We start from the raw sequence: 264,448 nt of genomic DNA on the forward strand, positions 1-264,448 counted from the left end.
TTTTTGCTTCCCTTCCCTTGTGTGCATCTGTTCTGTGTCTTAAAGTCTTCATATGAGTGAAGTCATATGATATTTGTCTTTCTCTGACTGATTTCACTTAGCATAATACCCTCTAGTTCCATTCACATAGTTGCAAATGGCAAGATTTCATTCTTTTTGATTGCTGAGTAATACTCCATCGTATATATATACACCACATTTTCTTTATCCATTCATCCATTGATGGACATTTGGGCTCTTTCCATACCTTGGCTATTGCTGATAGTGCTGCTATAAACAGTGGGGTGCATGTGCCCCTTCGGAACAGCACACCTGTATCCCTTGGATAAATGCATAGTAGTGTAACTGCTGGGTCGTAGGGTAGTTCTATTTTTAATTTTTTGAGGAACCTCCATACTGTTTTCCAGAGTGATGGTCAGTTTTTGTTGACTCTAATGGGAGTCCTCTGTGCTTCTTGGATTTTGATGTCTGTGTCTTTCCCCAGGTTAGGAAAGTTTTCCGCTATGATTTGCTCACATAACCCTTCTACCCCTTTTTCTCTCTCTTCATGTTCTGGAACTCCTATGATTCTGATGTTGTTCCTTTTTAATGAGTTGCTGATTTCTCTAATTCTTAAATCGTGCTCTTTTGCCTTAATCTCCCTCTTTTTTCCTGCCTCATTATTCTCCATAAGTTTGTCTTCTGTATTGCTGATTTGCTGCTCTGCCTTATCCATCCTTGCCGTGGCATCCATTTGAGATTGGAGCTCAGTTACAGCATTTTTTATTTCATCCTGACTAGCTTTTACTTCTTTTATCTCTGCAGAAAGGGATTCTAATGTATTTTCAACCCCAGCTAGTATTCTTAATATCGTGATTGTAAATTCTGGTTCAGACATCTTGCTGGCTTGCTTAAGTCCCTGGCTGTTGTTTCTTCCTGCTCTTTCTTTTGGTGGGAATTCCTTCATTTCATCATTTTGAAGGAAGAAAAGGAATAAGGTAAAAAAAAAACAAACCACTAAAATTAAAAAGTTAAAAACACGCAAAAAAATCAAATAAATGATGCTAGATCTTAGGTGAATTTTAGTCTGGTTGTTGAAAGGAGCTCGATAGATTAGAGAAAAAAGGAAAAGATAAGAAAAAAAAGTTTGAAAATTTGAAAAAATGAATACAATGAAATAGAAGAAAATGGAAAGATGGAAGTAAAATAGTTTTGAAAATTTACAAAAAAGTAAAAAATATAGTAAAAAACTTAAAAAAATATTTTTAATAACAATTGAAAATAAATATTTTCTTTGTATTCAAGAAAAAGAAAAAAAAAATTGAATAGATGGACCAGCAAACAGACTGAAGTGTAATTGAAATTACATCGTTTTCCCCTAGAGGTCCAACTATGAAGCACGTTATAGTCTGTAAACTAAGCAGGCAGAGAGACTTGCCGTGTTCCTGAAGAGCGAGGGTGGCCCAGTTGGGCGGGGCTTAGTGTAATGGCTCCATTCTCCACTAGGTGGCGCTGCTTGGCTTACTGAGGTGGATTGTTGCGGCGCTTGTCGGTCCCTATGCGCGCGAGGAGGGAAAATGGCGTGACCCAACTACCCAGTCTCTAGTATGGGAACTCTGTTCTCTGGGCTCAGCCGTCTGCACCCGTCTTTGGCTCCGGCTTCCATCCACTCCCCGCCTTTACACTGTCTGTGGCCCAGCCGTCAGGCTGCCAGGCGGCACCTCCCTCCTGAGCTTTATCTCCGATGCGGCTGTTTCGCGACCCCTCACTTCCGAGGGACTGTGGCTTTGACCTGCTCAGACCTTCTGGGGGAGGGTCTCACCAAGCAACGGCCGGGTGCCGGCCGTACCCAGGAACATTCGCAGGACGTGTGGCACGGCCTCTACCAGATGTCCTCCCAGCAGGTGAACCGCCTCTGTCCGTGGCCTGAGAACCCTTGAACTTCACTCTGCTCCTGGGGATTCGCTCTTCCCACCAGAGCTCCACCAGGTAAAGAGCTGCAGAGTTTCAGCCTCTGCGCTCCCCCTGTTTATAGAGTCTTAGTAGAGTTTAAACCCTCTCCTTTCTCCGTTTTTTTTTCAGTCCCTGCGGCTGTTTCCACTTTTCCACTTTCTCTCCAGCTGCCTTTGTGTGTGTGTGTGTGGGGGGGGGGGGGGGTTGCTTTTCACGTACTCTCCCCCCGCCCCTCCGTCCTCTCTCCACAAGCAAAAACAGTTCCCTGACCTCCGTGGCTTCACTCTCCCCCAGTTCACCTCTCCGCGCCATGTACCTGCTGAGTTCTGTGGTTCCCGTTGTGCAGGTTGTTGTGTTAATCCTCGAATCAGCTTTCTAGGTGTGCAGGATGGTTTAGTGTTGATCTGGCTGTATTTCAGGGACTGGAGCTGCAAAAAAGACTTCTATGCTGTTCCGCCATTTGGGCCCCTCCCCTCTGAATTTGCATTTCTAAAAACTAGTTTATAGGCGATGCTGATGAGGTTTGTCTGGAGGACCACATTTGAGAATCATTTTGCGGAACTTAGGAGTTTCTCAAAACCCCTGGCACCCCAATATTACCCTCTCTCTTGTATTCCTTCCCTGTTGTAAATCTCCAGTTCTTCTTAAAAATATCATCTCAAGGAATTTGGAGCATGAGGAGAGGGCTAGTCCACTGCTTTAACCTAGACTTTTAACAATTTCTTCATGCGTTGTGTTCCTCAGTTTTAGAGTTAGCATCTTTATGTAAAAATTCTTCTTTTTGTGGCTTTTTAAAAAGCATTTTATTTTGGAAAATGTCAAACATGTAAAAGTATAGAGAGTAATGTAATGACACCCCTCTTTCCAGCTGTCGTGCAGCTTCAATACTTTATCAGTCTGTGGCCAATCTTATTTTCATCCGTACCTCACTCATTCCTCCCCACCCTGCCAGGAATTATTTTGAAGCAAATGCCCAGGCATCTTATTTTTATTCATATGTATTTCAGTATGTATCTCTAGAAGGTAAAGACTTAACTCCCCCCCCATATCTTTATTTTTTTTTAAGTTTGTTTGTTTGTTTGTTTATAGAGTATGAGTGGGGGAGGGGCAGAAAGAGAGGGAGAATCTCAAGCAATTTCTGTGCATGCAGAGCCCTATGTGGAGCTCGAACTCACAAAACTGAGATCATGACCTGAGCCGAAACCGAGTTGGACACTCAACCGACTGGGCCACTCAGGTGCCCTCTCCCCCATGTCTTTAAGATCAATAATTCCTTAATAATAATCGACTGCCCAGTCAGATGAATTTTCTATAACTTGTTAAGGTAACATAGTTGAGGGGCCCCTGGGGGGCTCAGTTAGTTAAGCCTCTGACTCTTGATTTTGGCTCATGTCATGATCTCATGAGTCGTGAGTTAGAGCCCCACGTCTGACAGTGTGGAGCCTGCTTGGGATTCTCGCTCTCCCCCTCTCTTTCTCTTTCTCTCTCAAAATAAATAAACTGAAAAATAAATTAAAAAAAGATAACATAGTTGAGATTGTTCTGTATATTTCATTTTGTATCTTATTGCAAGTGCGGTAGAGCTCTGCGTTACTATTGTTCCCAGGGGAGAGGAAGATAGGAAAATCCTGCTGAAGGTACAGACCAGGGCAGGGGCGTTTTGCCACATATTTAATAAGCATTTGAAAGTTGCCCTGTGGACGGACTTTGTCCAGTAACTATTTCCCTGATACACAAGGCTGCAATGGACTGAATGGTCATTCTGGGAGAGGAGAAGCCACTTCAACTGTGATGGAAGCGGGAGCTTCAGAGGGCGAACTTGTTCCAGAACCTTCTCAGAGGGCAGACTTGTTCCAGAACCTTCTCCTGTTAGCATAGCTGGAGGCTTCTTGGGAGTGGCGTAGGAAACAATGATTATTTCAAAATTGAGAGAGGAGAAAATCAGTACATGTGAGTAAATGGAGGAGGAAAGAAGACAGATATTAAGAGCATATAGAAAAAAAAACAACAACCTAAAAAAAAAGACCCTAAATTGAAATTTCTGTTCTTTACAGCTGTTGCCCTAGACTATGCCCTGCAATGCAGTGCATCCTATGAAACACCAGCTGTGGCTGGTGTTTGGAACACTTTCTCAGTCTTCTATTGATCTTCTGTACCAGCTGACTTAAATGTCTCTTTGTACACCCCAAGGACAACCTACGGTGTCCACCTGAGAACTTTTCTTAGGGGGTGTGGTTTCCAATTAGTGGTTTCTGGCAGTCTTTGTCTCTGGCTATTGGAGGACAATGCCACCATCTCCTGGGTCAAATATTTGCAGTTTAATGTCTCTCTATATATATATTTTAATGTTTTTATTTAATTTGTACAACTAAACTAGAGGCTTTATTTGGATTTCGCCAGTTTTCCATCATGTCCTTTTTGATGATTCAGTTTGGGATACCACACTGCATTTAGTCACTATGTCTCTTGGTTACCTTGTTTTTCATTTTTTTTTTTTTTAATGACAAAAGTGATATGCCCATTGTAAAAATTCAAATAATCTAGTAGTATATAAAATTTTAAAAATGAGGTTTGTTTTGCCCTATACTATTCTCTTACTACCCAGAGATACCACTGTTACCCGTATGGTGTATATTTCCAGACTTTTAAGTTACACATATTTACAAATATCTAAATATGCTCATATAAATTGTTTTTAAATAGGAAAAGCATCATAGATCTTGCTTTGCAAATGTTTTCACTTGACAGTGTGTTATGAATGTTTGTGTATACATATGTAAATGTATGCATGTATGCATATATATGCTTTCACTTTTTAAATCATTCCTCTGTGAGGCAACTTGTTTCCAATTTGTCTCTAATGTTAATGAGACTACAGTGAACACTGCTGAATTTATCGGGATTCACACTGTGTGTGTGTGTGTGTGTGTGTGTGTGTGTATCTACGGATATTTCTGTAGGAGTCTTGAGCTCAAAGGTCAAATTGCCTTTAAAAGGCTGTTTATCAGATTACATTCTTATTAAAAATATGTTTAGAAAACATATCAAAACTTGAAAGAAGGAAAATAGATTACTGCATCCTTTTTCAGCGTCACACAAAAGCAGTGGTTCTCAAAGTGTGGCATCAGGCCTCTGGGAGTGTCTAAGACCCTTTTGAGGGTGTGTGAAATGGAAACTATTTTCATAATTCTAGGACATTAGTTGCCTTTACCATTCTCATTCTTTTATAAATGTGTAGAGTTTTCCAAAGCTGTATGATATGTGATGCTGTCACTACTGTGACAGCTACTGGGAGGTGTCCTTGGCAATTCTTGTGTTGTCTAGAATTTTCTGAAGTGGTAGTTTGAGAATAAACATACATGAGTTTTTAGAGCTTAACTCAGGTTGTTCTCAGTACTCTTACTAAGCTATCTTTGGTTATGCCTGTTAATAGTCTTTGTAACCTTGTAATTATTGAATTAATGTCATCGATAAATTGTTATTTTGAAATGCTAATGATTTGGAAAACTTTAAAAATGATGCCACTCAGCTCACTCATAGTTGTTTTGCAGTAGAAAATAGAGATTAAAAAATGTTATTTATGTTAATATGTAGTTTATTGTTTTTAATGGAATTAATGTTTAAATTTTAATTTCTAATGCTATGTTTATTAATAAATATAACCCATTTATATATGTTTAAATTTTAATTTCTAATGCATATAGCATTATATTAATAAATATAAACCCATATTGGAGATCTTAATTATTTTTAAAAGTGTGAAGGAGTCCTTAGACCAAATGTTTGGGAAGTCACTGAACTAGAGCAGTACCTAAAAATCCACCTAATGGTTAACTGACCCTTTCTGTTTTACTGATTGATTAGGGCCCAGACTCTGTAAGGCCTGATGTTAACTTGTACGATATTGATAAGCTGCAAATGATTTATATTTGGTAGAGTGACCTGTTTGTTTTCTCTGGTAGAAAGGAGGGTATAGTTGTTTAGCCTCGTAGGATGTTAATTGTCTGACTTGTTTGTAATCTTACTCTCCCACATTCTTTTCTAGTTATCTTCTTTTGTCATCCTTTGGGGTCCTCTGGTAATAAGTTAAAGAAATCTTTTGATCTGTGCTTACTATGTAATGTTTCAACTTCTTGAAAATTATTCTTTGACAACTACATGAGAATTTCTTTTTACTCATGTTCTCACCAATGTATTATACATCTTTTTACTGGTTTTCCTGGTGCATGAGATGTGCCAGGGAGTTTGTAAGACTTAAAGTTAAAAAAAAAGTTGTAAACATTTCCGCAGAGTTCAATGGGTCTTCCGTTCAGGTGCTTGAAGAGGGTTCTAGATTTTAAGAAGGACTAGGTGATTCCCGGGCTTCCCCTTCCATATCCCAGGTAGCACCTTGTGGAGGAGGTGTGTGTTTCCTTTGAATGCTCCTACCCATGAGTTGGGCCTGTCAGCAGCTGCCTGTCCAGAGCAGGAGTAGGTCCCTGGTGTCGGACCTTTCAAATGTAACACAGGTTATATGCAGACAACCTTATGTAGGGACAAAAACATCTCAAAATAGCACTCTGTCAGGTGAGAGAATGCTATCTTGTTTTGCATTTTCCCGATGCTAGTGAGGCTAACCATTTTTCCTATGTTTTTTTTTGGCCATTGCACTCTGTGACTTGTGTGTTCCAATTCTTTATTTTCCTGTTGGGTGCTTGGTTTTTTCTTTTTGGTTTGTACAAATGCTTTGTTATGGATCTCAATCTTTTGTTCAATATTGCAGTCTCTTGCAAGCGTTTTAATTTGGGGGAAGTTCATTCTGTTACTTTTCCTTCGATGGCTTTGTGGCTTTGTGTCATCCTCATACATATATATATTCTAAAACTTTTGTGATACTATATTTTGATTTAATCTATTTTGCATATAGTATGAGATATAGGGATCTGTTACTTTTATGTCCTTATTCGATTAAACTATAGAAGAGGAGCTTCGACCTTTTTTTGCTGTTGTTCTAATCCTATTATTTTTACAGGTAAAGTGTAAATCTTGATGCTGCCTTCTAGGCTCTGTGCTCTATAGAAGGATTTCTGTTTTGTTTTGTTTTCCTCTTTGAAGATGATACCATATAATAGGAAACAATCCATGTTTATTATGTAATTCCACAGTGATTTTTTTGTAATGTCATAAGAGGCAGAGATATTTAATCAAGGCTGCATTTTCTTCCCATGCCCTTTTCTATGTTTTTTAAAAATTTTTTTTAATGTTTATTTATTTTTGAGACAGAGAGAGACAGAGCATGAACAGGGGAGGGGCAGAGAGAGAGGGAGACACAGAATCTGAAACAGGCTCCAGGCTCTGAGCTGTCAGCACAGAGCCCGACGCGGGGCTCGAACTCACGGACCGCGAGATCATGACCTGAGCCAAAGTCAGACGCTTAACTGACTGAGCCACCCAGGCACCCCTCTTTTCTATGTTTTAAAAACTACTGTAATTGCTTCCTTGTGTTATTGGAATGGTAGCAGCAACCACTTCACGAGTTTTGATTTTACACAATCAAAGACTGCTGGCCCCAGACACCAGACTATCTGAAGATAACCAATAACTGGGGCCTTTTTTAATGTCACAATGACCACTGATTTTTTTTTTTTTTTTTTTTTTTGGTCTTTCTCACTAGACTGTGGCCTTTTTATATCTTGAAGGAAGTCATATATTATTATTTTGTCTAAAAACACACAAAATTAGCTACCGTAGACCAGTCAATATGATTTGCAGATGAGCTGCATAAATCCCAAAATATGGAAGGATTCCAAAATGGGAAAATTCTTGAAAATGTTACTGCTTGAAAATGAATCTATGGTATCTGTTCTTTCAGCTTGGAAAGTATTTTTGGATTTTGCTTTTAGACATAATATTGGCTCGGTTCCTCCCATATTTGTTTGTATATATATTTAAAACAATGCTGAATCACTGTATTAGAACATCTACTTCCTTACAGAAGCAGGAAAAAGAAAAAGTTCTGAATTAGATACATATTTGTATTACAAGGCTGGGTGCTTTCTTTTGGATATTTTGAAATTTGGGGACATTTTCAAGGACAGATTTTTAGACTACAATTAAAATAACAAGGTTTGAATTTGGTAGGCACTTATTAGATCTCATACTATTTTTGGTGGATATGATGATATAAAACTGAGATAGGAGACGTTCATCAAAAAACATCAAAATAAGAAAAAAGGTATCAAGTCAAAATAAGGTATCAGTCAAATTACGTACCGAGTCAGACTCGTAGAGCCTGTGGTATTTATTACCGTTAATTTCGTAGAAAGGGAAAATGGCATTTGAAAATTAATTGTTCACCATGTGAGACACTATTATTTGATATCAACCAGTGGCTCCCAAACCAGGCTGATGATCTGAATACAGGTTCCTACCCTGAGATTCTGGTTTTTGTAGATATTAAGAATATTTTAACAAGTTCCGCAAGTGATGAATGTGGACTGACAGGTTTGGGAACCACTGATGTAGACCCCGTGTATGTGGACATCTTGCTTGTTAAAATACAGATTGCTGGGTCCCCCTCCTCCCAAGTGTGTGACTCCTAGGTCTCTGATTGGGCCTGAGAATTTGCAATTCTATTAAGTTCCCTGCTGCTGCTTTTGCTGGTCCAGAAACCACACTTTGAGTACTACTGACATGGATCTTTCCCAAGACTTCCCAGTCCCAGACTGGGAAACAACAAACCGAATTCTGTGGCAAGGTCTTGGGTTTCTTTGGTTCAAGCCTTTGCATTTCTTTGTCATGTTCTACTTGGTGATTTTCTTCCTCTGGAGTGAGCATTAATTGATAGACCTCTATCCCTGAGAAAAGTTTCGAGTGGAAAGAAGATGATGTTCGCTGGTTAGGGTGGCTGGGCAGGGGAATGAAAATAGCTGAGGAGTTGTGCAGATCTGGGCTGAGATTTCTGTGCTTGACCCTGGTTTTATTGTGATCTTGGGCAGGTTACCTAATCTGCTTTCCAGCCATGGAGCTCCAGTCCTGGTTGCTTGCCATGCTTCCCTCCTGACAGGACGCCTTTTCTCTCTTCCATACCTGGAGAGTGCTTCCCTTTCCCCTGCGTCTCGTTATTGCTTGCTTATACTTGGATCTCTGCTCAGCAATCACTTCCTGAGGAAAGCCTTTCCCGACCTCCCTCAGTAGGTCAGGCCCTCCCTTTTTACACACTCAGCACCACGTGCCTGCAGTTTTAGATCTACTTGTGTGATAACTTGATTTGTGTCTCTCTACTAGACTATAAACCCTGGGACTCAAGCTGTGAAAAAGTCGATCAGTTTGTGTTCCCTTTGTGTTCTGGCCACAACACAAACACTGTGCCTGACACACAGTAGCTGCATGAGTAGCAGTGAATGGGGTCACATATACAAACAGCAGTAAGGGCAGGGTAGGCATTCCAAAATTGGCTGCATTCCTGCCTGTGGGTTTCCAGAAGACAGTTATTCTTATAATAAATTCCCTGTTTTGTGCAACCGGACTTACTGGTTTCTGTTATTTGCCAGAGCCCTTACAGTATGCTATTTATTGAGTGCTTCATACATACGTGAAGCACCAGCTATGTAGTCTCATGTTGGGCACCGATCTAGGAAGTCAAGAATCTCAGCCTGCTAATATCTTGGGTGTTACTTTTTCCTATGATTCTGCAAGCCAATGTGTATTATAAAGATAGGATCTATAGATAGAAGATATATTTCCTTAATGCTATATTAAGGAAGAGCAGCAGAAAGCAATTTTATGCTCAAGCCACTATCTCTGAAGTGGTTTTTGGGACTGGGGATAGATGGTACCACGGGAGAGTAAGGTAATTTTTAACTACTTGCAAACATGACTGCTCTCTCCATAGAGTGGAATCTTATAATGGGTAACATCTGGAAAGTGCATTCATTTTGTAGAGACAGGATGCTTTAGTTACTGGCCAGAACAGGACGTGAGTAACAATATATATCCCGATTACATCTATGTCAATAAGAAAAGGGATTGATAGGCTATAATTTAGAAAAATAGATTCAAAGAGACATATGAACACTAAATAAGAAAGGAGAGACGGTGGCGCAAAGACTCAACCATTCTAGGTCCTAGAGATAAATTGCTGGTGTGGAAACATAAGCAATTCAATTATACAATTAATTGTTCTTATGTAAATGTATGTTTACATGCAAGTTTCAGATGAATGCTGAGTTCTCCCAGGGTCTCTAGTGTTTCCTTTTTTCTGGACTGTCTTTTCAAGAATGTTTAGCTCTCTGGGCTCGGACCTAGTTTGTGGCAACATGGCTAAACACAACCAAGAAGGTCAGAATTGCCAATAAATACTGGACCCGTTATGGTACCTCCTTCAGGAAAATGGTGAAGAAGATTGAAATAAGACAGCACACCAAGTATACTTGCTCCTTCTGTGGCAAAACCAAGATGAAAAGACAAGCTGTGGGGATCTGGCGTTGTGGTTCCTGCATGAAAACCGTAGCAGGTGGTACCTGGACCTACAACACCACTTCTACTGTCACAGTAAAGCCGGCTATCAGGAGACTGAAGGAGTTGAAGGACCAGAAGAAGCTCCACCGTTTGAAACATTGCTTACTTATAATAAATGGGTTAATTGATATAACAATAAACAAAACAACAACAAAAAGAATATATAGCAACTGGCCTTGAAAGACATACTAGCTCTCTGGAGCATAGGGCAAGCAAGCTTACTGCACATTATAAAAAAATTAGATTCCCTAAGCTTAGAATTCCTGTCCTCTAACTCAACTCACTGCATGTGCAGGTGTCACCTAGCCCTCTTCTCAGGGTCACATGAGAACTGGGGCTGACACCCTGCTGACACTCTGGCTACTACTATTGCCATGAGTAGAAACCCTTTGTCTCTGATCCAGGAGTTTTGTGTCTTCTGGCATCCATGAAACTGGCTGACCCAAAGCTGGCTCGCTTATGGTCACGGTGACTTGCGTGTCTCTTCCCTTATGACAGTGAACTGAATGACTGATCTGCTTTTACCTGCTGGCATTGTCAATTCTGATTCTACCAAGCTGAGGACCAGTTCCTGGCCTTGGGGAATGAATTAATAGAGACAAATAAAGACCTTCTGGAAGACAGAACCAACAGCGGTGTTCTTAGAGAATTTATATGAAATCAGATTGAAAGGGTTCCTTCTCTGGCCTTACATCAGTCAGAATCCGATCAGGAGGCGAAGACCACAGCAGGTATTTTTGTGAAGAACTTAATATAAAGGATTATAAGCCAGGTTGTTAGAGAAGAGAAAAGGCAAAGAGGGGGCACTCGGGTTTCATAGAGGTAAGAATCATGGCAGTCACGCCTAGGGCTGGGATAACAAAAGTAAGAGGCTGGGAGTTTTTGAAACTTAGAAGCTTAGAGGAGGGCTCTGCGGAGCTGGTACTCAGACCTCTGAGGAGGGGATGCTGGCCAGTTAATGTGGGGGTCTCTGAACAGGGAGGGGTGGTAGTGATCAGGCTGTTCAGGAAGTGTTGGGAACAGTTGCTGCTGCGAGGATGAAGAGTGTTTCGTGGTCATGGTCACACTCGGGAACTGGAAGTAAACAACTTCCAAGTGTCCTCCTGCTGCCTCCTACCGACGGAACCAAACAGGAAGCCAGCTGGCAAAGAGGCATGGCTACAGAGTGATGCCCCAGCATCACAGAACAGAGGATGGAAAGAACCAGCACAAGATTTTTAAAAGCCTGTTTTGACCAAAGGTTGCAAAATGAGAGAAGGAACTAATTTATTACCTGGGGGCAGTTGGGAAATTGCCTGAAGAGTCTCCAGCATTAACTTGAACTTAGTATCTTTCTCTAGGTCAGGGAAGGGCGTAGCCATGGACCGCTGACTTGGATATCCTGTATTATTACTTGGTACTGTGGGCAATTACCTGGCCTATTTTGTGGAGTACGCTGGATGGAACATGTTCATATGATCCAGGGAGATAGGCCCACTGGCAACTTTATTAGACTACATACAATTTTATGGGCTTGTGCAAATTCCCATATCTGCCCACACTTTGATAAAGACTCATACCTTTTTAAGAGATAGACAACCACAGATGTTTGATTATATTTCACCCATAATTTGTGGTCCACATGACTTCATTGTATATGAGCTGATTTATAAGCAGTAAAGCATAATGCAGACGACAAGTGGTATTTATTATTTGTATTCTTTCTGGTCCTTGGCGGAGTTCCAGAGAGGTTTCTGTATCCCAGGGAGGGTTTCAGAGGAAATAAATAGAACAGAGAGCAAAAGCTCAGAACTTAACAAAATTAACAGGGCAGTTTTACAGTTTTAAGATTTGGTGTTTATAAATAATGGCCCTCCTGACCATTCTTTTTTGAAGTCAGAATTTGGACCCAGATAACTTAGACATACATCTCAATAGAGGGCATTAGTCCATGTATTTAAAACAGCAGTGACTGACTTTGACTATGTAAGTATTTGAAAGTTTAATAATAGACATGTTTTTCAAACTCCATTTATTTTTTATTTTTTTAAACAATTCTTTAATGTTTATTTATTTTTGAGAGAGAGAGACAGAGCGTGAGCAGGGGAGGAACAGAGAGAGGGAGACACAGAATCTGAAGCAGGCTCTAGGCTCTGAGCTGTCAGCACAGATCCTGACGTGGGGCTCAAACCCACCAATGCGAGATCATGACCTGAGCTGAAGTCGGACGCTCAACCAACTGAGCCAACCAGGCGCCCCATCAAACTCCATTTTATTTTCATTGAATGGAATGTATTTAGAGTCTGGTACCAGAAGTTGGACAATAGCTCATGCCACATCAGGCTTTCCTGGTGGATAATGGTGAGGTCTGAGGTGTTTTATGTGATAGGCATGGTTAGAACTGGGTGCTGCTATATCAGCCTTTATTATATTTACCCAGTTTATTTTGTTATTCAGATTATGAATGTGGGGAGGCCTATTTCATTCTTATTGCCTTATGACTTTTAGTTTAATAGTTATCACAAGTGGGGTGCCTAGGTGGCTCAGTCAGTTGAGTGTCCGACTCTTGATTTCAACTCAGGTCATGATCCCAGGGTCGTGGGATCAAGCCCCATGTCAGGCTCCACACTGAGCGTGGAGCCTGCTTGAGATTCTCTTTCCCTCTCTACCCCTTTCCCCTGCTTTTGCTCTCTCTCTCTCTCTAAAACAAAAACAAAAACAAAAACAAAAACAAAAACAAAAACAAAAACAAAACGTTATCATAAGTGAAAATTTCGTTGAATCAGTAGCTGGATAAGATATGTATACATAATAAGTACTCCTCAAACAGAGCCGGGAAACTTTTCTCCCCCAAACATAGAGGATGCATACACTTCTGGAATGCCTCTGCTGCGTTTGTAAATTTAACAAGAGGGCCTGAGGAGAGAAAGATATCAGCTGAAGTTGAACAGGTTACTGGAAACTCTCCTGACTGCTGGACTGGAATTGCTTCCCACCCTCCTAATGCATCAGAGCCAATCCTCTGCTATACGCCTGTCTGATAGTGGCACTGTCCCAGCCCCCTGACAGTCTTGGAAAAAGGACACAGTCACTGTTGTTTATGTTAACACTATATGATAAGTACGAGTGCCTGTAAATAAGTGAATGACATGTGAACACTTCAGCAAGAAGGGGAACCGGAGCCTTCTGGGGAGGCCTGTCATCAGGTGCTTTCAAAGTGGTTTTGAGTGTAAAGGAGAGCTCTTGCCCATGTAGACAAGGTGGGAGGGATGGTTCTGACAGAATGAAGGAAGAATCCACATTGCCGAGCCACAGGTGAGGGGCAAGTCTGGAAAGCAGAAGAAAGGCGTAAGGAGAAGCTGGATTATGTGTCTTGGCCTGAAGAGGTGTTTTGAAACTGCCAGAGATGCTAACTCTCTGGGTAATCAGAGACCGTGTGGCCAGACCATATATAGACATAGAACTCTGACCCACACCCTACAGCTTCCAAGGGAAGCTTTCCTACAGGTTCCAGGGAAGCAACCCATGCTCTCCAAGAAAACACCCAGGAAGGCAGCCTGCTACAGGTCAGGCTTGTAGGAAGTCTGACTGTTATCTCTAGTAACAATCCAGGAAGCTAAACACCTACCCCTGTAACAATCAGCCCCAAATGGCCAGAACTTGATTAATAACTGACAGCTGCCCTATTTTATCTCCACTTCCAACTAGGGACCAATCAGAGAAAGCCAAATATGCACCCTCTACCCAACCCCATGGGACGACCTGCTTCTAGTTAGCCTGCTTCTAGCTTCCCCAACAGCCTCCAACAGGCGCACCTGCAGCCTTCCCTTTGTTTCACTGTAAAACTCACCCTCTCCTCTGCCTGCCTTTGAGTCCCTGCCAGAACGCAAGCGACAGAGGCTGACAACCTTGCTCCAGCGAGCTCTGAACAAAATAGCCTTTGCTTTTCTCATTTGGTTGGTCTTTCTTTATTTCCACAGGAATATCCTGCTGCTGCTGGTCGGGATTCATGTGCTGCACAGCTTCCCCCTTGTGTTTCTATTTCTACTTTAACAAGCATCGTTTGTCTTTTGCTTGGCATTTTGCCCAAAGAAAATAATAGAAAAAGTTAGATTAACAGCAATGCCGAGGCAAGTCTGCTTTCCTAGGATCACTAGGAAATGCTGTTGAGTGTCTCCTTTTAGGTAGGGTGGCAAGAACATGGGCTCAAATGGAACGGGCAATGGGAGACAGCGCTGTTCTGATGTGGTCTGAATAGCTTTATAATTTTAAAGGATTGCTAAGGGGACATTCAACTCCTCTTGACTTACCCTGTACTTAGCAGTACATCCCAGTCCTCCTTATAAAAGTTTTATTGTTCTAAGAGTGGCTCCAAAGAAATATATTGTGGTTCCACAGTGTCTAATTGTTGGGAACTGTCTTTCAGCTGCATAAAAGTTAATTATATGTTCTACTGAACGCCCCCTCTGAAAATCACATTTGCTTAAAGATTTGGGGCAATACTTACTTAGCCTGCTTTCTAATTTGCTGAGTCTCAGCCATCTATGCCTAATGGTAGTAAACGAAAATAATATATACAGTCAAAATATATTGACTGTAAGAAGAATTCCAATTTGTCCTTGAGTTTTCTATTTATAACGCTAATCTGTGCATTGCTAAAAGTCCTAGTCCCAGCCTCCAGATGTTTGGGTTGAAGCTGCCACTCTGTGCTTGGGAACAGGAAGTTAACAGCACAGGTTCTGAGGACAGTGAATGGTCAATAAACATGGCTATCTGACTGACAAGAGATCGGGATATCTACTCTTCTTGTGCCCTATGATCACATCAGGTGTTTGACACGCTGCGGCTGCAGAGCCAGCTATGACTACAGCGGGGACAAATGAAGTGGGAAGTAAGGCTTGATGGGGAAGCCCACGCTCCTTGGCTTGCACACGAAGCTTCCTCAGTCGCCTCAGCTTAACTCTCGGCATTCCCTTCCTCAGGAACCTCCATTCCAGGCACTTTGCGTGCACACGCGTGTCTTGTAGGTACTTGCTTCCAGGCTTTTGCTCGTGTTACATTCTCACATGCCATGTTCTCCCCACCACCTACACCTGCCCAAAGGTTCCTCATGTTTAGAAGCCCAGCTCAGATTCTATGTCCTTTTTGTTGTGATTGCCCTTACAAGAAGTGATCTTTTACCTCTTAATTCTTGTAGTGGTTATTGTCCACACCACCCAGAGTGCCCTTCAATGGGCACATCTGTCTAACTGTCTTCCTTTGTTCATTTGCCCAACGAATATTTACTGAATGCCCACTAAAGTCCCAGTTTTGTTCGAGGCAGGGGATATATCAGTGATCAAAACAGCAGAAATGTTTGTATTCTGGTAGGAAAGGCAGGTGATGAACAAGATAAATACATACATACAAACATACATACATACATACATAAAACACATAGTATATCAAGTGCCAGTAGGTGCTCATGAGAAAAGGCAAAGCAGGAAAAGGCAGGTAACTGAAATTTGGGGTAGGGTAGGCAGAAAATGTCTCACTGAGATAATTTCTAAAGGATTTGAGAAGGGTCAGGGAGCAAGCTTATGAAGATGTTCCCCTGCTATGGAAAGCGCTTTTCTCCCCACACAGGTGCAAAGGCCCTGAGGTGGCAGCATATCTAGAGGACGTGAAGATGATAGGAGAGTTGTGTGTCTGAAGCCCAATGCACTTGGCTGTGGGGAGGGGATAAGAGAGGGGAGGGGGTGGCGGCCTTGTAGGGCCTTGTAGATCATAGTCGGGATTTTGGCTTCTGCTCTGTGTGAGATGGAAAGCCACTGGAGAGTTGTGGGGAGAGAAGTGACATGATCTGATTTGTTTTAAAAGAAGCCCTCAGACTGCAGTGTTGAGAATAGTCTGCGGGGGTGGGGAGCTTGTGGGCTGAAGCAGGAGTAAGGCTATTTCAGTGATCCAGGTGAGAGCGGATGGGGACTCGGGCCAGAGGAATGGGGAGAAGTGATCAAATTGTGGATATATTTTCATGACTGGGCCAATAAGATTTCCTGAGGGATTGGATGGAGAGAAAGAGAGCATGGAATCCGGGGGGATTCCGGATTTCTGGCCAGAGCAACTTGGAGGATGTTGCTGCCATTAATGCAAATGGGGAAGATGGCAAAAGAAGCTGGCTGGGGGGAATGCAGGTGCTGGATGCTCAGGAGCTCAGTTTTAAACATGTCCATTTGGGGGCGCCTGGGTGGCTTGGTCAGTTAAGCCTCCGACTTCGGCTCAGGTCATGATCTCACGGTCCATGAATTCGAGCCCCGCGTCGGGCTCTGTGCTGACAGCTCAGAGCCTGGAGCCTGTTTCAGATTCTGTGTCTCCCTCTCTCTCTGCTCCTCCCCTGTTCATGCTCTGTCTCTCTCTGTCTCAAAAATAAATAAACGTTAAAAAAAAAAAATTTAAACATGTCCATTTGGGGGGCACCTGGGTGGCTTAGTTGGTTGAGTGTCTGACTCTTGATTTCGGCTCAGGTCGTGATCCCAGGGGCGTGGGAGGCTGCTTAAGATTCTCTCTCTTGGGGCACCTGGGTGGCTCAGTAGGTTAAGCCTCCGACTTTGGCTCAGGTCATGATCTTGCGGTTCGTGAGTTCGAGCCCCGCGTCAGGCTCTGTGCTGACAGCTGGGAGACTGGAGCCTGCTTCAGATTCTGTGTCTCCCTCTCTCTCTGCCCCTCCCCTGCTTATGCTCTGTCTCTCTCTGTCTCAAAAATAAATAAAACATTAAAAAATTAAAAAAATTGTCTCACTTCGGCTTAGGTCATGATGCCATGGTTTGTGAGTTTGAGCCCCTGCATCAGGCTCTCTGCCCCTCCCCCAGCTCATGCTTGCTCTCTCTCTCTCTCTCAAAAACAAATAAACATTAAAAAGATTCTCTCTCTCTCACTCTGCCCCCTCCCCTACTCGTGTGCTTTTTCTAAAATAAAAACATAAACATGTTCAGTTTGAGATGCTCAGTAGCCATCCACGTGCAGATCGCAAGGAGGTTGTGGCTTCAGAAGGGCAGAATGTCCCCTCATGAATCTGTGCCTAGGCTGCTGATTGCATGAATCAACTAAGTAATCAACAGGAAACAATATCTCTGAATAGAGGTTAGGGAAAGGGTTATGAGATTTTTCATCCTAGACCGTGAGAGAGGGAGAACATCAATTTGTTTTTGGATAACCGTGAAGGTGGTATTTCTGAAAATGGGAAGCTGATTAGAGACAAGGGGCCAGGGTGCCATCTCTGTGCCAAGGTCAGCATCTATGAAGCCTTAGGTCATGATATGCTTATTTTCACTGGTTTAAAAAGAGCCTATAACATCTTTCCTCTCCCCTGAAGATGCCATCAGGCCTCGGAATGCATGTTGTCATTGTTGAAGGCACTGTGGTTATTATTGTCAATGACAGCCCCCGGTTCTAGCACTCTGTATAATAGTAGGGGCAGTTAGTATGAGTTCAGATTCTGGAATTCTTGAATTCTGCTTCTACTATTTCTAAGTTGTGAGACTTCTAGCAAGTTGCTTAACCTTCCTGCGTTCCAGTTTTCTAATCTGTAAAATGGGAGTACTATTAGTCCCTATCACATGGAGTCGTGAGAATCAAAATGTTAATATATTAAAGTGTTTAGAATTATCTGGCACGTGGTGAATCCTATATGTGATAGCTATTATTTTTATATCAAGCACCGTCAGATATATACCGGGTGCCATGATGAACATAGGACTTGACATAATTCCTGGCTGTGGATCTATTGATGGTAATTGAGACAGAGTATCTCAAGGGGAAAGAAGAAAATGACTTTAGAAAGCTCACTCCATCCAGAACTGCTGGTGGGAAGTTCAGAAATGAACCAGAAATGGTTTTAACCTCCTATGCAGCTTGATTTCCACCTAGCACTCGAGTGGCAGAGTAAACGAACTGAAGGTCTCAGAGGGCCATAAATTCAATAGTTGAACAATTGCCACATGGAAGGGAAACTACAATGCTGAGCACGGTTTCTAGATGCCAGGTTATGGGGTCCCTGGCCTCACACCACCCCGGAGTGTGGTTCTCCAGAAAAATGAAAAAAACTCTGTCTCTCCCCAGGGCTCATCCGGGGTAGGAACATACATACAAGGTGCGTATGAGGATGGTCTGCCAGAGCGCTCCCTGTCTTGTGTGAGCAAAGCAGAGGAGAGGAGGGCATTAGGAAAAAGTGTCTACAAGGTAGAGAAGGATATTAGCAGACAGCGCTGTGGTTTCTTGTCCTATGTTGTAGTTGATCAGATATTGGAATTATGGCCCACTGAGACTCTTCGTTGGCTCACCACTCACGTGCTAACTGAAGGCCAAGACTATTCCTCTGGGACTGATTGATTGACTGATTCCTGAATGAATGAATGAGTCAAGTAAGCAACCGCTCAAACATTCACTGAGCGTTGCTGATCTGCCAGGGAAGGTACCATGCTGTGGAGATGTTTTTACCTGATTGAATAGTTTCTTCCTGTGATCTGTTGATTTAAGGAAAAAAGTAACCCTTATATGAGGGTCCCCAAGGAACCGAAGATATTTTAGGAGATTGATTCATTCAGTAAATGGTTATGTGGGCCAAGCGCTGTGCCAGAAGCTGGGGATACAACAGAGTAAGAACCAGACCCAACCATCCGGAGTTTACAGGCCACCATAGAGAGGGAAGCAGGGAGTTCGTCCAGCCCAGTGATTAATGGGATGTGTGCACAGAATAGCACCTAACCCATTTCCAGGAGTTCAAGGGTATTTGCCCTGAGTCATAGGACGAGTAGGAGTTGCTAGAATTGGGGTAGAGGTGAAGGGCAGAGTTGTATAATCTAAATGAGCCCTGAGGAAATTGTCATCCCGGTGGCCTCCTGAGCTTGGATCCAATTTTAGAAACTGAACCTAGTGTTAGGCCACAAAGATTAACTCACCCCAACTGGTCAGCAGGGGCAGGTGCTGTTACCCAAAAGAGCTTTGAGGTTAACTGTGTGCCATAGCTGGATCTGTGCTGACCAGAGCTCTCCCCGGGGAGAGCGGAGTTTAATTGGTGCTGATTTCCAGTGCCCTTAGAAAGGGTGACTCCTGGGCCCACTGAAATGGAAACCATCCTAACTCCTAAGTGATTGCAGACAGGGACCTGAATCGCACCCAGCACGTTGGCTAATATGGATGCCCAGCAAGTACAAGATGTTTGGGGCTTTTTCCCAGTATCAATGAGGCTGGGGTGAGGCAGCCTTAGATGCATGGGAACAGGAAGAGCTGTTCCTATGTCAACAAGGAGGCTTGTTTTGTGTGTGCAGAGCTAAAGAAACACAGCTCACTCACTGGTCTGGCTAAACTTCAAAAATTTGTGCGTTTTTTTTTTTTTTTTTCTCCTCCCAGGAACATTTTGTTCACGCTGGTGGTTAAAAGGGGGAAGCTTTCACATTGAAGTGCAGCAGGAAGTATTTAAGTTGGTTACAAGGAAGGACTATTTGGTAGAATGATTGAGCGCAGGGCTGGGTTCCCAGGGGGATTATGGAGTCCAGTTTTTATTCATGGACTTTCCTATTAAATAACTCAAATAATAAGGCATTTTAGCCCACGTCACCATTTTAGAAAGTCCTGCACTTTGGGATTCAGAGGAAACGGGAGTGACTTGTGACCAGGAGGACCCAAGGCGGCTTCACGGGAGTGAGCTGGCCTCGGAGTTGGGGTCAGATGTGGAGAGAAAAGAGGGGAGGGCAGTACACAGATGGAGTGAAGGGGTCAGGGCGGGAAAGCACGAGGTACACGTGGGACAGAGCATGGAGGGTGATTTGGAATGTGCTCACTGAAGGGGGACATGGGAGAATAATGTTAGCCGGGTATGGGAGGGCTGGATTGTGGACAGCGTGAAAGCCATGGTCAGGGAATTTAGATTTTACCTGTCAGCCTAAAATTGTCAGGAGGCAATAATTAAGCAAGACTGTGCCTTCACAGGGATCAGAGACTTGCAATTCAGGGTACACAGACTTTCATAGCAACCTAAGTAGTGTCCCACTAGGGAGCAAAAGTTGGGATTTTTAAAGCAAAAAGGGAATGCTTGTATCCATTGTTTTTTTTTTTTTTTAATGTTTATTTATTTTTGAGAGAGACAGAGACAGAATGCAAGTGGGTTAGGGGCAGAGAGAAAGGGGGACACAGAATCTGAAGCAGGCTCCAGGCTCTGAGCTGTCAGCACAGAGCCCCATGTGGGGGTTGAACTCACGAGCTGTGAGATCATGACCTGAGCCAAAGTCAGATGCTCAACTGACTGAGCCACCCAGGCGCTCCATTCTTGTATCAGTTGTTTACAAAGAATTTTTTTTTTTTAAGTTTATTTAGAGAGACAGAGAGACAGAGAGAGAGAGAGAGACCACAAGTGGCAGAGAACAGAGAGAGAATCCCAAGCATCCTCTGCACTGCCAGTGCAGGGCTCAAACCACAAACTGAGATCATGACCTGAGCTGGAGTTGGACACGTGACTGAGCCACCCTTTGCCCCTACAGAGGGTTTTTGATTGGTGTTGGTGGCAGGAAGCTAGTCTTCACTGAATATAATTGGTTGCTAAGGCTCTCACCAAGCAAGCTCTCTCACTGGAGCAAGGTGCAGGTGCTGGGGCTCAGCCCTTGGAATATTTGCAGTTTGGCCCAATTCAAAAGTTCATGGTTCCACTAGAGAGGACGTGCATAAGGCCTATCTCCTTAATGGCCTCCTGGCTCCATTTTAAAACCCCTTGACATAAGTGAACCCAATTCATTTCACCTTTCACATACTCAATAGTCAACTGGAAGCCAGTTTTTTCAGGTTTTTGAGCAGAAAAGGGAAATGATGGACATTGTGCTTTAGGGATCATGGTCTTTTAAAGACTTTAACAATTTTAGGGAACTTAGTTATGCAGTTCAGTGTTTCTCAAACTCCAGTGGCATCAGAGTCACTGCAGGGGGGAGTGCTGGTTAAAATTCAGACTCCCAGGTCCCCACTCCCAGAGGTTCTTGTTCTGGGTAGAGTTGTGAATCTGCAGTTAAATTCTGCCACTGGTGATGCTGGTGTAACTGGTGTAAGACCCCCACTGGGAGAATACTGTTGGCTTCCTGGATGACACTGTCTAAAGGCCCCACGCAGGGAAGCCTCTCATGAAGCCACAGAGAACCACTGAGAAAAAGAGTCAGCCCTAGAACACAGGCAGGCCCAGAAAGCAGGAAGCGGACTTTTGATAGTACCAGTCCAGTAGGAACTTTCAGTTCCCTATTCTCTTGCCCTCCCTACACTCCAATCTTGGAGGGCCTTGGAGCCTCAGAAGGAAGGGCATGGAGTGAGATAAGAAGTGGATCACACCCTGTTCCCCCGACAGTAGACCTTGGCCCAGTGTGGTGCTGGTAAATATTTAACCAGTACACCACTATTTTTTAACCAGCACACCAGCTTCCCAGGTAAGAAGCCCTGCCTTGGTGCATTTGCCGATTTCTGTGGTGCAATATTCCCAGCATGGCTCTATCTCAGGATACCGATGTGATGTCACTGAAGGCAGAGCTGAGAGAAGCCCACAGTAGGATCATATGAGCTGATAGGACCCTGAGCCAGCTCACACCAGTGTTCCCAGCCTGAAATCATGCTCAAGCTGGGATGGTGGGGCAGAACTATCTAGAATGAAGATTGAGTTGTTGAAAAGCATATTGTCCTGGACTGTGCTTGATTATTTAAAGTGACTATAGGGCTTTCTATTAGTGCCCAAGTTTTCACCCAGTGGCGCGGAGAAAAACTGAATAAATTTCAGCTTGGGGATAGTCAGAGACAAAAATAAAATTGCATTTTGGTTATATCCTAAAGATGGTGCCTGTCCGACATATGGGCTACAGTGGGAAATTTTATCTTAAAAACTTGCAAGATACTTTTTAAAAAGATTATCATCAAATGGAAATACAAAACTGAAAGGTGCATGAGAAATCTTGGCCCTAAATTGAGAACCACATGATGTAAGGGATTCTGTTAATTGATGAGGTTCGTTTGGAGACTTTTCTTAGTGTTCCCAAATAGATGTCCCCAAAAGGAAGACAACTGTCACTGATTAAAAAACGAACCAATGAAACTGCTCAAAGATGCAAAGGTAGTACAGGAAGAACCACCAAAGACTGGGATAAGACCTCTCTCATCAGTATAATGTGACGATTACGAGAGCAGACGTATTTGAATGTGTCTAACACACATAGTAGGTCTGCAGTCAGTAGGTTCTAGTTTTTCTTCCGAGCTTCATTAAGTTCCGGTGGTGTTGGGTTAGGCTCCCTCCCTGTTAAGGAGCTTCATCCGTGTTAAAAAATGCTAGGCAGAATAGTTTCTATTTCGGGTCTCTCGTCGCCCCTCCCCTCTTGCTGATGAATGTCACAATCGAAGCCTTAGAGAGCCTCAGTTAGTTAGGGGGATAGCCAGGGCCTTCCACGTTCCTTTGGCAGGTGGGGAGTGGGTTTTTAAATGGGCTCCAAAGTGTCCGCCGCTTGCAAAAACAATTTCTGTGTAGCTTAAGCCACAACGAGGACACCAGAACCATAGCTCCCCCACCCTGGCTGTCCCGAATAACTGACTCTTTGTACTTGCCTAATCCAAACAGTAGATCGGTAATGCATAAACTGCTCCGCATGAAATGCTCCTTCAACCCGAGGACGGGTTGGAAACCACAAAGAATTTCCATCGACCAGGACTGCTTGCAGGAGGGGCTTTCTCCAGGTTTATAAGCTACTTTTGCAAACCACCATCGCCTACTTTTGGTGACACAAATCTGCCATTGGCGGTTGAATCAACAGAGCCTGGAATGTTCCGGGCTTGCAGGCAGCCCTTGTTCCCATTTCTTGAGAGGAAAGATCAACTTTCCGCGTCGGGGCGGGGGGCAGCCGCGAGCAGCGCGGCGAGGAGGGGGGCTGCCGGCCCGCAAGTCCAGCGGGGAGGGTGGGGGGCGCCGGCGCGCAGCGTCTCCCGAGGCGGAGGCCCGGAGCCAGGGGTGGCGGGCTCGGAGCGGCTGGTCAGCGGCTGGGACGCAATTGCAGGCAGCGGCCCTCGGGGTCAGCGCCGCCCGCTCCAGTCTGGCCTCCGCAGTGGCGGTACGACGACTCCACGCGGCAGTGGTTTCTTATTCCCGAGTCTAAACACCAGTCCTTCTGCACCCTGCGGGATTTCCTGTGCGGAACTAGGAACAATGACTCATCCAATCTGGGGTGTACTTGGGTGTAGACGTGCTGTCTAGAACCAGGAGACTGGATGAGATCACAAAGGACGCGAGAGTGGAAAGATTTCAGTTGTCTAACGCGTGGAGTGGAGTAGAGCGCGGGCTGGAAAGGGTTAAGGGGTTTCAGGATCTCCGCAGGCGCAGAAACAGCTCTGACTCCGGAGGCCGGGTGTGTCGGGGCGGGCGGAAGGCGCCGTGAACGACTCAATTTATCTAGATGTACAGCGACGCTCGTCGTCTCCCACATGGTCTAGCGGTTAGGATTCCTGGTTTTCACCCAGGCGGCCCGGGTTCGACTCCCGGTGTGGGAACGCCAAGACTTTTAGGAAAAAGAAAAATCAATTTAGGCCCTCCTAAACCAGGAGGAGGCTGATGTTTTTAGAAAATGCTATAACCCAGAAAGCTTGGGGCTGAAGGGAAATCAGGGCTTCCCACCCCAAACCCGGTGCCGCTGGCGGGAAGGCGGTAGCTGCCCGCAGTGACAAGTCAGCATTTGAACCCAGGTGAAGAAAATCGTGTTCCAGCTGGTACTTCTGATGTAATTGCTCCTTGTACTGTGGATATAGAGCAAATGACCAAAAATGTGCTCTTCTTTGAAAGCAAAAGAAAAGATGCATTTTGGGACATTATAAGGCTTTTAAGTTGCCTAAAACTATTCCATTAAGGACAGCAAGATTGCCAGAAAAGACACACTATTAAGGGCAGATGTAGTTTAGCATACAGCCTGTAGCCTTTGCCATTCGAAGAGCTCGCTAAACCAGTTGTGTGGGGAGGGAGAGGGAAGGGAAAAGAAACTTAGGTTCCTATCGATATTGAGGAGTGAGGCGACGGCAAAAAAAAAAAAAAAAAAACAAAAACAAACAACAACAACAACAACAAAAAACCCTCAAAAAACAAACAAACAAAAAACAAAAACAAAAAACCACTTACTTCTCCTGCCCTAACATTTCTCTGGCACATTCTGTTTTAAAAACTTTTGGAACTCATGATATGCTGAGCTAGAATTAGGAATCTTCGCGTTGGTGTGTCACAAGACAGCTTCCAACTGTTACCCAAAGAAGTGTTTCCTCTGCTTTAATCGTTTATCATGCTTATTTTTCCAAACATTTGCCATTCGGAAAATACTCAAGGCGTTCAGAAGCCACACCCCTTTCCTACTGGTGTCGAGTTTTTTGAAGCTTCCCCAGTTGTTCCCAGACTGCCACTAACACTGAGGAATGATTGTGAAAATAACTTGGTGTCCATGTGACTTTGAAATTTGCTCTCTTTTTAAAGTCCTTTGGGATTCTAAGGGATGCAAAAACAAATGTCATCCCTCACAAGAAAATTACTAGGTGAAATTATACATTCGTTCAAAGTTCCTAACAAACGGCTTGGAGGAGAGATTTATCATCAATAGGTAATTGATGTTTATGGAATCAAGTAGGAGAGAATTGATAGGCAAATAAAAAGCCCAATCATCATAATAGGTAATATTTATTGAGCACTTGCTATTGAGCACTTGCTATGAATGAGGCTAAATGCTTCATATACCTTTTTCTATTTAATTTTTGTTATTAATATTATTATGTCTCCATCAGCCAGGGGCCCTGTAGGAAACTGATGACAAATTCTGAGCAGAGAATTTAATAAAGGGACTATTGAAGGTTTATTTAGAGTTTAGGGAAACAAAGGATAATGCATCAGTCCTCGGGGTGAGGGGAGGGAGGGCTGCTGGTGGAGAGGGCTGGGGGTGGGGGGTGGGGGGTGGGGGTGGGGTGGGGGTGAAGCTGTGCTTTTTCATTTGTTTTTAAAATTTGCCTTTATCTAGCAGGTGAGTTCCATTCACATGAAGGCTGTCAAATGTACTCATCCTATGAATAAATCATTTTCATAAAATAGATTTGGGGGCTCTTGGATTTGACAAAACCTTTCTTTTTAAATACATAATTTACTTATTTAAATTCAAGTTAGTTAACATACTGTGTAATATTGATTTCAGGAGTAGAACCCAGTGATTCATCACTTACATACTTAGATGCCTATGATCCTTGAGACTCAGTCCATAGGTGATACTTCTAAAGACATGCCTAATAAAATGAAAGAGTTTAACTTTGTGGAGAGATGGTTGTTTGAGTTATATTTGGCATTTTTATAGCCTTGCATTTTTGCAAAACACTTTGCCATAATTTTCATTAATCATCCTCATAATCAGTCTTTAGATTCATAGCTTATTTAAGCTCCAAAGGTCCTTAACAGTCCCTTAATTGAGCCCCTTATTTTAGTCGTGAAGCACTGGGTCTGGGATTTTATTCCTCTGATTCCTTGGTACTGGACTTTAGATTTATCCAGAAAAAAATGGAATCTCTGTATGGTGTCTGGAACAGACACCATTCTCTCCAAATCCTGTCGTCAGGGAGGGGGATTGGGTACAAGAAACATGAATTTTTAAATTTTGTATCAGGCTTTTTGGTCAGTGTTCACAGAGTAGCTATGTGAACATAGTCATAACACTTTTTGAGTTTTTAAAAAATTCATTATATAAACATTTCTAGAAAGTGAGGATCTTTATTTGGGATATTTGAACTAGTCACAGGTTCTCAACATGCTTCCATTTTTGCATATGGTCATAAACTCTGAGGGAGTCTGCATAAAGATTGCCGTATGCCCATCCACACGTGTATTTATAGTCATATAGGTTTGTATGTATCTTCCCTCAGAGATCTGTGCTGCATGCAAAGAGTATCTTAATCACAACATTAAAACTTCATATTAATACAGGAAAGGGAAGGCAAATATAAAATTTTACTCACCCACATTGTAAAGCTGAATAACTTGGAAAAACACTGAATACTTGGAAAATCACTGGAACAAATAATCAAAAAATCAATTTGCAAACACCTAGAAGACCACAGCGTACTGGGTAATCATCGCACATAGCTTTGTGAAGAACAAAGCTTATCGGATAAATCTAATTTCCTTCTGTCCCAGAGTGACAGGCACAGTGGAATGGGGGGGGGGGGGAGCAGCCAAGATAATCTCTCCTGATTTAAGAAACCCTAGGATTCTGCACTTTGTTGTGTCCTCATGAAGAAAACATAGGGAAGGCTATTGTTGTCTGGCAGGGACATGTCAAACCCAAGTTCAGGGCTGGGCTTCGCCCAGGTTGGGCAATTTATACTCAGTCTGTGCAAAAATGACCTTGCTCTTCCCAAGCCTCTGCTTGGATTCCTTCAAGTGTCATTCAGGTGTTGTTTACGTAAATGACTTCATCGGTTGTTCTTCAGGTTCCTGGACTCTAGAATGGGGGTAATAATAGGACCCACCTCATGGTGTTGTGAAGATTGGATCAGGTAAAGGGCTTGGCCCAGGTCGGGGCCGGTGGCCACGGGTTGCCCTCGCCATCAGCACGAACGTCACCAACATCACCACATTTGGTTCCTTTTTCTCCTCTATTTCCAATCACAATGTTAAATCTGACCATTTCTATCTCTTCAGTGGTGCCCACGTATGTCGGCACCTATTTCCCCTGCTGCTGTGCTGGGTCAGATTGTCTTGCTCCTTGGACTGTTGGAATAAGTGCTGAACTGGTTCCTCTGTCCCCGTCTCACCCATGTCTTCATCTCTCATTCTACCGCTTTGTCTGCTATGAGCTCCCAACCTACCTTTGCAGCCTAATTCCTACGTCTTCCCTCCGTGCATCGCAGATTCCGGTTAATTTCTCTGCTTTTACTCAGTGTTTCCTCTACTGAAATGCTCTTGTGCCCTTTCTCCAAATATCTGCATCTTACCCATCCTTTCAGGCTTACGTCACATGTCCCATCCTTCACGGAACTTCCCCTACCTTTCCTGCCACTGGGAACCTCTTCTGATTCCTTTTAGTATCCTGTGTGCCTCCCCTCTGATACTTATTCCTGTCTAACTTCGGGTCTTCGCTTAGATGTCATTTCCTCCGCAGGTCTGCCTTGCCCTACCAAGAGTAGGTGAGATGCTCCACTCTGCACGTTTCTCTCTCACTGCATTTACCGCACTTGCCACGGCCCCACTAGATGACAGGCTCCAAGGCCAGTGCACAGTAAATACTTAATAAACGTGTTGAGGGAACGTGGCAGCCAGACAAGGACTGTATTGTCCTAAGGAACACCTTAGGTTCTAAGTTACAGAAAGCCACTGGAACTAGTTAGGGCCCCAGGGAATCATTGGCTTATATAACAGAACTGTGGGAGAGGGGTAGGGAGGCTGGCCTCTAGAACAACCAGAGCCAGTGTTCTCTCTCTCCCTCTCCCTCAGTCTCTCTGTCAGATTTGCTCTCATCTCTTATGGAGCAGCCGCTTCCACCTGGCAAGGGATCTGGACACTGCCAGCTCTATATTCGTTCCTTGCGTCTTTCCCAGCAGAGAAGGAAGGCATTTCTTGGTTTCTGTTGGAAAGTGCTGGGGAGGAATTCAGCCTCACCCGGGCCTGTGCTCTCTGATGGCTGATGCACGTGGGGTATTATGGTTGGCAGCCCTCTCTGGAATCACATGGTGGAGAGGAAGGAGGAATAGGTATCAAAATGAAGCCAGAGAAATTAAATAGTGGTGATTGTGGCACCACTTTGTGAATGTACTAAAAATCTCTCAGTTGTGAAAGACTGAATTTTGTGAAATGTGAATTATTTCTCAATAAAAAAGAATAGAAAAAAGTAAGCCAGAGATAAAAATCTTGCTGGCAAAAGAAACATTTTTATATTTCTTTTATTCGAGCCATTCATTTATTCAGCCAACATTTATAGTGTGCTTATGATGTGCCAGCACTGACCTAGGTTTACATTTTAGTTGGGGGAATCACACACACACACACACACACACACACACACACGCACACACACAAATCAGACAAGAAGTTTGGGTTTCAGGGACATCTGTGTGGCTCAGTTGGTTGAGCGTCTGACTTCAGCTCAGGTTGTGATTGCACAGTTGGTGGGTTTGAGCCCTGCATCGGGCTAGCTGCTGTCGGCATAGAGCCTGCTTTGGATCCTCTGTCCCCCTCCTCTCTCTGCCCCTCCCCCACTTGCATGCTCCCCAAAATAAATAAATATTAAAAAAAACATTTAAAGACTATTTTAAAAAAGAAGTTTGGATTTCATTCTCAATGTGGTGAGAAATCTCTGGGGGTTTAAGTATGGAAAAAGTTCCAGCCCAGGATGAGGAGACTCCCTGGCTTTGAGAATTTTCTTGCCTGGCCCTATGCTTGTGGTCAGCACCAACCACACTTTTGTAGGAAGATGAGAATGTTTTAACAAGTCTCTCGAGATGGCGTTGATAACCTCATTTTCAGAATTTGGCAACTTTGTCATAAAATAAAGTTTCCTTTTGGGCTAACCTAGATAACATTACACTTTGCTTTCAGCCCATTTGCCCGAAATCAGCCAAATTGCAAAGTTGGAAGGCACAGTCCCCAAAACTGCCATCACTTTTTTTTTTTTTAATTTAGATTATTTATTTTTGAGAGGGAGAGAGTGAGCACAGGTGGGGGAGGGCAGAGAGAGGGAGAAACAGAATCCAAAGCAAGTTCCAGGCTCTGAGCTGTCAGCACAGAGCCCCACGCAGGGCTTGAACCCACGAACTGGGAGATGATGACCTAAGCCTGAGTTGTACAACTAACCGACTGAGCCACCCAGGTGCTCCAAGACTGCCTTTACTTTGGACTGCAAGTTTGCGGGGCTTGCCAAAACCACCCTCAGGTTTTTGATGCTATGCTAGAAGGACCCACAGAACCTCACTGAAATCTGTAGTACGCATGGTTGTGGTTAATTACAGGGAAATGATACAGAATGAAGTCATCCAAAGGAAGAGACACACAGGGCAGAGTCTGGAAGGGTTCCAAATGCCAAACTTCCATTGCCTTCTCTCTCCATGGAATCAGGATGCATTACCCTCCCAGTATTGATGTGTGACAATGTGCATTGAATATTGCCAATCAGAGAAGTTCATCCTAGTTTTTATTGGGGCTTTATTGTGTCGTGTGATTGATGGATCGCCCATGTGGTTGAATCAGTCTCTAGGTTGACTGATAACAAATGATCCAGAGCCCTGACCCTAAGTCACATGGTCTTTCTGGCAGGGTGAGCTCCCTGCTAAAATTATCAGGTGTTTCCAGCACCTGCTTCTAAAGAAAGACACTCCTATCAGGTATGACATAGATTACATCCCAGAAGCTGAGGGTAAAGGCCAGACCTCTTTCTGGGCAAGTCCAAATTCTTTACTACGTAGCATGTTTTCTCCCTAAGTCTCTCTTCATTAGAGATAGAGAAGATTGGTTATTGCCATGGACTGTTTGCCAAAAACATCAGTAAGTGCTCAGGACAGCAGCTCATTCTGGCTCTGGCCTCCCTCCCAGCTTCTCACTAGACTTCCCGGAGGGAAGTTGCAAAAAGAGGGGTTTGGAGGGGCTGTGGGGAATAGCAGGTTTTCTCCGAGGCCCACGCTCTTCGGCTGGCTGCCTTACAACCCCATGTTCTGATTTTTAAATGGGAACAGTGGGCCCTTGGGGTGTGCCTAATGCATCATTAGAACCACAGGTTAGTTTGAGGAATGTCACCTGCATTAGGATTTCCACTGGAAGCTCAAAAGCAAACAGATTTGCATGCAGCATTTGGAGGCCTGTAAGGATTTTGTCCAGGTCTGGCACCTGGGGAGTTCACCCCACACCCACCCCTGCCACTGTGGGTCTTGGCTACGTCAGCCAACATCTGCAGCAGTCTGGTTGCATCACCTTCTACCCTGGTCTTCTCACGGTGTATAAACTTCCCACATCTATCTGCCAAAGGCAATGGCCCCTATCATTTATTTCTTGCCTCTGGGTGCTTCTTGGTCTAGTGCTGTTTTCCATTCTAAGCTCTAATATAGAGAGATTGGAAGCGGGGGAGTGGAGAGGAAGGCAGGAGATTCTGTAAGCATCAAATGTGTTCATTGAGTGGAGGTGGAAACAGTGAACCTGACAGTTATCAGAAGCTGGAGTAATTTTCCATAACCTGTGCTCGTTAATGTCCTGATTGGGGTTAATGGATTCAAGGGAGACAGAGAAAGTGGCGCACGAAGGGAAGGAAAGGAGGAACGATCAGAAGCTGGCAACAGCTCAGCGGTGGGGTGTGAAGGGAAGGGATGATTTGTTGACAACCCCGAGATGATAAGCATCCCCAGAGAGACAGAGAAGTGGGGCAGAGAGAATGAGATTTGTCTCCTCTGACAAATTTGAGGCACTGCCGGGACATCTAAATGGAGCAACCTAAGAGCGCAGGAAATCCAGGCTGGAACACCTGTGAAAGCTGAGACACCTACGGGGGCAATTGTCATTTTCAGGCAAATAGGAGGTTTAGGAGTTTCTCACTGAATGGTGCCTGGCTGTTGCAAGCGGTGGGTGGTGGAAAAGGGGGAGAGGGACGAGTGTGTGCAAAGGAAGGTAGTAGAGGTTGTGCTGTGTATATCTGACCCGCAGTGACAGACATCTCAAGAGCTCCATGGGCCTCTGGTCCCATTGCAGCCAGCATCGATTTGATGTGTCTTTCTTTTTTTTTTTTTTTTTAACATTTATTCATTTTTTGAGAGACAGAGACAGAGTGTGAGTGGGGGAGGGGCAGAGAGAGAGGGAGACACAGAATCCGATGCAGGCTCCGGGCTCTGGACTGACAGCACAGAGCCCGACACAGGGCTCGAACTCAAGGACCATGAGATTTTGACCTGAGCCGAAGTCGGATACTTCACCGACTGAGCCACCCAGGCGCCCCATAGATTTGATGTTTCTTATGACGATTTCCTGGCAGGTGGCAGCAAAGCGTCTTGAGGAAGGTGTGACTTTTTCTAATTTGTGCAAAGGTACTGTATGAGCTAGCAGAGGCTCTGGGGTGCTTGTTAGGTTTTTTTTTATAAGTCTTGCAAATTTTCCAGTCCTTTCCGATCTTGCTACATTATGTGAGGAGTCACAGACCCTCTGCTACTAATTATTTTGTAAATTGGGCACTTCAACATCTGCACATAGCTTCTTGCATGTGCTGTGTGTGTAATTGTGCGACACCCTGGAAAGGTGGGTTGTACGAATTTCATGGAATACCGCTTAGCATATAATATACCTCAAGAGCCAAAAGCATGTCTCTTCCCCTTACCTGGTAATTCTATTTCCAGAAATCAACATCAAAGGAAGAATCAGAGAAGAGCCATGAAACGGATTTATGAACAAGGACAGATTTATGAGCAAGGGTATTTTTCCTTACAGCATCATCTATCACTAAAAGTATGTGGGGGGGCACCTGGGTAGCTCAGTCAGTTGAGTGTCTGATTTTGGTTCTGGTCATAATCTCATGGTTCATGAGTTCGAGCCTCTTATCTGGCTCACTGCTCCCAGTGCAGAGCTCCCTTTGGGTCCTCTGTCCCCCTCTCTCTGCCCCTCCCCTACTTGCACTCTCTCAAAAATAAATAAAACATTTAAAAAATTTTACCAAACAATGTGTAAAACAATAAAATGATAAAGATAGGAGAATGCATGAACAAGTGGTATATCCGTATGATGGAATATTGTGCAGCTGGTGTTATTTACTGTCAAGATGATTTTATGGTACAGAAGAAAGCAGAATCCCAAACTATATGCATAGTGTGGGTCCAACTTTGTATCACGTATTAATATGTTTATGTAAGTAAACACATGCAAAAACTGGGAAGAAATATGCTAAAAAGTTAACAGTGGCTATTTCTAGATGGCAGAATTACAAGTGATATTTTTTCCCTTTACACTTATTTTAATTTTCCAACTTCTTTGAAGTGAGTATATAATTGCTTTTATAATCACAAACTTTTCCCCCTGAAATAAATCCAGATGGCCCGGGTTCGACTCCCAGTGTGGGAATGCCAAGACTTTTATGAAAAAGAAAAATCAATTTAGGCCCTCCTTAACCAGGAGAAGGCTGATGTTTTTAGAAAATACTATAACCCAGAAATCTGTGTTGAGTAGTATGAGAGGTGCTTTCATAGGCTCTCAGAAACCCTGCAGAAGGGGATTTCAGAGCTCTCCAGCCTTCTGTCAGCCTTTACTTACTGTTCTCACCCTTCAGATTTGGGGTTCTGGGCTGACCCCTGTGGTGGGTGGGGCCAGCAGTGAAGGGACAAGGCACCAGTCCCTTGTGTCCTCACCCAGGGAGGAATGGTTAGTCCATCTTCTTATCCAGAAACAAAACTTGGATTGCCCTAGGCCTTGCACAGGAAATGCCAGGATAGTGAGTGGTATGTGACATTCTTTAAAAAAAATTTTTTTTTAACATTTTATTTTATTATTGAGAGACAGAGGGAGACAGAGCATGAGCATGGGAGGGGCAGAGGGAGGGGGAGACACAGAGTCCAAAGTAGGCTCCAGGCTCTGAGTCGTCAGCACAGAGCCCGACGCGGGGCTTGAACTCACAAACCACGAGATCATGACCTGAAGTCGGACACTTAACCGACTGAGCCACCCAGACGCCCCTTATGTGACCTTCTTTTAATAAACCAAGATCATCTGGTAACCCTTCAGTAAGAGCCCTCCTCCAGAGTTGAGAGACTTTTTAAGTGCCTGACTGAGATCTGATTGGATTTTCTTCATCTGGAAACTTCTTTTCAGGGCGCTGCCTTGCCTTAGTGCTCAGTCACAAATGAAAAAGTCGGGTTTTTTCCTTTTAAAATTATTTTCATGTTGAGTTTTGATCCATTACTCCTTAGCTGGATGTGGAAGGCCCTGGGGAGTTTTATCAAAATGAATTTCTATATTGGGAGTCACAATAATTTGAGTTCTTATTTGAGGGTTAGCAGAAACAACTGGTACTTTCACAAGTTGTAAAGAGGCCAATGTCAGATATTACAAATAAGACAATAAAAGGGGAAAATAGAATTCATTCCATATTAGGGTCCACAGTGATGACAAGACAGTGAAAAACTTGGATATTCAGAAAGAGCTCTCTACCTTTTAAACATGATCTTTGAGGCACCTCAGTGGCGCAGTCGGTGAAGCATCGGACTTTTGATTTCAGCTCAGGTCATGATCTCTTGGTTTGTGAGTTTGAGCCCCGCATCAGGCTCTGTGCTGGGATTCTCTCTCTGCCCCTACCCCACTTGCTGTCTCTCTCTCTCTCTCTCTCTCTCTCTCTCAGAACAAATACGTAAGCTTAAAAAAAAATAAACATGGGGCGCCTGGGTGGCTCAGTCGGTTAAGCGTCCGACTTCAACTCAGGTCACGATCTCGCGGTCCGTGAGTTCGAGCCCCACGTCGGGCTCTGGGCTGACGGCTCAGAGCCTGGAGCCTGCTTCCGATTCTGTGTCTCCCTCTCTCTCTGCCCCTCCCCTGTTCATGCTCTGTCTCTGTCTCAAAAATAAATAAACGTTAAAAAAAAAATAAACATGATCTTCTGAGGGCATGATATAAATACAGCTACATACATATACATATATACATAGATAATCACCCTTCTTCCAAGAAAGTTAGACCCCAAGAGTTCATACGTTTCCAGTCTCCTATCCAACGAATCCTTTCCTCAGGTTGTATCCACCACAGGGTCAAGAGACTTCTAGGGAAGGGAGACATAGTGAACAAGGCTACAGCTCTTCCCTCAGGTAAATTACTGTTAAAATTTAAATGTTTTGCCACTCCTTGTGAGTCTGTAACTATTTCAAAACAAAAAGTTAAAAGAAGTTAAGTGACGAGGGTCAACATAAGGAGCCAGGGGATTATGTAGATTCAAGGTACCAATTACAACTTTGCTGCCATCCTCAGGTATGTGACCAAGAGGTCAAGGTAGATGCTGGTGGGTGGAGGGTAATGGGCTTGGAAGTAGAGGGTGGAGAGCATACGGAGACACTGGAAGAGAAAACCTAGGGCTCCACTCTTCCACCAGGAGACAGAGGAAGCAACACTTGTATTTCCTTGAACATTTTCAGGGTGAGGTGTGGTTGGGGAGGAGGGGCGGCAGTTGAGTTGGTTGTGTGGGGTTATGTTTTGTTTTGTTGTTTACTGTTAGAGGATGAGGTGTCGATGCCTGTCCCTGGCACTGCAGCTGAATTCCACTGTGGACACTCGAGGTCCTCTGTTCCTTTCCTTACCCACTGACTTGCCCAACGCCCAGTGCCGAGTCGGGTCAAACAAGTATAACGACTCTCGGGGGTGTTCTGAGGGATCAAGTGTGCAGCCAACGAAAGATTCTTTCTTAAGTTCATGTCGTGGATTCGTTCGCCAGCTTCTGCTTGGGCCACAAGCCACTGGCGAGGAAAATGACCTCAGTGACCAGATGCTGAGCAGAAGGCATTGCCCGCGGGACAATGTCGCTTCACGGTTTCTGCCTGCCCTGGATGCTGTAGCTAGACCAGACTTTTTTTTTGGCAAAATTCTCAACCAGTCTAAACTTGGAAAAAGCCAGCATTTCTGGTCAGGGAGCCTTGGCTACTTGCACGAGGCTTTTGGAGCACAAAAGCTGGTCCCACACAGTGAGTGGTTGCCCAGCACACAGCTCTGAATGGAGCCCTTGGCAAATCCTTTTTGCTTCACCCTGTAACTCGAGCTCAGGCTCCCTTTCTGGCAAGGACACTGTGGAAAATTCCCCGGACATAGAGAGCTGGCTCTATTTCCTAGCAATTCTACGAAGTTCTCTCTCTGTGATGGTAAAAATGGAGCAGCCTAAACATCTTCAGATCACTGGGATCTAAAACAAAGAGTCCCTGGGGCACTCGTGACAAGAAACAGGGCCCCACTTTTCAGCACGGAGCTTTCAGACTTTAGATCTGGCATCAAAGGTTTGGTCACAGTGATTGCTTCCACTTGGGGCCTGCTGGGACTTTAGTGGGTCCCCAAATATTTTGAATTTCTTGGCAAAGCTGTCCCAGACTGTGTAACCTTTCTTTTGTCATCTGTAATAATAGGCAAACAGCTACTAGTTTTATAGAGAAATAAAGCTGGAGTGAATCAGATAGCCTGGGGTGGGTGGGTGGGGGGGGAGCACAGCTTCAACTTTGACAGAGGACTTGGAAGAGATCTGCCAATGTGTAACCTTAGGGGAAATTCTGTATTTTCTTCAAATCCGACTTCCTCATCTAAAAAGCAGTAAAAACACAATGCCTGTGTGAGAAGGTCAATGTGAGGATGAATGAATAAACACGGAAGGTGCCCAGGAGGCACTCCAAGAGTCTTAGCCTTCCCTCTCTCTCCTCCTGATCTCCACCCCCTTCTCCTCTCTCTAGAGCTATGATTTTCAAACTGTTTTAACTGCTGGAACTAACTATCTATCTATCTATCTATCTATCTATCTATCTATCTATCTAAATGTTTATTTATGTAGAGAGTGAGAGAGCCTGAGTAGGGGAGGGGCAGAGAGAGAAGGAGAGAAAGGACCTCAAGCAGGCAGCGCAGAGCCTGATGCAGGGCTGGAACCCATGAGCAGAGGAATCGTGACTTGAGCCGGAAGCAAGAGTCAGACGCTTAACTGACTGAGCCACCCAGGCTCCCCACTGCTGGAACTTTTTAAAAATTCAAATAAATGTGTATGTAGAAGCCCAACATAGAAAACAGATAAAAATCCCAAGCTGCTACCAAGGAAGCACCTGCTCTGTCCCCTCTTCTCCTTGGTAGAAGTTTCCTGCAATTTCAGTGCCATCGAGGTGGGCTTTCTCATGTGCTGGGAGACCCTGTGGAATAGGGGCACCTTTGATTGGTGCCCCCCCTGTGCTGCTCCCCACTCTTCCCAGATCCTGACAACTGAAATCTTCCCATGGAGGGCTCTGGTGTGTTTTGGGTTTAAATGAAAGCACTTTGAGTCAGAGTTCTTTCTATTCTGGTGTTTTTTCTGATGAACTCACTTTTCTGGGGAACAGTGGGACTAGCTGCCTGGGAGCTCTTGCTGAGCCTGAGGTGCGAATGTTCTTGTGCAGGAGCTGGACGAGAGCAGTGAGGGTTCTTGTTTTGTGCTCCTGCGTCAGAAATGGGGGAAATACTTGGACTGCACAGCCCTTTCTTTACTCAAGTTGGTGTGCCTACCAGATCTTATTGGCACATGAAAAAGACATAGGATTAGGCACGCTGGTGCAAGAAGGGGGTCACAGGGTCAATCACAAGACACTTGGCTGTGCACTAAGGTCTAGTGTGAACTGGCCTCTGTGTGCGCCTCTGCCTCAGGGGGTTGGCTCTGCAAGAGGCTGTTCCTGAAGGGACCGCCCTCAGAGGGTGCCCAGCTGGGCAGGGAAGCCCAAGGGCAGTGAGGGCTCCAGCAGGTGCACTTCCACCGCACCCCCACGACTCACCCCATCTCTGCCTTCTTCTCATGTTGGCCACCGTTTCCTTTCCTGCGGGATCATCTCGAGGCTTGTGAGAAGGGGCACATTCCTCCCTCCCAGGGAAGAGGAACATTTGAGGGCTGGGCAAAGGGCTTCTCTTCCTTTCTGTGTCTCTGATTATAGATTGCTGGGTCTGGAGGATGAGGATGGGCTGGAGTCCTGCCTGAGCCGGGAGTTGGGATGTACAGTATTGCTTTCAAGACCTTAGTCATCAGTAAACAGCTATTATGCTCGGGCTCTAATGTGCTCTCTCTTCTGCTGGGTCGCCTGTGGTTGCCATGGATATGGCTTTGTCTTTGGAGGCCTATAACCAAGGAGGATTTAAGTAAATCCTCATGGGTCAATATTACCATAGCCCACCCCACCCCACCCCCCTGACCCCTCCCCAAAAAAAAGAGAGAAAGAAAAAGAGAAAATGAGGCCACACTAAACAACTCCAAGAAATCCTTAAACAGTTCTGCACTCATCACCAAAACAACAACAAAAACCCCGGGCTTTAATTGCCGGAACTTACAGGGCACACATTTTAAAACTGTACTCAGAATTAGAAAGATGAGGTCCATTAATGGCTCTGATTGCAGCGAGTGTAAAATGATGGTATTTCCCGGTCTGGTGTTTTGGACAATATAAAGTTACATTTTGTTTTCTTGCCAGTGCTTAGTTTTTAGAATGCTTCTTGATTTGCCGTTTCTAAGATGTGTCATATTCCAGCATATAAACGAAGCTGTGTTTCAAGCAAACAGTAGTTGTTTCTGGCCACAGAGGATTCGGTGACATTTGGTAATGACTATGGAAGATGGGTAGATTGATTTAAGAAGGCTGAAAAAAGAAAGAAGACTGGGTCCTGAGCAGTGACCAAAGAGCTCCAGTGTCTTTGTTTGAAAACGCATGCACACTCCCCCCCGGGATTGCTCATAAGTCACCCCAGAGAAAGGTGCTGTCCCCTGGTAAAGCAGAGGTCAGAGGCTGAGAGCCCATGTGTGGCCACAGCCCCTCCATGCTTGGGTTCTTTGCTGGAGAGTTGCATCCTTTTAATGGGCTGCCCTTTGTGTATGTTTCTTTGTGTGTGTTTCCTGGGACCACACAGCTCAGGCAGAGAGGCAGGCTGTGGATGCTGGGATGAGGACCCCAGCCGAGGTACCCACAGCACAGAAAGGGCTGTTTCCGTAGCAGTGTTCATGCCGGCATCGCCAGGCTGCCCCCTTCCCTCCTGGTCACAACCTGAAGTTTTGTCACCCATCTTACTGGCTTCCGTGTTCACTGTCATTGGCAGCAAGACACTTCCAGTGAAGAAGTTGGGTCTGAGTTGCAATTTCCCAGAGATCTCTTCCACTGAAGTGGGAAAAAGTGATGTCAATTTCCTCTCTGTGGGCTTTTCCTCTCTTGAGTTTTCACGTGTTTGTGTCAAACTCCAGATTAATCCACAGCCTCTCTTTGCTTGCCTTCCGAAACTCTCCCCAGTCCCTGCCTATCGTGTTACCCGGCAACCGTTGGGACTTCCCGAGTGGAGGATTATGACACTCTTGCTTTGATGCCAGGCGACCCAGTGCAAAGCCCCCTGTGATTGTCAGGAGCAGAGAAGGTGATAATGCTGCTGGCTGGTGGCCACCAGGGTCAGTGCTGGCCTGTCTGGACGAAAAAGGGAAGCTCACGCCTGAGCTGCCTCTGGAGGGTGCTGGGAGAAATGGCCTGCCTCCTACATCAGGTAGGAGTTGGCTCCCACCTTGCCCCCATCCTGCCTTGAGCTGCCTGGGAGGCCGAGGCCAAGTTCTAGAGTGGTCAGCAAACAGAGGCCCAGCTTCCGGGTTCGATGAGGTCTGTTGGGACGGGTGTCTTGGAGGCCTAACACAGCTTCAGGATGTGGGAGGAGTCCCCAGATAAACCTCTGCTAGGTTGTCTGAGCCGCTTTATCAGACTCTTGAGGAAATTCTGGTCCTCACGGCTTCCATGTAGTTCTTCCGGGACCACCACCAAACAGGATAGATTTCATGGAAAAGCTGAGGGCTGTGCTAATCCTTAGTTGGCAGCAGGCCAAGAGAGATAATTTTGATGTGGGTTAAAAGGAGTTTTCTGATTTTCCAAGCTGGTAGATGGAAAGGAAAAGGGGATGTCTGGGGTTTGGATTTGTGGATGACGGAAAGGACCTGGGAAGGTTATGAACCTTTAAATAGCGTCCTATCTGTACCGTTACCAAAGATCCCAAGAAAGAAAAGGCAGAAGCAGGCAATGTGGTGTAGAGGGAAAGCCGCCATAGCTCTGATTTTAAATGAACACAAACAAAAGATGGAAGGAGGGGCACAACATGAAGGGTGTCACAAAAGAATAGCAGGAATCTGTATATTAGTGTCAGAAAAACTGAAGTCCAGAATACGCTAAGACTCGTGAAATAGCAGCTGACATGAGAATAATGCTCTGTCATTTGCAAAGCATTTTCATGTAAATGATCACATGGATGCTCACAGTAATCCTGTGGGGGTGGGGGTGGGGCTGGGGGTGGGGTAGTTATTATCCTCAGAGTGTGTGGGGACTTCTCAGAGGCAAAGCTGGGATTTGAGCCCAGATCATCTTGGGCCAAATGCTGGGCCTTTCCACCACACCACATCACTTTTTGTTACATCATTTAGAAGTATATTTAGAGAAAGATGAGCAGGCCCATGGTCCCGGAGACAGTGTGACAGTAGGCAACACTAGGTGCTCCTATATTTTCTTCAGTTCATCACGAAGCAACACAATCTTCAAAGGATAGAACCAAATTTCTTAAAGTGGATGAGACCTTCAAGGAGAATCGAGTTCTGTAAGCTCAGGCCTGGACATCGTAGATGGCTGTTTCCAAAGGGACCTGAATTTCTCTTGCATGGCACTTACTTCAGAAATTGCTTGCTCAGTATCTGTGTTTTCCACTAGCCTTAGCATCTTGAAGGCAGGATCCATGGCCATCCTGTCCATCACGGTGTCCCCTTTGGCTGCCCAGGCAATGGATAAATAACTAACCACAGAGCAACGAGCAGTAATTTTGGTGAAATTATAGAGAATGGGAGGTATGCCACAGAGAGAGGCAGAAGTCATCATGATTTACCAAAAAAAAAAGATTCTAGAGTCTACTTGCCAATTAACTAACATTAGTCTCTAAGGTATTTGTATTCATTTCAATGATAAAAATGAGGCCCAGATATAGAAAGTGACTCCCATGAACTCATTTCAGTCATCCCAGAGATCCAATCAGAACCTCTGTTTTGGGTCGGTCAAGGCTGAGATTGGGCCATCTGGGCTGTAATGTCAGGAATAAATGCAGGAAAGAAAGGATTTCAAGGCAAGAATCTTTTGTTTTAGAGTCTAGGCTCTGGTTTCAGAATGAATTGTTCTATTAAGTACTCAGGCTTAGTAGAAGCAGCTTTACTTTCAGCTTGTGCTAGAAGGTACATATTTTAGAGACGGCGGGAGAGGATACATTCAACACCAAAGCCAAGCGATGCTATCAGTTATCAATACTTAACCATCATGACCATAGGCACCAGATGTGCAAATGTGAACACAGGCAGAATGTTCTCTAGAAGACATTGACTGGATTCAACTAAAGCCAGATTTCCAGAGATTTCTGAAGCTCCACTCTTCTCAGGAAGGACATTAGTTAAAGGGAAGCTTCTTGGGGCGCCTGGGTGGCTCAGTCGGTTGAGCATCCGACTTCGGCTCAGGTCATGATCTCGTGGTCCGTGAGTTCGAGCCCCGCATCGGGCTCTGTGCTGACAGCTCAGAGCCTGGAGCCTGTTTCGGATTCTGTGTCTCCCTCTCTCTCTGACCGTCCCCCGTTCATGCTCTATCTCCCTCTGTCTCAAAAATAAATAAATATTTAAAAAAAAATTAAAAAAATAAAATAAAATAAAGGGAAGCTTCTCATCTCTTTTCCTGAACTCCAGACACACCTTTCCAACTCCATGTGTGAACTTTCATGGGGCTGGAAGGACCTCGAGCTAAGTCCATCTCATGCCTTTATCCTCCTCATTCACTTCACGGTAGTCACAGCGGTCTTGTCTTCTCTTGGCTCCTCAACACACTCAGGTGTTCCTACCCCAGGGCGCTGGCACCTGCCGTTCTGTCTTCCAGAACCCTTCCCTAGACCATCATCCCCACCACTGGCTTGGTGTCATTCAGGCCTCAGCTCAGAATCTCCTGGGAGAGGCCTGCCTGACCCATTTCCTGTTGTATTTTCCTCATGGTGCTTTCATCACAATACAAAATTGTTTAATTTCTCTTCTCTCCCTTCTCCCTCCCCTTCTCCTCTCTCTCTCCTTCCTTGTTCCTCTTCTTCCTTGTTTGCCTTCCCCACTAAAATGGGGGCTCCATGAGGCTGCTCTTTATCGGTCTTGCTTGCAGACGTATCTTCAGTGCCCGGGACGGCACCTGAGCAGGTGCTCAATATACATTTGTTGTGTGACTATGTTGACTCGCCCCACCTTCTTCCTTGGCTGCTTCCATTTAGAACACTTACGGACACTACAGTCGTCTATTTTCAACAGATGGTAAATGAGGAAAGGTAAATGGAGACCGTTTGAAAGCCCTTTGATATTCCGTAAATAGTCTTAATTTTTGAGGTGTTTCTGATAACCTGAAAACAATCCACAGTGACAGGCTCAGGTCACCAGTTCTGGAGGCATCTAGAGGCTGAAGGAACTGTCCTGCAGTACCGGAAACCTCAGGGAAAGCTGAGGAAGGGGAACCCAGTGACTCTATCTGAGAATGCAAAAAGCACTGCTGGCAGGAGATAAGCCTGCTCGGGGTCTCTCAAAATATCCTTTATTCAGATTATGTTGTGCCACCTGATCAGTGCCCGTGGGCAAGCTCAGGGTTGGAAGGGGCTAGGAGCAGGCCAAGGATAGGCAGTAAAAGGAAAGCTTGGGTGGCAGAGGAAGCTGAGGAAAACACGTCCCAGGAGGTACTGGCTCCAGGTTAGCATTTCTGCTGATCTTCCTGAACGATGTGGGCATGCCCCTTCGCCTACCCTTTACCTCGGTTTGAAGAAACAGGGGTGTTAGTGGGGAAGGTAGGAAGGGGTGAGGCTGTCAGACCGTCTTGTGGAACAATACCCCCAATAACAGTCAATTAAATAAAATTCTGAGCTTAAGCAATACAGGTCTGCACAGCAGCTATGATGTCATTGATCCAATTGCCTTTTCCTCATTGTTCTGCCATCTTTGGACTTCGCCCTCATTTGGACTACCACATCCACATTTCAGCCAGAGGAGGAAAAGAAGGGGAAGGAGCTCAACTTTCAAGCTTACCACGAGGAAGGTGCACGGGTACTCTCCATTCTTATCCCATTGGCCAGAACTTTGTCCGTGGACATGCCTCAGTCCAAAGGAGTCTGGGAAATGTGGTCTTGAACTGGGTGGCCGTGTCCCACCTAAAAATTCCACAACCGTGAAAAAGAAGGAAGAGATGTATCAGGAAATGGTATTTCTGTCACAGGTGAGCGGAAGAAATTGCCTTGTGAATACGATGATGATTATCCTTTGCAACTGGCCCTGGGAAGAAGTAACTTCCCCGGGAGGAAAACCATTCGGCTGTCTGCCAGGTCTTTGCACGGCAAACTACAGATTTTGATAAATAGACCACTGCACACTTCTCCCTGGCAAGAATATAAAGCCCAGTGATAATAAGGCATATGAGTGCCATAAACCCTAAGTAGCTGTTTTGAAGTCATCAGAATGCAGCGCCTACCAGATAATTCACCCAATCTGTCAGAATGCTGCTTCCTGCTTCCACCATCAACCATTTGGAATTAACTCTAAAGCAGGTCTGCTGTGGAGTCTAAATCTAGAAATAGTAGAATGTAAGCTCTGGAGATATTAAATTTGTGGCAGGCACTTACTCACTCGATAGGTACCCACTGCACCAAGCTGGCCTATGGGGTGGGGCAGCTGTGATATTGAGAATGACAGAGATGTATGTTCACGAGTTCGGTGACAGAACATCTGCTTATGAATGAGGGCATTCACTCATTTGTTCATTCGTCCAACGACTATTTAGTGAACCCGTACTTTGAATCAGACCCACGGTACTGGGACATATTGATGAACAAGCAGGACAAGGACATATCCTTGCCTCAGAGGATATATTCTAGTGTGAGGAAAAAGGCAGGAAAGAAGAAAGGAAGCCTGTGAACAGACAGGATACTATAGAGTGATAAATACTGAAGGAACTAAACAGAGCGGTGATGGAGAACTTGGGCAGTGAATAGGAGGGTCAGTGAGGGCCTTTCTGAAGTGATGGTTGAATCCTGAAGGATGAGAAGCCATCCACATGGGAAGCCAGGAGCAGGGAGGTGGCAAAGAGCTTGTGTGTTAGTGTGTCTGGTGTGGCCGGAGTGTTTTGAGTGAGGGGACACTGATGCAAGATGAGACTGACTGGACAAGGCTGGTCCCAGAGAGTTTTCTGGAAAGGTGGAACTTGAGCCGATCCTTTCAGGACAGGTAAGGTTCGAGTCTGCGAGAGGGGAAACATTTGCAAAGTAGGGTGAGCTGTGAGGGGCTTGAGCCAGGACGGTGCCGACCCAAGATGGTGGGTGAGAAGGGTTCCTGATGGGAGGAGTGAGAGAAAAGGCTGGAAAGGCAGCCTCAGGAAACTTCTGGAAGGCAAAGGGACTTGAATTCTCAAAGATCATGTACAGCCATTTGATCAGGAGAGAGGCATGATCGAAGCGTGGTTTTAGAAAGATTTTCTACAAACTAGGTAGTAGCCTCTCAGTCTTGGCACTATTGATGCTTTGGGCCAGATCATTCTTTGTTGTGAAGGATCCTGTACACTGCAGGATGTTTAGCAGCACCCCTGATCTCTAAATGCCAGGAGCACCCACCTTCCTAGTCCTGACGATCAAAAATGTCTCCAGATCTGGCCAAATGTCCTAGGGGGTGGGGGAAGGGAAAATCACTTCTGGTTGAAACCACTACTTTAAAAAAAAAAAAATGGTTTTGTTTATCTTTATGTTTTTGTTTTTGAAATCAGAGTTTGGACCTGAAATATCTTGATCATTGACTGTTTTCTCTCACTATGATTGTAAGGACGTAGGAACTACGGATTTAAATAGGAAGGCAACCTTAAGTTGTAGTTACTGAATATTTTTGACTTAAAGTTTAAGAAAAGCTTATACAAATAAGTTTCAATTCACTCTAAAATGAAGTTTTGCAAGCTTTGAGGGATCTTTCCTCTGCTCTGCCATCCCTTGATGTTTTCGGTCTTCTTACAGTGTGTCCCCCTCTACTCGGGTGGATGAGCTCCTTAAGGCCACCCCTAGGGGGATTGGGGGAGGTGGGGCACAGAAGGAAAGGCCCTTTTCCAGCCAGGAGATGTGTACACTGAGCTGAAAAAACATTAAGGAGGATTGTTTTGAGATTTTTTTCAGACCCCTAAATTGTTTTTTGTTTAAAAAAAAATTTTTTTTAATCTTTATTTTTGAGAGAGTGAGAGAGAGACAGAATGAGGGCAGGGGAGGAACAGAGAGAGAGGGAGACACAGAATCCGAGGCAGGCTCTAGGCTCTGAGCTGTCAGCACAGAGCCCGACGTGGGGCTCGAACCCACGAACCGTGAGATCATGACCTGAGCCGAAGTCGGACACTTAACCGACTGAGCCACCCAGGTGCCTCCAGGCCCCTAAATTTAAATTAGCTTTGTGGGAACTCTTTGGGATTAACTCCCCCTCAAAACACCCCCTGAAATATATCCCTTCGTGGCTTCCCTTCTCTAGATGATATTTGAAAGATATGCAAGAGAATATGAAGAACTCCAGAGAAAATGTATTTTTTAAAACATTTTTTTTTAAGTTTATTTATTTTTAAGAGAGAGATAGAATGTGAGCTGGGGAGGGGCAGAGAGAGAGGGGGACACAGAATCCGAAGCAGGCTCCAGGCTCTGAGCCGTCAGCACAGAGCCCGATGCAGAGCTTGGGCTCACAAACCGTGAGATCATGACCTGAGCTGAAGTCAGACGCTTAACCGACTGAGCCACCCAGGTGCCCCATGGAGAAAATGTATTTTTAAAACCTATCTTCCTATGTCTTAAAAAAAAAAAAAATTTAATGTTTATTTATTTTTTGAGAGAGAAATCATGAGCAGGGGAGGGGCAGAGAGGGAGGGAATAGAGGATCCGAAGCAGGCTCCATGCTGTCAGCAGCGAGCCCCTTGTGAGGCCCAAACTCACAAACCGTGAGATCATGACCTGAGCTGAAGTTGGATGCTCAAGCCACCAAGCCACCTAGGTGCCCCTCTCCCTAAGTCTTTTAAATAGTATTCTGGGTTGAGTCGCAAATTCATCCACCCTCCCACCCCAATTCATGTCGGCTTGGAACCTCAGATTTGGAAATAGTCTTTGCAGGCGTAATTAGTTATGATGAGATGACAGTGGATGAAAGTGGATCCTACACCCAGTGAATGGTGTGCTTAAAAGAAGGGGGGACCCACAGAGACACAGTGGGAAGGGGGCCATGTGAAGAAGGGGGCAGAGGTTGGAGTGACACAGTACAAGCCAGGGAACACCAGGATTGCCCGGAGCCAGAGAAGCGGAGAAGAGGCAAGGAGGCATCTTCCCCTCGGGAGCTACGACAGCCACGGACACCTTGACTTTGGACGCGTAGCCTCCAGACCTCCGACAGAACGGATTGCTGTTGTTTAAGCCCTGCCGTTTGTGGTAATTTGCGGTAATTGCAGCCCTAGGAAATGAATACAAATGGTTATGTTATAATCGGGTTTAGTTTTTTTGTTGACACGTGGGCTTGCTAGTTTCTGCTTCAGACTCCTTGCTTTTCAGAGCTGGCCGTTAACTTGCAGCAGAAGGCTAACCTTCGGCCACAGGCTTCACCAATCGGTTCTAAACGAGACCCGCTTCATTCCCGTGCCACCGAAACCACAGCCCGCAATCCTGGGCGACGCACAGGTCTCCCCTCGGAAGCCTGCACGTGGCAGAAACGCTACCTTCAAAGCAAATTCCAAGAAGCGAGGCCTGGGTAGTCCTCTGGGGTGGGCGTTGGTGGGTCATGGTTCCCGGTGTCCTAACTAAAGGAGAGGATGCAGCGACTCTAAATTAAAGGGGAAAAGGGGACGCTTCTGGTCAGATCCCAGAGAGGAACAGTGGGGAGGTGAGTCAATGGTTGGTGGATGTGGGAATGGGAGGGAGAAGCAAAGGGGGGGGGCAGAAGGCTGGGATATCAGGGGATGGGGAATGGGAGTGGGGGGAGAGAAAGAGAAGGACAGCTGAATCCTTTCAAGAGGGGAGGAAAATGGTCTTAATTTACCATAGGCGAAAACAAAAAAGGAAGATTACACAACAGTTTTAATGACAGGGTTTCTGTCACTCACCCTGATAGTAGTAATTATGTTTATTATGCGGATTTGGTGGTGAAGGTGCTGTCCTGCTCAGCCCGTGCTGCCGAGGGGATCAATGGAGGCGGTTGATAGCATCCACCAAATAAAGCCTGGGAGGTCTGGACATCCTCAGTTATAATTCTACAAACACAGTTGCTTAGGAAATCAGCACTTCAAATTAACTAAAGCAGGTAGACATATTCTCCTCCTTTACGCTGTATCCTTACTATGTCCTGTGTTTATTTCTCTGCTGTTGGAGGGGGTAGACACTTGCCTGGTTTTATCTTTAGCCAAAAGAAATAATTTGCACACATGTCTTTAGAAGAGAAATAAGTGACTATATTGCTTGTCTAGAAAACAACTCAGAAATTCACCTCACCTTTAGGTGAGGAATGAGGGGAGGTGTGGGGAGTGTTGGGTGGGAGCAAACTGTTCCCCCGGCAGCCAGGGAGCAAACATTGCCTGCTGTTGGCTTTGGATAATTTTACCTCATTCAGAAACACCTATTCAGCAACTGTTGTATGACAGGCACTGGTATAGGCTCTTTGGATAAAGACTTTTTTTTTTTTTTTAATTTTTTGGTAATGTTTATTTTAAGAGAGAGAGAGAGAGTGAGAGCGCACGTGCACCCAAGTGGGGGAGGTGCAGAGAGAGAGACAGAGAGAGAGAGACAGAATCTGAAGCAGGCTCCAGGCTCTGAGCTGTCAGCACAGAGGCTGAAGCAGGGTTCAAACCCATGAAGTCTGAGATCATGACCTGAGCTGAAGTTGGACACTTAACCAACGGAGCCACCCAGGCTCCTGGAAATGGTTTTTTAAAAAGGGTTTGAGTGTTTAGTAGAAAGATTGATGATTAAATCATTCATTCATTCATAAAACAGTTATCGACTCCCTTCCATGTGCCAGAGACTGTTCTGGCACTTGTGATACAAGGATAAACTGAGCCGATGAAGGCTTGAAGTCAAAGACGTATATGTGTTGAGTGGATGAAGGAAGCCCCCTTTGGGCCTGGGGGAGTCAGTGAAGCTTCCCAGCATATCTGTCAAAGCTTGGAAGGTGCCGAGGAATGCCTGCTGGCTGTTCTTTTAACTGAGACTTTAAAGTTGTTGCAAAGTTTATATGTGATAATCATCATCATTGCCCTTCCTAAAAACTGGAAAGTGACCTGGCAGAGAAAACCTAGCATCTCAACAAAGGATGTTTCAGGATGAGGCTTTTTGTTATTCATCTACTCACTCTGTACAGACTCATCCACCCTCCAAGCGTTAACTCCCTGGTGGCTGATGACCCCAAAATGCTCAGTGATCCTAGAGTTCTAGGTTCTCCACCTCCCAACCTCGGTGACTGGCCTGGCGTCTTCCAGATACCTCGTCAGCCCGGGGCCGTTCCTCTCCCTGCTTTCCTCGGGCTAAATCATTCTCTGAACTGTCTCCTCGCAGCCACTGCTTGGGACTGACTTTCCCTGTGCATATGACCAGGGCCTGTGGATTTGTCCAGGACTCCAGGGGCCAGGGAGGGCCTGGGTAATTTCCCAACACCCTCTGGGTCTTCTCCCTCCAGGTGGGGCTCACAGTCCGGGGCCCACAGCACAACAGAAAGAGGAAGACGCTCCTTTCTCTCATTACTCCCTGGAGGGTTTCTTGAACACCCCCCCCCCCCCCCACCACCTTTACTCCGGAAAGCAGGTAGGTTCCCTCCAGCTCTGGTGAGTTTCAAATTCTTGGACTGTGAAGGATCCATTGGAGACTCCCTCTAAGGACTAAGAACGGAAGAATCATTTTGCCAGTAGCTGTGCTAGGGCCTGGGAGTGCCAGGGACTGGTAGGAAGGGGTATGTGTGTGTGTGTGTGTGCCCACTTTACAAACTCCTCCCTGCTTCCAGAGGTCGTGGGCTCCTGGCAGGGGTGGGGGGGTCCGACTACTCTGTCATCTCTGTAGGGTTCCTGCTCCTGCTGCGAGGCTCCCCTTTTTGACAGCAGGGTTGGTATTTTCTCTGTAGCCAGCAGGCTGCAAGACGAGATGTGTGCCCTGGTGGTGTGGGAGGCACGGAGTTTGCCTCCTGCTCCTGCTAAATGAATCATGTTAACCTAATACTCAGAGGCAGGCTCCTTCTGCACCGTGGCTACACCCAAAACCGGGTGAGGAAGGCCTCCTGAGCCAGGCGCTCGGTTACACAGTTCCTTGGTGGGGTCTCACTCCGGGTCCTACCTCGTGCCTTCTGTACCCATGCTGTCACCCCTGAAATGTAGACATCCGAGGGCCATCACTAATTCACTAGGTGTCCTCCTTCAGCCTGGGCATGCATTTTTAATTAACTTTTATATCAAGACTCAGGTGACACGACCCTACCCCCTTCTCTGTCCTCTTGGAACATAGCTAAAGTCAGCTGTGAGCTGTTATTCCACACAGAGGAGCTCTTGCCAGTGTCTTCCCTGCAAAGCGGCAGTTGCTACTTATTTGCAGACTATTTTAAATATTTCATGGAATTAATTTCAGATTTAGTGTCTTCATCAGATTGCTAGGAGGGTACTTGTAGTATATGTGCTGCCGAAGCGAGCACATGGGTACTTGTAGATTAATACGTCCGGGCCTCCTATTTTATAGTTGAAAAAAAAAAGTGAGACTCAGAGACGTTAAATCATTTTCCCAAGGTCACACAGCAAGTTTGTAGGAGGGCCCACATGAAAGCCTAGGTCTTCTGAGTCCCAAGCCTAAGCCCCTTCATTATACTATGAATTCTCTAAGATGATAAATTTAAATCCAGGCAGTGGCCTGAACCCCCCCAACCCCTAATTCCAAACGAAATCATGAAACAAAATCTTGAAAGTGACCCAGTCTTCAAGACAAAGAGTGAAGTATGGTCATTCACAGAGGATGAGCAAAAGGCATTATTGTTATTTGGTTCTTTGTTGTTTGAGGTCCACAGCGATAAAGGCATTAAACTCTCGAAGCAGAAACCAAAAAGTGCCAGGAGAAAAAAAAAAGAAAATCTAAAATAAGACCTCAAAGAAAATAGAAACTGGCATATAAATCGTAAGTTATGGTAGGTTGCATGCAGAGAGCCATCTGAAGTGGAAACAGGCTGCAGGGCGCCTCAGAAAAGGCGAGGACTCGAGTCTGATAGCCAAGGTTCCAAATCTCGGTTCGAGCGTTTACTAAGGGTGGTTTGGAGGCAGTTCATTTCTCAGAGCTTCGGTTTCCCCCTTTGTAAAAGGAAGCTGACATCTGTGGCAGAGCGGTGATGTGAGGAAGGGCCGGCAGGCGCCCGGTGGTGCCTCGTCTGCAGCTGGCACTCAGTATGTGGTAAAATGTGTGACTGCCTGTACCTTGAATTGCAGGGGAGACCCTGGCAGGCTGACGCCAGCCCCAGCCCCCAGCAAAGGGCTGAAGGGGGGGCCCCGCCTGGACCAGGGGACTCGGGTTTGTTCCTGGTGAGGATTTAGAATGCTTCCTCTCTGTTCTTGTGCCTTCTAATGGGTGGTTTTTCCCCGGGGGACGGTTCTGCCCTGAGGGGGCATTTGGCAAGCAGACAGCGTTTATCCTCTTAGACTAACATTCAGGTTTGACTTGTGGATGCAAAGCTAAGCTTCACAGAAGATGGGAGGAAGTTCTGATTTAGGGGGGCTTCTTTATTTGGTTTGTATTGTGTGATGATGTTTTTCTTCAACCTCTTTAGCAACCCCTAGGGCCCTAGGCTAGATGTCAATTCAACCCTTTGACAGGCATCTCTTGTTTCCTTTCCTCCTTCCTCTGGTGGTCGTATCCTGATTTTCTCTGAGAAAACTGCCCTGCTGCACTCACTGTCCCTGTGGGGAAGCAGATACGGGAATGTGACCATTGTACCACAGGCCCACAGTGGCTGGTCAGCAAGGGACATGGACCAATTAGTGCCAGAGCTTCTATAAACTGTGGGGCAGAGGCTCTCATTTTTCTCTGGGTACACTGAGGAGAGAGGATATGATAGGAAAAGACAGGATTCAGTAGGCAGAGAGGGAAACGTTAGGACCCGAGGTCCCTGGGTGGGGACAAACACATATTTCGGAACAATGCTGGGAGCGTCATCTGAGCACAGCAAACCCCCTCAGGGGTAAAGTTCCTCTTCAGAATGTAACAGACCCCACCTACTCCCCCTCAAGTTTCCCTCAGCAATTTAACTAAAAAGAAGTAGCAGCCCATAAAATGTATGACCCACAAGGAACGTTTGGTCATAGACCGCCCCTCATACAATAGAAATGAGCCGATCAACAAGGAACGACTAGACATTTAGAGTTACCTGCCCAATGAGGGTAGAACCTGAGAAGAAACAGGGGAGAAGGACGGGGCCGACCCAAACCCTATAAAACATTGTCCCTTGCCTATAGTCCGCGGGCACTCACTTTTGGATGCCCCCTCTCTGTAAAGAGTTTTTATACTATTCTTACTTTCTGATCTTATACTCTAATAAACTTTTGTCTGCTGCTCATTTTATTTTGTGTCCACCTCTTCGTTCTTTGAGCGGTGAGACAACGAACGCCAGGTCTGAGGTAAAAAAGCCTGCAACAGGATACAGGCCTCAGGATGCAGAAGTTATCTCGTACACAGGGAGGTGTGTGGGGATGATGGGCCTTCCAGGGAAAGCAGAACAGAGAAAAGAGTGAGCCCCAGTGACACCTTTCAGGCCTCAAACCCCAACCTATCTGTACTTTTTACTTATTTGAGCCAATAACTCTCCTCCTTTTTAAAAAGCATGACATAGTTTTAATTATGTTTCAGTCATTTGTCACTGAGAGTCCCGGTGAAGACAAACCAGGAGGTTGGATATAATGAGCTGGGAGGAAGCACGCGCCCTCTGAGAGCACTTTTCAAACTGAAGAGTTTCTACAGAACCATATTGCTGTAGAAGCATTTTTCCTCTGGGAGGACGCTTTGCAACTTCTATTATTATTATTATTTTCACTTATTTTTTTGTCTGCCCAACATCTGAACCTCTTTCCAAAGGAGTTGTGGTGGGCCTAGAATGGCTGGAAAAGCCAGATATATACCCCCGAAGGCAAGGCTTTGGGTACTTCATCTAGGTGTGGCCAATTAGATCGTCTGGCTTGGATTTAGAATCTGGAAGGAGTCACCTGGATGCTCCGTCAGTTAAGCGTCTGACTCTCAATTTCAGCTCAAGTCATAATCTCACAGTTTGTGAGTTCGAGCCCAACATCGGGCTTTGCACTGACAGCGCAGGGCCTGCCTGGGACTCTCTCCCTCCCTCTCTCTCTGCCCCTCCCCTGCTCGCTCACACTTTCTCTCTCTCTCAAAAAGGAATAGGGGATGGTGGGGGAGTTTGTTCTGGCAGCAACAACAGTGGATTCCAGGGCAGCAGTGGCCATGGTGACCCCAGTGGGGTCCAGTCCCCAGTGTCATTTCTGGTGTCCAGTCAGTGTCCAGCAGTGGCCACAGGAGTGTGTCTCCGAGTTGCCCAAGGGCCCTTTTCCCTGCCTGTTTTCCCGAGGCAGCCTCTCCGGCCTTCCCTTGATTATGTAAACTACTCACTATTCTCTTAATAGATTATTTCCTGCTTCAACTGGTCAGTCACTTCCTGTTGCCAGAACCATGAAAAGGCCTCCTGAGAGAGGTCCCATCTGCTACTTGCATCAGCAGATATTGCTGTGTGACAGTATAACTCAGTGGCTTGAAACAATGGGTATTATTGTTCAACGATTTGGTGGCTTGAAGAGGACAGAATTTCATTTCTGTCTCAGATAATAGTATGAGGTAGGTGTCCCAGATTGGCATGTGGGTCTGCTCCATACAGCCATTCACTTCTTCTCCATTTCTTCCATTGCATGTCTCCTCCCTCTCCTAGGGTGTTGTCCTTGTCCGCATAGGTGACGTTTCCTTCACTCCATGCCAACACGCAGCCATCAAGAAAGGGAAAGTGTGCCCAGGAGGCACAGCCGTGGTCTTGGGGCTCAGGCCAGAATGGTATGGGTCCACTTCTCACCATCCACTGCTGACTGCAAGTTGGGCTAAGGAATGTGGAGGGAAAGTGGAAGCCGAGGGACAATTAGCCTTCTCTTCCATAATATCATGATTTTGAAAGAATGAATCACATAGTGGATCTTTGAAGCACAGGGGTAGGTGGGTGGAATTTTTTTTGTTTTTTTTGATGATGACGATAAAGGCAAATTCAACTTTTTTTTTTTTTATTAATGTTTATTTTTGAGAGAGTGCAGAGAGAGGAGCAGAGAGAAGCAGGCTCTCCGCTGACAGCAGAGAGCCTGAGGCGGGGCTCGAACTCACGAACCGTGCAAAATCATGACCTGAGCCTAAGCCAGATGGTCAATCGACTGAGCCATCCAGGTGCCCCGATGATGAAGGCAAATTCAGTCTTTCAAAAAAAAATTTGGTTGGTACATATTTTGATCTAGATAAAGGGAACAAGCCAGCAGTAGGGAGACTCTGCCCTGTGTTTAGGTTCTGGCATATTCTAACTTTCCAATCTTTGTGAGTTTCTTTATTTGTAAGATGGGTATTGTGATGACTGCCCTGTGAGATTATTGCAAGGATTCAGTGAGGTAAGTTAGCACCCAGATCTGTCCCTGGCATACACTGGGTGCTTGGTAATAACTGAGGTTACCTTAGAGGCCAGTGTGCTAGAGTGTGAATGAGAAACGAATAGTTTATTCTTCTGCTACTTACCAGCTCTGGGAGTTTGGAAAACAGTCCCTTAACTTCTCCAGGTCTTGGGACATTTGTCTGTGAAAGGGACGACCCCTTTTTATCTGACGTTTGTGGTTTCTTTCCGAACGAGGCTATGCAATGTGTCTGTATCGTATTTCGTATTTTGAATATCTCATTGCCTCTTCCACCTCTCTTGGAGGAAGGGCCAGCGTTGCCACTCACCGTCCGTAACAACGCTAGGCAGTTTAGTTAAGCTTTCTAACTGCTTTCCCGTTGTGGTGAATTGTGCATAATTTCTCTTTTGAACGATTGTCGCATAGGTTAATTGGGGTCACATACGTGACAGGGGATTCACCAAGAGCCTCAAGAGATGTTAGGCGTTATTGTTTTTATTAAATGTGAGGATCAAGTGGCTGCTGTGTTTTGTGTCTTCTTTAAGAACAAATTTTCCAGAAACACTGATACGGAAACAGGATCTTGCCTCTCCGCTGCTTATTCCTCAAGTAGTTATAATCCTTTGTTTGTGACACCACAGTGAGTTGCCCCTGGAGAGGATTCTAACGTTGTGAATAGAAGATTAGGTCTTGGAGTGACAGCCTCTTAAAGACGGTAGTCTGAAGGTCTTGTAAAAAGAGTCTGGAGAAACTTCTAGTCTCCGGTCTTCACAAATGTTATGCCATAGTGAATGTTGAGTAGCAACAGTAGTGTATAGGGTATGGAAATGAAAAGTATTCCACGCGTGGTATTCCACGCAGTGCTGTGATGAGTGCTCAACTTGTGCTTCTGTTTGGGTATTAGTCCCTCTGCGGCATTATTCAAATCCTATGTGACAGGAATAGCTTAGGGCAAAGTACTCTAGGTTTATAGATAAAACTCAGTCTGAGAGGAAAACTTGTGTGTAGTTCAAGGACGATAGGCCTGAGAGCCTGGGAACTGGGGTCTAATCTCAGCTCTGCCATTAACTAGCTGTGTCCTTGGACAAGTTTTGGAAGTAGTCTCTGTATTTGTTCCGTTGCTGGTAAGAGAGAGGCGGGACTAAGGCCATCACCGGATGATCTCCTATATCCCTCTGGTTCTGAATTCTGTGTTGCTAGGGCTGACTTTTCAGATCCCAGCAGACCTGGTTTGTTTGGGGCTTGGTTAGGCTAAGTGCCCTGCTTACTAACCTTGGAAACCTTTATTCCAACACTGGCATAAAAACAGCCCTGTGAGAACATGTTGTGCAAAGGAACGACAGGGATCAGGGAGAAGAAAACAAATTGTTTTTCCCTACAGGCAGTACATTTGTGCTCAGAGGTCAGACATGAATGCTTAGCCTCTGGAACAGGGGAGAAAATTCAGTTCAACGCATGCTGATTGAGTGACTTAACGTGTTAGAGACATAATGGAGATCTGATGACAAAGAACCCAAGGTCCTGTCCAGCCCCTGTTCTCGAGCAGTTTGATCAGGTTAGGGAGACCAGGCAGGGCCACGTGTGCACGCCTGCACACAGAAGCACACACACTCACACTCATAATAGTGAACAGGCACGATACTTCCACAGGCACTGAGTAAAATGCAGGACACCAGCCAGGCCACTCAGGGCCACCAAGGTGAAAAATGTCCCCATCCTCAAGAGATGTAGGTAAGGCGAGTACCTAGAAGATGGTCTTAGAAAAAGGCAGAGAGAGGAGAGCCAGAGATGATAATAATAAAACATATTTACATAGTGCTTTACTAAGTCCTTTTGCGCATAGTCCACATTCTCTCTCCTGGGTGGCGTTTACACCATCCCTTCTGGTTTTTCTCCCATTTCTCTGGCCACCTTCTCAGTTTCCTTTGTGGGACCTTTTCCATGGCTTGCCCAAGACAATGTTCCTGGGTGACTTCCTGCACAGCCATGACCTCAGCCATCACTTAATCTGCTGATGGCTTTTGCTAGAATGTCAGCTCCACGAGGACAGAAATCTTGCCTATTTTTCGTCTCGAGTTAGCCCCAGTAATTGACACGGTGCCTTGTCCATCATAAATCTTAAAAAATGTTTATTGTAAACTAAATTTGCATCTGTAGTTCAGAGCCAGTCCTCACTTGTTGTCGTAGAAAACCAACTGTCCATTTGCATCTCTACTTGCAAACTCATGGTACCTTACACTCAAAATGTCTGAAAAGAACTGCTTACCTCCAAGTAATCCCTGTAAAACTCGTACTTCATTGAGATAGCCCTATCTCAGCGAGTTGTACTTCTGTCTGCCCCAATCATCCAAGCCAGAAACCCAAGAACCTTTTTGGACTTGTGCTATATCCTACTCTTTCCTTTAGTCTTCACGTTTAGTCAGTCAACAAACCCTAATGAATCCATCTGCTCATGTCCCTTCTCACCTTCACCTGGGTTATTTCTACAGTATCTCAGCTGGTCTCCCCTCCTTCTCGTAAGTGTTCCTGGTCTTCCAGCATGAGCGGTGAGTTCCAATCTCATCCTTATTTTAACTAAAAGTTTTTCTATTGTTGTTTTCTCTTGGTCTTAATTTCCTCTCATTTTAAAGACATTTTTTGGGGGGTGCCTGGGTGGCTCAGTCGATTAAGTATCCGACACCAGCCCAGGTTATGATCTCGTGGTTCATGAGTTTGAGCCCCGGGTCAGGCTCTGTGCTGACAACTCAGAGCCTGGAGCCTGCTTTGGCTTCTGTGTCCTCTTCTTTCTCTGCCCCTCTCCTCATATTCTGTCTCTCAAAAATAAATAAGTGTTAAAGAAATTTAAAAATTAAATAAAAGACATTTTTTTCTTGCTGCATGGTATGTATGTATTTTTAGAAGAAGCCTAAAATATCACCAAAGTGGTAAATAATATATACACACTATGTTAATTTGAAACCTTTTGATTCCAAGTGAAAGAAAACTCAAACCAACTTAAATAAAAAAGGAGGACATTTTTGGTTCATGCAGTTGGGCAGCAGGAGAATGATTTTGGCTTCGAACATAGCCAAATATAGTCAGTTGAGCATCCGACTTTGGCTCAGGTCAGGATCTCATGGTTCACAAGTTCAAGCCCTGCATCGGGCTGTGTGCTGACAGTTCAGAGCCGGGAGCCTGCTTCGGCTTCTGTGTCTCCCTCTCTCTCTCTGTACCACCCCCTGGCTCGCTTGTGCTCTCTCTCTTTCTCTCTGAAAAATAAAGAAATATTTAAACAAAACAAAACAAACAAAAAACATAGCCAAAAAATAGAGCGCAAACACCGTCAACGTGGCTCTCTCTGGTTCATCACCTTTTGGCCCTGATTTCCTCTGTCAGATCAGCAATCTTACCTTTATGAGTGATCTTTACTAGTGATGTCAAAAATATAATCAAACCGCATAAGTAGATTGCATTTTTCCAAGAAGGCCATAACTGGATCTCCCATTTTACATGCTGCTCTTATGATGTGACGTTGTTACTTTTCCCCTCAAGAGGTGGGGTCTAGATTCCCTTTTATTGCATCTGGGCAGGTTTGTGACCATTGCAAAGTGACCCTGTGTGACTTTTGGGTCTGGGTCTATAAAAGGTGACATGGCTTCTGTCTGTTCCTCTCGGGACCCTTTCTCTTGGAACCCAGCCATTGTGCCATGAGGACGCCGAATAAGCTGTGGAGTGGAACCCTCCTTGGCGACGGCTGATTCCCCAGGCAGCACCGACCTTCAGATATGTGAGTGAATGAGGGTTCAGGTGATTGCAGCGTCAGCCACTTTCAAGCCCTCCCAGCTGTGCTGTGCACCCCGCGTCCCACAGGACGTTATGGAGCGGAGGCATGTTGACCCTGCTGTGCCCTGTCAACTTCCTGGCCCATAGAGACTGTAAGAGATGATGAGATGATGTTTCAAACCACTAAATCTTGAGGGAATTTGTTGCACAGCACTAGATAGGTGAATACCCAGAAAAGTGTGGGACATCCCATGTGGCTCACCAGGCCCTTCCTTCCTGCTTAAGCACACTTTTAATAAAATGAGGTAGAAAGTAATAATTACACTCATCTTACCCAGCAAGAAGGGTTTACGTTTGAATACCTCCATTTTACAGCAAGATTATTATTGAGCTTACGTGACATTTTTCAGGGAACCGTGCCTCAGGCAGCTGTAGATTCTAGAGTTGTTTACCACAAACAATCCAAACCCACAGACATCCTGCTAAAAGCATTCCGTAGATAAAGACTTTCCTTCTTGAAATGTTAACTATTATCAGGTCAGTTATCACACTTACCAAGAGACTAGGCCGAGTCACTTGCCTTCTCTTGCAGGGATCCCTCTAGTAATTGGGGAAGAAATGGGTCACGGGCCAGCTGTTTTAACTCCTTCCACCTCAACCCTTCCACTCAACAATTTTTCCCCTGATAGAGGCAAGATGTCTGCCTTGAGCCCTAGTCCCACAATTCACCCTCTCAGTAACCCAACCAAAAAAGAGAATGCCTTTCTGTCATTCTTCTAGGATAAGTCTCAGTATATCTCTACCTGGCTCTGATGTCCGAACCAACCTTTAGAACACTTAAACTACATGGATCGAGGAAAATTAGGGTGTTGTTATAAGAAGAGAGAAATGCTGGGCCTAAAACAATGAAAAAAATAGCTGATACACACACAATATAATTATAAAAATATATAAAAAATGTATATTTAATATGTATATAAATATATATAAATATATAAAAATATATAATATATATAAAATATATAATTATAAAAATTAACATGCATTAAAAACATTTAATTATATACCAGACTTCTTTCTTAATTGGTCCCACTTCAGTCTATTCTCCCTCCCATTGCTAGAGATTTCTTTTTTCTTTCTTTTCTTTTCTTTTCTTTTCTTTTCTTTTCTTTTCTTTTCTTTTCCTTTCTTTACTTTTCTTTTCTTCTCTCTTTTCTTTTGAGATAGAGAGGGCACAAGTGAGTGAGAGACAGAAAGAGAGAGTGAAGGAGAGAGAGAAAAGTGGGGTTCACCCGGGGCTCATGTTTTATCCAAAGTGGGGCTGGAGCTCACCCGATGTGGGACTTGAACTCACAAACTGTGAGGTCATGACCTGAGCCGAAGTCAGATGCTTAACGACTGAGCTGCCCAAGTGCTCTGGAAAGAGATTTTTAAAATGCAAGTCCAAATATTCTGGTATATTAGCATCTTGGGGGTAGAGACTTTATTTGTTCATTGTAAAAGTTAGAGTAATGTCACCTGCTGTAACAGCGTCCCATGTTTCAGCAGCTTAACACAGCAGAAATTCATTTCTCAGTCTCATAAAATAAATATTCCTGGTTGATGGGGGGTTTTCCTCTATATGGTCATACAGGGACCCTGACTCTTTCCTTTTTGTGGATTTTCCATGACTTAAGTCTTGGGAATCCTGCATTCAGTAGTGGATAAGGGAAGAGAAGCCACACTTCTTAACATTTTGGCTCAGAAATGACACATATTAGTTCTGCTCATCTTCCATTGTTGAGAAATGGTCACATAGTCCCATCTAAATGCAGGGGGCACTGGGAAACGTTGTTCTTGGTTGGGATGTCAGTTCTCTGTGACAATTTTATGAAGGGGGTGGGGGACACGAAATTTGTTGGTCAGCTAGCCGTCCCAGACACATTTATCTTTGTATTCCTGGCTCCTAACCCAGTATCTGATGCTAGAGTTGATGTCTAGGGTGGCTGTGGAGTGAATTACTTTTTCTGAACCTTGGATGGCCATCAAGTGCCAGGTCAAGTGTGATGCTATGGCCTGTGAAAAAGTAGATGACAAATATCAAATGAGGCCCTTGGAGTGGGCACAAAAAGCTGACCAGAGATGGGAGTTTAGGTGATTGTGGAGCTCCTTGTCCTTGTCCTTGTGCTGGGAAGGAGCGTCCTTCTTTCAGAGCCCTCTGTGGGGGAAGGGGAATTTAATGTTAGTTCTTTGACACCTTGTTGGGAGTGGTAAAAGATGTGGAAAAGATCACTTCCACACTCTCAATAGTTTTCAGTTATACAACAGGTAGGGCCTTGAATATACCTTTGATGGAAACTTCTCTTTTCAGGGAAGTACATCTGAACTGGCTATTAAATTATGAAGCTAGAGCTGAGGCAGTTAATTGCTGCTCTGTGTAATGATTCAAAGGCTGTCTTTGTGGGAGGCAGAGATGTCTCTCCACAGCCAGTGTTGCCTTTGGGAAATGACTTCTCTTCCATGATGGATCCAAACCGTGCTGTGCCTGCAGACTGTTGCTCTGGGGAGCTCTGATGCTCGCAGAGCATGACCGAGGAAGAGGATGCCGGCATTACCTTGGCCTTATGCTGGAGAAGGAGCCATAACAAAGACTTGGACTGGGTTTGGTGAATCTCAACTCTAGGTCTAGGAATAACCTAAGCATTGAGACGTAAGAAAACTGAAAACAGGGGCGCCTGGGTGGCTCAGTCAGTTGGGCCTCTGACTTGGAGTCAGGTCATGATCTCACAGTTCGTGAGTTCAAGTCCCATGTCAGGCTCTGTGCTGACAGCTTAGAGCCTGGAGCCTGCTTCGGATTCTGTGTCTCTGTCTTTCTCTGCCCCTCCCCAGCTCATGTTCTGTCTCTCTCTCAAGAATAAATAAACATTAAATTAAAAAAACATTTAAAAACTGAAAACATAACTGCTGACCTAGGTAGTTGTCATGGGAGGGAGGTGTTCCTTTGAGATAATTCATCCAGACATGCTTTATGAGTTATGCAATTTTTCTATATGTATGGTATGTATCAATAAAGAATTTATAAAATTTAAAAAGAAAGGACCTGTCCACTTTTGGGTGATTTTTGGTAATTTAGGGAGATAGAGATAAATCTCTTACCACAGCTGCTGCATGGGTATTAATTAGACTGAGAAAGGCTTGGCAGGGAGGAGGGGTCTCCACTGAAGGGAGTGGACTTTTCCCCTGTCATCACATGGGAAGAGGCAGTCTAGGGCCTGGAAATGGGAATTTGTTAGGCAGGTCTTTTACAGGGTGAGAAACTTTCTCCCCCTCTTATGCCTAGGGCTCTGAGACAGTTTGGTTAATCCAGATTGGTGGCTTTTAGCCAGACAGAAAGTATCTTGTAGAGGAATATTTATCAACCTCTTTTAAATATTTTTATGTATTTATTTTGAGACAGAGAGAGTGCCAGTGGGGAAGGGGCAGAGAGAGAGGGAGAGAGAATCCCAAACAGAATTCCCAAGAGAGAATCTCAGTGCAGAGCCCAGTGTGGGGCTTGAACCCATGAACTGTGAGATCATGACCTGAGCCGAAGTCGGATGATTAACCAACTGAGCCATCCAGGTGCCCTTGTTTATCAATCCTTAAAAAATATCTTTGCCCTCTTTGATAAACATAAAAATCTTATTCAAGAGAGGAGAATGGTCTGAACCAATACCCAGAGACTGAAAGATTGAGATGTGCCGGAGAATTGAGTGTGGAGTGGCTCAGCCACAGTGCAGTCTGGTGCGGATTCCTGGAATAGATATCTAGAAGGGGCGCAATGGCATGTTCCCCAGGCACACTGTCCATCTCCTTGTACTGTAATCATCTGTTATTAGTCAGTCTCTTCCTCTAGCTCACAAACTTCCTGAGGGCAGGCACCACGTCTATGGCTTTTATCACAGTGCTTGGGCTTGATAAGTGCTCAGTGAGTATCTATTGAACACACACCTGAGCCTCTGGGCTCACCTGTTGTGCCGTATGTTTCCCCATCTAGGCTGTTTTCCCCTAAAGACTCACCTCCGCATCCCCAAGGGCCTGTCATGAATTCAGGGCTCTGTAGACATCTGGGGGATGCTAATGAAGTGATAAACTCATCACTGATATCTCATCAGTGGTGAGTGATAGAGGTCACTCATCTATCCCTGAAAGCAAGAAAAAAGCTGTAATAAGAGTCTCATGCACTCCAAAAACAAAGCAGAGGGGGACCACTGAGTGTCACGGAGTAGGTATCTCTGTTTATGGAAAGTTACACATGTGGGGCCAAGTCCTAAGCCTATGTAGTCATTCACAAGCAGTCTCCTTAAGGCTGAAACACTGAGTCTGAAAGAAAAGGATTAGTGGGGTAAAGAATAAGAGATTCTCATTCAGGATGCATTCATTTCTCTTCTGCCAGAACTGACTCACTCCTGGGGGGTTGGCGAGCACTTGTGCCCTGGAGCGAAGATGGAAAAATGTGATGCTAATTTTACTACTTGATTATATTTTTGTTTCAGGTGATTTTGCCAAGTTTTTTTTAATTTGCTCACAGCGGTGTTAAAATAGCAGCAGTTGATATATTTCAGGCTTTAGAACCCTCTCTGAGTGCCATGCCAGCCTAATTTCTTCCCAGAGAAACACGATACTCCTGGAGGCACAGTATTTGGTGCCATAATAACCACAGTGGCTTCTGTTTATGGCGAATTTATTGTAGGCCAGGCAATGGGCTAAATGTTACACTGAATGATCTCAGTGGATGTATCAGTTTCCCCTTGTGTAGATGAAGACGCGGGGGCTGAGGTTTAGGAAGGTCACAGAAGGTTGCAGAAGGTCACAAAGCCAGTAGATGGCAGACCTGGGACTGGAACACAGGCTGCCGGCAAACTTCCTTGTTGCCTTCCCAGGGGGAGGGAACTGAGATTGTGCTGGGTCCCCAAATGGTGGAGGACACGGACTATGAGTCAGAGCAAAGCACATTTTGAGAAGACCCTGGAGGCCTGTGAAATGCCATTCGCTCCGCAGACTTAGAATGTCCTTATTGTCCCTTCCATCTGTCTCAGAGAGTCTGGCCCCTTCACGCTGTGCTGGCTGTGGCAGAGACACTTAGCCCTAGACGTCCTAGTGTGGACCTGCGACAGCTGCTACAGTCCTGTCCCTCTAACTCTTCCCGTGGCTGGTGTTTCCCATCCTCTTGGCCTTACCTGTTTCTTGTCCCAGTGGACAAGCCTGTGGCACTGGGTTCCAGTTGACTTCACATGGGTACAGTGGTGCTTTGCCTACGTGCATGCTGGTCACCTCTCAGCTCCCTGCTCCAGGCACCTCTACTGACGCCTCCATGAGACTTGCCTCATGCCCACCATGTGCAAACTGGAAGTGGCCAAGGGCAGGGGGAGTCCTGTGGGGCGAACCTTCAGCCAATGGGAGGCAAGAGCTGATGGGTAAATTACTCCCTCCCCACCCACCAGGGGCTGAGGACAGGCACCGACTCTATAGCTTTTCGCGTAATACCTAGGGTTTAATAAGTGTTAAAGAAAAACATTTTGAATGGATGCCCACATATGTAGCCAGCATTTGCACGTAGTAGAGGTCGGCAGCTCCGTGATTGGCATCCTTGAATCGGTTCTCTTTCCTTCTCTGCCTCCCTCCCCTTCTTCCTCACTCCTGCTTCCTAGAATTCTTAGGCGATTATATTCCCTAACAAAGTTTTGAATCATGTGAGCCCTCTGCCTCAGATTCTACTTTCTGGGGCATCCAGGCTAAGACAGGTGGCAAGGTCTGAATAATCTTATATTCATTCATCGTCTTCTGGAACGGCCAGCATACCTGGTGCCTGCATTTTGCTTTTTTGGTTCATTTGTTTTGTTTTTGCTTTTTAAAAATTTGTTGATTTTTGGGGGGAGGGAGGGGCAGAAAGAGGGAGACAGAGGATCCAAAGTGGGCTGTGTGCTGCAACAGAGAACCTGATGTGGGACTTGAACCCATGCACTGTGAGATCATGACCTGAGCCAAAGTCAGATGCTTAACCGAATGAGGCACCCAGGTGCCCTCTGTGTTTTTGAGTTAAGGACGGGACACACTGAAATGGAGTGGAAAGCTGCAGATCTGTGACCTGAGGTTGGGGGGCAAATTGTAGAGTGTTGCCTTCATCTTACTTCAAATAGCTTTCCATTTAATTTGCCAGATCCATTTCCTTCTCCCCATTTAAAACTCACCTTTAAGTGGCATCTCTGCATAACTGAGAAATATAAAAACACCAAAGGCTAGCCCAGCCCCCTTGGTCTCTTCTTGGGCATGTTCTGTCACTTTAGGGAAGAAAGGTGATGACATTTGTCTTCATGCTTGTCTGATTGATACCTGATTTCCTGGTCCCCAAGTGAACCAGGAGCAGCTTCCCTCTCTGCACAGGCTCACAATGTCCTGGGAAGATGCTAGAAAGCTGCAAAAGGCATCTGTAGTCCTCCTGAGACCCTGTGGAATGAGAACCTCCAGCCAAAGAGTAGACTCAGGGGTCACAGTTTTGTGTCGCTGCAGGCCATGTAGATGGTCACAGGGCTGAAGAGAAGAGGTTTAATATTACCTAGCAGCCAGTGGGCTCCTGGCTGTATTGGGTCCCTTTGCCACCCAGTCAGGGGAGGGACTGTACTTTTCCAGCAGCGTGTACCCCGTTGCTGCTGGCTGCCCTTGAGAAACTGCCATGAGACCTCTGAAATTGGGGCCATTTAAGGGTAGCCCTGACATTTACTGAAAAGCCAGAAATTCAGCACAAGTAACCCACAAACCGGTACAGCTAAAAGCTATTTATGTGCTTATACACACAGCAATTGTGAGAGAGATGGAAATGAATGTAACTGATGTGAGCTTCTGCACAAGCTTGAGGCACAGGGTTGAAGAGAGCCTAGGCAGACACGCTCACAGTTGCACATCACTGCCACACGGTGTCGCTGTTGGAGACGAGTCTTGCATGGTTTGCTCCTCGACTAAGATGGTTCCCCTGCTGGTCCTCATCCTGCGCAGGCTTCAGTGGTTATTGGAAAGACAGCAGCGCCACTCTTCATTCGGTGCCGTGCTCGGTCAAGGTGTACTACATGGGCCGCCTACGTTCTTCAACGCGCGTGTCTGTGCTCACCCACATGTCCCAAGCAGGGTTGTCTGGGTCCTGGGAGGGTTTGCTCCAGACTACAGCCAGCCTGACCGAACGCCTTTCCATCCTTGGGCTGAGCCTATGTCCTCACCCACACTTCCCTGGCTTTCCTGCTGAGTGCCATTTTGAAGCATGCTGTCATACTTGACATTTTGCCTGCTGTTTTGAAACACGAAAGTTGGCCCGTTGTGTCCCTAGAGCATTGCTGGCCTTATCCTTTGGTATTTGTTGTTCAGAGCCCTGTGTCTGACTGACTACATATGGTGCCACTGTCCCCTTCTCTCTGGGCAGCAGATGCTTTCCGGCTCTCTCTATAACTTATGTGTACCTTCTATAACTAAGGAAAGACCCCAGATGTGATTCTTAGGGGGGGATGATGATTCCCCTTGCAGTGACGTGGAGCTCTATCCAGACATGGGATGGCTGCCATAATTTATACCTAGGCAGGTATACCAATTTATGCCTACTTAATCTCTGCCTCAAAAGGGACCATACTGCATTAAGAAGAACCACATCCAGCAGAAGAGGAACCATCAAACTCCTACTGAAATTACACCATTTGGAGAACAAATTCCTATTTCTTATCATCTATATCAAACATTTAAAACCACTCTGACAAAAGTCAGCGAAGTGCCTCTTCACAGTGTTTCTCTGCTGTTCGTGTTTACAAAGAGCTCCTTGCTAGTCTAGTTGTAAGGAGTAGACTCGTTGTCCTGGAGTTCTTGAATATGTGCAGAAGAGAAGAAACTGTTGTCCCCGAGTGGCAGGGAAAGTCTGAGGTCTCATGTCGTCCTTTCTAATTGGACTTACTGGGCTATTTCTACCTTGAGGCATCTCTTCCATAGCACTAGCAATGTGACAAAGGAGAGTTTAGTTTGAAGTTGCTAACTTTTTTGTGGACTGAGGCTATGGGCTGAAGACCCACAGAATTGAAGATATCTGAGGATGCTGGCTCTGATCCTCATTAGAGACTCCTGGTTAGTTCACATCTATTCTTGAGGTCACAACTGTCCAGCTGTGAACGGAGAGACTCTCTCTTCTTGGCCTTCCTTTCAAGGCTGGCAACAATAAGACTTTGAACAAAACTCTCAGTGCCAAGGGCATCAACCTCTTTCACACCCCCTTCTGCTCCATAGTGTCAGAGAAATCCCCTCAAGGACATGGAAGAAAAATGAGGACCAGTCTTGAATCGATGATGTGTTATATGGATATTCTAAGGCTGGCTTCTCTAGCAAGAAACTTTCACCCAGCTGGGTTCCACATGTAGAAAAGAAGGGCCCTTTTATAAAATACCCGATACAAGATGTTGACCTTTCGAAATCCTTTGGGCAGACCATTTCAAAGGGTGGATATTGTCAAAGGTCGCCTAAAAGTAGAAAATGGTAAATAGAATTTAATCAAAAAGGGCTGGAAGGACACACTCTAACCAAGTCGAAGTGACAGACAAGGCCAGGGTCACATCTCAAGTCCTCACCTCTGACTCACACCACCCGGGGAAGTAACTGTTTCCTTAAGTCCTGGGGGGTCAAGGGTATCTTACGTTCATGCATTCTGCCCAAGCTCTGACATTATGAGCACTAGCCCAGGCTCTCATCAGCTACCCGACCCTAATCACGAACCGCACACCAATGGTCTTTGGGTTTTTGGCTGAGGTCAAGTTGCCCAAACGCTGACCCTCAACGTTTATTTCTGGGATTGTTTTGCCAGCCCCTCCCCTAGTACATGTTCACCCTCAGAAGCAGGCGGGTGACTAAGAGCTACAGGATACTTTGCAATTTCCTTTCAATTCAATTCAACAATTATTTACCAAACACCTACTATGCATCAGAGACCAGGTTCCAGGAATACAGATATTCCTTGGACTGGGAAGCTGAGACACAGTTTAGTTTCAGAGCAGTGTTGGCAACAAACAAAATGAAATAAATCACCACAGCAAAAGCCACATTCCAGCCACCAAAAAGGTAGTTTCAAGCAAATATGTCTATGTGATTCTCGAACGTCCCTAAGTGGGATTCCGGTCCTTATCTCAGAACACCCTCTTCTCTCCCTTCCACACCCCACAGTTGTCCCATGCCTCCTCCTCCAGACTCCTTGAAAACCTCTTCCTTGGGACTAGCCTTCAGGCTTCTTCTGCTCATCCCTGTCCCTGCTCTCAGCTCAGTGGCTCAAGAATCCCAAGGGCCAGCTAGGCCAAGGCAGAGGACCAGTGTATAGAGTCAGAGCTCTCTTCAGCAGAGACAGGACAGGCATGAGCTGAGGCAGGATGTTCTGAGCTTTGGTCCTGCCCCACACAAATGAAAGAGATCTAGCCCTTGCCCCAGGGAAGGTCACTGTAACTGGAGATATCAGCACCAAAGAGGCCATCACAATTCCGCTTTAGTGGTGAGGGCCTATGGGATCCTGGGGAGATCCAAGATGGCCCAGGAAGAGAACTCTAGCTAAAGCTTGAAGGGTGAATCTGGATTTGAACCCAACCTCTGAGTTTTGGACAAGTTACTTACAGGAACAGGGAACTGTGCCAGTTCCCTCATCTGTAACATGGGGATTAGACATTATATGGTTGTTGTCAGACTAAAACAACTTAATAAAAGTGAATGCTTGAAATAGTGTTCAGCAGTGCTCAACAAACATATAATTAGAACATTGATGCACTGAATCACAAATTCCTGGGGTGTAGTCACAAAGCAGCTTTGACTTTCCCCCCCACTGCCCTGTGCATCTGGAGGAAACATCTCTGACTTCCCTGCGTGCTCTAGGAAATACAAAGTTGTAGAGTCATTTTCACATCTAAATCAGAATGTGTGCTCTCATATCCTTGTGAATACTCCAGTCTTTCTGTCTCTGCTGGGGTGGGTGAGGAGAGGGGCTGGCTGCGATCAAGTCTGTCTGGGCAGCGGGGGGTGGGGTGGGGGGGGAGGTTCCTTTCTTTCTCTTTCTTGCTCAACATACTGGCCAGTGGTGGTTCCTGGCCTCCCTGGGATGGGGTGCAGGGAGGGGTTGATGGGGGGAGTGGGAACATTCTCTCGCATCTTGGCATCTGCTGTCCTAAACCTAAATCAACGGTCCTCTGTGCAAGTCCTCCCTCTCAGGGCCCCCTTGCTCTCCATGGGGATGGGGAATTTGACTCCCCAGGCTGTTCTTGGCCACTCGCCATTTACCAGGGCTACAGGATGGTTTGCTCACAACGCAATTCGGTGTCTTTTATCTGTTGTCTTAGTGTTTCAACCGAAGCCTCCATTCTAACTTCCTCCATGCCCATTAGCCACCATCATTATCCCCGGGGTGCCATAAGGGTGGTTTGCTGGGAGGTGGCCCCTGTCAGGACGGGGGCAGATGAGATGGCAAAGGTGGGCAGGGACTTCTTTATCCTACCTATCCTGTGACTGTGACTCTTGTCCCCTAGGTCCTGCCATGATGGGGACAAGGGTGCAGAAGGCTAGGCCCCGTCTCCTCAGGAGAATGACAAACCTGTGTTTACTGCTGTATAATACGAAGTGTCTTCAGTATATGTGCTCTCACTTAAAACTCACAGCTCAATCAGATCTTTAGTACATTCTTTCCATTTTAATAGATAAGGACACATGTTCTGGAAGTTAAGTATTGTCCGAGGTCACACAGCTAGGAGGTAACAGATTCCAACTTAGTGATCTGATTTCTGTTTTGTTCTTTTCATTGCACCATAATACACGGAGCCGGGGAAGTAGGTGCAGGGGAGCGACGTTCTGGAAGCCTGGCCTTGGGCAGGGTGTTGTCCTCTGGGAGGAGGCAGCTGTGGGAGCCACCTGTGCCTGCCCCGGCTTGCATAGTCGCAGTGGGCATTGTGGGTCCTCCACACCCACCTGCCAAACAGAACCGGCCAAGCTGGGCAAACACAGGTAGTGACTTCATTCTCCCTGCTTCATACCTGACATTGGAAAGACCCAACTAGTCCAGCCCAGGGTCTTGGCCTGTCCTGTGGACAAATCTCCCGGGTCATCTAGACCCTGGTTAAGAACCTCTCTGTCCAGCCAAGAGCCCTGAATGCACACCTTCTATAAGCAAAAAGAAAGGTGTGCGGGTTCTCAGCAAAATGGTGACCCCTGTAAATTCTGCCGACTGTGCAGCCTCACTAACCCTTTGGTTACCAGTGTCCCGGGGTTCACCCGAGAATTCTTGTCCTCTTCCTTCTCTTCTGCATAGTTTGGCTGTAGTTCATTAGAAGGTGGGATCAGATGCCAAAGGAGGAGGAGATAGGAGGAATTTGAACTTTGGTCTCCATGGCGAGGAGGACGTAAAGGATATTTTGTTTTAATTAATCGTTTTTGTTCTTTTTAGGATAACAAAAGCCGTATGTGTTGAGTGTTGAAAAATTGAAAAATACAAAAAAGTGAGATGAAAACAAGTTCGCTCATGAGATTCACGCCCTAAGATTTGTGTGTTATTTCCTTCTAACATCATACTCCCATATATAAAGCATATCCACAGACACACTTGTAAACCAGATTAGAAGTGTATAGACTGTGAGCCTCTTTTCTTCACTAAGCAACATGTCACGGGCATGTCCCCATACCGTTAAACTCGGTGGACTTTCAACCATCCTGTGTGGTGGATTCCACGTTGTACTAGAAGGACAACAGATGGGACAAGCTGGTGGGGGAATAAATTGTGAAAACTCCCTGGAGGCCTCCCCCTGGAAGACCCCACTCAGTCACATCTTAGCAATACATCCTGAAGAAACCGTGAGTTCTGACCCTTAGCACTCCAGGGCTTCTCCTTTATGTGTCTTATTCATTCATTCATTCATTCATTCATTCATTCATTCAAGAGAGCGAGTAGGGTAGGGGCAGAGAAAGAGAGAGAGGGAGAGAGAGAATCCCAAGCAGGCTCCACACTGTGAGCACAGAGCCCAATGCGGGGTTCGAACTCATGAACCATGAGATCATGACCTGAGCTGAAAACAAGAGCTGGATGCTTAACTGACTGAGCCATCTAGGCACTCCTGTGGGTCTTTTAAGTAGAGGCCATGGTACCAAACTCCACATCAGTTCTCCCACAATTAAAATGTGCACAAATCTGTGGAAAGCCCTTTTGCATAAGAAGTAGGTTTGGCATGGGGTGGATCCCCTGGATGCTGGGACTTTGAACTGGAGTTTTAATAACAGACCAAACACTGTTGTCTCACAGTGTCTCAAAGGAAAGCTCCCTTGCTTTTAAATTCAAGTACACCCAGGGCGCCTGGGTGGCTCAGTCGGTTAAGCGTCTGACTTCAGCTCAGGTCATGATCTCATGGTTCGTGAGTTCGAGCCCCGCGTCAGGCTCTGTGCTGACAGCTCGGAGCCTGGAGTCTGCTTCGGATTCTGTGTCTCCCTCTCTCTGCACCCCTCCCCAGCTTGTGCTCTCTTTCTCTCAAAAATAAATTAAAAAAAACATTAAAAAAATAAATTCAAGTACCCCATACATTTAACCAAATAAATTCAGAAACTTAATGACTCGGTAGTGGGTTGTGTTGGGGTTTTAGACCCTTTGTGAGTGTCGACAGTTTCTGGCACTCTCCCCTGCACTGTTCTCAGTTGGTAACTAAATGCGCCACGTCTGTGGCTTGTTGTGAGAACCACACGATGTGCCTTTCATAGAGAAGTTTCTCTTTTTGGTTCAGGGCTTTGCTAGAAACTACTCTCACCGCTTTTCGGATTGAATTCTAGTTTAATCCTCTTTTTCCTACCTCTCCAACGTCATGCACACTTCTATATGAGAAAAGTTGGAGTGCTCTTTAGAAACATTTTCAGATGTGTTTCCACAGCCTGTAAATCTTGTTACTTTGGGGCGCTCGGTACCCAGTAAAGCAATGGGTTTGGGGAGCTTCAGGTGGAGGTCAGAGAGCCAATGGAACAACAAGATAATTGGTCAGTTTTTATTTTTTTAATGTTTATTTATTTTTGAGAGAGAGAGAGAGAGAGAGCGCGCACACGCATGAGCGAGTGGGGGAGGGGCAGAGAGAGAGGGAGACGCAGAATCCTAAGTAGGCTCCAGGCTCTGAGCTGTCAGCATAGCATGGGTTCATGCAGGGCTCAAACCCATGAACCGTGAGATCATGAACTGAGCCAAAGCCAGAAGATTAACGGACTGAGCCACTCAGGTGCCCCATCAGTTTGTTTTTTTTTTTTTAATGTTTATTTGTTTTTGAGAGAGAGAAAAAAAGACAGAGCATGAGTGGGGGGAGGGGCAGCAAGAGGGGGGCAGAGGGCTCTGTGGGCTCTGTGCTGACAACAGAGAGCCCGATGTGGGGCTTGAACTCATGAACCCCTGAGAAGTTGGACACTCAACCGACTGAGCCACCCAGGCACTCCAGATAATTGGTCAGTTTTGGTGGCTAAAATAGTTTCGACTCAGTCCCCAGTCAGATCCTAGTCTTGGGAGAATGAGGAAGGGAGGGGGTGTGAAGTGAAGTGTAATGTGAATTCTTCACATTAGTTTAGTGTAGGAGAACTATGAATCTCTTCAGAAGATCTTGGAGAAGCTTCTTCCTCCTTTGCAGGTAGTGGGTTAGGCCTCGGGTTGTCTGTCACCAGCCCGGAGGAGGTAGGAGGTGTGGAGGAAAGAGCAGTCTCGAGCCTCCTGTTGGGGTTGTGAGAACAAGAAGTTAGGCAGAGGGAGAGACTGAGGTCACAGGTCACAGTTGGATTCTTGTTTCTTCCTGGCTTCAGGCTAAGTCTGGGCTTTGGAATAGAAGAACCCTTTAGAAACACCAGATAATTAAAGAACCTGAGGAATCGGGACTAGAGGCCCACTTTCTGAGAGGTAATGAAATGGAGGCTGAGGCCTCCAGGAGAGGCCCGGCTCAGCACCTTGACCAGAGCGTAGATGTGAAGGTGGTGACTGAGGCCAGAGGAGAGAGACACAGCACTCTTGGCCCTGCCGCCTCAACTTGGCAGGTTGGGATCCAGCTGTTTCTCGGTGTCAGGAAGAGGGGATCTGGAAGTTGTGTTAGGCAGAATCATGGCTTCCCAAAGGTGTCCGCGCCCTAGTCCCTGGAACGTGTGAGTTTGTTAAATTTAGGGGTAAAGGAGAAGGTTGCTAATCAGTTGGTTATAATAGAGGGATCATCCTGAATCATTGGGTGGACCCAATGTAATTGCGAGGGTCCTTAAAGGTGAAACAGGGAGGTAGGAGAGGGGGACGAGGGAGATGGCGGCATGAGAAGGGCCCAGCCTACCGCTGTTGGCTTTGAAGGGGGAGGAAGGAGGCCATCAGCCAAGGAATGTGGTGGCCTTTAGAATCTGGAAAAGACAAGAGAATGGATTCTCCCCTGGAGTCTCCAGAAGGAACACAGCTCTGCTGACACATTAAGTTTAGCCCAGATGGACCCATTTTGGCCTTCTGACCTTCAGAGCTGTGTGGTAATAGCTGTGTTATGCCACCATTGCAGTAATTTGTTACAGCAGAGACAGGAAGCCCCTCTAATCCCCTGTTACCTACTGGTTTTAGCTGTTTGCTGCCTTGACACATGACTTCTTGGGGAGTTGCAAAAGACAACTGGGAATTAGATGTTAATTTGCCGTGAGAGTAGTGATTATGTCTGCTTAGTTTACCACTAACCAGTGAGGGCCGGGCGTGTTCACTATGATATTCAATATGATGTGGTTTGAAGTGTTGGGGTTTGGAACTGATGGCCGAGAAAGAATTCTTGAGACATCTGTGCAAAAAGGAGGTTTTATTATAGCCCGGGGACAGGACCTTCGGGTAGAAAGAGCTGCACTGAGGTTGTGAGGAGTGACTGATAATATAAGAATTTCTATCCTATGGAGGGGAGGGTGGTTAGGACTCCAGGAAATGGAGTCTATAGGTTTCTGGAGATTGCCTTTTTTCTTGTAAATCATTAAGACAGTTGCAAACTGATGGAGACTTATGTCCTGCAGGACTGTGATCTCTATCGGTTCACTATTTGTTTTTCCTGTTTCTTTGTTCTTGGGCAGCCAGGAGGGCCTGAGGAATGTCACACATATCCCACCTTGAGTGGGGGGTGGTCCTTATGGAGTGTTAGCTTGTGCTTTGCCCTGTGCTTGCCTTTTGCTGCTTCATCAAATACATATTTGGTACATGAGTAAGTCATGAGATTCTTTAAAATGTACTAAAACTCCCTGGACTATGCACTATTATTCTCTTTCTGTGTTGCCCAGATGATAATCTGGACCAGTGAGGAGTAGAAGTTAGTTTGCACCTCAGAAGGAAGAAATTCACCTGGTTGGCCTCTTTTTCACCCAAATGGTCCACCCTGAGAAAATGACCTCACAAATGCAGAGCAATAGCTCTGATCCAGAAGAATACGAACAGTAGACTGATCCAGAAAAATATGGTGGCTGGACAGCGAGTTCTTTCCCCCATGAACATTTCGCCACTATGTGGAGTGTTGATAGAATGGGGTGACCATGGGGCAAATAGATGAGGACACTGTTAGCCTGGCTGAGCTACAAGAAGGGGTCAGTGTCATCAGGAAAAAGACATGTACTTCCTTCATGCTATTTTATGCTGAAGAATCAGAAGGACCCTGGGGTTCCTCTAGAGGCACTGTTCCTCCAGATCAGAGCTCGAACCGTTGGGGTAGGGGCAGCAGAAGGGTCTTGGGAGAGGAGAGGAAGGAGAGAGAGCAGAGAAGAAAAAGACCCCTGGCTGTTCCTTGCGAGTAGAGTCTAAGTGGACGAGGGCAGCCTGATGGGCAAGAGACCTGTTTTGTCTGGTCTTGGAGGCTCCACGTGTGCACAGGTGGGTCAATTCCTAGAAAGTCCGTCACCTCCTGGGAACGAACTGGATTAGTACCTCAGCCTCGCCTCAGGGGCAGAGATACTCAGATCATAAGGATCCTGTGCAAGGTTGGGTGGGGTCTTTTCTGCAGTTTCAAGGTCAGATGATTCAGGCAGTAAAGTAAATTTGGGGCAGGAATTATGATGTGGACTGTCTCAGGTTGTGGGCAGGTGCATAATAGTGCTGGGGACATCCAGACTGGGACCCCTGCAGGACCATGCCTTTCAGAGGGGGAGGGCCAAAGGATGGTTCAGCAGACACTCTTCTTTTTCCTCTTTCCTTCCTCTCTCCACCTCCACCTCTAACAGTGCACTCAGGGTGGAAGGGCTTTTTCTCAGGAGTTGTGAAAGTAAGGGTATGTCGAACTGCTAGGGGCATTTGAGACAATTGAACTGCAGCTTCTGGTCAGGGAGCCAGAGAGTGAGGTGCATTTACACAGTAAGTGATCTCTGAGCCACCTCCACACCAGTCCTCTGGGTACCTCTCCCCTCCCCTTGAACTGGAAGATTTGCATTGTTCAGTAGCAGAGAGCTCCAGATCATTCGCCATCCCTGCTCTGCCTTCTCGGCAGGTTGTGGTGCTCTGAAAAACTCCCTCCACCTATTCTTACAAAAGAATGATTATTGCAGAGGAGGACATGTGACAAAGTCAGGGCCAAAATCTCAGAATCCTTCTGAGAGATTGACTTATTTACCTACTTTTACATATTCTCTTTCCACTAGGATTTCTAAGCCAGGAGCCTGTGATCTAGAATAGCCAATAGCCATTTTTTCATAGCTGTTGAATAAGACTGCTGTACCAGAGAAGAATAACATTTCTCTAAAATTCAGCAGAAAGCCAAGCCAAGAAATGAAGATCATGGGTGTAAGAGTCCTGAGAACCTTGTTTTGGCACCTGGATCGAGCTCTTCCTGAAGTCCATATCCATTCATTCATAAATATTCCAGATTCATAAGACAATACCCAGCCATTTTGCTTAAGTAGTTTGAGTTTCTGTTAGTATCTTGACTAATGCAGTCAGTTAACCTTGCCCTACAGAAAGTCAGTCTTATACTATCCTTCATCTGATAATAAAGGTTAGGTTTTTAAAAAATGTTTTTAAATGTTTCTTTATTTTTGAGAGAGAGAGAGAGAGACAGAACACAAGCAGGGGAGGGGCAGAGAGAGAGGGAGACACAGAATCTGAAGCAGGCTTCAGGCTCCCAGCTATCAGCATGGAGCTGGATATGGGGCTTGAACCCAGGAACCACGAGATCATGACCCTAGCCAAAGTTGACAGTTAACCGACTGAGCTACCCAGGTGCCCCTAGGTTAGTTTTCTTTTTTTTTTTTAACTTAAAAAAAAAATGTTTATTTATTTATTTTTTGAGAGAGGAGAGAGAGCAAGCCAGGGAGAGGCAGAGAGAGAGAGAGAGGGAGAGAGAAATCCCAATCAGGCTCCAAGCTGTGAGTGCAGAGCCCGATGCAAGCCTTGAACTCATGAACTGTGAGATCATGACCTGAGCCGAAATCAAGAGTCAGACACTCTTGAGCCATCCAGGCACCCCAGTAAAGGTTACTTTTAATCACATCTGTTCCACTTTCACAATTCCTTTAATATGAGGATTCATTTAGTCATGTAACTTTTTTTGGTAAGATGTCTATTGTCTTAGGAATTCTGGGAACCACTACTAAATATAAAATCAATTGGAAATCATGCAGCTATAAGGAAAAATATGCATGGGAGGAAACTTGACAGGAAATTCCAGTTTGGGTGGAACATTTTGGACTTAGAAGTGAGGTTCCACTTAAAATTGCTGCCTTGGATATTCTTGTAATTTCAATTTTTTTCAAAACAAAATTCTAAGAGCCCCGATACATTTAGGAGTAACAAAAAGACAAGAAATGAAGAAGGAAGGTCGGAGCAGACTCCTGCCCCCAGTCATATTGGAATCATTACGGATCCAGGTCAAGTGATTACCTGTGCTGTGCTGTTTCCTCTGGCCAGATATTCTTTCCTTCTCCTATTCAGATGTCAGAAATAGAATCTTAGAGAGGAACCGCTGGACTGGAGCAGTGACAAATGGGATATGTTGTAGGAGGATTTATTTCAACTGGAATCCTGATATCTGTCGGAGGGGCTTAATTAGGATAAATGGCAGGGGATATGCTGAGGGCAAGGCATACCCACTCACGAGCCACATATGGAGGGCTCGCAGGGCGAGGTCAATGGAGTATGAGAAAAAAATCACATGAATTCCATCTTGTTTTTGAGAGGGAGCGAGCAAGGGAGGCTGATATTCTCTGCCTGGGGTGCAATGGGACAGTGCAAGCTTGTGGCAGGGATTACAGACTCTTAGCTTCCTAACCCCAGGACTCCTCAGGACTCTTCAGAACTGTGTCTCTAGAGCCCCAGTGCTCCTGTTCTGTGATAAAAGTCCAAGGACTGTCCATTTGCACTGGGCTCAGCCTCATCGCCCTCACCTTGCCTGATCAGGAGCTTTTCCATAAAGCAATGAGTCTGATTCATGTTTTGATGAGAATAGTTGATAAGCATCAGCCTGATTCTTTTGTAGTAATTCCTCTGTCATGGAAACAAGGCTTGTCTCTCCAGGTACTGATCTCCAGATAAGGCTCCAGATATCCTGGAAATGGATGTAATTGCTGCTGAACCCACGGGGCCACGGCCGCACCCTGCTGTGGGGACGGTGTGCTCCCAGTGGGGTTTGCTACTGGCTGTTCTTCATACTCCGCATACCAGTGCTCTTTCCTTTCTCTCTCTCTCTATCTCTCTCTTTTTTTCTCTTTCCCTTCCTTCCTTCCTCCCCCTCTCTTTTTCTTTTCTTTTCCTCCCTTCCTTTTCTTTCTTTCTTTCTTTCTTTCTTTCTTTCTTTCTTTCTTTCTTTCTCTCTTTCATTCTTTCATCCTGTTTAAAATTTAGAAGTCGAGTGTTTGATTCAGCAAGAGGGAGGAAGGGAGGGAGAATGAATCGGTCAGAATTGCATGCTTGAGAGCATTGCTCAAGGAGAAAAAATACTGCTGTACTCATTGTGCAGTGTGGCCCTAACACATTGGGGGGGGGGGCACATTCATTGATTCTAACACAAAAAAGAATTTTATTTGAAAAAAATGTAAAAAGTTATTTGAAACGTTTATTTTTAGAGAGAGAGAGTGTGCACGTGCAAACGGGGGAGGGGCAGAGAGAGAGGGAGGGAGAGAATCCCAAGCAGGCTCCACACTGTCAGTGCGGAGGCCAACGTGGGGCTCGATCTCACAAACTGTGAGATTATGACCTGAGCTGATAACAAGAGTCTGATGCTCAACTGACTGAGCCACCCAGGTTCCCCTAACACTAAAATGAACTAAAAAACATTTTTTTTTAGTTTATTTATTTTTTGAGAGAGAGACAGAGAGAGGCAGAGAGAGAGAGAGAGAGAGAGAGAGAGAGAGCAGGGGAGGGAACAAGAAAGAGGGAGAGAGAGAATCCTAAGCAGGCTCCTCACTGTCAGTGCAGAGCCTGATTCGGGGCACAAACTCACAAACTGTGAGATCATGACCTGAGCCCAAATCAAGAGTCAGATGCTTAACCGACTGAGCCACTCAGGCACCCCACACGAAAAGGAATTTTAAAGAGGGGTGCCTGGGTGGTTCAGTCAGTTAAGCGTCTGACTTCAGCTCAGGTCATGATCCCAAGGGTCGTGGGTTTGAGCCCCGCGTCAGGCTCTGTGCTGACAGCTCAGAGCCTGAAGCCTGCTTCGGATTCTGTGTCTCCCTCACTCTCTGCCCCTCCCCCACTCACACTCTTTCTCTCTGAAATAAATAAACATTAAAAATTAAAAAAAAAAATTAAAGAGTTAAAGGCTAAGAACTATTTTTCTGTATGATATATATATATATATGTATATATATACACATATATATATATATACATATACATACATATACATGTATATGTGAGTATAATAAGGTGAAAAATGAATCTTATGTGGCTACAGCATCCCAAATTCATCTCAGAGAGGAGCCGATGCTTGCTGGCTGTCTTAATGGGCACGACCCTGTGTTTGCACAATAGAAAACATCCGGAAGAATAAAATATATACTCCATAACCAATAACCTAATGGCACAAAGAAGATCCTTATTCATTTACTCTTTCTTCCATTTATCCATAAAGTATTTATTCAGAGCCTAGCCTGTGGGAGGTCCACGCTGGGTACTGGGGATAGAGCAGTGAGAGGGAGGGGTGCGGTTCTGCCCTGTGGGGTTTGCCATCTAGCTGAGGTCACACACACAGGAAACCTGCCCGAAGGAAGCCAAGTGGAACTCATGCCTCTGGGGAGGTCCGCCGGGCTATGGCTGCTCGTCTGACACCATCCCCCTAGTCACACAGGGCTGTTGAATACTGGAAAAGCTGCCAGTGTAACTGAGGAGTTGAACATTTAATATCATTGCATTATGATTAGTTTAAGTGTAAATTGAAGAATACTGGGTACAGTTACTAGCAGACTTTTTAGCTTTTTGGAACAACTTGGGTGCCCGTATCTTTTTCAATTTAGGCTTTGTGAGATCTACATACAGATTGTGTGTTTCTTATCAAAATTTAGGACCCTAAGTGAGAGGTTCTGTAACTATGAAATGCACCCTAGATTTAGAAGATTTGGTACCAGGGGTGCCGGGGTGGCTCAGTTGGTTAAGCATCTGACTTCGGCTCAGGTCATGATCTCACAGTTTGTGAGTTCAAGCCCCGCCTCAGGCTTTGGGTTGATAATTCAGAGCCTGGAGCCTGCTTTGGATTCTGTGTCTCTCTCTCTGTTCCTTCCCTGTTTGCCCTCTGTCTCTCTCTCTCTCAAAAATAAAGTTAAAAAAGAAAAAGAAAGATTTGGTACAAAAAAAAAAGAAGAAAGAAAAGAATGTAAAAATTCATTAGTAGTATTTTGGATATGTTGGGTTAGATAAAATATATTATTGAAATGGACTGTATCTGTTTTCTTTCTTTTTTTTTTTCTTTTTTAAAGCTTATTGAGCTTATTATTACCTTTTAATGTTTATTTATTTTTGACAGAGAGAGAGAGAGAGACACAGAAGCACGAGCAGGGGAGGAGCAGAGAGAGAGGGAGACACAGAATCCGAAACAGGCTCCAGTCTCTGAGCTATCAGCACAGAGCCCAACGCGGGGCTCGAACTCACAAACTGTGAGATCATGACCTGAGCCCAAGCTGGACGCTCAACTGACTGAGCCACCCAAGCGCCCCTCTTTTTTTTTTCTTTTTAATAGGACTCCTGGAAAACTTTAAATCACATATGTGACTTGTATTCATTTGTCTTAGATAGTGTTGGTCTAAGGGGTTTTGAAGGAGAGAGAAATCCTATCATGAAAGAAGTGGCTTTTTGGTATTAATTTTGCAGAACTGGATCTTTCAGGTGGAGAGAGCAGAGAACGTTCCTGGGACGGGAGAGATGGGGTCATGGGATGGCTGTGATAATTCCAGGGATGCTGGTGTGTGGGAGCGCCTTGGTCATTGTGTTTGGGGAACGGCAGTGGGACAGGCTGGTCAGGATCACGAGGCCATGGTGTGGGTAGCCTTGCCCTGCCAAGCTGAGTGGGTTGTGCTCAGTCCAGTTGGCCAAGAAGGAGCTGGGAGGCTTTTGAGCAGGGGCAGAGTGGTGAGAACAGCTTTTGTGGTATTTATCCCGCTGCACTATGTAAATTGGGACTAGTGGGGAGAGCCACAAACAGAGAGATGTGGTTTGAAGACCCCAGCAGTAATTCCTTTTAGCCAAGAATCCAAAAACAAAGAAACAAATATAGGAACAAATGATAAAAACTTCACACAGTTCTTACAAGAATGAAATCAGGCCTTACTCACACTCCACTTCCTACAAATTACCCTTTGTAGTAATTTCTTCCACTTTAATTTTTTAACTTTAATTTGATTTATTTATTAAAAATTTGTAAATGTTTGTTTAGTTTTGAGAGCGCGAGAGAGCAAGAGAGAGAGCGCGTGCATGAGCCGGGGAGGGGCAGAGAGAGAGGGAGACACAGAATCCAAAGCAGGCTCTAGGCTCTGAGCTGTCAGCACAGAGCCCGATGCGGGGCTCGAACTCATGAACTGTGAGATCATGACCTGAGCTGAAGTTGATGCTTAACCGACTGAACCACCCAGATGCCCCTAATTTTTTTTTTTTTTTTAAACTCCTGGGCGGTGGTCATATAACTTGGACATTGTCCTGGAGCCTGGGATGGAATTCTATCAGTCACTCACTCGTAAGTGGGCCTGTTCAGTTTGCTTATCACAAATCTCCAAAATATGTGATACCCTTTGGAGCCAAGAGTCACAGGAAATAAAGATTTAGGGAAATGAATACCAACGACTCCAGAAGATCTGTAAAGTTCCGGATCCTGGGATTGTAGCACGGAGAGGGCTTCTAGGTATCATCCAATTCAAACTTCACTTCCCTGAAGAATAGGCCCAGAGAGTTTCCGGGACATGTCCACAGCCACACAGCTAGTTAGTCACACAATGGCGGCGAGAGTCAGCCTCCAGGTTTTCATCCAGCTTCTGCCCCAACATGGCATGCTGCTCTCTAGGAACATCAAGCCTATAATGAATCCAGAAAGATGAGGCAAAACCACAAGGAACTGGGAAAGGTAACAGTTGGGTCCACTGTATAGAGAGAGGTCATATGAGTACACGCAGCCCTGTGAATAAAACGCACGGGGCCTCTCTTCTCTCAGCTGCAGCCCTTGGAGCGTCATTGGTTGATCCCCCATTAATGGCTCAGGGACAGCTGCCCAGTGTTGGGACACCCGGGAGGAACACTTAATCCTCACTGAGGAGGGGCAGCAGGGTGGAGGGCCAGCCCTACCATCACCCCAGGAAGGTTTTCAGTGCCCTCACATCTTCCTTTCCATGTCTGCAGGGAAGAAAGAAGCATTAGAGGACTAAAGAGGGGGAGGCCCTAAGAAAAGTTAGGGGAGGGAACGTGTGGAGGGGTCCGTTGAAGGCTTGGCTCATATGTACATGTGCGGACCATATAAAGGCTCTTTAAATAGCGCTGTCGCAGGTGAAGGCGGTGACAGAGGACAGCCTCCCTGTGCTGCAGGGAGCTGAGTAAATACACACTGACGTCATGTCCATAGCTGGGTGAGGGCGGGGCTGGACCACGAGTTTCTCAGAAAGTACCAGAACGTCTGTAGTTTTCACCGCCAAGTCCCGTTCTATTAGACGGCACCTGTGGAGTCGCTCACATTTCAGGAAATATTTTCTGCCTAGGGATCTTTCAGAGGAAAACAGAAAAATCCAGCCTCCGCTCTGAACCAGTCCAGCCTCCGAGCCACGATTACAGCTTATGAATAGCTTGGGCTTTCTTAAGGAGTCCTTAGGCTGTTTGGTGAATTTGCTTACAGGCATGTGTTTCATACATTCCCTTGAAAATGGAAACCCAATGATAATCACTAAATAACTGAAGTATGAGTCCTATGAAAACCAACCCGCCACCCCTGGTAAGAAGCCACACAAACCGACATCCTCCCAACCCTGTTGTGTTCTTCTGTGTGGGCATCACACAAGTGGGAATAACGCAAGAGCAAAAACGCAAGCAAACGTTTGGCTTTTGATTAGACATTAAAGCTCAGACAGTCATTGAACTTCTTGAACTCTGTGGCTTCAGTCCAGGTTGGAAAGCAGCTCAAGCAAGTAAAGCTGAGGGTAGAGTGTGCTCTTTTGTTCTCGCAGGCTTTGAAGATTGTTTCACGGTTAATGTTTGACTGTGGGTCTTAACTACTTTGTCCCTTGGCATGCTCCCATGCAAACAAAACCTAAGTCTTGCCGTGAAGGAAGATCTCACTTTTTTTCATTAATGTGAAGAGCATAAGCTCTTTCTTTTGGAGGGTAAAGCAAAATGGTGAAGCGTCCAGGGTCTAGAGCGGCGTGGGTCCAGTAGAGGTATAATGTAAGCCGCGTGCGCGGGCCACACGTGGCGTGCCTACTTCTCTAGAAGCCACGTTAACAAAAAGCAAAAGCCAACAACTAAAACTAGCTTTAGTAACATTTTATTGTATCCAGTATAGTCAAAAGCTTATTTCAACATGTAATCAATATCTTAAAAACCATTAATGAGATATTTTACATTCTTTTCTTCATACGAAGTCATCAAAATATAGTGTTTTTTTTTCCACTTGCTGCACAGCTCCGTTCCAGTTAGCCACATTTCAAGTACTCAGTAGCCATATGTGACTAGTGGCTACTGTATTGAGCAGGACAGCTCTAGAGTCAAATTGTATTGACTTAGAAACTGCCTGATTTTGAGCAAGTTCCTTAAGCATCCCATGCCTCAGTTTCCCCATTGGTAAAATGAGAAGAATAATAGGATCTGCCTTACTGGGCCTGTCATGCAGAGGACATGTGCAAATATATTTAAAGCCCTCAAGGCAGTGCCTAGCATATATTTGATCGATCTGTGTCAGCTAGCATTATTAGTTTTGGCAAAAGTACACAAGGGAAAAGTGTTAGTTTTTCTCCAAAATAGAGTACTTCAAAACCAAGTGAAACTGAGTTAAATTTAGAGCTTAGATCTGTGTTGGGGTGGTGGGGTGCTGGTGGTGGTGGGATTGTTTATTAGCCCAAACCAGGAACACATACTCAAAGTACTTTATTTTTTCGAACATTTAAAAAAGTTTATTTATTTTGAGAGAGGGAGCACAAGTGGGGAAAGGGCAGGGAGAAAGGGAGAGAGAATCTCAAGCAGGCTCTGCACCACTGGGGCAGAGCCCGATAGGGGTCTTACGTTCATGAACGTAAGGATCATGACCTGAGCCAAAGTCAGATGCGTTAACCGACGGAGCCACCCAGGGGCCCCCAAAGTACTTGAATCTTTGATTTCATCAGACCAGTAAAATGTAAAATGGCCTTACATTTACACCTATGGCAACAGGAAGCGAGAAGAGTTTAACTAGCTACCTGTTGGCTGTTTCCCCACCTTGTCAGTAATATTTAAGGCAGTTGAATAGTTTTGTGCATTTGTAAAAGTGCATGCATTTCGATTTTGATGGGTAGAGTTTAGAATTTTTCAAATTTTGGAACTTTTAAAATAATAAAACAAGGGCACCTGGGTGGTTCAGTCAGTTGAGCGTCCGGCTTCGGCTCAGGTCATGATCTCAAGGTCCGTGAGTTGGATCCGTGCATCGGGCTCTGTGCTGACAGCTCAGAGTCTGGAGCCTGCTTTGGATTCTGTGTCTCCCTCTCTCTCTGTACCTCCCCTGCTTACACTCTGTCTCTCTCTTTCTCTCAAAAATAAAATAAACATTAAAAGAAATAAAAAATAATAATAAAACATTCAATGTTAAGCTGAAATTCCTTGCCTTGTTTTCTAAAGCAGTTTTGCCTGTGAGTGACTGTCACATCCTGGGTGACTTCTGCATTGTCCCTGATCTCAGGGTTTCATGTTGGTGCTCCAGAGGCACACCAGACGAGTGGAGCATTTGCTTTGTGGCCACAGGGGCCAATTTGTTACGTGAATTTTTTTCTTAATCCCTTCTTCAGTACCTGTGAATGAGCATAAGAGAGATGTAATTTTTGAAGGGGCCACGTTGTCAGGGCTTATCCGCACATGGCCAAGACTGAACAGTATTAAGAAGACCCACAGAGGTCAGAAAACTGGCAATCAGGTTCCATCCAGAGGCTCCAGGAAGCCAACATCCAGAAGGGGAGGAGAGTAGAGGAGCTCCTGGCAGAGAGCAGTGGGGTGGGGAGAAGGGAGTGGGGGATAAGGAGGTGGGGTGGGGCGTTCAGCACATGGTGGGTGGTCTCTGGGTAAGAGAACACTGAAAGGTGGTGTTAGCTTGGGGTCTTGTAATTAGAAGTCTCTATCTTATCTATGGCCAACAGGTACTGGGCAAGTTTTCGAGGGGTATGCAAAACTCTAGAGGTGGGCTGTAAATGGCTACAAATTTGCTTGTTTGGCTATATAACCTGGCATGTAAAAATTTAAATTTGGTGTTAGCGGGCTTTTGAACAAATGAGTCTCAGCCTACAGTGGAAAACATATACAACCTAGGGGCCAATGCACAGAAGCCATTTTTGACCAATTTATGTAACAATCTTACATTCCACGTGTGAACAGTGCGGCCACACAGAAAGCACACAGGAGAAAACCTTGGGTTCTCATTGTGGCCGTGCCATTTCCTAGCTGTCAATCTGTTGGGACTCCCTGGCCTCATCCGTAAAATGAGGGGTGGGACAGATGGCCTCTGAAGCGTCCAGCTCTAAATATTTATTACTCCCAGGTTCTTGAAACATCCTCATGACAGTAGACAGGGTGTGTTTTATTATTTCCATTTGTTGGATGAGAGATGCGAAGCACAGAGTTGTTAAGTGCTGAGCGTTTCATCAAATCTCACCCGGTTCCTGGCAGAGAATTGGATTAGCGTTCATGTTTGGGGATGTTTGTCTCTTTTGTGTTTTCTTATTGCCCTGATGGGAAAACAAGGGGAAATCTTTGCAAAAGGTTGCTCTGGAAGTGAAATTAAGATTCTGCCACTGTACGTGGCTGAAGCCCAAGCAAGAGGTAACTCAGATTGAAGATTTATAGGAATAACATCCTGTTATCATTCTATTTTCTTTACGTGTTTATATATATAAACGTTTAGAGAAAAAGAACTACGGCAGCACTTCCTTTGTTGCTCTCCATAAAATTACCGAGTGGATGAGAGATTATTCCTAAAGACCCCACGCCTGGTAATGTTGCATATGGTACCAGTATTTCCTCTGCACCAATGGGGCTGTTATCATCCTGCACTGATTTCTCAGGTATGTGCTCTGAACTCTCACTTCTAACACAGGTCTTCTCATGGCATTACTGAAAAGTAATGAAGATTTGTTGCTGTTTTTAATAAAGCATATCAGTCTTGGAGGCTGTGCTTCAGAAATACCCTCTGTTTTACTCACCATTATTGGGACCATGTAGAGAGTTTGACTTCTTATGGCCAACAGCTAGGGAGCATTTCCTTCTGAAAGGAGGGAGGTTTACTTAAAAATAAATGAGTTTTAAAACCTTTATCCTGAGACTTGCCTAAACTGTAAAATAAATCATACAGGAGTTTTGGTGAATTTTTTGGCTCTGAAAGCTTCTATATTTGACTGTCCCAGAACGCTCTGTTCTCTGTTAAGCCATGTCCATTGGTTTCTGGCTCCAACATTTCAGAGGACTTTGTGACCCTGTTTTCCAGACCTGAGTTTAATTGGATAGTTAATTATCTGAGCAGGAACACATAAGCCAAGTTGAGTTTGGGGGTGAAGCCTGCGATCTCTGGTCCACCTCGGCCGACAAGAAAGTCTTTGTGAACCTTTGTTGATTATATTTTTACATAAGCAGATGTTCCATATAGCAGAGGAAAGAGACCAGGGAGAAGGGCCTGTAACCAGATCGTGTTTAGCTAAGAGGAAGACAAAAGCCCCTTTATCTCTTTGCAATAACTTAGCTGAGGGAGACCTGAGGCCTGAGCTGTGAGGCCCTCGTTTCAGTTCCAGGCAGGCATTTGAGCTGAACAGGAAGGAATGAAGGTCGTTTGCTTGGCCTCAGCCTTCAGTCATGATTTCTGATTAGCATGTTCTTCTCAGATGAAATTTGTAAGCACCTCGAATAATTTCTTCTTCCCCTCATTCCAGGAATTTTTTAGTTAGGCATTTTCAAAAGTTTCTTTCTTTTAAACTCACTTGACTCAGGCTACTAGACTGTCTTTGCTAGTTCAGGGTTTCCATAGCAACCAACTGGAGGATCCATTTAAGTCCATCCACAATGACCTTAATGAAAATGATGTCACAGCACTTAGAATAGATGTCCCTTCTCTAGAGCTCAGCTAGTCTCCTCAAGCTTCTGATGACTGTCTATGAAAGAGCCCTCCCCTCTGCCTCACAAATGCCGTACATTTTATTTTCCCCCTGCTCCAAATGGGCACCCATCTAGGGTCCATAATCGCAACCATACTGTATTTGGCCTTCTAAAAGTTTTTCTGGATTCTGAAGTGCTGTTCCCAATTTGTCTGCCTTGGAACTTACATCCATTTGACTGTTCTCACCACCTCCCTAAAAACTATTCTCTCCAGTAAGCTTTCCTTAATGCCTCTCCTTGGGACGTGGCTCTATTCTCCAGAGGTACACAGTCACAGGCCCCGCCTTAGCGTCAGGCCTACTGTAACATTTGTGGGGGTTGGGCAAGAGTCCAAATGGAGGCCATTTACCACATGTCTAAGTGTTTAAACATCATAAAGCAAGTTTATGAGCTGTTAAATAAACTATGTCTGTCCTCCTACCCTGACAAATATATCTCCTGTCAATGCCATTCAGGCATAGATCACCAGGAACATACCTGTGGTGGAACAAAGTTGGGTGGATTGACTTATACCAATGAGAGAGAGACTCTACCCCATGGGGAACCAAGGGACATCTCGTGCAGTGTTAGAAAGGGCGTAGTAGACATTTGGGCTTATGATGGGTGACTAGGGGAGAGTTTAGGAAGGTATGGTTTTGCTCTGGGTTAAATGGATGCTGTAAAAAAGTGGGGTAGTCCTGTGACTGGGTACCTTAACAAAGTGGGTAGGTGCTGTGGCTGGTGAAGAAACAGTAGTCAGTCTTCTTAGCCAGGGTAGGGGGATAGTGGTCATTGCTGTGGTTTGAATAATGTTCTCAGTTTGGTCTGTGCTCAGATGTGAGTACAAAGAGGTCTTGGTTTTCTCTTACTCTGTCATGGTCACAGTGTGGCCTGTAACTTGTGATCTGTGAAATTGTTTATGCTCAGTTGGAGGACATCAGTACTCACCTGAATGCGAAGGCCAGTTCTGGGTCATACCAAGCCTGGCTGATGGGGCTATGCTGCTTTTCTGTTTCTCTTCTCATTTCTCTCTTGACAAGGAGGGCCAGGTTTGAATGTAGAAATCCCAGACTCCTCAGTGTTCTGTGCCAGAATGTGGCAGTGGGGTGGAGGCATCTCTGTCCTCCTCTCCTCCCCTTCCTGGCTTCTTCCCACCCCTGTATCTATCTTCTGCTGTGAAAGGTCTGACCCTCAGCAGCACTCATGTCCCATCCCACACATCCAAGCTGACCCGTGGCCACCACTTGGGCCTAGACATCTGCATGCTGGCTGTGAGATACATCCTCAGGAGGGTGAACTCAGAAAAGAGGACTGCACAGGCCTGGGAAGCAGGCTCCAGGCTGTTTGGACCAGAAATTCCAGGGTCCTGGGTACCTGGAATATAATCTAGTGGTTGGTTTTAGGGGCCTTCATTCCCTCGGTCCCGCAGACTTCTCACCTTGTGGGGAAGGGCACTGTCAGAAGAGGGTCAGTGGGGAGGCTGCTTGCCCGGGTCTCAGAGGGTCTGCCTCTAACTGTTGATTCCCTGAGTTGACCTGTTCATTATAGTGACCTCCCTCATCCAGCAGGACTTCTTTTTTTTTTTTTTAATATATGAAATTTATTGTCAATTTGGTTTCCATACAACACCCAGTGCTCATCCCAAAAGATGCCCTCTTCAATACCTATCACCCACCCTCCCCGCCCTCCCCCCCCACCCCCCGTCAACCCTCAGTTTGTTCTCAGTTTTTTTTTTCAACGTTTTTTTTTTTAATTTATTTTTGGGACAGAGAGAGACAGAGCATGAACGGGGGAGGGGCAGAGAGAGAGGGAGACACAGAATCGGAAACAGGCTCCAGGCTCCGAGCCATCAGCCCAGAGCCTGACGCGGGGCTCGAACTCACGGACCGCGAGATCGTGACCTGGCTGAAGTTGGACGCTTAACCAACTGCGCCACCCAGGCGCCCCTGTTCTCAGTTTTTAAGACAGCAGGACTTCTGATCCCAGTCTCCTGTAGCTGGTCTGGTTCTGTTTCACTCACACTGTCATATTAGACGGTCACTCAGGGTACACACCCAAACTGATGGGAAAGGTGAAAGCCACTCAATGTTCGAAGCTATTTCTATTCCCTCAACTTTTTCAAAGAAAGAGACGAATACATAAAAAACTTGTTTAAGATTAATGTTCATGTAAATGGCCTAACTCTGTAGAAGTGAAAATATGTCCCGAATGCGCCAAGATTCGCCGAAGTGCAGTGATTGGTGAGTTACATTTCCCGAGAAGCTAAACTAACTAGTTTTATGAATTCTATCTTCCTTTAAAGTTTGGGCTTTTAGATTAGAAATAGAGTTAACATTTCCAGAACTAGTTTCTATAGTGTATTTTGCTTCTCATCTAAGAATATCTTGGGTTCCTCTCTCACTTCTTACTTTTTGAAAGAGGAAAGTCTTTCCTTCTTATTCTAGTCAGTAGGAAGTGTGACCTCTAGTTTTTGTGCTCAAAGAATCCTCCTTTAGGTAATAATGACCTCAGGTGGTAAGACTTCAGGATGTTGCGACTAAAGGTTTGTAAAGGCAGGCACTGAGAGGTTACAGGAATAAATGTTGGAATACAGCAGACTCCCTGAGAAAGGACATCCTGTTTCACTCTTTAAGTATCTTCTGGCATGGAAAGCTCATTTCTTCAAACATAAAAATGATAAAATCACATTCTTTATCTGTATGGGCCCATTTTACAAGAGGATTCTTTTTTCATCACCTGCAAATGTATATTTTTACATTTCTTAGGTTTATCCAAAATAATACTTGTTCCTTCTTTCAAGTACTAGTATTTAAAACCGATTCGCCCTGCCATTCATCACTGCTAGTGAAGCTTTGGAGGGCCGTATGGATGCATTTCCTTCCTTGATTTTCTCCCACCTCTTCCTCCCTTCCTTCCATGAGTGTAACCAATGAAGAGGGTAGGTTTACAGCCCAACTTTCTGTTGAAACCTAACGCTATCATTTGCTAACTGGGTGATCACGGACCTCAGTTGAACCTTCCCTCTCCCATAAAATAGGAGAAATAACATTAGTTATTTTGTAAGGTTGTGAGGGCTAAATGGAAGGTGCTCAGTATGGTGCCTGGCACACAGTAAGCGTTCAATACATACAAACATTGATTTTTTTTTTTCACAGTGTTTAATAAGTGCCCACTCTTAATAAGGCACTGTGTGAAATGGTGAGGACATGGTAACAAACTAGATATCTTCCTTATTCTCTGGGAGTGTACCGTACAGAGATGGGAGACAGGGGAGCAAATAAATGGACATCCTAGGATGGGAATTGAGATTGCCATAGGAGTGACCAGGGGGAAACTCTATCTGGTTTCAAGAAGCCAGGAAAGGCTTTCCGGGGCTGATAGCTCCACTGACACCGAAAGGGTGGATAGCAACCAACAAGGTGATGTGGGATCTGATGAGGCCTTCCAAGCAGTGGGAACAGCATGTGCAAAGTCCCAGAGGCAAGAGAGACCACAGCAACTGCAATAAGACTGAAAAGAAATGAGCCAACTTTATTTTTCTGTATCCTTTTTCTTTTGAATTATTCTCTGTTCCTCACAGGTCCCAAGTGGATCCCAGGATGATTGCATCTTGTGTAAAGCGGCTAAAGGTGATGCTGCTTCTTGGAGATATCTTCACACTGTGCTTTGCTTACCTCTTCCTTTACCTGCCCTCAACCATCAGGTACTTTTGGGTCTTGTTCAGGATTCTCCCTCTCTGGATTTATCCCTTCCAGGGAATATTTGTTTTAGCTTCTTTTACCCTTTTAGGCTTCATCTGTTATTTTAGGTTTACTTTCTTCCCGTTTTAGGGTGTCTTAGATTCCCCCCCTCCTGTTTTTTCCCTGTTGCTTTTAGTGCCTCCAGCTGATGGCCTCTCCTAAATCTCAGTAGTTCATTCCATTTCTTCTGTTCCATCAGTCACTAAAACATTAACATTTGCTTGATCTCCAAAATGGTCTTTGGGACGTAGTCCTTCCTTTCATACTAATCACCCTCTCCCCCCCCCCTTGCTTTGTGATGCTTTTGCTAGATTTTTAAGGTGCTCTTGGCCAAGATATCAAAGTTGATGTTACAATAAACAATGTCACATGCTTTTGAAGAACATGCTTTGCTGGTCCTACATAAATAATTTCTGTTGGGTATTTCAGCATTCCTTGGGTATTTCAGCCCAAGATACTCAGATACTCCAAATGAACTTAGAGACTGGCTTAAAACTGCGTATGTTAGATATCTTAGAAAACCATCACTTTTAATCCCAATTTTGAGATCTTCACCCACCATAACTTCCCAATGGTGATAACAGAAGTTAACCTATTTTGCACACTTGTTAATGTGCTAAATTCTTTGCCGAATGAATATGAGCACCATTTCCTTTTGCTCTTATTAAAAAAACCTACACGGTGGATGCTCTTTTATAGATTAGATTTAGGGTGTTTTGGCACTCTTCCAGCGTCACACACTAACACGCGACGTGTCAGGAATCAAGCCCTCTCCGCAAGCCTCTGCTCTCACTCACCGCACTGGGTGGCCAGGTGGCCTTCAAGCCGTGAAGGAACAAGTGAAGGAGAAGTTGGAGATGTTGACAGGCAGTCAGGCTGGCAGTGTGAATTCTAAGGGTGTGGGATTTGTCTCTCTTCTGGGATTTTTTATCCAGATGCCCTATCCCTCTCGTAGCTAAAAGGTAATGCAGCTCATTCTTTTCTGCTGACCTGCGGCACCCCGGGCCCGTTAATTTTTTCTAGAGTGATATTAGTATTGTGTTTATGATTTTAAAAACGTGTCCTTGACTTTGAAGACATGCATATTGCACAATGATGTGATGTCTGGGGTTGGCTTCAAAATAATTCCTTTGGTGGACAAAGTGGAGGGAACTATAAAGAAACCAAGATTGGCTGTGATTGTTGTAATTGGGCATCTGTTGAGGTAGATGGTCTCCGTTCTACTATACTGTATAATTTTGTGTGTATTGAAAACTGAACATGACAAAGTGTTAAAAACATTTCTGAGCAACTTCACTTGCCTCCTGTAAGGCTATCCTTGCTCCCCAACTCCCCTGGTGAATTGTATTTCCTTTTCTTTTTTAGAGGCTCATCTACAGTTCGCCAGTCATTTACGATCAGCATCTGTTCAGGCATCTTCCTTGTGGATCTTCTTTTCACTTTTCTGTGATAAGACTTTTAAAAAGCTTGGTTATTATAATGCATATATTCTTTAACCCTCCACCCATCTATTTTTGTTTTTTTTTTTTTTTTTTTTTTGTTAAAGCAGAATTTGACTGCTGATACCATCTTTTTCCCCATGGGTCTCTTCTCTTCAATTCTCGAACACACTTTTTTCTCTACAAATAGATTTTGTTTGTGCAGTTAATTATGGCGTGATTTTGGTACACTTTTCTGTAGGAATCCTTTTTCAGAAGGACTGTGGTGCTCCAAGTTTGAGGTGAATGTTGACTCTTTTTCACTATTATGAGACTCAAGTGGCTATGATGGGTCTTCTCTATGAGACAGACTTATATTAAAAAAGTTATATTTAAACAGAGCTCAGGTTGAATGATGGTCTTGCCAATTTATTTGTGTTTCATTCGCTAGTTTATCAATAACAATTGTTAAATCCCTACACATATTGAGCATATAAAGTACAATTTACTGTCCTTTTTTTAAAAAAAAATTAACGTTATCTATTTTTGAGAGACAGAGAGGGACAGAGCTTGAGTGGGGGATGGGCAGAGAGAGAGGGAGACACAGAATCTGACTGAGCCACCCAGGTGCCCCAATTTATTGTCTTAACTACTAATACTTTTGTAGGGATTTTATAAAATATTATTTTAAAAAATTATGTTATACTAAAACTGAATTTGGATTATAGCCAACATTGGCTGAATTTTATTCTTTAGGGATTATGAAGTTCAAATGTCTTTTTATAGGGTATACACTAAAAAGTATGATCAGGAGGAGAGGATTTATTTGTTCGTTCATTCACTCAACCAATATCTATTGAGGTCCTAGCGTGTACAAATATTCTTCCAAGTCTATGGATACTTTGTCAAACAGATGAACTTCCCTGCCCTCTTGTAGCTTATATTCTACTGGAGGAGACAGATAACAAAGAAAATAAGCAAGTTTATACAGAGCTTGTCAGAGAGCAACAAGTGGGCAGAACCTGAGTAGGGAAGGAAAGGGGAAGTGTGGGTTGCAATGTTAGAAAGGGCAGGCAAAGGGGCACCTGGGTGGCTCAGTCAGTTAAGCATTAATCATTTGCCTTCTGCTCAGGTCATGATTTCGAGGTTTTTGGGTTTGAGCCCCGGATCACGCTCTGTGCTGACAGCTCAGAGCCTGAAACCTGCTTCAGATTCTGTCTCCCTCTCTCTCTGCCCCTCCCCCATTCATGCTATGTCCCTCTCTGTCTCAAAAATACATAAACATTAAAAAAAATTTAAAAAGGGGCTCCTGGGTGGCTCAGTCAGTTGTGTGTCTGACCTCGGCTCAGGCCATGATTTCACGGTTCGTGAGTTTGAGCTCCACGTCGGGCTCTGTGCTGACAGCTCAGAGCCTGGAGCCTGCTTCAGATTCTGTGTCTCCCTCTCTCTCTTCCCCTGCTCTCTCTCTCTGTCTCTCTCAAAAATAAATAAACATTAAAAAAATTTTTTTTAAATTAAAAAAAATAAAGTTGGGGGGGTACTGGATTGGATAAAAATTTGGGAGTTTCTTTTGCCACCAGTGGCTTCCTAGGATGTTTGTAAAATTAAATGAGGGCTCCCAGGTAAAAATCTCAGAAACATCCTTAATGGCCTCTGTTAGTCGGCAAAATTCCGATTGCTGTTTAGAATCAAAAAAGGATAGAAAAGAAAAAAAAAGGAGAAAAGAAAAAGCCTTTGGACCTCAAACAGACGTGTTGGAAGCCTGCTCTACCATATGATGTGGCTGGGTGACCCTGAACAAGTTACTCAACTTCTCTGAGCCTCTCCTTTAGAAAAATGGCAGGCTGTACATCTCCAGAGTTGTGTGCTGGTAAAATCTGATATTGGATAAACTTGTACAGAGCTGCTGAGTGATGTTAGCTTTTCCCCTTGATACTGACTGCTTAAATGGAATTTATAGCCAAGTGGCTCACCAGTGAGGAGGCAGATGTCCCTGGGGAGGGGGGGAAAGCACTCTGGTGTGAGGAGGGAGCTCCAGGTAGGTGTGGAGGGGAGAGCCGGGCCCCCACTTCCCACACCTCTGCACAGTGTGATGCCATGTCCCACCATGTATGTGTTGAGTTGAATTCTTGCACATAAGGTGACTATTTCAATGTAGGGACTGTTTTTTGGCATTTTAAATATTTACAATTATACATGGTTTCTAGGGAAATCCCAAAGGCATTACAAGTTTTGCCTACAGAGATGAGTCCTGAATATTGGGGAGCATCTCTCTTCAGAAACTGTGATATTGCAGAGTCCAGCCAGTGGTGGTAAAGGATTACAGTCAGGACCCTGGAACCAGAATATTCCATCCCATGAACTTAATAGAGGTCTCTTTACCAGTAAAATCTCACATTAGAGTAAAAACACTGCGTTTTGCTTTCCCTTATGTGAACTTGAAGTTTAGCAGTCTTGAGTCTTTCTAAGTGGTCTGATTGCTGGCTAAGGGGTCCACACAATGGAAGCAGATGATGTGTTGTGTGGGTGTTTATAGCTAACCCCCCAGAGTACTTCTGTCTCTGATGGGATCCCTTTTTGGCAAAACCATAGGGGTCCTATCACTCTGCCTGCCTCTCAGCCTCTTTCTCAAACTCCAGGAGCACCACATACCCTGAACTCAGAAGAGCCTCCCCTCTGTCTTGTCCCTTTGAATATGGGTTCTCCCAGCTGGTGGAGTTGTGTGACTCTGCTTAACAACACCCTGCGCCCAGACCCTGCACCAGCCCGACTGGCCAGAGGGAAGGACGACTTTACAGTGGATCTTCCCCCCTCCCCCTGCCCCCCCAGTACTGCCTCTCTTTTCCCTCTGTGCTCACCACTCTTTCAGTAGGAGGTATTACAGTGTCTTTCCTTGGAAACCGAGGCCCAGGGACCCCACACAAGGAGGAAAGGGGATGCTAGATTTCCCACTATCTCTGCACTACCCGCTTGGAACCATTTTTTCTTAAATACTAAGGGGAAAGGTGACTACATGAGGCTAGAGTCAAGTCACAGATTAAAGATAAATAAATCAATGAATTAAAAAAAAAATTCTTGCTCAAGATGCTCCTGAGCATTTACTCTTGGAATAACTCCTGGAGGGCCGATACCTTAAAGCATGGACGGCACTGAGTGCCCAGAGAAACCTGTGATTAGATCCACCAGATCCTGTGAGATGAGCTCCCAGAGACTGCAATGGCTGTTTTCCTTGAGGTCTAGCACTGTACAAAGGGAGGCACATTAGCGATTTAAAAAGACATTTTTAAAAATCATGCTTGCTGTTTTTCTGACTGTAAAAGTAATGTATGTGCATCTGGGCAGGTCCAGGGTTTCTGGGTCCTAAAGCATATACAATTTGGGGCTACATCTTTAGGGAAAAGAATAAAAATGATGAACACAGAATTACGAATGACTTGATTTTGAAGGGGCCCCTTGCAAGTGAGAAGCCGGAAGTTCACACTTTGGGTCACACTGAATCTGTCCCTGAGTTTCCCTACAGAAAATTGAGAAGCCAAACCACCTTCAACCCCACTTCCTCAGAGGGTGTGTTAACACTTTTTGTTTTTAAATAATAGCTTTATTGAGACACAGCTCACATAGGAAACAATTCACCTAAAGTATACAATTGGGTGGGTTTTTTGGGTGTATTTACAGAATTTTGCAACCATCACCACAATCTATTCTAGAACATTTTTATCACCTCAGAAAGAAGCCCTGTGCCCATCAGCAGTCACTAGCCACTTCCTCCAACATACCCAGTCCTAGGCAACCACTAATCTACTTTCTGTCTCAGAAGATTTGCCTGTTCTGGGCATTTGCTATAAATGGAATCACACAATATATGGCCTTTCGCGACTGGCTTCTTTCGCTTAACATAATGTTTTCAAGGTTCATCCATGTTGTAGCTTGCATTAAACTTTATTTTTTATTGTTTAATAATATTCCATTGTATGGATATACCACATTTAAAAAAATGTTTTTATTTATTTTTAAGACGGGGGGGGGGGGGGGCAGAGGCCCTGATAGTGCAGAGGCCCTGATAGTACAGAGCCTGATGCGGGGCTTGAACTCACAAACTGTGAGATCATGACCTAAGCCAAAGTTGGATGCTTAACCAGCTGAGCCATCCAGGCACCCCTGGATATACCACATTTTAAATCCATTCATCAGTTACTGTGTTAATTCTTTATTTTTAATTTTTATTTTTTTTATGTTCATTTAAGGTATGTCTACACTCAACATGGGGCTCAAACTCATGACCCCGAGATAAAGAGCTGCAGGCTCCTCTAACAGAGCCAGCCAGATGCCCCAATGTGTTAATTCTTTAAAAACAGGGTGCCTGGGTGGCTGAGTTGGTTGAGCATTGGACTTCGGCTCGGGTCATGATCTCATGGTTGGTGGGTTTGAGCCCCGAGTCGGGCTCTGTGCTGACAGCTCAGAGCCTGGAGCTTGCTTCAGATTCTGTGTCTCCCTCTCTGCCCCGCCCTGCTCATGCTATGTCTCACTCTCTCTAGCAAGAATAAATAAACATAAAAAAAAAAAAAATTTAAAGACCCTGGAGACACAACTGATGAAGTCCTTGAAGAAGAGGAAAATCCCTGGGGGCCTGGGTGGTTCAGTTAGTTAAGCTACCTGATTTCAGCTGAGGTCATGATCTCATGGTTCAAGAGATCTAGCCCCACATCAGGCTCTATGCTGACAGTGCAGAGCCTGCTTGGAATTCTCTCTCCCTCTCTCTCTGCCCCTCCCCTACTCTCTAAATAAATAAATAAATAACCAAACATATAAGAAAAAAAAAAAGAAGGGGAAAATCCAGGTTTCAAAATATCATCCTTCACCTTCCCTCTCCTACTTCTTTACCTCTTCCCCCCTCTCCAGATTTTGGAAATTAAGAAAGAGACAGAGCTGATGAACAAATCACTGTGACAGTCGTTACCTGGAGTTCATAGCTCAGGGGCTCAAGGCCGACCCTGCCTGCAGGAAGGAGATGGGCTGGAAAGCAGTCGGTGGGATTTGCTCCAGGGCATGGGCCAGCCCTAGGCCAGCCCCAGGCCATTTCTGGACAGCCACAGTCTCTTGACCTGCTGGGTAAATTCTAATCCCTGAAAGATGGAGAAGACTAAAAGTCTGAGGAATGCTCCACAGGCAGGCTGTGGTCAGGCTTCCTCTTGGGCTCCACCTCGAACCTCAGATTTATGCCTGTGGCTTGGGGGCTGCGGTGGGGAATCCAGCCCAGCCTGGAGCTCAGAGCCCGCTGGAGGGCGCTATTACAAGGCCCGTGGGCCAGAGGTCATTGAGTCTGATACTTCTCCCTGGCTTGCCAGACACTGGGGCACTTCTGAGCAGCTGACTTCTTGCTGTTAGCAAGGAAAAGAGTTTCCCTCTACTCTCTTCGAGTTACTTATCTCTCTGTCAGAGCCGCCAACGCAGGAAATGTTTCTCAGCCAACTGCTCTCTCCAGGTGGATCCCGAGGGGGCTGGACAAATCCTGAGCACAGCCCCTGTCTGGTTGCAGAACAAACTCGGATACACTTGTCACAAGAGAAGCCAATAACTCAGGAGACAGTGGTTTGGAAAAGAGAAAGGGAGAACTTTATTTGGGCAGCTGGGGGAGGTGACAGTCTCAAGCCTTAACACCCGAGATGGACGCTAGAGTTTTATAGGCAGATGTCCGGGGTTACAGTCAGAGGGCACGTGATCACAGGGTTGGGGGTGGGGTGTGTGTTCAGCGAGTGAGGACCGGGCAGGGAAGGGGACATCTGGGGTGTGGTCTTCTAGGTAATTCTGTTGCTAGGAGGCCTTTTCTGGCTGGGTCATGGTAAAACATTTTCATCAAGGCCGGGAGAAAGTGTAAGAAATTGGCACAATGGGTTTCAGCTAGAGCATGAGTTAAATGGGCTTTTCTATTTCTTTTTATTAAAAAAGTTTTTTTAATGTTTATTTATTTTTGAGAGAGACAGAGCACAAGTGGGGGAGGGGCAGAGACCAAGGGAGACACAGAATCTGAAGCAGGCTTCAGGCTCTGAGCTGTCAGCACGGAGCCCAAAGTGGGGCTCGAACGCATGAACCTCGAGATCATGACCTGAGTTGAAGTTGGCGTTTAATGGACTGAGCCACCCAGGTGCCCCTGGGCTTGTCTATTTCTGGTTTTAACTGTAAGGGTCTACATTTGGGCAAGAGGACTTGCTGACATTAGGTCTGGGCTGGGCCTGAGAAATGAATTAACAAAAGGGAGATTAACAGGAGAGAATCGTACAGATTTCATTTGTTGTTAATATCTTATGTGGTAGGGGAGGCTTTGGAGGAAAGAAATGAAGATCCAAAGAAGGGGATCAGCCTGAGAGCTTATGTGGCAATTCAACGAAGAGTCATAAATCGTGGAGCTGTACCAAGACGAAGGAGAAAGGGTTTCGAGTTAGGGGTGATAAATTGTGGGAAAATGACTAGGAAATATATGGGGGGAAACTAAGGGAAGATAGGGAAGATAAGGATGTACAGATTTATTTCAGCGTCGACTCCCAGTCTCTGGTGATAAGAATGTTCTCTTCTGGGACATGAAAGGCAAGTTTTGTTCTGACTTTCAGGTCAGAGAGGCCTTCCTGCATGTGCTGTTTCTCAAGTGTCTTCAGCTCAAAATAATCAATATGCCGAAGTGGCATATTTTGGAGTAGTGTCTTCTGATCCCCTACACCAAGGAAGGATGTGGGCACCATAAAGAACTGAGCACCTACTATGGCCCAGGCACAATTCTAGGCTTTGGGAAAGAGCAGAGGGATGGTTAATTTTATGGATCATCTTGAACTGGGCCAAGGGATACCCAGATAGCGGTAAAACATTATATCTGGGTGTGTGTATGAGGGTGTTTCCAAAAGAGATTAGCCCTTGAATGGGTAGACTGAATAAAGAAGATTGTCCTCACCATGCGAGTGGGCCCTATCCGAAATCTGGTCAGTCTGAATAGAACAAAGGGCAGAGGAAGGGTGAATTTTCTTAGACATTTGTGTTCCTGGTTCTTAAGCCTTTAGGCTCAGAATGGGCCTTACCCCATTGGTCCTCTGGTTCTCAGGCCTTCAGGTTTGGACTGAAACTATACCACGTGCTTCCTTGGGCCTTCAGCTTGCAGATAGAAGGTGGTGGCACTTCTCACCTTCCACAGCCATGTGAACCAATCCCTCATAATGATCTCTTTCTATATATCTGTGGCATCTTATTGCTTCTGTTTCTCTGGAGAGCCCTGGCTAAGACAAGTAATAAACAAATCGATCAAAAATCTTTGCCCTCAAGGAGCTTAACCTCTTCATGAGAGAGGCAGTCAACAAAATTAAAAAAAAAAAAAAAGAATATTGGAGGTGACAAACACTATGGAGAAAAACAAAACAAAACAAAACAAAACAGAAAAGAGGGTTTGGAAATGTGAGGTATTCTAATTCCAAATAGGATTCTCAGGAGACATCTCACTGAGAAAGTAATATTCAAGCAAAGAACCGAAGGAGTGAGTTTTGTGCATATCTGCAAGAGGTGTCCCATGTAGAGAGATAACAAGTGCAAAGGGCCTGAGGTGGGAATATGCCTGGTGTGTTCAAGGAATAGAAGGGGGCCAGTGTAGCAGGCTACACTGGCAGAAAAGCCAAGGAAGAGCAGGTCTGAGCGCCAACCTCGGGATTGGAGCTGTGAGGTCACTGGTGACAAGATCAGTGTTAGTGAAAGAGGGGGTGCAGAAGTCTTCTGGGAAGTCTTACGGGAATGGGGAAGAGGTAACTATGTTGTATGCTGATAGAAATGCTCGGTAGAGAGATACTGATGATGTGGAAGAGAGAGAGAATGGCTGGAGCCAAACACATGGGTGGGGCAGGCACTGCTAGGGTCTGGATGTGTCTCCCCTCCGCCGCCCCCCCCCCCCCCCCCAGCCTTCATATGTTGAAATCCTAATGGCCAATGTGATGGTATCAGGAGGTGGGCTTTTGGGACGTGCTTAGGTCATAAAGATGGAGCCCTCATGCCTGGGATTAGTATTCTTTTAAAAGAGATCCCACAGAGCTTCCCCACCCTTCTACCATATTAGGATGCAATGAGAAGTTGACAACCCAGAAGAGTGTTCTTACCAGAATCTAACCATGTTGGCACCTTAATCTTGGACTTCAGCCTCCAGAACTGTGAGCAAGACATTTCTGCTGTTTATAAGCCCCCAGTGTGTGGTATTTTGTAGAGCAGCCTGAGTGGACTAAGATGGGCATAGAATGCAATCCTTAGGCAGGAGCAGGTCAGTTCTGTGGTAACAGAAGGGCAGGTGCATGGGGCAGGGGAGATCAGGGAGCTCTCTTGGGAGGGTTTTAGGTCTTTCAGTGAAACAGGAGCACCAGGCAAGAGGGCAGGGCTGGAGAGGGTAGGAGGTGGGAGGGGAAAGTGCCTGGTGGAGGTGCAGGACCAGGGGAGCTTGGTAGGACGGCCGGTCATGTTAAGGACCCACCGGAGCATTGCGATGATCCCAGTGTGTGCTCTTCTCCAGCCTGACTGCAGTTTTCAGGTAGGTGGAGGGTTGGGTTTTACCAGGAAATGAGACTTGTCCAGTGAGACTAGTTATGAGAGAGTGAAGGTGGTTGACAGGGTGGATGAGGGAGTGATCTTGATTGACTGTTATTTTAATGATTGGCCGTGGGATTTAATAAAGGTAAAGGGATAAGTGGATGTGAGGGGGTTAAGATCAGTGGATGCTGAACTTAAATGTGGATAACTAGAATGCAGTAGCGCTCTTCTGTTTGTTTTGGGGACTTGGAGAGATCAGCATAGTTGAAAAAGTATGGCCTTTGGAACCACACAGGTATGTATGAGTTCAGCTCTTCAGCTCAATAACTTAAGGGAGCTTAACCAAGTCTCACTTCTTCATCTGTAAAACAAGGCCCTTATTCTTCCCCAGCTGGGGTTATGTGAGGTATAATTTAGAAGACGCCCAGGAAGGCTTGCAGTGGGTAACCCTTGCCCATGGGGGTCCTAATATCCATTCCGGGCCGGATGCTCTCCATTTCTTCTGAAACAAGCTTCCATGTCCTCACCGGCCAGCAGTGAAAATATGCAAATGATTATTTAAATCATTTAATAAGTCAAATGATTAGTCACATTAATCATTAGTCATTGCTAATTGATTAGTCACGTAAAGCACATTCTGAAGAGAGGGATTGATGGGGAGTAGTTGTATTTTTTAATGCCTTTCTTTAAAGTTTATTTTTATTTTGAGAGAGAGCGAGAGCATGAGCAGGGGAGGGGCAGAGGGAGAGGGAGAGAGGATCTCAAACAGGCTCTGTGCTGTCAGCATGGAGCCTGATGCAAGGCTCTATCACAGAAATCACGAGATCATGACTGAAGTCAAGAGTTGGACATTTAAAACCGACTGAGCCACCCAGGTGCCCTGAGAAGCTAATTTGAAAAAATAAAAAAAAGAAGGAAAGGATAAAAGGAGGCGGCGGGGGGTGGGGGTGGGAAGGCCAGGAAAAAAAGAGAAGATCAAAGGTGATAAAAGTTAATGAAGAGGAGGGGGAGAGGTGTTGAGAAAATCAGATGCAGTTTTGCCCAAGGAAGCAAGCTAGTAGAGTCCTGTCATTAATTTCTGTGACTCAACTTTCCCTCCCCTTTACCTTTGGGACCTTCCTCCATTTAGTCTGAATGGCAAAGAGGCAGGAATGAGGCAGCAGGGCTATTCATCAGGTGTTGGACTTCATTCCAATGTTCACGCTAATGGATTTAACTTCAAGATAAGGTCTTTCTTAAATAAAGAGGGGAAATGCTGGCACAGCAGGGAGTTGTTTGCTCTGGAGCCATTTGCGGTTTGAATGTTGTAAGGAGGCAGGTATAGATTAGATTAACACCTGGGAGCCACAGATCCACGGTATGGAGGTATTGATGGCCTGGTCAGGGGGTGCAGAGGGCCCAGCGGGAGCGGGGCGGGGGGGGGGGGCAGTTAGTGGGCACTAATTGGCAGGAGGAGGGGGAATTGCCTGTTATCTCATGTATTTGGGGTCTGTTAGTTTGGTTCTGTCATTCTGTTCTCCCTTTCTTTCTTCCCCCTTTCTTCCTGGTTTCCCTGAGGTCCTGGCATAGTGTGCCTCTTGAAGCCCTGAGAGGTCTCCACAAAAGAGGGAGTGAGTGAAAGCCCATAGTAGGGATGCTGGTGACATTGCAGGGAAGGAGAGGCAGCAGTGTTCCATATCGGCAGGAAGATTGGCACATGTCACCCCCTTCCCTCCCAATCTACCTCCCATACCTCTCCATCACCTTCCCCACCCAGCTGGAAGTAGAAAACCTGGGTGCCCACAGCCTGATGTTCCCACATCTGGCAGAGTACAGCGCTCATGGTCCTGTTCTGCGATCCTTGGCTTACATCCTCCCCACCCCCACCCCGCAGCGACTGCTCTGGACTTCACTCTTGTGTCTCTGGAACACAGCACAGTGCCTGTCACTTGGGTCAAGTCAGTTTCAGATTTGTCTTGAATCCGGAGGACTCCCTTAGTCTGCACAGGTTCATGCACTGTCCCCACTTACCGTAATACTTATCTTTTAAAAATGGTGTGTTCTGGGGCCTCTTGGTTTGAAGACAACCAGAATGTTCACCAGGGATGGTGGAACAGCATGAAGTTATATCCCTGGGGCAGAGGTACCAAGGCCCTGGTTGCATTCTTGTGTCTCTGCCCAGAGGTCACCTACAGCTTTGGAGGGCAATTCTCATACACTCCTGAGACCGTCACCCTCTAAAGGGTCCCTGGGGGATCTCTTGGTATTCTTGCCTAGCATAACTTCCTCCCCTTGAGTGTGGGATGGACTTAGCAACTTATTTCTAATGCATAGTATCCAACAAAAGTGATGGGGTGTCACTTCTAAGATTAGGTTATAAATACTGTGATGTCTGTCATGCTTGCTCTCTCTTGCTCTCTTTAAGCGAGAAAGCCTGCTGCCCTACGGAAGGCCCATGGGGCAAGGAACTGAAGGAGGCCTTTGACCAACAGCTAGCGAGAAACTGAGGCCCTCAGCCCTTCACCCCGTGACGAACTGAATCCTGCCAACAGCCCCCCCAAGTGAGCCTGAAAGCCGATCCCCACACTGAACCTGGGGGCGCCTAGAGCTCCAGCTGAAACCTTGCTGCACTCTTATAAAAGACCCTGAGCAGAATCCCCCAGCTAAGCTGTGCCTGCATTCCCAGCCCCCAGAAACTGGGATATAACAAATGTGTGTTGTTTTAAGCCACTGAGTTTCAGGAAAATTTGTTATGCTGCCGTAGATAACTAATGCAACTCACTTGTCTCTTTGGCTCCAACACCTGCTGCGCTATAACTGAGAGCTTTCTCTGGCCACAGGAACATGCTTGGCCACATACGTGGCAGCCCAGAAGTGCCCTGGAGTTCATGTCCCCAGGAGAGGCCAGCCAATGAGTTATGGAAGTCAATGGACAGATGTTCCAGCTGCCTAATCCTTGGGGCACAATTCTAAAATGTGTTCTATATAGTCTGTCAGTCTCGCCTGGTTAAACTGAGCCATAGTTACATGTAGAGGTAACCCATTCACTGAAACAGCTTTCATTGGCTTCTTCCCTTCCCTCATTTCCCCTACTGCTTACCATGCTCCCTGGGATCACCACCCAAACAAACTACTAGCATCCAAATCCTTTTTCAGGATCTATATTTGGAGGAACCCAAACTCAGCTAAAACCTCTGTATGGTATTTTCCAAAAGTTTTGCTAAGGATGTAAAATAACTAACAACCTCCAACAGTTGTGTTCCATCCCACGATTTAAGGCAATGACGAATCTCCTCTAGATCAAGCTGAATCACAACAGGATTTGCCTGAGCACTTTTGCAACACTTTATATCTCTTCTCATTTCATAAATCTGCGTGGTTCTAAGAATCCTGGGACTTGTGTCAATGACAACCACAAACAACACGTGTTTTGGAGCAAATAGTGAAGCTGCGAGATTGGTCCCAAAGGATCTTGTGGATGTTGAAGCCAAAAGAAAGAGAGAATGGCTTGTGGTCTCTCCTCACTGCGGAGTCCTTTATAGCTGGCTGTCTCGGTGCCGGCCACAGACCTGTTACCCTGCTGCTGTCCCACCTATTGAAATTAGACTTTTTTCCTCCTCAAACCATTTCTGGGCTCCTTTCTTGAGGGTTAGTTGAAAACGGACTTACTGGCAGGATAAACATAACTGAAGGTTGGAAATCCTCTCTGGAATGAGCTGATGGGGAATGTGTGGAGGGAACATTTGAAATCTGTTGCTTCTTTTATTTTTATTTATGTATTTTTTAAAATGTTTTTGTTTATTTTTGAGAGACAGGGAGAGTACAAGCGGGGGAGGGTCAGAGAGAGAGGGAGACACAGAATCCAAAGCAGGCTCCAGGCTCTGAGCCAGCAGCACAGAGCCTGATGTAGGGCTCGAACTCATGAACTGTGAAATCATGACCTGAGCCAACGTCAGATGCTTAACAGACGGAGCCACCCAGGCACCCCCTGTTGCTTCTTTAAAATAGCTACTGTTATACTGTTATACTGTTATACTGTGTATAACACTAGCCCAGTGGTTCTCAGTTGGGGGTGACTGTGTCTCCCTCTCTCAGGACATTTGCTAATATCTGGAGGCATTTTTGATTGTCACAACTCGGGGGAGGCAGGGAGCGGGTAGAGGGTAGGGAGGCTGTTAAATATCCTGCATTTCACCGGACAGCACCACAACCAAGGACCATCCGGCCCGAAGTGCCAAGAGTACTAAGGTTGAGAAACTCTGAACACCACAGCAATCTCTGAAAATAAAAGTGGGAGGATGTGGGTTCGTACGTAACGCTCTTGACAAATGAAACCAGTTTAGAAGGTCAAGAGCAAAGTTTTTTTTTTTTTAAAGGTCAGAAGCTAGGAAGCATTTGTTTCGAAGGAGAAAGAACACAGTGGTTAGTGGATGGCTGTAAAGTCAAATGGGTGTGAGCGGGACTCCAGGGTCTGTACTTTTTTTTTTTTTTCTATGTTTATTTATTTATTTTGAAAGAGAGATGGGGCGCCTGGGTGGCTCAGTCGGTTAAGCATCCGACTTCGGCTCAGGTCATGATCTCACGGTCCGTGAGTTTGAGCCCCGCGTCGGGCTCTGTGCTGACAGCTCAGAGCCTGGAGCCCGTTTCAGATTCTGTGTCTCCCTCTCTCTCTGCCCCTCCCCTGTTCATGCTCTGTCTCTCTCTGTCTCAAAAATAAATAGACTTAAAAAAAAAAAAAAAAAAAGAAAAAAAGAAAGAGAGAGAGAGGCAGAGAGAGAATTCTAAGCAGCCTCCGTGCTGTCAGCGCGAAGCCCAATGTGGGGCTCGATCTCATGACTATGAGCTCATGATCTGGAGTCGAAGTTAAGAGTTGGATGCTTAACCGACTGGGCCACTAGGTGCCCTTGCTGTACTTTCTTGCTCTGAGACCATGAGCAAATGACCTCTTGAAGCATCTGTTTCCCTGATTGTGAAGTAGGTATAGTGATGGTGCCCGGCAGCCTCATTGAGTTGTGATAACTAAATGAAATGAGCATGTAAAGCATCTGGTATAAAGCCTAGGGCTCAGTTAGCGCCCAATACAGGGACACCTTCGATACTGTGGGTTGCCCGGATTGCTATAAACTTTCAACTTGTAAAAAGTGCAGTATCTGTGAAGTGCAAGTAAATAAGTTGTGCCTGTAACTGGAAGCAAGATAGAGCAGCTACGGGAAAGAGCAGGGGCCTGGAAACCAAGCTGAGCAGTGAGGAAGGGGAGCATTCTGTTCCCAAAGTTATTCAGCATTAGGATGGAATCCTCTCTGAAATCCTGCTTGTGAAATCATCACAGGATCTTCCCTGCCACCCAGAATTCTGCTGCCTAAATTCCTGCTGGGTTTGTTTTTCATTTTTCGAGATTTATTTCTTGAATGTAAATAAACAGTCCGGGGTTGGGGCCTGTGGAGGCCTTCATACAAACGAAAGCCTTCTCACCGGGAGCTGAAGCTCAGACAAGGAGGTCACAGAGCCTGCCTCCCGCCCCACCTTCCCCGGTGCTCCTTAGGAGGACGCCTCGGGTTACCTCAGGAAAACAGCCTGCGCAAATAAAGCAGCCAAAGACAAATAAACGCTGACCCTTCTTGGTCTAATATTGGAGGCATGAGGCCTCAGGAGGAGAATGAGTCCTTACAGGCAGGGAGGTCTCCTGGATGCATCTGGTAGCGGGCCCCTGAGAAGGACACATACACACACACACACACACACACACACACACACAGAGGAACGGGGTAGTGGGGGTGAAGAGGGGGAGGAGGGGAGAGGATGTAGTTTTGGTCTTTTACGGTCCCTTCTTGGAGGGGGCATCCCATCACTTTTGCCAAGTTCTGTGTATTAGAAGAAAGTCACTAAGTCCAGCCCACATTCCAGGGCAGGGGAATCTACAAGGGCACGAATGCCAGGAGCCATTTTAAGAGCAGCTCACCACAAGTGTGGAATGTGGGACATACACACCGTGCAGGCCCCGGTGGTCAGAGTTGACCACACCTTGCCCGCAGGGACGTGCATTGCTGCAGATCTGGGAGCTTGTGGGGTAACCTACGTTTTCAGAGGATTCACACTGGAGTTAAAGAGTAGCTCTGGTCTGTGGGGCCTGGAAACTACAGTCAGGAATATGGAGTCTCTCTAACCTTTCGTCTGGCCCATTTTTATCTCAAAGCTATTGCAGTGGTTTCCTATGACTGCTGTAGTAAATGACCGCAAACTTGGTGAGTTAAAGCAACACAGATTCAGTCTCTTACAGTTCTGGAGGCCCGAAGTCTGAAGTCAGTTTCAGTGGGCTAAAGTCAAGTTATTGGCAAAGCTGGTTCCTCCTGGAGGCTCTTGAGAAGAATCTGTTCCCTTGCCTTTCCACCTCCTGGAGATTGTCCGTATTCCTTGGCTTGTGGCCCTGTCCCCCACGTTCACAGTACACCTGACCTCTGCTTCTGTTATCACATCGCCTTCTCTCTGACTCTGATTTCTTCCTTCTGACTCTTATCAGGACACTGTGATTACGCTAGGCCCACCTGGGTGGCCCAGGATAAGCCCCCCTGTGAAGACCCTTAATGTGATCCCAGCTGCAAAATCTTTTTGCCATTTAAATTTCCATTCACACATTCCAAGGATCAGGGCTTGGGTATCTTCCAGGGGCCATCCTTCAGCCTGCCACACTTATGTAACCGACATAGCCAGTTAACGGGTCTTACTGTCACCACCCAGTGCTATGACCGTTCCATTCTCTTAATCTAATGAATATTGGAATTCTGATCACAGGCATGACTTATGATCATTTTCTGTTAGATAAGAGAAAATAATCAGTTTTTACACTAGGCTTACCAGTTATTTTTACTCAAGGCTAGAAAAACAAATCTTATGTTTTAAAATTATGAAACTTCCCTCCATTCTCTTATTTTAGTTAATGTAAGTAATTTGAGTCTCAATTTCCCAATCAAACAATTGATGTCTCTCTCTCACAGTACCTAGTTTAAAAGGCACGATGAAAATGTAAGCTATTTCTGTCATTAGCATGGGTGAAGAGGTTGTCATAGACTATTTTCCTTGTCCATTGGCAGCTAATGCAATAAATTTGAAGCCAGATTAACAAAGTCATGTGCCCATCACCTTGTGTGAGAAGCTGTAGAGATGACCAAATGAGCAGGTGTCTCATCATTTTTTCCATTTATGTGAGCAGGGGAAATGACTCAGAGCAAAGAAACATGAGCCTGTCACAGATGTAAGACAGTCTGGATTGACCAGACTATCTAAACCAGACCGATACCCTGCTGCAAGGGCACATAATGACTCAGGTGGGTACCTTTACCTATCAGGTGTCTATGAGCAGGTCAGGCACCTTGAAAAAACTTGAGGTCCATTCTTCATGCTTGGTTTCCCAAGTGCAGTTCCAGGTACCCTCAGTGACAATTACCCTCAGTCATCAAGAGGCAAACAGACTCAGGCGGATCCCTCTCCCTCTCCCTCTCCCTCTAGCATCATTGGCCAGGCAGCATTCTTCACGATTCCTGAAGTTATGGTCAGTGCTGTCAGCGCCTAATGGTGGGGCTACCAGGTCCCAGGGGCTTCACGGAGACATTTGAAAATCTGGTGGTGTTGTTCCAGGCAGTCTTATTTAAACCAAAGACAGCAATGTCGCCCTGGAAAAGATGGGGCAGCCTCTGAGAACATGCTTTCTACAAGCGTCTTCAAAAAACCAGAGCTTTCTGAAGAGATGACTGGTTTGCGGCTCATCCCAAAACTGCCCTCCTGAGAAACATCACATCCTGAGATGCAGAACCTTTGAAGGCTAGGCCTTCCTCCTAATGCTTTTTGCTTGCAGATCCTCTTTTCAGAAGCAGCTTTTCAAGTTAGGAATTTTTCGTTATGGTTGCTAGCCATCCTCCGGGGGTGGGATGTGAGGTGGAGAGGAGGGTGGATGGTGACTGCAGACGGGCTTGCCTTCCGCCCTTTAAATGGCAGTAGGGCGGCTATTTCCTGTTATGTCTTCGTGTGGCCACAGGATGGCAATATTTAGGAATGTTACTGTTACCTTCCAGTGGCTGTTTACGGCCTAAATTGGAGCCCCAGTAAGGCACACAAGTGACTGGTGATGTGTACGGGACCAAGAGCTTCGAAACCAGAAGGAAGAGGAAAAAAGGAAGGGTCATTGTGAGACTTAAAACAATCCAAATACAAATATTTTGAACTGTATTTTGAAGTACACTTACGTAAAAGTGGAACAGGGCTGAATCCGCCATGGATACCCACTGTCACGCCTGATGACGTATTTCATGCTGAGTTCTGACCATTACGGGGGATTTTTGTCCCACCCCTGGAAAGCACTTCCACAACTTTGTTCATACAGCTATTTTAGCACCTCCATGCTGTGCTATCCCATTAGACTGGAAGCCCTCTTGAGGCCAGGAGCCATGCTTTCTTTATCTGTTTCCTTGGACCTGCAGATGCAATGTAAAGAAACCTGGGCTCATTGCATGTTAATAAAAGACTCATTGACTAAAATGTTTTCAGAATTTGGGACAAAAATTCCCTATTTGGGAACAAAAATTCAAGTTGTCAGAGAATAAGCCCCAAAGGTGAGATCTGGCCTGAGTTTTGAGGAAGGGTCAAAGCCAGGGAAGGAGTGGTACCTATAGACTCCTCCACACTTGCCCCACCCGGCCCTGAGGGTATGGAAGAGGGCATTGTGGGATCTGGGGAGAAGCAGAAGCAAAGGCACAGGGTGGAAATGTGAAAGGTGTGTTCAAAGCTGGTTGCAAATGCGGAGGGAAAAATAAGAGATTATGGTAAATACAACTAGAAAGGTAGGTCAGGGCCCAGAATTTGGGGAGTTTAAAAATAATGCTAAGGCAGAATTTTTAGTTGATTCCTACCCTTTCCCCCCACTGCCCCCCCCCACCTCCCTCCCACTCCTGTGATTGCCCAAATTTGGGGTTGAGAAGAGGGAAGCAGCTATCTGCTTGATTACTCCCAGGAGACTGGGGGAAGGGAGTGGGAGCTGGCAATCAACAGACCCCAAGCTCTGGAGGCGGGAATGGGTGTCCTAACCAATGGTGGCTGTGGAAAGGACCCAGTGATGGCCCTGGGTAGTAAATCCCAGGTGGTAATCCCCATGGCTCCCCTGCTTCTCTGTCCCTATGGTTCAGAGGCTGCTTCTAGCTCCACTGCCCTTGTCCCTGCCCCCATCATGGCCTCTATGGGCCCAGAGAAGACTGCACAGGTTTTTGACTTCAGAAACTGGAAGGCAGAGAGAAGAGAGCTATCCTGCCAGCAGGAGTTGGCTACACAGGCAGGTCCCCTGGCAAGCTTGCTGATGAGTATGGATGAATTCAGAAGCCAACAGCCCCCTGGGAAAGGTGTTGGGCAGGGTCAGACCTCTCACACACACATTCAAAAAATGCTCTTACTTTGGTTTGCAGCGTAGACATCCCTTGGTGTAGTGCAAGTTCAGCAAATTACTGGGGAGGTAGATGCCTCTTTTATTCCAGTTAATCAGATTATATTGACTGATTAAATAGGATTTGTTAATAACATTCACTTATGAGCAGTGGAGAACTTTATTAATAAGTCATTATGTTGGGGACTTTAAATACCTAGCATTCAAAAGCAATTCCAAATACTTTTGTATTGCAAGCTTCTGGACTGTCTAAGAACATAGCTTATGCCTGGTGGGTTGCATTCCTATAGTGCTCAAAGACATGGTTGAAAAAATACCCAGAAACCTGTCCCCAGCCTTTACAAAGTAAGCCATTGCTTTGCTCTGAAAGGTGTGTTTTTCAATTTTGCTTAGTGTTTTTTCCTAACCTTTCTTTAGAAGAGTTGCAATCCTAATTGGTGAAGAATTGCATAATAAACAAAAGAGGCTCCTCTGGGTGGTAGATGGATACATGTGATCTGTTCTCCTCATTTTGGAGACAGAACACCTGAAGCACACAAGGAATAATTTGCCTAATATGCTCCTTCCTACAGAGAGGAAAGAGTTAAGGAACTGAATAAATAGATTAGAATCCAAGAGGCCTCAACTGCTAGTCTTCCCCACTGTTTTTCCAATTTAATCAGTTCCTTAGACATCCATGGCCGGTGGCAGCAGCTGACTTTGGGTGTGATGGCTGGTCACAGGCTGTAAAGTCAGAAGGGGTTGGAGTCCTGGATTTTCCATGTGGTGAATTTGGCCTAACTTTGTGACGCAGTTTCCTCATGTGTCCCCACCTGATTGTGTTTTGAGATTAAATGAGTTATCACACGTAAAGTGTTTGGGACAGAACCTGGCACATATTAGGAACTCAATAAATGGCAGTTAATATAACACATACAGTTCCCGTTATGGCTGTGAGGAGGCAGAGTGGCAGGGAGGTACCCTGACCTATAGCTCCTGCCTTCAACAGCTTTGCTGTGTGGTGGGTGAAGAACATGAACGCATAGAACAAACTTACAAGGGCACACAAGGTATAAGACTCAGGAGTCATATACTCAGGTAGCCTACTTAAGCAAGAGAAGTGGAGGGCGTAATGAGGCACGCGGGAGGCTGAGACACTGTGAAATGCAGGTCTGTCTAAAGACATCCAAATTCAATTTTATTTTTTATTTTTTTAAAGTTTATTTATTTATTTTGAGAGCCAGAGAGAAAAAGCATGAGTGGAAGAGGGGCAGAGAGAGGGAGAGAGAGAGAGAGAGAGAGAGAGAGAGAGAGAGAGAGAATCCCAAGCAGGCTCTGCACCATCGGTGGAGAGCCCCATGGGGGGCTTGAACTCACGAATGGTGAGATCATGACCTGAGCTGAAACTGAGATTTGGTCGCCTAACCAACTAAGTCACCAGATACACCTCAAATTCAACTTAAAAAACACTCTATGGGGTATACCAATCACAGTTAAGGGCTATATCACTCCCAGAAGCTGATGTAATTTGTGAGTTTTGAAGTGAACAGGTGAACAGGATGGGTTAAAACCAATGAGAGAAGAACTGAAGAAACTGTATTATGGCCAAAATGAAAGGTGAAGCCTCCTGCCCTTTGGGCCTGGGATGTCTGCCCAGTCCCCATTGGGCAACCTAGATGGTGACCCAGAGATGACTGGGCACCTCTCCCCTTCCCCAAGGTAGCAACCTGTACTCAAGGCCACCTCTTGGTTTTATTTGTTTCCTCTTCCTTCCTCCATTTCTTCTTGACCTCCCTTCTTTTATCTCTCCTTATCTTTTTTTCCCCACATTTGTCACCTCCCTTCTCCCCACCTGAAGACTGGCATGGTGTCCCTTGGTACATAGGGCCACTGTGAAGAGTCAGTGGTGACACTCTGAACTGGGGGACAGGACCAGCACTGGTTCATTGGTTTTATACTAGACCACACCCATTGCAGAATATTCATATTTTATTTTATTATTTTTTTAAATGTGTATTTAATTTTGAGAGAGAGAGAGAGAGAGCATAAGTGTGGGAGGGACAGAGAGAGAGGGAGACACAGAATCTCAAGCAGGCTCCAGGCTGTGAGCTGTCAGCACAGAGCCCAATGTGGGGCTCGAATCCATGATCCCTGAGATCATGACCTGAGCCAAAGTCTAACGCTTAAACAACTGAGCCACCCAGGTGCCCCTGAATATTCATATTTTAAAGTGTTAATTCTAGGGGCACCTGGTTGGCTCAGCTGGTTAAGCATCGGACTTCGGCTCGGGTCATGATCTCGCGGTTCATGGGTTCAGGCCCTGTATCAGGCTCTGGGCTGACTGCTCAGAGCCTGGAGCCTACTTCAGATTCTGTCTTTCTCTCTCTCTCTCTGCCCCTCCCTTGCTTGTGCTCTGTCTCTCTCTCTCTCTCTCTCTCTCAAAAATAAACATTAGAAAGAAAAGAAAAGAAAAGAAAGAAAGAAAGAAAGAAAGAAGAAAGAAATTGTTAATTCTGGGAAGAGATGTTAGCATTGCAAGGAGAAGGACAGAGTAGCAAAATACAAAACCTCAAGGTATGAAACTAGAGTGCCAATGAACTTAATTTCTGGTTCATCCCAGCATGGACCAGAAACTAATTACCCAAAGAGACAAAAACTCATTTTCTGTGTTCTAGATAAGGCACCCAAGAAATCATTTCTTGTCCTTAGCTATTAGTCCATTGGGTAAAGATAAAGCCAAGTTTCTTTTATTCTAATCTGCTAAATTTCTCCAAGTATTCCATAAAATATTATTTGTTTGAGTTACATTGTCCACAAACATTGGTAAGAACCACAACCTGATCGTCCGTCAGTGATATGGATCTTGACTAATTGAAGAGCTAGAAGTTAAGGAAACAAGTCAGCATAGCGATAAAGAAAAGAAAGCAAATAGTCCAACAAGGGAAATAAGAAATATGAAGCACATGTTTCTGAGTATCAGTGGGAGTGAGGGGGAGTGAGGAATTGTGGGGAAAATATGGATGGCTGGTCAATTTTAAGTGTAATATTAGAAATACAGGCTGTGTGTGTTACATTAAGAATTTGGTCCAGGGACATTCTGACACAAGTTTAGTGCCAGAATGACTGGAGGGCAAATCTGGACTCTATCACTTATCTTTATATTCTTAGATATGCTGTTTATCGTCTTGTGCCTCAGTTTCCTCATTAGAAAAGTGAGCATGATAACATCATGAGGATCAAATGAGTTAAGTGTTAGTGAATTATTTACACCAACACTTAGAGACACAATCTGGAAATGACAGCTGGTTTGTTTGTTTGTTTTTTGGTGGGGGCAGATAAAATCACACATTATAGTAAACTTTGCTCCCCATGTTGTTTCCTGTTGTGAGGTGTTTTCTCTTCCTCTGTCATTCAGTTGCATTCTGCTTCACTTTTTAGAAGAAAGTGCTGAGTTTGGGGGATCATATCTTGTCCCCTTATCCTCCCAGGTGTGTATGCTCTTTGAATTTTTGTGGCAATAGTTGTTCCTTTTTAATTTTAATTTTAATTTTTTTGAAATTTACATCCAACTTAGTTAACATGTAGTGTAATAATAATTTCAGGGATAGAATCTAGTGATTCATTACTTATATATAACACCAAGTGCTTGTCCTAACAAGTGCCCTCTTTAATGCCCATCACCCATTTAGCCCATCCCCCCACCCAATACCCCACCAGCAACCACAGTTTGTTTTTTGTATTTAAGAGTCTCTCGGGGCGCCTGGGTGGCTCAGTCGGTTAAGCGTCCGACTTCGGCTCAGGTCATTATCTCACAGTTTGTGAGTTTGAGCCTCGCGTCGGGCTCTGTGCTGACAGCTCAGAGCCTGGAGCCTGCTTCACATTCTGTGTCTCCCTCTCTCTCTGCCCCTTCCCTGCTCATGCTGTGTCTCTCTCTGTCTCAAAAATAAATAAACATTAAAAAAAATTTAAAAAAATTAGAGTCTCTTATGGTTTGTCTCACTCTGTTTGTTTTTTTTTTTAGAATTTTAATTTCCCTTTATTTCTTTTTTTTTTTTAATATATGAAATTTATTGTCAAATTGGTTTCCATACAACACCCAGTGCTCATCCCAAAAGGTGCCCTCCTCAATACCCATCACCCACCCTCCCCTCCCTCCCACCCCCCATCAACCCTCAGTTTGTTCTCAGTTTTTAACAGTCTCTTATGCTTTGGCTCTCTCCCACTCTAACCTCTTTTTTTTTTTTTCCTTCCCCTCCCCCATGGGTTTCTGTTAAGTTTCTCAGGATCCACATAAGAGTGAAACCATATGGTATCTGTCTTTCTCTGTATGGCTTATTTCACTTAGCATCACACTCTCCAGTTCCATCCACGTTGCTACAAAAGGCCATATTTCATTCTTTCTCATTGCCACGTAGTATTCCATTGTGTATATAAACCACAATTTCTTTATCCATTCATCAGTTGATGGACATTTAGGCTCTTTCCATACTTTGGCTATTGTTGAGAGTGCTGCTATAAACATTGGGGTACAAGTGCCCCTATGCATCAGTACTCCTGTATCCCTTGGATAAATTCCTAGCAGTGCTATTGCTGGGTCATAGGGTAGGTCTATTTTTAATTTTCTGAGGAACCTCCACACTGCTTTCCAGAGCGGCTGCACCAATTTGCATTCCCACCAACAGTGCAAGAGGGTTCCTGTTTCTCCACATCCTCTCCAGCATCTATAGTCTCCTGATTTGTTCATTTTGGCCACTCTGACTGGCATGAGGTGATATCTGAGTGTGGTTTTGATTTGTATTTCCCTGATAAGGAGCGACGTTGAACATCTTTTCATGTGCTTGTTGGCCATCCGGATGTCTTCTTTAGAGAAGTGTCTACTCATATTTTCTACCCATTTCTTCACTGGGTTATTTGTTTTTCGGGTGTGGAGTTTGGTGAGCTCTTTATAGATTTTGGATACTAGCCCTTTGTCCGATATGTCACTCTCTGTTTTTATATCATATTATTTTTGCTTCCCTTCCCTTATGTTCATCTGTTTTGTATCTTAAATTCCACATATAAGTGAAGTCATATGATATTTGTCTTTCTCTGACTGACTGATTTTGCTTAGCATAATATACTCTACTTCCATCCATGTTATTGCAAATGGCAAGATCTCATTCTTTTTGGTCACCAAGTAATATTCCATTGTATGTATGTCCATCTTCTTTATCCATTCAGCCATCCATGGACATTTGGGCTCTTTCCAAACTTTGGCTGCAATAGTTGTTCCTATTGTGATATCTCTTCCTTAAAATTATTCCCTGCTTCTAGGAACACCTGCACCTATGTTTCTCTTCTTGAAACATCGATAAATTGATAGTATTTTTACATGACAAAACCTCAACAGGAATGTAAAGATAAGGGCAGGATGTTTTGAAACCTGGTAAGCATATGGATGAGTGTTGACCAATTTGGCTGACCTGAGGGCATGGAATCCTACACCAACAGTAGGGAGAGTATGAATATTGTTCATATGAATAGTATGAATATTGACTAAAGGTACATTTAAGAGATAATTATATTTCAAAATATCTTCTCTCACCCTGTGTAGCCCAGGGACTGCTCCTTACCTGTTCCAGCAGAAGATGAGTATTATTTTCTAGAGAGGCTAAAAAGAGGGGGTTTATGGCCTGGGGAATACAAGCCACAGTTGACAGTGAGGATATTACAAAAAAAAAAAAAAAGAGAGAGAGACTGATTCCCAGCTCTCTTCCTTCCTTAAGCTTCTGGAATATTGACAGGCCTATAATCTCCAGGCAGGAGAGAAATTCCCAGAGAAATTTCCAGGGAAATGCCCAAGGCATTACTCCTTAAGGGAATTTCTCTGGGAAATTTGACAAGCTCAAGAGTAAAGACCTAAATATGTAATATGAGAGTTTCTCTATGGGAATGACCTAGCTGGACCATCTTACACTGAAGCGGACATCCAATAAGCTCCATTCATGTGTTCAGAACTTCCAAGCAGAACTTCAGTACTTTGCTCTTAAATATGATTAGACAACGTAAAGTCACTAGACAGGACAGTTGAGGGTAAGCCTTCAAAAACATAGATGGGGACCAAAACAAGCAAATAGGAAAGAAAAAAGAAAAACAACTGGAAGAAATAAATGATATATGAAAAAACTTACAAATATAATTAATATTCCCAGAGATAGCATTCATGAAAGAAGAACAGGATGCAATGAAAAAAAATCAAGGGAATAAAAGACAGTTTTGGGAACAGTATAGCTGAAATGGAAAACTCACTAGAAAGGTGGAAAATAAAGTTGTAGAAATATCTCAGGAAGTAGAACTAAAAGCAGAAGTGATGGGAAAAAGAGAAAAGGTAAAACTAGAAAAATAGAGGGAACGAAATAATCACTAATTCAAGAAAATTTCACAGAATGAAGCACCAGAACAGTGCTGGTGAAAAAAAAAAATCCCATGTTAAGGTATATCATCATGAGTTTTCAGACCATTGAAAACAAGGGAAGTTTCTGTAGGCTTCCAGAGGAGAAAACCAAGCTGCATACAAAGAATCAGAAATCTGAATGGCTTTGTGTTTCTCAACAGTTCTGGAGTCTAGACAGAAGTGGATCATTGCTATCAAAATTCTGACGTAAAATTATTTCTATCCTGGAACCCTACATCCAGTCAAATATCAATCAAGTGAGAGGACAGCATAAAAAATTTTCTGGCTCACAAAATGTTTAATTCCTAAGCACTCCTTGTCGAAAAACTCCTGGGAGCATTGTCAAGAAAAAGCATGAGTTTTAGGGAACAGAAGATCTAACAGGAAGGGACTCCTCTGGAGGTGAGGGTGAGGTACCTGTATGAGGCATGATGACAGCTGGATCAGACTGGGGCAGTTGGGATTTCCAGGAGATATGGGTTCAGGATAAAAATGACAGAAGAGTTGGGAACTGGGGGTCTTAGTTGGTTAAGCATCCGACTCTTGATTTCAGCTCAGGTCCTGATTCAGGCAACTGAATGATTTGCCTAAGGTGGTGGGGAGATTGATGTTGACTCAATAGTAAGTACATACAAAACTAAGCAAACAAAGGAAATAATGATGGCTTCCAGGGAAAACAAAATTGTGCAGAAAAGTAATCAGAGAGTATTATTAAGAGAATGTGATCACTGATTATTGATCTAACCAGACTTACACACACACACACACACACACACACACACACACACACACACACACTGATGGATAATATGTTGAGCGGCTGCATGAATATGTGGATGGGAGTGAGGAGGGCTAAATTCTCATCTTCCATGGTGGAAAGTCGAAGTATGGTGATTTAATCTGAAAATATGATGAAGTAATCTCAAGAATCGGATTTAATAAAACACTAAAAAAATAGCATATAAATAAGCTATTAGGAATATGGAGGTTAATGGCAAGAGAATGAGCTAAGCAGATAAGAAAGTGGTTGCCTCTAGCATGGAGAATATAAGAGACAATGTGCTGACCCACTCTTGTTTTCCATAATCAGCCTTGTAAAACTATTTCACTCCTTAAATGTATGCATGCATAACATGGATAGAAAGAAACAAACAGAACCAGATGTGACTCTTGCATCACCAGCTTTTATCTTTGACAATTTAATCTACACATGTTGCAATTTTACACATTACTCACTGTAAATAATGCATTGTTTTTGCACAGGGTACCTGTGCAAAAAGGGTATCTCTTCTAATTGTGCTACCTTCCTCGATGGCGTTTGCTTTTGGATGTGTTTGAAATTGAATTTGCAATTATATTTTAGTAACTTCTCTTGAGTCTTTCCATTAACATCAGTGGATAGCTCATTTCTCTGCTTGGCTTTTCAGGAAATAGCTCATCTCTGGTCTGGCCTTACAGCGTTCCTTAACAAACAACTTCCATTTTTGATATGTTTCTGGGTCTACAGGAGGCATATTTGTTTTTGTTTTATACCTACATTTGTGTTATTGTTTGGTGGTGACATTACTCCTAAATAAATAGGATCAAAGGAAGAACTTGCAGATTGCCAAAGATTAAAAGTATGTGTATATGTTGATGATAGGAGGTAAACTTGTCGGAAGTTGTCCTAAGAACAGTCAGAGGTGAAGGTAAAGATTTTCACATAAAGATGTCCATCCAAGCCTTATTTGTGACAGCATTGTAATACCCCTAACATCTAAGTGGAGAGGATTATAGTACATTCAAATGATGGGACTATATATAGCTATTCGGTGACATATTAAAGAGAAAATCTATTACTTTGGAAACCTATTTGTATTTATATCTAGCTAAGGGAAATAAATAGATCAGTAGACCAAATGACATTATTATCAGCATATCATTTTTGTAAAAATAATAGTCTATCTATGTAAATATAAAAGAAAGGAAAGATATATATTAAAATGCTTATAGTTTTCATTGCTGCTAAGTGAGATTATAAGTAACCTTTACTTTGTTATGTTGTTTTCCAAGCCTTCCCCAGGAAGCATGAACACGTTTTGTAATTGGGGAGAAACTGCTATTTGAAAAACAAATTGAACAAAATGCATAGCTTGACTTTTTTTTCTTGCCACTGGGAGGATTCAGCTTTGCTGGAATTGAGATTGTTGGGGAAAAACAGTAGAAATCCTTTTGATCGATGCTTTCTTTTCCATGGTTCTGGGTTTGGAACGCTTAACATATTTGGGGGAGTTGTGTTATTTGTTCTGGCCGTGTGAGTAGACTTGTTTCTTATCTTACCCTGGATTCCTCAGATTACTGCCATTTTAAAGTAGTTTGTAACAGTATGGCTGCTCAAGCCATTCTAAGGTATCAGATTTAATAGATTTGCTATTTGACTTAAATCAAAGGTTCTCTAATTGGAGAGCTAGGTAACCTGCCAGTTCCTAGGCAATTAGAAGATTAGACTCCCTATATGTTTTTCCCCTACGTGCTTAGACAAGAGGCTTTTTGTTACCATATAAATCTTTAATGATACACTTGAAGCGGCGATTACAAGGATACTGAAATTTGGTAAAACACTCACACCAGACCACAGAGAGGAGGGTGCAGAAGTGGTATCTGTAACGCAGTTGAAACAGTGCCAGCGTAAGTGGGCTGGAAATGACAGCTCACACTTCTAGAACCGCTTTCAAGATGCCCATGTCCGGGACTGGCAGGAGAATGGCCCAGGTTGGCAGGCAGGCAGGAGACAGGATGGTTCCCTGAATCATTACCTTTGATCTTCAATTTTATTTATTTTTACTTTTTTTTTAAGTTTATTTATTTGTATTTGAAAGAGAGAGAGCATGAGCGCAAGCGGGAGAGGGGCAGAGAGGGACGGAGAGACAGAGAATCCCAAGCAGGCTCTGCACTGTCAGCTCAGAGCCCAACATGGGGCTTGAACTCACGAACTGTGAGATCACGACCTGAGCCACACTTGGGTGCTTAACTGACTGAGGCCCCCAGGCGCCCCAATCCCCAATTTTAGACAGAAAACTCTATGAGGTAGAGGATGGTAGCTGGATCTTAGGGCTAAGCCATCTGAGCCCTTTAAAAAATTCCCTTTGACACACAAGGCTGTGTTTATCCACGCTGTGCCAAGCATCCATAGAAACACATATGGAGTGACTTGAAATCAGTTGAGAACTGACTCCACCTTATGGGACAGTGGTGTATCTGAAAGTTTAAAACAGTTGCCAGAGTGATTGTTCACTCACAATCTCATCAAAAGGGTTGTGTTTATGGGGCCCTGGGAGAGGCACCCAGCAACAGACAAGCTCTCCAGAGCATACAACACGAGGAAGCACGCACAAAAATTGTGTAGACAAGTGAATCAAACTAGCCACAAGACAAACACCGATAAGTATTTACAGTGTGTAGCTACCAAGAGGGTAAGTGCCTTCAAAGAAAGGGTGGTGAGTGAAAGAGAATTCTTAAGACTAATGAACCACTCACAGGCTAATGAAGAGTAGGTGCTGAGCTCTTGGGAAATGTCTGAATATCCACGGCGGAGCGATCCTGATTGGATCCACCTACTCTTTCGGCCCTTTCTGTTAGTGTCTCTTCAGCCTTGTATGCGACTCAGTCCATTTATGCTCCCTGTACAGGGCATAACCTGCATTGTATGAGTGTCTTCTCTTCTGCCGTCTAGTCCTGGATCCCTGATCTTGTGTCTCAAGTCCATGCATACGAATCACAAGATTCAAGAATTGCCTGAAAATTCAACATCAAACTGTGTCTTTGTATGTGTGACTCTCAAAGGTATCCCTGACTCAAAAACAGGCGAAGAGCCCCTGGTTTATGTGGGTGCATACATTTTTGATTTGCTGTGTATTAATATATAACATCCACTTATTGAAAACATACCCAGCACCATGCTTGGAGCTTTACTATACATTCTTTCATTTAATCGCCATTCAATCCAGGGTGAGTTCATAATATCATTCACGTTATTCTGGAAGAATCGTATTCACTGTGATTCACTGTACTTACCCAGGATCTCACCATCAATAAATGTCAGAGTTGTGTGCTGGTGGGCCTCCCTCTCCCCTGGGAGGCAAGGCTTGGTCTTCCCCAAAAGTCGGTACAGAAGGCCAGGCATGACGCAAGGCTGTCTTCGTGGTCAGTGATCAAGATTCACTGATTGCCTGACTGCCAGCCCAAGATGGCGGATATCAAGTATGGGTGAGGGGAACATATCCGTAAAAAGGTTCAGTCTCTGCAGGCTTTACGAAAACTTCAGGCCCTACAGGATCTCTGTCACCCAACCTTGCTCTCCCTCATATTCAAAGGATCCCTAATACAACTCCAATTAAGAAAAGATGACCTCTTATATTATTCAGGTGAAAGGGAGGAAGTTCTTGACATGTGCTGCTACCCGGAGGAACCTTGAGAACGTTAGGCTAAGTGAAGTAAGCCAGTCACAAAACGACCAATACTGAAAGATTCCACGTATCTGGGGTACCTAGAGTTGTCAAACTCACAGGGACCGGAAGTAGCAAGGTCGTTGTTGGGGGCTGGGGGCGGTCAGCACGGGGACTTACTGTTTACTGGGTATGGAGTTTCAGTTTTGCAAGATGAAAAGAGTTCTGGAGATCAGTTGCACAACAGTGTGAAAGTCCTAAGCCCTGCTGAAGCGTACTCTCAAAAATGGTTAAGATGGTAAATTTTGTTATATGTATTTAACCACAATTAAAAATAGAAAGAAAAAAAAAAAAAGACCTCTGTGAGGTCACTAGCAGCACATTCTGTGGATGCATGGTTATTTGTGTCCGTTGACCATTCACCCTATAGCAAGTGGGAGAGTAGAAAAAGCAAGTGCCCCAGAGGAATAGGGGTGAGTGTGAGGCCCTCCCCGGTGGAACCCTGGGCTGCCCCGTCTACACCCCTGTTCCAGGTATATGCTTCGCGCTCTGCTAGAGAGGATAGCTTCCAGTTGACCTTGTCTTCAGGTTTGCAGTTCATCAGGTCGGAACGAGGAACTGTTTGTAATGAGTCCCTCTACCAAATTCTGTTCAAGTCTCCCACTTTTTATCTTTAACAACTTAGGGGCACCTGGGTGGCTTAGTTGGTTAAGCGTCCGACTGCGGCTCAGGTCATGATCTTGCAGTTCGTGAGTGCGAGCCCCACACTGAGCTCTGTGCTGACAGCTCAGAGCCTGCTTTGGATCCTCTGTCTTCCTCACTCTTTCTCTCTTCCCTTCCCCCACCTGTGCACAGGCACATGCGCGCTCTCTCTCTCTCTCTCTCTCTCTCTCTCTCTTCCCCACTCTTTCAAAAATAAACATTTAGGAAAAACAACAACAGCAACTTAACAAAGCAAAAGCAGCGGCTTTCCCCCAGCTAATGTGTACAATGCACAGGCTCCAAGAAGGAATCCTGCCGGGTCTCCTCACTTCCAACACCAGTAATGCTTGTTCCCTGATCCCAGAAGTCTTTCCAGAAGTCATCTGACCCATTGGCAGGCCGGGGCCCCTGGGAAACCTTGACCCAGAGAGGACCAAGATCATCAAAATTAATTGCTGATTTTCAGAATTTAAAGCCCAAGGTTACAAGAGCCCCGTGCGCGGGGCCACTCTGAATGAATTCACAGCTGCGCTCGGGCAGCCCGGGAGCTTGGACGCGTCACAGCGGTGAACTGGTGGTTCTCCAACCCAAACAGATTTGTAACAGTGGCACAGGCGTCCAGGACTGCCAGAGCAGCATTTGTGTCCGACAAATGAGGCCTCTGTCGGGACAAAGGGGGCTCTTAGGACTCATTCTGCTTTGGCTGCTTTATACCCAGCAAGAGCCAGGGGACTTCTTTTGTTAGGATCAGGAAACAAAAGTGATTCATTTCATCACGCACCCTCACCAGGGTCTTTGTGGTCAACCAATGCAGCGAGGCTTTGCAGCGGGCAACCCTTACAGACACCGCTTACTGAGGGCCTACTAAGGGCCAGGGATTATTCTAGGTACTGGGCACATGTTGCCTAATTTAATCCTCCCGACAATGCTGTGATGTAGGGATTATCCCCACTGTGGTCACGTGGAAACAGAGATGCGAAGAGGGGAAGGTCGCCCAGCTAGTTAACAGCCACAGAGCCAGCATTCATACTCAGGCCTGGCTCACTCCCGACTGACTGCTGTCCTCAATATGTACCTGTTACTGATGTCTGATAGGCCAAAGGGAGTCCCCTCCTCTGACGTGTCGCCTCCAGGGATGTTGATCTGGAAGGCCTAGAGTATCCCTGATGTCCGACAAATACTTACAGCGAATGGAACACAACCCAAAAGATATGAGAAGACTGAGGTTGACCGAGAGTGTCTTCTAAAAGTCACAGAAAATGTCCCCACTCAATACAAGGATGTTTAGAGAGGCTTTGTAAAAAGCGTTAGGGTAAAAAGAAATGGAGGTCTAAGTTTCTATCAATAATTGACTCATCAGAGTCCCCTACCTCTTCTATATTGATTCTATAAAGGCCAGAAACTCCAGCTGAACACTTTCCTCATGGTTTCCAATTAGTTCCAATCTCTCATGATAAACTTCATATGTTCAGTCGGCCTTCTCTATCCAGATGCACCAATTCAGCATTTGTGGCCTTGCCTAAAGAAGGGCCCAGGGCAACATTTGCTATTTATTGTCTTTGTGAGTCTTGCCCTTCCGACAGGTGTGAGGTGATAGCTCATGTGTGGTTTTGACTTGCATTTCCCTGATGATATGGGATGTTGAGCATCTTTTCACATGTCTGTTGGCCATCTGTATGTCTTCTTTGGAAAATGTCTATTCAGTTTCCTCAACCATACTTCAATAAAAAATAAATTTGAGAAAACTTAAGAGAGAGAAAAGAAATAACAAAAAGGAAAGAAAGAAATGGGCGTGGGGAGGGCCCAGGGCACCAGGGCAGGTGACCTCTCTTTCCTTTATCATTTCATTATGGGCCCAGAAAATGAGACGGCCTTCAGCACAGCTTGTCAGCATGTTAAAATGCCAAACGAGAAGCTCTCTGGCACAGTGTGTATGAGTCCAGAATTCCCCTCCACAAGCCCAGTTTATTCTCTGTCATGGCCTCTCCGTGCCAGATGGGAGGTACTGCTAATTTACCAGTTCGTCGACTTCCATGCACAGACATCTCCCCTCTCACCAAACCCTTGTGTCACCTTTTCCACTGACATTTGAGGCAGAATCCAAACCCTGGGTTAGGGAATCAGGTATTTGGATGCCCCAAGTTTCCAATTCTAGTTCTTCTCGGGGTTAGGGACGAGTAACTGTGGCTAAGCCATTATCACCTCACTTCTCTGCTCCTGGAGACAACTGGGGAGCAAGATCCTAAACCCAAGGCTGAAGAGACAAAAATTTAAGAAAGGAATGGAGAGAAGGGTGACTGTGAAGAGAGGGAAGGAAGAAAAGGATTACTTCAAAGCTGAAGCAAACTCTATTCCCTGTGCATCAATCCTGTTTTTTCCCCAACGGATTTTTATTGAGTACTGCTATTTTCTGACGTACTAGATACTGAAGAGCCAGTGGTGTATCAATCAGGGTACCAGCAGGAAGCACCTACCCTCGGGAGTTAATGAAGGGACTATTTGCAAAGGTGTAGGTAGAGTCTAAAGGAACCAGGAGAAGATGAGGAGGACCCCAGGAGAGCAGTAACAGGAAGCTCACTGCTAAGCCCAGAGAGCCAAGGGGAGGCAATGAGCAAAGGAATTGGGCCAAGAATGTAGCTATAGGAATGGGGCTTCCAGACAGCCACACTGGCCTTTGATACATGGATGCAGTTACTGCCAAATTTTGGCCCAGTGCTGAGGAATCTGGGGTATTAAATACCCCGAACATTGAGGGGCCCAAATGGAAGCCAGAAGGTAAGAGTCCAAAGATGCTGTGTTTAGAGTTCTAAGAATAGGGTATAGAGCAGGATGGCTAATGGAGCTGGTTGGGGGTGGGGGTGGGGCAAGCCGAGACCATCCAGCATAAAGTGGTGAATGAGACCGAGATGTTCCAGGTCAAGAGCTACATATAGGAGCCTGGGTCCAAGCCTACCAAGATGTCAAGTCAAGGGCTCTTTGGTTATAACAATAAAGTCTCTATTTGCTGAACTCCTCATTGCAGTAGGGCCTGCAACTCAGCCTCTCAGGATCCAAGGATACCAGGTCAGTTGACTCTCTCTGGATCTGGGGCCCTTCCTGGGCTGAGCTTGACAGCATCTGTCTCTGCCCTTTGACACTGGCTCTGACTGATGGGTTGAGAATCAATGGCCTTCCCTGAATTGAAGCTCTCTAAAACCACCATCCCCTCCAACATGCAAACAAGACAAAAGAGGGAAATTCGTTCATGAATAAAAAAGCAACAGCTTTCAAGCCTGCATGGGGATTTACTATAGACAATGGAAAGCTAATTTCAAAACATACTAATTTACTCATTAAAGCAGATCCCCAAAGGATTCTCTCCCAAGCAGTACTTTTTGTTGGCACATTTTGTATTTCATGTACACCTGAAAGTCATAAAATCACAACTTTAAAGCCATCCTGTAAATCCTAGTCTTTTCAATTTCTTCCTGATATTCCCTACAATCAGTCTAATGCACTGAGATTTCCATGAATATCTCTACAAGATAGGCAAGCGTGCAGAGTCTAGGTACCAGAAGATAGGGGTTGAGACTTATGAAGTGAACCCTGCCTCTTGGCTTCTTCTTGCCATCATGAGGGTCTCCTTTGGGAAATGTAGACGATGAGAAAAGTCAGAGGACATGAGGGTTTGGAAGTTTGAATTTTCTCCTATTTAATGGAAAGGAAAGTGAAATGAATTAGTGAAAAGATCATTGGCTTTGGAGTTAGACATGGGTTTGAATCTCACCTACATCTCTCACCCTGGTTAAATATCAAACAGTCTTTTGTCTCCATTTGCTCATTTATAAAATGGGGATAGTAACAAATACCTCCTAGGGCCAGCTGAGGAGTAAATGGGATGAGGAATGTGAAGTATCTAATACAGAGTCTGGTGCCCTCAAAACTGTTTCCTTTTCAAAAGTCTGGGGCAGGGTCTTGGCAGAACACTAGCAATATGGAAGGCCCCTGCTTGGGAAAGATGACTGGGGGTGGGGGTTATGTTAGTTTTCTGAGGCTTCTGTAGCAAAGTTTCACAAACTGGGTGGCTTAACCAACATCAGTTTATTGTCTCATGATTCTGGAGACTGCAAGTCTGAAATCAAGGTGCTGGTAAGGTTGGTTCCTTCTGAGAGCTGTGAGGGAGAGCCCTAGCTTCCAGTATTGTGGGAACAGGTGGAGAGACCTATGCAAGGTCCGTTGTCTGTCATGACTTTGGGCCTGAAATCTCCATAGGTCAGGGGCTGGCAGTTGGGAAGGAAAGCTAGGTAGGAAGTAGGAAAGGGCAAGGGCAAATAGAAACCTTTGAAGAAAATCTGAAACCCTCAAGAACAAACTGGCCCTCACATCTGTCTTTCACCACCTCCAGGGTCGATAACATAGGAGGCCTACGGGAGAGTGGGTGCCTGTGCCTCAGAGCTGCACATATACCTGGCCCTGCCCTTGGAGAAGCTGAAATATGAGAGCTGGTGGGAGCTGGGGGGAACTACAGGCCAACAGCCAGAGGACCCACAACGACGTATGTGAGCTGGGCCTATTCTGACCTTCAGAGCATAAAATATGGCGTCTCCCCTGCTCCTGCCTTCCAAATATTAAGCAAACTTCTTTTGTGGGCAACCCTATCCTTGAACTCTTTGGAGATGGGAATCAGGGAAATACTGTTTCATATTAGCTAAATTAACTCAGCGTGAACCCATCACAGGGTTGTGTAGGCAGTGGAAACATAGAAGGTTCTGATGAAGGCATCTATTTGACAAAATTGATATTTTGAGGAAGATTAATTTTATATTGTATATGATGGGCTGGAGGAAGATGAAAATGAAGATGGTGTAGTTAAAAGTTTATCGTAGGGGCGCCTGGGTGGCTCAGTCGGTTGAGCGTCCGACTTCGACTCGGGTCATGATCTCGTAGTCCGTGAGTTCGAGCCCCGCATCGGGCTCTGGGCTGATGGCTCAGAGCCTGGAGCCTGCTTCTGATTCTGTGTCTCCCTCTCTCTCTGCCCCTCCCCCGTTCATGCTCTGTCTCTCTCTGTCTCAAAAATAAATAAACGTTAAAAAAAAATTAAAAAAAAAAGTTTATTGTAGTAGTCTGGGTGTGAGATTATAGAGGCCTGAGAAAGGGCTGCAGGGGACAAAATGGAAATGAGGAGCTAGATTTAGAAATGTTCTAAAGGAAGAGTTGACAGAGCTTGCTAAACCGGAGAATTGAAGAGTGAGGGCATGAATGCTTTTGAGGGATTGAGCCTGGGTGATAAGTAGGATTGTGGTCCTTGAAAGGAAATTATTTGTTTAAAAGCTATTCTATTCCAATAGACTGGTTATTCTATTCTGTTGAGATGCATTATAATATTCAAAGAAGTTTAAAAGTTTTGGACATTTGAACAGTTTATAACTACAGGACAGCAAAGAAGTAAATGACTGCCTTAGAGTACTGATAAAGGGGGAGCAGGAAATTCTACTGAGCTGTTAGTAAATTTGGGTGCCAAGGACTCCTGTTTGGTAGAAGGTCATTGAGTCCAGAGGTCCTCTGCAGGGGGCTGGCCGTTCCTCCCCATTTTACACTTGATCCTAAGGAAAGGAAGGAAGAACTATTTATGGCTGGTGTTTTTGTCTTAACTTTAGAATGCAAGTTCTTAATCTGGGTTTCTTAAACTCCATTGAGTTTCAGGGAGCTTGTAAAGTTTCTGAAGTTTGTCACAAAAGTTTTGGTGTTTTGCGAGGACATGGAAGGACTGCAGCTTCCAGCAGATTTTCAGCGAGATCTGGTTTCCAAACAGGTGAAGAATCTTTCGCATAGAGAGAGACATTACTGGACATAGTTACTGGCTTAATCCACACTCAGCTTTGTTCTATGTCCATTGTTGCCCCGGCACCTGGGACCTTGGGGCATATGGAGAGAGAAGGAGTAAAGGGGAGAGGATTCCAGACAGAGCAAGGAGCCAGCTTCTGATAGTTCCCTCCTTTGCCTCGCCTGCTAAGTGAAAACAGTATGCAAGGGTTTGAGACAGAGGCCTCCTGATTTTGCAAGGTCGTTCTGTTCATACCAGGTGCATAACGAGTGTGCACTAAGTACTTTTCTGGAAGCTAATTGATTGAGGGACTGTTTCCAAAATTTCTGCTTGGGACTCAAACATTAAAGCCATGGACAAGCTAGCAAACTGCCCTTTCTTAGATGTTGCTTCCTGTTTCCGATTGTAATTCCCTGTGCCAGGCTTACTAATTGGCTCGTTTGCCTTGAGTCTACTGTATCCTGCACTGACCAATCCCATCAATAGCAGATTAGTTCCAAAAGGACTGCAGTGCACAATCGCTATTCTTTGGCTTCGCAGCATCTGAATCCACATCCTGGTTGTGGGGAGTCCCCCACTGTGGTAGCAGAGATGGGAGGCAGGCGCCCCCTTCCCACACAGGAAACCAGAATAGAAAAATAATGATTCTTCTCCTATCCCTCTGGGTATCGGAATGAAGGCATATGGCTTGCTTATACCAGTTGGATACTCCCACCAGAACTTCAACCGTGAATGAGTGACAGAGAAGCAGATAAATGATGGGATCCAATTCGTAGCCATGGCAGTTATGTGGCGTCCAGTGGTGGGGACTGTGTATGATTTGGTGGTGGTAGAGCCCTGGAAATTTCATTTCTACTCTCTGGATGCCTTTATCAACCCTCCTATCCATGTTGTCAATGATCTGTTATCCTTCCAACAGATACGTTTTTGTATGAGTTAACCCGATTTTATTTCTGTTGCTTGCAGTTAGGAACCCAGAGAGATATAGGCAAAGAAGAAAGATAGTCTCTCGAGCCCTTTAAATCACCTTTACCATGAAACATGGGTTGAAATAAAGGTTCCAGCCCTTGAAATGCCTCCTGTGATGGTTAATTTTATCTGTCAACTTGACTGGGCCATGGAGTGCTCAGATATTTGGTCAAACATTATTGTGTCAGTGAGGGTGTTTTTGGTGAGATTAACTTTTAAACTGGTAGACTGAATGAAGCAGGCTGTCCTCCATAATGGGGGTGGGCCTTGTCCAATCAGTTGAAGACCGGAATAGAACAAAAAGACTGAGCCTCCCAAGGGTAAAAGGGAATTCTTCCTACCTGACAGCTTTTAGACTGCAATATTGGCTTTTTTCTTGTCTTTGGACTCAAACTACACCATCGCTTCTTCTGGTTCTTGGGCCTTTAGACTCAGACTGGCGTTAAACCTTTGGTCCTCCTGGATCTCCAGCTGCAAACACACCCTGCAAATCCTGGGACTTGCCAGCCTCCATAACCACATGAGCCAATTCCTTATAATAAATCTCGTTCTATCTCTATTTCTCTACCTCCTATTGGTTCTGTTTCTCTGGAGAATCCTGATAAATGCAACTCCCCATTGAAGTAACATGAGGACCTAACAGTCCAATCTAGGGGCACCTCCTGGTGGATAGGGTGTAAAATTCCAGATTGAGGTCCCCCCTCTGATAAGAAATGGACCATTTGGGATAAAGTAGGGTTGTAGTCCTGACCTTGTGGTGAAGTAGTCTCTCTCTCTCTTTCTTTTTAAGAGATACTAGACAGTAGAAGATCTTTGTGTAGATGTTTTCCTGAGAGTTTATGCTGTTCAACAAGAAGTGTTTTTTCCTTTGGGATTAAAGCATTCTATGTATTTTTATCACTTCTTTTTGAAATAGATCTTTGAAAAAAATGACAAATACCATATAAAAGAAAAATTCAGAGACTCTCACAAAGAAATAAAAATTACTTGAATATTTTAATTATATATATATATATATATATATATATATATATATATCTTTCTAAACATAATGAGAGTTTATGTATATAAACTCAGAGGATTGATGTCCATCAAGATAGAAATGGTCCTTGGTTCTGCTCCATGGAGCTAATGGTCTACTGGAGAAGACTGAAATTAATCAAAATGTGGCTGCATCTCCCACACATGTGGACACATACGGAAGGCTAATTTCTTAGCATCTTCTAAAATGGATCTCTTCTTTCTAACACTGCAAAATATTCCTTCTCAAATACTTATTAGGTCTCATAACACTGGGCAGCAGACCAAGATTAGTATTTTCTCTTATCATCTCCTAGATTTTTTTTTAGTATTCCAAATGTGTGCAAGATAGTAAGCCTCTCAGTAATGTGATCCCCACACCTATATTCTGATTCACCCCATTCCCCCTGTAGGTTTGTTTGCTCCTTTGTTGCAGTGGTGCTAGCTAGCCAATTCAATATTGAGTAATGTGATCTGGGCCCCTGGGGCACTGTTCCCAGCTATGATCTGAGAAGGTGAGCTGTCTGTGAAGGTGCTCTGGGCATGTCCTGAACTTCTTCATCTTTAGCTAATGTTTACCAATCACTGTTCTATGTTGCATGCAGGTTTTCAACTTCAGCCCAAAGCCACACATCCCGAAGTCTCTATCAGACATAAAAATTAAGAGGGAGATCATTGGGAAAAATAAAATTACATTTAAATAGGACAGTGGAGTCCCAATATGGACATAATCCCAATTCTAAAAATTTTGAATGTTAGTAATACCACTCTAGGGCGAGATAGTAAATAATTATTTTTTGGTCAAAATGATTAAACCTTATGGTAAGTTATATTCTCAAAACAGTAAGTCCTTCTATTACTATTTGTGCTTCTAAAATGATCTGGAAAGAAATTACACTGTCAGAAAGAAAGCATGAAGCATAAGGAATTGGGAAATTAGAATTCCAGGGCCAGTTTACTTTTCAATAATTTATTTTGTGCCCATAACCAATTTACATTTTTGGTAACTTATTTTTTTTGGTCCCACTTCTAGAATGAGAGTACCCATTGTCTATATGACCATGTTACTTTTATCAGAGGTGATAATATATAGAAATTTGGAAATGATATTATGATAGCACTTCAAAACTAAAATTTTTTTAAAAATTTTTTTAATGTTTATTTTTGAGAGAGAGAGAGAGACAGAGTGCGAGCAGGGGAGGGGCAGAGAGAGGGAGACATGGAACCCAAAGCAGGCTCCAGGCTGTGAGCTGTCAGCACAGAGCCTGACATGGGGCTCGAACTCATAAACCACGAGATCCTGACCTGAGCCGAAGTCGGATGCTTAACCGACCGAGCCACCCAGGTGCTCCGTAAACTGAAAGTTTTAAGCCAAATAGCACTATTTACTGTACCAGCATCACTTTCAGACAATTATCAAAAACCTAAGCTCTTATCCAGCACATGACAGAGAATTCAAAATTGTTTTCTGCAAGGGTTCTAGTCTGTTATTGGATCTTTGATGGAAAATAGCCAAGTCCTCAGAGAGGCCACATATTCACTTGAACTTTAGATATAAGAGGTTCATTGTGTCTGTATGTTCCCTTCTCTGGGAGAGTATGAAAGTGAGGAATTTGGCTACCATATAATTTTTTTGTTTTTAATCAGCATGGACCCCAAGGAGTCCTGGGGTCAAAACCCAATTCCCACCATCTTATTGGTTGTGTTACCTTGGGCAGGTTTTTATTTAATTTCTGAGTCCCAGTCTCTTCATATATAATAGAAATAAAAATATCTTCCTTGGAGATGGTAGGGAGGATTCACTGAAGTCATGTTTATAGATGTCTGGTGGTTTCCCTGGCACATATTGGTGCACAGTGTCTGTTGGCTCCCTTTTCCTTCCCTGTATGAACAATTTTTAACCAACACCCATGACTCAAGCAAGGATAATAGAATTATTGGTCTATGTGTAGAATTAGGTGCAATATATGAATCTGTATCTTGAAAACAAATGTGATACCAAGTAAAACTCTAATCATAGTAACATTAGCTAATATTGACCAAGAAAGAATAAAAGTTGGATCACAGTCTATATTTCCAGAAATTCCAGAAGTTGATGAAAACAAGGATGGCAGGGAGAGGTTACCTTTTGATTATTGAGAACAAAAAGTTGGGAGTTACATGGTTTTGTTTTTTTGGTTTTGTTGTTTTTTTGGTTTTTCCACCCTAGGTATCACTGAACTGCCTGAGTTACCAGACAAATTCTTCACTTTTCTTAAATTAGCTTCCCAAATGGGGGAATTAGGGATTTATTTTATTTTGCTGGGCAGTCAATGCCATGTGCTTAGAGATTCTTGGATGAAAGATGGAGTCCACCTGAAATATTGCTGTTGACAAAATAAATCAAACATCAAAACCTCCAATGCTCTGCTCATCACTTCCAGAAAAGCTCCGTTAGGGCATTTCTGGTGAAGTATAACATATAACCCAATGCACATTTCTTGTAAATTATTTTCATAGGATAAAATATTATTTCACTGTGACTGTCACCCTTATTTTAGCAGTTTACTTGGAAGATAGCCCTTAAACCTACTGACCAAAAAATATCAATTGTTTTTTTTGGGTGGTTAAAAAATAGAAGAAGCAGAAATTAAGGCACAAAATGACTTAGGAAGAAAAACCACCGATTGCCCTCCCAAATCTTGATTGAACTGCAAAGATTACCAGAAACGTTTGGTTTTGGTGGCATTTGTGGGACGTCAGCTAAAACCACATGGTTCTCTTTTCTGGAAATAGTTACTTCAGACATATAACTTCAGACTCTTCTCAGCAAAAAACCATAGAAAAGGAAAAAGGAAACTACCTCTTCTCTGTGTGTACCAGCCTGTACCTCCCATCCCACCCCACCCCCGCAGGGGGGAGGTCTCGCAAGCCAAGAAGGCCATACTGGAAGTGTCCACACCCACAGGAACACCACCTAGAGACTGCCCACCTCCCAAGACCCTGGACATTTTGGAGCCAGGGTATGTTTGGCAGACCATCCCTCATAGAAACGTTGGATCACCACATCAGCATTGTGCTTCCCGAACTGTGGAGTCCACCATAAAGAAGATTGAAGCCGAGCCCATTCTGGCATTGATCAAAGGTTGACCAGGCCGACAAGTAGGAAAGCGAGCATGACAAAGCTGATGTTGAGGCAGTAGAGATAAGATGGGAGACCAGCCCAGACTGTATCTATCATACTGGGTCTCATCAACAAAGGTAATAATCAATGCAGCCAGTTGATCCTACGTATAACGTATTTTTCCCACTGCAGAAGTCGGGGAAATGACGTCGGCATAGACTGATACACTAAAATAAAGCTTAGCATGCTTAACAGACCTGAAATTCCCCATTGCTGGCCAAAGCGAGTGGCCAGAAACTTCAGGAGGAAACAAGAAGAAACTGGCTCAAGGTTCTTTTATAGATTCACTGTTATTTAGTTAACCGTAACCAGATTGTAACTTTCAAGGTCAGCGTCATTTGTCCAGAGCTGATTGAGTGATAAGATAGCTAAAAAGTCACTGGAAAAAAGTAGTAAATGTGATCTAGGGCCAGTGTAGGGAAGGCAAGGGTGCCTGAAACTTTCTGGTCAAGTACTGCCTGCAGTAAAGCACCGAGAGTCATCTGACCTGCTTTTGTCCATGGTGAATTTCCCTCCCGGCAGAGATAGGTGATACTGTGGAGTACCAACATCTTTCACTTCCCTCTAGCATCCTTTTTTCTTTCAGAGCTAACATTTCAGAGCTACCTTATTAACTTCCAGGCCCTGCGAAGCATGCTTTATATGCATTACCTCATGTAATGCATTGTCACAGCCACCTTGTGAGGTAGGTGCTAGAATTCATTTCGTTTTTGAAACAAGGAAACAAGGCATAGAGGAAATTAGGCCCTCACTGAGAAGGGGCCCGGGGAAAAGGGACAGAACGGGGACTCCGTCCCAGATCTGTTTTATTTCAAACCTTGTGCTTTCAATCTCCACACTGTCTCGCCTCCTACTCACTGCTTCTTAATTCTGAATTGAAAAGAAATCTGATCCCAAGTAAATGAAAATAGAGTGAAACAGCTGTGAATGTGAACTTGAAGTGTAGTGTTGTTAATGGGTTTAGGGGAGCAAGGGATGAGGCAGGAGGTCTGTGACAGATAACGCCTCAGTGATTTTCCACGATGATCTGAGAGGAATCATTGCTAGAATCATTAGAACACCATCAGAGAGCTGCTAGCAGCCGCAGAGTAAGCTGTGAAAACCAGGGTCAGGACCTCGGATGCCAGGTACCCGAGGGAAGACGTCCTCTTTTTCTGAGAACTATCTCCCTCATCTACCTTCTTCTCCAGTTTGAGTTTCGCTGTCTTGGCTGGTCCTCATCTTTGACTGCCATCGTGCAAACTCTCGGTGATCGCATACGTGGTACGGAAGTGGCCCTTGTAGGCAGATGGCCTGATTTGGACAGATCTACCTTTGAGTCCCAACGATGCCACTTAACTCACTGTGTACCTTGGGGTTGGTGTCTGAATTTCTCTGAATTAGTCTCACTACCTATAAATGGCACCAGTAATACCCACTTTGCTGGGCTGTTGTAAGGATCAAGGGATACAATGGATATAAAGTATTTAGCACAGTGCCTGGCACATTATATACTCTGAAATGGTAGCCATTCTTATGATAGAGCGTTTTTTTCTTTTAGTTACTGTGTGTCATATGTTTTTTCTCTTCACTATAGAATTCCCTACTCAAGAATGGATTGCCTTTGATGTGAGAGCACAATAACACCTATGTGTTAGTTTTTTAGAACTGCTGTAACAAAGTACCATAGACTAGGTGGCTTAAACAACAGAAATTTATTTTCTCACAGTCCTGAAGGCTAGGAGTCCAAGATTAAAGTATCTGTGGGGTAGTTTCTTCTGAGGCCTCTTCTCTTGGCTTGCAGATCGCCCTCTTCTCCCTGTGTCTTCACATCGTCTTCCCTTAGTACTGAGTCTGAGTCAAGATTTCCTCTTATACAGACACGAGTTATATTAGATTAGAGCCCATCCTAATAACGTCATTTTAACTCATTACCTCTTTGAAGACCCTATCTCCAAATATAATCACGTACTGAAGTACTGGGGTTTAAGACTTTAATATATGAATTTATGTTAATTTAGAACATAAATTAATTGGGGGAAGGGATGGCACAATTCAGCCCATAGCAATCAATAAAGTATTTTCACCAAAAAATCACACATCAAGTCAAGGAAGTACAGAACACAGAGAAGCATGTTTAAAGTACCGTGGGGAATTTATTGGCAAAATCTAGGGAGTAAAAAATTGTATAAGACATATAACCTGGTTTCTTCAACAAAAAATTGTGATAGCAAGGAAAAAAGAAAGGGAGGTGGACCCTAAAGGCTAAAAGAAACTTTATGCTCAACATCATTCATCATCAGGGAAACACTGATCAAAACCACAATGAGATGTCACCTCACACTTGCCAGAATGGCTAACATTAAGAACTCAGGAAACAACAGATGTTGGCAAGGATGTGGAGAAAGAAGAACCCTCTTGCACTGCTGGTGGGAATGCAAAGTGGTGCAGCCATGCTGGAAAACAGTATGGAGGTTCCTCAGAAAGCTAAACAATAAAACTACCCTATGACCCAGCAACTGCACTGCTAGGTATTCATCCAAAGATACAAAACTACTGATTCAAAGAGGCACGTGCACACCAATGTTTATAGCAGCACTATCAACAATAGCCAAATTATGGAAAGCCAAATGTCCATCGACTGATGAATGGATAAAGAGGTGATACACACACACACACACACACACACACACACACACACACACACACACACACAATGGGATATTACTCAACCATCAAAAAGAACAAAATCTTGCCATTTGCAATGACATGGATGGAGTATATGCTAAGTGAAATAAGTCAGTCAGAGAAAGACAAATATCGTATCATTTCACTCACGTGGAATTTAAGAAACAACACAGATGAACACAGGGGAAGGGGGGAGAAAGAGAGAGAAAGGCACACCACAGAGACTCTTTACTATAGAGAACAAACTGAGAGTTGCTTCAGGGGAGGTGGGTGGGATATGTGTTAAATGGGTGATGGGCATTAAGGAGGGCACTTGTTGGGATTAGCATTGGGTGTTATATGTACGTCACGAATTACTAAATTCTACTCCTGAAACTAATATTACACTATATGTTAACTAACTAGAATTTAAATGAAAACTTAAAAAACTTTAGGGACCTATCCACCAGTGGATCTTAACTGGAACACACCAACTTCAAAAAAAAAAAAAATAGCAAAGCATTCTGAGACAATCAAAGAGATTTAAACACTGTCTAGATTGTTAATGATATTAAGGGATTATTGTCAATTTTTTAGGTGTATTATAGTGTTCTGGATTTTTCTTTTATAAGATCCTTATCTTTTAGAGAGACCTGCTGAAATATTTACAAACACAGTGATAAGAGCTCTGGGACTTCAGTGTGGTGCAGGGAGGGAAATAGGCATGATGACAGTTGAAATAAGATTGGCCCACTGGATGATGGACTTGTTATAATAATAACCTCACTACTTTGCGTATGCTTGAAACAACCTATTACAAAAAGGGTTAAATATATAGAAAACATTTTTCCATGTCATTAAGTGTTTTTCTACAACATGAAGTTTTCAATGTAGCATTCTGTTGTATAGATGTATCATAACAATGAACGTTGTGTTCATTGGCACAATTTCCATTGTCAAACTCTTAAGTTTTTGGCTTTTTTGGCTATTAATAAGGTATGTAACTCACTATACACAATTCCATTTCTTGGGGTGCCTGGGTGGCTCAGTCGGTAAACGTCTGACTTCAGCTCAGGTCATGATCTCATGGTTCACGGGTTCAAGCCCCGCATCGGGCTTTAAGCTGACAGCGTGGAGCCTGCTTGTGATTCTCTGTCTTCTTCTCTCTCTCTGCCCCTCCCCCACTCTCCCTCTCAAAATGAATAAATACACGTAAACAAAAAACTTTAAACAAAAAAAGAAAACCACATTCTGTTTCTTGAGAATAGACTCCTATACATGAAACTGGTGGGCCCAGAGTTAGGCCTGTATTTAAGGTGTTGGTTTCAGGTTTTCAAAATACCCTCCATCAGTAATAGCCTTTTGCTTTCTCCTTTTGCAACACAGTCCTGCCCTCCTCTCACATTCCCCTGGCTAGATATAGAGGGCATACATATCAGGCTCCAGAATTTTCCTGCTGGAGGGCAGTCCCAAAACATTTCCCAAGGGTCCCTTGAAAATCTTCCACATTTGCTTGATTTTTCTTTTCCTAAAATATGTTGTAAATATTACTGATCGTGCTTTGGCTTTCATCTAGAACCTTCATCATGAGAATGGCAAATCAAACAACCAACTAACTGACAAGACTCTCTTGTTTGATGCCGTAAGAGGATAGGGAAGAATACAGAAGCCAAAAGGTCCATGCTTACATTCAATACAAAGGGCTAAGGTGACTAGACAAGAAACAAGACTAGATCATTAAACAAGACCAGCAAGCGTAAAAAATGGTGTTAGCCTAAAGAGTAGGAGGGATTACAAACCCTAGCTGAAGAAAAAAAAAGTGAGAAGCAAAATATCAAAATAATCTCTTCCTCAAGTCAGACGATGACTCAGCCACAAGATAGTGCTGGTTCACTCAGCTGGCTGGAGACACCTTAAAGAGACAGATCTGAAGCCTCCTTTATACACATTGCTTCTCTTGGAGTTTCCTGATAGTGCAAATGGCCAGAAGAATATATGGCTAAAACCAGCCTGGTAAGTTGGAGCAACCATGGATCTTGGTGTCTTGTGGACCTGAGGTTAAAACCCTGCTCCACCATTTATTATTAGCCGTGTGACCTCGGCCAAGCCACTTAGCAGCTTCAGACCTCATTTCATTTATTTGTAAATATGGATCATGAAACCTACTTCATAAAGTAGTTGTGAATGTTGAACAAAGAAATATTTGTAAATTGCTTAGCACAGTGCTGGGCACTTAGTAGAAATTCTGGAAATGCTTACCATATAAGATGAACTATTTTATTTTATTAAAAAAGATTTTCTTAAATGTTTATTTATTTTTGAGACAGAGGGAGACAGTGCGTGAGTGGGGGAGGGGCGGAGAGAGAGACACACACACAGTATCTGAAACGGGCTCCAGGCTCTGAGCTGTCAGCACAGAGCCCGATGCGGGGCTTGAACCCGTGAACTGTGAGATCCTGACCTGAGCTGAAGTCGGACACTTAACCGACTGAGCCACCCAGCCACCCTAAACTATTTTAAGATAAGTTTGCCTTCTATGTTTCCGAAGCATCTTCCCAGATGGTATTAAAGTTGTATTACATTGTTTTATAATTATTTGTTTCTGTGACATTATCTCATTCATTCATTTATCCTTGGGGGCACAAGCTTCACAAAACTTTCTGCTGACTGCATAAAACTCAAATTCCAGCATCCACAACAGTAAATATCTAGTTATTGCCAACTGACCTAGATATTACAAGTGAGCTTAAAAAGTTCATTCATGTCCAGCTATTCAGCATCTAATTAATCAAGAAATGTTTGTTGGCTTACTTATTTGGGAGGCAATATCCAAAAGTGGTGAAAAGTATGGTCTTTGGTACCAGACAGACCAGGGTTTCACTCTTGGCTTTGCCCTTTCCCAGCTGTGTGATTTGGGGCAAGTTCCATAACCTTTGTAGTTTCAGGTTTTTTCTCCTCTAACAAGGAGGTCTAATAATAGTGCCTGTCTCATTTGGTTATTGAAAAGATTGATCAGGATAAATGCAGCAAAGCATTTACAATATAGGATACTGACATATAGTAGGGGCTCAGTGAATGCACTGTAGTGTTATTTTGAAAATATATTAACTGAAATGTTACTGTGGGAAGGAAATGAGGTAAGTGTTGTGAGAAATTAAAAAAAAAAGAGTATGTAACTTGAGTCTTGTCCTCAAGAAGATTTCAGGCTTCTTTGTAAGATAAAACAAACATGGCTAAATACAAGTCAGTCTCTGGTTAAGTGCTTACTAAGTGGAATAGACAGAAAATTTTAAGTCCTGGGGCAGTGATCAGTGAAGCAAATTTTTAACATCTCCTGCCCACTCTCTCCTCAGTTCCCCTTCTTGATAATAGCCATTGAAGTTTGGCCAGTCTTTCTTCCTCTTCCTTTGAGTTTTTAGGATACAAAATCAAAAGTTTAGATCAGTAGTCACAAACTCAAATGCCGTCATGGGTCCATGACAGGTCATGCGTTACAAGTAATGCAAATATGGGAAGCAACAATAAATCATGATAGGATATGATAGCTCAATAAAGAATAAATGCCAGGTATAAATCAAATTCATACATTTATTTTATTTATTTTATTTGTTTAGACAGAGAGAGAGAGAAGGAGACGGCACGAGTGGGGGAGGGGCAGAGAGAGAGAGGAGAGAGAGAATCCTAAGCAGGCTCTGCCCTCTCAGTGCAAAGCCCGACTCGGGGCTCGAACTCACAAACTGTGAGATCATGACCTGAGCCAAAATCAATAGTTGGATATTTAACCCACTGAGCCACCCAGGAGCCCCACAGATTCATACATTTAAAAAGCCACTGTGTTGGCTAAGCACAATTTGACCTATGGGTCACTGCTTGGAATCTTTGGTATAGAGAGTTTCCAGTTTATCACATACTTTGAATATGCTGAAAATAGCATAAAATACTACTACTGCTGAATGGCTAACATGTGTTGAATGCTCACTATGTGTCAGATATCATGCTAAGTACTTTACTCTTAATTCTCAAAGCAAGTAATGGGCTATTATTATTTATTATTACAGATAAGGAAGCCGAGGTTCAGAGATGTCACGTAACTTGTCCAAGGCCACAGAGCTTTAAGTGGTAGAGGCCAGACTTGACTCAGACAGGTGTTTTTGATGGCAAATTCCACATTCTTGACTACCGTTCCACAAGAATTGGATTTGGGTCAGAGAAGCTTTTAAGTAGGATTTGAGCTGTTAAAAGGAGGATGGGCAGAAAGACTTTTCTATGCCACGTTTCCCTCATCCATTCATACAGGTTTTTTTTTTTTTTTCCCCTGGGTAAGAATAAAACATTGCAATATCCTTTAAAATTACAATCAATTGAATTGAATATTCTGGTGAAATTAAAACATGTAACACAATAATAATGTCCTAAAAAGAACAAAAGTAAGACGAATATGGTCTTGGTTGAAGCTTTCCATATGCATCCCAGGAGAATCCCAGGATAGCTAACAAGCAGTGGGTGTTTTCTGATCCTTTGGTTCATTAATATGCACAACTCATTTGCCAGAAGTCACATAGGAAACACCACCTTTCAGGATGGAATTTGGAACTAAGAGTGTAAATACTTAGGTACTATCCTTCTAGCTGTCTCTATAAGACTGACTACTGTAGTATCTAGGTGCTTTTATAATGTTTCCAAGAATATTTTGCTAAGGCTGAAAGCAATATAAGAGAATTTTTGGTTTGCTTTGAGTTTTCCAGGAGCAGACTTCTACATGGAAATACGCAGCTTGGCTCATTCAGATCTTCCTCACTGAAAGGCAGGATCACACTATGTAATTCAAGCAAAAAATCTCAACTATCTAGTTGAGATCTAGTGGTCAATTTTATGAGTTTCAGTTAAAAAAAAAAAAATCCTTCAGATGTTACTTACTTCCCAAGAACTATGCCTCCAGTTCAGGTAACTGCCATCATTGATTCACTAATAGCTTAACCTTGCATTAAACAAAGCAACTTAGAGTAAGATATAAAGACAAGTATTTAACATGAATACTTACCATCGCTTCATCTAAGTTAGTTAGTTACTTCATCTTAGTTTACCTGAATCTTGTTTCTTAGTCAAAAGTCTTTGGAAAAAACATTCACCTTTGTCTCTAGCACTTTGGAACTCTAAAGCAATTAAAGCTTTTTACTTCTCCATATCAGGTTAAAAACTTTAGCTCGTGATTCGCAACTTGTTGGAGAAAACAAATGTATTGATCTTCTGAACGTTAGGTCCTAATTACTTTTGGGGTGTTAATACTTAACTCCTCCTCCATTAGCTTCTTTTAGAAGAAACCTGTGTACCACTCCATCCAACTTGGCTTAGCTAGAAAGAAACATTCTGGTTGTCTGCTCTCTAACTCTCCCGACAGTGGTCATTTCTAATTGAGTGTCTCTGATGATAACTCCTAATAAATTTCTTCTCAGTTTCCTTCTCCAGTGTATACTTATTTATTTGGCTAGGACTACTAATTTGGAATTGTTTAGTAATCTGTGTAAGCTTCCAGATGTTTTAGGAGAGATCTCAAATGGGATAAAAACTTTTATCTTTGAAAATTTCGAAGCACATTTAAATAAACAATTTCTAAAGAGAGCTCTACAAGTGGGTTTCTTGTTACCTTTCTGACATGTGCGTGTGCATATGTATTTGTGCATAAAACTAACCATAGATATACGTACCAGGTGTATCATAGTCTGATGTAGCCAGACAGAAAATAAACAAATTAAGAAGCCTGGAGAAACTTCCTTGATTTGGAAAAACCTTGACCTTTTCAGACTCATTTCTCGTGGTTTTTCCATTGGCAGCGGTTAGAATTAAGATGGCATTAATAGTTGCCTGCACTGAATTTCTTACGTCTTCTTTTCTTTTTTCCACGCTCTACATTCAGTGTTTATCAAATCAATCTACTTTATATTGGGAGGAAAGTGCAATTTTTATATTCTGATGACAAACTATTTCAGGCATTCTTGGGACCGTTGGCATAGGATGTGAACTCCACCTCATTACGTCAGGATCTTCCTCTCTCTTATTTTAAGTGTACGAATGAGGCACAGACCCCAAAGTAGAGTAAGAGTTTCTCAAATCTCTGCCCAAGCTCCCGAAATCAAGATGGAGTAATAGCTCCTTCTGTAATTTCTGCCAATTAATCCACCCCCACACCACAAACCAAAGATTCCACAACAAGTTAAAGAGCAGCGTTAGTGACTCAGATGGAATGATTTCACCCAGATGGCCCTGCTGCGGTGGTTTTTTCACATGCCACTGGTATTTCCCTTTGTACTAACAGTGACATTTACCTGGGGAGATTGATGGGGGAATAGATGACATTACTTTCCCAGCACCTCTTGCAGTCAGAGTCCATGGCCTCAGAAATGGAGGGAGCAAACCATGCCTCAGGGGATTGGAACCCATTAACTCATGCTTTTCCCTGTCAAAGCCTTTTCCTGGCTCCCCATACATACAGAATAGACCCCCCCCCCCCATATAGTGGGACAGTCGAGGCTTTCCCCAATCTACACTAGTTTGCCTTTCAGCCTTCCTAGCACTTCTTTACCTCAAACCAAACAAACTGAATTATTCTAGTTCCCCACAAATGTCACACCCATTTTTTTTGCGTCCATCTCTGGCTTATGCTGTTGTTCCTCCCTGGATTGTCTTTCCCCTTTCTCAGCTCCAGAAAACCAAATCATATTCATCTTTTAAGACCTCTGAACCTTTTTCGGGGCGCCTCGGTGGCTCAGTCGGTTGAGCGTCCGACTTCAGCCCAGGTCATGATCTCGCGGTCCGTGAGTTCTAGCCCTGTGTCGGGCTCTGTGCTGACAGCTCAGAGCCCGGAGCCTGTTTCAGATTCTGTGTCTCCTTCTCTCTCGGACCCTCCCCTGTTCATGCTCTGTCTCTCTCTGTCTCAAAAATAAATAAACATTAAAAAAAATTAAAAAAAAAAAGACCTCTGAACCTTTTTCAGGTGCCATTTCTTATTTTTCCAAAGATATGTACCTCCCTTAAACCACTGACCCCTTCTGCCTTATAATCAGATTATTTGTTTACATTTGCTATAAGTTTTGTGCAGGAAACATCTGCTGCTTATTTATCTTCATGCATTAGACTCTGTTTGGCATAGTTTTTGCAGGGACTCAGTGACTACTTATTGACTTGAATCTCAAACCCAACATTTGAACTCAGTAGCTCTTTTCTCCGCACTCGTTCCAACGTCCTCCAGGATTTCCCGCCTTGGTGATGGGAACACCATTCACCTCACTGCCCATGCCAGAGTACTTAACATAGCTCCTTCTCCTCTGTTCTTTAATCTCTTGACCTCCATCTAACCAATGACTGCATTCTGTCAACTCTACCTTTTTAAATGACCTTAGAATTGCACCCCTGTTCTTTCCTGCCATGGTGCTGTAACTTTGGAACTGGCCACCACCGTCTCTCTCCTGGAATACCATAGCACTTCCTAACTGATCAGTTGGTCTCCTTTGCTGCCCTCCCCATCACCCCCACCCAAAACCATTATTTTCCACAGCATATCCAGTGTGATCTCTCTAAAATGCAGACCTTATTATGCTTCTCTCTTGCTCATGATTCTCAGAATCTAGTTCAAACTCTTTAACATCATGTATAAGATCTTTTAGAATCTGACCCCTTCTTTCCTTCATCATTTGTATATCTCTCTTCCTCCATCCAAAACCCAAACTCCACCCATACTTGACCTATAGATTTCTTGGAAGGCTCTTTAGGATTTCTACAGATGTTTGATTCAAATTTATGTTTTAAATCTATTTCACTTATGTAAGAAACTATACTAAAAACATTCATCTAAATGTGTTAGATATCACAGCTCTGTGTACAGAGAGCCATCAATACATTAATTTGGACTACAAGTTAATTCTTCAGGATGCAAAGTCTACCTTCTTTGATATATACTTGAAATTCTGCTAAATGTGTCATTGATTCAAAAAAGTTGGTAATTTTGCACGGGCTTTTTACATTTTTTTTTTTTTTTAACTAGGCCAAGTAAAAAACTCTGCTCAAGTAAAATTCATGTATGTGTATCATTACTATCCAGTGCAATTAAATATCAAACAAGGCTGAGGCTCATAGTCTTGGCACATGTGTGGCTACATGTCAAAGTATCGTATTTTACTAGAGATATTTTAGCACTTAAGGTTGGGGTGTTTTCTGCTGACTTGTATATCATGATAAGAAATGCAATTCATCATTAAATATTATTGTAGTTAAACTTTGAAACTAAAATCTCTTCAACACCTTGCCCAAGTTTTTAGATTAGTTCATTTGAAGGTATACTATGATTGAAAGGAGGGCTGTTAAAAAAAAACAAACAACATACTTTTCTTTTGCATCTACTTCTCTGTGTGAACTAGGATTTTCTAATTACTTGGAAATACATAATTTGTTTTTAATGGCCCAAACATAAGCATAGGCAATTGAAATAATTTGAATGCAGAAATTGATACGAAGGAAAATGTAACACCCAATTTCGGATATTTATGTTCATCAAACTTACCTTGCTGTTCTTATGATTTTTATTTTTAAATACCTTTTTAAAAAGTATATTTATTTATTTATTTTGAGAGGGAGAGAGAGAGAGAGAGAGCAAGCACCAGCAGGGAGGGGCAGAGAGAGAGGTAGAAATAGAGAATCCCAAGCAGACTCCATGCTGTCAGTGCAGAGCCTGATGGGGGCTTGAACTCACGAACCATGAGATCATGACCTGAGCTGAAGTCGAGAGTTGGACACTTAACTCACTGAAACACCCAGGACCCCCTCTTGTTGTTCTGTTCTTATTGATGGATAAGTAAATACTAGAAATATAAACGTTTAAAATGTATATTTGTAAAATATCATATTTATGTTTTATGTAATTGAGCTCCAAAAAATTTTTTTTCAGTTAAACAGACAGGTTCTAGTGCTTAAAGCAAAGCAAAACAAAACAGAACAAAACAAAACAAAACAAAACTGAAAACCATAAAGGGCTCAACAAGACTGTTTCTGTCTTGATCCTAGTAAGGTATTCACAATATGTCCTCCTTATGCGTTAGAGAAAAGAACCACCGGATGTCCACAGGCAAGTTTTCTGTTCCAGCCAAGATCAACTCTATTCCAAATGGAGAACTGTCTTGTTGGAATATATGTTCTCAGGGGAACAAACTAAAGTATGGCTGACTTCCTGGGGGAATGTCCCCCATCTCCAACCCATTTTCCCTCCACTTTTCTCAGGATTATATCTTTGAGAAGCCTCTTGGTGTTGAGACCATGACCATACATATTCTTTCCTTTTGCTGTGCTTCCTCAGTCTCCACATCTGATAACACATACGCAACATTGTACTATTTCCAAGTACTCCAGAGAACAGAATTTGCTCTGCAGAACTAATATATTGCAGCAGTCCAGATAATACCTTGCCATGTGTGTTTTTTCAATAAGAAGTCACCATCCCTCAATGTGGGATTATATAATTTCTAGAACTTTAGACTCTTCCTTAACCAGTAAGGAAATATGTTAGCATTTATTGTTGTGGAAGTTTACCTTCCTACAGAATACTAAATTAATGGCATGTTTGGTGTTTGTGATCAGTAAGTTATATGCCAGCTGGACTGGTCATGTGCTGATATGGTCTAGCTGAACCCATAAAGCTTGGATGATGGCGATGCTAATTCCACTGGGTTAAATTCCACCAAAAGGGCAGGTGCGTACAGCTGCCCAGAATGGCATTGAGAAATATGAGTTTGTCCTTGTCCTTTCGAACACCATACTGGTTGGATTCCTGAGAGCTTTAATTGTCACCCTTCGAATGGAGCTGGTCTTTGGCTTGTGTTTATCAGCTCCAGAGCTGAGGAAATTGGGTTTTATCTCTTTCAGATTAGATCACTACAAGCCTCATTGGGTAAAGCTACCGTGAGGAGGGGTGGGGAGGGTACAGTCCTTACTCCCTTTACTCAAAATGCTTCTGCAAAGCCCGTGCCCTTTATAGAACAAAGTCCCAGGACTCCCACTCCCTCCCCCAACCCAGCACAGGATAACTAACTAGGGATTTGTTTATTTACATCTTTCAAGGGCTTTTTAATTAATAAACCTTGCCCCTAACTAAAATGCTGATCTCTTTCAAGATAAAGCACTTTGGGCCTCAGGTTTCTACTTCTCTGTTTTCCATTTGCTTCAGGTTTTATTAACTCCGTAGCCAGGCTGAAGGTGTGGAGGTTGTGGGATTGGGCATCTGGCCCACTGAGGAACTTTGTATTTTCCCCTGCCTGCCGGGAGATTCCACTCTATTCTTTTCTTCGGGAGAAAGAGAGACAGAGAGAAAGAGACAGAGAGAGAAAGAAGGAAGGAAGAAAAGAAACAAGAAGAAACCTCCCTAAACTCTGCAGTTGTTCTATATGATCCTGATTTTAAGAGGAAACCTCTCCTCTGGCTTGGGGTATGGCTGGGTGTTGACAGTGCTCCATGGCTCCGAGGCCCCTTGGGGTGGAAAAGCAGGGCCCCAGGGATGCTGTGACAGGGGCGGGGACTTCATCTTGCAAAGGTGACAGGCCTGTGGCCCCCTGCCCCTCAACTTAGCCCCTTCTGAAAGGCTCTGGCACCTAGTCACCAATTATTGTCCCTCCTCTGACGCCCTGTTCTTTGACCTCCAGTAACAAACGACTTCCTGATTACCGAAGCCGGGCCCCACCCACCTCCCCTAGCCAAGAAGTCAACCAAGAACTGTGCAGGACTTCATTGAAATTTGCAGATCCACTGTGAAGTTACCTCCCTGGGCATATTTATCTTGAAGGCGAGCTGGCTGCTTTGGAGCGCCTCGTGATTAACTGTTTTTTCTTTGCTTTTTTTTTGTTTAACCCGTGCAAGGGCCGAGAAAGGAAAATTTGATCCTTGCTACTTTTACAGTGCTGGGTTGGTGGTATGGGCAACATATACATGGGGAAAATTGGGGGTCCCCAATAGGAAGTAGGGGATAAAAGATTGCAGGATTTCTGAAGCTCAAGTCAGCTGCATTCATGAGCGAATCAGCCGTCTCCTGGTTCTTGACCTCCTTTGGGCATTGTGAGGGCTGATGAGCTCATGCCTGTAAAGAGTGCAAGCCTTTAATTGAAGTATAATTAATAATCATCTGATAAGTGAATAACAATAATAATGATGATGTAATCCCCTTCCCCCACAGCCCCACTCCTGTTTCCTTGGGTAGTAACATTATGACATGATGTCCCAGTGTGCTCAATTAGATGAATGACTGTAGGTGCAGACAAATCATCACAGCTATGTACTTGTTGGCACAGCCCAGGGTTGGCCTGCCACCGAGAAACCTGAGGGCACAGAACAATGCAGCAATGTTCTGTAAGTGTTGCACCGTTCAGATAATGGACAAGTTCAAGCTGTTTCATGACTCAGGTACTAGGACAACCTACTTGCTTCTTTCCAACCTGGTGGCCCTCCCAAGCGGGAGAGCTGCGTCTGGAAGTCTTACTGAGAATGGCAGTTACTTATGTCTTCTGCTCCTCTGCCTTGTGCTTTCTACAGATCTCTGTAGTCAGTAAGATGAATGAGTGAGTCTCCAAAGGGGGGGGGGGTGATACGCGTGGATTTTCTACCTGCCTCTACACCAATGATTATCAGAGGGACATTTGGATTAGTTAACATGCCCACAATTTCTCTTGAGTACCTAAATGGGATGAATGGAGAAGCAATGGGTTTTAGAAAAAAAGAATCATTTTAGTTCTTAGGCTTATCACAGTTTAATCTAAAAAAAAAGAGCCCTTAGGAGCACCTGGGTGGCTCAGTTGGTTAAGCATCTGACTTCGGCTCAGGTCATGATCTCATAGTTCACGAGTTCGAGCCCTGTGTCCGGCTCTCACAGTTTAACCAAAAAAAAAAAAAAAAAAAAGTCCTTAAAGTAGACAGCAAGCTTAAAAGTGCTTAGAATGGGCCCAGGTGGGTGGGGGGGGGGGGCGGGCAGGGAATATGAAGAAGGCAATTCATCATCCACTTTTGCCCTAAAGTCTTCTCAGGCCAGAAGGCTGAGATAGGCAGAATGGAATCCCCAGCTAGAAAAGATAATAACACCTTTCATCTGCAAACAATTTACAGTTTACAAAGCACTTTCATATAGCATGACCTCATCTGAGTCTCACAATATCTCTGTAAGGCTGGTTAAGTTTATAATCACCAGTTTATAGATGAGGAAACTGAGGGCCAAAGTGGTTAAGTGACTCATTTGCCCAGAAAGAAAGTGGCAGGGCGAGAGCCAAACCCATGTGTCTAACAAGACACTAGGACTTCCTCCACGGTGAGCAGATCCCTCCATCTTCTCTCTCCTGGGAGGATCCAGACTGGATTTATTCAACAAATAGATAACGAACAATCACCACTCCATGTTGGGCACTGTGCTGGCTGTTGGGGAGGCCGCAGTGAACATGACCTACAAGATTCGTTTCATAACATCGACACCACTGTGTTAGTTTTGTGCTGCTGGCATCTCTAGGCCATGGTATCCTTTCAAAGAGATCTACAGCAAAGACCTTTTGCTGCAACAGTAAAAGTCTGTTCTGTCTGCCTGATGTACGGAAGGGAAAACTGTTACAAAGATTGTAGGTGTCCTCATGGAGTCTAATCAAATATTAATGAGTCCATTCCCAGCTTTGAGGTGACTGAGAAACTTTCCAAGATTCCCAGGGTTGGGGAAGGGTGGCTTCCAGGCTGTTAGCAGCAGAGTTGAGGGGACATTTTCTTTCAGTCTAGGTCATGTTTTTCTGCTTTCAAGTTCAACTCCCCAGCAGAGGGAATCTCATTGGCCCACCTTGGCCTAAAGTCTCTACCCTTGAAACAACCCAACCCAGGTGGGCAGACATTACTACTGGCGATCTATCCGTGGGTGCTGGAGTAGTTTCCAGGGCCAGGGTGCTGAGGAGGCTGCCAAAAAGAGTGTTCCGTACAATATGTCCACCCCCGACTTTGGATGACTCCCCAGAGTGAAGCAGGTAGGCAGGAAGGAGTCCCAAAAACTCTGTCATCACCTCCCTGAGGCTCTTCTCTCTTAATTTTTCTATGTAAATTCTCAATATTTCAGGGAGAAATCTCTGTAAAGAACACAAATGAAATAATCTTTTACAAATAGATTCCTTCATATTTATGGGGTGATATGTCTGGGATTTTTCTTTATTCCCAGAAAAAAGAGGAATGGGACCTGATCAAATAGGAAGGGTGTATGTTGATACTTGTTGAGGCTGCATGGCGGGGACATGGGGGTTCATTCTATTATTCTCTCTACTTTTCTCTATTTTTGAAAATATCTATAAACCAAGTTAGAAAAATGCAAAGGGATTATTGTGCCATCATGTTCCTAACTTGAGCCTGTTTTAAAGGCATGTATTTTCCTATATAGACTTTTGTGTGCTGGGGCCAGGGGAGGGGGGAATTCCCTCCTTTCTTTGTCATCTCCATTATTTGATGTTTCCTGAAGGACAGAATTATTTAATCAATTTTATAAGTAAGTGTGGAGGGCTTCCTATAGGTTAGGTGGTCTCTCTTGCTTCCAGGTGAACTAATAGCACCAGAAGTTTTGGGGCATTTGCTTGGGTATTCCTTTCAACATCAGCCCTTTGCATGGATTCCACAAAATTTTCTAGGGACTCTGAGTTCTGAGATGGCTCTACCGACCCTTCTGTGCTGCCTCCGCCATCGCCATCGAGGGACAACACCAGCCGAAGGAAAGATCAAAGTGAGAGCTTGGGAAGCCCCTGGGGCATTTGCAGCTAACTGCAAGGGGCCTTTCTTCCCTAGCATCTGATGCCCCGCACACCTTCAGACATTGGCTGATTGCTCTGGGGTCAGGCCAGGTTCTAAAAAACATTCAGGAACAACCTTTATTTTGATCCAACGGGAGAGAAGAAAAGAGAGAGACAGCCCGCTTGGCCCCAGCTCAGGTGCAGTGGGCCAGGTCACGAGGCTTGTAGCAGGTGCCCAGTTGTATCTGTTTCCAACAGTTCCATTAACACTTGGCAAGTTTCACTCACCTTCAGCATTTGTAACATGCGATTGTTGACACAACGAATATTACCTCATGCTCTTGGGCCTTTATGTGTTCCTTTGCCATTGTAGTCAGGACGCAGGATCTAGGGGGGTCATTTTCTATCTATGCCATGTTTATAGGTGGCAGGGAGATGGTGGAGGCCGCCCTCCCCAGCCTTCCCACCAAACAACATGATGCCCTCATTTTTCCTTTCTGGATTGATGTTAAGCACTTAAAGTAATTGCCTTGCAGAGAAAAAAACAAAGAGCCAAAAATGTACAGTCAGCCACACCATGGCCTCATATTTCAAAACCAGCCAGGCTTCTTTTTAAATGCTCCTTTACGGGGTGTGAAATCAATCATGTCACATGGGTCCCCTGTGGCACAGGGGAGAAGAACTCTTGTCTTACTCTAGAAACATAGCCAATGACGTGATTCCTTCTCCTTCCCTGCCCACCCCCACCTACCCTCAGTCGTTCATCCTACAACTTCCCCGTTGGCTTCTCTTCAGTGGGCTTCCTCTTTTGAGTTGGCGGCTTGCTCTGTGATTCTCATCTGCTCTGTATAAGGAAACCGTAACGAAACCATTAACAGTCCACTCTCCTCCCTGGTGTCAGCCTGTCCCTTGGCGTTGTCCTCTGCTTCCTATAGAGCAGTGATGTTCACTCTAGTTACTTTCTCAGTGTGAATCCATTCCTGAACCCTGGCCGTTTTCTTTACCCTCCTGTTTACCTGCTCCCCCTTGAAATGCCTTCTTTTTTCTTAGAATGGTCCTGGCTTAATGCTTACCCATGCTTGCCTTCCCTCAGGAAACGCTCTCCGTTACCCTATGGAACCCTATCTTAGAAGTGGGGAGAAGAGAAAGCTTTTGATTTTGTTCCTGCTAATCTATTGTACTAGAGGGTGGAGCCAGGAGGAAAGTAAAAAATAGCTTAGAAAAGTGAATCCTGTAGGTAGACAAATTAATAAACCAATAGCTAAACCAATGCTATCCCATTGTTGGCTTGGAGTAACAGTTGGCAACTTAGTGTTCTAGTTTACTTCTACTTGAGGCTTGCCCACTAGTGGAGAGTGATTGAGGCTTATAATAAGAAATTGTAGGTGAGGAGGGGGGCCTGACAAAGGGGTGGGATAATCTATAAACCAGACAGACAGCCCTTCGCTGTGCTGTGTTCCACTCACTTCCTGGCCCTGCTGAATCGCTTCACTGATGCACAGGGTGAGCCACACCATGTTCCGAAAACCACGCCTCTGTCTGTCCAGCACTGGACTTCCTCTTTTTTGTGACTGCTGTGGTGTGTGTGTTCTGATACCCTAGGGGGTGATGCTATGGTTATTATTGCTTCCTAGCCACCCTGCTTTGTAGAGAAAAATCAAAACACCAGTTTTGCCCCTCAAGCTGACCTGTTCAGCCCCGCTTTGGTTTGTCCCAAGCCCTTTCCGATGTGTGCGCACGCACACTCACACGTGACGTGCTGACCGGCCATCTCTGTGTACCTCCTGGTTAATAACTCAAAATCTGAATGTGACACCTCTTTTCTCCATGTCGTGAATTAGAGTTTTGATGGTTTGTCTTTGTCAAGGTTCTTATAGCTGGTCCAGAACAATGACTACAAATAAGATTGTGCCAAGAAGATCTAAATACCAGGCTGCACAAAGCAGACGCCATTTCCCTTTGGGGGATTTCTTCTGTTTTCCTAGAATAGTAAACTTGGGTCTTAATTTGGGATGGTTATTGTCTGTTTCTTCAAAGACTGTTTGTCTTGTAGGTTAGCTTTGATCTGTGTCTCCAGTTGAAATGCTGGGAAGTTCAGGGACACCCTTGACTCAGTTGGTTAAGCATCCGACTTCGGCTCAGGTCATGATCTCACTGCTTGTGGGTTCAAACCCTGGGTCAGGATCTGTGCTGGCAGCTCAGCCTGGAGCCTGCTCCGGATTCTGTGCCTCCCTCTTTGTCTGTTGCTTCCCTGCTCACACCCTGTCTCTCTCTCTCTCTTAAAAATAAATAAACATTAAAAAAAAATTTTTTTGTTTTAAAAATACTGGGAAGTTCGAACTATGCTGAGTGGAGGTATGAGAAAACACACATGACACAGATGCCCAAGATGTGGGTACCCTACCGACTCCATTTGCCTGATCACAGGCCTTGGTAACTAGAGACCTCTAACCACCCAGTTATCCATTTACTAGGCCGGGTATGGAGGGAGCGCATAGTTTAGAGGTAAATAAGGCAGATACCAACCCTGCCCTCATGGAAAATACAGTCTAGTGGGGAGACAGACTTAAATAAATAAGAATAAATAATGTAAGACTATCATTCATTGTATGAGAGAGAAATGCTAGAAAAATTAAAAAAAAGAAAACAGTGCCGTGCAGGTATACGCACACCCCAGGCTGGAGCATCTGGGAAGATGACGTTTATATTTAGATGTCAAGGAAGAGGTGAGATGGTGGGAATAAAGGGGCAGCGGGAGAAGGCACGGCCCATAGTTTGCCAAAGCACATAGTAGCAGTTAGGGTTGTATTTCATGGCAATTACAATCTCCTGGGCGAAAATTTAACATCTTCAGATCCCTTGGGAGTTTGTCATAAGTAAATTTGCTAAGTATGGGTCTAATTATTAATGATACAACAGTAACACTTATTAAAGGTCAAGTGGGACTCAGTTGTCCACACTTTAAAAAAAAATTTTCTTTTAATGTTTATTTTTGAGACAGAGAGAGACAGAGCATGGGCGGGGGAGGGTCAGAGAGAGGGAGACACAGAATCCGAAGCAGGCTCCAGGCTCTGAGCTGTCAGCACAGAGCCCGACGCTGGGCTTGAACTCGCAAGCTTGAGAGCACTCACCACTGTGAGATCACGTCCTGAGCCGAAGTCGGACGCTTAACCAACTGAGCCACCCAGGCACCCCAACAGTAACACTTATTAAATGCTTGCTTATGTGTAGATATTATTCTGTCAAAGGTCACCTCAGTGAGGTTGTCCCTGGGCACTCTAAATAGCAACCCCCCACCTCCTATTTCTGTTACTGTTTTTCTTTTCTCTTACAGTCCTTACCACCATCTGACATTGTTTATTGTCTGTCTCTTGGGTTGGAATGTAACCTCCATGAGGGCCGGTACATTCACCTGTTCTGTTCACTATTGTTTTCCCCAGAGCTTAAAACACTGCCTGGCACATACTTGGTGCTCAAGAAAATACATATTTGGTCAATGAATGAATGGCTATTATTCATTTAGTCCTCACAGTGTCTCTATTTTCCTTATGCTGCAAATGAGCAAATTGGCACAGAGAGATTAAGTCATTTACCAGAGGTCATGCGGCCAATGGAGTGGTAGAATCAGGATCTAATAAGCCCAGGCTGTCTAACTCCAGGGTCTTGCACCACAGGCCTGTGTGCAAAATGGAAAGAGTTGTGAAAAGAATATGCCAATCTGATTTATAACTTTTCTCTGGTTAAATGGCATTCTGCTTCAAGACCTCCAAAAAGCAATCCAATTCAATATTGCAGTTCTAGATACTACTGATTTTATAAAACGGATCATTGAGTGGTATGTAAGGCCAATCACTGGTTAAAGAAGCCTTGTGCCAACCCAGGGAACTTGCAATCCAGATAAGATAAGGAAGTACTGAGTCACATTTTCAGATCCTGTAATATCATCTGAAGCCAGTGTTCCTGGAATATTCCTTACTTCTGACGTCTTAGTAACTTAACTCAGTCTGGTTACTAGGGATGTGAAATATGGAAACATGATTTACTCTTTGACTTGTTCGGTGAAACTAAAAGCTTGAAAGTTGCTGTGTGTATGTGTGTGGGTGTGAGTTTAAAAAACTAAGAGTTGGAGTACAGAAAACAAAAATCTTCTATCCCATAAATCCATACAGTAGACAACAAGTTCAGTCTTGATGTGACTTTTTCACCACATCTCTTTATCAGGTTGGGCAGAAATTATTTCAGCTTCTGGAATGTAAGACTTGCCCCTGAGGCCATTTTGACAGTTCTTTCCTCTGACCAATTATTTTTCAGGAATGAAGCTATCAATAATTTGCTTTTTTCCTTGATACGAAGGATTTTATCTTTGTGTGTATGCATGGAGTTGTCAAAGAAAGGAAACTGCTTTTGATCTCAAAACTTCATCGTTTCCTTTCTGCCCACGTATCCCTGAATCACTCAGCAATCCCTGAACTCTTTTTCTAAGAAAGCTATTTAGGTGGTTCGGCATTTATTTTATGTCTTTGACCACTTACCATGTCAGAATTGGTGAGTAATTCTGTCCCTTTTCACACATCTGTCTTTAAGTTGTCTTTCTGGACCCATCTCTTTGTGCCCTGTCTCTGCTCCTTTCTGTCTCAAATGAACCATACGCTGTCTTGCACACATACACCAATTTAGATTTATAAGAACTTATGTGTTTACAAAGAGTGTGTTCAACTGCCTCAGACTCCCTGAACCACACGCTGAAAATCTGTACATCATTTCATACATAAGTTATACCTCAAGAAGAAAAAGAAGTTTGTGTTTCCAAATTTACAGCACATTTAATGAGAGTTTAAACATGTCTTGAGTGGATTTATGCATTGGTCACTGCCCCCAGCAGTATCTCCCTTGGTATTATTGTTGTTGTGCAAAGACGATGCTTGTTGCTATGAGAAATGCCATAAGCAACGGCTTTTCGCCGGTTATGAATACTCAAGTTTTAACTTTTATAATTTCTTTATGTACAGTTAGAGCCACTGGAAACCCATACCACCAGGAACTTGAAAACACGGGAGCAGTTTCATTGCAGTGAGGAGCCATGTAGTAAAGAATGCACGAAGATTCCAGCAAACACCTTCTCATGGGATGCCCAAGACAAGTAAGTCTTTCTGTCATCCTCAGAGTCCTTATCTGCAAAAGAGGATAACCTTTGCCCTGCTTTATCCCTAAGGTTGTTATGAGGATAATTACATTTAAGCCAATGAAGCAGGTATTTAGCTCCCACTCAACCATGTCAAATTCTGTGGGCACAAAAGGAGGAAAAGGCATGCTTCCTGCATTCACGGAACTTACAGACGAGGATAGAAAGGAAGACCAGTGCGTATATGTTTACAATAGAAAGTATCACGTCATCCTGGTGATGGCTGCAGAGTGATCCAGACTCAAGTAAAAGAAACTTTAATTCTGGCGGGTGCCATTGGGGAAGGCTTCATGGAAGCACAAACATTTGAACAAGGCCTTGAGGGAAGACGATTTGGAAGACTTTCCAAGTAGGGGGACAATAGGAACAAAGCAAGAGATAGGTCTCCGTGACCATCAAATGAGTCTGTGAACTGGAAAGCACGATTCAGTTATAAAATATTACTGGCAGCTCTTTCTGCCCTTGGGTTTTGTCCTTGTGCTTTAATAAAACCACCTTTTTGACACCAAAAAAAATAAATAAATAAAAGTAAAACAAATTATTACTTGTTAACTCTCCTGGGACCACTACTCACCTTTCCCAGAAGCCATGACCTCTCTAGGTAATAAAATACCACGGGGAGTCTGAGAAAAGGCTGGTTTACCAGCTTCCAGAACTTTGGGGTGCTCATGACTGACTTTGTGATATCCTCAAGTCTCAAAGGAGGTGATGCTATATCTCAAGTCTAGCTAAGAAGAATAAACACCAACCAAAGGTTAATAGTTAAATTCTCTTTCCATCTTCAATTTGTATTTAAAAAATTTTTTTTAAATATTTATTTTTGAGAAAGAGAGACAGAGTGTGAGTGGGGGAAGGACAGAGAAAGAGGGAGACACAGACTCTGAAGCAGGCTCCAGGCTCTGAGCTGTCAGCACAGAGCATGACATGGGGCTCAAACCCACTAACCCTGAGATCATGACATGAGGTCATGACCCAAGCTGAAGTCAGACGCCCAACTGACTGAACCACCCAGGCACCTCTGTTTCCATCTTTTAAGATTTTCCTCCCAACCCTCTCAGGTTGGCCCCCCCCCCCCCCCCCAATGCTCATCACCACATCAGCCCTTTTCCCTTAACGAGGATCCAAGCAGGCCCTGAGTTAGCCAGTCACACTCAAACCCTGATGGTATTGATTTCTAGCTATGTTATAGGAAGCACCTTCCTTTAATCTACGTAAGACTTAAATTTTACATCTGTAAAATGGGAACGAAAATAATAGTACCCATTTCATAGCATTGCTGGGAAGGTTAAGTAAAATAATATACCTGATACATAACACTCAAAATGTCAGGTATTATATTATCATCTGGAATAGGTGTGGCTGTGGGCCAAATCCAGCCATGTCCGTTTGTCTGTGTATGGTCCACACAGTTTCTGTTGCAATAGCGGGGTGGAACAATGTGACTGAGCCTGTATGCCCCACAAAACTAAAATACTTACTGTCTGGCCTGTTGCAAAAGAAAGTTTGCTGACCTCTGACCTAGAAAGCCAAGAAGAGAAAACCTGCTTATGTGACATTTGCAACCAGTTAGATTTTGTCCTTGGTAGGCTCACCAGTGCCTTTACTGCCTTATTGTTGGTTCCTGGCATCTGATGATACACGGTATGCACCCCCTATAATGGAGAAGTCCTCATGGAGATCCCCACATCTCGGTACTGTGGACATTCCTGGGATCTATTTATATCCTCCTGGAGCCCAGTATTAATAGACAAGGACTACATAGCAAATGTGGAGGAAGATGGGTAACAAATTTCAGCTCTAATTAATGACGGCATAATCTCAAATGCAAACTGCAGAATACTTGAAGGTGAAAGGGAAGTTAATGTTACCGGGTGATGATCTAGTCACCGAGGAGAGGGAAGCAACAGCATGGAAAAAGAGGCAAACCATTGAGTGGTTTGGGGTTTCTGCTGACCTCCTACTATGTGCCTTAAATTAAGAGCCCTGTAAAGTCCACTCCAATTCCATTTAAATGTCTCTCTCTTTTTTTTTTTTTTTTTTTTGGGAGAGAGAGTGTGTGAGAAAGAGAGAGAACACGTGTGTGGGTGTGTGCAAGCAGGGAAGGGGCAGAGAGAGGAGAGAAGGAGTCCTAAGCAGGCTCCATGTTAGGCATGGGGCTTGGTCTCATGACTCTGACATCATGACCTGAACTGAAATCAAGAGTCAGACACTCAACTGACTGAGGCACCCAGTCTCCCCTAAATATCTCTCTTTAAAGCACCTGTAACATGATTGCTGTTATAAGATGTACAGAAACCTGAGTAGATTGGGATTATGCATCAGAGTAGTATTTCTAGGGTTTCTTTATTTGGATATTGAGAAGAGCACTGGACCTAATTCCAGAAAACATTGCCATGATCAAGTATTCGCTTGTCCACACTAGTGATCCAAAGGCGTACATTCCTAAAATCATTGGCCAGGGGTATTGTCTTTTGTCAGTGAAAAGAGGCTTTTCTTAATTGAATAAAACCCAGATATTCACTAATTTAAAAATTCATTAAAAACACCAACATCCATTGAGCTGTCCCTTTATCCCACGCACTGTAGTAAGTTCAAGGGTCAGCAAAAATGGACAGTCTTTGTTGCTTAATGACCTCAAATCCAGCCTTCAAATACTCTTTAAGAATTCTGTTCTGCAAACATGTTCCTTTATTTTGTCACAGCCAGCCATGACGGTGAGGCTCTCCACCACCCCATCCTACACCACCCTCACTGTCCTTCCTCCCAGTGTTGACTGCCTCTCCTTCCAGTTTTCATTTCCTTTTAGAGTTTCTTCCCCCAGTAAAGTGCAAATGACTGTCGACAGTTCAGAAGATTTTTATTCCTGGGGAACTTGCATTACAGTTCAATGTCCTCCCCACGGCACTTTTCCCTGCTAAACCTGGATTTGCTCTCAGAACCCATCTGTCAATACCGATCAAGGCTGGCAGTTATGATGACAACAATTCATTGTGGTTTAAGCCAAGGCTGAAATTTCAGGAATCGGATAGCAAACACTAGGTTCATTTTTTTGGCGGGGGAAGAGGGGAATGAAGGTTTTTTTTTTTCCTTTTCTCCAGAGCCCTGCAAAGTGAGATGACAGAGATAAGGCCTGCCCCTGTTATATATAAGGTCTCAACCTAGCAAAACATCGCCCAAGTGTGCCAATTATCCCGCAGAAATGTTCTCTACCAAGAAGAAAATCAGAGATAATCTTCACTGAAAACTTTGTCATTGTAGAAAGTGAGGAGTGCAGCATTTATATCATTATAAATGATATATCCATATATCAAAATATCCATAGTATGTGGAGAATTCAGAGCAGAAGCGTTGTGGATAGAGAAGGCCCCAGAGGTGCTTTAAGGTGCCTAAGTGAACGGCTGGTCTCAAGAAGAAACCAATTTGAATATTGTAGAGCAATCCTATGAGGATCTCTATTCTAGAAAGTTCTACCATCTTAAGCACCATGTATGACAGGGGCTAAAATCGAAAGAAGAAAAATGAACACATTCATTAATGAGGATTCAACATGCAGTTGTAGTGTCAAAAGGACTCAATAATTTAAACAATATTCTATAGCTTTAACAGTATTTAAGTGTGAAAATAGTCATTACACTTGGGTACCTCTTGGGATATAGTAGATTGTAAACATTTCCATTTAGTTATAGAACTTCAAATGCAACATCTTGCCTTCATGATAACAATAATAAATAAATGCAGGAGAGATTAGTTCAAATAAATGCATTATTGGAGTTGAGAAAAGAAGTATAAACACCTCCACTATTCCTTTAAGGGTATTGTCTCAATGGATGACCCTCCTTATCATCTCCCGGATAAAGAGCCAAACCTTCTGCAGTCTTTGGAATCCCCTTTTGCCCAGATGCAGTTGCAGTGGAATAAAATAAATAGTAAATTTGGAGGCTGGGTTTATGCCCCAAGTCTGTCAACAACCCAGATTACCTGTTACTAAAAGGGTCTTTTGTTTAAGCTTTCAGAGCATCAATGTTGCCATCCTTAAAATGAAAATGATATTTTTTCTTATAAAGTAGCTAACTTAATTTAAAAATATTTAATAACATAATCTTTGAGAAAAGCACTGGGTGAAAGCTCTAACACTAAACAAATACAAGACCTTGTAAGACATGCTGTCATGTTTTACCACACTATGATTTTATCAGTCTTGTGGTTCTACCAATGCCAAACATTATTAATAGTCTTTGGTCCCTGGAAGTGGACATCTTTTTTTTCTTTTGGCTGTCCAAAAAAAAAAAAAAAAAAAAAAATTTACAACTTTTTCTGATGATAGTACAAAAAATTTTCATGGAGACATCTCTTTCTTACTTCTTAATCCATGTGACCAGAGAGGGTCCACCCAATGTGATGTAAGTGGCCAATAAGAGTACCAAAACCCTCTAGATGCAGTGACTGGTTCAGGAATGATCCTTCTAAGATGAAATGAGGTAAATAAAACTTGATTCTGGAATTTACTGGGTAGGGACTCTCTTTCAACTAGAAGAAGAAAGGACATTAGAAAATAAATCTGGAAGTGGCTAATGGTCATCTTATCACCAGGTCAACTGACTTATTGCAGCTACCTATAAACTAACTATTGAAATAACAGAAAGAAAAGTGGGAGGTGGAGAAGAACATATCCTAGATTACATCGCTGGAGCCATCACCTCTGAAGTTTTAGTCATGTACGTTTTAGTTATCCAGCCCATGGATTTCTTTTTCACTTTAGACTTTGGAGTTGAATTTCTGTTACTTGCAGTGAAAAGAGCTTTGACTGATTCACTTACTTCTCACTATGAAGGAGATGCTCTATAAAGAGTCCATGGCCAAGCTGTGTATGACTCATGCCTGCATCAATAGATGCAGAGTCCTAAATGGCAATGATACTGTTGTATGATGGCCTTCACCCCATTCTGTGTGTAACAAGACTGCCTAATAGACCCTGAGCCTGGATCTTCAGCGTCTAGGTTCTCGGTCAGCAGCCCAGCTAAACCCAGCCAACAGGAGAGTCTGCTTTTTTGTGAGGTTGACACCCGCTTTAACCCTAGGGCTAGGATATGCTTCTCATAAATCCTTGTAGAATTTTTTCTGATGACTCAACTCCTCCCTGATTCATTTGAGATTTCTTACTGCCCACAGAAGCTTAAATACTGCCTGCATTGAACCCTCCCCCAAACCTTCATTGGCTCTTTCGAACTTTGGTGCCTGGACTGTATTTGAGCCTGCTCTGAAATACTCCTGAATATAACACTGAATTTGAACTCCTTACCACCATCCTCTTCTACCAGAAAAAGACCAAACTTTCTCAGTTTTTCCTGGCTCTTGGACAATTCTTACTTACCCTTCTACCACTCTTTGGGAGGAATGAAAGTAATTTCATTTATAGATCTCTACACTTAGATATAGTGAGGCTATATCAGGATCTTGAATGTACTTTTTAAAACTAAATGAAGTTCTCAATTTTTTCATGTACTGAGTACCTATCCCCACTGCTCCCAACCCTGAAATCAGAACTCATGCTGGAGTTCTCTGACCAGACTCTACTTTGGAAGCCAGCCAAGGGGAATCTCTGCAACAGATTGGTCCAGTCCCATTTATGGCAGAGTAGTTGGAGTACATCTTACTCTAACAAAATAAGGTCTGTCCAGAGTCATTCAGCACATCCTCATGCTGGCCCTGCAAAAGCAGGAAAATTTGAAAATGCCCACTGAAGACAGGAGTGACTACATGCTCTGTCCCTGGAATTGCCTCTGAACTTGTCCCACAAGTGGATGTTGGGTGCTAACCCCACCAAGAGGACTTTGATGATTGTTGGTAAATTCGGGCAAATGGGTCCTTTGCTAGACTACTCCTCTCATTCTCAAGTTGGTGCACTCGTCTCATGTCATCTGAAGTGATGAATGCTGGATTCCCTGCTTGGACGTGGGAAACTGGAGACAGAGCTCCCAGACTGAGTCTACTGCCAAGCCAGGGAAAACTGCCTAGCCCAGACCACTGAGCCAGCCAAGATTTTCTTCTCTCCAGATGGTCCAGGATCCCTTCCTCTTCTGATCATGACTGGCGCTTAGAGCTCTCACCCCTCTAAGAGCCAATGGAGAGGACATGGGTCCAAGAGAGGAGTTCAGAATGCCCTCAAGACAACTCAATCAGGAAAGGTGAAGTGCCAAGCCAGAAGTCATAGGACGGCCCAGACTCAAGGGGGGGCCAATTCTCTCCTTAAGAAGTGACCAAGTGGGGGTGCCTGGGTGGCTCAGTCGGTTAAGGGCCCACCTCTTGATTTCGGCTCAGGTCATGATTTCAGTTTGTGGGATCGAAGCCCACATTGGGCTCTGTGCTGAGAGTGCTGAGCCTGCTTGGAATTCTCTCTCTCTCTCTCTCTCTCTCTCTCGGCTTCCCTCTCTGCCCCTCCCCCTGCTCACATTCTCTCTTCCTCTCAAAATAAATAACTTAAAAAAAAAAAAAAAAAAAAAAAGAACTGACCAAGTGGCTGAGGACTCAAGAAGCTGAGCTCAGAGGTAATGGAAGACAGCCCAGAGGCCAAGGTGGTGATCCTGCCCCTCCCACAACTGTCCTTGTATTTTTTTTTTCATGACTGGGGGAGGGGATGGGGTGGTGAGTCTCAGTACTGAGCTATAAACTGAAACGTGGATAACAATTTCCACATAAACAGTAAATGCTGGCTACACCCTCAGCTAGTTCACAAAAGTCTACTAAACACATGATATAGGAACAAAGATTCATGCCTACAAGAATTTTGTTCTGAGTTAAAAAAGAAACAAAACAAAAACCTACCAATGAACTTAGGCACACACCTTCTGTGTAAAGCTGGAGACATCCTGTACTGTACTTGGGTAAATGCAGAGTGGTTTTGAACATATGGTAAGTGCTTGATGATCACTTTATGCTTGGTAGATTCGTTATTCTATAAAAGCCTATCATGTTCTTTTCATTGTCTTCTTTTTTTGTAACTCGCTTTCAGTTAACTTCCGTATATGACATGCAGAATCCTAATAACAGATATCCTTAAAGGTGCATGATCCACGTCAGTGTGCCTTAAGCTTTCCTGTTCTTAGAATATATATTTGTTGAATATATAATATACACATTATATATAAATATGTACTACATATAAAATTTGTTTCTTTTGAGAGTTAAAGACTTGACTTTTACCACTCATATTATTAAGCATAGATTTTTCCTTAAAGATAAATTCTCCATTTCAAAAAGTTAGTGATAAGGGCAGCAGGGATAAAGGATTTCAATAGTTTAAGTTTAAAGTCCTGAGAAAAGTCCAAATGGGGAATATTTTCTGATTGTGAGAAGTTAACATTTTTATCTGATTATTTTGTAGAGAGTCAGAAACACCCCGAGGGCAGTCAGGGGAGCTGGGTGGCCACGTGGTGAAGAGAGCAGGGACATTGTCCCAATGCTGTAGGGCACCACGTGCTCTGCCCGGCTCTCTGTGGAGGTGGCTCAGCTTTGGCGAGTCACACAGATGGTTATTCAGGCCCAGTTCTTGAATTTCAGCATGTTTTGCTTCTGAAAAGACAAAAACCAATTATTGATAGCTATGCTGACCTCAGATATTCAGGCTATCTTGGTGAAATGATCTTTTCCAACCTTCTTATTGCCAGTTAAAGGTGACCCTGAACTTGTGTTGCATCCACACGACTCCTGAAACAGAATGCTACGGGCACCAGTGACAGTCACAACAAAATTTATTGCAATGAGAGGCAAGGCCAACTGATGGGGACCGACACTCTTGACCAGAGTGCAGTCTTGAACAACCGGGGTACAGAGTTTTTATAGCTGACCACATCGTCTTATCATCACCTGGGGACAGAACAAAGAAATAGTTCCCAGATGGGGGTGGAAACAGTTCAGACAGGCCCTTGCCCCAATCCAATCAAACACTAAACCAGTTGATTTTCCTTAAACTTTTGTTCCCTTGATTGATAGGACACATTATCTCTTAATCTACAGTGTTAAAACAAAGCTGTTATTTCTTAAGGCTACAGGTTAGCCCTACACTACAATTTAACCCTTACACTTGTTGACATAAATTTAGTGAAAAAAACAAAACAAAATCCAAACCCAAGAAATTGATACCTTCCCTGAATTTTGTGTTTTCGGTCACCAATGTGGTTTTGATCCCCCTCATCCTTTTGGCCAGGTAAGCTCTCTCTTACCAAGAAGTCCTTCATAAGATCACTCCAACCTCCACTGGGAATCACAATTAGAGCGAGTTATCCTAACATGTAGGTAACTGTGACCTACCACTCGACTTCCCCCAAGAGAATGTGCCTCCTAAGGGGTCTAAGCCATATCTGGCTCAACCTTCTATCTTGTGTTGGGCCAACAAGTGTTTTCAGCATAGGAGATGCTCACTAGCTATATTCTGGAATTTTGAATTTGAGCTGAACTAGACCTTGCCGCCATCAATTTATAATTAAAGCAAGATTCAGATTAGGAATTTTTCCTTTCCAACCTCAGGGCCCTGCCTTTGAAAAGGGTCAGAAGCATTGAAGTCAGGCCTTTGATATTTCATGACATGCATAAATCATAGTCATATAGCTACCTTTTTTTGAGGATCTGTTATGTTCCGGATAATGTGCTGGACATGTTTAAAGCCTGTTTTTTATTTACTTTGCCTCAAGCAAGAAGAGTGATTTCCTTTGCTAATTCATTGGTTTAGACAGTGAAGATCCCTGATTTAATGAAGCTCATGTTCCTCTGGAAGAAGAGGGACAACAAACAAATAAACAAGGTAATTTCAGATAGTGACTACACAATGAAGGAATTACAACTGGGTTATGATGTAGTTAGCACCGCTTTAAATATCAACATCAGGGGAAATCTCTCCAAGGGGGTGACATTAGTGCTAAACCCCGAGTGAGGTAAAGGAGACTGGTAATGTAAAGAGCATTCATGCACAAGGACCAGCATGAGCAAAGCTCTGAGGAAGGTATGGATTAATCACATTATTAAGTTATCTATGGATCTGTCTGCTGGAATCTGAGCAATATCCTAGCACACCTATACACTTGGGAAGGGCTACTCTTTTCTTGCTAGCCAGTGGGCTTTTCACCCCCAGCATCACCCCAACTCAGCTGGGACACCCTATTATACCCGTAAGCATTTTCCTTATCCTTCAAAATATAGTCAAAACCCCACCTCTGCTTTCCCATCTTTGTGTTCAGTGAGTTAATTTTGTGTTTATTTTCTCCTGGTTTATTTTGCCGTATGAAACACGGGTTTTCACATCTGTCCAGGCACCTCTGGCGCCTGTGAGGCTCAAACGATGTCATTCATTCAACAGATTTCCTAAGCAACCTTGTTCTGGGCACGGGGCTAAGGCTTGGAACCAAAATGCACACAGGTTGATAACTGCTCTGTGACACATATATGTTTTGATAATTAGACTTTCATTATAAATACCTCTTTCCAGAAACAGTGTGGAGAATTGATTACAAAACAACCAGATTGGAGCACCAGGATGGCTTGGTCGGTTAAGCGCCTGACTCTTGATTTTGGCTCAGGTCATGATCTTGTGGTCGTGAGATGGAGCCCCTCGTCGGGCTTCGTGTGAAGCCTGCTTGAGATTCTCTCTTTCGCGCTCTCTCTCTGCTTGTCCGCTGCTCGTGCAAGCTCTCTCTCTCAAAAATAAATAAATATTAGGAAAAAAAAAAGCAACCAGGTTGTATATAGGGAAACCAATAAGTATGTATAATGCACATGAATGTGTGCATGTGTGTATTGTAGATAGCTGCTGTTTTTGTAACATTAGCACCCATTCCCCCTTTTTTTTTCCTGGAAAGAAAACCCTGTTTTCATTAATTAGCCCCCTAACCATTACCCCTGTTCCATGAGGTTGGGTGAGATTAATTCCACCTTTAGGTTCCAGAGTGGCCATGTCATAGGTCCTGGCCAATCAACCCAGGTAATCCTGAGCTTTTGGTTAGGAAAAAAAAAAATGAGAAAAGTTTTCTCTCCTCTGGAGTGGTCGAAAAGCTAGGATATAAGACTGGAGTTCTGGAAGATAACTTACCACCATGGGGGAGGAGCCTATGGAGAGCAGAGCCTCACACAAAGAAAATTCACCATGAGATATAGGGAGGAACTGCCATATGAGCTCCCAGATCTAGCTGGACACCCTTAGCCCAGTTAAATGAACCAAAAAATTCCCTTTCTTGTTCAGTTTGAATTGAGTTTTCTGCTACATACAACCCAAATATTTCTAAATAATACAGGCGAGGAGCCTAAGGCACACTTGCATTTGTTGCCAAGTTCCCACAGCCAGTAAGTAGTTGTGTTTACTTTAAACCCAGGAAATCAGGGTGTCTGGGTGACTCAGTCGGTTAGGCATCCAACTCTTGATCTCAGCTCAGGTCTCAATCTCAGAGTCGTGAGTTCAAGCCCCACATTGCATTCTGTACTGGGTGTGAAGTCTACTTAAAAAAACCAAAAAACCAGGAAATCAATCTCTAGCGTCTTTGCTCTAGATTGCCTCTTAGATCAGGGTGGGAAGGGAGAGGAGCAGACGGACTTGAGAGATGTTCGATCTTAGGGACGGGCTGAACATGGTGAATCAGGGAAACATGACCTACATGTCGGGGAGGTGATGCCACCACTCATGGAGAAAAAGGAATTACTAAACAGAGGACATATTTGGGGGTGGAGAAGAGTTGGAGGTGAGGAGTTGTGCTCTGGATATTTTGGGTATGAGCTGTCTGTGGAGAAGGCAAATAGAAATGACAGGACCTGAGGTGAGTGAAAAGTTCTAGGTTAGATTCACTCAGTCTTTTAACAAATACTTATTGAAGGTCTGCTGTGTGGGAAGCGCTGGCCGAGATTAATGGGATCTATGGGAGAACTCGATAGTCATGGAAATGTTTTGGAGCCATGAAGCTTATATTTAAGCCTGAGTCATCAGTGTATAAGTGATCTTTGAGGCGATATGGGTGAATGAGGTACCCAGGGATTGTATAGAGGGTAAGAATAAGAGAAAATTTAACTTCTGTATCTCAGTTTCCTTGTCTACAACTACCCCATAGGGTTGTCGGGAAGGTTGAACTTTTAGAACAATGCTGTACATAATGAGCCGACTGTGTGTATCTTCGCTGTGATGAATGTGAGGTTGTTGCTGTTGATAATGAAGACATTGTAAAGAGCAAAGAAACTGGGGCAGGACGTGTCAGAAGTTGGGGTTAATGTATACTTTAATTTAATTTACATTTGAATGAATGTAGCTAGCTGCCAGGGATGCACGTACAAACACACATGTGATGTTGCCTTTTTCCTCAATGAAGTTTATGTCCTTGTGGCGACCTTTAGGGTCAACTTCTTGCCTCCACTGAGTTCTTATTCTTTCCACTTGGAGCTGTTTCTTCACCGACAGACAGGCATTAGCCTAAATATGGAACTCAGCCTTTATTCTTGTTTTACACACACACTCCCACAGGTTAAGTTGAAGCCTTTGCAAGGTGACTTGACTGAAAGCTTAGGGAGGCAGATGGAATCGACTTGAGCCATCCTTTCCCTGTCCATTCAGAACACCTTCAAAGGGATACCATTTTTCTTACGCAAATACCACGCAAATACGCAATACCACTCTCTTGCGCCTCTACCCAGAGCTACTTCCAAGCCTGTATTTACACATCCAAGGACTTAGCAGATGCTTTGAGGTTTCACTTTAAAGAGTCTGAGTAAGTTCTTAGACAAGGGTCATCTTCTTCCCCAGTCTCTACCTGGGACATCGTCTTCCCTAAAGTGTCTACCTATATCTACTTAGATACCAAAGACTGTGGGTATATATAAAACATTTATTCACAAACTTACACATACATACACTGTTAGTAAGAAAAATGGCAGTATTCTCTTCATATTTTTTTTGTTGTCGGCTCTTGTTCAATTATAAATATATTTTAAACATTTTCAGTGTTAATCACTCTGATCTACATGATTGTTAATGATTACATATTACTCTGTCTTATGACTATAGTGTACTTTTCTTATGTAGTTTTGACATTGTTTCCAATGTTTCACTATCATAAATAATTCACTGGAGAACATCCTTGGGTCTATATAGTGTGGTGTCCCTGACACCTGTAACAGCCTGGCACTTAGTGAATGTACACTAAAATATTTGTTGAGTGAAAGAGTGGACATGTCAACTCAATTTCCATTCTGGGCACTAGTGTTTGTTTTTATGCTCTGTATTATTTAAGTCCAGACTTTTTTTAAAATAATAATGGGAGTTATCACAGGACTGTGCAAATTAAGATCCCGGCTCCGAAATGTGGTTTCAGTTAACGTGATGCTAATGCAAAGTGAGAACTGCCCGGTTAACTTTGTTTCCTTAATTCAAAAGTAATGAGTGCTAACTTTAGACAATTTGGAAAGTAGAAGAAATGTTAAATCACCCATAATTATATATATCACCAAAAAATATATATATATATACATATTTCTTATTAATCTTTTTTTATGCAAATATGTGGGTTTTTTTTTTTTTTACAAAAAAGGGTTGTTTGGTTTTTTTACAGTACTTACATACTATTAAGTAACTGCTTTTCTTCACCTAATATATATATATATAGATTGTGAACAATTCCTCATGTCATTAAATATTTTTCTTTTATATGGTTGTTATCAGGTTCTTAGGGTTACGTTTTATGGATGAACTGCAGTATTTTTTAACTAACCTCTCACTGTGGGTGAAGTGCCTAGGCTTTTGTATAAACCATGAAAAAAATTCTAAAACCTAATTAATTTATATGTTTTTGTAGTTCTCAAGTGTACTACAAAGGTATATTAATTTTTAAAAAGCAGAGACATATACTGTACTAAATATTATAGTATAATTTTGGAAAGTAGGTTGGAGAAAAAGTAGGTGGCACTTTTTCATGTCTTACTTGATACATTTCTATGTTGTTTGAAAATTTTATCAACAGTGTGTATTAATTTTATGATTAAAAAATACTAAAAAGGGTTTTAAATTTTATTATTTTTTTAATTAAAAGATTCTGGGAGGGGCATTATGCTCTATATAATTTTTTGTTGTTGTCTGCTCTTGTTCAGTTATAAATATATTTCAAACATTTTCAATGTTAATAACTCTGATCTAGAAATGACTTGTGGGGGGCATCTGGGGTGGTTCAGTCATTTAAGTGTCCAATTTTGGCGCAGGTCATGATCTCGCAGTTCGTGAGTTCGAGTCCTGCATCGGGCTCTGTGCTGACAGCTCAGAGCCTGGAGCCTGCTTCAGATTCTGTCTGTCTTTCTGTCTCTCTCTCTGTCTGCTCTTCCCCTGCTCATTCTCTGTCTCTCTCTTTCTCTTTCTCAAAAATAAACATTAAAAATTTTTTAAAAAATAATTTAAAAAATCTTTTATTAAAGTATGCTCCATACCCAATGTGGGGATTGAACTCATGACCCCCAAATCAAGAGTTTTATGCTCTACCAACTGGGCCCACCAGGTGCCTCTGTTTTTAAATTTTAATTTACACCCAGCACCCAGATCTTGGTTTCTAATACCATTCTCCAATAAAAGGAACCTGGGCTCCTTGAAAAAAAAAAAGGCTAACTCTAGGCCTGGGGCAGAGGAAATTCAAGACGATCCTGGAGCATCTGGTAGTGCCAGAGAGTAAGAAAAAGCTCAAAAAGCAAAAAAAAAAAAAAAATTGTGACCTATCAAAAGGACACAGGCACTGACCTGCAAGAGCTCCCAGTGGCCAAATCTGGAACAAAGTGAGATGCAAAACAGATGATATTGGCTTATAACCCAAAGTATAAAATAAATATCCGTGAGTTCCTAATGTGATATAAATAATAATAGCAAAAAATAATATAAATATAATGCAAATAAGTGATTAAATAAATAAATAAATGGGTGGTGGGGGAAGTGACAACTCTTGCTTAAAGGAGAATTCTAAATAATTTACATAGACCCTACCCAACTTCCAGGAGGGGAAGCTTAATCACCCCCAGTCAAAAGAAAAGAAAAACCCACGCATTTTGAACATGGTGAGCTGTGTTTAGGGAGTGCAATATATGCAAAGGTGCGAACAGTAATTATGGTGGCGAGCACTACCTCGCAGGGTGGTCGTGGTCAACATAACAGTGATAAGGCATGTTGATAGCACGTTCCTTTGGCATGACATGGTGAAAATGGCACTTTAGGGACACCCGGGTGGCTCCGCTAAGTGTCCACCTTCAGCTCAGGTCATGATCTCGTGGTTGGTGAGTTCCAGCCCCGTGTCGGGCTCTGTGCCGACAGCTCAGAGCCGAGAGCTTGCTTTGGATTCTGTGTTTCCCTCTCTCTCTGCACCTCCCCCACTTGCACTCTGTCTCTAGCAAAAGTAAATAAACATTACAAAAATAATAATAAACACTATGAGTTAGAATCACATTTTTAGGCCCACCTAGTCCAAAGCTTACGTTTTTAAGATTGTGTCTTTGTCCTTTTTTCACTAGGGCTACCTTAGGCACGCCAGTGAGATCATGGCTCTGTCTTTAATCCTGCCCTGCCCCTGGGCCAGCAGCCCCACCCTCTGTCCTGGGTCTTAGCTGTCTGGGGTTCCCACAAGCTAGAATTAAGCCTGGGTGGATTTTCTGGGCAGCCACTGATACTTTGGATCTTTCACCTTTCAGTATATCTTCTTGCAGTCAATCAGGTCTTGGTAAGGATAAGAGCTAGTTTTGTTAAGGATTTTAGACTATTCTAAGGGCAACAGGAAGCTTCTGAAGATTTTAAGCCGAATATGAACTAGGAAGGAGGGAGGGAGGAAAAGTGACTCTCGAATGACTATTCCAGCAGCCCCCCGCGGCCAAGATGTGGTGGGCCTCCATCAGGGTGCTGGCGCTGTGGGTGAGGACTTCTGATCCCAAGACAGTGAGTGATGATAATCACACACATTTATATACTCCTGGGGAGTTTACACTGCAAATGCTTTCACATTCTTTGTCAATTAATGTTTACAACCCTGGGTAGAATTTCCATGTTGCAAATGAGAAAAACTGGAGCCATAGGAAATTACGTGAATTGCTCAAGGCTAAGCAGCATAATTGTAACCCAAGCATTTTGATTCCAAATCCAATGGGTTTTCCAGTGCCCGACTGCAAGATTAAGGGGGAAGATATATGTTAGCGATTTGGTCTCTTGCCCTTTGGGTTAATGGTTTTCAAAATTACTATACTTACAAGCTTAAAAACAGATTCCTGGGCCCCACCCTCGGAGATTCATACTCTGTGTTTCTGGAGGGGGTGCAGGCCTCTGTGGCACCCTCGGGGGATGTGAGGAGAGGGTCTCATGAGGCACGCTCTGAAAACCAGAACTGCCATGGTCTTTGCTTGTTTTCCCAATTTCCCAGTGCACAGGCAACACTGACCGGGGGCACATGTTCTCCAAGTACGTGTTATGATAATTCAAAAATGGATGTAGATTTTTTAAAACTATTATTTGAGCACTCATCCTTCTGAATCTGACTGGCATTGGCAAACTTGGTTTTGCAACTATTTTTGCTGTTTAGTGACCACCTGGTCCTTTTTGCTCCTGTCCCACCTCAAGGCTCCCCGGTGATCACCGTCCCCATGTCCCCAGGCCCGGTGCCCATGGCTCCCCGGCAGCAGGCCTCGGGCCATGGCAGGGCAGCCACACGCCTACTTCTTTAGAGCCGAAGCCTCAGCCCGGAGCGACGGGGGTCAGAGCAGGAGGCTTCGTAGCCACGGAGAGAAGGGGACGGGAAGAGGCTGGTGTGACTATTTCCCCATCTTCCCCACTCCTGCCCGACTGCAGGTGATGTCTTTGGTGGGTCATTTTTCTTTTAAGAAAACAGCAAGGTTGTCCATATCAGCTCCCTGTCTTATTTGGCCTGAATAGCGGATTTTGTTTCTATTTTGTTTAGCTTTCTGGTACAGCTAAGATCAGATGTCCTTCTTTATGTCATTGCTTGTTTGTTACTACTTTATTTGAAGGTCACGTAAGGCTGGAGGCTCACTATTTATGAATTCTATCTACTTTTCAATCATCACCTGAGAACTAATACCCGTGCCCTTGCATCTCAAGTTACAAAAAAGGGACCCCAGCCAGTGTGGTTTAGGTGCTCTAAAGAGCAAAACTGCAGGGACCCCACAGTGGTTTATTCATTCGGTTTTCCTCAGCCTCCACCGGCCCACCATACACTTCCTGTCTCCTCACACTCCACAGGAATGTTTTCCTGGAAGGCAGAGTCAACCCCGGGGAACACTATTCTTTCCACATACTAGTGGCTTCTCAAAGTCTCCCCAGAGGCACGGCCTCAGCAAGGGTTGCACGGGGCAGGTTTCCACTTTGCCCAAAGGAGCCCCAGTCTGCCACTCATGCTGTTTGCCAAGTCCAGGGCGTGTGTCCTTCCCTCCACCTCGGCTGAGTGGTCTCTGGTGGGGAGACGAAGCATGAATGTTTATGGAGTGCCCACTATGGGCCAGACCCCACAGAGTTGCTTTGGTCAGTTACAAACACCTCCTTCTTTCAAGCAGATGGGACCCCACATGCTAGGCATCATCTGTGGCTCTCTTAGTGGTTGGTACTCTCTGGGACCCCTCAGTCCTCAGGGAGCACACACCTCATCTCCTGGCCTTGGCAGGGTTTCCCGATGGGATTTCCAAGGATCACAAGTCCTTCTGGAGGTGCCCAGTGCTGGGGGCACCTGGAAATTCTTCAGCAGGACCCAGTTAACTGGTACAGCCACACGGTTGTCCCTGCCTCCAACTTTGGTTTATCTCAGAGCTGACAACTGATAACTTCTTACAGCAAGCTCCTCAGGGCAGGAAATTTTTCCACTCACTCAAAGACACCCCTCACCTTAAAGGGGACCTAGAGGAGATCTTGTCTCTGTATTTCCCTCCAAGGGGCTGCTCACAGGGCACATATGCCCAGTCTCTATACAGCAGCACGGCCAGGTGAGGCCAGCAAACCTTGTTCACCCCAGTGTGGTAACTTTGGACCTTTTTGAATAATCCCTACTGATTCTGCTTGTGGGGTGGAGGAACAGCCCTCTCCATAGTCACTGTCCCACAAACACCCCCCTGATGTTAGGGGGCCTGGACACATCCTCCACATGGGCTACACCCTGGGAATGGTGAGACCTTCCTCTGCTTTCATAACCCTTTTAGACAGTGGGTCCGTGGGGGAGAAGGGAGGACCCAGGATTGGTCCAACCTGGTTTCTAAGGAGGACAGCCTAGAATCTACATCATGACCACTCAAGGTTTAGTGAAATTGGGTCTAACCTTCCATGGTGTTTAATCAGAGAGCTGGAGGCATGGGATAGTTAGAATCTCTGGGCAGAGAAACATCCACAACAGGCAAGTGGCCTCACGGAGGTGGGGCCTGTATGGGTCATCACGGTGGAAGCAGGACCCCTCACGGCAGCTGGGGGAAGGGAAGGATGACAAGTTTCAGCCCTCCAGAGGGAGAGGAGTATTCTGGCAAGGCGTGGGCAGATTGTTGGGCCCCAAGCCAGGCAGCTGTGGTTTGGGGCCAGGTTCCAGGGCCAGCAGGGAACTGGAGTGCCAAATGGGAGCTGAGCAGGTGCCCAGTCATATGGTAGACTTGGCCCACAGGGTGGGTTTAGACAATAATACTCGGGCTGTAGGGCACCTGGGTGTCAAAGAACTCTCCTTATATCCCTGGGTACTTGGCTTGGGACAGCAAGACTAATCAATCCTCTGTCTCCCCACTAGTGGCCAAAGACCCCAAATTATGAAACAATAAGCTTGAATAGGACTAGCTCAGCTACCTAGCAGGATAGAGAAAGTGTGCAGCTGTCCTGGAGATATAGGATTACCTTTATCCCCATCCTCCACCCTCCCCCCCCCCCCAGATTCTTTCTTTGAGAGGCAGCCATTCCTATAAACTGAAACAGATGAGTTCTTGCAAAGATGGCTCATAGATTTTTTTTTATCTCTGAAATTCACACACAAAGAGGCTATAGATGATGGATATGTACATCTATACATACCCACAGACACACTCATGCATACGGATAGGTCTTACATACATAGTAGATGAATCCCTAAAAAGTCATATTTAAGTTCAGTTTTTATAAATAATCCCTACTTAAAATTATCAAGGCAGCATCTCTTGGTGGATCTTCCTGCTCTCTTTAATTAAATAATAGGACATATGCAGCCTAACTCTTTTTTTCTTTTCCTTTTCTAGTTTTTTGCCAGGAAACTCAGAGCTGAACTTTATATTTAATTTCATTACTTCCTTAGTTTCAATCTTCTGCTAGAACCGTTTTCTTCTTTGAACCCATTTTGTTATGTAACTTCTGGATACAGGTCCTTGATGTAATAGCTTCGTAGGTATTTATCAAATGTAATTTTCAATGACTTTAGAAGTGATTAATGAGTAAGTAATAAATAAATGGGTTGAATTTTCTAGAATCTTAAAAACATGTACCAGGAAGTTTCTCAACTGATGGATTACTAAGTTCTGGAAAAACAGAATTCTACTGTAATGCACAATATCCTATTGTGGAACCCACCTGAATGGAGATGGGAATGTGGAATTCACCCTCTGCAGTTGCGTGTGAAAGTGGGTACCTCCGAGTTGGAAGGGATTAACCAGAAGGACCTGTTGGGGGAGGGGCCTGCCGGTCTCCATGTACGGGTGTGCTTTGCCAACATCACTCCCTTTGCACCTACTCTCTCAGCCATATTTGCAAACACACCTAGGAATGTTGGCTACATCCTCCCTGGGCAATTCGGACAAAGCTTTTGCAGTCCTTTATCTGACCTACTTGGTCAACACGGCGCCTTGACTCAAAGATATCAGGGAAGAAAAAGGCCTGCAGTGTCATTGAGTCCATTCCTCAGGGTGGGGCAGGAGGGGAAAGCAACCTGATCTGCCCCTTCCACCTCTGGGGAGAAGCGTGTGGTGAATTCTCCTCTTTATACCCAGAGCAAGCCTTCGGCACTGGCCATCTTAGGAGTGACCAATTCAGTTTCTCATTCTGGCATCTCCCCTTTACTTATCTTCATCCTTACTGTGTTCTTGGAGACAATGTGCTGAAGCAGGAATGTGTGTTCAGAAAATCTTTCACAAACATGTCACGGGGCCAGTAGCTGATGTGCTCCCCAGCTCTGTTAATGCCAGTCTGAAGGTGCAGGCCAAAGCTCTGCTCTGCTCAGGAGGGGCTGGCACCTGGAAGGTTCTGCTGATCCTCTGTGCTGTGGGGTGAGTGGGGCGCACAGTACTGCCCCCAGGAGACTGAGAAGATGAGCCACTCTCTGGGCCAGTCTTCCAGGGCAGGGGGCCATTGGTGTGGAGTGAATGGCATTAAGGATCCCCAGTGTGCTTGAGGCAGGGAATGGATACATGGAAGGTATCTCCCCTCTGAAGCAGCTCTTTGGGCAGAGTGTCGTCCTCAGGCTTCATTTCATAGGTCAGAAAGGAAAAGTCCTAGGGCAACCTGGAATTGTCCTCAAATAAGCCGAGGACAGACAAGAGGGAAGGGATTCAACTTATTCTGTGCAATTATTGAGGGGCTGAACTAGGACCTATGAACACAAGTTAGAAGGAGACTGAACTGGGTTCAAAATGAGGAAAGTTTGAGGAACACCTGGGTGGTTCAGTCAGTTAAGTGTCCAACTTCGGCTCAGGTCATGATCTCATGGTGGGTAAGTTCGAGCTCCACTTCGGGCTCTCTGCTCTTAGTGCAAAGGTTGCTTCAGATCTTCTGTCTCCCTCTCAATCTGCTCCTTCCCCATTTGCACACACACACACACACACACGCACACACACACACACACACACACACTCTCTCTCTCTCTCTCTCAAAAGTAAATAAACATTAAAAATGTTTTTAAAAATGAAAGGCATCCTTTATTTTTAAAAAAAAACACAAAAAACAAAAATCAAAAAAAATGAGGAAGGTTTTCTATCTCTTGGGGTTGTTCAAAAGTGGATTGGATCTTGGGCACCTGGTGGCTCAGTTGGTTAAGCAGCCGACTTCGGCTCAGGTCATGATCTCACAGTTCGTGAGTTCGAGCCCCACACTGGGCTGTCTGCTGTCTGCACAGAATCTGCCTCTGATCCTCTGTCCCCCTCTCTCTACCTCTCTCCTACCTCTATTTCAAAAATAAACCTTAAAGAAAAGTGGGTTGGGTCTATCTAAGGGTAAATCGATAGAGAAAATGTGGTGTATACACACAGTGGAATATCATTCATCCTCAGGACGGAAGGAAATTCTGACGCTCACTGCAGCATGGATGAACCTTGAGGACATTGCCAAACAGAAGATGAGGGGTTCCGTGGACGGGTGGTGGTGACGGTTGTACAAGTGAATGCACTTCACGCACCGAACTGTACTACTTACAAATAGTTAAAAGGGTAGATTTTATGTAATGTATATTTTATCAAAATAAAAAAATTAAGTAAACAACATTGGAGATTAAAGGACCTTGTGACAGTGAATGAAAAGTGGCTATTAGCCAGCTTGTCACATTAGCACGAGTGTGTACCTCTGGTAATTGCCACTGCTTTAGTTTTGGTGACACAGTCCCAGAGACCACAATCTAATATGGAGAGGAAGAGGCTAATTACTCAGAGTTTTAGAGACAGTTAGAAAATAGAGGCAGGAAGGCAAGTTTCCTTAGGAAAAGGGACTTATTTGCCTTCGTCGTGTATGCTTGTGTGAGTGGCAGGGGTAAGGTACCCATTAGCTGTTGGGGTATAGCAACAGGCACTGTGATGTAGAAGAAAGATTCTTTCTAGACATTTTGGGTTTTAGTTTTGTAGTTATTTAACTTCTTGGGGCTCACTTTCTGTGTCTGTAAAATGGGAATAACCTCTTCTTTGCAGAAATGGAAAAGTCATATCTGAAAGTACCTACCACATAGTGATTATCCACAAAAATGTTCATTATTATTGGTCTTCCTGCGATATTCATTTTTTAAAAGTTTTCTGTTTAGGACACATTTTACCATGATTTGCCTGTCAGTGATGTGGTTCTTGCCAAATTCATCTTAGCAACCGGGGGATGGAGTTGATATGCAAAACACATTATGCTAACTCTTACTGACAAGGCAATATAACCCTGTGCTATTTTGAACATCCTGGGGTGTTTTACAAAAGGAAGCGTGATTATTTGTTTTGGTTTCATTGAGACCTCTCTACTAGTCCATCAGTGGCAGAGCTGAGACCCAGCCCCTTGACCTAGGAGACCCTTGACTCCCCTACATGGCCCACTTAACTGTCTGCCAGCTCTCACCTAAGTACCTGGATCAGAGACCCATCTGGAAGAGGTCCAAGAGGTACCTCATCAGCATTCTGCACCTCTGCCAAAGGACGACTGGGAGAGGAGGCCAAAGCCAACCAGGGAAAACGAAGGCTGAAATGCTTTTTCTAACCAATCCATCAGCATTGAGGCTGTGGAGTGTTCCTCTCTTCTAGCCACCCCCATACGTGTTCATAGTTCCCAGGGCTTAACCTGATAGACTGGTAGAATAGAGGGAAGCTTCCACAAGCACTCAGGGAATAGAAACACTGTGAAATGTGAAACAACCACTCCACCTTGTTAATAGCACTTTGGGGCACAGAAAGGGAAATTCTGGTCTGTGTTCAAGCTAGCATGAAGTGCCTCTGCCCATTTCCCCACCCCCTCTGAGGGACATTTGGCAGCATTTGAAAGTGACAAGACCTCGGAGGTTGCAGTTGTCCAGGCTTGGTCCTCCAGTGTTCCGGGTAGACTTTGGGTTTCGTCTGATCCTTACCACCTGAGGCTCAGCTGCCTCAGATGGGTTAACAGCAGCTTATGGGATGACAATCGTAAGTCACAATTGTAAGACATGAGCCATTTTCCCTATACTTCAATCCCATCTTGGTGTTTGATATAAAAGATTGCCTAAACCCACTGGTGACAAAAACCCAATTAAAACTAATTTGGGTAAAAATGGGAAATTACAGGCCTTGGGAAATCTAAGAGTAAATCTATGTAGCTGAATCAAAGAGCCCCGATCACATCCTTATGACAGTATTCTGTGTTTTCTTTTTTTCTGCACATTTCCTATGTGGTGGCCTCCATTGTCACTCTTCCTCCCTGGTAGCAGAAATGGCCACCAAGATCTCCAACTTTTTACTAGCTTCACAGCTTTAGACCATAGAGAGAACCTCTTTCTAAATCATTCCATTGTCAGATGATTTTCCTGACACTGGTGAAACACCAAAAATAAGATTTAGTTCCTGCCTTCAGGCTTCTTTCAGTGGATGGGTTAAGCTTATGAGATCATTGGAGTTTGACTGGTTTATTAAAAAAAAAAAAAAGAAGACAATATAATTTTGAAACAGGATGTATCTGGATATGAAGCTTCTAGAAGGGATATTGGAGAATCAGGGAACTAAGTAAATGCCACTAAGTGCCTAAATTCAAGGAGTAGGGGCTCCAGGACATGGAAGGAGAAAAAAAAGAAGGGCATTTGAGAACATTCTTGCCTCTCACAACTTTGATTATAGATCATTTCCAGCAACTATAGTTAGTTCCTGGTTTCCAGATAATCATGATTTGTGGTGATCTAAACATGAAAACCACATAAAGTATATGTGAGTGAATTGGTGAGAATCAACCTGGAACACCAAAGGTTTGACTCCACCTTCTTTTAAGGATCTGGCATGTGTCACGAAGGGGATAGAAGCCTGCTTGAGAAAAATTAAAAAAAAAAAAAAAAAAAAAAAGCATTTCTCTAACCACAGACATTCACGGTAGGGGATCAAAGACTTCTGCATCATGGCCAAAATGGAGTAACAGGGAGTGAATTCACCCTCCTGCCTTCAATAACGAGAAAACTGGACAAAATATATGAAATCATAGTTTTCAGGTATTAAACAACAGGCAGCATTGAACAATGACCTTGAGAGGGGATAGGAGGTGGGGGGAAGAGGTGAGTTCTACAATTGTTGCATCTTGCTACCTGGAGGCAATTTCCAGACTGCAGTTCAGGGAGGGAGGAACAGAACTCGATAGTCTCATTGCAGTGAGGAACCAGAGATCCAGGTGAAAGGAAGTTGATGGCACTAGAATTTATGGATCAGGCTGTGAGAAACGGAGCTACAGAGAGAGAGCAATCTCCAGAGATCTGCAGAAGGGTCACTTCAAAACTTTAGCTGAAATGAATTAAGTCAATCAGAGAAAGACAAATACCATATGACTTAACTCACATGTGGAATTTAAGAAACAAAACAGATATGAACATAAGGGAAGGGGTAATGGAGAGAAAGGGAAACGAACCACAAGAGACTCTTAATGATAGAGAACAAACTATGGGTTGATGGAGGGACGTGGGTGGGAGATGGGCTAGATGGGTGATGGGTATTAAAAAGGGCACTTGTGATGAGCACTGAATTCTGCTCCCGAAACCAATATTGTGCAGTATGTTAATCAACTAAACAAAGAAAAAACAAACAACAACAACAATAAAAAACACTTTAGCTGAGTACTGATCTATCTACACACAAAAGGAAAGTATCTGAGAGGAAAAACTACCTGAAAGCAGCAGGCTGAACATTTTCTGGGGCTCACTTAGTAGTGGGACTAAATAAGTCCTGAACTAAAGGTTACACTGGACCCACCACAACAAAGCTTAAAATCAAGCCTTGTAAGGATCCAATTTCTCCCAGGTAAGTTAACCCTGTGCCATAATAAAGTTCAACACTACTTAAAAGAATACAACAAAATCCAGCAAACAATATAGAACTACAGTGTCAGGCATCTAGTAAAAAATTATCAGGCATGCAATGAAGCAGGAAAATGTTACTCACAACGAAGAGAAAAACTGATCAATAGAAACAGACCCAGAAATTATAGAAATGACGAATTAGATAAGAACATTAAAACAGCTATTTTATTATATTTTATCTTTTTAAATATTTATTTATTTATTTTGAGAGAGAGACTGTGAGTAAAGGAGGGACAGAGAGAGAGAGGGAGAGAGAGAATCTCAAGCAGACTCCATGCTCCTTGTGGAGCCCAATGCAGGGCTCAAACTAATGGCCACTGGATCATGACCTGAGCCATTATCAAGAGCTGGACACTTAACTGACTGAGCCACCCAGGCAACCCCAAAATAGCTATTTTAAATATGCTACCCATGTACAAGAAAGTAGAGGAAAACAGATACAGGATGGGAAGATAAACTGATAACATAAAAAAATACCTAGATGGCACATACATAGATGAAAAATGCAATAACTGAAATGAAAAATAGTGGATGAGATTAATAGTTGATGAGATACTGCAGAAGAAAGGATAACTGAGGTTGAAGACAGAGCAAGAGAAACTATCCGCATGGAAACATAGAGAGAAAAGAGACTGAAAAAATTAAGAGAGGTTAGTGACTTGTGGGCCATACATATATAATCCAAATACACTGTATCTGTATAATTAAAGTGCCAAGAAAATGATGTGATGAGTGGGGAGAAAATATGTGAAGAAACCATAAATAAAAATGTTTTAACTTTGGTGAAAACTATAAATTGGCAGATTCAAGGAGCTCAACAAACACCAAGCAGAATAAGCATTATGAAAACCATGCCAAGTGGTGCCTCGGTGGCTCAGTCGGTTAAGCGTCCAATGTGGGCGCAGGTCAGGATCTCATGAATTTCGTGAATTCAAGCCCCGTGTTGAGCTCAGTGCTGACAGCTCAGAGCCTGGAGCCTGCTTCAGATTCTGTGTCTCCCTCTCTCTCCACCTCTCCCCAGTTGGCAGTGTGTATTCTCTCTCTCAAAAATAAATAAACATTAAAAAAAAATTTAAGAAAACCATGCCAAGACACATGATAATCAAATTGTTGAAAATCAGTGGTAAAAGAAAGTCTTCAAATACAGTCAGATGAAAAGGGACAAATCACATACCTGGAAGCAAAAATGACAAAAACGGCAGATTTCTTGTTACAAACTGTAATCCAGAAGACAATGGAGTGACATCTTTAAAGTGCTAAAAGAAAAAACTGTCAATCTTGGATTTCATGCCCAGCAAAAACATTTCAAAAATAAAAGTGAAATGAAAACTTTTCAAACATTTCATCACTAGAAGTTCTTCAATATAAGAAATATTAATAGAAATTTTTTAGGTAGGATACCACACAAGAAAAGGATCTACTTAAATGACCGAAGAGTGCCAGAAATGATAAATATGTGCATAATTTCCTTAAATGATGACTGATTGTTTAAAGCAAAAATAATCAGTGTATTGTGAGATTCATAACACCTGTTGAAGCAAAAATGTATGAAAATATCACAAAGATAAGAAGGAAGAAATCAAAGTATACTGTCGTAAGATTCTTTGGCTATACTTAAAATGGAATGATATTATTTGAAGTTAGACTGTTGTAAGTTAAAAAGTGTAATGTGTCCCCTATCGGGACCAAAATAGGTTACACAAATCACGTCCTGTTCAAAACAAAACAAAACAAAACAAAACAAAACAAACCCTCTGTAGAGCTAATTCAGTAATTTTATCATTCTCAAATTTGTGTCTTTCATTCTGGCTTTAGTTATAGTGGTATTTGTAATTTCAAAATGTAACCTGTCTCTGTAGTTCAACATCTGCTCCTGTTCTATTAAACATTGCCAAGTAACAGCAAAGGAAGTATTTTCAGCATCGTGCTGGTCTCGGCAAGCTAAATTTGGTACTGTGGAATTTGTTGGTGAGGATAAACTATGTGAGAATTCCTATGCTTGAAGCAATGCTGGCGTCAGGCCATTTCTATTTAAATGATGGGTTTGGACAAAATTGTGTTTACAAACTGATTCTGCCACTTACAAACTGTACTACCTTCTGTGGGGGGGAAACATGTAAGGTCTCTGTGATTTGGAGGTCCCACACCTCGCAAAGAGAAGAATATATACTTCTCCGGTGCCCTTCCTTATTTACTGTAGAATGAATAAGACTTTTGGAAACTGTGATGGAAAAGTTGCTTACTTAAGAACTCACCATTCTTGTCAGAGGAGGAGAAAATAATACTGACTGACCTCATTAGTTTTTCCACCAACGTGTCTCCCTAGTCAGGACTACACGTGGCTTATGTTTGAAACTATGAGCTTGAATAAAGTCTATTACTTGGTGGCCAGATCATTTGATAGTGGTATAACATGTTAAGTGGCACTGGACAGCTTAAAGAAGGAAGGTATATGGTTAATAAGTACACCTAGACAGAGGCACAGGCAGCCTCACTTGGGAATAAAGAACAAAGGGGATTCAGGAGATCCCGACAATGTCCCAGTTCTGCCATTAGCTAGACCTAAAGCAAGGCCATGTGACCTCCGTGGGCCTTAGTCTCTACTTGGACCAGAGTAATGCTTCCCTAAGTGGAGTGCATACCCTTGGTGGTATAGCACATTTTTTTTCTTTTTAATATATATAGATGTATTTTTAAAAATATAACTGTTTTAGAGAATATAACTATAGCCAACCATAACTTTAGCAATATTATTGATTAGGATGAGTTAACACGTAAAACTCAAGTCAATATAAAAACAAATGTTATGTAAACAATAGTCCACACAATACCAAGGCAGAGAAGAAAATCTGAAAAGATTATCAGTCTAAAATGCTGGGTTTAGAAATATTTTTTAAAAGCATTTATAAGAGCACATAATTTGCTCATAATATTATAAACAAAATGAGAGAAATATCCTGGCAACAGAACTGTGGAAAGTAGATATCAGATGGACTTGGGGGAACAGACGAGTTGACTCTGAAGCCAGCAGTGGGTGAGGTCGAGAGATAACCTGATTTGCATTCCAGAACCTCTGAGACACCTCAGAATTGGTAGCATCAGTTCCTTCTGGAAGCAAAGGTGGGGAAATAAGTTTGAAAACAGGACAAGTGTGCTTGACAGTCTGTTGAGGAAAGAGTAGGACACCCTCCATCAAGCTGCCGAGCCAGACGCCAGCCCCTTCTCACTCAGATGGTCAGGAGACTCCATGAGGGAATTCTTCAAGAAGACGAAACTGTTGGAATACCATGGGCATCAATGCTGAGGGAAGGTGTATGCAGCTCGGGGAAGTCTGGAGATACATTAGTGAAATGTGTGTCAAAAAATCTTACCAAACCATACTACTGTTATTTTTCATTTATTTTTTTGAGAGAGAGAGAGAGATAGAGAATCTTAAGCAGTCTCCACACTCAGTGTGGCCTGATCACGACCCTGGGATCATGACCTGAGCCAAATTCAAGAGTTGGACGCTCAACCAACTCAGCCACCCAAGCGCCGCTATCGTGCTGTGATTAACTCTGTAAAGGGTTTCCCAAGGAAAACAAAGAGCTGTGCAGACAAGGAAAACTAATCACAGTTTCCTGTTTGGCTCAGATGGTAATAGTGGTTTCACCATTGAAGTCATGTCAACTGAATATTGCCTAGCAGAATGGGCAAGGTGGAAAGTGGATGTGGGCAAGGAATGTTGAAATTAAACTTCATCTGAGTCCTCCATAGAAGGAAGTCAATAGATACCGCTAAAATGAAAAATAATAATAATAACTGAATATAAATATCCAGGTTTGCTTTTAAAAATAAAGAATTGAAGGGTGCCTGGGTGGCTCAGTTGGTTAAGCATCGGACTCCTGATTTCAGCTCAGGTCATGTTCTCATGGTTCATGAGTTCAAGCTCTGTGTCGGGTTCCACTCTGATAACATGGAGCCTGCTTGGGATTCTCTCTCCTCCTCTCTCTGTGCCCCTCCCCTCTCAAAATAAATAAATTAAAAAAAATAAAGAACTGAAGGCAAATATGAAAATAATCATTTAAAAGCATTGAAAATGGTAACTTCAAGAGGTGGAGTGCAATTTTATTTTTTGTAACAAATACTGTAGAACTATTTCATCCTTAACTATATGCAAAATAATTTTGGCGCAATTTCAAAAAATTCCATTTAAAAAGTTATGAAGCCATTATGCAAATGACAGAACTTTGGAAAACACTGGCCTTGCAAGACTTTAACCTCCCAAGAGTCTGTGAGTTGATTGAGAGAAATCACCACGCTCCATTGACATTTGTTTGTTGTCATGATGCCCAAGTCACAGGCATTTATTTATTTAAGTTATAGTGAATTATTCTGGGGAGACTGGTGCAGAGGATTCTAACATGGAGACATCACAAGGTTTTATCACCCACACTGGAAGTGCTTGTGACACCTGATAAACTTCAAGTACTCATTTATAAGGGTACATTTATACATGTTTGCCTAGTAAATATGACTCCCCAACCCTGTTTCTAAGTTACAGATGATTTCTGAAATGGCTGGGATCAGGATGCGTATACCACAGCTGTAAGGCTTTACTGGTTCCGATTCATGACATTTGTTACCTTGGAAATGTGGGGAATGGGTGGTCGTCTATCGTTAAGTGGGATAAAGCATGTAAAATACCAGGCACTGAATACAAGTGTGTTACCTTCTCTTTCAGGCACCGCCATGGAGAAGATTAACTGGCAATCATTCAAACTAATTATTTCTTGGGTTCCTGGAATCTGGAACCAGAGCGATGGTTGGAATGTGAAGAGCTTCTTTTATACAGCTGAGCCTGATAGCTGGAGGAGTCTAGACGTATATCAGAAGAAAGGAAAAATTAATAGGAAATGACTAGATTTTACACCCGATCGTTTGGAACATTCCAAAACCAAGAGAAGCCTTTCTTGTCACATGTGATTTCATGATAATTAGGGCCAGCTGTGTCTGGGCAATTCAGGTCAAGCCAGATGCCAAACCCAGCTCAAACACTTACAGGAAGATCCTCATCGTCAAGAACCTCCAAACATCCTGTAGAAAATCGAAAGAAGGTAAGTTATGTTATCTTTTCCCTTTCTGCCTAAATGTTGTTCTCCTGAGTACTGACAACCTCTATGGTTTTCACTTGTGCTTTATGTCTAAAGGTAATGTGGCTGCTGATACATGGTGCATACATGGAAGAATCCTTAAAGGGGGAGGGGCATCATTAGCAACTTTTCCATTCTGCTGGGATTAGTTCTTGGATTGTCGCCCTTACCCATAAGCCAGACTAACTCACCCGTAAGTCACATATTTGTGAGCCAATAAAGATGACCTGTCCCAGCGTCTCTCTGAACCAGGGATGGTTTGGAAGGAGGGAGACTTTCACTATATGCTGTGCTGTAACTTTCGACTTTAAATAAAAATGTGTATGAGAATGTCCTATTCAAAGAAGTAAATGTGATTAAAGAAAAAAAATTTTTTTTTCCAGTGGAAGGATATATCGATTTGCTAACTGGCTCACCTTAGCTGTAAAAGTTCTAGTTGACACAAACCCTACTTTAGAAACTGGAGACTTCTTTTCCTCCAGGTCATTTCAATTGTATTCTTTCTGTTGAATTGTGGATTTCTGAAAGCATTTTAAGTTGCAGGTCCTTTTATCTCATGTTTCTTTTACTTCTACTTAAGGACTATTATATATATTATATATAATATATATATAGCTGAGATTCCCAATAAAGCCATATAGTACTTCACTTCACTAGAATGAAAGTAGGCCAGGCCTGAAAGCAGTGTCGTGGTTTACTTGGTCCCAGGGCTCCCTGTTTAACTCGAGTTCACCTCCTCCTTCTCTTAGGCCCCTGTTTCCACTGGTCACTTTGTTGCAGCTGGAAAGGAGGTGGAACAAAAGCCATGGCTGTACTGCTATTTGCCATGGTGACTGACTTGGGGCTGAATGGAGAATTCACTGCATTCCTGATGTTGACTCACTTCCACCCAAAACCCTTGGGTTGAGGTTGAAACTCAGCTCAGGCTTTCCAAGGGGCTGTTCCTATGAGCTGGCCTGGGATGATCTTATCTGGACCAGCCCAGGGGTGTTCTTCATCTTGGGGACTTCAGTCAGCTTGTTCTGTAGCAAGTAGATTTTTTAAAATGGCTTAGGGGTGCCTGGGTGGCTCAGTTGGTTAAACATCCGACTCTTGACCTCAGCTCAAGTCTTATTCTCAGGGTCATGAGTTCAAAGCCCTGCGTTGGGCTTCACGCTGGCAGAAGCCTACTTAAAAAAAAAAAAAAGAAAAAAAAAAAAAAAAAGAAATGGCTTAGCTATCTAGAGGTGAGAAAGAATTCTGAGAAGAATATTCAGAATGGATCTAGGCTTATCTTTGTTCTATGACCAGTAGAAGCTCCAACAAAGTAGCTGCCTCCTCCAGCTGTCCTAGATCTGAGCACATGTCAAAAGTATGCCAGGAAACAGGCTGTCTCCAGAAGTGCAGAGAGCTCATACTTAATTGGATCCCCTGCTTCCGTTACTGGCAGCCACGCTCCTAGAATCTTTCAAATCCTGCAGCAAGACTAGTATAGAGATGCAATAGTATTGTTCTTGAAGGCATTTTAACCTTTTCATTGAATAATTCAACAATATGTAATAGAAGTCATACTATTGACCCCAGGTTTCCCCATTTGGGTGAAACATATACCCACTTTATAGATCAGCACTCCCTAAAATGAACTATTTGTACCTAGTGGACATGCAAGACAATATTCTGGGGAAAATAAGAAACTATTTGAACCTAGATTTTTTTTTTATATCTAAAACAAAACAGAAATTAAACTTTCCTAATATTTAATAAGTGGGCTCACCCAGGTTCCCCTATCTTAGCCCACATTCCAGAAGGTCAAGTGTTCTAGATTATAGAGGAGAAAACTTGAAGGAATCTTATAATATGGAGAGATTAATAGCATCACCATATATTTTTTTTGGTTTTAATGTACTGGGACACACTGTAGTTTTCGTGTGAAAGGCTGCAGGGAATCACAGGTCTTATCATCTAGTTTTGATAAAACTAAACCTTATAAAAATAGGCTAATGGCACGAAAGCATGTCTCTACTGTAATCAGAGAATAAAGCTAATATCAAAATACAAACAAATAAACAACAGGAATATGGTAGGGCAGACACCTCCCTTATTTGTGAAGTAAAACTATGGTAAAATTAAGGACAATCTAGTTCATCACATGGCCCCAACTAAAAATACTAGGGAGAGCAGTAATCTGATGATTTTATCTTTATCTCATCCCTTTCAAATTTCTATTTTTGTAACTTTTTAAACATACATAATATGTTAATGGAATTCTACATGTCTATAATTTTATAAGTAGATAAACGTTTCATGAGCGAGTATGCTCAAACCTTTTCTTACTTACAGGATAAGCAATCAAAGAGGTTTGGATACCACTGTTAAAGAGCAGCAAACTCAAGGAAAATAATATTCAATTATGTCTTGTGTTCAGAAAGCAAGTGAGGGAGAGTCAGAAAACAGAAAAGTTCTGTCCTTCTCAAGTCCAATCAGAGCAGGCTCCCACCTTTCTGGGTCTCTATGATTCTCTAAAATGCCAGTTTCCTAAAATATTATTTCTGATATTGCACATGGATTAAATCCACGAGGCAGTAAGACAATGCTGTGGAAAGAATAAGAGTTCTGGAGTCAGGCAGCTCTGGGATGTAGCCCAGGCCCTGTAATTCACTTGCTCTGTAACCTGCACAACCTCAGTTCCCTCATCTGTCACGTGGGGGTAAATGACCTCACAGAGATGCAAGGATTACACAAATTAATAAATACCAAGTGTTTGGCACATGGTACCCTTCCCTCCCCCTGCATTATAACTATAATTCATAATTATAATTATAACTGCATTTTAACTTTAATCATGAAATTTAACTCTAGACAGTGAGGTTGGTCCGAAGACTTCCAGAAATCAGAAATCCCATGGAAATAAATTATTCTCCTTATCTCCAACGTGCTCATGCAAATTCCACTCTACATGATCTGAGACACCTGCACTGAAATCCACCAACACTACACTGAGCTCTTCTGGCACCTTCATGATGCCAAAGAGCACGTTTCATTTCCATAACTCTCTTGGTAATACTGAAGGACCATGTCATTAGGAGACAGAGTACTGAAACCATATCCTCTAGGGAGTCATATCAGAATCTTAGGAGTGGTAATTGACAAAGCAGATCAAATGAAAGTAAACTTTTATATCTGTAGATAAAAAATGCTTGCACTTTTTCACACATACTGTGAAAAGTAAAATTCAACAAGTCATGTTGGCAGGTGCAGGTAGCCAGAGGAGTCTGTGATTATATGGTAGGGAAGGGTAGAGTGAGGGAAGCCCCCAAAGTGGCCATTTCAGAAACAGGAGAGGGTGTGAGAGTTTTATGTCCATAAAAGGGGGACATGTTTTTTTAAAAAAACAAGCAGAAGGATAGGCAAAATGGACACTTCACCAAAGAAGACATTCAGGTGGCAAGTAAGCACACGGGAAAATGCTCAACATCATTAGTCATTAGAGGCATCCAAACCGAAATCACAATACTATCACTACACGCTTTCAGAACGGCATAGAAAAGAAAAAGAAAAAGAAAAGAGCTGGGAACCCCAGGGGCTGATAAGGATGAACTCCTATACTTTACTGGCAGGAATTCACAGTGGTACAGCCACTTTGGAAAACAGTTTGCCAGTCTCTTATAAAGTTAAATATAGACTTAACCATACAGCCCAGCAATTCACTGCTAGATAGGTACCTAAGCGAACTGAAAATTTAGGCTTCCACATGACCTCTACCTGGATGTTTACAGCAGCCTTACTCATATGTTGGAAGCAGCTGAGATGTCCTTCAGCTGATGAATACATAAACAAACTCTAATATACCCACACCGTGGAATACTACTCAGTAATAAAAAGGAACAAGCTATTGGTCCATACAACAACATGGATAAATCTTAAACATCTTTTGTGTGGTGAAAGGAGTCAGAACCAAAGGCTGCATATTGTTTGATTCCATTTACAGGACATTCTCAAGAAGTCAAAACTATAAGGACGGTTGCTAGGGGTTGGGATGGGAGAAGGGCTGATTACAAAGGAATTCTGAAGTTGATGGAACTGTCCCGATGTTCCTGCGGTGGAGGATACACGACTCTGCATTTGCCAAAATCCATAGAAGTGTATCGTCCAAAGAATGAATTTTATTGTATGTAAATAAAAGGAAAAATCTACCCGACTGTCCAAGGCCCAGGATGGATGCGGACTGTGGCAAATGAACGTAGCGATATGACAAGTGAAAGATATATCCATGCTTGGGGGGGGGGAGGGGAAGAAAGGAGACAACTTACATAACTTTGGAAATAGTGTTGTGACTGGCTACTACAAGGCTAAAGACAAAATGACTTGTACACAAAATTAGAATATACTCTAGTGAGTAAAACTATCTCCTACAGGGTATGGGTTAGCAATTTTGAAAGCACTTTACCTGCATACCAGAGTTGACCAAACAAACAAATATAGCATCGATAGTGACAGCCAGATTGGAGGAAGAAGCAATAAGCAAAGGGCCAACCCTGCGGTGCCGGATTGGGTCAGAGGCATCAGTATGAACTCATGTATGGTGTACTTTTAATATATATTTAGACAGATAAGGGCTTTTCAGCCTTGGCACTATTGACATTTTGGGCTGGATAATTCTTTGTTGTTTGTGCCTGTGCATTGTGGGATATTTGGCAGTGTCCCCACCCTTTGCCCATTAGATCCCAGTAGCATGTCCCCTTGAGTTGTGATACCCCAAAATATCTGCAGACTTTAACAAATATCCCCGGGGATCCAGGTGTGGGACAAAATTGACCCCCGTGGAGAGCCACTGAATTCGATGTATTCAGAAGCAAATATAGATGTATGTGCATGCCTTCGTTAGTATAAATACATTATTTCCTAGTTCTGTTCACTGAGGGCCTAGAAACAATGACACTCCAATAAAAATGAGCTCACCCACCCAGATCTTGGTTTCTAAACACCACTCTCCAAAAGGAAGAATGAGGGCTCCTTAGAGAACTGGTTGGTTCCAGGGCTGGGGCAGGGAAAATACAAAATGAGCCTGAAGCATCTTGTGGTGCTACAAAGTAGGAACGTGCTCCAAAAACCAGCGTGGGAGGCTTGCTGAAACCTGAGCGAGCTTTCAATAGCCAAAGCTGGAATGATTTAAGGAAAAAGAAAAAAAAAATAACAACAATATGGGATTATAACACAAAGAACAAAATAAATAGCCATGAGTCTGTAGTGCCGTCAGTGAATGGGTAGAAGAGAAATGACAACTCTTCTTCCCAGAAGAATTCAAATCAGCAAATGTAGAACAAATGAAGGAAACCAGAGACTCATTTGAATACCACAGGAATAACTGTGACAGGAAAGAACGACATAATGAATGCTAAAATTAGTACGTGAAAATTTAAGGAGAAACCTGGCAGACATTGTTGTGACCAAATGATCAGTGTCAACATACCTGGAAATGAATCCGCGTCAATATCATCTACTCCCTAATAGGACGCAACAACAAGGGCACCTCACCTCTCAAATTTATAACCTTTAAATTACCAGAAGACAACAGACGAATCCGAATTGAGGGGCATTTTACAACATACCTAACAGTCTTCAAAACTGTCAAGATCACAAAAGACAAGACCAGGAAACCATAACAGATTAGATGAGATTAAGGAGGCGTGACAACTAAAAGCGCCATGACATTCTGGAATAAAAAAAAGATGACATTGAATAGAAAAATTTGGGAAATCTGATTAAAGTTTGTAACTTGGTTAACTGTTTTGTATCAATGTTAATTTCTTAATTTTGCCATTTGCGTCGTGATTAGGTAAGGTGCTGACGCTGGACGAAGCTGAGCGAAGACAATATGAGAACTCTCTGGATTGACTATTTTTGCAAATTTCCTAAGTCTAAAATTATGCAAAAATAAAGTTTTTTAAAATACGAGAATCTGAAACAATAAAAAAAAAAATAAAAGAGAAAAAGGGGGTCGCCTGGGTGGCTCAGCTGGTTGAGTGTCCGATTTTGGCTCAGGTCATGATCTCACGGTTCATGAGCTCGAGACCCGCATCAGGCTCTTTGCTGTCAGCACAGAGCCTGCTGTGGATCCTCTGTCCCTCTCTCTCTGCTCCGCCCCTGCTTGTTCTCTCTCTTTGTCTCTCTCTGTCTCTCTCAAAAATAAATAAACATTAAAAATAATAATAAAATAAAAGATGAGAATCATGGAGGCATTCCTCTGCATGACATACTCAGTTCAATCATAACACATAAGTTATATTCCAAATGCTATTCATTAGCCCTAAAAATGAGTATATTTTTGAGTAACTTCTACCAAAAGGTACATGGAGGTAATTAAATAACTGAATAATTCTGAGAACTCTAAGAACCCACCATATATTCTTTGGCATCGATTACTTCTAAGAATTGCATGTTCAGTCCTATGTTTTAGAGATCTATAAAACATGTTATGTTTTTCCTATACCTTGTGAGTTTGCTAAAACCTAAAAAAGAGCATATGGCTCCAAAGTGGTGGTTCGAATCGTTCTGAATGAAAACGAAAAGAGATGGACAACTTCACTTCTTTTCTTGGTGAAGCCACTTCTCCCTTCCTCCTCTAAGTATTTTTCACAAGGTTTTCCATCTGATCGACCTGAAACGTGCAATATTAGGGGGAGCTGCTTGGAATGGAGACCCGGACCCACCAGGGGAGCCGGGTAGAGAGCCAGACCCTGTGTCGGAGACGGAAGTGCCAAAGACAGTCGAGAAGAACGTCTCCCTTCTCACTTCTGCCGAGCGCCCAGCCTGTGCCAGAGACTCCGTCCTCACAACCCGCCGTGAGGTGCTGGAGTGTCGTCCAGTTTAGTAGATGAGAAAACTGGAGCTGCGAATGGCTGAGTCAGTTGCCCAAGGCCACGTGGCTACAAGTGGCGGAGCGAGAGGTCTTGGGACCAAACATTCTAATGCCACAGCCAACACCACTGCCACTTTTCCTCCAGTCCTGAGAGTGCTTGCAGGGGTTAAGCAGCCTAAGGCTGAGAACCAGGAAGTCATTCCGGTCAGAAGCAAGACAAGGGTCTGGCAGTCAGACCGGCTGGCATGGGTCAAGGCAGGCAGAGGGGCTGGAGCTCGATGGTCAAGCGAGTAACTGCAGGGGCAGGGAATGTTAGCCCCACGGACTTTGGTTTTCCTGCCTGGAGTAGGAACTGAAGGTGGGTGTGAGCTGAGCCGACCTGTGGTTGAGTGAGGAAGGAGGCAGCGAGCCGAACGGGCAAGAGAACAGGATGAGACTCACACGGACAGGACGTGAGCCTGCCTGCTGAATGACATTGGGCAAGGAACTTACCTCTCTGAGCCTCAGTTTCCTCATCTGTAAAACAGAAATCATAATTGTGAGCCAGATCATGTCACTTCTCTACTCAAATCCTCCAGTGGCATCTGATCGCCCTCAGAACAAAACCCCCCAAACCTGCAAGGCCCCGTGTGACGCGGCCCCTGGATCCTTGCCGATCTCTCATCCCGCTTCTTGCTCACATCGCTGCAGCCGCCCCGACCTCCTCACTTTTCTTCCTACACCTGCTCACTCACCTCAGTAGACAGTTTGGAGCCTAGTGGCCAGGTCGTCTTTCAATCTTTCAACGGGTGTTACTTTTCCTGGAATGCTCTTCCCCCAGATCTGTGCATGGTTCATTCCTCTATTAATCCAGGTCCCTCTTCCCTGCTGCTCCTCTGCTACCCCCCCTCACCTTCTCTATCCCCTTCATCCCCTTCCTCTGCTTCATTCTTTCACCTCGTTTTCACCGCCACTTGGCGTGACGTTACAGAGCCATGCGTGTATTTGCTGTTGTCTTTCTCACTTGAGTGTCGGCTCAGCTCAACGAGAACAGTGACTTTGTCACTTCTAATCACTGTATTCCTGCTGCCTACCTCAGAGTGGGTACTCACATATTGGATAAGCTTGTAACACCGTTGTGTTACAAAATTAGATAATGCCTGTAAAATGCTTGTTAGCGCTCGATATTAAAGGGTAGGAGAACAGGGAACGCAGACACAGTTTGATGCTTGCTGAATATTGGGTAAGAGAGCTAGGAATATAGGGCGGTTCTTACCTGTTGGCAAGGTAACTAACACATAGACACCAACGTAAAAGTTCATTGTTATGAAGTTCTAGAGAAGTCACCGTGTCACGTAGAGAGGGAAGGGGGCCGTGACTGCAAGGATGGGGCATTTGATGATATGAGGAAGGCCCCACGTTTCTTTTTTTTTCCAGTTCTCATACCTTCTATAACCAAACGCTCTCCAGATAGTGCCACATTTTCATTTTTATTGGTGGCAGCACAAGATATTCTTCATGCGTTGGTACACATGGCCGATCTAATTGTTATGAGCTGGTATTTGAAATACAACTCTGCCACGGATGGACAAATCTGCAGAGGACCTGGGCTGGAAAGAGGATCCTTTCCCCCCGACTACTGCAAAAAATCTCCCAACCATTTGCCTTCAGTCTCTTGCTTCTCTTCACGATCCATCTCAGATTATTTTCCCACAGCAGGGGATGGAGCACATCTCTGAACCCACTGCGGAACACCGTTGCCTACTGAATAGCACAGAAACTCCTTACTGTCCCATTCAGAGCCTTCCACAGTTCAACTCCAAGTGCCTTTCCAGCCTCACACTCGATCCCTCCGCAGCCTCTGGTTCCCAGGCAGAGGGCATCACTACTCTTCACTGCTCCTTACACGGTTATCTGCATTCGCACCTGTGTCCTTATTCCCGAACCTGAAACTTCTCCCTTCCACCCACCACCCACACTGCCGTCAAAATTCTGCTCAAGGCCTAGTTCAAGCCCACATTCCTGTGACTTCTCTTTTGAACGCAGAGCTTTCCTGTGTCCTACGCATGCCCTTTACTTGTTCTTCCATCATACACTTAATTCATTCATTTTGCGTGTTCTAGTTGGTGTTCTGTGTCTATCTTTTCTTTTTTTTTTTTTTTAATTTTTTTTTTAACGTTTATTTATTTTTGAGACAGAGAGAGACAGAGCATGAGCGGGGGAGGGTCAGAGAGAGAGGGAGACACAGAATCGGAAGCAGGCTCCTGGCTCTGAGCTGTCAACACAGAGCCCGATGCGGGGCTCAAACTCACGGACCGTGAGATCATGACCTGAGCCGAAGTCAGACGCTTAACCGACCAAGCCACCCAGGCGCCCCTATGTCTATCTTTTCTACTACAGCCAAGGTTGGGGAGGGCAGAGACTGTGTCGTATTCTTTTTTGGTTAAGCCTTCAGGGCTTTGTACAAAGTGGGTGATCCATGGAGGTCTGATGAATGCATGTTCCCTGGGTAGTTCAGCTTAGCCTCTGTGGTTGGTTTAATATTTATAGAGAGTCCACGGTGAGGGAGACGTGGGACAGAGCTCAGCAGTGTCGGCTCGGCCACTCACGTGGCCGATGAGATGTGTAACGAAACTAATTACATGAACTTGGTTTGAATTTTTTAGGTTAATTTTTTTTTTTATGAAAATACAGGTAAAATGTAGCAGCTGTCTGAGGGGAGAAAATAGGCCAAAACACCAGACAAGACCACATATAACAAACGGTGCTATTAATCCCTTAATATCTTTTGATTTTTTATGACATTCTAATGCTCATATTCATCCCCTCATTTGGCACAGCAGTTACTTAACTAGCACAGAATTGAAGTGTCATAGTTTATAACAGGATTGAGATATGGTGGTGCACTTATATAACTGAGCTTTAAGCAGTGGGGTGGGAGAGAATAATTAGGAAAGTTACCTAATATTAATTGGAGGTTATTTTAATTTTTTTTTTTTTTTTTAGTGTTTTACTTTTTGTTTTTGGGAGAGAGAAAAAAACGTGAGTGGTAGAGGGGCAGAGAGAGAGAGAGAGAGAGAGAGGGAGACACAGAATCTGAAGCAGGCTCCAGGCTCTGAGCTGTCAGCACAGAGGGCGACACAGGGCTCAAACTCACGAACTGTGAGATCATGACCTGAGCTGAAGTTGAATGCTTAACTGACTGAGCCACCCAGGCACCCCTGGAGGTTATTTTTATAGAACAAAGAATTGGAAACTACCTAAATGTTCATCAGTTGGGCACTCATTAAAGCAACTGGAGTATGAACACATTTTTTTTTTAATGTTTTATTTTTGAGACAGAGAGAGACAGAGCATGAGCAGGGGAGGGGCAGAGAGAGAGGGAAACACAGAATCCGAAGCAGGCTCCAGGCTCCGAGCTGTCAGCACAGAGCCCGACGCGGGGCTCGAACTCACAAACCACGAGATCATGACCTGAGCCGAAGTCGGACGCCCAACCGACTGAGCCACCCAGGTGCCCCAGAGTATGCACACATCTTGTAACGCATTGTACCAGCATGGGAAAATATGCGTAATATGTAGTTAAGGGAAAAGGGCAAGTGCAAAATAATACATGTGGTTTGATGCACTTTATGTTGGGGAAAACTTTATACGAGTGCACGTGAATGCAAATAAAAAACATAAATTATATATATACACACATCCACATACATATATACACACACATACACTTATATATAATATATTTTTGTCTGGAAGAATATGTACACTAAACTGTTAGTAGCACTTACCTGTAAGAAAAGGAACTGGAGAGGAAGCACCAAGTGGGGGAAAGGGAGGGATACTATTCAGTTCTAATTCTTTATATTTCTGTGTTACTTGAATTTGTTATGAGTGCATGTTATGTTTGCAATTATCAGCAACAGCAACAGCAGCAGCAGCAGCGAATCCTTTCAAGAGAGAGGACACTCGCTGGGCAGAAGCGTGTTGGAATGTGAGTAAACACACAGAGGGCCTCAGAAACCTAGAGAGCAGCAGCGGTCAGGGGGCCGCACACAAGCCGAAGCCACCGTCCTCTGTGAGGATCGGTCCCCGCTGCTGCAGAATGTGCACCGGTCACTGCCAACCCCACGGTAACACACCCCCAGGAAGTCACCATGGCTCCTTAATCAGGGTCACATGGTTCTCTCTCCCGTGGGAAACCCCTTCAGGAGAGGATTCGAGCTTGGGAGCGCAGGCTGGAATCCACTTACTGTTCTTTCTCATGCCTAAGCCAGGCCACTGTGGCCATATTTCAGTTTGTTCAATTCAGATCACATCTGAGCCTCCAGAAGGGACACCTAATCAACACCGCTGTTTTTATAAGCATTCGTAAACAATTTTGAGGGATATACTTAAGTTACTCATTGGTTCTGATTTTTAGATAAAGCTGTCTCAGTTCATCTCTCCTCCTAATACGTGTCTCAAATAGTTCCTGCTCAAAGCCAGATTTAGTTGGTTGCTTCTGTGCAAAGTTGGTATAGGAGACAGAGCCCTGGAGGGCAGGCTTTGCCCTGAACCTTCCGTAGAACCTCGAACAGAGCTTATTTTCTTATCTGTGCTTCAGTGTCCTTGTCTATTAAATGAAAGAGTTGTACCCAGTCATGTCCAGGGTCGTTATAAGCACTAACATTTGTAATCTGGTCTATGAACCTTTGGATGAACATATACCCAGGGCTTTGTGGGGGCCAAGGTGAGGCCCACAGACTTACAGTATAAATGACTTATTCAAATCCTTCCCCTTAAAAAAATTTTTTTTTCATGTTTTTATTTATTTTTGAGACAGACGGAGCATGAGCAGGGGAGGGGCAGAGAGAGGGGGAAACACAGAATCTGAAGCGGTCTCTGGCTCTGAGTTGTCAGCACAGAGCCCAACGCGGGGCTTGAACTCACGGAGTGTGAGATCATGACCTGAGCTGAAGTCAAATGCTTAACCGACTGAGCCACCCAGGTGCCCCCTAAAAAAAAATTTTTTTATGTTTTTTTATTTTTGAGAGAGAGAGAGAGACAGAGTGGGTGGGAGAGGGGCAGAGAGAGAGAGAGGGAGACCCAGAATCTGAAGCAGGCTCAGGCTCTGAGCTGTCAGCACGGGGGACTGATGCAAGGCTCGAACTCACAAACCTTGAGATCATGCCCTGAGCTGAAATCGGATGCCCAACCTACTGAGCCATGCAGGTGCCCCATAAATCCTTTCTCATTTGACTGCTCCTCTGTCCTTTTAGAGCAAAATCTGACACCTCATGGCGCTATAATCTGACGTGGAATCTGACGAAGTGACAAAGAGAAAGCAGCAAAAAGCTACATTAGGACAGACACCCATTCTGTCATGATCAAAGACGAAGGCCCATTGGTCCAGCACCACATCTAGCACCGAGAAGGTGCTCAACAAGTTCTTTAAACAAATAAATTAGTGAATAAATGATGTCACCAGCTGACAGAAAAGCCCATCTGATCCAATCTGATTAGAGGAAGGCCGGAACTTCCTGAAGTGGACCTTGCGGTCCGGCTTGAAGGTTCTCCTGGAACCCACCACACCCTGACAGGCTTCAGTTGCCTTCACTTCCCAGGGAGGTCTCCAGGACTGACGGACGGTTCCCTGAGGTGTAGCAAGTGGGGAAGAGAACACTCGCTCGTCACCCTGAGACTGGCTATCGCCTCCCCACAGAATGTTCTTCAAGAAAGGAGTTTGCTCCCTCACCAAATAGGGCCCTTTATTCCTCATTTACAGTTGGGAAGTGAATTAGTGTGACTGAAGAGACGTAGATGAAAGTTTTTCTGGGTCTGCCTGAGCAAGTAGATGCGACTCAATCAAAGGCAGCACAGTGCATTAAAAAATTAAAGCTCAAACAATGCTTCAAAGTTATTTTATTATCTCAAGTAGGTTAAAATAATTTGTCGATACTTCTGTTTATCCCTTAATTGGTTTAATAAGTTCCTTCTTCAAAGACAGCACAAAGATAAATTTCAGCCAGCTTGAATTATCACAAACGCCTAAAATCAGTCATTCAAATTAACTTACTGGGAAAATTGTTAACTTTCACAACCACCTCTTCCAGAGGCTTCTACCTACGTACTTGTGGTGCCAGTCTGTCTTGTCAACTCAGATTTTACTGTAAATTTTCTGACTCTTTTCTTTTTCTGCTTTTCCTTTGTTCCTGCTAGATTTTCTAGTTTTCACTCCTCGTAACATCTCGTTGCCAAATAGTACCAAGCGTCACTGCTCCTGGTATTTCTGAAATGTTGAGTTTTCTCCCCAAATGTGTGTGCTCCCAGCAAATCAACACACATGAAGAAGCATCCACATGTGGTTTAGTCTCTTCTTAATGTGCCTTTGAGTCCTGGTCAAAGTGAGAGAATCCAGCAATGAGACAGTGTGGCCTAGGATGTGAAAAAAGCTTGACTCATACGGTCAGTAGACGAGGCCTGTGATTTAAGGGACATTGGTTCGCCTTTCTGGGCCTCGGTTTCCCATTGCAAAAAGAAGCTAGTGAAGCTGACTGGCCTCTGTGTTTTCAGTTTTGACTTTCCACCGCGTTGTGAGAGGCAGCATTTGGAAGTAGTTGGTATGATTTAGAAGCCATTTTAGGTCAACCAGAAAAGGGATAATGTAAATCTTGAGAAATACAACCACCAGGGTGCCCATGAGACTCATGTAATCACCTCTCTTCCTGGAGAGATTAGGAAATTGTGGTTTAAAAACAAAAAGCCCTAAGTTGCAGCCCTGTACTCATTGATTTAAAAAAAAAAAAAAAAAAAAGCTAAGTCAGTATTTTCCTTAAAAAAAAAAAAAAAGAACTATAAACAGTATGTTTTGAGGTGAGAGAAAAGTAAACAAGAATGAAAAACTGTTTATTAAAATTTTAAAACTTTCAGTCACATGACTGTTCTGGAACACAAAAGCCTTCCCTGTTTTTGTTACTAAGTGGCCTGTGATTTAAAGCTCCTGACAACACCAGCCGCTCACAATGACACTGTCCCCCTTTCTTCCCTGCACGGTCCTAGCAGACGCTCATTTGTATGTATGGTTTCAGCCTGTCTGCCGTGTCTGGCCAAAGGGACAGATACTAATGGCATATGTTAATTACTATCCAACAACTTCCTTTCATTAGAGTGTTTATTAACATTCTCACTTCTGCCCATTGAACCAGCTGGCACGAGGGCACACTGGCAGCTTTGAGTTCACGTGCTGTTTTTCACTCCGGGCTCACACGATAGAATAGATTTTTCTTTTTTGGATAATGAAACCTTTTCTGTTTCGATCTCGGCCGAGAGCTTTCTGAGATGCCCGGAAGATGATACCAAAATGGCAACTTGGAAACAAATGTCTTGCCGTGGTGGCCCACCTTCAGAGCTGTTCTAGATGTATTTTGGGTCCACAACATGGGAGGTATTCATCGGTCTGTTTGGACATCTCTTCGATATCATTAGTGGGCGCCCAATAACCCTTCTTCTAACTATATGCACCCAGGAGCTATGAAATAATTTGTGTATTAGTGAAACTATCTTCTCTAAATACAACCCTAGACTGGATTTCTCAATAGCAAGACAAGACCCAGTTCACTACAATTTCAGGGCATGGGCACTGGGGGTGGAGGGGTGGGGTGGGGAGAGTAAGGCAGCCAGGGAAAAGTCCGAAAGGCCCAAAGTTTGTATGGCATGATGAACTGCAAATGGACATATTTTCACATTTAACAGTAACAGCGCAATTAACCATAAAGAGCTCTTAGATCTTTTTACTTGATTGGTTGCACATGTCCCTTTAAGGTGCCCTGAGGAGGGAAATGGACGAGTTGCCAGCAGAATGACAAAGCAGGAATGACACGGTAAACAAGTGTTTTCCAGCGTTCTCACCCAGTGACATCCCTCAGTGGTCACTCCTCACAGAATATCAAATGTAGGAGAGAGAGCAGAATGCTAAGAAGGCAGTTCTTAGACAGTCTCCTTGTTGGGAAATCACAGTAGATTCCACTCTCAAGGGGATCAGAAGTTTCGTTCTCATCTGATCAGGCTGCCTTGCTACAAATATTAGACGAATGGGTTTTTTGCTTTCATATTAGATAGTGCATAGCTTTCGAATACCATGCAAAGAGCAGTGATTTTGCCAAAGGAGTTTCACAGTTGCAAAGGCCTTGGGGCTTTTGTAACTTTTTTTTTTTTTTTAATTAAAGCTAAAGCAAGTCTGTGCTTTGTATTATTAATCCTGTGAGGAGGCCACACTCCTTTCTCTTCTCACCCCTCGTGTCCCAGCCACCAGACCCAACCAGCTCCCAAGGTTATGTGATCTAAAGCCAAAGCCATGCTTAGTCACACTCTGCATGGGTCTGGTGTCACGGAGCTCTGGGAAGGAAAGTCTTTGGCATTGCTGGGAGTGGACAGATAATGGAGTACCACCAGCCACAGGGAGAATGCTTTAGTGACAGGCATTCATTTAATCAACAAATATTTGTTACCTACAAACAATGCTGATATTTAGTTGTCACGCACCAATATGGCTGGATCTGCTGGTTAAAAAAAATTTTTTTTAATGTTTATTCATTTTTTGAGAGACAGAGAGACAGAGCATGAGTGGGGGAGGAGCAGAGAGAGAGAGAGAGACAGAGAGAGAGAGAGAGAGAGAGAGAGAGAGAGAATCCTTAGCAGGCTGCAGGCTCTGAGCTGTCAGCACAGAGCCCGACGCGTGGCTCAAACCACAAACTGTGAGATCATGACCTGAGCCGAAGTCAGACACTTTTTTTTTTTTAATTTTTTTTAACGTTTATTTATTTTTGAGACAGAGATAAAGAGAGCATGAACAGGGGAGGGTCAGAGAAAGAGGGAGACACAGAATCTGAAACAGGCTCCAGGCTCTGAGCTGTCAGCACAGAGCCCGACGCGGGGCTCGAACCCACGGACCGCGGGATCATGACCTGAGCCGAAGTCGGACGCTTAACCGACTGAGCCACCCAGGCGCCCCCCCGAAGTCGGACACTTAACCCACTGAGTCACCCAGGTGCCCCTGGATATACTAGTTTTTAAAATATCAAAATATTTCCATACTTGTGGGTAAAATGTCACTACCCTGAGTCTTTCCAGTGTCCCTATCTGCCCCAGACCTATCAATCACCTTGCACCTCCTGAATTCTCTAAGACCAAGTACCTACAAGATTCATGCTTGGCCCCATAGGGGCCTCCAGAACTCTGCTCCAGTGCTAGAGCTCACGTCGTGTGAAAGGGGCAATGACCATCGACATGGGTGTAAATAGCTAGACTATCACCATTGCCTCCAATGTCCCTGCACTAAGCTGGGTATTGGTGATACACAGAAAAAGAAAACATTGACCCCTGTCTTCCAGGATCTCCCAACCTGGTGGAGACTATCATGAAAAAAAGCTCTGTGCTAAATCCCAGGAATTTTGAGCTGATGCCACTCTGATTTGCAGACTTAGAAACCGGACTTTGTCCACATGCTAGAGTGGATCAAGTTCTCAGGGACAGATTCACATCAGTCAAGCTCTCAAGAGACTGCTCTATAAACCAAGTCGCAATTTATTCATTTGCGACGAGAAATAAGAACTTCTAGGCAGAGTGGACATCTGTGGTCACCTTGACTAACACAGTCTCTCCCAGTAGGAAACTAAATAGGAAGACAAATGGTAATGAGAACACAGCTTGAGTACACAACCTGAGCAGGGGATATTAGAGGGATGGTTTTAACGTCAAAGGGTGTCACATTTTCTTAAGCTCATGGCTTCACTTCCTCTTGGGAGATGGACCTGCCCAAATAGAGAGGACTGGCTGTTCCTGTCAGTTCCCCAGGCACTCTCCCTTTGGCGAGCTGTGTCCCCTCACTCCCACTTCTCTTTCCATGCAGACCTCCTCCTTTGGTTCACTCATTCTATCTTTAGATGTGTTAATACCTCCAACCAGGCTCCAGCCAAACACTGTTGGTTTCCTGTCCCTGCCTTGGAAGCATTCTCTCTTTCAGGTGACCCCGCACAGATCCTGGTGTTCTAGTTGGGTTTGGTCATTTAACTCATCGCTTCTCAGATGAGGCTAAACTTTGGAAGCACCTAAGAAACCTTTAAAAATACTGATGTCTGGTTCCCCACCCCCAATCCCCCCTCCCGCCCAAGGAATTCTGATTTAACTGATTCAGGGTGAACTTTGGGCATTGGGCTTTTTTAAACAACCTCCCCAAAATAGGGAACAAGAATGCAGGGCTCCTGCAGAGTTCAAATTCAAAGAGAAGAGATTTGAATTTGAATAAAGTTTGAGAATCACTGCTATAACTCTCATGGTTGGAGGATGTCTTGACCTGCACCAGCTTTTAACACGAACCGGTGCTCTGGTTTCAGCCTGAGCTGCTGATTTATTTGGTACCGAGTGGGAGCCAGGCATGGGCATTTTTACAAGACTCCCCAAATGATTCCAACGTGCAGCCAGGGTTGAGATTCAATGGTCTAAACATTAATTTTACTGAGTTTTTGGTATCGATTCCCCCTTGGCCATAGCATTGCAAAGAGGGGAAAATAGAAGATAGATTGTGGGAAAGGTCTGTAGAGGTGAGTTTTTCCAGAGGAACAGCAGGGGCCTATGTGTGTAAGCCCCGTGGCATCAGCAGGAAGACCATGTGGGCAGGAGGTAGTCAAGAAGCTCAAAGTAGGTTTCTTTGTATCTAAACCAAACTTATGATTTCACTGCCATGGACATGGATTGGGATGTATACTCTTAGGGCATTTTTTTGTGCCATATCATTGAATAACTTCAATACAAGTCACTGAAGTAAATGGGTGTACTTAAGGAAAGTCTGGTTTACTGAATATTTTTCTATAGGAACCTGATTTGCTTATGTTCTTTGAGTGCTCTTTTGGTTGTTCCTCTGTGCCCTCCACCTGAAGCCCCTACTTTCTGAAGATCGCCATCTTGAAAGAGGTGTAGCCACATTTTGGTCCATATTCTCCTTAGCAATAGCTATGTTTAGCACAGAAGCAAGAGAATCCCAGCCTGTAGCATCTTCCTAAATAGGTTAAGGATTTTCCATTTTCCTCACAATTCCCGAATTTCCCGTTGTCATTTTTAACCTTTCCAATGTGCATGAGAATTCACTTGGGCTTTCTGGATGTTTGTAGCCTTGTCTGATTGCAGGGCATCTGGGAAAGCCATCAACTCCAGTTTGTCAGCAACTTAAAAAAAAAAAATGCATTCCTAGGAGAGGAAAAGGCAGTGGGCTGGGCAGAGGCCTACTCCGGTGCCTCCACCCTTCCTTCTCTTGGGACTGCCAGTCGTGGGCCTTGAAGCGAAATGATTTTGAGAAGGAACAAGGAGGACAGAGCATGGCCACTGTGCAGATGACACAGCACAATTCTAAGGGAGCCACTGACACAACATTCTACAATCACGGTGCCTATAGCCACCTTCCCCCACTGCCCTGCTCAGCAGTCCTGGCAGGAACACTGTTCTTTGAATTTCACCTCCTCTGGGGCCCCAGATTCCGGGTTGCATTCATGCTTCTGACACACACAGCACCCGAGAAATCTCTTGTTTTCTTTGGGCTTCACTTGTTCATCTAGAAATTGATAGGTGTTTTCCAGGTCTCAGCCTTATTCCAAAAGTCCCTTTCTCTAGGCCTGTGGGAGCCCAGCTATTTGCATGACTGAAACAATTTGCATGTAATCTCTCAGAGAGAATAAAGAGAACATTAGTTGGAAGACTTCGATAGCCAGATCTGAGGCTGGATTCTTTTGTCTGGCCCTCTGTTTTACACATTTCAGATTAGGATCCCTTGAAGCTATTTCCCAGTTTATTCAAATGAGAACCCAGGATCTCTCAGAAAGCCACTGTGGAAGAAACCCCCACCGACAGTCATCTCTCTGTGTCATTCAAAGAGCAGCCATGCTCAGCTCTTTATAATCTTATAAATATCCATAATTCAATATGGTCAGATAAAACAGCCCTCTCTCTCAACATAACCGATAAGCTACAAATCAGGATTGTCCGTCTTCGGAAACCAGCAATTTAGGCGCACTGAGGTTTGTTTTACTGCAATTGCACAGTCACGTATGTATCACTGCCTCATAGATCTCATCTTTCACTGGTCACAGTGAGACGCTTCTCCAAACTTTCAGACCCTGTAACGAGTGGTAAGTCCAGATGAAAGAGAATTGGATCCTTATGATGTTGATAGATACCCAATGTGACGCGCGCGTGTGTGTGTGTGTGTGGACCTGTGAGAGATGGTTCGGCCTCCTCATTCAGTGACATTTATTTGCTCATTATTCAAAGTAACAAAAACTTCCAGGAGGCAACTGTGCTGGGTGCACTTTGTTCTCGCCTTGTTTTGTGCCCTCTTTTCTAAAAAGAATCTCTTGTAATTGCTTGATGTTACCCTGGAAGACCCATAAAGATTTTCAGTTCGAATTGTAGAATTTTAGAGCTAATAGACACCTTATAGATCATCTGTCTGATGCTGGCACCACGTTTCTACACATGAAGAAGCAGAGGTGTAAAGGCACACAGCAAGTTTGTGACAGGTAACACCCAGGTCCCCTTAACTACGTTACCCCTGAGAACCTCAACCCCGCCCCTGTTCCCACTCTATCATTGCAAACATAAGCCGGTTTTCCCCATGCCTCACCTTCCTGAAGCTGGACTACATTGTTAGTAATGCACCAGATTTCACTAGTCCATGCCCACCAGCTCAGCCAAGATATCCTCAGTCCTCTGCAACATGTCTCCCTCATTTTCTGGACGTCTCCATAAACTCACGGACAAATTTACTCCGTTGGGTCCACCGGGCCACTCTTTCCCTGCCAGGCAGCTGTGGCCACTGCTGTCTCATGCCACGGCACTAGGAAGCAGTGGGATTCCCAAAATGCTAGAGTTGCCCTGACTCTGGTCCCACCTCCTCTTAGAAAAGGTTTCCTTCACCTTATGGTTATGCAGAGGCCTTAGTGAAGCTGCTTCCTTGGGGGCTCCAATGTTTTCTGTAAAGGACTCACACACGAGTCTTGTGTAAGTGGTGAGTGATGAAGTGTGGAAGTGTGTCCATGAAACAAAAGCGGGTAACACACACTCTACTGAGAATTTTAATGACAAAGGCTTACCACCGGTCAAGCTGCCCAAGCGAGGTCCCTGCTCCTCTTAGAATGAGTTCTTTCCCAGAAGGCTCCTCTGTTCTTCATGCAAATAAATGTCTTCTAGGCCTCCCCCAGCGATTTAGGATTGGGCCCATAGTTGAACTCCAGCTTACATGTAAGGGGAGCCCTATTATACTAGTAGTTTTCTTCTTTAAACTATGTAGTGATATTATTAAAGGATCCAGTTGGCTTGCGGGGAGGGGATGTGATCTGACCTTTGCTGTGAATATGGTCTAAAATAAGACTCTCACTTTCTGTTCCTCAATTCTTCCATCTACAGTAGCTTTCCCCCATCTGTTCTGCCGGTACACAGGGAAGGATCCAGGCTTTGTGGGGCCTGAAGCTGGCATTTTTTGGCACCTTCTTTAATTAAAAAAAAAATACAAAATACCAAATACAAAGTCAGAACAAGAATGAATCTTGGTTTAGAATGAGTAAAGAAATCACAACAAATTTTACAGTTTAAAAAGCTGACCAGTAACGGAGACACCTGGGTGGCTCAAGTTGGTTAAGACTCTTGATCTCAGCTCAGGTCTTAATCTCAGGGTTGTGAGTTCAAGCCCAGCATTGGTCTCTGCATTGGGCATGAAACCTACTTAAAAAAAAAAAAGCAAAAAAAAAGCTGACCAGTAACAAAACCTAGAAAAATATAGTATTTTTTGTCGTTTAACTGCCTAGTATACCTCTTTAATTCTTTGTCACTACTTTTTTTGTTTTTTTGCTGCATACTTATTAATTGCTTCTTTATTTTACCATGATTTTCTAGTACCATTTTTTATAGTGATAATACATGAAATAGTCTTTCCCTTAGCATGGTAGATGGCAAATTATATTTTATTAGGAACAGAAAAGTTTCTTTTGGCTTTACAACATGTTATTGGTCATGTCGTGTGAACTTTTAGGATTGGGAGAACCTCTATCAAATTTCTTTCCTGTATGAGCTTTCAGGGCAGGTCAAGTGGGCACAGTAACTCCTTTTCAACACTCTGGATTGGTGACACTCATTGGAATCACGAGGGTTCCTTGCAAGTGAAGCATCCTGAAGCTTAAGCCTCCTTTGCCTCCTACCCTGGCTTCTCTGGAAAATGAGGAGAAAAATGCCCACCAAATCCACTGCTCCTCCTCATGCCCTCCCCACCGCTATGCTGGGGCCAGCCCTGAGACTAATGCTCAGATAGCACTAGAGTCTGGAACGTGTGTGTATATGACAGCTGTGGCAGAGAGAAAGAAACTGGTCTTGAGGTGCCTGGGTGGCTCAGTGGGTGGAGCGTCTGAGTCTTGATTTTGGCTCAGGTCATGATCTCAGGGTTCACGGGATTGAGCCCTGAGCACAGAGCCCGCTTGGGATTTTCTCTCTCCCTCTCTCTCTCTGCCCTTCCCTCCGCTAAAGCACCCCCCCCCCCCGCTTCTCTCTCAAAATAAATAAACTTAAAAAAAAAAAAAGGAAACTGGTTTCAAGCTCACTTTTTTTTCCTGATGGTTGAAGCACTTCCAGCTAACAAGTGGATACATTTATGTTGGATTAAGTCACTAAGGAAATGTTAGGAATGAATTAAAGTTCTTGGGGTGTCACAGGGGGCTGTCACACTCACTGTCTTTTTTCTTGAATCCAGCAGTCTTCAAATAGTGCTACACAGACCCCTAGGTTTCCAGAGGTTCCTTAGGGGCTGCCTAGAGTGAGGATGGGGGAAGGGGGTGGGGTGCTCAGGGAAAGGGGGTGCTGGGTGGGCAGGGCCCTGGGTTCCCCCTCCACCACCCACCCACCCCCATCAACCAGATTCAATTGTTCTATATACCGAAAGAGTTCCACTACATCAAAGTGTTTTGCTTAAAAGAAAAGTTTGATAATGTTTACCCATCAGTTCATTTTCATCACGAGCAAGCATTGTGCACCCAACATGTGTACTCTTTGCCATTTAGAAATACTAGCCATTCATTTGCCAATGATTACTAGTTAAAACACTTGCAATTAAATGATTTTCCCTGTTCTGTGTTTCGCTCCTGCATGTTCATCTAATATGTAGGTCAGTTTGTTTCAGGATTGCATTATTTTTGCTTTCCTTTCCTTTCAATTTTCGGTTCAAAATGCAGTTGATTGAATAAAAACCACTTTGCTTCAATTACTTAACAGATACTCTGGGAACACCAACAAAGTCTTGGTACAGCAGGGACACATCCACTGTTGGCATTTAATAAGGTGTTTTGTTTTTTTTTTTTAACTTTCCTTTTTAGCTCTCAGAGTTATTCTTGTATTCACTTGAGGTTTGCCCTAGTATTTTTCTCTGGATTTCTTTATCAAGCTCTACATTTTGCCAACTCTTCCATTTAGGTGTTTGCTTTTGTAAGATAATTTGCGAATGAGAAATGATTAGCATTTTTCAGTTGTTGTTTGTTACATTTGTGCTATATCTTATTCTCTCTCTTTACAAAGGTCATAGGACATGTATTACCTTTCCCTCTTTCTTCTTCCTTATCTTCAAGAACTGGTCAGGAATTACATACCTTAGGCAATTAGTAAGTCAATTTATCCTTGAACAAGTAGATCCTTGAACAACCTGGTATTTCTGATTCCAAGTTTTCCTGCCTGGATTTTTTTTTCCCCCCTCTTCCATGGGTTCCTTAGGAGCAGATTTTGGTTCCTTCTCATATTCCACATGTTCTGCCTGGGAAATCCCACCCACAAGCACTGCTGTAGCATCACATGTGCAGGAACAGTATCTGTTTATCTCTCAAGCTGTGTCTACTTCCCTGAGTTCAAGACCCATATCTTGTTTCCAAGAAACTCACTTTAGTTTTTAAAATTTTTATTATGGAAGCATAGTTGACATGCAATGTTGTATTACTTTCAGGTGCAGAATTTGACAATTGTATACATTACACACTGCTCAACATGTTAGTGTGGACACCATCTGTCACCCAGCAATGTTATTACAATATTATTGACTATACTCCCTGTGCTGTACTTTTTATTTCCATGACTTACTTATTTTATAACTGGAAGTTTGTACCTCTTAATCCCCTTTATTTCACTCATTCTCCGCCCCTCCACCTCCCCTCTGGCCACCACCAGTTTGTTCTCTGTATTTAAGGGTCTGTTTTTGTTTTTTGTTTGTTCACTTGTTTTGTCTTTTAGATTCCACATGTAAGTGAAATCATTTAGTATTTGTCTTTCACTGACTTGTTTCTGTTAGCGTGACATCCCCTAGGTCCATCCATGTTGCTGCAAATGGCAAGACCTTGTTTTTTTAAAATGGCTGAGTAATATCAAGGCCCGTATTTTTAATGGCTAATGAGTTATTCCAGGAAGTCCCCTAAAGCTTCAATATTAAACTGCTCCTTGCAATAAAGAATTAAGTGGCCTCCACATAATGTGATAAATTATTATGTTTGCTCTATAATGTTATTTTCTTTTGAGTGAAGTATAATGCCAATTCAATGAAATTTCCTTTTCAGGGTCAGCCAAATTCAAAATGGTAAGAGCAAGTTTAAAAGAAAATAGCTATTATTAGGAGTGATCTGTTATACTTTAATTGAAGTAGTCGAACCAAGCTATTGTCCATTGTGATAAAAATTTGCCAGCTTCTGGTGGTTTAACAGCCAATCCTCTGGGAGAGAACCAGGCACATGCCCAAGCTGTGTCATGAGCCATGTTTATACGACTGTAAAACATGGATTATAGTTCCTCTATTGGAAATCCCATTTTTGGAAAAAATGTGAAAAACTGTCCCTTTTGATTGGAATTTGGAGCCAAACATCTCTTCCTTTCGTGTGTCCGAAAGTCCAGATCATGTTCCTTCCTTTACAGTTATCCACTCAGCTCACAGATATCTGCTACATACTTTCTTTTGGTAGGCACATTCTAGATGCCAGGAGACCTTGGAGACCCAAGACAGGAAATGGAGCTTTACCTTAGGAAGCCGGTAAACAGATAAACTAACACATAAACAACATGACTTTGAAGGTGGTAAGTAAGGTTGGGAAATGAGGCAGAACAAGAAGAAGGAGTGTGATGGGGAAATTAACTGTTTCAGGTAGAGGGGTGAGGGTAGGACTCTCTGAGAAAGCAGCCTTTGTACAGACACTTGAATGAGGCAAGAGGGGGCTCTGCACAGATCTGGGGGAAGAGCATTCCAGGTGAGGGAATAGCAGGTACACAGGTCCAGAGGTGGGAGTGAGCTTGGTGAGTTAAGGAAGGGTTTTTAACTTGATGTCCGTGGATAGAAGCAGCGGCTCCTGGAGTTGAATGGGAAAGAAAATTACATCTCTATTTTCACTAACTTCTACCTGAAATTTAGCATTTCCTCCACTAATGAATATGGGCAAACAAACCGCAGTGTCTTAGCGGCAGCTTCGACTCTGTCACCGAAAGAAATCACCGACACTTTCATATTGCGTTATAGTTGCTGCAGATATCCGCAAATGTCACTCGTGCTCATCACGACTTCAAAATTATGATAGCTGTTAGAGCTGCTGGATCCTGTGACTTAACACGGTGATGAAGACGCACATCTATTACTGTGTCACAAATTTGATTTTTAATATTCTGGTAATCGTATTTCCATGCAGTTGTATCCTTTGCAATCTCAAGTATTTTACTTACTGCATTTAAAAACTTGCTTCTAAAAGGCGATCCGTAGGCTTTATCAGACTGCCGAAGGGATCCATGGCACAGAAAAGGTTGAGAACTCACATGTTAGAAGAAAAACAAGGAAGAAAGTGACTGGAGTAAAGTAGCAATTTAGTAGTTGAGTTTGACAGGGGAGGCAGGGGCCAGATTATCAGGGTTGTATCCAACCTGTCAAGAGTTGGGGCCACAGTCAATAGTTGAGGTTTTATGTTAAAGGCAATGGGAAGCTAGTAGTGGCTTTTGATGACTTTTTTTTTTTTTTTAAAGTAAGCTCTGTGCCCAGCATGGGGCTTGAACTCACCACCCTGAGGCCAAGAGTCACATGCTGTACCAACTGAGCCAACCAGGTGCCAGTAGAGGCTTTTGAGTAGGGAGGCAACATGACGTGATTTAAGCATTAGGTCACTCTGGCTGCTGTGTGGGGAAAAGACTTGAAGTGAAGACCAGGGGACCATGAAAGAGCCAGCCGGAACGCCAGTTGGAAGATGAGGGTAGAGATAGAGGTGGTGGAAGAGATGACAATTTGCAAAGTGTTTTGAAGGTAGAACTGACAATTTGGTGCCAGACTGGATGAGGATGTGTGAGGAGAAAGAAGACTTTCAGGTTCATGGCAAGTGGGTGAAAAGTGGTGCCACGTGTCAGTATAGCAAGGGCTGGGGAGGAGCAGGCTTGGGAGCACGGAGGGAGGTGGCTATGGAACCAAGAGTCCTCTTTTAAGCAAGTTACTTGAACTGCCTACCAGCCATCCACGTGGAGCTACTTGGGTAGGAGTTGGGTATGAGTGAGGAGCCTGGAAAGGGGATAAGGGCTGGAGAACGAAGTTGGGGTGCCGGATATCCAGGCGATATGTGAAGTCATGGGACAGAATGAGGTCATCAAGGGAGAGAATACATCCAACACTGAGAGGTCTGGAAGAGAAGGAAGGAGCTAGCAAAGCTGAACGAAGAGAGCAGCAAGTGAGACGGAAGGTGGTGTGGATGTTTACGGAAATACTGGGGAAGAAAGCCATTTGAATCACAAAACATGCCTTAGTATAGATGCCACACAGTACTTTCAAAATGGGAATTTTGTAACACAAACAACAATGGGGGAACAGAGTACGTTACGATTTTCAGAACTCCACTGGGTACTGTGGATTAGCCATGAACAGGTCCTACATTCGAGGACTTGCAATTTGTGATGTGTAGACTGTGGTTGGCCTGTGGGTATGTTACGTTCTTGGGCAAGCTGTTTGACCACTTTGTTCTTTTTTCCTCTTTTCTGTTTATAAATTGAGATCCAACTATACGGCCGAACAATTTCACAGGAAGCTTGTGAAAAATCTCACATACCCACAAGAGAAAATGGATCACAATTTGCTTTACAATCTCAAGGTGTGAAACATCAGAGTGGGACCTTACCCAGTTGTGTGTTCAGTGTGGCTCTTACTCAGATCCTGAGTTCGCCAGTTTGCGTCTTTACTATACGACTCTACTAGGCCCTGTTCTAGACAAAAATGTGAAAGAAAAATTAGTCTTTAGCTGTGCCATGTCTTTCTTCAGGTACTTCTAGCCTTACTTTGTCAGGCCCCCAAAGGGTGTCCTGAGTCTGACTCCTTCAAGGGTCTCCCTGGTGACCACCTTTCCCAAATCTCTTCCCGCAATGTGCAGTAAGGCTTCCCAGGCCTTCAGGGCTGTGCCTAGACATGCGTGCTTCCAACTCCCTGGCCCAACGTCCCTCACCAATAGGCACAGAGCATGTGGGAGTTGTGGGAACAGTCCAGTCCTTAGTAGGTACAAGTGGGGGCTCCGACTTCCTCACCCGCTCTTCCCATTGTCTGTAATGCTGCCGTGTCCCTGTGCTGCCCCTTCCCTGGTGTGTGGCTCATACCACAACCCAGTCTCTTCCCCCTGTGCCCAACTTTCCCAGGTCACAAGATACAGGTATAGAAAGGACTTTGGACCAGGGGTAAAAGACCTGGGTTCTGATTCTATGTCACTACAAGCCTTGAGTGGATCACCTCAATGCCAAGTCTCACTTTCCACTTCTAAAAAACACATGGTCTGGATGAGCTCCAGAGTCCTTCTCACTCAGCCACACCACAGCCTGATACGGGGGAGCCGGACTCTGGTAAATGTTCATGGACAGCAACTGGGCTAACATGTTTCCTTTTTCTGGTCACGTATTTGAACTTTACCTTGGGTGCCCTGAGGAATTTTGCCCTCCCTTCGTCCTAAAGGTTTATTTCAGTATTGATAGCATATAAATATCGGGGAAGGGCTCTAAGAGTACATTATTTCAGATAATTGAGCCTTTTAGTAGACCTCAAAAACACCTTCTCCACTTGTATGTATGGAGAGTCCTGGCTATGAGGACCAGTTATTTAAATGAAAGGGATAAGGAGATGGGTCCGTGGAGAACAATCTGATAAAAAATTGTTAGGTTTCAGGCGTATAGAGTATATCTCATTCCAGAGGAGACGGATTGATGGAAAAACAAAAGACTGCAGATAACTGCTTGTGACCCCATCCCCCTTCTCCACTGGCCTAGGAATGACCAGACGAGGGTCCTTCCGCATGGACAAGAGTGGAGAGTCAAGATAATGGGAAAGTCATCACCAGACCTCATAGTCTAGCTCCCAGAGGGCAGAAAGAATCCTTGGGTCTCTGTTAAATCCAGAGGAATATTCTAGCTTTTCAGTCTGCCTATCCTGGTGTTGTGACTGTAAGAGTAGACACATTAAAGGCAAGGATTTGCAAATGCTACCTTATCCTCTCTGCATCTCCAAAATCATCCAGGCTCCAATTGGGCCCCCATTGACTCCTGTGACCTTTTCAAGGCTGGATTCCGGGGCCATTCCCAAATGTGCCAAAAAAAGGTCTAGAGGGAAGCCCCACTGAGGAGGAGAGGGAGGAAAGTGCCCCTCCACCTCCCGCTCCTCAAGACCTGGAAAAGGAATAGCAAGTCGAATTGTAGAATACTGCACAGTCTCCCTGGGGAGAAAAAGACATCCACTATCTGGCTGGCTTTGGACTTTGTGGGGAGAGTCCAAGATCAGACAAAGGGTGCCTGAGAAATAAGATCTATCACTTAAATATTCAGCTCTCCAAAATGTCTACAATTTAATTAAACAACAGGGTTGATCTTCTAGCTCTTGAGGAGCTCTTTTTAATTAAACTTTGCATTTCTTCTCTCTGCTCTGCAGAGGCATTCCAGGGTAACATTTGGCTTTGAATGAGCAGTCATTTTGGCCACCCACGATGGTTTGGAAAAGCCTCACTGCTGAATTAACAAAATTCTTAAACGTGAATATCATTGGCTTTTCATTTTCACCGATATCCAGAAACTTCTGTTAATGTTAATAAAACTTGTGTGTTATTTTATTTCTTTTGTGGCTGTCTGCAAAATATCTCTGTACAGAACTCAGATGCCGCCTATGTTTCAGGCCAAATTTCAGTTCTTCCATCTGTAAAATGGTGTCACAGTTCTGACCCTTAATACAAAATTATTTTACACTTTTGAGTGAGGAATAAAAAGCTCATGACAGTGTGTGTGGTGTGACATCTAAAACACAGTAGCCTTGGGGTGCCTGGGTGGCTCGGTCGGTTAAGCGTCCAACTTCGGCTCAGGTCATGATCTCGCGGTCCGTGAGTTCGAGCCCCGTGTCGGGTTCTGTGCTGACAGCTCAAAGCCTGGAGCCTGTTTCAGATTCTGTGTCTCCCTCTCTCTCTGACCCTCCCCCGTTCATGCTCTGTCTCTCCCTGTCTCAAAAATAAATAAATGTTAAAAATAAATAAAAATAAATAAAATAAAACACAGTAGCCAGAATTCATGAGTAGCCTGGATACCAGTCACCCTTCATTAAAGTGAGGAAGCTGCCACTGTAGAAATTGCTTAAATCTAAAGTATCAAGTTTATTTATTTTATTTATTAAAAAAAAAATTTTTTTTTTGAGAGACAGAGAGAGAGCTAGTTAGGGGGAGATGGAGGGGTACAGGGGGAGAGAGAGAAAGAGGGAGAATCCCAAGCAGGCTCATGCCCAGCACAGAGCCCAACATGGGGCTCGATCCCACGACCCTGGGATCATGACCTGAGCCAAAATCAAGAGTCAGAAGCTCAATTGACTAAGCCACCCAGGTGTCCCTAAAGTATTGACTTTAAAAGCTCAGGGTGGAGAGAATCCACAAGGGTAAAAAGGACATTAAATTATGACATAAACTTTATTCTGATAAACTATCCAAGTAGGACCTGAGACAGGGCTCTGTATACATTGAAGAAAACTGATTAACAGGTAGGACAGAGCAAACTGATGGGCAGGTAAGAAAGAGAAGGGTGAAGAGATGAGAAAAGATGGGTGAATGAAGGTGAACAAAGTGTTCATTGCCTTCCCATAATGCTGACTGTAAAAATTTGAAATCGTGTGCCCATTTCCTGCTCCGTAGAAACATACTTCACAGGGAACCTGGGTGGCTCAGTTGGTAAAGCATCTGACTCTTGGTTTGAGCTCAGGTCATGATATCGCATTTTGTGAGTTGGAGTCCCATGTTGGGTTCTGTGCTGACAGCGCAGAGCTTGCTTGGGATTCTCTCTCCCACTCTCTCTGCCCCTCCCCTGCTCATGCTCTCTCTCTCTCTTTCTCTCTCTCAAGATAAATAACTAAACTAAAAAAAAAAAAAAAAAGAAACACACTTGACAAAATACTAGGTTTCAGTCCAATTCTCTACCACAGATATTCATAATCTGAGTGTCTCCATCTAAATTCTTGTAAAATAATGAGTCAGAACAGCATTGATTTCGGCCTGGAAACAAAGTACACCAAAGTAATTCAGATTTCTAAAATCCAGGGTCAACCTTGATGGATTGGTGTTAAAAATATTACTGTAACCTTCCCAAAATTTTTTCTTACAGAATGTTATTTTAGAGCATGGCAAAACCACTCCTAAAACTGATCGTCGGAATTTTTTTTTTTTTTTTTTTTTTAACAATTTGTGATCTGGGAAGCCCGGCAAAACTCTTTGTTGCTCTACTGTAACCATTAATACATTGTGCTTTGAGATAGTTATTTTACAACAAATGCTAATTAATCCAGAAGTAATTACATTATAATGTGTATATAAGAAGCAAGAAATATTTAAAAAAATTTTTTTTAATGTTTAATTTTGAGAGAGAGAGAGAGAGATAGAGCGTGAACAGGGGAGGGACAGAAAGAGAGGGAGACACAGAATCCGAAGCAGGCTCCAGGCTCTGAGCTGTCAGCACAGAGCCTGACGCGAGGTTTGAACCCATGAACCGCGAGATCATGACCTGAACCAAAGTCTGACGCTTAACTGACGGAGCCACCCAGGCACCCCAAAACAAGAAATATTAAGTTGGAAAGGAACCAAGAAATTTTTCCAAGTTTGACTCTCTTCTTTTTGAATGCAACCATCTGATACATTCCTCTTTTTGCTTCTCTGCATGAAAGCAGAGTAATTCTGGGTGCTCTGTTTTGCTGTCTTTGAGTGTTTGTTTCTAATAACTAGTTGTAAGCAATTTGAACATTTTTTTTTATTCTGAAGGGAAAGCACTGGCCTCTGTAACATATGCTTTGCTTCAAAAGTGACTAATGTTAAGATTATCTACATCATTGATGAATACAAGTGGCTTGAAATATTATACAGGGCAATCTGTTCTTCTTAAGGGCAGGACCAGGAACATAGCAACGGGGAAAAGAAATCAATTCATAATAACAAATGGACAGCCATGGAAGAAAAGAGCTGAGATCTCTTTCTAGCACAAGAAAAGAAACTAAACTATTGAATGAAAAGAACTATTGGTCATCTTAGAACCCAAAATGTAAACTGGATCTTGAGCCTCACCATCACGGTAATTTTCCAAACCTTTGGAAAAATTGACTTTCTAAGCTGGGCAAGCTGAATGCACAAATATAATGGACTTTACTAAGTAGGTGCAATTAATGTTATGATTACTTATCCACATCTTTAGCTAGCGGAGGTTTTGGGTAGCATTTTGTATAGGTCAAAGTCATTAAAAATAAACTCCAAGATCTCATAACAAAGTACATGTGAAAAGCTTTTCGAATGTTTAAAATGCAGGGCCAATGTAAGGAAGTATTGTTTTATGTGATTATAGGTAGAACATATGGCAAGGGGCTTGGGACTCATTTTTAGATGGAAATTTCAGTGATAGTTATTCTAAATGAAAATAACCAGTACATGTATCCTTTGCCATTGAATTTGAAGAAGGAGAAAGAGGAGGAGAAAAGAAATAGAAATTTGTATTAGTTAGGATTCTATTTTCATATAACAGGAACCCAACACCAATTAAATAAAGGAAATATATTGGCTCATGTAAAACTTAAAGTCCAGAAAGGGAACTGGACCCAGAGACTTGAGTATCATTTGGCCTCTCTCTCTGTTGGCCTCATCTTTTCCACAACTATTGTTCTTTCCTCAAGACATAAGAAAGATGGTGTATTAGTCAGGGTTCTCTAGAGAAAAAAACAAAACAAAACAATAGGATTTGTATATTTATACTGGTAGATATAGAAAGGGATTTTTTAAATTTTATTTTAAGTAGTTGATTGGCTCATACAATTGGCTCATACTATACAGAATGTGCAGGACCCTTCAGTCCAGATTCTAGTCCAAATGCTAATATGTCCAAACTCTGCAGGGTGGGCCAACTGCCTGGAGAGCCAGGGAAGAGCAAAGTTACAGTTCAAGTCCAAAGGTCATCAGGCTGGAGAATTTCCTCTTTCTAGGTGTACATGAGTCTTTTGACTATTCAGGCCCTCAACTAACTGGGTGAGTTCCACCCACATCATGAAGGTCAATCTGCTTTACTCAAGTCCAGCTAGTTAAATGTTAATACCATCTAAATCTTTCTCACAGAAACTTCCAGAATAATATTTGACGATATATCTGGGCATCATGGTTCAGCCAAGTTGGCACATAAAATTAACCATTACAGATGTCTTCCAACAATCCTAGGCCTCAACATTCCAAATTAGCAATTCAAGCAAAAAAAGTAAGGTTTTTTTTCTCCCAGTATCCATATACTGAGCCCAAACAAAGACCTTTATTAGACATACTTCTATCCCATGACAATCCCTGAGCCTAGAAATGCCATTGCTATGGTTGACAGACCCATCAGAACCTCATGGAATGGCAAAGGGGCATGGTATGTAAGCCCTTCGTAACTGTTCTGCCGTATTACTTACTGAACACATGACCATCTGGGACATACTAAGCCATCTTATAAATGGGTTGGTGCTATGTAAATTCTCATCCTGTGCAGAGTACGCATTTTGGGGAAAGGTATATACAGTTAAATGCTGTGGGATAAGAGATAGGTGGGAGGGTAGACAGAGAAGAGCCCATCTTTAAGTATGGGGCAAGGAAGTGTGTTTCAACCATATAATCTATGACCTGTTCATTGATTACTACTTAAATTCATCCCAATAGGAGTATACTTGACAACAATGAATGCCCTGCCCAAATTAGATTACGTTGTTTGGTATGTTCTTTAGGTAATCATAGGGCTCCCAAGGTTTTAGCATGTGGATATAAGTTGGAATTTGGTTATAATGATTTGTTCTTATTCCACTAGCCATATATATATATATATATATATATATATATATATATATATATAAATATATATATATATATGTGTGTGTGTGTGTGTATATATATATATATTAGCCATATATTCCACTAGCCATATATATGTATATTTATATATAATCTATATATATATAATCTATATCTATATGATATAGATATATATATAATCTACATATATATAATCTATATGTCTATATATCTATATATATAGATATTGATCTCTGTTTAATGGTGATACAGATATTGATAGTTTTATTTCTAGTTATTTGTATTTGATCTCTAAAGTATGTTTATGCCCAAGTCAACTGCACAGGAAAATATACACATATAGATACCCATGCGAAAAATTTTCCCTCTCGATTTCAGATATACTTAGGCATCTGTTGAACAATTGATTTACTTCTGTCTTTATAACTTATTGTTTCCCTCCTTCCTGTTTTGATCCACACTTTCCACTCATTGATTCAATAGCTACAATGTTCTAGGCTCTGTGAAAGATTCTAAGGGTATGTGGATAAAGGAGGCGGGGTTCACGTATATCCTATGAAGAAAGGCGAATTGAAACAAGCCATTCGATGTGTGACATTGGGGCTTCAGGGCATGCATTTAAGTACTAACCTCACTCAGGCTCTCTCTGACTCTCATACACTTATCTTCCTTTGCTCTACTCCTGTTGTCCAGTTTATTTTTCTTTTATCTTGTAATGTTTTATTTATATTTGAAAACTACTTAAATTCTGCAGAATATAAATGAACTAACAGTTCTTATTTTGCTGTGCAAGTTCAACTATTTTGGCCAATGGATTTTGTTATCTTCATAAAATGCCCCATTCAAGAACCCTCTCAAAGCATGGTAACAGATGTTGTAGATACATGCACTATACAGAATGTGCAGGACCCTTCAGTCCAGATTCCAGTCCCCAGTGCAGGCAAAATCAGATACACAGCCCTCTTATAGGGATGTTTCTCAAATTTAAATAATGATAACTTCTCTATTAAAAGAAAAGAATTATCATAAACTTCCATTATTGACTTATTTTTATTATGTTACTTAAATATGTAAAGTCATAAAATAAGATATAAGCTTCTTATGTACATAGTTGTTCTATGCCGACAAAGGCAAAACAAATTTGCTTATTAAATACAAGTAAGGCTACAAAACTAAAATATGCAGATCAAAAATTTTAATGTGATAAAAAATGTTGTTTTGCTGCAATGAGATTTCAAGCACAGCCTCATCACTGATTTTATATATTTTTTGGTTTCTTTTTTGTGACTTCTATAATACTACTGTGAATTCAACAATACTACTACTAATACCTAGTCACCTAAGTATCATCATCAAGGTAGTGTTAACATTTTCAAGATGTTGTTCTTTTAGTTCAATAAAATCTTACACATAAGCAAAACTGTCAGTGAGAAATCCAGGAATTTAAATCCAAATTTAAAAGCGGCTCTGTAACACTGTCTTGTTCTTTTGAAGACAAAGTTAACATCACAGTGTAATTGGAATATACATTAAATGAATAACAAATCCAATTACTGCTTGAATAAGGAACAGAAATATGCTTCACTGTATATTTGCTATTATGCTTGCTGCTAATGAATTTTTGCAAGTTGGTACATAGAATGATGGGATCTGCTTACAAGAGGAATACATACTGACTGCAGTAGAGCAGATTCTTTTGAATGTAAAACTTTGACCATTGGATTAGTGAATCAACTCTCTCAGCACTTTCCTCTTTTCAAACTCCTGCAAAATTTTTGTCCGCATAGCATCCTCATTGGAAGTACAAGTATCGCGTGGATATACTCAGAGTTCCATGTGATTCTGACAATCCTAATTCTTTTTTAAGATTACCATTGAAATGAAAACTTAGTATTAAAAAAGAAAAAGATCCCAGACCCTAAGAAAACATGTGCAACCCATAGCTTATGAAATGTTACCTTGCGGAATGCTTTTATAGCAGGCTGATCCCTATGAGACAGAATAATAGCCTCATGGAGGTGGGACAGAGAGGTCATCCCAAGCCCCAAGTCCAGGCTTCTTTCTCTTCTTTTCCTCCTTACCACTTGTCATCATTTGCCTCCATCTGTGGATGGACCAATCTATGGCCCATCAGCTCCTGCCCTAGATGCAGAGGGTTCATTATTTGCCTTTACCAGGTGGTCTGACAAAAAGAGGGCTGAGGAGCTGTCGGACTGTGCTTCTCACACTTTAATGTGCACACACAACCCTGTAGATCTTGCTCAAATGCAGATTCTGACTTAATGGGTCTGAAGTGGGGCCTGAAATTGCATTTCTAACAGGCTTCCAGGATCCATGCAATGCCCTTGGCTTGTGGCCCACACTGAAGAAGCCTGAATCTAAGGCCTTTTGGCTCTCTTCAAGGATGCACCTTTGAGGAGGCAAATTTTCCATCTTTTGCCTTAAGTTACTGGAAATTTGCCTTAATCCTGTGTTTTGTTTGGGACTCTGGTAGTTTGGCTTCTACAAAATGGAGCAATGACTTATTAAATAGATTAAATGGATTATAAGAGTCTTATTTTAATCGGAGAGAAAGCAAAGTTTCATCAGACCCAAAGGATCTTTATATTAGAGGAATTTTTCATATCATGAGTTGGTATGAAGTTTCTATAAGATTAGTAGCCAAAGAATCAATATATCAAACTCTAGAAACCCTGAATTACTTCTAAGTCTTAGTGGTAAATCAATAAATCGAATAATTTAAAAGTGAATTGAGTGATTTTATTTTCATTTTGGGTTGGATTTCACTGACTGTCAGATGGCTTTAATGTGCCATTATATAAGCCTATTCCCAGATTGATATTCATGGTTAGGAAGTATTTTGATTTTTAATTAAATGCTATATATTATTGGAAGAAACTCAGGACAAAGCTATCTCCCTTCTGTGAAACCTATGAAAATCATCCTGTATCAGTTATAAATGCAGATGGCTGTGACAGAGAATCCAACTCACTGTGGTTTTAGCAGATGGTGGGTTACTTTTCCTCACATTGCAAGACTCCTGGAGGTAGGTGGCTTAGCTGGTTCAGCAGCTCTGTGATGTCAGGGTCAGTATCTTGGCAATTCTCCTGGTCTTTTCCTCCTCATTACAAGATGGCGGCCTCTGTTTTAGGTGTCAGACCTGCATTTAAGGTAGGAAGAAGGGGGATAAGGCCGGCATCCTCCTTATCCATCAATTTAACCAGTACAGCCAAACATTTCTCAGAAACCCCCAGAGGACTCCTGGTGACGTCATTGGCCAAAACCATGTCATGTGACCAATCCCTCTCTAACCCCCAGTAATGAAGGCAAGGGAGAAATTTGGGAATAAATAAAGAATCAGCCATCCAATTTCTTTCTTTCTTTTTTTTTTTTTAATCTCCAAACTTCCCTTTAACCGAAAAGCGGAATATTGTTTATCTTTTTTTTTTTTTTTAAAGTGCTACCTCTCTGTTGGGAGAAATTGTGGTGGTTTAAGAAGTATAATAGATATATGAAATTCCTGAAAGGGACCTCAGGGCCCAAAGATTTCTGATTAGTCCTAAAAGTGGAACATAAAAGAATCCCACTGCTTGAAGGTCATTCTAAGAACATGTGAAATTGTCCCAAGGTAAAAAGGTCATAGGGTCTTCAACAAAGTCATGGAAGCATTCTTGTGGTTCCATCCCCCTGAGTCCACCAAGACCGCAGAACTTAGTAGGAAAAGATTCTCTTTCCCTCATTGAGAGCAGGTTTGGAGCTTTTAATAGGACAGCTTCTGGAAACATGCTAGTGCTCCCTCTCCTTGCTCCTTTGTCCTTCCCTGGTTTTGTCACAGCAGACTGCTGTTCCCAGGGGGTCCACATCCCACTGGAGACCTCCTTGCAGCAGCATTCCCCCCTCCTGCATGCCCCAGGGGAGACCATCTCCCATTAGGCAACTAAGAAAAGAACATTGCAAAAATTCCAGCACTTGCTCAGTCTTGGATTTCTCAACCTCTTCTTTATTTTGATACTTTGATATGATCCAATAATTCTTAGCATTAAACTTTGCATATTTGATATATTTGTTCTGAACTGGTCACGGATTCTTTATCCTTAATTTCAAATTCCGCTTATAAGCATGAAGGTCCTTAGTGACTATTTCTAAGGAGGGATTCACTTGTTCCTATGCATTTATCTGTGTGGGGAGTCTTTTGTTTTCCAGTTTTACTAAGAGTTCCCTGTTTCTTCCCTTTTTGCAAAACTAAGATGGCTGCTGTTATGATGTTAAACTAATCTGTAAATGGATTTCTTCATTTATTTGTACTTTAAGTGCTGTGGTACAGGATGCCGGTATTCTAGATCATAATTCTTGGCCTGGTACCCCCACCACCCCCAGATGTCAGCCTCAAACAGGATAGAAAATATTTAACCATATTTTGAGTCTTCTTTCCATTGTGCTTAGGAGTTATGTTACTGACGTACCAGAATATAATCACACAAAATTGTAATTTCAATAGAAGGAAAAAGTGTATGCACACATATTTAAATATACAATAACATCTTTTTGAGACCTATTTTAATGAGTTATTCTTCCAGAAGTTTCTGTGTTTTAAAGAAGATGGTGGGATAAAGAAGATGGGGAAATAATTCAGAGGTAGAACTCTGAATGCAAAGGATTCAGATCTTGGGGCACCTGGATACAAGAGACTTTTAACCAAGGGGTCTTATGTGGACCCCTTAAACCTTATGGTGTAGATGGGGCGGAGTCTGCATACATTACCAGTCTTTACAAGGGTTGGCCCCACCCCCACCGCATGATTAATGAGATGTTTCCATGGAGGACCCTAGTCCAGAATGGTTTGAAATACCACAAGTGTCTGGAGTGGCAGTTGAATTGCAAGGGGATGGGACTGAACAAGGGAGTAAGAAACTAAAGAGAAACTGAATCTGCCCATCAGGTCTTTTTTGAAGGCAGCCCCAGTAGTGTATTTTGCTAAATACTTTCAGAGGGTAAAAACTATAATTTCTGTGGAAAGAAAGAAAAAGTATGAATTAAATATCGGATTTCATCCCAACGTTCTGACATAATAAACTAAGAAAAGACCAGATTTGGTGGGATGGGGGGGGGGGGGGCGGGGAGGAACTCAACCTTTCTGCTTTACTTGGCCACTACAGAATGTCCCCATTTGATAAATGTCTATGATGGTGATCCCGGTGAAAATATGAGCGCTTCTTTCTGAACAAAAAGCATTTCATTAGCAAATCATTTGCAAAGAATATGAGCCAGGTATTAAAAGACTGATAGAAACTTAGAAAGGGTAATGTCAAGATATTTAAAAATGACCAAAAAATGGAAGACGGCTTAAGTACATAGAGTGGCAAAAACGTACGTTTGCTCTTTGGAGCAGCAAACAAAGAGATGTCAGTTTATGGAACAAGGAAATGATGGGTCTCTAAACACATTATTTTGATGAGCCGCAGCTGATGACTATGTTCTGTGTGGGGCATTTTGGAGAGTTTTTGTATGTGTGTGTGCTCAAGTACAAAGAGTTGTATGTAACCACCTCCTAGGGCTTGCAACTGACCTTCCTCCCAGTGGCTACTTTTCCCCAACTCTGGATCTCTGGACACACAACTTTTTTTCACATTCCCTGATGCTTTGGTTTGCGTTTTTATCATTTTTCCTTAAGTTTTCTACAATCTCACCACCTACCTCCAGAAATGATATATCCTCCTTCTTCAGTAAGAAAATGGCAGTTGTTTGGTCTATACCTCTTCGGCTCCCATCCCCTCTCGTCAAAGTCAATGATGTCTTTACCCAACCTTCCCTCCTTTCTGTCTCAGGGGAGGTACCATCCTTGGTTCTTTCCAGGGCTGATCCATTTCCCTGTGGTCTTGATTCTCGATGTATCACTCATCGCCAATCTCCCCCTCTTTCTCTTCACTGGCATTTCTCTAATCCATATACACATTGAATTTCCACCATCCCTAAATTAAACACACCATCTTGCAATGGTCATTCCCAACTTGCTCCCTGCCTATCATTGCTGTTGACCAGACCTAGGTCCCCATGTCCCTGGGAAATGGTTGCTTCACCTCCTCTCTGTTGTCAAAGTCATAAAGACTCCTAGGTTCTGACAAGTCCCCCTTCTGCACGCCATAATCTCCCTCAGAACACCAACTCTTCCCTGCCCTGGGGCTGGGGCTCCCATGGCCTCCTTTGTCTCAGACTTGACTTTCTCCCATAGACCTGGAGCCTCCTCTTCATTTTTGAATTGTACCTTGCAAAGCTGTTCTGCAGATCCAGTGAAATAATGGATGTGAAGCCACATAAAACCATTTAAGAAATGGCAGCTCTTATCAGGGTTAACTTCCCCTGACTGTAGAAAAATGACTCTAACACCCTACCCCCGGTTCCCCCAAGCCTGCCCTCTATTCCCTCTGTCCACCAGTCAGCATCCTGAGCTGAGGCTGCGCACCGAGTTCTCTCCCCATAAGTGACATGCCGGCCTATGTGACTGTGTTTAAGGTGCCGGCTGCCCTCCACCCTGCACCCTCCATCCCACACAACTTGAATTCCCCAATAGGGTGTATTTCCATAGTTTCTGCTTTGTCAGAGTAAATGGACCACGGCACTGTCCGCTCCATGACACGTAACATCTCAAACCTTGGCTGTATAGGTTGTGACTTATCAATTTATTCCTTAGGACCTAAATTCCTCAAAGGTCAAAGTCCACTCTCCAAGGAGCTGAGTCTGTTTCCTCTCTCTCGTTAGCACGTCCTTCTGCAGACTGGCTCTTGGAATCTCTCCTGTTGTAACTAATTTCCCTCAAACTCCTTTCTCTCTCTTCCTTTTCCTGCTCCCCTGCTCTGAATGTCCCTCTGATGTCGTGTACCTTTCTTGCCTGAGCAGGCTCATGTATTCCTACAACTTTAGCTAGTAATGCCAAAACACGTGACACGAGTGTGGGCCCTCCCTAACTCCAGACCCAGAGGGCCTTTAAACTATACACTTCCAACAGTCTCTGGTCCCCTTCCTTCCCCCTGTGTCCTCTAACTCTGTGAGTGGAAAACTCACCCACCTCCAGTCAAAGCAGAAAATTCCGTTACCACCGACCCCACCGTCACCTACAGCTCCAACTACAAATTCCATCCATCTCCGCGTTTTATCCCTTTTTGCCTCTTTTGCATCTTTTCACTATGTTTAGTTCAAACTCTCACGATTTTTTCTCTGATTTCAATAACCTTCCAACTGGCCTCACTTCTAGCCACCGCATTCTGGGGCCAGCTATCTTTAGAGAATTCACATCGCCACCCTGTTTAAATGCCTTTGACAAGACTCCTTTGCCAAAATCGTTAGTAAAGCATTCCATATCCTTCACAATCAGGCTCCAGTTTGTTCTTTTATGCTCACCCCTTGCCAAAAGCCCCCTGGACCCAGGCTGAGTGGGACCTTGCCTCTGTTTTGTTTGTTATTTCATTTCATCAACTGATCAACTAATTTTCACTCACAGGTTTTCTCCTCTGCCAAACAGCTCAGTTCTGTCTGAATTGTTTAGCATATGTAGATGATTCAATCCCAGAAAATATCTTTGCGTGGATATTTTTAGTCATCAAATGACATAAACACTTTACACATTAATCACAGAGTTTATAAAATTTCAAAGGAAACCTATAACTATATGATGCCATCTCAGAAATGTTTGAAAGAATCGTGGCATAATGATATTAGCAGAATGATTCTCAAAACTTTTTCCCATTAATATCAAACGCTTATTTACACAAGCTATGGGAAGGAAATAGCACAAATAACTCACAGCATTAAGTATAGAAATAGATGTATTTTGTTGTGTAATACATTATATATTTTTTTCTGTCTTGCAGAGTGACTTTTCTAAGGAGGCTCTTGTTAGATTGAGAAAAATTAATTTCTAATCCCAGACATCACGCAGCTCATGCTAAACTGGGGAGTGACTCAGCAACATGGGAATTTCAGGCATCAGGTCGACTGGGAGACAATATCTGTTAATAATATGAATTTTAACATGAATTTATAACTCTAATTTGGACTTCAAATGTGTTTTTCTGGCCCTGCTTGGCTGTTGATTTGCTTTCATTTTATGCAGTCGTGTCTTATGTCTTAGCTAAAGACTGTCATTAACGCTACACCAGGAACCTGCTTCCTGAGGCATACTTTATACTGCCAGGAATGTAGAAAGTTGGTGAGTTTTTGTTTCTTGGTCATTGTGTACGGGTCAGACGTAAAGCACATTCACACAGTGGAGTCTAGAAAATATAGTCATTGTTGAAATGAGAGGTCATTCTATTTTTACTCACTTTCACTTTAATTGCAAATTGTTAGTGCAGGAATTTCCACAAAAGGGTTATGCAAGCATGCCCAAATTGCTTGAAATATTTTCCACTTCTCTGACTCCCCATGGGAAAAGCCACTAGGTTGCATTTGTGGCATCTCAGTTGGTTCAAGCAGCCTAATTGGGATTTAGAAGCTCTAAACTGTGCAGGTTTACAGAGGGACATCCAGGATTGGAACTCCTGTCTCCATTTCCTCCCTCGAATCTGGAAAAGTGTAAATTACCCATGTAACCTACAACCCGAATGATGGCAGCTGACATCCAACTTTCGTTTGTTCACTGTCCCATTTTTACATTTCTTTCAAATGATTTAAAAAACAAAAAAGATTTGAACTCTTTGCCAGGAATTTCATCAGGAAGCAAAATACACTATTGTCCTCTTTAAAAAAAGGGGGTTCGCATCTCATATGGGAGAAATACACTCCTGGGCACAGGTAACTTTCCTGTCTCTTGGGCAGAAGCACCTAATCACTGCCCCATCTGTCAGAGCCACCTAATTGCAAACAGGGGCCCTTTCACAATGTAGTGAACGAAGGCAAAACAATTAATTAAAGCTCAGAGGAAAAGAGTTGTTTAAAAGTACAAACTCCCCTCAAGAACTCTTACTGTGATCTTGCATTGATTCTCTCTTGTGCTTGCTTACTTACCCTCATCTATGTATCCATGCAAATTTCATTTGTCCTACTTTTCAATTTCTGCTGTCTAACATTCAATGTGATTTAAACAAGTCAGAGAAAAGGCCAAAGTCAGCAGTTCTTTGTTTGCCTCGCAAGCTTTGCTGTGCGTATAAATCTCTGGGGGTCTTGTTAAGAGAGCAGATTCTGATTCAGTGGGTCTGAGGGGGGCCCAGGAAGCAGCATGTCTAGTGGGCGCCCAGAAGTTCTGCCCTTGCTGCTCCCAGACCACAATTTTATTAGGAATGATCTAGATTATTAGATACTCTCCCCAATGTGTACTGAGACTTCATCTTTTCAGGATTCCTGTGCAAACCTGTCTCCGTCTTACTTGTCCATACAATAGACACATCCCAGATTATCATGCCTACTTCTCCTCTTCTCAAACCCACTTTCCTCCTTGGCCTCATTGCTATTTCCTCTGGAATCCTTAAGGAAGCACATCGGTATCCAGGGCTCTGATAGGTCACACAAGGAAGATGTTCAAGATGTATTCCTTCCTGACAGTTTTAGAAACAAAATGACACACGTGTTCTCTTCTCGATTATAACTGAACTGTGGTGAGGCAGTGCGCTGTTTGGAAAAATGCACTGGGCATGAGTAATGTGTACAAAACTCCCTGAGGGTCTTAAGCTTATGTGCCTCAGTTTCCTTCTTGGTAAAAAAACAACAAGGCTGAATTTGATGATCTCTAAAGCCCCCTTCTGCTCTAACTTAACCCTTTATGACTCTGACAGCTGGTCATTTAATCATCTGGAGGAACTCTTACTGGCCTAAACCAATGGATGCTCTTTTAGGAGGGTCAGTCGACTACTATTGAACACTCTTGAACTCATCAGATTCTGCTCCCAGGAGGATATTACCCCACTCATAAGAATAGCATGATGCCACTGCATCCTCTTTAGTTTGTACCCACCCACCGTTATGGCTGGACTCTGAGTGTCTGTGTCTAAGCTCTTCACTGGCAACGGAGGCAGTCATGAGGATCGTGCCTGGTTGCCAGGACCACAGGGCTTGGCCAGACTAGGCATGAATTTACCCAAAGCACAAGAAGTCTGCCTAACCCAAAACAGGACGTAAAAAGCGAATCTAAGAAGAGAAGCCAGAGATGAGACCTGGAGTGAGGTGGAACCATGGTCAAGAAAATTAGATGTGATCAGAAACTAGAAGGCTTGGGAACAGTCCAGGAGGCAGAATCTGAAAGGACACGGAGTGAGTGGTTTTTGGGGGGAGATTGTGAACGATTGCAGGGGCTAAAACTAATGTTTGAGTTGCTCCATTAAAGGAGTTACTCACGGCTAGTCAGAGAACTTTGTGAGGGCAGAACCTCTACTCATTTTTTGCCAAATACCTCTAACAGTTACCTGATCCAATAAAAGATGAGCCTGTGGGAATGAACGAATGAATGAATGAATGAATGAATGAAACAAGTAAATTTTCAGACCACGTAATTTATCCACACTCCTCACATCTATTTTCTCCTTTTTCTTTGCCACCATACAAGTTCATATCCTCATTATTTCTCAAGCAAACCAGAGGAACTCCCAGTTCTCCAATGTCTCCCAATTTAATTTCATTCTACAGACTGCAGCAGGATTGGTTCTCTTGTTTGTGCCTTAGTTATTTGCATATTCTGTTCCATCAGAGAAAGTAAATCTCTTGAGGTCAGAGGCAGTGTTCTACCAAGTTTTATACGTTCACTCCAGCTAATACTCAATAACTGTTTGTTGAAGTGAATCACCGTGTTCATTATAAGTCATTATAAGATCAATATCCTGAACATTTAAGGCACTATCTTTCTTACTATATTATTTTTTAATACTCAGGTATCCAAGAGTTATAGTTGACTACAAAGTTCTTATAAAATCAACTCATTTAACCTTTCACGTTAGTTATTTCTTTAGAGTTAAATTAGTACTTTTTTAAGTTAAGAAAACCTTTTATGAAGTAGCGAGTCATTACTTATTGTTAAAGTAGCATATTCTGAGAGGTTTGGGTACCTCTTCCCCACAAATGCACCTATTCACACATGCACAATCTTGCATATGATTTCAAGGGGTTCGGGAGTCCCCTAAAGCCCTTGCAAGCCCTTAAGGTTGATGGAAGTCAAGCCTAGAACTTCTGCTGGAGAAGAATAAAGGTTTTCTACAGCCAAAAGACTCTACCTCGTTCCCCCCTGTGCACCCCTCCCCCAGGCTTGCCACCTGGCATTTAGAAATGCAGAGGACCAATCCATCAATACCCGTTTTGAAACTGAAAACAGAAAATAGACTGTTTTCAGTACAGTACATTTTGTACTCTTGTCAACAATGATCTTTATCATGGGATTATAGAAATCAAGGAAGGATTGGCTGATGTGACCACTCTTGGAAAGATAGGCAGGTGCTTTTGAAATTGCCAGCTGATGAAAGAGAGCACACAGTATTACCTCCACCCAGCCCTGCTGGCCCCTGGGAGCTTCTAACTGTCCTTGAGGAAAAGTTGAGAGCAGGGGATGGTTCGGAGCCTGAGGATCAACCCCTACCCGTTTTTTTCTTTGAAGATTCCTTTCCCCATCCCTTCAGTTTCAAAATAGTGTGTGGGTCTGACATATAGGAAAGGTTGCTAGGAGAAGGGGGATTAGGGCCTCAAAAATAAAAAATGAAGCTAACCTGTCAAATGTTGACTTTAGTTTAATTTCCCGACAGCTTCATCCCCGAAGTAAGGGCTTCCAAGTTTCTGTTTCAAGAGAAGATATTTCCATCTACTTTGCAATTTTGAAAGAAGAAATTTCTCTGATGCAAGTTGTCACAGCATGATGGAAGAGAACAGGAAAATCTAGTGAGACCTCAGGATTTGCTCACCTCTCACACATTTTCTTTTCACTCTTTTTGCCAGCCTTCCATCTTACAGTGATAGTTTCATCAGGATCTAACCAGCATTTGAAACAGGATCCTCAACCTCTTTACAGGCCCGTGAACCTTCCTTGGGCCCCACCAGTTCAGCTCATGATTGATCTTGCAACATGTTGAGAGACAGATAATTGGATAAGCGGCGTGTTGATGCATAAAAAGCATAGTCATTGATTACCAATTGTGTAAGAAATTTGGGATGTGACAGACATCACCAATTTTGATTTATGTCACCAGAATAAGTAAAATGATGGGGCAGGAATAGTACGTATTTCATCTAATTAACCTGGGAAGACACTAATTGTTCTGTGGCAGGCTTCACATTCAGTCATTTCAAAACGAGAAGGAAGCAAGTTACAAACAGAATAACAGGTATTAAGAGAGGTATGTAAGTTGAAGACCCTACATTTGGAGGCATATGGATTTAAAATTAATCCAAGCATCATTTGATAACAGGGTACAGAGTATCCATGAATACAAAGGAGTGGTGTTCTAGGAGCCTGTTCCTATAACTTCTGCTCATTAACTAATGCTCTTAATTATGCTCTCTTATACAAATCAATCAGATGATTTACACCGTTCTCAAAGAAACTTAATTTTGTACAAAAAAGGGAGGAATAGTACGTTTTCAGATATGACCTAGCTCAGTTACCTGTAGATGTAAGGTTTATTCCTTTTTCAGAGACAGAGAGACAGAGTATGGGAGGGGGAGGGGGAGGGGCGGAGAGAGAGGGAGACACAGAATCTGAGGCAGGCTCCAGGCTCCCGGCTCCCGGCTCCCAGCTGTCAGCACAGAGCCCAATATGGGGCTCGAACTCACAGACTGTGAGATCATGATCTGAGCTGAAGTCAGATGTTTAACCGACTGAGCCACCCGGGTGTCTCCCTCCTCCCCCTCCCCCACCCCTGTTCCACATTTGTAAAATAAGAGGATTATAAGCATCGGACCTAGAACTTATTAACACTTTCACTGTGTCAAACACTGTGCCTGGCGTCTTAATGTATTATCTTTACTTCCTTAAGCAACTTTCCAAAAGAGATATTATTATCTCCACATTACAGAGGAGTAAGTTGAGGCACAGAGAAAAGAATTAATTACCAGAAGCACCATAAGAGACAAGTGATGGATCTACAATTGGAACCCTCTATGGGGCTCCAAGATAGTCCCCAAGGAGCTTGGAATAATTTGCTAAGGCAGCTGTCATGAAGTGTCATAGGCCGAGTGGCTTAAGCAATAGCCATCGATTGTCTCACTGTTCTGGAAGCCAGAAGTTTGAGATCAGGTGTGGTGAGGATGTGCGGCAGACGGTTCTAGGCCTCTGTCCTAGCTTCTGGTGGATTGCCAGTAATCTTTAGCATTCCCTGACTTGTGGCATGATAGCTCCAGTCTCCACATGGCATTCTCCCTGTGTTCATGTTTGTCTAAATCCCCTCCTTTTTGTAAGAATACTAGTTATATTGGATTACAAGACCATCTTACTCCAGTATGATCACATCTTAACTAATTTCACCTGCAACCGAATGAGGCCACGTTCAGAGGGACTGGGGATAAGGGCTTTAGCATATGAATTGTCGGGGGACACAACTGACCCCCATGACAGTGCTTATAATCTTGTTAAGGTTCTAAGATAGAAGTACACGAAGAGTTTATTAATAATAGGACCTATGCAATACTTGCAGATCACCCTTTATGGCAGAGGGCATTAGCGTTTTCTTTGGTGGATAATTAGTGCTAACCCTTCAGAAACTTAAGAAAATCACATTTGGCTGCATGACCCGGGAATGCCTTATACTGGAATGGGGTTTGAACTGAGTGGAAATAAATGGCCTAGTCCACGGGGCCAGTGGAGAGAAGAAAGAGGGTTGTTGCACTGGTTGAACAGTAGGCGTTTGTTAGAAGTTGTGAGATAGGTAAAGAAGGGATACAGTCGCTGCCATCAGGGAGCTTACAACTGAGCCTCAGAGGCATGAATCAAACTTGAGACAAGTAACCACCGAGGCAAAAGTTTAATGCATGATCTTCACCGTCACATACGTGGGCAGCTGTGCAACACGGTGAACTGCGGCAGCCGCACGAGTGACAGAGGGGGTCACGGTGAGTTCCGGCACTTTGAGAATGTTCATGGGTCAGTGGTGATGTGAGCTGGGATTTTTTTTTTTAAGGGTGGACTTTGTTATAGGAGAGCAGCAGGGAGAGGGGTTCCCATGGAGAGAGAGGGAGCTATATACCTAGGTAGTAAAGTCTGAGGCCTACCTGAAAGCCATCAGACGTGCCAGTGGGCAGGGACATCGGGCTCTTGTAAGGGAATGCTCTCGGGCTACCTTCAATTTTCCAGAATCCCGCCTCAAAGCTACCACCTAGGAAGGCGTTTGCCAAGTATGTGGTCAAAACCTGTGTTCTATAGGACAGGGATAGGTGTTCTTCAATTTTTTTTATTTATTTATTTTTTTATTTTTTTTTTTTTCAACGTTTTTTATTTATTTTTGGGACAGAGAGAGACAGAGCATGAACGGGGGAGGGGCAGAGAGAGAGGGAGACACAGAATCGGAAGCAGGCTCCAGGCTCCGAGCCATCAGCCCAGAGCCTGACGCGGGGCTCGAACTCACGGACCGCGAGATCGTGACCTGGCCGAAGTCGGACGCTCAACCGACTGCGCCACCCAGGCGCCCCTTCAATTTTTTTAAGTAGTTGCAGGTTTAATAAATTTAGGAAATAGTGCATTAATTAATGGTAATATTTCAGTCAGGTACCGGCAGAAAACAAGTGGCTTATTGCAAGTGAGTCGTGTCGGGAGACTTTAGTCAACGACTGGGCAAGGCCTGAGGCAACCACAAAGGAAGGGACAGTGGCCCAGGGCTGGTAGCAGCAGGAAGCCATTAACCATCCCTGGGCTGAAGGGTGAGGTATAGAAAGGCTATCCTGCGTGTGCAGAGGGGATGACGGACAGGACCCGGGTCTTTGAGCTGAGGAAGGCAGCCAGCCCAAGGTGACTCGATCGGGCAGAGTCAGGGGAATGAATACACTTCCCACCTCACTCTCCCCCACCCAAGACCTCCTGCTCAAACCTCGATGATGCCAAAGTCCCACTGATGATAGACAGCGTCCTTAGAAGTTGCGAGGACACAAGCAGGGGGGAGATGATGCAGAGTGGAAGTAGAGGGACAGATGGAAGGTTTCCAGCATAGGCAACAGTTACTTCACAGGAGGGCCTCTTATCGTATTTAATATGTTAATGTGTTAATGACCCTACAAAGCAGGCTAAGGAAGGCAGTATTCCCAGACTAGTTTTACCACAAAATTCCTTTTCTGAAGATCTCTAGGACCGGTGATCAAAGGAATCCAAATTGGGAATCTTTGATCTGTGGCATGAAATCCAAGCCTCTTCTATCCGTCAAGGTTCTTTCAAATCAAAGCCAATCTCAAGCTAGTTAAAACAAAAAGAAAATCTGTTTGGTTTACACATAATCGGTGAGTTGGGAGGGGGCCATTGATTCAGGCATGGATGGACCCAGTAGCTTTAAGTAGGGCGAGAGCCCCCGTTGGTCCCTACGGCATTCCACTCTGCTGCTGGTCTCAGCCAAGCTTAATTCTGCACGCTGGCTCTCACCACCAGGTGAGCAGCACTACTGACTACCTCACGCCCATCCCCCCAGCTCAGCAATCCCAGTGACGGAGGGCCTTCTCTCTCCCCATGCACATGTACAAATCCCATGACACTTCTGAGCGCTCCCACACTCAGACGGCAGAGTGTCCATCTCTAAACAACACCTGTGCTCCCCTCCTGAGGTCCTCTGATTGACTCCTCTCAGCCCTTTGGAGTTGGGGAAGGTGACTCACCCCGTTTTGACACTCACCAGGACCATATCAGCCCAGGGAGAGGGTAAGGACTAGTCCAAAGAAACAAGAAAGAGGGTCATAAAAAAGCATGCGAACTTAATGCAAATTAAAATGATAGCTTCCATGATCTACTGTATTTCTTTACAGGGCGTTCATGGCTTCCCCCAAATTGGGCCTCGAACAATGTATTCCAATAGTCTCTTCATGACCTCCCTGCTCCAGCCAGACTAGTTTACTTGAACACAGCATAAATTCCCAAGTTTGTTCCTTAGACCCTCATAGATTTGAATCCAGCCTTGTCTGCATCAGGTCTCAGGACTGCAACAGATCCTGTCTACTGTGTCTCCCACCCCTCACTACAAAACTGCGATTCTTTGTTTTCTGTCCTCCTAACTCCTGGTGCATTAAAGTTCTACCCCATCCCTTTGATCTTTATGACACCCCGCTCTTTCTTGTCAATGTGTGTGTGTGTGTGTGTGTCCTGTATCCCTACAGACACCCCTAGATTGTAAGCTCCTTGAACTCTGTGAGATCATACCTTTGTATTCCGTATCTTCATACCTTTGTACTCTGTACCTACGTCGCCCGGCACATTGTGGATGTCAATTAAATGTGCTTTGGTTGTTTTTTCACAGGTTTGAGGTTAGCATCCCATCTTTTCTTGTTTGCCTGCATTGCCATCAGTCCTTTATGTCCTCCATGCCAACCTGTAGAGTGGCTTTGAGAAATGTTCTTGCCCTCGTGGGGTCCCAGTCTCCCGTCAAATGGATTAGCAGTGTCGATATTGTGGAAAAGAATTATCCACTAATTCATTTATTCATTCAGTTAGTTGCTTATTCAGCTCTCATTGACCACCTTCTGTGCACAACACACCGTTGTGTGTCGAAACATTTTACTGCACTCTGTACAAAGGAATTGGCAACATCTGACAAAACTACATATACGTTTACCCTTTGACCCCGCAATGCCGCTTCTAGGAATTTACCTTGAACGTAGATCTCCATTGTGGGAAACACTGTGTGTACAAAAATTTTTCATTATGGAAATTTTGTAATAGAAAAATTAGGAAGCAACCTAAATGTCCATTCTTAGAAGATGGTTGAATAAACTACAAAACACCCACATAATGGAATACTATATAACCCTAAAAATATTTGAAAAAGATTGTTATGAGTTGATGGATTTCCAATATATATTGCTAAGAGAAAATAGAAGCAAGGCACAAAAGCATACATAACGTGCTAGCTTCTATGAAAGGAAAATATAAAATACTATATTTGCTGATTTTTGCACAATGAAACATGCAAAGGATATGAACTGGAAATTAATGAAAATGTCTACTTTCAGGATATGAGGGAAACAGATGGAAGTGATAGGGATGGAGCAAAGCATCTGAAAGTTTTAACTTTTGAACCATGTCTTCTACACACTCAAAAATGAAACTAAATTTAAAAGAATGAAACCAAGCATTCAAATTGAATGCAAATATAAACAAATGAACATAACCGCATACCAAATTGGTAACCTAACCACAGAGAGAAAAGAAATCATCCAGGGGTGCCTGGGTGGCTCAGTTGATTAAGCATCTGACTTTGGCTCAGGTCATGATCTCACGGTTTGTGGGTTTGAGCCCCGCATCCAGTTCTGTGCTGACAGCTCAGAGTCTGGAGCCTGCTTCAGATTCTGTGTCTCCCTCTCTCCCTCTGTCGCTCCCCTGCTTGCCCTCTGTCTCTCTCTGTCTCTCAAAAATAAATAAACATTAAAATTCTTTTTTAATTAGAAAGAAAGAAAGAAAGAAAGAAAGAAAGAAAGAAAGAAAGGGAGAGAGAAATCACCCAGGTAGCTCTGAAGCCAGGACTCTGACTACCCAGTTAGTAAGAAATGTTCCAAGGTCAAAGAGAAACAAGGAAATTAAAAAAAATTTTTTTCTTTAAATGTTTATTTATTTTTGAGAGAGACAGAGACAGAATGTGAGTGGGTTGGGGCAGAGAGAGAGGGAAGCATAGAATCCGAAGGAGGCTCCAGGCTCCAAGCTGTCAGCACAGAGCCCGATGCGGGGCTCGAACTCACAAACCAGGAGATCATGACCTGAGCTGAAGTCGGACGCTCAGCTAACTGAGCCACCCAGGTGCCCCAGGAAACTTTAAATTTTAGTAAATTTATTGTCAGAATTTATGTTGGTGTTGTAATTATGAAACTGTGTGTGTGTGTGTGTGTGTGTGTGTGTGTGTGTTGTAGAAGAGAGTAAATGAGTAATTACACTAAGAGTGGGAACCAGAGAGCTCACACTGTGAAATAAGCAAGACTGATAACATGAAATTGGGGGAAATGAAGGAAAACCTGTGGTTTGGGTTTGAATTTAAAATATCAGTATACATTCTCTTTTTTTTTTTTTTTTTTAGCGTCTGTTTATTTTCAAGAAAGAGACAGAGTGTGAGCAGGGGAGGGGCACAGAAAGAGAGCGACACAGATTCTCAAACAGGCTCCAGGCTCCCAACTGTCAGGACAGAGCCCAATACGGGGGTCAAACTCACAAACCATGAGATCATAACCTGAGCCAAAGTCAGATGCTTAACCAACTGAGCCACGCAGGCGCCCCAATTCTTTTTTTTTTTTTTTTTTTTTTTAAATTAAAGAGATTTCCTGACCTGTCCACTGAAAGGGCCTAAAACCAATGATATCCTAGAAGAAATGAGCATATACAACACCCAAATTTTGCCTTGTAATTACCATTCCCCCACTAAAAAGAACCAGGGCTACTTGAGTAATGGCTCATGTTAGAGCTGGTAGAATAAAAGTTTAAGGTAAATATGGAGTATCTTGTGTCATAAAATAAGGAGTATGCAACGCTAATGGAATTAGTGTCAAAATATCACAGAAATGAACTTCAGAGTTTCCAGCTAGTCAAATTTGGCACAAACTGAGTATAAAAAAAGAATATGCATAACATGTTGAATTTTAAAAATCGATGAGTCTATGCAGACTTAAAAGAGAGAGATATAGGAGAACAAAGTGCTGAAACACAAACATGGATGAATCTCAACATGAAGCAGAGTGAAAAAGTCCAGACAAAATGGGTTACATACCACAGGATTCCATTTATATAAATTCTAGAAAGCGAAGACTAATTTAGAGTACAGAAAACAGAGCAGTAATTGCCCATGGATGAGGTTAGAGGAAAGAGGGTGAAAAGAAACTTATCCCTTAAGCAACTGCACTATGAGGAGCAAACTAAAAAGGAAATCAGTACATTAGGTCTGACCTTAGTTCTCTAAAATGGTAATTTGGAGGAGCTACCTGAGGCCAAGAAGACCTCCTTTGCAGTAGATCTTGACATATGAACGGAATAAAAATCTCAATCATACTGCTACTCACCGGATCTGTGCTATTGGTAGAGGACAACTGAGGACATCCTGGTTCTAATACTGGGTACCATTCAGTTGGAATATTTTGTTACTGGTGAGATTGAATTGTTTTTTTTTTTTTTTTTTAAGTTTATTTATTTTTGAGAGAGAGAGCATGAGCAGGGGAGGGACAGAGAGTGAGGGGGCAGAGGATCCAAAGCGGGTTCTGCGCTGACAGCAAGGAGCCCGACTGGGAGCTTGAACTCATGAACATAAGGTCATGACCTGAGCCGGAGTTGGACGCTCAACCAACTGAGCCACCCAGTGGCCCGATTGTTATTTTAAATAGTATATAGTTGTTTTCAGATAGACTCTTTCGTGGTTCCATTTTTTTACAGTAGGCATTGAGAAATAGCAGTTTCTATTCTACCCATGTACAAGTCATTACTTCCAATTTCTATGTTTTATCATATTGAATATTTACTGAGTTCTGTTGTAAATCATGAAGCATGTAAATACTGTCACAAGAGAACAAGATTATAAACTACTGTTAGCACGCAGATTCTACTGTGTGGAGAACCCATCTCATCAGTCACTTAGGAATCCTACGTGTAAGATTTACAGACCTTGCAAGTGGAGCTTTAGAGGTTTTCGTATGTGATTGAAGTGTCCATCCATTAGTGCCGTTACCCAGTAAGAGCCGTGCGCTGAGTAGAAATGTGGGGCGGCGACCCCAATGCACTCGCCTGGTGCGTATAGAGGCCAGCATGTGGGCTTGCCGCACGGTGAAAGAAGATGCGGCCTAATTCAAGGGCTGACACCCTCAGTGAGCGAGAGCCCCCGTGCTGGAGAGGAGTTTGGTGTTGCCGTGGTTCAGGGTTTTGGATTGTCCAATGCCCCTAGGAGAACACCATGTGCGATGCAACCGTGGCCAACTGTCCTTGATCACACCCTTGGGGTGAAGTGCTCCATGTTCTGTTGTAACAGAGGTGAGTCATCCACCCAGGGCACTTCTAGATCTTTCCAACAGGGACTTGGGCTTTCACCTGTGTGCATCTGTTTCTTCCCGTGTAAATCCGGTCCGGGCTGCCACAGAGCACTTAGAGCCTTGTGAAGAAAACTGCAGCCTCTACTTTGGCTTCATCCTTCATAGCCCATCGTTCTCTGCGACAAGGTGTACCTTGCTCTTTCTTTCCGATGGCTACCGCGGGATGTAAACCTAATCTTTAAAGTCAGTCTTGGGGCGCCTGGGTGGCTCAGTCGGTTAAGCGGCCGGCTTCGCCCAGGTCATGATCTCGCGGTCCGTGAGTTCGAGCCCCGAGTCGGGCTCTGTGCTGACAGCTCAGAGCCTGGAGCCTGTTTCAGATTCTGTGTCTCCCTCTCTCTGACCCTCCCCCGTTCATGCTTTGTCTCTCTCTGTCTCAAAAATAAATAAACGCTAAAAAAAAAAAAAAAAAAAAAAAAAATTTAAAAATAAAGTCTGTCTTAGGTAAAGAGTTTGGGGGGTGGTTGCTGTTTAACGCAAGCAAGTGGCACCTCCCGGGAAAATGTGAATAATTGCAATTTACAAAATTATTACAAATAAAGGCAATAATTACAAAATAATTGATTTACCGTGTAAATTTGCATCTCATTTCATTTAACTTTAAACATTGGGAGCTGGCGTGCACAGCTGCCTTTTTCCTTTATTTTTCAAAAGCAGAGGCTAGATTGTTCTGTTTTCAAGGTGGCAAGTTGTTGATCGGGAGATCACAGTCGCTCTGACCAGGGGGCAGAGTCTTCTCCTTGCTGCCCTCTGTTGCCAGGGCATCTTCTCCTTTGGGTTTGGGGCAACCATCCCCAGCTTCCTTCTTTTGCCTCCTTACTACACTGTATAGTGCCTGAGCAACCTCCAAGAGCTAATTTGGGAGGAGTTGAGGGAGTTCCAATGGGGTTTTGTATTTATGATTAATTTCCACTAGCCTTACAAAGATGATGGATGTCACTGAATAACACATCCAATTTTTGAGGCTTGATATTTGCTAACTGTGTAGCCAGGCCCCTTTGGCTCTTATTGAAGGGGAAACTTAAGCTATTAACTGAGAATAAGTGACTCATTTTGAGGTCAAACAGTAAATCAGGGATAGAATGAGAATTAAAACCACAGCTCTAAAGGGCTGCAAAAACAGACTTAAAGGGAAAAAAGGATACAGTTTAGGAAGATTGCTCTTTCTCCTCTGGCTACAGTGACAGACAACCTTGGCTTTGGATTATTCTCAGAGATTAATAATTCATTTTGAACCTCAATAATGAATTAGAGTGTTCATGGGCACAGCATCTTTGTGTGACAGTTCCGTGCTCTGCTCTAGATGGAAACAGATTTAAATGGTTCACCAATCTCTGCCCACTCTGCCGTCTGCAGGGTTGAAGCACTTCAACCTAATGCCACAAGAATTTATTTAGCACACGTTGCATCCTCTAAAACAAATATCAGAAATTTAAGTAAGACCCAATCCCTGTCCATAAGGAACTTAGAGTCTAGTGATCTGTTCCTTACCTCAAATTATTGTTTGAACCACTCTCTTTTTGACTTATACAATCACAAGAAGAATGGAAATTAGACTTTGACTCTAAAGTATCAAGAATACACAGTGTTCTTGAAGCCACAATTGCTTGTTTTTCATTCAGCCAGATGAACTGGAGAATGCCAACATGCACACACTGACATCAGTGGCTGCCCTTCAGTTGTAGACTTGGAAAGCATATTCTAAATCCTCTAGTGAAATGTTTTGGCAGGCATTTTCATCCAGATATTATTAACAACAACACTAAAACAATCCACACATCAATTCTGACTCTCAGGGAGGTCCTGGATGGAAATGTTAGCGACTGGAGTTTCAAGTGCTTTTGTCCAACCAAATCTCATGTCCCCATCAGTCATAATCTTTTAAGTAGCTTTTCTGTTTGGGGGTAAATAAAGTAGCATAGGCATTTCCTTGTCCAGCCATGTTTTGCATTTTTCATTACTGTGACATTTTTGGAGGCTATGACTGATTCATGACTTAACGACATAAGAATACTCTCAATAGCCAAAAGGCTGTTGGAAAAAATATCATACAAGTGTGCAACCAACTAGAAATCTGAAGGAGCGTGGTCTGTGCAGTCCATTCATTCAACAAATATTTACTAAGCACTCTGCTAGACCTGGTGTGTCTTAGACCCATGACTCAATCTCTTTGGGCCTCGGCTTTCCTCATCCGTGAAATGGGAATAATGATGCTTACTCCATAGGATGATGGTGGAGATTAAGGATGGCAGTTATGTGAAAGTTCCCAGCCCAGGATCTGCACAGGGGAGGTACTTGGTAGATGTGGTTTCCTGTCATTGCTAGGGGAGAACATATTAATGAAATGTTCCCACTTTCTTCAAGTTGCGTTCCCCACCTCTGCCTTCACCTTTAACAGATGCAACTTTGGGGACTGCTATAGAAAGAAAATAGAGGTCGTTGCTTGGGAACACCTTCACCTTCCTGTCTTCTGACCTCTCAGACTGCTCTCAGCCTTACTTACACGGTCTCAGAGCATCACCATCTTTCCTGCTGGCCAGATTAAGTCATCAATCTGTGCTCTGGAGCCCATTCCTTCCCAGTTAAGGACCTCTTGTCTTCCAAAACTTCTTTCTCTTCTTATCCTTGGTGACTTGATTTTCTGTGTATGAAAAAGCTTGACCCTCCTCTTCAGCTCTTGAGCCCCACTCTGGCCACAGCCCCCTCTTCTTTACTTTAAAGCTTCTGGAAGGACTGGAGATGTCTCACTTTCTCACCCACTGTTTGCTTCGCATGCCACAGTGCTCTGGCTTGTCTTCCTGACACCACTGGGATAACTCTTGGTAGAGTTAGCATTCATTTCCAAGCCTACTGAATTTCATTTCACCTGTTCTTCATGGCTCTGTATGACTTTTGAAACTGCTTTCCTTCTGGAAACTGCTACTCCATTAGCTTTGTGGTGTACTATGTTGGCCCTTCTCTTCCTTCTTGGCTGTTCCCGGCAGCTCCAGGGGCTCCTCATCCATGATGTCTGATGATGGAAACCTCAGTGTGTGCGGATAGTTTTCTATGCACTTTACATAAACTATCACATTTTAGTCTTCACAACAAACCTTTAATGAGTACTAGCATTTCCTCCTTTTATTAACAGTGAATGTGATGCTAACCCATCTGCCCAGAGTGACTCACTAGTAAGAACTGAGGCCTTGCAGAAAAAGCATTTGACAAAATACGGCATCCTTTCTTGACAAAAACCCGCAAGAAAGTAGGGATAGAAGGAACATACCTCAAGATCATAAAGGCCATATATGAAAGACCCACAGCTAATATTATCCTCAATGGGGAAAATCTGAGAACTTTCCCCCTAAGGTCAGGAACACGACAGGGATATCCACTCTCACCACTGTTATTCAACATAGTGTTGAAGTCTTAGCCTCAGCAATCAGACAACAAAAAGAAATAAACAGCATCCAATTGGCAAGGAGGAAGTTAAACTTTCACTCTCTGCAGACGACATGATACCCTACATGGAAAACCCAAAAGACTCCACCAAAAAACTGCTGGAACTGATACATGAATTCAGCAAAGTTACAGCATACAAAAATCAATGTACAGAAATCACCTGCATTTCTATATACCAATAATGATGCAGTGGAGAAAAAAAATCAAGGAATTGATCCTATTTACAATTGCACCAAAACCCATAAAATACCTAGGAATAAACCTAACCAAAGAGGTGAAAGATCTATACACTAAAAACTATAGGAAGCTTATGAAAGAAATTGAAGAACACATAAAGAAAGGGAAAAACATTCCATGCTCACGAATAGGAAGAACAAATATTGTTAAAATGTCAATTACTACCCAAAGCAATCTACATATTCAATGCAATTCCTATCAAAATAACACCAGCATTCTTCACAGAGCTAGAACAAACAAATCTGAAATTTGAATGGAACCAGAAAAGACCCTGAATAACCAAAGTAATGTTGAAAAAGAAAATCAAAGCTGGAGGCATCACAATTCCAGCCTTCAAGCTGTGTATTACAAAGCTGTAATCAGCAAGATAGTATGGTACTAGCACAAAAACAGACACATAGACCAATGCAACAGAATAGAGAACCAGAAATGGACCCACAAACGTATGGCCAACTCATCTTAGACAAAGCAGGAAAGAATATCCAATGGAAAAGATAATCTCTTCAGTAAATGGTGCTGGCAAAACTGGACAGCGACATGCAGAAAAATGAAACTGGACCACTTTCTTACACGATTCACAAAAAGAAACTCAAAATGGATGAAAGACCTAAACATAAGACAGGAAGCCATCAAAATCCTTGAGGAGAAAGCAGACAAAAACCTCTTTGACCTCAGCCGCAGCAACTTCTTATTTGACATGTCTCCAGAGGCAATGGAAACAAAAGCAAAAATGAGCCATTGGGACCTCATCAAGATAAAAAGCTTCTGCACAGTGAAGGAAATAATCAGCAAAATTAAAAGGTAACCAACGGAATATGAGAGGATACTTGCAAATGACACATCAGATAAAGGGTTAGTATCCAAAATCTATAAAGAACTTATCAAACTCAATACCCAAAAAGCAAATAATCCAGGGAAGAAATGGGCAAAAGACATGAATAGACACTTCTCCAAAGAAGACATTCAGATGACTAACAGACACATGAAAAGGTGTTCAACATCACTCATCATCAGGGAAATACAAATCTAAACCACAATGAGATTCCACCTTACACCTGTCAGATGGCTAACATTAACAACTCAGGCAACAACAGATGTTGGCGAGGATGTGGAGAAAGAGGAACCCTTCTGCACTGCTGGTGGGAATGCAAACTGGTGCAGCCACTCTGGAAAATAGCACGGAGGTTCCTCAAAAAATTAGAAATTAGAACCACCCTACAACCCAGAAATTGCAGCACTATCAACAATAGCCAAAGTATGGAAAGAGCCCAAATGTCCATTGACAGATGAGTGGATACAGAAGATGTGGTATATATGTATATATATACATACATACATATATATACACAATAGAATATTACTCAGTGATCAAAAAGAATGAAATCTTGCCATTTCCAATAACATGGATGGAACTAGAGTATATTATGCTAAGTGAAACAAGTCAGTCAGAGAAAGATAAATATCCTATGATTTGACTCATATATGGAATTTAAGAAACAAAACAGATGAACATATGAGGAAAGGAAGCAAAAATAAGATAAAAACAGAGAGGGAGAGGGGTGCCTGGGTGGCTCAGTCGGTTGAGTGTCCGACTTCGGCTCAGGTCATGATCTTGCGGTCCGTGAGTTCGAGCCCCGCGTCGGGCTCTGTGCTGACAGCTCAGAGCCTGGGGCCTGCTTCAGATTCTGTGTCCCACTCTCTCTCTGCCCCTCCCCTGCTCATGCTCTGTCTCTTTCTGTCAAAAATAAAATAAACATTAAAAAAGAACAAAACAGAGAGGGAGACAAACCATAAGAGAGTCTTAAATACAGAAAACAAACTGAGGGTTGCTGGAGGGGTGTTGGGTGGGAATGGGTTAAATGGGTGATGGGGATTAAGGAGGGAACTTGTTGGGATGAGCACTGGGTGTTATATGTAAGTGATGAATCACTAAATTCTATTCCTGAAATCATTATTATACTATATGTTAACTAACTTGGATTAAAAAAAAAAAAGAACTGAGGCCTGATTCAAACCCAGTCAGCCAAGTCCCAGAAGCCCCTTTTTTTGGAAATTTTTTAATGTGTATTTATTTTTGAGAGAGAGAGATAGTGAGCAGAGGAGGGGCAGAGAGAGAGGGAGACAGAGGATCCAAAGCCGGCTCTGTGCTGACAGCAGAGGCTTGAACCCACAACCTTGAGATCATAACCTGAGCTGAAGTCAGACACTTAACTGACTGAGCCACCCAGGCGCCCCCAGAAGTCTCTCTTATTAGCACCTAAATGTTAGCTTTCCCCTCAACCCTTTCTATTAATTTTAACACTTCAATGATCTTTATCTCACCTTTGTGTTCTCCTAGATCTATCTAATTTACTACCAGATTTTAATGATTGCCTACCTACATATTGATGACTCCTGGGTCAGTTCAGACCAGGAATCAGACACCAAACTGGAATTGGATGTGCAAGAGACTTTTTTTTTTTTTTTTTTTTTGAGAAATGCCTGTAAGGGATAAAGGAGAGAGGGAGAGCCTTCGGACCCTCAGGCCGATCGCGCCTTTGTGAAATTGAGCCAGGACAAAGGATCAGGTGGGGAGAACCTCGGATTGCAGTGTGGCCCTGAGAAAGTCTGTGTTGGGGAAATCCCCCAGGGTGATCCATGCTCCGTCACCCCAAGGGAACGGCCCAGGGAGGTGGGGATCCTGGAGCACCACAGTGGGCGGTGGTGAAGGAGCAGAAGGCTGTCTGCCAACTACATTCCTTACAGCAGGTTCTCTGGGGCGTTGGGGGGGGGGGGGACCGGAGCGGTACACCTCTGTCCTCACCACAAAGCCCCCATCCATAGTCAGTCCTAACCTGTCTTTGAATTTCAGTCTGATACAACTGCTCGCTTCCCATGTCTATCCTAGTCCCCTGAAACCTCAGGCTCAGCATGTCCAGCCCTCAACCCATTTCAGAGCCTCACCCCTGAAAATTCCATATTCTCTGTATTGCCAACTTCAGTGTATAGGATGGCCACCCGCTTGTCACCTGAAGCCCCCTTTCCCCTTATGTCTGCATATACAATCAGTAACTAAGTTCTGTGGATTTTATGTCCTACATTTCTATTAAGTTGGCTGGTCATCTCTTCTCCATACATACTGCTGCTGCCTCTGTTCGTTTGGAGCCTCGTCGCCTCACTCTGTTGGAAGAGCTTTCCATCTGGTCCCCTCATTGGGCCCCCTCCCACTGCACTGCCAACAGAGTGATCTTTCCCCTACACACCCCATGCACCCAGGGTGATGTAGTGGGTGCTTAGAGGTGAGCCCCAAGTGCTAGGGAATTCAGTGCCTGCTGGAAGTTCAAGGAAGGTTTCCTAGAGGAAAGTACCTGGAAAATCACAAAGTAGATGACCAGCCCCTGTTTCAACAGAGGATTGTTCACTCAGCCATGATTGTTCAGGGCCAAGAAAGGTTTAGTCATAGGAAAGTTTCATGCTGCTGTTACAACAGCAGATCGCTAAAGGCAAATAAGGAAGGCGCTTCAATTTCCCTGAAATCTGAGGACCTTTAGGTTTGGGATTTCTGTCTTTTAAGTGCAGTCATCATTGACACATATCTGTTGGATGGGATTCAAGTTCAGCCACCGACTGCCATAGTGCTCCCTGACCTCACCTCACACTTCCCATCTCCTTTGAACCTGAGAGGCAAACTCATTCTTACCTCTCTTCAGGGAGGGATTGTTTATTGTTTCTTCGAAGAGAAACTCGAGAAGGCCAACAGTGTGGGCCTCTTTGCAGGTACAATGAATTCTTGATGGGTCTGAGAAACAACTACCTAACAGAATCTATTTCAGTTTTCAAGGATATCAAAGAACTTGAGAAAATCACCCAAGTTTTGAGTACTTTGAGTTTAATTTCAGGACATGTCAATAGAGATATTACTCTAACATACTCTGGAGGATACTAGATATTTTGCTCTGTGAACTGACTTGTGAAAATTTAATCAGCTAGCTTACACTTCCAGTCTCAGCCCTTCCAGGATGCAGAAACGAACACTATGAACACTTTGCTTCTTCCAGAAGAAATTTATTCCTCATTTGCTTGAGACAATGTAATAGAAGCTCTGATGGATCAGATCAATAGATACATGTGAAGATGCTATAAAATATAAATAATGCCAAATATCAGCCTTATGATTTTGATACCTAAACAGAATTTCCCTAGAGGATTTCATTTTAATAACAAAGCGCTTATGAGCTTGGTTCATATTCATGTTTATTTTCGAAAGGAAATGATCCCATTATCTTCCTTTTGACTGTGGGAGGACAGGAGAAACAGCAGAAGACAGCTGAAGGAAAGGTCGCTAATATCGATTTGATTGTTCAGGCAGATGATTAACTGCCTCTGCAGAGGCAGCCCCAAGGGCCATGGAAGCCGTTGCTCAATTTAAGACTTTCCCAAGTTTCCCTCCTTGTTTTTGAAACCTGATCTTTGTTTCACAGGCATACATGGGTAGCTTGATAACTTCATATTGTGGGGTGTAATTTTTCCTCCATATTCAAGACTAGCAAAGCAGGTGATAGCTCTATGCACAGTGCATCTCCGTGCTGGTGTTTGTCTTTGCATGCCAAGGTGGGAAGCAACAAGAGCTAGGAGAAGATGCCCAGAAAGATCAGACCTGAGAAACACAGGTAATGAGAGGAGAGGGGCTGTGCCTGCCATACTTTGTGGCTATTCATTCTTTTTTAGAGTACTGGATTAATCCCCGTACAATTAGGCACTTTCCTGGTGGGCCAAACTACTGTTTTTTCTAGAATCCAGTTAGCTGAGACATCTTGGGGTATCAGGATCAGTTGCGGAATACGTGTCACCCCAAATACTACAAGTAAAGTTCTAGTCTTATTAGTAGCATCCGTTATTATTGTGAAATAAATGTGAGCATGATAATGGTTATTCTTAAAATAACATCTTTCTCACTCCTGTCCATTCCAGTGAGCTTCCCTGGAGGAGAAAATGAGGATGGAGGGGTTACTAATGGGCCCAGGAGAATAGGAAATCACTTTACAGCTCCTCTTCTCGGGGCTTTGTGCCTGAGCACCTCATCTGCGTTGGGTGCCATGGGGAGAATACAGTTGAGAACTGCCTGACCTTGGGGGGAACTCCCAGCCTCTAGGCTGGCTCACGCCCATCCTTATATGTGGCAATTTCTTCTCTCTTCCTTCTCACCTTGTAGTCTGACCACAGGTACTAACACAACACAACGTTCGCTCAGCTCTTATACTTCAGATGAGCTCCTTCTGAAACCTTTCACTGAATTGTCTGGGCCTAGCCGGCTGCCTCCACCAGGGAGCTGCATCTCTGTCCTCATGGCTCCAGACATCCAAGGAAAAGAGGGAAACAGACACTGTCACCTGGCTGTTCCAGGACACCACCATTGGGTACTTAGCATACCAGAAAAATTGGCAGTGTTTTTCCTTTTTCAAGTAATAAGCATTTGAACCCCATCTCTGCCATTTAACTGCTATGTGACCTTGGGAAAGTTTCTGAACCTCTCCAGGGCTCAGTTTTCTCACCTGGCAAGTGGAAATACAATAGGGTTGTTGTAAGGGTTAGGTGAGGTCATGTGGCTGGGAGGAAAAACTTTTCTTCTAACTTGAGTTCAGATTATCAGGAGAAAAGACAACACTTACTTACGTTCACAGGAGGCTGTAGATGAAACGGCTCCCAGAGGAGCAAGAGATAGGGGTTTATATATGAAATAGGGAGAAAGGAAGAGAGAAAAGGGGCTTCTAGGGGAAACAGACAGAAGGTATGACAGTTTCAGATAAAGTTTGTAAGGCAATTACTCATCTAGGTGATAATATTAGACTGATTTCTGGCTGTAAATCTCCTGGAGAGGGAACTTACGAGCTGTATTCTTTGGGAGGCTCTGCTTATGTCCCCGAAAATTTAGATAAGGTTTATTTCTGAAGCAGCGGTTTGTTCAGATGTTTTTAGCTTGAAATAATCTTTATGCCACTGAGGTACATATTGGATCCCTTCATTGTAAGACACATTGTGCTACCCATGTGTTGGTGGTGTTACAGGATAGGTCAATCTTTCAGAGTTCAGGGACATTACCAAGCAAGTGGCACCATCACTGTTAAGGTCAATGGCTCTCTCTGGACACTGAGGAGTAGGATGGACCACAGAAGTTATGGTGGCAAAGGTGGCCATGAGGAGAATGCTCTGCCTATCTCAAGAGAAGAGAAGAAATTTCTAGTCTCCACTCTTGTACCATAAACACAGATGAAGGGTTAACACCACAAGTGGGCCTCCGTTTTGACTCACAGCATGGGAAAAAAAAATCAAGCTGAATAAAAATAATTTTATTTACCAAGATTTTACTTCATATTACATAGATTTTCTATTTTAATTCCAATTTTTAAGAAACTCATATTCCCCATTCTGTTTGTGGTACAATATGTGTAGCTGGGAGTAAAGACACGTTAGAAAACATTCATGTGGGGCACCTGGGTGGCTCAGTCAGTTAAGCGTCCGACTTCAGCTCAGGTCATAATCTCACGGTTTGTGGGTTCAATCCCCGCTTTAGGCTCTGTGCTGACAGCTCAAAGCCTGGAGCCTGTTTGGTTTCTGTGTCTCCCTCTCTGTCTCTGCCCCTCCCCACTCGTGCTCTCTCTGGCTCTCTCTCTCTCTCTCTCTCTCTCAAAAATGAATAAACATTTAAAAAAATGAAAAAAAGAGAAAACATTCATGTAATACACAGTTATATCAAATATAGTTATTGTACCAACACAGACTGACTTCCAATGAGAAACTTGCTTTAATTTTGTTATTTATAACTTTTAGAGGATTTATTAGTTGCACACAGTACAAAGGGCATTGCACCAAACCCGTGAATGTTATTCTTCACTTATGCAAATGATTTTTAAATGGATAAATCTGAGATTTTAACAGGGAAAATATGACAAATCTTTTCTTCAGTAAGGTAGATTCCCCTTCCCCCACTAACTGATAATTAAATAAAAACTAAGGAAAGTAAGGTACAATGGTGATAGGGAAATGAATTTTGTTTATTGTAATATAAACACATACCCAACATTTTCTGGAGTGACTTAGTCACTGATGCCAAAGATGATCAATCAGACGAAGAACACGAAGTACATATTAACAAGTAGGCATTTCTGGAATTATTTGAGGAGAGGTGACATTTTTCTTACTCCAAGAGGCACCCTACAGGTCCCCATTCCTTCTTCCCCAGAGGCACCTGCTTATGGCCAGTACATAACAGAACTGTTCAATGGTTTTATTCACTTAAAAAAAAAAAAAAAATCTTGCTCTCAGCATGTTGCCAGAATTTTTATCTGCATTATTAATTCTTTTGGTTTGTAAATCCCAAAGCAGTAGCTTTCAGCTCTGGTATCATGAGCCACTGATGCGTCATCATCTGTGCAAGAGAAAGGGAGGGATGGCAACTCATGGAGGGGGATATGGGTGGGACTGAGTAAAACTCACAGCCTGCCCTACAGGTGTGCCTAGACCCCTGACACATCTCGAGTGCCATGGGAGCGGGTCCCTCATGCAAATGTCTTTTGTTAAATGTGCACCTTTAGAACAAAGGTTGAGGCCCAGAGCCCAGACGGCTTGAGGTCGTGTTGACCCAGATGTTTCTGTCCAGCTTGGAATAGTGACACCACAAGTGGGAATCTCTTAAAGGCCCCTGATGATGATAGCAACAATGATGATGACAATAAAGGAGGTGATGATGATGATGATAATGTGCCTTTGTTCTCCAGTAATTCCCAATTTCCTCTATTTCATCTTTTCTTAGCCTAGACCCAGAAGAGCTAGAAAGTGGACCAAAAGCCTCCTTCCTCCCAGGAAGCGCAACGAAAGCTAAGAGGTAAGATGTACAAACTCTTCTTCTCTGCCTCTTACACCTATAGGCCTGGATAAAGGTAAGAGCTGCTACCCCATGTCTGAAGTCCCTCTAGAGCCCCATCAGTATAAAGTCAAGGTTCAGCATGGCTAGCAAAGAATAATGGGTGTTGCTTTTGTGGCCAGACACTGTGCATTGTCTACCCAATAGCCAGTCTCACCCCCAACCCCTTCTGGTGTTTACATCCTTCTCAGCTCTGGGGCATGAAACATATCAATCAAAGGCAATCACAATAGTCTTCTCTTTGCCAATAACTGACTTAGGCATGGGCACCTTGACCCAGTCCGTACCTGAGAGTAAGTCTGCTTTGGAAATCCTGGGAAAGCTTTTCCTCTTAGTTAAAAAGTTGCACGGGAGGACATACTTGTTCCCTTTGCTGGACATCTTGGCACCCACATCTGATGCCTGGAGCTGCTATAATCCCTTGGGGCCAGGAGAGGAGACACTGGCCACACACTGAGAACGGTAAACTGCTGAACAGAAAGAAGGAAAGCACCTGGGTCCTTGAGGCCATCACCATGCCACTGTGCTAAGCTTACCTGGAGCTGCCCCTCTGTAGAGTTCTAGTTATGGAGGTCATAAGCCTGTTATTGCTTAAACCACTTTAAGGAAAGTGGGTCTTCTGCTGCTTATGGGTAAGCCACCAGACACACCCTTTAGAAGATCATCCAGACTTGAGAGCAGCCCATCAGTGATAGAGGCCATGAAATGGGTAAAGAGACCACAAGACCATGCACATGAGTTGTCCCGGCCACCTCAGATAGTTGCTGGTTTAAAAAAATCATTGAAAACTATAATTTTTCAGACTTCTACATCCATTCATTGACTCATGCAATGAATATTCACTTAGCTCTTACTGTGGTTTCGCTGTGAAGGACACGAAGAAATAGAGTATTTAGCAGTGACTTAGTACTTTAGCATTCACCAAGAACTTCACGCGCACTATTTGATGCCCACAAGAACTCAGTGAAATCAGTACTTATTAATTCCTTTTTCACAAATGAAAACATCTGAGGCTCAAAAAAGATTGTCCAAATTTCCATAATCTGACTCTAAGTCCATGTTTTTTCCCACCAAAATCTGAAATGTATCTTGCCCTCAGGAAGCTTAAGATCTAAATTTAGGGAGAGGAGGTGTTCCTATATTTAAAATGAAAAAAAAAAAAAAAAAGACATAAACAATATTTATATGTCAATGCAACCAGCTATTCAATAAATTTGACAGTAATAAATAGTTAAGTACCAAATGTACAGGGTGAGAGCAAGAATCATTCAGGAGGAGTTTACCAATGTTGATGGAGAATCGGTGTGTGTGTTTGTTGCAAGTTGGAATCTGAAGTAATCATATAAAAACTACTATAATCTCACATAAATAAAAAATGCGTAAACTAGAGTCATGTCTCTTATCAGATCTTAGTTACTTACTTTTGTCGTCTGTAAGTAATTAACTCTAAGCTTAAAAGATTTGCCACGTGTGCCATTCTCCCCAAATCTCCGTGTGTTCGCCGACCAGGAAGCTCTCTGGAATTTCGTTCTTTAGGTTTTTATGGAGGCCTCATTCCATAGGTACGATTGATCAAATCATTGGCCGTTGATTGATTGAATCTCTAGCAATGGCTGAAGATGGGACTGACCTTCTAATCACATGATTGGCTTAACAGGTTACCTAAAGGCTTCCCCAAAGTCACTCATTAACATAACAAAAGAGACCTTGAACCCTCTTATCACAGGAAATTCCAGGGGTTTTAGGAGCCGTGAGCCAGGCACCATGAACAAAGACCAAATATATACGAGAACTAATTTTCGGTTATCTCAATGACCAACTACATTTCTTGTAAATCACAATATCTCAGGTACACGATGTTGTGTGCAGATAAACTATCTGATCCTTCTTCATGAGACAACCTCTTATCTGATAAAATTCTACATTTGAGGTGGTCATTATAATGTACTGCTGAGAAACAGACTCGCAGGTATTGAGAACAAACTGGTGTCTGCCAGAAGGGAGGGGGCAGGGGACGAGTGAAACAGGTGAAGGGCACTAAGAGGCACAAAATTTTAGTTATAAAATAGACAAGTCATGGGGAGGAAAAGTGCATCATGGGGATACCATCAATAATTTTGTAGTAATATTGTATGGTGACAGACAGAACTACACTTATAATGAGCACCGTGTAATGTACAGAACTGTCGAATCACTGTTGTGCACCTGAAACTAATACAATACCGTATGTCAACTAACTATAATTTAATAATAAAAACTACCAAAAAAAAAAGGGGCACACTGTGATTTTCAAGACGTTCATAAGAGTCTTAGAGCTTCTGCTTACGCTGGCGGGCATACCCTCTCTTTGGAACTCTCTCTCTCTGGAGGAAACCAGCTACCATGTAAGAACTGCAGTCGCATGAACCACTTACGCAGAGAGTGAGGCTGGCTCGCTGTCAACTGTTCTAGCCATCCCAGCTTAGGCACTGGACCTGAGTCAAGGAGCCACCTTGGACTCTCTGTTCCCATCAGACGCCTCAATGAGAAGAAAGGAAGTTCCAGACGTATGGCCCCAGTAGAGATATCCTAGCCATCTCCAACCATTCATGCTATTCCAGTTGAGACCCCAGATTTCATGGAACAGAAACAAGCCATTTCCACTATGCCCTACTCAAATTCCTGATTCACTGAGTCATGAGCATAATAAAATGCCTGTTGTTTTAAGCCACTAACTTTCAGGATGCAAGAAAAGATAAGTGGAACATCCTTGGGATTTTTCACATCCGCAAGACTAAACCATTTTATTATGTTTTTTTTTAAGTAGGTTCCACGCCCAACTTGGGGCTTGAACTCAACGACCCTGAGATCAAGAGTCACATGCTCTACTGACTGCCAGCCAGGTACCCCAAGACTAAGCCATTTTAAATATTGGGCTCTCAGAATTTCATTTTAACTCTATGAACATTATCATCATATTGAGCTATTTCTCCATATATCTATTATCTTTTTGCCAGACATCTTGTTTTCCTCGCTGGATCCGGGACTATCTGGTACAACTGTGGAGGTCATGCACTGCACAAAGGTGTCAGACCAAGGGGTCAAGTAGTGGTTGAAGCAGGTCTTTTTTTTTTTTTTTAATTAACATAAACATGTAGTATAGCTTAGTGGCTGCTCTGAATGGGACACTCAGTCTCCCAAAGTTTCCAGCCCATCAGTTCTCTTTGTTTATATTTGATTGCCTATAAAGTGTAATCCAGTCCTACCTTTACCCCCTTTTTAATTTTGTTTTTGTATCCTTGATGCTTCAAGTACTACTCATTGTGCCTAGAGCAAGTCCTGTATTACTTTTCTTCTTCTTTCCCTATTAAGACACTCTTTTTTTCTTTTGTCTCTCAAATGAAGTAGCTTATTTTCCTAATTATATATAATATTTGCCTATTAAAAAAATTTAAAGAATACATAAAAGTATGAAGAAGAAAGTAGGGGCACCTGGGTGGCTCAGTCGGTTAAGTGTCTGACTCTTGATTTTGGCTCAGATCATGATCTCATGGTTTGTGGGATTGAGCCCTGCAGGGGACTCTGCACTGACCTTGCAGAGCCTGCTTGGGATTCTCTCTCTCCTTCTTTCTCTGCCCCTCCCTGACTTGCACACACACACACACACACACACACACACACACACACACACACACATTTGTTCTTCCTCTCCCTTTCTCTCAAACTTAAAAAAGCCAAATAAAATATATTTGGGATATATATTCAAGAACTTCTAAGTTAACACTGGAAATGAATGGGCTCAGAGATTCATGTGGTAATGTCTTCTCTTCGTCCATATGAAGGTCATAATTTACAGGAAAGGGGTTTACAGAAGAGGAATCAGAGAGTTTCTGATTTAGGAGTTACCAGGCATGGTTTAAGTTTGGGGTACCACGATGAAATCCGAGGATTGAGAAAAATCCTACAGCTTTTCATCCCACTGGCAGTCAGGCTGTCTTTTTAGTGAAGAGACCATAAGAGCCTTTTTGAAGAAATCTGATTAGCCCAAAAGGAAAAGCCTAACTATACAGACAACAGAGGCTTCCTGTGCCAGTCAGGGATCTCCATAGAAACAGAATCAATAGGATATATGTATATTTATATTAAAAGATTTATTTTAAGGAATTGGCTCATGGAGCTGTAGGGAGCCAGAAAACCCTAAATCCACAGGCCAGACCAGTAGGCTGGCCACTCAGGCAAGAGTTGATATTGTAGTCTTGACCCTGAAATCTATAGGACAGGCCAACAGGTTGGAAACTGAGACTGTATTTCTTTGTTACAGTCTTGAGGCAGAATTACTTTTCTCTGGGAAGCCTCCGGGAAGTTTTTTGTCCTTAAGGCCTTCTACTGATTAAATGAGGACTACCCACATTATTGAGGATAATCTCATGTAAAGTCACCTGATTGTAGATGATAATCACATCTATAAAATGACTTCACAACAATGTCTAGAGTAGTATTGACTGAACAACTGGACCAAGCCAAACCTAGCCAAGGTGACACATAAAATTTAACCCTGCCCTTGCACTTCCCAATGAAACAGCTCTAACAGATTGCCCCAAAACCAAAGTCTATCATCAGCAAGGCCCACTCATGGCACAGACCTCCTAGTAGGCTTTTTAAATGCTCCATGCTAAGAAGTGACTGGCTGACTCAGTTGGTAGAGCGTGTGACTCTTGATTTGGGGCTCATGAGTTTGAGCCCCACGTTGGGTGGGGAGATTCCTTAAGAAAAATAATAATAAAATAAAAATAAAGAGATTTTCTAAATGCTTCATTCTAACGAAAAAATGGTTAATCAAGAATCAGTAGATATCTGAAGAAAGTCTTTTAGAGGAAACAAAAATGGTTCAGGGTGAAGAAAACAACAAAAAAACTATCATTAAGATCCTCAGGGAGATAAGAGAAGATAATTTGACCATGAAACAAGAAAAACTATAGGGGAAAAAATGGCTTCAGAGAAGAAAAAGGAGCTCCTTGAAATTATAAAAATTATAACATAAATTGAAAACTCAGTAAGAGGGTTATAATATAAAGTTGACGAAATCTCTAAGAAAGTAAAACAAAATGACATGAAAAGGAGATGGAAAATAGGCAGGGGGAAAAGAGGTCCTTTTAGGAGGATCGAATCTAAATAAGGTTTCCAGAAAGAAAACAGAGAAAATTGAGGATGGGGAAATTATCAAAGAAATAATTCAAAACATTTCTGAGCATTAAAGATTATGAGTTTCCAGATTGAAAAGGTTTACCGAGTTTCCAGCCCAGTAGATAAACATCTATCCACACCAAGCCATTTCATCATGAAATTTAAGAAAACAGAGATAAGAGAGTACAGCTTTGGATGAATGGGAGGGATAGATTACATACAAATGATCAAGAATCAGACTGACTTCAGGCTTCTCAACAGCATCAGAAGAGGGCAATAAAACAATATCTTCAAAACTCTGAGGAAAAATGATATTTTTACTCAGAATTCTATTTCCAACCAAACCTAGCAAATTTAAGGGTAGAAGAGTGATGTTTTTGTAAATAAAAGTTCTCTACAACTCACTTCCCAGCCACATTTTCTCAGCAAGTAGTGAAAGATGTATTCCTCCAAGAAAAGGAGTAAACAAAGAGAGGATGTGAGATTCAGGAATCCAGGACTCTAACCAAAAAGACAGGCCAGGAGAATACCTAGCAGGATGGTGGAGGGAGGTCCCGGGACACAGCTGCCCTGCATGGAGAGAGTAGTCCATCCAAACTGAATGAGGTCAGAGGATCCTGGGACAGACGTCTCCAAGAACGTGAAATTGATACTGCACCTGGCAAATTTGAACATTTTAAGAAGAGAGTTACACCTCATGAGGACTGTTTGGAGACAAAAAATTAAAGTTATATAATATATATAATAGTATATATATTATATTATTATATATAATATATATTATATATTATATGTAATACACAATAATGATATAATTATAATAATATAATAATTCTATATTATTATATAATGTATAATATATAATGATATATATTAGTGAATAATGTAAGTAGTGAATATGTAATATAATACATATTATATATAATAATGTATAGTATATATGTATTATATACATTATATACATATAATATACACTATATATTATACTATATATAATATATAATGTATAATATAATAATATATATAATATATTATATATAATATATGGGGGAAGGGAATATATATTATATTATATATATTATACATAATATATATAATATATTATATAGGGGGGAAGGGAAGAGATGAACAAGCAGAGAACAGAGAATTTTTAAGTCAGTGAAAATACTCTGTATGATATTATATATATCATTATACATTTGCTCATACCCATAGAATATAGAACATCAAGAGTGAACCCTAAGGTAAACTGTGGACTTTGGGTGATTATGATGTGTCACTGGAGGCTCATCCTTGGTAAGAAATAGACCATTCTAGTGAGTGATGTTGATAGTGGGGGAGATTATGCACATGTGGGAGCAGGGGGTATATACCAAATCTCTGTACCTTCCTCTCAATTATGCCGTATACCTAAAAGTGCTCTAAAAAATAAAGTCTTTAAAAACATTTTTTTTTCTCGGCCCCTCCCCTGCTCTCTCTCTCTTTCAAAAATAAATAAACATTAAAATTTTTTTTCAGGTAAAATAATTTATATACAAATATATATATAATAAATAAATAATAAATACATACATAGTAATAAATATATATATTAACCCCAGGAAAACAAAAGGTTACTGAAGAAAGGAAAAGGTATAATGTTAGTAAGTACCACTTGGTTCAATTGTAAGTAGTATTTACCTAGTCAAAATAATGTAAATAGTGAATACAGTTTAACAAAATCACTTGTTTATGTGGCGGTTGTATGTTATGTTTGTGGTAAAGGCAGGGAAGTGAAGAAAAAGAGCTAAATCCTTATTGTGCATAATAAAAGTAGATCATATATAACATTAAAAAATGAAGAAACAGTAGTTATTTCAGTAGCGGTCCAGCAATGTTATTTAAAGATTTAGAGGTGAATTTAAAAAGAGAAACAATCAAGGAGTTGAAAGGGCTTGTCTCCTGGAAGAAAAAAAATAATGGCAGGGACATGGAGAAAAGATAGCTATTTTTCATAATAAGTTTGTAGAACTGTTTGGTCTTTTCTTGCATATTATAATTTTGACTTTTTTTTTTTTTTTTTTTTTTTGAACTTGCAAACATGTAGAATAAAACCAAACTCTAGGCTGTCCAAGAGCTCACCGTATGGATTCAGAGTGACCTGGATTCTAATACCAGCTTAGCCACTTCCCAGCTATGTAACCCTGGGCAAGTTCTCCAAGTTCCCCGAACTCCCTGGAAAGGGGATAATAATAGTTCTCATGGTAACGGTGCATACCGACTGATTCACAGCCCTGGTTGTGAAGAATGAATAAAATAACCCATGTCAGGTCTAAGCATTATGCCTGATGCATACTGTGTTGTATAAACTTTCGCTGACATTTTTTGCTATCATCAGGCTGCCATTCACGGCTCTTTGTAATCTCTCTAATCTGCATTTCCGACCTCACGTCTTATTCCTCTTCTAGACAAACTCTAAGCTGGGCCAGGCAGTTCTCATCCTTTCTGAAAGACCACGCTCTTTCCTGCCTCTCTGAAATTATTTTCTTATTCACCAACCTATTTGGGTTGCGATAACAATGGAAATGAAATGTGTTACACCCTGTAAATAACTGGACGGTATTTGCATTCATAGGATTGAAATCCAAGATGTAAATATTTCCTCTAGGGGCTAAAAGCCGAAAGGAGGAGTTTCATTTTTGTTCAAGACGTGTTAATCTTGTCATTGCTCAAGGTTGCCATGGTTCCTGTTTGGCACTTCCAGGACTTAAGCTTATGCCACTACATCTGAACAAGTAGAAAGAACCGCATTTGATTGAGACAGGGAGACCGGCAGGGTAACAATCTTGGGAGATATGTCAGTGCTGGAAGTAGAAACATAAGCCAGATTTTTTGTGTCTCAGTCACACAATGATTCTGTCTGCTCCTAACACTGCACATTTCCAGCTTTGTTTTTTTCCTGGGGAATAGGGAGTAATTTATTTTGTAAACCAGGGAGATACTCTTTTCTGTTTTCTGTGGCACAATTTAAGTGGGAAAAATCCAGTAACCATTTGCTGGTAGTTTTTTTTTAAAATAAGTCTTTGATTTCGTAAGGTATTTGTTAGAGCCGGTTATTTTATTGGAGAGACTTCATTACAATATAAAGATGAACGAGTCCTAGCTTAAAAAAATAGGGATTAAACCAGAGAAAATGAAGCTAATTAACTTGGACAATTCATACTCTTCTGTCAACCTCACAGTTATTTTCAAATTCACAGTCATAGTTAGAAGGGTTCCTTGGATGGAAATCCAAATGGTGTTTTTATGAGACTCGCTAACCTATCTCTGGTGACATTTATGCCCTATGGTACTTTCTTGGTTCTTTTGGTCTCTGGCATATATGGGAAATAAATAGTAATATGGGAATAAATAGTGTTAATCGCTCTTGATTGCTTAAAATGCTCACAAGATTTCAAAACTTTATAAATCATTTTATAAGATTTCTTCTGCAGATTTAAAGAGGAGGGTTAATATTATCTTCCTTCTAGCCATCGTTCGAAGGTGAATTCAGATAGACCATCCAGAATCTTATACAAATTCAACAGCATTTTGTCATTTATTACACTTGCCATCAGTATTTTGTTGACATTTGCTGACACTTTGTGAATGTCCCTAAGGCATATGATAACTAAATCAGTGGCTATAAGATGTACATCTGTGTAGACTAGGAATATTATCTTTCCTCATAGGGTAAATAATTCATGAAGGGCTGTTTCATATGAGCTGTATTAGTTTTTTAGATGTATCAACAGTAAAGTGAGAAACGAGAACATTTTAATGCAAAACAGAAAATTTTAAATGCTCGGGTTGAGTCTTATTCCCTTGGCTTTAAAGGGAGATAAAATGGAAGACATTTAGTAGAGCAAAGAGCTTCTAAAACTTTTGCTTTAGTTTCCACCTCAACTTTAGGATACTTCAGGAACAATTAGAGCACAGGTCAATCTTTGTTTTAGATAATTTCTTCTAAATTGATTATTAACCCATGACTGCCCTTTAATTCTAATTATTTTCTTGCTTATCAACATCTTTATTAATTTGAATACACGTGCCTGTTTAAATCTTACGGTAACAAAGTCCTGGTTAGCAAACAAGGGTATGAAAAGTTGCCAACTATAGGTTGGAACTGTTCTTAAAATAAGGTGAAATCCAGAAAAGGACCCAAAAACCAAGTGTCCAGGACCCGTTAGTGTGAACTGGCTATCAGTGACTAAACATAAAAGTAACACTGAATTTCAACCTCTGTGGTTCAAAAATTTCATCTTCCTTGAGTTCAATACTACAATGACTTAAAAATATAATGGTTGCCAACTCTTCAATTAACAGATTGATAAATATACTGAAAAATTGGGCAGTTCTCAAGTGGTAATCCCGCTAATGGATATTATGCTTGATAAATTAATTCTGAAATTTAACTTCTGTGCAGAGTGGAAACAATTAGAAAATCAAAGAGAAAACAAAAATAGAAGCACAAGACACAAATTTCAAAGAAATGGCTTATAGCATCTCATATACAAGAGGACAAGAAGAAATAGACCTTTCCAGAAACATGGCCCGTGACACGAGATGACTCCTTCATTAGTTTGCCTCAAGTGGCTGAGGGGCATGGAATGCTGCCTTGCACATGCACGTGATGTGAGTGCAAAAGGTTTTTGTTCGTGACGATTTTACTGCTGTCTATGCAGGACTCACTCAATTACATGTGATGACCACGTACTTTTTCCATCACAGCATCTATAAGAATGTTTCATTTGGATTTTCCAGATCAACAGCTAATGGTCAATGAGGCTTCACATCCCTTCCTACCAGGTGGTGCCCAGGGAACCTGATTGCAGTAGATAACTGACCATTAGGTTTAATATTTCCCTGATTTCTTTATTTTTCTTATTCTACACTTTTCTTTTGTCTTTCAACTACTGGTAATACGCAGATTGGGGTAAAACACTTCACAAATTATTTCTGGTTTAATAGTCCTCGCTTTCAAATGTGCTTTTCAGACTTTAATTAAACCTAGTCTCCCTGAGGGCCCACAGGGAACCAGGGTTTTTTCTGCTTTTCCAGAAGGGGACAATGAAAAAGGAGTAATGACTACAGACAGTAGTAGTGGAAAAGGGCAATGAAAAAGAAACTCTCCTGACTTACTCTGAATTTAGAAGCTTTTCTGCCTTTCTTTAGACCTAAATTCATACTGTTAAGCCTTTTGGGGGGGAAATCTGTTTCCTTGAGGAGGTTGAGAGACATTAGATTCTATTTCAATTACATAAGAAAAAATTCTTATTAACTAATTTCTTATAGGTGTAGCATCATATATAAAGTAAAATACAAAATATTAAAAAACTGTCCAGTTTCAGCTTATTTGCTTACACAAATTGATAAAATCATTTTTATTAAGTAATAAAATGATTATTTTTTATTTCTAGGCAAAATGTATTCATAATTAGACTAAAAAATAATTATAATTTGACCTATCGGCCTTTGAGACATATCATTTGATAATCTTATATAATTATAACTTAGTGAGACAATTGGAAATATAACCATTTTGTCTTTGAAATCCACACATAAATGGATGTAAAACAGTTAACAAAACTCCAGTGAGGCAGCCACTGGTTAGATGTAGCTGCATTTACTCAGGCCAAAGAATATATTTGCAACTAGTATACCAAAAGAAACACAGGGAACATATTTTGTGGGGATAATGAAGTATCCTTGAGAAAGCACCTGTCGTTTCCTCGATAGTAAGGCGACATGAATTATTTTGTTATTGAGAGAGCATGAGTGGAGGAGGGGCAGAGAGAGAGCAGGACTGAAGATCTCAAGTGAGCTCTGCTGACAGCAGTGAGCCCAACGTGGGGCTTAAACTCATGAACTGTGAGATCATGACCTGAGCTGAAGTCGAACACTCAGTCGACTGAGCCACCCAGGTGCCCCCCAAATTTTATTGTTAAAAGCAGGTGGTAAAGTCTTGTTTTTAAAGAGAAGACAAAAGAGCTCTCCCTCCTTGAGGTAGGTATAGTTCTGCACAAATCTTAACAGCTTATAGGAACAGAAATAATGAGGTACAGACCTCAAATTGATGAAGATCCTCTCATCTAAAATTTGTATATTTTTTATTGAAGTATAACTAGCATACAGTGTTATATTAATTTCAGGTATACTATATAATGATTCAACAATTCTGTAAATTACCCAGTGCTCATCACAATAAGTGGTCTTTTAATCCCCTTGCTCTGTTTCACCCACCTTCCGTTTGGCAAGTCCGGGTTGGTTGTAAAATGTGTATTTTTAATGATTGCTGGCAAAATAAAAAGAATGAGAATGCTCTACAGACATCACATCAGAAAGAAAACACTAGCATGGGCCAGTATGGAGTGGACAGAGGAACAGGAGTGACAGAGTTCAGGGGCAGAGGAAGAAGACACGGACCAGATGAGGTGAGAAACAGCCTCCTCTGTCAGCAGGGCCCTGGCAGAGTGCTCATTACCGTTGACTTCTCACCACCCTTCCCGCACACTAGACGTTCAGTCGAGGCTGGCTGTGGTAATTCCATTCGCCTTACCAATTAGGAAAGGGGCTTGTGACCCAGTGAGGAAAAGTCTGCTGAGAGGCTTCTGGAAAAGGTTTTCTCACTCTGATGAAAGAGAGGAAGAGATGGCCTTTCTTCTTTTATTGGGAATATACTCAACCAAATCTATTCTCTGAAACTGGGAGAGTGGGTGAATGGAAAGAACTTCAGTATTTAATGACCTTGTTGAATTATTAATCAACCGATCTTGAGTCCTGTGCTCCTGGACTTCTATTCATGTGAAGTAATGTTTCCTTATGCTTAAGCCAGTTTACCTATTTATTTATTGAAGATCTGATTGGCTTTATTAACTGGTTCATGAATTGGGCAACACCTCATCTAGCAAGTAGAGGGGAGCTCCCAAGCAAGTTTAACTCAGGGTTTTCTGTTAACTATTAACCAAGAATTCTCTAATTGAAATAATTAATGAGATATATTGGGTATTTCACCAAAACACTTGCAGGCTATATTTTATTCTATTTTATTTTATTTATTTTATTTTGCTTTATTTTATTTTATTTTATTTGAAAGAGAGAGAAAGAGAGAAAGGAGTGCAAGCTGGGGAGAGACAGAGGGAGAGGGAGAGAGAAAATCTTAAGCAGGCTCCATGTCCAGCACAGAGATGGACACAGGAGTGGATCTCACAACACTGAGATCATGACGTGAGCTGAAATCAAGAGTTGGACGTTCAACTGAGCCACCCGAAGACTATATTTTAATTACAGTTTCCATAAAATATATTTATTTTTTTTATTTTTATTTTTTTTTAATTTTTTTTTTAACGTTTATTTATTTTTGAGACAGAGACAGAGCATGAACGGGGGAGGGGCAGAGAGAGAGGGAGACACAGAATCTGAAACAGGCTCCAGGCTCTGAGCTGTCAGCACAGAGCCCGACGCGGGGCTCGAACTCACTGACCCCAAGATCATGACCTGAGCCGAAGTCGGCCGCTTAACCGACTGAGCCACCCAGGCGCCCCCATAACATATATTTATACTAAGTTGACTGAGCCTAGTTCATTCCAGTTTGGGTTCTCTTCTCAACTCATAGTGATCTTTCTCAAGTTCTAACTCAAGAATTCCTTCATATGTTTTTTAATTGAAAGGCATCTAAACTAACTGACTCTAAGTAACTTTGCAACCAAGATACTGGTATTCAGAATGGGAGGATAAGCAAACAGCATCAGTTACAAAATAAGGCTTAAAACATCTATGCATGTGTTACATATCAATCCCTTCCAGATTATGTGATAAATGAGTTAATAAGGATGTCATCACCTAACCAATCTGTCATTCCTAACAATGTGACCAGAAAAAAAATAGAATTTATAAAGAATTTCTTTATTCTTCTCCTCACTCTTTCACCGATTGGTGACTATCTTATTAATGACAATGTATTCTCCATTCTGTGCTAGCAGCTGAGTTAAACATTCACAATGGGTATCAGTATGCATGTTGCTGGGATTAGGAACGAAGGAAATTAAAGAATAGTCCTGTTATTTCAAGGATCTGTAAGCCAGTATTGCTGAAGCTGAAAAATTACAGGTCTTTCCGAAAGAATATCTTTGAGTTAAAGTTTGACTTTTTAGAGTAGCATGGCAAGAGCAGCCCTACAATGAGTGCAGTCTATGGCAGGTCCGAATAGTACAGCAAAGTGGGATGGCCTTTAACCTCGGGTTTCTTACGTCCTTTGGGACCACTTGTATGAGTCTTGGAAGTGCTCTGTCCTTTTGCCAGGACTCTTTTGTCCTTAGTTTGGCCCTAATAATAGCACGTAGTTAATAAGGGGAGAGATATAGTAGGGGAGATATTAATTCTTGCACCTAGCATTCTTAGGAATACCTTCTTTCTTTTTATATTTGCAGTCTTTCTGCAGTGCTTTATTACACTTAAGTGCACCTCACAGAGCATCTAAGCTATTGCAATCTCTTGACCTCTGTTTTTCCCACTTGAAATAAATCTCATGCTTCTGTCCAAGTTGCCTTTTTTGCCCATAGTTCTTACTTATTGCCCTCATGACAGCTAGAATGATTCTTCTAAAATATTTGCATAGTAGGGACACCTGGGTGGCTCAGTCGGTTAAGCGTCTGACTTCGGCTCAGGTCATGATCTCGCGGTTTGTGAGTTCGAGCCCCACATCCGGCTCTGTGCTGACAGCTTGGAGCCTGGAGCCTGTTTCTGATTTTGTGTCTCCTTCTCTCTCTGCGCCTCTCCCACGTGTGTTCTGTCTCTCTCTGTCTATCAAAAATAAATAAATGTAAAAAAAATATATAATTGCATAGTATACCATTTTCCCTCATCTTACTCTCACCTTTTCTGTGTGCTTGTATTTAGGATGTGCTTCTTGTTTTTTTTTTTTTTAAGAATTCTTTTTAGCTTTTTTTTTTAATGTTTATTTATTTTTGACACAGAGAGAGACAGAGCATGAGTGGGGGAGGGGCAGAGACTGAGGGAGACACCGAATCCGAAGCAGGCTCAAGGCTCCAGGCTCTGAGCTGTCAGCACAGAGCCTGATGCGGGGCTTGAACTCATGACCTGAGCTGAAGTTGGATGCTCAACCAACTGAGCCACCCAGGCGCCCCTAGGACGTGCTTCTTGTAAGCAACATGTAATCGAATTTTGTTTTCTTATCCGGTTTGACAATTTTTGTATTTCAATTGGAACATGTAATTCACTTACATTTAATATAATTATTGATATGTTTTGGTTGGTACCAACCATCACAATATTTGCTTTCTATTTGTTCCTCCTGCTGTATGGTCTGTTTTCTTTCATTTCCTTTCATCTTTTGGGTTGATTTTATTATGTAAATATTCCAACTTCCTCCCTCTATTTGTTATATATTCTTGTATTATTCTTTTACTGCAGAGATTATAGTAGTAACTTATCAAAGTCTAATATTAGTTGGTATTTTTACCCTCTTACCAGACAACGTTAAGAGCCTTAGAGCCTTAGAATCTTCAAACTCTATTTGTCCTTCTCCTGACTTATATGGTGTTGTTGTGTTTTAGTTTAATTTCATATTTATTGAAAACTCCACCATAAATTATTGTTATTTTATACAATCAATTTTTATTTATGTTTTTTCACATACCTAACCTTCTCATTGCTCTTTATTTTGTCTTGCATCTCTGGGCTTCTATCTGTGATAATTTTCTTTCTGCCTAAAAAGTATTTTTTTGTATTTTTTTACCATGAATCTGTTACTATGAATTTTATTGATTTTTGCTTGTATGGATATTTATTTCAGCTTCATTCTTGAAGGATATTTTCATTAGGTATAGAATCCTAGGTTGACAGTTATTTTCTTCCAGCATTTTTAATTATCTATTTTCTTCAGGCTTCCAAAAGTCTATGAAGAAGTTAGCCCTAAGTTTGCTGTTGCTTTGAAATTTGTGGCTCCTTTTTCTCCCACATGATTTTAAGATTTTTCTCTTTGTCTTTGGTTTTACTCTGATGAATCTAGGTGTGGAATTCTTTTATTTATCCTGTCTGGGTTCATAGAGATCCTTGGATATGGGCTCAATGTCTTTCACTAATTTTGAAAAATTCTTAGCCATTGTCTCTCAAATATGCCATCTGCCCCATTCTCTCTCTCTCTCTCTTTCCTGTTAGGGCTCTAATTACATGTATCTTGGACTTTCTCACTGTAGGTTTCATATCTCTTATCCTCTGTTCTGTATTTTCTAACTTTTCTCTCTGTATATTCTGAATATTTTCTTCTGCTCCATCTTCCAGTTCACTAAGTCTCTTTTTAGCTTTGTCTAATCTGTTATTAATCTCTTCCATTGACTTTTTAATTTTAGTTATTGTAGTTTTCAGATATAAACTCTGGGGGGGCTCATTTTTAGAGTTTCAGTTCACTTCCAAAATCTCAGTCTTTTTTGATCTTGGCATATTAAATATAGCTATTTTTATTTTTTCTGTTTCCTTTTTTTAAAAATTTAAATTTTAGTTAGTTAACATACAGTGCAGTATTGATTTCAGGAGTAGAAGTCAATGATTCAGCACTTGCATACAACACCCAGTGCTCATCACAAGTGCCCCCCTTAGTACTCATCACCCATATAGCCCATCTCCCACCCACCTCCCTCTGTCAACCCATAGTTTGTTCTCTATCATTAAGAGCCTCAGCTTGTTTCCCCCTCTCCTCTTCCCCCCCTTCCCATATGTTCATTTGTTTTGTTTCTTAAATTATAATATAGCTATTTTTAACTCTGTGCTGGATGGAGCCTCAGTGGGTCTATTTCTGTTTTCTCTTGTTTATCTGGGTTTCCATTCATGTCTCCTTTTGTGTACTTGGCTATTTTGGCTGTGAAATGTTTTCACAGAAATTTGCTTCTATGGCAGCAAGGGGCTGTAGCAATCCAATTGCATGATTAAGCTGATTTGAACCAGTGATTCACTCCCTGTGAAAGTCAGTTGACTCCCAGTTCACCCTTACTTCTGTAAGGTAGCCTATTTAAGTATCACTTCAAAGCCCAAATGGTTTACCAGGCTTATTCCCCAACGCTTTGTGATTTCAATTCCACCCCCCCGCCCCAGCTTCACAAGCCTGTCAAAAATATGAATTTCTCAACTTCTCAGTCACTTCTTCCAGAATTGGTAAAGGTTCTATAGGAAAAGTTCCCTAACTGCCAAGCTTATGTCTGTGATTTGTCTTCTTCTGGAACTTGGCCCTGTAATTCTTAATTAACTTGTTGGTTCTCCAATGCCTTCAAGGAATTTTTTTTTTCTAACATTTTGTCCGGGGTTTTTGTTTTTGTTGTTGTTTTCAGTGGGAGTGTTTGTTCAAATTACCCAGTGTACCATGCCAGAAGTGAAGAACCTGATCCTTTAAAAATGTAAGTCAAATGATGACACTGAAATTCTCTATAAATAGAATAAAAGTCCAGTGACTTCACGGTGGTCCAGAAGATCCGATGCATTCTGGCTCCAGGCTACCGCCCCAACTTTATCACCTACAACTCTCAAATAACTTTGCGTAAATCTAAGGATCAACTCAATATAAACTTCTAAGGTAAAAAGGCCATGTGACACGTTTATTTTATACCCCCCATAACGTTTAGCATATTATCCAAGCAATATATCAATTTTGATTAAATTTGAACATCTGCTTAAAAATAAAGATTGCCCAAAATAGTGGCTTAAACCAGACAGCTTATTTCCCACTTACATGGAAGAAGTCTGGAGATAGGCAGTGCAAGGGTAGGATGAAGGCAGCAAGTACCAGGGACCCAGGCTTTTTCTATCTTGTCGCGTGAATCTACATGGCTTTAAGTCCCAAGGTTCATTTGTGGCCTAAGATGGTGCTAAAGTTCCTGACAGGAGGGTTCAGGAGGAAAAGGGAAGTATAAGAATGCCCCTCAATTTTAGCAGACTTTTCAGACAACATAACACTTCTGCTGTCTTCTGATCACCTAGCTGGTCATGTAGCCTCACCTAGCTACAAGGGCAACTCAGAAATGTAGACTTTTATCTGGGAAACAGTGGGCCAAGCTAAAAAAATTGGAGTGCTTTTAGTAAAGAAGGGTAAATAAGACACTGGTATGTAACTAGCAATGTCTGCCACAAACACTAAGAACATTTTTTCCTAAAATTTCTTGGGTTGTCTCTTTTTCTTGACTTGATCGCCTCCACGACTGCTCATAGCCTAATTCATTCAGTGCTTACATCATTAAAGTACATGATTTCAGCCTCCCAAAGATTGCATGCAAAATCCTATCATTGAAACTTCTCTATCAAGCAAAACAATTTGTCCTCTTTTTCTTATGCAAACATAGAAATATCATCTCTTTAATAAAAATCCTTTTTGGTAAAATGAGAGATGGTAAAGTTTCTCCAGAATACCCAGAATTGTCAATCACATGTCTCCAGTGAGTTTACTCTGATTTACTGAATGTGAGTGTTTCCCTTAATTAACCCACATCTATAGTTAATTTATATAGTGTGAGTGCCACTGCCTTAGTCCATTTCGGCTGCCATAACAAAATAACAGACTCGGTGGCTTATAAACAACAAATTTTTATTTCTTATAGTTCTGGAGGCCAGGAAGCCTCCAATAAAAATACCAGAAGATTCAGTGCCTGGTGAGGATCTGCTTTCTGGTTTGTAAATGGCCATCTCTTTGCTGTGTCCTTCTGTAGAAGAAGGGGTAACATTTGTCTCTGGGGTCTCTTTTATCAGGGTACTAATCTCATCCATGGGGGGGGGGGGGTCCACGTTCATGACCTAATCACCTCCTAAAGGCCCTACCTCCAAATCCCTTTTGGGATTAGGTTTCAATATGAGTTTTGTGGGAGATACAAACATTGAGCCTATAGCAGACATTGTCTGTGACCCTCTAATTAATATGTTTTTTGGTACCAATACTTTCTATATTGGATTTTGATTAATGCATCTTTCCCACTTGAAAGTAACCTCTAAGCAGGAGGAAGCATGTCTGTTTTCTTCCCATTCTTGGCATCTAGCATGGTGTGTGGGGCATAGTAGATGTTCATTAAATATTTGTTGGAAGAATGAGGAATTTAACCTTTACTGCATACTCATTATATGCCAGGTAGTATGGTAAATATTTTTCAATTATAATTTTATTGACTTTTTGTAACAACCAAATGTGATGAGAACTATATCCCACTTCACAGATGAGATCAAGGAAGCTTGAGGAAGATAAATAATTAAACCAAGTTCACAAAGTCAGAAAGATGCAGATCTGAGGTCTGACCTGTAACCTCTGTCTCCATCGTAAATGATCATTTTACTCTGGCACATTTATGTCAGCCAGGTGAGCTGTTCCCTGGCTTCCTCTGATAACAGGTTGACTGATTTCATGATAAGATGGAAATAGTAAATATTAGATTAATATCCTTCCAATCACAAATTCCTGAAGCCTCCTTGTGTTAATTAAAGGAATTCATTTATAACAATTAAATTAGAAGCAGAATGGTAGGCAGCTGAGTGAGTTACTGGCTTAAAAGGGATAAATTCAGGAGTATGTTTTCAAAAATCAATGTGGACATTTGATTGATCCCTACTCAGCTAACACCACTGCCCACAAGAATCAGTTGTTTAGGTGATATAATTTTGATAGTAGGATCTCTAGGAAAAAGCAAGAATGATGACAAAAATTTCAGCTACAATAACAGATGAACCTTAAAGGATAAGGAAAAGGCAAGAAAGACAGAAAGAGATAAAGGAAAAAAGAAGAGAGGGAAACATACAAAAGAGCAGAAAACATACGAAACAGTGAAATGGAAAGGGATGGGGATTGGCACACATTTGTTTTGTTGTTGCTGTTCTGGGTTTACTTCCCTTAGCTGCTCAGCTTTCAGTCCCCATTCTTTCAATAATAGCATCTCCATTTACTTTTTGGTAATTCCATCCTCACTTTTGGATATGCCATCTGGTGGGACTGTTGTTCAGATACTCTGTTTTCCTCCAGCCCCCGAACGGAGCGAAGAGTTGAACCTAGTTAAGCCAGTCAGATTCTCTCTTCCTGGACTCAGAATCCTTTGTTTCAGATGCAGCAGTTGAGAAGTTCATGGTGTGAAGACTCATGTAAGCTGCCTGGGTCTGTCCTTTCCACTACTGGGTCTTTAGCCTCCTCTCCTCAATCCTTGGAGCTTCCCCAGTTTTCCCCCAAAATTCCTTTCTTGCTTAAGTTTACCAGAGCAGCTACCATTGCTTGCCATCAAAGAACACTAGCTGAAACAGTCAAGGCAGAAGATAAGTGGAAATAAATGCTGAAACTAAGATTTGGGATGCGATCCACTGAGAATCTATTTTTGGTTCCTGAAACAGTAGGTATTGGGGACAAACCTAGCTTAAACCTGAAACAGAGTGCATATTAGTGTTCACTCATTTCAGATCTCTAGGAGCAAATATAACTCACACTGTAAAGTAGCACAGGGTTTCCAAAAGGTGAGAGTAATATTCTTTTTCAAGGATAACCTATTGTAGAATTGACATCACAGTTGGGGTATGGAAAGAGTTTGTGTTTTTTTCTGTATAGTTTTTTTCTATATAAGATCTTTGTGTCTTTGATAATTTCACATCTTTGGCATGACTAAAGGATTTTTCCATTCAAATCAACCTCCTTCAACTTGGCCAGTCTCTTCTTCCTCCCCGCCCCTCCACTTGCCCCGTGGGATTCTTTCTTTTCACTGCCAAGGATTAAATTCTCTTGTGAAAGCCTTCAAGGCAATAGACATCTGTACTGGAAAGGAGATACAAAACTGTCCAAAAAGAGAGGAGCACTTCCAAAGCTTAGGGGAGAAAATAACTGAACCCTTATTCATATTGGGGAAAAAAATCTGGTTTCAAACTGAGTTTTTTATTGACTTTTTTGCTGTTGTTGTAAAAAAGGATCAT

The 264,448-nt window shown here is 43.2% G+C and overlaps 1 protein-coding gene, 2 long non-coding RNA genes and 1 other non-coding gene across 6 annotated transcripts; 3 read left to right on the top strand and 1 right to left on the bottom strand.

Moving 5' to 3' along the window:
* The first annotated feature begins 9,742 nt into the window (after positions 1-9,742).
* On the top strand, positions 9,743-11,600 carry LOC122228973 (60S ribosomal protein L37a-like). Its single transcript, XM_042954269.1, has 3 exons — positions 9,743-9,763; positions 10,219-10,519; positions 11,410-11,600. The coding sequence occupies exons 1-3, from the start codon at positions 9,743-9,745 to the stop codon at positions 11,598-11,600; spliced, it is 513 nt and encodes a 170-aa protein (XP_042810203.1).
* A 12,271-nt stretch (positions 11,601-23,871) lies between these two features.
* On the top strand, positions 23,872-23,943 carry TRNAE-UUC. Its single transcript has one exon. It is a non-coding gene; the product is annotated as a tRNA-Glu (tRNA).
* A 13,461-nt stretch (positions 23,944-37,404) lies between these two features.
* LOC122210714 lies at positions 37,405-38,541 on the bottom strand. Its single transcript, XR_006198197.1, has 2 exons — positions 38,173-38,541; positions 37,405-37,746 (listed from the first exon to the last, which is right to left on the bottom strand). It is a non-coding gene; the product is annotated as an uncharacterized LOC122210714 (long non-coding RNA).
* LOC122210641 lies at positions 38,443-180,893 on the top strand. 3 transcript variants are annotated; one of them, XR_006198179.1, is made up of 5 exons: positions 38,443-38,632; positions 151,366-151,496; positions 160,226-160,335; positions 180,009-180,381; positions 180,475-180,893. It is a non-coding gene; the product is annotated as an uncharacterized LOC122210641 (long non-coding RNA). The 3 variants fall into 3 exon arrangements; XR_006198170.1 differs by lacking the exon at positions 38,443-38,632 and adding an exon at positions 83,204-83,283; XR_006198163.1 differs by lacking the exon at positions 38,443-38,632 and adding an exon at positions 146,181-146,349.
* Positions 180,894-264,448: the final 83,555 nt, after the last annotated feature.

The sequence above is a fragment of the Panthera leo genome, chromosome A1 (genome assembly GCF_018350215.1).
Source record: "Panthera leo isolate Ple1 chromosome A1, P.leo_Ple1_pat1.1, whole genome shotgun sequence".
NCBI lineage: Eukaryota > Metazoa > Chordata > Mammalia > Carnivora > Felidae > Panthera > Panthera leo.

Bases quoted from the DNA above. Each gene is read 5' to 3' on its own strand.
- LOC122228973 (XM_042954269.1), top strand. From the start codon at position 9,743: ATGGTACCACGGGAGAGTAAG. The intron at 9,764-10,218 runs GTAATTTTTAAC...GCTCGGACCTAG, and splicing joins TGGTACCACGGGAGAGTAAG to TTTGTGGCAACATGGCTAAA. The intron at 10,520-11,409 runs GTTTGAAACATT...GTCTCTGAACAG, and splicing joins GGACCAGAAGAAGCTCCACC to GGAGGGGTGGTAGTGATCAG.